This window comes from Barbus barbus (assembly GCF_936440315.1).
Source record: "Barbus barbus genome assembly, chromosome: 2".
Classification (NCBI taxonomy): domain Eukaryota; kingdom Metazoa; phylum Chordata; class Actinopteri; order Cypriniformes; family Cyprinidae; genus Barbus; species Barbus barbus.
Window position 1 is genome coordinate 11,305,915 of NC_136730.1, and position 211,154 is coordinate 11,517,068.

At 37.6% G+C, this 211,154-nt stretch overlaps 5 protein-coding genes across 5 annotated transcripts; 3 read left to right on the top strand and 2 right to left on the bottom strand.

The window, feature by feature from the left end:
- The first annotated feature begins 5,046 nt into the window (after positions 1-5,046).
- LOC306888428 (DNA-directed RNA polymerases I, II, and III subunit RPABC5) lies at positions 5,047-6,449 on the top strand. Its single transcript, XM_079446720.1, has 3 exons — positions 5,047-5,115; positions 5,958-6,069; positions 6,158-6,449. The coding sequence occupies exons 2-3, from the start codon at positions 5,975-5,977 to the stop codon at positions 6,264-6,266; spliced, it is 204 nt and encodes a 67-aa protein (XP_079302846.1). The 5' UTR covers positions 5,047-5,115; positions 5,958-5,974; the 3' UTR covers positions 6,267-6,449.
- Positions 6,450-7,845: 1,396 nt separating this feature from the next.
- Positions 7,846-11,049, top strand: sdhaf2 (succinate dehydrogenase complex assembly factor 2). The gene is made up of 4 exons (XM_079442103.1): positions 7,846-8,198; positions 9,064-9,278; positions 10,240-10,349; positions 10,523-11,049. Exons 1-4 carry the CDS (start codon positions 8,172-8,174, stop codon positions 10,648-10,650), a joined length of 480 nt encoding a protein of 159 aa, XP_079298229.1. The 5' UTR covers positions 7,846-8,171; the 3' UTR covers positions 10,651-11,049.
- Positions 11,050-28,982: 17,933 nt separating this feature from the next.
- On the bottom strand, positions 28,983-184,922 carry LOC306881755 (synaptotagmin-7-like). Its single transcript, XM_079436012.1, has 11 exons — positions 184,756-184,922; positions 118,538-118,641; positions 106,760-106,851; positions 102,963-103,097; positions 37,196-37,313; positions 34,276-34,543; positions 33,169-33,338; positions 31,347-31,461; positions 30,799-30,998; positions 30,131-30,302; positions 28,983-29,996 (listed from the first exon to the last, which is right to left on the bottom strand). Exons 1-10 carry the CDS (start codon positions 184,898-184,900, stop codon positions 30,198-30,200), a joined length of 1,452 nt encoding a protein of 483 aa, XP_079292138.1. The 5' UTR covers positions 184,901-184,922; the 3' UTR covers positions 28,983-29,996; positions 30,131-30,197.
- A 10,302-nt stretch (positions 184,923-195,224) lies between these two features.
- LOC306881083 (mitochondrial glutamate carrier 1-like) lies at positions 195,225-204,239 on the bottom strand (the record flags this gene model as incomplete). The annotated part of the gene is made up of 10 exons (XM_079434989.1): positions 195,225-195,378; positions 195,464-195,539; positions 197,290-197,444; positions 197,551-197,710; positions 198,693-198,753; positions 199,628-199,685; positions 202,343-202,430; positions 202,545-202,600; positions 202,692-202,817; positions 204,220-204,239. 10 exons carry the CDS (start codon positions 204,237-204,239, stop codon positions 195,225-195,227), a joined length of 954 nt encoding a protein of 317 aa, XP_079291115.1.
- A 4,071-nt stretch (positions 204,240-208,310) lies between these two features.
- Positions 208,311-210,514, top strand: LOC306883103 (uncharacterized protein). The gene is made up of 5 exons (XM_079438199.1): positions 208,311-208,370; positions 208,789-208,912; positions 209,018-209,066; positions 210,000-210,095; positions 210,397-210,514. Exons 2-5 carry the CDS (start codon positions 208,790-208,792, stop codon positions 210,471-210,473), a joined length of 345 nt encoding a protein of 114 aa, XP_079294325.1. The 5' UTR covers positions 208,311-208,370; position 208,789; the 3' UTR covers positions 210,474-210,514.
- Positions 210,515-211,154: the final 640 nt, after the last annotated feature.

Consider the following 211,154-nt stretch of genomic DNA (forward strand, 5'->3'; position numbering starts at 1 on the left):
GTTAAGATAGATAAATTATATACACAGTATTTACTCTAGACAGACAGACAGATAGATAGATAGATAGATAGATAGATAGATAGATAGATAGATAGATAGATAGATAGATAGATAGATAGATAGATAGATAGATAGATAGATAGATAGATAGATTTACATTCACATGATATAATTTTAAATAGACAATTTATATACACAAAATATACTGTCAGACAGATCATTTATATACACAGTATTTACTCTAGATAGATAGATAGATAGATAGATAGATAGATAGATGGATAGATAGATAGATAGATAGATAGATAGATAGATAGATAGATAGATAGATAGATAGATAGATAGATAGATAGATAGATAGATAGATAGATAGATAGATAGATAGATAGATAGATAGATAGATAGATAGATAGATAGATATAGGTTCATACCAAACAGTCTTTGAGGTGTGTGTGGGAATTTGACATAACGCATCTTGACTGACATTACAATGCAAGTGAGCTTGTAAAACATTTCTGCTCAGGTAAAACCTGCTCAGGCACTCTCCAAAAATGCACCTTCTGTTATGGTAAAGGAATGATTGCCCCGGGATAGTAATTGTCTGTGTTTACTGCAAACTGTAGCACCTATATGACGTCAATTAATTAAAATTACATAAAACTTCAATGCAACAACCATTACACCAGTTCGAGCCGAACAAAAGCACACGCACCCCAGCTGCACTGCGCCCCCCTGTTCTCACTGATGGAGTGGTACAGCCCAGTTCCTCTCCTCCTCCTCCTCTTGCTGCTGTGTCCTCCATCATTCCATTTCCTTTGATTCTGTTTCTCCTTGAGGACAGATTCAGGCCTTCCTGCAGAGCAGATCTCTAGGTTTCTCATCCACTGTGTCTCCACCCTTCTTTGAAAAGAGGACGAGGTGAGCAAGGATTACAAGGCAACATAAAGAAGGTACGTTCCATCCATCATCATATTTCCATCTATTCATCAGAACTGGAAGAGAATGTGATGCGCTGCTGTGGCCTGTGCAGCCATCATAACTGCATCACTACAGAAATCACATCCATCACATGCTCTATTAACCCATTTTCAGTCCGTCTCTCTAGGTTATGCATTCTCTGCATGGTTCTGCATGGTTTCAGTCCTTTTTGTTTTGTGATTTTATTTATTTTTAATGTAGAGTGCTCCCCTCCCCTCCACCGGTCCTGTATGACTCATGCGGTTTCACAGGGATATTTCTGCATGCTGCAGATGAACTAGTTCATATTTAATGCTTCAGAAACATCCTTCATTGTGTTTGGTGGGTGCAAAAGGCCTGTAAGGAACGTGACTGATGTTAAGATTTACTTTTGTCCCACATACCCTAAAAAATTAGCTTCTACGCACAAAAGACACATATGCTTTTTAAGGAAGCAACGACTAATGGATGCTGCCCTTTGGCCATCTAATACAAGTAAATATAGCATGTGACAGTCAGTAGGCCACTGCATATACAATAATGTCATTGCTACATCAAGGTCAAAGACTCAAATGTTTCATGTGATATAATTCAGTTTTGGTGACATATTTGCATATTTTTTCATTCCACACATATGTATTTTATGTGGCATACAAAAGGAGAATTGTCTTCAGCAGATCTTTTTCATATAATGCTAGTTTAGTCCACTGCTGTCAAGCAAAAACTATAAATAAATAAATAAATAAGAGAAAATGTGAAATTATTAGAATTTTACCAGCAAATTGTTTACATTTTTTTTTTTTTTTTTTTACATTTTACATGTTCTCAATAAGGTTTATATATATATATATATATATATATATATATATATATATATATATATATATATATATATGTGTGTGTGTGTGTGTGTGTGTGTGTGTGTGTATAATTGACCAAAAGTGCCAGTAAAGACGTTTATAATGTTACAAATAACTGCTGCTCTTTTGATCTTTCTATTAATATAAAAAATCCTGGGGAAAAAAATACGTCACGGTGCACAAAATATTAAACAGGACAACTGTTCTCAGCATTGATAATAATAAATGTCTCTTGAGCAGCAGATCAGTATATCAGAATGATTTCTGAAGGATCACGTAACACTGAAGACTGGAGTAGTGATGCTGAAAATTCAGCTTTGTATCACAGGAATATATTACATTTAAAATATATTAAAACAGTTATTTTAAATTGCAGTAATATTTCACAATTTCACTGTTTTTACTGTATTTTTAATCAAATAAATGCAACCTTGCAGGGCAAAAGAGACTTCCTTCAAAAAAAGAACTGACCCAAACTTTTGAACGGTTGTGCACATGGAGAAATTTAAAACCTCAATCTCTCCTTTTTCTTTATATTTGTATTCCTGAAAGAAAGCCCAAAGAAAACCTGCCAGATTCCTCGACCCCTTGATCCCATTCCCACATGGAAGCGAAAGCCAAGGGAGTGTCGAAGTCTGCCTCCAAAGCAGAGAAGAAGGAGGCAGCACCACCACCAAAACCAGACCCTGTCTCTGCTGAACCCGCAGAACCTGAGAAGCCGGAGGAAGATGGAGCGACCAACCAACAGGGGGCGGCGGAATCCGCAGGAAGTAGCTGTGAAACCTTAGAAAATTTGAAGCCTTTCCTGATTGGAGGAGCCGTCATCGCCCTTGGAGCAGTATTGGTGGGGGTAATCTTATTAGCCAAGAAAAACTGACCCAAGACTTATGATTGGTTGTTAAACTGTGAGGTTGATTAGTTCACAGACTATTAAAGTTTATATAAAGGGGTGGGGAGTCACTAGCGGGGTGAACATATGTCCTCTTTGTCCTGAACATGTGCTGGCCAGGATTTCCAAATTGCCAAAAATGTCACACCTGGTGAAAGTAATGACTGAAAAGTAGTTAGCATGCAGGCATTGTACATAATCGACTAATCGTGGCAGACAAGAAGGTGGGATCTACAGAGAACGGCCAAAGCAATGCAAATTCACATAGATACAATGTATGAAGACTATAGAGATTCAAGTCAAAACCTGGGCATTTTAAGCAATTTAGAAATCCTGACCAGGACATGTCCTGGAAAACGAGTAGGCTACGTATGGTCACTCTACACACTAGACGTCTTAATTTTATGCTGTACTTTAATTTCAGTGCTTGTGGTGACGTTCCTGCCAGCTAATAAAGCAAGCTAGAGATGCATTTAGGCCAAACACTTTTCATATAACATTCAACTTAGTTGTAGCCAATGCACATTTACACCAAAACTTTCATCCTAGTCACTCTGCCTGCTGGTTGACGCTCAAAAACACCCTCATCCATGCCATAATGTTGAGATTAAACCAATTATCCAAAAAAATTTCAAGCTGGACTTAAATCCATAACTGCCAACTGTAAGATACAATAACGTTAAGATGCATGCTTCAAGGTTAAAAATACAGAATTTTTCTGTCATTTATAGAAATTAAATGCCATTTATGTCTTGATACCAATAAAAGCAATTGGTTGTACATATCCATATGTACATATCAAGCCACTGACATCTATTACAGTTAGGCCTGTATTGTTGAGAGAAGGTGTAGAAATGTAAAGAAAATCTCAGTTATTTCAAATATTTTATGGGTTCATCTGACATCAGCCATAAAACACAAGTCATTCAATAATCTTGCCTGTGAATCGCATACTGTAGACCATCTGTGCCATTTCAAAATCTTAGTTTCTTGTTTGAACGACGTTGACTATTTTCTGAAGTGGGCCAATGGAAATAGATGCGTGATGCAACATAGATGCAACGTAGATTATGACGGCTCTCGGCCAACAGCTTCAATTTTTTACACTATGATGAGCGCTACACACAACAGAAACAATCCCTAAATGCATGCAGACACAAACAATATACACTCACACGTCACATGACATACTGTTACAGAAAATGACATTTTCTTTGAAGTGCGTATATAATGCAATAATTCAAATAGAACTCTGTATTTAAAAGAAAGAAGACTGTGTATTAGTTGTGATACTGAGGGTAATGATGTGGATGATAATGCGGCAACACGGTGGTTGTCTTGGTGGTGATGATAATGATGAGTGATTATTATTTTATTTGTTTGTTCTAATGAAGTTTACCTGTTCCTCTAATGTGGCCCCTTTCCTCCTGCCATATGTATTTATTTTGCACACAACCTCGCCTGCTGCCTTTCTGCTGTTCCTCCTTTCTGATGGCTCCCTTGTGACTTGATGACCTTATTAAAGGACAATGAACCATATTTTCCCAGACTCAGTGTGATTTTTTTGCTCTAGTTACTTTTGGATAGAATTCAATACTTGAAGCCTGTTTTTTTTCATACTTGTGACAGATATCTTTGCTATTTTTCATTTAATCTATTTACTAAATGAAGCACAGTCACTATTAACAAGGAATGAGTAAATCTGGTAATATAGACATTCATTATCACTGGAAAAAGGAAGAACAACAACAAAAACATACAAAGGTCAGGGGTTATGCATAAAGCTTAATCAGTTATAAATCAATCATCAAAGGACTTCCCTACATCGATTATTTCTATAGCTGTGTTTGATAGTCTTGCTGCAAAAAATGTATTTACTCAATTTTACATTTTTACTGAATCATCAGCTTTTTAAAGTAATTAAATAAATTGTGATTGTTTTATTCTAGCCCTAGTTTAAAAAAAATACATTCCATCAACAACCCTAGTTTTTAACGGCACGGAACAATAATAAAATAAAACAATATAAGAATAAATCTCTCACTAAACACCTTATTTATTTTGAATTTCAGACGATTATTAGATCGCTTAAAAACCGCTAATGTAGAGAAAGTGTCTGGCTAAAAAAGCTACAATAAATAAATAAAACTTAAATATAAGAGACAATTTTATTTTTATTTGTGTTGTTACAAAGATATGGTGACTTTAATTGAAACTAATTATTTGAGTTTGATAATTGACATGATTTCCTCCTGTTGCTCAGGTACGTGCTTCAGAAGCGCGCGGACCTCTTCTCGTGACCGTGTTTCCGCTCGTGCGTATTTCACAAACTCAAAGCGGAAGTTACGCAGATGTAGTGCGTTTGTTGTAAGCGCACAAGAGGAACGTGTAGCGTGCGAGATTGGTTTGGTAATGTTTCTTACTTTTTTAGACATCTTCCATAATAATAACCGGTTCTAATTGTAAGAATTTAGTTATGGATTCATAACTAAGGAAAATATCTTGAGCTGAACGGCTCTATTACACATTGTATGTAACTTAGTGTAACTGTAAAGCTCTAGGCATCACATGTATATCTCTACAACTATAATAGAGTTTTGTATCTATCTATCTGTCTGTCTGTCTGTCTGTCTGTGTGCCAGTCTATCTAGCTGTCTGTCTGTCTGTCTGTCTGTCTGTCTATCTAGCTGTCTGTCTGTCTGTGTGTCTGTCTGTGTGCCTGTCTATCTAGTTGTCTGTCTATCTTAGGGCATATTTTAAACCTCATAAGCCATCGTGAGAACCTCAGTCTGTTTGTTGAGAGACATATCGCAGACACTTTTAAACACTAATGCATATGCTTATATTAATTCATTGATTTAGTAAAAACATTGCTTATCTTGATTCAAAAGCTTGGTACCTCACATACAAATTAACAAAATACATACAAATTAACAAAATACATACAAATGACAAAAAAAAAAGTAAAAAATCCTAGACTAAAATGTCATTCAGAGCTGTTTCAACTGAAAGAAACTTGCACTGACTGATCTTAAAATATATCAGTGCCTTTGTTTTGTCTCAAGATGCACACGGTAATGTTTTTTCTAAGAAAAATTACTTAAATGTCTAAGCCCTAATTGAACTATTAGTCTAAGCCCTGTCCGTGAAACCAGGACCTTACCTGATAATTGTGGATGATAGGAATAATCAAGTCAAAAACAGGTAAACTGTGAGTTTTCTAATAAACGCTGACTTTTTCTTTGATTCAGGTCTCTTGTCCTTCACCATGATCATCCCCATTCGCTGCTTCACTTGTGGGAAGATTGTTGGGAACAAATGGGAGGCGTATTTAGGTCTTCTTCAAGCAGAGTATACAGAAGGGTGAGTTCATGACATTTCCATGTCGGTTTGATTTCTCTGCGTGATAACAGTGGTGTCGAACTGAATCTCATTCTTCTGGTTTTCACAGGGATGCTCTTGACGCTCTGGGTTTGAAGAGATACTGCTGTCGCCGGATGCTTCTGGCTCACGTGGATCTCATTGAGAAGCTGTTGAATTATGCACCGTTGGAGAAATGAGGAGCTTTCAGTGAAATTGAAGATGCACATCCCACTCAACCTTATCTTTTCAAAGACTTTATCCTAATGGAAGAAATACAGGCACAGATATGGAAATAGCTGGTTCATTAGACTATGTCTGATGCAAGCTCATGATGTTGAGTTCTTGTTTATTTGCATTTTGTTAAATAAAGATTGGAATGTATCTGTTGTGTGGTTCATTACATTTTTTAAAACATCACAATATCTAAGAGGAGCAAGTATAACCTGGATATATTCTTTTATGTCTTCTTCAACTAGGTTTATCAAAACACTGAGGAAATCCAGCGTGGACATCTGCTTCATTGACTCTTTAATTTTAGTTAGCATGCATGTTTTTAGTACCAAAATACCTCCAACCTTAGCTCAAAAATTCAAAATGTAGTTGTTCACCCTTATTATTTTCTAAATGTTTTCAGCTGTCATTTTTTCCTGTAGAGCACAAAAGAAGATTTTTGTTTTTAGATTTTTTGTTTACTTTTTACTATATAACAATGATTCATATTGACACACCTGTAGTGTTGGAATGACAACAAAGTAGAGAACTGAGTGCAATTTAGGTGATTTTAATCTTATTTTGTTTCCTCAGAAATCTCATTTAAAAGTACTTGCCATCACACAGTTGCCATTATTAACTAAAAACATTCTTGTTAATTCAAAGCTGAAAACAAAATATAAATATTAGATGAAAAAATTTAAACAAAAATGATAAATGTTGCCTTGCCAAGTAACTGACGCAAGCACTAAAGTGAAACTTGAAATAAAAACCAAAACTTAATTTTATTTACCAAAATAGTAATATTTAAACAACAAAGTATTAAAATGACAAAATATTAAGCTAATTCCGAATATGTAAACAATCAGTATATAAATAATACTAAAATAACTGCTAAGTGTGTTGTTGAACATATTTTGCCAGATTAAATAATTGATTACGACCTGTGTAATTTGTATTTTAGGGACATTTTCGTAAACATATTAGCTTTAGGCTTTGGAATGTAATTTGAGTTTATTTTCAGGCACTGAATATGTTTTGTGCTTATTTTGCGTATTACATTATAGTAGATGTCTGACCAGTGACCATTTAATTTTAGAGGACTCTTAAAAGCTACAAATAAAAAATTACTTTACAACTCATGCACCAGCAGCACAGTTGCTAATGAAAGGCTTGAAACTGAGGAACTGTTTGATCGCACATGGCACAACACATTTTCATTCTCTACTGACATACATGCACATTAGGAGCAATTTGCATTTGATTTTTTTTTTAAATAATATAGAAATAATATTTATTGCAAAACTAAAATTACATATAATTACATGCAAATATTTAATTATATTATTCTCGACATTTTGCCAGTGCCCATTTATATTTGGAGGACTCTTAAAAGCTTGAACTGGATCTATTTTTTTGTTATTTGTTGCAGGTGTTCATGCACCAGCAGCATATCTGCTAATAATGAAAGGCCTGGTATTGTGAGCAACTGTACATAATTAGTATCACTGTGTCTTTAAAAATGGATATAACGCCGAAAACGTCCATCCGCTCGCACAAGCGCTCACTGAAATACATTCCCCGGGAAACGAAGACTAGCTTTCATAAGACTTAAGCTTTATTAAACTTGCTCGTGTCAGCCCAGCGGTCGAGGACAAACTCGAAGGTTAAATACACACCTGTTACATCTGCAAGACAAATAAATTCAACGCGACATTCAAATAATATTCAAATATAAAGCGATTGTGACCTTACCAACATGGCGCCCGCGGCACGGCGTTTCCTGCTTTGATTGTGAAACAGTTGCATAAACTCTCCTTCAAAATAAAAAAAAAAAACAGTCAGCCAAACACCGGATCAGCCACACATCACTGAAAATACTCCACGGTAACATGTTTTCAGCAACTATCGCACGAAAGGTACGTTTGCATGCTTTGCATTCATATGTGGCGACAGGTTTTAAAGTTCACATTTGACCTCATGTGTGTCTGAAGTGTGATAACAAGGTCCTCTTTCTGCAGCCCATCATACCAATATCATACAGATGCTGTATCAAAATAAACACAGGGGTTTGGAAAAACTGTTTAGGTGGATTTTTATCCCGTTGTCTTATTTCGACAGGGCGAGGGCAGATGAGGACGTTAACTTTATTCTGAATTCATACACAAGACTAATTTCACTCTTTTTATATATATATATATAATAGTTTACATAATTACTTTTTTTTTTTTTTTTGGAAGACAATGTCCTGAGCAGGTATTTTTACTTGTTTATGAATATCTAATGTTACAGATTATTCACCTCTTCAGACCTCATTTTGTACATATATATACACACACACACACACACATATATATACATACATATAAATATATACACACACACACACACACATATATATACATACATATAAATATATACACACACACATATATATATTATATATATATATATATATATACTGCATTTCATTAGCTCTGTACTTGTACTCTGCATAAATGACAAAGTTGAATCTAATCTTATATATATATATATATATATATATATATATACACACACACACACACACACACATACATACATACACACATATATATATATATATATATATATATATATATATATATATATATATATATATATATATATATATATTTTGACCCATACAAAGTATTTTTGGCTATTGCTACAAATATACCCCAGCGACTTAAGACTGGTTTTGTGGTCCATATATATATATATATAAACCAGGGTTATTATAGTTAACCAAAGCTATATTCCCAGGTCATTCATTCTGTTTGCCGGGCATCATCACTGCGTCCAGCTGTCAGCACAGTGACTTCTCGGGGATACCGCGGTGATTCCCCAGAACCGACTATGATTGAGATCCCTCTGCCTCCGTGGCAGGAGAGGACAGGAGAATCCCTGGATATCAAGAGGAAGAGACTCCTGTACGAGAGCCGCAAGCGAGGCATGCTGGAGAACTGCATCCTTCTGAGGTTAGCAGGTCAAGAATACATCTAGATAAATGCCACCGACTCAACAAACAGCTAAACTTATTCTAGCAGTCAAAGTCTTGGCAACAACATATAGTATTGTCTAAGTGTATCAAAGTATGTTCAGGATGAGTTCTAATGAGCTGTATACATTGAATACTATTTACAAATGAAGAGTTAATTTGCAAAAACAGGTAACTCATTTTTTAACTATTTTTAAAAATCATGTTTTTTCATTGTGCATTCCAATTGATCTTAATCAAACTGCAGCTGGGTTATTTTGATAACAGCTAACTAACACAATACAAACATGAGAACATTAAAAACATGATTAAAAATAATAAAATAAAATTATATATATATATTGTACGAAAATAACTGAATTGGAAATAAAAAACAAACTATTAAAATGACAAGCACGCAACAAAATTACTAAAATGAAAATGAAAACAGAAGATATAAAAATAACAACTAATTAAAAATATTAATAAAGATTATAGCAGTATCTCAGTGATTTTAAAGAGTAAATATAAAAAATAAAATAATACTGTTCCGTATGAATTATTATGGTAAAACTTTACAATAAGTGTCCATTTGTTAACACTGGTTAATGGATTAACTAACAATAAGCATTTGTTACAGTATTTATTCATCTTTGTTGAGATTAGTTCATAAAATACAGCTGTTCATTATTAGTTCATGTCTATTAAATATTAACAATACAACTTTTGATTGTGATAATGTATTAGTGAATATTACTGCTAATGCAAATATATTTTTTATTGTTAATGTTAACAAATAATTAGCTAATGTTAACAAACAGAACCTTATTGTAAAGTGCTACCATTATTATTATTAATCATATTAACTTCGTTATATTTTTTAGTTTAAAACCAAAAATAAGCATAATATTTATTACTACATACTATATAACTACTCTGACTGTGACTTTTTTTGTTACCAGCCTTTTTGCTAAGCAGTACCTGAGCACAATGAGCGATTCTCAGTTAAAGCAGTATGACAGACTCATCAATGAACCCAGCAACGACTGGGACATCTACTACTGGGCAACAGGTATATATGAACGGACGAACTAAACAGATAGAAGAGATGAACAATGGTGTACAGCTCAGGCATTCAGTTGAAATCTAAATCAAGAGTTTGACTTGATTTTATCCATTGATAATGTTTATCGCACACAATAAGACCAGGAATGTGTTTCTAAATACGGTCTTCCCCCCCGTCAGAGGCTCAACCGACACCTGATGTGTACCAGGGCGAGGTGATGGACATGCTCAAAGAGTTCGCCAAGAACAAGGACATGGAGCAGCGTCTAGATGCCCCTAATCTGGAATATCTGGACAAGAGCAGTTAAAGGTGCCTGGGATTAAATATTACAATAGTGACTATAAAATGCACATCATATATCGGACAGTTTGCATTTACACATAAATAAAATTTGCAACAACTTATGTCGTCATAAAAAGCTGATCCTTTGATTCACGTTAATATGTACTTTAAATAAACTTAAATATGTAAAATAAGTATTTAAAATGCCTATATGTGTACACAATTCATTTTAAATAGAATTATTAAAATATAATAGTGATCAACTGTACTTCATAAATATTTCAATTAAATCAAATAAATTATATATACAGTAAACTATACATATATAATTAAAAAACAAACTGCAATTCTGTTTTTGAATAAACACTGTAAAAGTGACTGTGATGTGAAAATATCAGTTGTATTAAAGTTTGTTCTAATTGATGACTGTGGTGTTTGTTTCAACGGGTTTATAACAACCACAGGAAGATTATTGTCAATTTAACATTATTTCTGTTTGTCTTTTTCACATGACATGGAAGTGAAGTTGCGTGAAGTTCTTTCGATAAAAGGTTTTTACAGTACTTTGCTACAGGCATTGAAAAGTTCACAATGTGAATCATGTTATTTTCTTAAGTAGCTCAGTTTGCCGCAAATTAGGGTGTATTGAAAGCTCATGCTCAAGGTTGTGCTAATGCACCGTTGATGTTTGATATTGCTGAATGACTGTTTGCATCTATTTATGTAGTTATAATTTTAAATAATTGACATTGATTTGTCCATAAACAAGATAAGAGACCCTGAGCCTTGAATTCCAAATTTAAAAGGGCGTTATGCACAAAAGAGACCAGATGAGATCTGAAAGAGTCACTTCATACAAGAATGTGGTTGTTGCTGGTCAAAAATATTATTCCAAAATAATAGCCCAAAAAAAACACAACCCATGGCTCTGTAATTTTTAATTTGCGTTAAAAAAATATTAACGTGTTAAAATTATTAGATTATAGTGTTAACGTTGACAGCACTACTTAAGATATATTTGGACATTTCGTCCCCTTGGAATTATAAGGTTCTATCTGACATTTTTGTCAAAGTGTAGTTATTCACATATTCTGTGACAATTTATTTACATTATGTGATAGATATTTTAATGTTGTGTACATTTTGGGACTTTGTATTTAAAAAAACAAAAGGGTTCTAACTACACAGTTGAATGGAATGCAAAAACTTTGAAGCTCAATATTTCAAAACTACTCGGACTGCAGATAGAACCTTATAATTCCAAGGGGACATGTCACATTTAAAAATGTTTGTATTCCATTGCATTTTGTTTTTCATTAATGCAGATAGATAGATAGATAGATAGATAGATAGATTACATACACAATATATACTGTTAGATGTAGATAGATAGATAGATAGATAGATAGATAGATAGTTTACATAATATATACTTTTAGAGATAGATAGATTACATACACAATATATACTGTTAGATAGATAGATTACATACACAATATATACTGTTAGATAGATAGATAACATACACAATATATACTGTTAGAGATAGATAGCTAGTTTACATACACAATATATACTGTTAGAGAGAGAGATAGATAAATAGATAGATAGATAACATACACAATATATACTGTTAGAGAGAGAGATAGATAGATAGATAACATACACAATATATACTGTTAGAGAGAGAGATAGATAAATAGATAGATAGATAACATACACAATATATACTGTTAGATAGATAACATACACAATATATACTGTTAGAGATAGATAGATAGATAGATAGATAACATACACAATATATACTGTTAGAGATAGATAGATAGATAGATAGATAGATAGATAGATAGATAGATAACACAATATATACTGTTAGATAGATAACATACACAATATATATTGTTAGATAGATAGATAGATAGATAGATAGATAGATAGATAGTTAAAAAAATCTCCATCCAACTATGTTTTGGGATTGGATCAAAGTATAACGTGTATTTTGAACTATCTCTACCAGAAGATGGCAGACTTTTCCTTGCAGCGACTAATGCAGTTCCTCTCTGCTGAAACGCATCCAATAGAGTCTATGTCATCATCATCACACTCAAGCAGCGCACTTCACACCAAAACAGATCCGACACTGCCCTGAATGCTGAGGTACACAGACGTCAAAGGGCATACCACGATTTGACGGCAGTGAGCTTGTAGTCATGACAGTTTTCGCCTTTAAGCGAGTGTTGTCCCAGATATGTGTCTGTACCTGTGTACCCTGCATTTCTGAAAATGACTAAACAGCCGCTCTCACTGCTAAAAAGCACAGATAGCCTACCACTGGGCCATGCTTCATTCACATAATGGGTTCCAGAGTGAATACCAATATATTCTTCAGAAAAGACAGAGATCATGGTTCTTCATTTGAATCTATAAATAAACTCCAACTTCAATGGAACCTTTTTAATGCACAAAATGTTCTTTAGATTTTTAAGTGGTAATTTTAAAGACCCATGTGGTGAAAATCAAGCTTTTAACATTGTTTGCATGTTTATCTGGTGGTTTTAATATGCTTAAAGACAAACCACCTGCAAATTCTTCAGTCAGCACCACTGCTGAGCATTCTCTCAAAAATGTGTCTCAATCCTGACAGCTTGCAGTTTGGGGCTTTTCATGTCATTAGCAAACAGTTTCTACCGGAGTATGTTGATTTTTACAAGCTATGTTTCTGGAATGGCAAACGGGAACCTGGTTTGTAAACAATAGCAGCACAATTTTAGCTGTCTGATAACACAGTGAAGCCAAAGGGTAATAATATCAATTAATGTTACCTGTTCTATGTTGTAGAGAACAATACATAAAAAGTATTACCACTACCAACCTGTATAATTCACTCTTCCTCTTCAGAATCTGTTTCTGGTTTAACAATATATGGCTGAATGAATCCAATATTGCCACTTATCACTGCATAGCATTTACTACTTGAGTTAAATGACTGACAGTGTAGCAGGTCCAAACTGGTGTGATTGAGTGACTGGAGGCGGAGACTAATTTGCATATTGGGGGCAGTTGGGGCAATTGTGGCGTAGGGACTCAGACTTGTAACCCGAAGGTTGTGGGCTCGAGTCTCGGTACTGGCAGGGATTGTAATTTGGAGGAGTGAATGACCAGCGCTCTCTTCTACCTTCAATGCCATCAAGTATGGGACATCACACGTCACGTCCTCTCCTTTCATTTTGTTCATGAATCTGCGCATACTAAATGAGGTAAGGGTGTGTAGAGTTTTATTCAAGCAATTTTAAGGTATGAAAAAATTATTTTGACTTGGAAAATCGTTTAAATATACCATTCTGATAAACAGAGATGAGATTTAAAGGATAAAATTTGTGACTGCAGGAGGACTTTAAGAACTGTTCACTGAAATGTTTGGTTAGACAAATCCCTGAACTCGTCCGGTTTGTGAAATAGACAATGATACTTCAAATCTTATGGCTTCCAGTGCAGTTCTCTGACTACTGAACAAGGGAGCTAATTGAAACACATCTCTGTAGCAACCACCTAACAATGTGCAAAACTCCAGGGCTGCATCCCAAATTGCAAACTCTCGTGAGTTAGGCCCTACTTATTTTGAATAAGTAATAACTTTGAGTAAATTCTATATTATGAATGTGTGTAGTATAAATGTAATCAGGACATACTACATTCACCATGATTTCATTGTCACATGACCTGCAGTGTCACTTCACTGGCATTCACAAATCCTCTCATGGGATAGCGAAGTGCTTACTCTTTTAAGAGTACTGTGAATTCAGACGTACTTCTATTGTCACATACTCTGTTTTAACCTACTATATAGTACTCCTTTTCAACTACTATATACATAGTAGGGAAGCATGTGATTTTGAATGCAGCCCAACTGAACACCTAGCAATAAAAAAAGTCCTCACGAACACACACAATGCCTTAACACTGACAATATAGGCAAGCAGTCACATTGTTTTACAGAAAATGTAAAACTTCACTGTCTTACTGTTATTTTGAGATAATGTATGCTCTGCACATCACCCTAAATCCTGGACAGGAACATGAAGGGAGGGTGAAATTATCATATAGCTTTAGAAAGAACTGCTAGAACTGTTGCCAAGCCATATAAAGCCACAGAAAAGAAGAGGAAATGTTGGAGGAAGAAGGGAAAAATATACAAAGAAAGATGAGAAAAAAAGTGGAGAATGTCAAAAGCATACTGTATAGCTACTATGTTCAAAAGTTTGGGGTTGGTAAGATTTTGTAATGCTTTTGAAAGTCTTCAATGCTCACCAAGGCTGCATTTATTTGATCAAAAATACAGTAAAAATAGTAAAATGTTATTACAATTTAAAATAACGCCTTACTATATAAATATGCTTTAAAACATAATTTTTATTCCTGTGATCAAAGCTGAATTTTTAGCATCATTACTCCAGTCTTCAGAGTCACATGATCCTTCAGAAACCCACCGGTAGAAACAAAAATCGGCGCCTAAACCCGTGGGCACTGTTTGAAATTGTGTAAATAGCACAAATAAATAAATTGACCAAAGATAGAAATTAAACAATGTATACATTTTTTTCAAGTTTGTAGGCCTAGGTGTCCAGGTACAGAAACCCAGTTATCAAATATAAAATATCATTGCACAGTCCTCACTGTATGAATGTAAATGAGTGCTGTCAAACGATTAATCGCATCCAAAATAGGGCTGGACGATATGGCCAAAATTTATATCACGATATATTTCTTAATTTCGGTTGATACGATATAATTCCTATATCAATATGAACTCTATTTTAAAAAAGCCTCATAAAAACTGCCATGAATGGCCGCAACAGATGTCTGTACCTACAAACTTATGAAAAATAAAGTCTACAAAACCTCCCCCTATAAAACTATATATTTTATAAAATAAAAAAAAACCGCACAAATAAATAATGCTCACCTTTTATTTGTATTTAGCCTTCATACAAACAAGAAATGTGAAATCACTGCCAAAAAAACATTTCAGACTCACCTTATTAATATTAATATCTTCAACTTCAAACTATAGGCTAACATACATTACCGGTCAAAAGTTTTTGAACAGTATGATTTTTAATGTTTTTTTAAAGAATTCTCTTCTGCTCACCAAGCCTGCATTTATTTGATCCAAAATACAGCAAAAACAATAACATTTTGAAATATTTTTGCTATTTAAAATAACTGTTTTCTGTTTTAAAATATTTTAAAATGTAATTTATTCCTGTGATTTCAAAGCTGAATGTTTAGCATCATTACTCCAGTCACATGAGAAATCATTCTAATATTCTGATATACTGCTCAAAAAACATTTATTATAATGTTGAAAACAGCTGAGTATAATTTTTCAGGTTCTTTGATGAATAGAAAGTTCAGAAAAACAGCATTTATCTGAAATACAAATCTTTTGTAACATTATACTGTAAATGCCTTTATCAATCACTTTTGATCAATTTAAAGCATCCTTGCTAAATAAAAGTATTAATTTCTATAATTTCTTTCCAATAAAAATAAAAATAAATTAATTATACTGACTCCAAGGTTTTGAATGGAATAGTGTATAAATGTAACAAAAGCTTTTTATTTCAGATAAATGCTGATCTTTGGGTCTTTCTATTCAAAGAATCCTGAAAAATATGTACTCAGCTGTTTTAAATATTGATCATCAGCAAATCAGCATATTAGAGGGATTTCTGAAGGATCATGTAACACTGAAGACTGGAGTAATGATGCTGAAAATGTAGCTTTGATTACTGGAAAAAATTACATTTTAAAATATATGCAAACAGTTATTTTAAATAGTAAAAAATGTTTCAAAATTTTACAGTTTTTGCTGTACTTTGGATCAAATAAATGCAGGCTTGGTGAAGAGATGAGAATTCTTTAAAAAAACGTTAAAACCTTACTGTTCAAAAACTTTTGACTGGTAGCGTAGGCTGATTGTTCTTATAGATTGAAACAAATGTGCTTCAGCCAGGATAAAGAGTATGAATAGTGCTCTGAGTTGCTGCAGAAAACAAAACAAAAATTGAGCGACAACAAAAGCATGTTGCTTGAGACGGGCTTATTCTTGAAAATGCAATCAGATTGTCTGCCAGCAGGAGGCGCTGTGAGAGCGGCAGAACTAGCGGTTTCTGAAATTGAAAAAAAATGATATCGCGATACATATTGATATCGAATTATTGTCCAGCCCTAACCAAAATAAAAGTTTTTGTTTACATACTATATGCATGTGTACTTTATTTATTATGTATATAAAAATGCACACACACATACAGTATATATTTAGAAAATATTTACATGTACATACATTCATATTCATATATTATATATAAATGTATTTAATATATAAACATAGTATATTTTTCTTAAATATATATACATGCATGTGTTTGTATTTATATATTCATATATTATGTAAACAACAACTTTTATTTGGGATGCAATTAATCGCGATTAATCGTTTGCTAGCACTAATTTAAATATAGATTAATTCCTGTTAAAACTACAAAGTAATTCAGTAAAGAGCAGTGAGTGATTTTCTCTCTTTTAATTTCTTGGATTAACATTAAGGACACCGACACAGCAGCTAGTAAATTAGGCGAACACAGAGCATGAGTACTCAGTTGAGATCTTTTGCTTGAATGCTTTTAAATCACTTCAGTGTTTAAATTGGCAAGGCTTAAAACACGTGTAAATGATAAGCTTTCGTGATGACGGCCATCAACTGTCCTGAACGTCTTTTTAGGCTGGCCTCGGGCAGTTGGTTCAAATCGCCGGTGGCCCCCACCAACACCCTATAATCGTCACCACCTTTCACTATCGACGGCCCTGTACATCTGTACACTGTGCAGCTGGTCTCTTCTTGCTTATTGTATAATTTTTATATGGTGTATTGTATTGTTTAATTTGTTTTTGTGAAGCACTTTGATATGTAACATTTGCTAACACTTTATTTTAAAGTGTCCTTGTTACATGTACTTACTTTGATAATAACAATTAATTATGCATAATTACATGCAAGTAACCCTAAGACAAACCCTAATTCCAACTCTAACCAAATAGTAAGTACATGTAGTTAATTAATATTACTCGGTACTTAAATGTATAGTTGCACTGTAACAAGGACACCTTAAAATAAAGTGTAACAGAAAATAAAGATCCTTATTATTATACCAGTGGTATAGTTTAGTTTGCTTTTACACCGTACATCAAGTGGACACAGTACATTGTTAAATGTATACTTGTAAACGAAAATCAAACTGTTAAACTAATAAATATCACCATAAACTGCATAAGTCTAACAATATGCATCATTAACTTGACATAGGTTGAATTTGAAAACTAACCATTGTAAATGCAGAAACAACAGCAGAAGTGTGATTTACCACATGAATATACAAGCAAAAACAAAAAAATATATTCAGTATAAGTATAAGGGCAGCTGCAAATGGCTTCTTTTACTCAGTGTCTGTCATCTAGTCAGCGGGTTTTGATTATGAGTGTATAGTATAGAGTTTGATTGAATGTTTTATATCTTTGACATGCGTTCCCTGTGAAAAACATCTGAGACCTTGTTGTCTTATAAAGGACATACTCAAATATACTTTTGCGAGAGGCTGGTAGCTGGTATGCACACACACACACACACACACACACACACACACCTCTCAGACAGAGAGACTGTGTGATACCTGGCTCACAGGTGAGCTCTGCCTTTATATAGCATTGAAAGAGCCTGCTGTGTGATCTCACTGACCTCTGCCATATGTCTCTATGGAGATGAGGAGAAATGGAGCCAGCCAGAGCTGCTGAGTAACACTTCCACATATAACCACCGAAGACATCTACACTGCAGCCCAACCGACCAACACTACAAAAACACACACATAAAAGTGTTATCTGAAGGTTGGGTACTGTGTAGGTTTTTGCAAAAATATTCACCATGGTCTGAGGGCTGCATAAAAAAAAAAAATCCTTTTAGGAACAAAAATTCATCATACTTTTTCCATTGTATTATGTTAGGGTTATTATCACTAAATAAAACTAAAACCATAAAATAATGAATTACTAAAACAAAAGAAACGTTAACTAAAATAAAATACAGTCTTAAAAAATATAAATAAATAAACCTATTTTATTTCAGCTATAGTTGGCAAGGCAATATTTCTCATTTTTGTTTTGTTTAACAAAGTACAAAAATAAGTCAAACTGAAAAGAGTAAAACTGTAAAATTGAAAGACACACACACACACACACACACACACACACACACACACACAAACTAAGAAAAAATACCAAAAACACACAATGAAATTACAAAAAAATAAATAAATAAATTAACTAAACTGACTGAAAAGAGGAAATATAAAAATAAAATAAATTACAAAATATTTACAAAAAATATAATAGAATATCAATGACACTAAAATAACACTGGCATGGTATACATGAATTTTGAATATTTAATTAATATCATGCATCTGTATGGAGATTAATCAAGGCATGTATAAGGCATTAATGTATATTTTATGTAAACTAAAACCATTAAAAAATGTATTTGAAATAAACATGTTAAATTTATTTCAGCTGCATGGTTCCAGGTGAACATTTCTCGTTTTTATTTTGCTTAAGTAGATGTACTAAAATATCAATAATAAAACTAAAACTGAAATACAAATGAATAAAAACTAAATGGATATATAAAAAAAATGACAAATAAAAATGACAAAAACGCAAATTACTAAAATTAAAATGAAATGGGAAATATAAAATGCAAAATATAAAAATAAAAACAAATTAAAATATGAATGAAAACTATATCTATATGATAAATAGCACTGAATCAGGGTAGATGCCATATTTAATTTGACTTAAATGCAAATAATAATAAGAAATAACAATCTAATTATTGAAGTAAAAAAAGAGTGCCAACATTATTGATCTTATTGACAGTAAAATGGTGAGGAATGAATTGTTCAGTCATGTGAAAAAGAATGGATGAGTTTCATTTGACCTTGCATCAAGATAACTGATGCTTCCTACTGCAGACCATTGACGTCAACTATAAAGAGCTCTATTTGAAGTTAGTTTGAGTTAATGTGAATTGCTTTCAATCATAATGTGTTGAGATGCCGTCATTACCTGTGAGACCTGCTGCTGAAGTGCCAGTCATCGCAAGAACAGACTGATGGTTGTGTGATGTGGACGAGGTGATTGTTCTTATTAGAGAATTGCACGAGGAGAAGTGTTTCATGTGAAGTTGTACTTCTGAGACTCTGTAATGCTGTTATTTTAGGATGGAGATTGCATGTTGACAAACTAACTTTTCTGTAAAACTTGTATACTTTGGAAATCCACAAATCACATAATGACAAGTTTGGGATTCAATTGGTAAGCAAAAATGTGAGAAGTCATTTCTGTCATGACTTACTGCTCATATAATTTTTTACAGTATTGCTAATCGCTGATCATTTGCACAAAGCATTTCAATAGGCAAAAAATAAAAAAAATAAAAAAATAAGAACTGCAATTTAAAAAAAAAATTGGTTTATCAGATCCAGTGCTGCTTGTTAAACTAAAACTACAAATACTCTGTGTTATCTGAAATAAAATATAAATATAGGATGACATACTAAAATATGTTTAAGTACTAAAATTACTAAAAATAAAAACTGAAATAAAAATAAACGAAAACCAAAAATATTCAAAGCACATAAAAGACAAAAAGTGCTTAAAGTGCTCAATTTAAGCTTACACTAAAGTTCAAATAAAAAATAAAACAATAATAAGAAATCATTAAAACTATTATAACAGTATGTCAATAATACTAGAATAAAACTAATCCAATCACTTTGAAAAGTAATAGCACATGATTTGAGGCAATACTTAATGCTTAAAAGTATTATAATGAAGTTCACCCAAAAACAAAATTATTTCAAAACCTTACGAGGTCTTATTTTCTTCCATGTGATGTAAAAGAAGATATTTTAAAGAATGTAGAGGTCAAACAACATTGGACATCATTGACTTTCATTGTAAGGGCAAAAACATTTCTCAAAATATCTTCTTTTAGACGGAAGGAAGAAAGTCATACAAGTTTGGAAGAATATGAGAGTGAGTAAATGATGACAGAATACTTTTTTTTTTTTTACACAAAATATCCAGTTAGAAGTTTGTTCAACTCACTAAACCCACATATGAGCAATAAAATGTGCTGGAAACGGTGCCGGGATGCTGCAAGGAGAGATTGGAGTGCTCCGTTTGGAGAGTAGGAGGGGCACCATCATGAGCTGTAACACCATCTATTCTGGCATGTGTTACACATTTCATTGAGTATGCAGTATGCATATGACCTCTATAGGGCTGTTGATCATGTGACTTTTGTGGATATATTTGCCAGAGTTACTTCCTGTTTTTACAACTGATGAAGGTGTTTGGATAGACACTGAAACATCTTGTTAAGCTTATTATAGTCCAGTGATTTTAATAAAAAGTACATTTTTTGGAAAGTTTTAAACTGGTTTAGTGATGAATTTACACAGACAGATGAGCAATACTAACAGCTACTTCCGATCTTAAGAGTGTCTCCAAGGTTTCTGGCAGCCCTCTTCATGGAGCTCTAGACATCAGCTGGTGGGCGTCTACTCAAGACAAGTTAAAAACAGCTTCTGCACTAACCAGCATCTTTTGCGCAAACTCTTTACATAAATGTTCAGTATCCATGGAGAAAGCATTATGCAATTGTGTTTCTTGCACCAGTGATTGGCTGCATCTCCACCTGTCTTGTTTCCCTTGATCACTTCCCAAAACTTCTAATTTGTTTTTGTGTACACAACCTGCAGTTTCTTTTTTCCTAAACACTCATACACACCTGTGGATTTATGGGTAATAGTGTTGAAAGCACGCAGCAGATTAATGCGTTTGCCTACAGCTTGTTTGGTGTATGGATCTGCGGTTCGCCCACACATCTCTCTGACATGTTCCTGTCATCCTCCACAGCGGCGAGCATGTGCGTGGTCTGTGTTTGAGTCGTGACAGCCGTGTATTTCATCGTTTGCCCTCGTCTCTCTCTAAATTGCTCCTCTATTTCTCTCTATCCACAAATATGCAACACTCTTTGCTTGGTTTGCTGGAGTAAACTGCGTTAATGTTCCTCTAGTGTTCACTCAACACACAATGGAGTCAGATGTGAGTGGTCGCATGCAACCCAGGGTTTTGTCAATGTGCATCACCTAAAATCAACGTGAAATCAAAATGGACAAGACGTTCCTGATCTTAATGAGCGTAATTTATCAGTGCACGTTATTCTATAGAAAGAAAGAATATCTTTGGAATAAACGCACTTGATCACCTATAAAATCACTTTGCTTTTTGATTTGACCAATTGTTCTTACTTTTTGACTCCTTTTCGCTAACTACTTGTCTCCATTTGGTAACGGACACCCAGTTTTCATGAGCTAAAACCTTATTTACTAGGAAATACTGTATATCAGCTTTGGATGCACAATGGGTTCTTCTCATGATCTTTTCATGAACAAAATCATCTGATATTTTTATGATTTCAATTATTTTTCCTAAACAATGAGATCAAATGGAAACATTTATTGCATCTCCGATTCGTCTCCTGAGAAAATGACTCCAGCAATCTCACGCGTGTCCTTGAGAACACAATATCTCAAGCTGTGCTTGGATTTGCCAAGATACCAAAGACTGCATTCGAAGTCAAATATCTCAATGCAAACTCACACATTTCTCATTTAAGTCTTCCAAGAATAAATTATTTGAGTTTTATTTTGTCAACTTTTGTCTCATTTGTGCCTACATTTACTTTCAAGAAATTTTAGGAGAAACAGTCAATAGCCCGATTTGGACAGTAATTATTTCTCATGGGGATGTAAACTACTTTCATCATTTACAGCGTTAGTCTGTGATTTTATTGCTTTTATTACTAAACAACTAAATATTCATTAGATGAAGGCAGGAATTTGATTTTATTAATCCCCAATTGATTTCGCAACCATTTTGCTTCCATAATTTGAAAAATGTCCAAATAAAAAAACTAAATATTCACAAAGTGTAGGATGAAACTAGATTTTTATCTGTCCGTATAGCATTTTCACAACCTTTTACTTCCATAAAGTGACAATTTTCCAAATACAGCCTAACAAAATATTCACAAAATGTAGGACGAAACTTGATTTTATTCATCTGCCCATTTATTTTGCAACCCATTTTATCTCAATAATTTGACAAATTTGCTAATAAAACAATTTTCACAGAATGCAAGACGGAACTTGATTTCATCAATTTACTCATCGACTGGATTGTGAAAAATCACTGTTGAAGCGAAAGTTCACCCAAAAATGAAAATCGTCCCATGATTAACCCTAATTTTTATTAAAAAATGTACTGGCTCTTCCCAGCTTTATAATGGCAGTGAATGGGTGTTGAGATTTTGAAGTCCAATAAAGTGCATCCATCCATCATAAAAATATTCCACACAGCTCCGGGGGGATAATCAGGCCTCCTGAAGTGAAGTGATGCATTTGTGTAAGAAATATATCCATGTTTAAAACTTTTAAACCAATGAAAGAAATGAAATCTGTCTAACTGTCGTACGCGCCTTCACGAGAGTGACGTTCCAGTGGATGACGTAAGCTTAGCGTAAGCGTCGGTGAGAATATGCTAGTCTTGCAAGAAACAAGTTTTGTTTCAAGCAAGGGAAAACCAATCTCCTCTTGGCTTATATCGAAATCCTCTGACATTTTTCTTTTTTTTTTTTACAAATCCTTGTTTTGTACTTCTAAATCGTGACCGTTGTTTTGCTTTGCTCTCTCCTCTGTGCTTCCGAATTCGTCACTTCTCACCGGAGCTTTGACTGAGACTGAGGAGACTGACATTTATAAAGTTTAAATATGGCTATTTTACACAAACACATTGATTTGCTTCAGAAGGCCTTTATAAACCCCCTGGAGCCTTGTGGAGCTCTTTTTGTGATGGATCGATGCACTTTTTTGGATTTCAAATTCTCAACACCCATTCACTGTCATTATGAGGTTTGGAAGAGCAAGTAAATTTTTTTAAATATAACTCCGATATTTGTCTGAAAGAAGAAAGTTATATACGCCTAGGATGGCTTGAGGGTGAATAAATCATGAGGTAATTTTCATTTTTGGGTGAACTATCCCTTTAAATACCAGAACGGCGTCAGATGGTTGAAGTGGAGAAGTTTAAAACGAAGCATTTTGGATGTCAGCTGAAAGGGAAAGTTGTTTTAGGCGCAAAGTTATTTCATTTTGATAAAAGGTTATGAAGACCCTTTCTTATTTGGAATAATGTGCACAGATAAATTGTGCAGGAACTGTATTAAGAAAGTAATAGCATCAATTTCAAACTCCATTATGTTTCCTGAGTTATGAAAGAGCGACCTCTGAGCAATAGAGTTTTCCTTTGGGTGCATTCAATGAGGTTATTTTCTACTCCTGATGTGTGTTAGTGAGGACAGGTGTCTGGATGACCGTCATGAGAAGAAAGCCATTCCTCACAAACTAAAAGAGGATGTGTGTTTTCCACCAATTTCCGTTTATTAGTATCAACTTCATTCTCTTTCAACAAAAGATTCATTTTGGATGCTGGTAGCACTTTTGAAGGGTTACAATTTGGGTCATTGTAAATGAATCAGTCAATTTACGGCAAAAAAAGTGGTGCAACATTGCAACAGTTGTCTTATTTTGTCGAGTCAGAACACACACGTTCACACATAATTTCTTGAACCGAACAATGTTTTTTGTTGTTGTATTTTTTGCTAGAAAACCCTACAGAACATTAGATTTGTGCAAAGACAAAATCAGTTCACACAATATAACAAAAACAAGTTATTTAAAGAAAGAAACAAAAACAATTTGATCATAGAATTACTATCATAATTAACTTTTTAAGCAAAGTGAACTCATTCTCTCAACTTATAAATCAAGAGACTCCAAGAAACGTGTCAATTTCCTTCTTTTATATACAGGTTTACATCTATTTACACTGTACATTTATGCCAAAATAAATCATCAGTATGTCAAATCATATTGTGCACACCACAGAGATGCTGAGAAACGTCAGGGGTCTTGGTCAAAACTCCCCAGGTAACATTTATTTTTACAAGCACAGACACAAGTTCACACAACGTCTTTAGATGGGTTGTCGTCACACACAACAAATTTCATTTCCGACTCCGTCGCTCCACATTCAGATGTCCGTAACGCCTCTGTGACGACAGACGTGACCATTCGAATACTGGTTGTTTCAAACCTGGTTTGGCATTTTGTTTCATAAGGTCAAAACATCTGCAATCCAACAGCTGAGAAACGAATTCAAATGGAAATTTGTGGATACGACAGTAAAACAGACAAACTCACATTAGCCGCCTCACCGCGGTGAGTCACAAAACTAGACGAGACAAAACAAAGCATGCCGCTTCACCGGTGCATTTATTTCATTTTCGCAAAGCAAAACTCATTCAGATTTGGAACCTAAAAGCAGGGCCGTCGAAACCTGGAAAGTTTCTTCAGTGAAAGAGAAAAAACTAAGCAAAATATACGGGCAATTTGACAATATTAGGGGCATAATGAGACCCTTTTTTAATTTAGCCATCTTCCAGTTGGAAGTAATAATAGTAACAGTAATAATAATAGCCTAATAAGAAATATTTAATTTCTCTTCTTCTTCTTAATAGAATATAATAATAAATAAAAAACTAATATAAAAAATATTTAATTCTTCCTCCTCTTCTAATTATTAAGATAAGACACAACTACAATGAGGGCTACTCAACCTAAAATTCAACTCCAACGGTCCTGCTTACAAGTCCAAATGAACAAATCCACACTCATTTTCATCCATCTCTGTTTTCACTTTAGTTACTTCTTTTAACCCACTTTCAACGACTGAGAAACACAGTACACAAAGTTTTTCTGAAGTGCTTGAATATTTTTTTAGGTCTTGCTCTCACTTTGGTCTGTTTTTTGGCCTTTAAACTCTTGCCTCCCACACGTTTTCTGTGTTTTTGAGGACGTGTCTGTCACAGCGTGTTAGTCGGGGGGGGGAGGACAGGCTGCGAGAAACGTCTGGCAGTGATATTGACGTCTAACGTCGGCTCTGACACTAAGAGGACAGGCGTATGGAGGGGAGAAAGGTGATGGATGTTTCACTTCCTGAAGCACTGCGTGTGTGTTTGTATGAGCGTTTCAAGTCGAATGAATATGAACGGATGTCCTAACCCTGAAGTTAACCCTTACATTAAATATTGCTTATCTACAGTACATTGCCTTGTGTTTTCAAGTAAGAAGTTTTGTCGTCTGTCATAATAAGTATATTATAGTGTAATATTCCTAATTTAACTGTTGACATGGTAACAATTTGAATTCTTTCTTTCTATATTTGCCTTCTCTCTGTTAAGTAACACATTAAGAGGCGTCAGAAATCGCAAGCAAACACAGCATACAAAATGTTATTCGAAAAGCAAAATGTGAGAGTATTGCTATTATATCCTGCAGACCTGCCGTTTATAACTCATATTATCCCATCCCCAGCGCCAGGCTAATGCTGCCTTCAAGTCATGCCGCAATGATCGTGTTTACCAGATGAGACCGTATGAACAGCAATATCGCAATTAGCGTAATTATTTTCATTGAGAACAGACTTTGTGAGTTGAGGGCATGTTGATTCAAGAATTCTGCCAGAAGCTAATTGCTATCATAATAATCTCTAATTGTGAATGTTGATGGCACAATTCAGTTCGTTCGCATTTTGTGTACTGTTCATGAAGAATAACCAAAAAGCTTATTACAAAATAATACTCATTTAACCGTTTTATGAGCTGACAGGTTTGTGCAACTTTATTGCATTTCCCATTATTCTCTACAGCAGGAACTTTAGAAACATTTTTATCAGCTGAACATCTTTGACCTGAAATATGTACTTAAAATACCCCTGAGATTTTAGGATAAAACATTCAAATAATCAGTAATTGAAAAAATATATTCAAATGTTCACGGTTTTGTGATATAGGTTGGTCACATGATAGACAGGTAAACAAATACCTATCTCTCTCTCTATTTATTTTTTAATTTTTAAAATATGTATATATTTTAAATGTACATTTAATTAATTATTAGATTTTCATTAACTTACAACCCCTATTTTGTGAAACCCTGCTCTAAAGCATTAACACACACATTTTCATCCAAGTTAACTTATGCGAAAAATAAAAAAATACAAATTGCAATAATTGTGAAAAAAAGTGGAGTTTTGTTTTTCATGTTTGCTGATCAAAATTATTTTTGCAATATTCACATTATTTTATTTTATTTTATTTCACCACTTCTGGCACAATAGTATAATGGCATAACCATTTTCTTGAATGTAATAAAAAGTAATAAACAGCTGTTTACTTAAATGTAATACATTTTATGATTCATAAAAATTTATAAAATTGACCCTCTATATGTAGCATATACATATGTAGTATACAATACAATAGTGGTGTGTATGTTAGAATTGAAAATTAACACAAAATTAATTAAAAGGAATGCTAAATTAATTTTCTGATGTGGATCTAATTTATTTAGCAAATGTTAGCAATTTCCATCAGTCTTCTTACCATATAAAAATGTATCCTCCTCAAGTGAGTTTATATGCTTTTAATGCCATTTTCTTGCTTTTTCCATTCAAGAGTTTAATGTAATACCCCAAATTTCAATTAAAAATGCATTGATGTGTGAAAACCCAGGTATCTGCATTTTATTTTTCTTGCATGAATTTTATGACTATTTTATTTCAACTAAAATCATGCTGTATTTCTCAAACTTCGCAGGAAGACTTGAAGGCAGCATAAGTACAATAAGGAATCAAACGAATGGCCGCTGTAATCCAAATCCTCAACATATACACAAATACAGACAGCGACAGACGCATACAAACACTAAGCCAAAGACGCACAAACAATCACGTGACTTACGTTATATTTTCCTGCTTCTCCTCTTTTTCTGTAGTTAACTTCTAAATTGCACGTCTTATTTTGGAGGGACACTAAGAACTTCTTCAGCCCTTTTGAAAATGAAAAGAAATGAAGTGCGTTTTGGCAGCGTTGAACTCACATTGGCAGTGTCATTGCATACTGGTTAAGTGGTTGATGCAATCCTCTGCAAGATGTGTAGGTTACATGAGGAATGCTAGTTTAGATAAAAGGATTTTTGTGGTTTCCTTCTATCACAAAGGCGTATCTGCCAACACACAGGCTTCAAACACTCACTCCTATCTTGTCTATCGCGCTTCGCTTTGAAAGAAGAATCAGTATAGTATTCTATGCAAGTACACAAATGCTTTGGCCAAAGCACTGCAAGCACGATGTCCTGATATATATATTATATACTTATGCTGGGTTTTGTAGCAGTAATAAACATCAGATGTTTGTGTCAATAAACCGCATGTAAAACAGCACTGACCATAGTGCCTCTTGTCGTAATACTGTGTGCATTGTGTTACTGAGGTCCTGTTTACACTTGGTGTTAAGATGCATATTTGTTGACCCAATCACAATTGAATGACGCTGAACAGTGTTGTAAATGGGGTCTACAATATTTTGATCTTTTCCACTTCACTTTCAGCTTGCAAAGCAAAACTCACTTCGATTTAGAAACTGTAAAAGCAGTACTGCCAAAACATTGGAAGAAAAATGTATCTTCATTGACAGAGAAAATGCAAAGTGATGAGACTAAAAACCATTTGATATTTTGGCTTCGGTATACTGCAAGTTAAACTCTACTGACAACATTTGGGGCGCAATGTGACATCTTGTCACCATGAGCCATCTTTCAGTTTTTATTATTATTATTATTATTATTATTATAAAAATATAGTAAATATATTTCAATAATATGAATAATAATAATAAATCACAGTTTTAAGACAAACATTTGTGGAATGGAATAATGTGTCAAAAACCCTCTTTCAGTTTTGATCATTATAATAAAAATAAATATAATAAAATGACATGCATTTTGTGTTTTAATAAATATTATAATTTAACATTAATAATTTAATAAAACATTTTGAGTTTTCAGCTTCTTATAGTCGAGAACGCATTTATTTGGATTGCTTTCATCATGACTATTATAGATTTTATTCATATTAATATTTTGAGTCAGTTTTTTTTTTATTTTTTTTGTTTTCATTTTAGTTAGTTTAGTAATATTGGCGTGTTTTTGTCATTTTTAGTATATATATATATATATATATATATATATATATATATATATAAATAAAACATTTTATTTAAATTAACATTTATTTTAATTCAAGTAAAAAAAAAAATGTTTTAATGGTTTTAGTTTTAATTTCAGTTTTAGTTTGTTAACTATAATAACGGTGGTGTATGTGGTCGAATGCAATCAATCCAGACTTCGCAATGTTGTGACAAAATACACAGATTCCTTCATTTAATCGTATTTGTGTGCCATTCTCAGCTCTCCTGGGAAACTAATGTAACAAGTGAAGAAATAAAAAGGGAGGGCCTAGATGAAATCTAAACACAAGTTATCATAGGAGATGCATTTAAATGCAGGAGTAAACTATAATGCATCTTGACTGACCACTGTGAGTACATAATTGAAAACGCATCTTAAGACCAGGTGGAAACAAGGCCTGAAGCATTCAACAAACAATGCATTTAAATCAAGCTAACACGGCTAGAAATATTTGCATTTGTGTACTTGTGTAGATTCTCAGTTTTTTTTATCCCTATTTGTTGGAATGTTGTAAAATTGTTCAAACGTATTTCCCCTATGCACTTGAACTGATCCAGTCAATTAAAATGAGTTAGAATTTTTAAGTTTTTCCATGTTTTTTTTTTTTAAACAAGACCTCTTTTTTCTGTCACATAACAGCACCCACAGCACATACAGACGACGAAGAGTTCCAGTGGATTTCTACACTTCTCTGAGAAAAACATCAAGAGGTGACGAAGTCCAACACACAACAAGTTCATCCCTCCTTCAGCTAGGTATTGCACTGTGGTTGCGATCCTTCCGGATCTTTCCGTACGGTCAGAGGGACGGCGCGAGGGAGATGAGACACAAACATGGCAATAGAAGGGTCTGTTCAGGAGATTGTTTTCAGCCGTTTCAAGTTCAGCAATGATAGAAGTCACCCTGTTCCGTGGTCCAGCTGTTCAGAGAACATGTCGACTTGTCAAACTTTTTTCTCAAGGAAGACGAGTCTGTTTACCTCTCTCGGTTACGCTAGACTTTCTCTCCCAGTCTTCTTGGCAGTGCTTAGCCTCTTTTTGGTGGGAAAAAATAAAAGCAGTGAATAAAGGAAGGGTCTCCATAAACAAACTGCAGGAAAAAAATGGAGAAGGGAGAAAGAGAGAGAATGAGAAAGAGAAAGAAAGATAGTTGGATGGCTTTTGGTACCCGTGTTTAAACTTGTGCATATCAACAGGGTTTTGAAGGTGTTGTTTACTTTTGGTGGGCGGGTCCTTCAAGCTTTGAGAGCATGCCATTGGGCAACGGCAGTGCGTGGGTGACTCATCATGTCTTTCCAATGCTTTACCTCTGCTGGACCACTCTTCCATGACAGATAGATCTAAAAATATGGCATGAAAAGAAAGGAGGAGGAAGAAACAAGAGCAGGAAAAAAAGTGTGAAAAAGAGTGTGCTTCCACTGAGGTCATTTACCAATAAAGCCACAAACCTATAAACTGGAAGAAAAAAAAAGAAAGAACTCAAAAATCTGCTGAAGCTGGTTGCCTTAAAATTTTAAGTTGGCTCAACTTTTCTTTTTTTGCAGTGCAGTCTTCAGTGTCACATGATACTTCAGAAATCATTCTAATAAGCCAATTTATTATCAATGTTAAAAACAGGCATAATGCTTTTTGGAACCTGTGATAATTTTTTTCAGGATTATTTGATTTTTTTTTTTTTTTACCAATTTAACATATCCTTGCCAAATAAAAGTATTAATTTCTTTCAAAACAGAAAACACACACACACACACACACACTGACCCCAATTATTTTAATTATATTGTTCCAAACGATTTCTAATATTCCAATAATTCTATCTAGTTTGTGACATCACACCTTGCCTATGACATCATTGCGGCTCAGTTTGTCCTTATCCATGACTGTGATGACGATGGTGGTCTCTCTGAGGACGTGAGCTGGGACATCAAAGGGGAAGGACTCATTAAACACGGGGTTCAAACACCTCTTCATCACCACCGTCTTCTTCTTCTCCACTCGTTTATCTTTGTTCATCAGCCATACTTTGACGTAGGGGTCTGAAATGCACACAAACAGGGAACGGTCCACAGCGATTCAGGTCCAGGGAATCAGAATTCCTGCGATGAATTCTAAATTACATTGGAGATGATTACTGCGCAGATGGCACCTTGACAAGGACATTTCCACAGAAATCCCATAAGCACTGAATTTAACTGTATCACATTTGCATTTATTCACTTAGCAGATGCTTTGTGAAATAACTTCAAGGTAAACATATATACAGTGTGTCCTGTGGGAATCGAACCCATGATGGTGTGATGTTCTACAAGATGATCTACAGTAATATAGCTATAATATGAAGTTAAATGATTAGTCTGTGAGATTTTATGGATGTATGTTGATACCGGATGTTCCCCCGATGTCCATGGCTTTGAGATTGCGTGCCTTGACGATGCTCACGGTGATGGTGTTGGCAGTGGGATTGTAACACAGAGACACAAGCAGGTCTCCTCGACTCCCCTGAAGATAAGAACACAGTAAGGTCAGTACTGGACCGGTTCATTTGTTTAAACCTCAGTCACGCAAGCTGGTTCATATGAGGTCACAGTTTTTTCTGTGAGAATTAATGGGGCAAACACATATGATTAGAACATTATTTTCAACTAGTCAGTGGTTGACCTTTATATGATTTTCAGTGTTTGATGCTGATATTTTGTTTAAATATATTTCTATTATTATTCTATTTTAATATAATTTTTTTTATATATTTTATTCAGCTTTACATTGTTGTGTACTCTAAAAAATGCTGGGATGAAAACAACCGCTGGGTTTGTCCATATTTTACCCAGCGTTGGGTTGTATTTAACCCAGCATACACTACATGGTGTACTTCCATTATTTATTTACTTGCATTTAATTAAAATTGTATTGTATGTAATATTAATTCTGGTACTGGTTGTTATTTTACATTTTTTTTCAATATATATATATAAAAATGTATTATGTTTATATATATAATTTTGTTTTATACATTTATATATATATAAATATATAAATTTCCCTGACATATTTCTGCTACTATATCCTCTTTGTCTCCACATGTAAGTATATATATCAATAAATATATATTACACACTGTAAAGAAAAAAGTTGGGCAAACTTAAAAGTTTAAGGCAATCAGCTTCAGCAGATTTTTGAGTTTTCTCAACTTGTTTTAAGTTTATACAACAAAAAGTTGAGAAATGTCCTAAAAAATAAGCTGAGAAGCTTATTGCTGGTTGCCTTAAACTTTTAAGTTGGCTCAACTTTTTTTTCTTTTACAGTGTATACACATACAATTTAATGATAGCAAATAAGACACGCAACAGCTAAAATGACATTTTCTATTATTTTTTTTATATGAATAATAATAACAACAACAACAACAACAACATCAACAATTATTATTTTATTTTCTTGTTTACATTAAATGAGTACATTATATTAAATTTAGTAGTGATATTTATTATGTGTACATATATAATAAAAATAAATATTATTATTAAATATATATTTATATACAACAGTTAATGATAGCAAATACGACGCACAATACATATTTTTTTAAAGGTCAGCTAATTAATATATCTGTCTATATCCGTCTATATATCTTAATAATGTATATCTGAAGCATAAATTGTCTGCAACAAAATGTTTCCATTCCTTCCACAATGATCACACATGCAGTTAATCACCTCATATTAACTGTGACTTCATGTAATATTTGTACTTTTAACAATTAATTTGTCACACCACAGGACCATTTCAATGAACTTTTAAGTTTCAGTCCAAGCCTTACAGCTTTAAACACTAAGCACAGAACGGGTGATGGACTTTCACGCTGAAATCAAAGAAGCCATAGGAGATCTGTAGGATGCCTCATGCCAGAAAACCTACCTGGAGAACCTCAAAGACTCTTTATGCTAATGGGTCACTTGTGCATCTCTTGTTCTTATGTAAAAGGGCTACTAAAAAAGGGCTAAAACATTTGACAGCACCCAGCGCGCCATTACTTGAGGCTCTGCACAGCATACTCAACCACTTTCAGCCACTTCATCTCTTTGGACGCTTTTATTTGACTATTATTGGCATCTGTTGCTCCTGCTTTGGTGTCTTTGGCTCCTTCCTCTCTTCAACTTTCATAATGACAGAAATGATAATTTAGTAGAAACACACAGATTCACTTACACTGCCATCGCTGCAGGGTTTCAGCTCCTTCCAGAAGGTCTGCATGTGGGCCAGATCGATCTTGTTCAGGGGGATGGACACCTCTCCTATAGGGTCATTCCTGCTAAAACGGTCATAATCTAGCACTTGCAGGTAGAGTGTGCGCTGGGCCACCTTCTCAAAGGGGAACCCTGGGAGAGACAGATGAGAGGAGGATCATTTTAGCTATTTACAGCTCAATATGGAGTACAAAAATACTTTGGACCGGCCCCCTTCATTGACCGCTTGATGCACATTGCATACAAAATTGCAGACTTTTGTTTCCGCTGGGATATGTTTCCTGTTTAGAAGGTGCTGGGTTGATATGAGCACTTGTGATGAAGAACTAATATACAATTGAGGATTTATGTATTGTACATTTGTTACACAACACATTTGTTGGGTTAATATGATGTAAAAACCACATGCTTTTGACCTGACAGTTCATAATGAATTTAAATTAATTGAATAAATAAATAAAGACATATCTTTGTTATATACTATTGTGCAAAGGTAAGATTAATACTGTAATACTTTTTAATAATTAATATTAAATAATTTAGATCAAAGTTGCAGTTGTAAATTGATCAAAAGTGACAGTAAATGTATTTATAATGATACAAAAGATTTTAAATAAATGCTGTTCTTTTAAACTTTCTGTTCATTAAAGAATCCTGAACCAAAAACATATCATGGTATCAACAAAAATATTAGGTGGCACAACTGATTTCAATATTGATAATAATCAGAAATCTTTCTTGAGAAGCAAATCAGCATATTAGAATGATTTCTGAAGGATCATGTGATATCATATTCAAATATAAATGTTATTTTACATTGTAAAATATTTTACAATATTACTGTTTTTTTTGTATTTTTGATCAAATAAATGCAGCCTTTATAAAAGACTTATTTAAAAAATATTCAAACTTTTGAATAGTAGTCAATAAAAGTGAGTTAAATCATTTATGCATATTTGATTTAATGAGCCAGACATCTGGCTACATGAGAGAAACCACTTCTGAACTACATACGTACTAGAAACTTTAAACACATAATAATGTAGCTGAGATATCAAAGCATACTGACCTTCAAACAGGAAGGTCTCGTTCCAGTGAGGGTTGAGGTTCTTTCTTTTGACCTTGGTCTCAAGTTTGTGCTTCTTGTCTGGCAGAAGGTAGAGTTTGACGAATGGATCTGAAGTGCCGGAGAAATCTTTAGCAGGTAGATCCTGACCCTTCAGGATTTTCACTGTCAGTGTGGAGTCCTGAAAACTGTATCCCACACTGAACTGGATGCGTCCCAGCTTTTCGCACACGGGTCCTTCATGTTCCTCTTCCTCAGAGCCTGGGGACAACTTACAAACCAAAGTGGACAAGATTGTCATTAAACAGCTTAATCACTCCATATTAAATCATTGTTAACAAAACCACATTGCAGTGTGTCCTGCACCATAACTGAATCTACAGCAGTGTGGCTGAATAAATTATTTTTTAATTAAATGTGATGATATAAAATACCAGGAACTGCTAAATAATACAATTAATAAACACAAACACCCACAAATTTCTATTGCATCTTCGTTGGTTGTATGGGGAAAAAAGACAAAAAACAAAAACAATCAAACAGCATTTTTATTGTTAATCAAAAGTAAACTATTGAAATAATGTCCTTTAACTGAAGTTGAAGTAAAACAAAAACATAAATAAAAATATAAATATTCAATAAAAACTTTTAAGAAAATATTAAACAAAGTAGCCTTGGCAACTGAATTAAATAAATTAGGTTTAAGTTGAAGAAGCTAATTTGAAATATGAATAAATACAAGTATTATAAAAATAAAAAAATAAAATATCACTGAATCTGATTCATGAACAGTTGATTCTTATAATGAGTCAAAAGCACTCACAAACAAGTTATTAGTTTAAAACCAAAAACCTTAATAAAAAGTACTTAGTTGCCAAATATGAGACAAAATATCAAAACGTCAAACTTCAAAGTTTGCGTTGAAGTACTAAAATTACTAAAACTAAAATTGAAATAAAAGCAAACAGAAACATAAAAACTAATAAAACAAAAGCACATAAAACCACCAAAACTTCTACTAAAAATAAAACTGAAAATACAAAAATAAAAGTCAATTCAAAATATTAATAAATACTACATGATCCTAAAATAACAATGAATCTGATTTAAGAACAGATGATTCTTATGAACCGATTCTTTTAGTGAATCAGTCAAAAGCACTCACAAACTCACAAGTTATCAGTTTAAATACCAAAATGTAACAAAAAAAATGTTTTGCATTTTGTTCTTATGAGAATATCATCATTATCTTAATAACACGAAGTCGAGTCACTTGTGCTTCACAGTATTGTTATGTTAGTATCTACTGTTTGAATCGGGCAAGCTAATGGAACAGGCTCCCCTGCTGCCTAAACATGACTAACAAAACACTGCACTTGTCAAATATGAGACAAAAAAGTTGCCAGGATGCTCTCTAACGAGTTGTGAAAAGCTGTTGCCTTCACATTAATACGCGGTGAAGGGCGAAAAGTTGGGAACCGGTTGGTGGTCTTTACAAACACCTTAGTGATCCATCACTTAAAGTGGTCTGACAAGCAGCAGCATATCGAATTAATGAACTCCCATCCATGTCAGGACCTTGGCTAAAAGTTGGGCTTAATTTGACATGCCATGCCCCAATGCCTGGATCCCCCCCAGTGGGACTCAGAGCTGCGAGAGGCTGGCGCTTACAAGAGCTTCTGGCACCCTCTTAAAGAGGAAGCACCATCATTAGCCCTCATCACATCTCTTTAAAAACGCCTTACCACCCACGTAATGACACGCAGACCCTGTGAAGGCCTTCGTCCGTGTCCCAGCAGCACATTTTTCCAGTTCTAATTACGGGGCTTTTGTGGAGGTAAGTTCCCTTTGACACATCTCTGTGTGTGACTGACTGCAGTAAGGGAGAGCACCAATTACACGTGATGCTTCCCTGTGTTTAAAGGGTTCACATCAAAACTAGTGCCATGTCAGAGAAGCAAAACAAGAAGAAAACTATGAAAGCTCATTGCCACCACAAAATAAAAGTATGAAAAATATTTCTCACAATCCTGAGATGTTTAACTAGCAAATTGTGAGATATAAAGTTGCAAAAACAGTTGGAATTGTGAGAAAGTCTTTTTTATTGTATGTAATCTTATAATTCTGAAGAAAAAAGTCAAAATTCTGAGATATAAATTCAGAATTGAGAGAAAAAAGTAAAAAATGGCAAGATGTAAGCTCAGAATTTGTACAAAAAAGTAACTCACAATTGCGAGTTTATAACTTAGGATTGTGAGATATAAACTGGCAATTGTGAAAAACAGTCTTAAAGGGATAGTTCACCCAAAAATTAAAATTTGATGTTTATCTGCTTACCCCAAGGGCATCCAAGATATAGGTGACTTTGTTTCTTCAGTAGAACACAAACAAAGATTTTTAACTCAAACCGTTGCAGTCTGTCAGTCATATAATGGAAGTCAGTCATGTAATTGCTACCTCTGATCCACCGCAATGTCCAACTGTCCTGAACGCGTTCATGACGGGTCAATGTACTCTGGCATAGCAGAAGCATGCACGGAAGCGATCAGTCGCAGGTAAAAAAATTAAATAAATACTGTTCAGTTTCTTACACACACCGATTGTTTCATGTCTTAAGACCTCAGTGTATCGTCACAAGCCGCAGGGTTTAATTTTGTTTTGTCTGTGTATGTTTTTTTTTTACTCAAAGTTGTGGGTCCCATTGACTGCCATTATATGACTGAGACTGCAATGGTTTGAGTTAAAAATCTTCGTTTGTGTTCTACTGAAGAAACAAAGTCACCTACATCTCGGATACCTTTGGGGTCAGCAGATAAACATCAAATTTTCATTTTTTGGGCGAACTATCCCTTTAATTGTAAAATAAAAGTTGAAAATACTATTTTTATAGTTTTACTCATAAGTTTCAATAGTAAATAGATACCATTAGCATATCACTGGTGACGGAGTTGGCCAGGTCTGAGACGGAGGAGTTAGCGTCTGTCCGGCGGCTGCTCTCGTCTGGGGTCTGACCTTTAGGGCTGCTGCCAGGTTTATTAGATCTGGGGAAGAACCACAAGAGAAAAGTGTCACTTTTTATACCATGTAGCATTATACACTTTCTCCTGTCTTACAAACTTCATATGGATTGAGAACTGTAAGTCCTCTGTTGCCTGTAGTGCTAGTATTTGTTTGAGATTGGGTTTTGGATAGCATTGCCTTGTTAGAACCCGCTGGTTGATGCTGTAACTACACCATCTGACACAAAAAGATCTGTTTGACCGTTATTTAAATTTACCAGTGCTATCTAACAAAATAAAAAGCAACATGCAATTCAAAAGTTTGAAGTTGGTGCAATTTTTATTTTTTTATTTTTGAAAGTCTCTTACCAAAGCTGCAATTATTTGATTAAAAAATCAGTAAAAACAGCAATATTGTGAAATATTATTTCAATTTAAAATAACAGTTGATCTATTTGAACATATTTTAAAATGTAATTTATTCCTGTGATGCAAAGCTGAATTTTCAGCATCATTACACCAGTCTTTAGTGTCACATGATCCTCCAGAAATCATTCTAATATACTTATTTGTTGCTCGAGAAACATTGCTAATTAATTTCAATGTTGAAAAAAGTTATGCTGCTTAATATTTTTAAGGAAACTGTGGCAGTAGACAGCAAGGCAGTTTATTTTGGAAAAGTCACATTGAGCAACAATCTGACCTTTGTCCTCACTGGAAAGCTAAAAAACAGTGCCATAGTTGTAATAAAAGAACATTACAGTTCTGTGGAGATTTGGAATAAATAATAAATGCAGGAGAAAGAACATCACAGGGTGAATGTGACAATACCTGGGATGAAGTGTATGAAGAAAGGACACAACAGAAATGCTGCTATGAGACAAACATTACGTCCAGTATTTACTCAGTTCAGAACAGCAAAGAGATAAATGGATGGAAAACCTGTGAGATAAAACAGTGTTTTCCATATTCAAGAATGTTTGGATCAAAAGAAAGCCAAAGCACAAACATGCTTATCATCACAGCTAAAGGGCCTAACAAATGAACTTTGAAGTGAAAAAAGTGACATATGAATTGGAGTCTGAAAAACAGAGAGATGTCATGGCAGTTGAGGTTATGCAAATGAATCTGTCTTGCATCATGTCCTGTCCTATTTCTGATCTATCAGTGGCAAAAAATAAAATAAAGGAAACAATTAGGTAACAAAGCAATTGAGAGAATATGTAGAGCAGAAAGCATAAATAGAACAGACACATGGACACATTAACAGATCAATAAAACCAGGGATGGGAATTGAAAGGAACGTAATGATTCCATTTCAATTTCCAATTACACTTACTGATTTCTTAATGATTTTCAAGCAACTTACGGGTCCCTAATGATTTCATTAATGATCCTTTGGTGCTTTGAAGGAAGTAATTCGGTTCTATACTAAATAAAAACAAGAGCAAATCGCTCCTACAAACACCAGAGCTCTGTTCCAAAATCTAGTGAGCTGCCTATGCAAGCAGCATTTTAAAGGCATTATAAGTGCATTCTTCATGCTAAAGGCTCTAAAAGGTAGTTTGCATGATAATGCTGCCTTCTAAGATACTGTCTTTTGGGCCTAACTTTATGCTATGAACCAAAATAGATCAAACCAAAGCACTTCCAAAACGATTAAAAACCTGTTTTGGTAATTGAAATAAACCTTAAACCTAAACAAAAATGAGAAAATTTGCCTTGGCAACTAACTGAAATAAAATTGAAGTTCTAAAATTACTAAAATAAACTTGCTAAAACTTAAACTAAAATGAAAATATCAAAATAAAAATGTCTAAATATTAAAATATGAATAAATACTACAAAAATATAAAAATAATACTAAAATAACACTTAGACTCTGTTTCTCGCTTGCTATAAAAGCACATAAAATTACTACAATTTAAACTAAAATTAAAATACAAATATTTTTCATTATAAAATCCACAAAAGCACATTACAATAAAAAAAACAAAAACAACTTTTGTCATCATAAAAGTGGCAAAAGCACATTACAAATTTATTAAAATAAAAGCTCATTAAAAATATTAAATACTTTAATAGTATAAATAATACTAACATAACATTTAAATTAACACTAATCACTCAACCAAACTCAACAAAATCACTACCAACAAAGCATGGGAATTGTGTGAAATATATATATATATATATATATATAAATAATAAAATATATATAGTAAGTATGGTTGCAACTCCAGTTTCTTAACTCCATTCATTTTTTAACACAACTTTTTTTATTCCAACAAAACACTATTGTAAATGTGTAACTTAATCACATATCATATGAATCAATCAGATGTGACCCTGAATTAACTGTCACAAACCTTGAGTAAACACAATACAATAACTATTCCAGTTTGATTTTTAACCTAGATGTGACTGCAAAGTAAAGACCTTTAATTCATTGAGATTTTATTCACTTAAAAAGATGAGACTCAAGCATTCGAGAACCAGCATTTCTTTAAAAAACTGAAAAACTGAAGCTCATGATTCCTAACCCTAAAACTGACACTAGAAAAATCTTTGAGCAAATGCGTGCTAACAGTAACGTGGCCCCTCCAGTTATTACGAATCACAGTGGAACTGAAGGAGTCCAGTGCTAATAGAGCTATGATGAGTTTGTAGGAATATGGCTGCCAGAGGGGGGAGACGAATAGCCGCCTTTGACTTTTCATCCCAGGGGGAAGAAAACGAGAAGAAACAAGTGCCGTTGGCACAGCAACGGCTGGAGAGATGGTGAGAGCACCTGGTGTGTGGAATGCTGGGAGATACGAGTGACAGACATGCCGTCTGAAGAGTGATGATCCACCCACCCACAAACACGTCCTCATGAGACAGCCTCAGTCATCATTTCATAACACCCTGTCTGAATTTGTCTCTGTGAGAGTGATTTCCTCTGGCTGTAATGATGATCAGAATGACACGGTCAGGGTCTGAGGGGTTATAGTGACCACAAATGCTCCTTACGTTCTGAGAAAGCTCTCAGACAAAGCAGTGTTTATAGTACAGTCCTACACGTAGTTGAAGGGGTCCTATTATGCCATGTATGTTTTGATAGGATTCATGCTTAATTGTTCCATAAACGCATTATTTTTCACATTTGTTACATTATTGCAGTACCTCTCTCTTCCCAGTCTATCTCAACTGACCTGTTTAGTTCCTGTTACGATGAAACCTCTCCTTCTGTAACTCAAAATGTGCTCTGATTGGTTAGCTGGCCCAGTGCGTTGTGATTGGCAAATGTTTCCGGAAATGACACGTCCCTTATCATAACTGCGAGTTTCATCTGCTCTGCTGGAAATATTAATGAGGATGTCAATTGTGCCTGATTGTTTACAAACAAGAGGATTGTGCAGAACCTTTGCAAGCGCGGATTTTACAGGACATTTCAAAGTGTATTATTTTAGATTAGACTTTCAGTTTTGTAACCTTGCAGATCTTTTTTACGCACAAACTGCAGCACTAAACACTAACTAAAGCTGAAAAAGTGAAAAAGCATAATAGGACCCCTTTAACATGATTTGGATCCTTAAAGTCAGTCTTAAAGGGGTCATATGATGCTATTTCAAGTTTTCCTTTCTCTTTGGAGTGTTACAAGCTGTTTGTGTATAGATAAGATCCCTGAAGTTGCAAAGACTAAAGTCTCAAAACCAAAGAGATACTGTATTCTTTATAAAAGTTAAGACTTGTCCACGCTCTCCTGAAACGCCTTGTTTAAACACACCCCCACATGTCTACGTCACTGTTTGGGAAGATTGGCAAAACACAGCCCAAAAGTATACACAAAGAAAGGGGGCGGAACTATTATTCTCGCTGTAATATTGTTGCTGCCGCCGGCGCCATGTCCTGGAAACGTTATTGTGAAAGCGAAACTACTTTGTTTGGGCTTCCAAAAGAGGACACAACTAGAAATCAGTGGTTAAGTTGTATTTAGAACACTGTTCCAGAACAGTTCAACCCAAATATTCAAGTGTGTGCAGCGCATTTTATAGAGGACTATTTCCTGAACCTGGAAGCTACAATGCTGGCTTGCTCAAAGGCTGTTTCTATAAAGTGGGGCAATTCCAACTTTGCAAGGACAGTCTGGTGCTTCTGACTCACAGCCTGCAAGTAAGTTTTCATATTTAAAGAATTTGCCACTGATGATTCAAACGCGAGTTTTGAGCAGTGTAGAGTAGTGCTTGTTGTTTGTCGTTTCTCCGATCACAAATGCAGACATGGTAATGTTAAAAAGATAGTATAAGTCATTATAATCAGTAATTATGTCCCCACTGCATGCAGCAAATGCCTCGTTTATAATGGGATTTATTATTTTTGTCTCGTCAATACAGTAAGGGTGCGTAACATTTCCATCTCACACTTGAGGTATTCGGCCAATTACAATGCACTGGATAGCTGGCCAATCAGAGAACGCCTCGCTTCTCAGAGCGACGAGCTTTGTAAAAATTGGCGCGTTTCAGAAAAGTGGGGCATGGAGGAGCTGTTACGGGGTTGACGAGACGTGAGACGTGCGGATCCATTCGCAAGGCTTTATTATAAAACATGGTCAAGACAGGCAGGGTCAGGAGACAGCAAACAGGTATGGCAGAGGCAAGACAGAGCAATCCGTGGAACAAGCGAGGGTCGACGATCGGCGTACAATATCCAGACAGGGCAAGGCAAAGAGATAATCCAATAAACACGGGCAGGGTCAGACACGGCAAGATAAACAAGGCAAGACTCGGAAAACTAGGACTAGAAAACGCTTCGTAAGGTAGACGGGCTAACAATACTCGGCGGTGAGCAAGAGCAAGTCCCAGGCTTAAATAGAGTGATGGTGATTGTGAAATGGTGATCAGGTGTGGGCGAAATAGTGAACAGCTGTGCAAGTCGTCAGTGCAATGGATTGTGGGAAATTGAGTCCAGTGTGCTGTGTAGTGTGAAAAGTCCATGTGGTGAACGGGTGACCTCTGGTGGTGAATGAGTGGAAGTGCAAGCCAGGATTCGTGACATAGCCCCCCCCCCAAGGAGCGGCTTCCAGATGCTCCTAAACAATCCAGGAGGGCGGTGGCGCGGAGGCGGAGCAGGGGGAGGGACGGAGGGCCAGGTCCTTGAGGACGTGGGAAGACCGGGGATAGAGGCAGAACCGGCAGAGCAGAAAACCAGGGCGGAGCCAGAGAACAGGTCAGGACCGACAGAGCAGAGGCCCACCAGGGCGGAGCAGACGGCACGGGAGCCCACCAGGGCGAAGTAGACGGGTCCGGAGCCCACCAGGGTGGAGCAGACGGGACCAGAGCCCACCAGGGCGGAGCAGACGGGACCAGAGCCCACCAGGGCGGAGCAGGCGAGACCAGAGCCCACCAGGGCGGAGCAGATGACCACCAGACCCGAGCATAAGACCACCACGGCGGGGCAGACAACCACCAGACCCGAGCAGAAGACCACCATGGCAGGGCAGAGGACCACCACAGGGAGGCAGACAGGGCAGGAACCCGTGACGGAGACTGGGATCTGGGCAGAATAAGGACAGACAACACCGAGAGAGCAGGGACAGACAACACTGAGAGAGTCCTTGTTGCAGGGCAGGACGGGACCAGATTCCACCTGGGCGGAGCAGGAGACCCCCAGAGCCAGACAGCTGACCACCACGGCAGAGTAGACGGAGCCGGAGCCCACCAGTGTGGCGTAGACTGGGCATAGTATCTCCACGGTAAAGCGGACTGGTCAGGAAGCCATGGCAGGATCAGGGATCTGGGGAGAACAGAGACAGACACCACAGGGAGAACAGAGACAGACAACACAGAGAGAGTCCCCATGGTCACAGGAGCCGTGACCGGGCAGGTCGAAGGTTCACAGACGGCCTCCTTGGCCGTGACAGGGCAGGGCGTGAGTTCACAGACGGCCTCTTTGGCCGTGACAGGACAGGGCGTGAGTTCACAGACGGCCTCTTTGGCCGTGACAGGACAGGGCGTGAGTTCACAGGCGGCCTCTTTGGGGCGCTCTGGAGGAGCGGGCACTTGAGGGCGCTCTGGAGGAGCGGGTACTTGAGGGCGCTCTTGCAGCGCGGACACTTGAGGGCGCTCTGGAACGGCACTCCTGGCCGTGACAGGGCAGACAGTGAGTACAGAAACGGCCTCCGTGGCCGTGACAGGGCAGACAGGGAGTTCAGGAACGACCTCCATGGCCGTGACAGGGCAGACCATGAGGTCAGGAGTAGGTGCCACCACTTCAGGAGGTTCTGCAGCGGAAGCCGCCACCTCTGGAGGCACTGGAGCAAACTCGTGGACAGAAGAGGCCTCAGCAGCACACTCGTGGACAGGAGAGGCCTCAGGAGCACAGTGTGCAGCCCACACACTCAAAATGGCAACCGCCATAACGGGAAGCACTGAGATCAGGGGAACAGTCTCTGTAACAGCCAAGGTTGAGGCCCTGGGAATGCCAGCTACTCGCACCGACATCAGTGGTGGGTCCATCACACTGGATATCATAACTCGAAGGACTGACCTTGAATCTGTGGTAACAGCCTCTGGCAGTTCGGCGGAGGCGTGAAGAGACTCTGGCTGAGGAGCTGAGGCGTGAAGAGACTCTGGCTGAGGAGCTGAGGCGTGAAGAGACTCTGGCTGAGGAGCTGAGGCGTGAGCAGACTCTGGCTGAGGAGCTGAGGCGTGATTAGACTCTGGCTGAGGAGCTGAGGCGTGAGCAGACTCTGGCTGAGGAGCTGAGGCGTGAGCAGACTCTGGCTGAGGAGCTGAGGCGTGAGCAGACTCTGGCTGAGGAGCTGAGGCGTGAGCAGACTCTGGCTGAGGAGCTGAGGCGTGAGCAGACTCTGGCTGAGGAGCTGAGGCGTGAGCAGACTCTGGCTGAGGAGCTGAGGCGTGAGCAGACTCTGGCTGAGGAGCTGAGGCGTGAGCAGACTCTGGCTGAGGAGCTGAGGCGTGAGCAGACTCTGGCTGAGGAGCTGAGGCGTGAAGGGGTGTTGTTGCCGCCATTTTGTGAGTGAGTGCGGTGTTGCATTCCTCCGCGACACCCACAGTGAACGGAGAGCCCACACACAGCAAGGCATAGTCCATAAATTGACTGAGAGATGAACGGGGACCCTCGCGAATTAACTGAGTCTTGAGCGGCTGATGAATGCCCTCACAGAAAAAGTCTATGAGTGCGTAGTCCGGCAGATCAGAAAAATAGGCAAGGTCTAAATACTCCTGAATATAATCCTCGAGCGGTCGCGAGCCCTGCTCGAGGGTTAATAACAGCCGTGCAGAGTCCATACCTGGCCAATGTTCTCTTGAAAAGCCGCTGGATCCTTGTGTGGCCGAGTATTCTGTTACGGGGTTGACGAGACGTGAGACGTGCGGATCCATTCGCAAGGCTTTATTATAAAACATGGTCAAGACAGGCAGGGTCAGGAGACAGCAAACAGGTATGGCAGAGGCAAGACAGAGCAATCCGTGGAACAAGCGAGGGTCGACGATCGGCGTACAATATCCAGACAGGGCAAGGCAAAGAGATAATCCAATAAACACGGGCAGGGTCAGACACGGCAAGATAAACAAGGCAAGACTCGGAAAACTAGGACTAGAAAACGCTTCGTAAGGTAGACGGGCTAACAATACTCGGCGGTGAGCAAGAGCAAGTCCCAGGCTTAAATAGAGTGATGGTGATTGTGAAATGGTGATCAGGTGTGGGCGAAATAGTGAACAGCTGTGCAAGTCGTCAGTGCAATGGATTGTGGGAAATTGAGTCCAGTGTGCTGTGTAGTGTGAAAAGTCCATGTGGTGAACGGGTGACCTCTGGTGGTGAATGAGTGGAAGTGCAAGCCAGGATTCGTGACAGGAGCAACAAGAATGTACAGTATGTGGGAAATAATGTGTTTTTGAACCTTAAACCACATAAACACATTGCATTACACCGAATACACAAAATAATGTTATTTTTAGCAACATCATATGACCCCTTCAAAACGGATAGTTCACTGAAAATTTGTAAATCTAAGATTTATAACTGAACTGAGTGAACAGAACTGACTTTCTTCTATGGAAAAGGTAAAGAAACCATTTTCACTCAGAAACTGCTAGTAAACTTCAATTAAGATTCAATTAAAGATTTTTTTCCATAACATAATCAATTTAGACCAGAAAGCAATCTTGTTTTAGATTTTGGACTTCTAATTTTCTCCTAAAACACCACTGGTACTCATTCTCAAGGAGGCTTTTTGACAAGGCAATGGAGTCTTTTAAAAACCTTTCATGCCAAGACCCTCAGATATGATACTTTTTTTTTAACTTTGTAAAAAGTTAAAATTTTTCCTACCAACTAATAAAAACTGAATAACACTATCCATGTTAAATTGCAGTTCTACAGAAAATAGAGACATATACAACCAGTGACCTGAATGTTATTTTTTTTTTTTAGAACGGTAGAAATTCATTGTGAGAAAGAAGAGTTAAACTTTTAAAAATACAGATTTGAGTTTTGTTTCTTACTGATAAAATAGCACCATCCAAGACCCCAGTTAATAATACATTATTTAACCATGCATAATCAATGCATAATCATTTTTAAAAAATTCATATGCCTTTATAATCTTTAATCAAAAACAGGAACTTTTCCATCCCTCTCGCAATCACATCTCTTCTGTTCTCAGATGACATGTTCACTAGTCCGGGACAATAATTCCTATTTTCCAGAAACCAGCCACATGAGATTGCAGAAATTAGCAAACAACAATAATCCAACACTCAATTCTCAATAAAATCTCAAAATCAAGTCGAATCCAACATTTTATTTCTCATGCGAAAAGCAGATTGTACATCACAATAGCCAAAAAAAAAAAAAGATGATGGCAATTTCTGTTTCAAGCTGACTTTTAAAACCCCTGGCAAATAACTCAATAGCTAGTAGGCCTTTGGTTATTTGGTTAACATTAACTATTTGGCTTAAAAGATGACGTCAGTCAAAAAAGAAAGTAATTTTGGAGGGGAAGCAAGAAGAAACATTTCTCAAATAACATGTAAATATATTATAAACACAATGAAGAATGTGCAAAAAAATAGGAAAAATTCAGATCTCACACAGTATTGTTTTTACTAGAAACCATTGATGTTCAGACTTTCCAAGACATACACCATATTAATTATGCAATATCCAAGGTTTCCTGTGGATTTTTACATAAGCATGAATGAGTAACCGTATGGCAATCTGGAACAAATGCGGCATTTGTTCGCATCCATACTAAAGGTTTTATATCTAAAATCCTTCCATTGGTGGAAGATTAGGAGGTCATCACAGACTTCACTGCATTAATGTCTCCCGCAGGGCTGGATGGAGATTGTGTAAACATCAGATTTTAACCAGTGGACTCTGCTAAGGTTGTTATAACCTTCGAAAACATGTTTAAGATGTTCTATTGTGTTACCAAAGTCAACAATGGACTAAAAGCAAAAGACAAAATGATTGCATTTGTATTCATATTCATTTTCTTGGCAGGTGGTTTCTTAGCAAAGTGACCTGGGAGAGTGAATATATTGTGCTATGACAACTACATCAGGTATCAAAATATAGTCTGGATCTAGATTGACATGTGGCTCTCTGGGTGACAAGAGACAGCCAGCTGGGTGATTATTTATAAACTGTGTTGTGCACAATTCAGAAGCAAAACAATTTTGAAAAGAACAGCCAGAATAGCCTGACATTGCCATTATTTCAGTGCTTAATATGGAAAGTATAATGAAGACTTTCAATGAATAGAGCCCAAAACTGAAAAAAAGAAAACGGAATAAAGAACAAAAAGAGAATTCTTCGCTTCTTTTTCAACAAATGGTCAGGGAATCAATAAGGCACTACACTTTCCAAAATTATTGATCTTCAAACTCAGGTACTAAATTTACAATCTAAATTTTATGCGAGCCCTATGAAAAAAATATCAACAAATGGAAAATAGCTTAAAAATAATTTTGTGCTCAAATGAAAAAGAAATATCATACAGATCTGAAACAGTATGAGGCTGGGTAAATTTTTCAGTGAGTCCTTGAATCTCAATTCCAGTTTAGGCCTGAATGACAAAAATAAAACACACGCTAGCAACCTTTCCACCGAAATCTGAGCACTAAATCTCTCCACATAACAACAACAACACATGGCTGTTATGAACTCCGTTTGAGCTTTTAGGGTCTGATAGATAAAGGAGCTTTGAGATAACATTGATCTGATGCTAGATCAGACATTTGCAAAAAAATTAGAGACAAAAAGATAGATAGATAGATAGATAGATAGATAGATAGATAGATAGATAGATAGATAGATAGATAGATAGATAGATAGATAGATAGATAGATAGATAGATTATTACTATTGTAAAGCTCATGCAAAACAGAATTGAATTCACCTGCTGGTGTGGCAAAGTTCATTTCAGACCCTGTCTCCACCTGCTGTTGAGAGTTTCCAAAACAAACCAAAACCAAGCCCTGAACGATGTTATTCCATCCCAGTGTTGCAGTCCTACTCGCCCCGCTCCGAGTGGGATTCGAACCATGGTCTCCGGCATGGGAGGCGGGCGCTCTAACAAGGAGGTTAAAGGCCACGGCCTCTAGCGTCAGTCGCTAGAGCGCCACTTGAGGTCAGGGAGTGAGGTTTAACCTGCACAGCACTTACCCGCTGGCCTCTGCTACACTCACCCCCCTAAACCTCACTCCCATCCGGGTCACGGCACCAAAGTCCTGGTCCTACTCCACCCACTCAGAGCAGGTTACGAACCGCGGTCTCCGGCGTGGGAGGCAGGCGCTCTAGCGACTGACGCTAGAGGCCGTGCCACTTGAGGTTGGGGAGTGAGGTTTAACCTGCACAGCACTTACCCGCTGGCCTCTGCTACACCAGGGTCATTTGGCAATCTGTCAAATGTTGTTTTCCTGAAATTTACTTTGAAGCAACACTTCCAAGTACCCACCAATCATTAATTCAAGGGAGTAAATCTCAGCCATGCTCCATGAGTCTGCAATTATCATCATCATTACTGGCAATTCGGCCACACAGCGGAAAGGCAATATCATTTCTCTGAAACAAATCTCAGAAAGAGTGGGTGAGACAAACAGAGGAACAAACCCAGTAGAACATCATTAGAGTGGCCAGCGCTCTTCAGAGCAGCAAATCGTGTTGATAATTGTGAGGATGGTGAAGAAGAGCTGAGGATGTGTGTGGGAGGAAGCCTTGTGTTTTTCTAAATATTCCAGCTTCTCGTTTAAGCACATGGGAGTTTGGGATTTCGAAGAGTGGATGCATTCTCGTCTCTGGAGCTGAATATCAAAGCAACAGGCTTTGGTGGTTAAAAATGTCTGATATGTTTCATTGAACACTAGACTTTGTCTTTCTGGTCTTCTATCTCTTCCCTGAGAAACATTTTTATTTAATTTACTCATCACTAGAGATAAATCTTGAGCGATTGTAATGTTTTTGCTTTATTATAATTTTTTTGTGGAAAGGATGCTTTAAGTCCAGCATTTATATGTCTCATATTATCTCTTAATCACAAGAAAAACGGCCACAAAGATTCCTATTGTCCTCTGAGCCAGGTTACAACTATTTGTTCAATTTTCATCTGATTTTCACATGTATGGCATTATTTTATGCCTAATCTTGATTTTAAGGTTAGAATTATGGCCAGTGAGAAGGAAGGAAAAACAGAAGAAAATGCTAACATGAGTCATGAATATGCAAACAACAACAGAAAATTACAGATTTTGTAAAAAAAAAAAAAGAAAAAAGCTTGTAACTATAAAGTCTGGAGATTGTTAAGTTAAATTATACATTTTGAATACTTCTTGACATTTGGCTGCTTTTGTTATTTTGTTAAGCGCATTAAAGCTGACGTGCACAAACATCTTTCTAACCTCTGACATGGTTGGCTTAAGTGGTTAAAAGTGTTGATGTGTTTCATTGTTTTTTGCTTTATTCTACAACAACACTTTCCCAGAGATATAGATGGCTCTCAGCGAGCAAAATTTGCCCCGGGACCACACAAGGATCTGATGCGCCAGCTTATATAAGGGGCGCAAACGCAGACCTCCCTGGTGGTTGATATAAGAGACCACCGCTGTGCTGTTGGTGCTGTTGCTCCCTCGGTTTTGAGCCGCCACTGTAGGGGCCCCATGCCCCAGCAGTTCTGAAACTGCTTGACAGTGAGTGACTGGCCTTCTTTCACTCTCTTGACTGAGGTGAGGATCGACTTGATCCGAGCAGGAGACACACGTGCCTGCATCGTGGTCGCATCCCACACCATGCCTAGATAAGTGGTTCTCTATACTGGAGAAAGCACACTTTCTTGGCGTTCAGTCTCAACCCCTTCATGTGCGCGAGAACGACATCTCAATGCCGAATCGCCACCTGCTCTGATCGAGCTAGAATCAACCAATCGTTGATGTAAAAGTGCGGGGTGAGAGTGCAAGGCCAATGAGAAGAACCCGATATTGGTAAGCTTTGCCCCCAAAAGCAAATCTCAGGAAACCCCCCGTGAGAGGGAAGGATGGAGATGTGAAATATGCGTCCTTAGATCTATTGTGACAAGCCAGTCCTCGGACTTGGCCTGAGACACGACTGAAGAGTGTAAGCACCCTGAACTTCCGTCACATGACTGAGCGGTTCAACTGACACAGATCTACCATCCTTCTTTGGAACAATTAAGTACCGGCTGTAGAACACGCACGTGGGAATCACCCCGGTGAAAGGAGGTGGCGGAGCGCCGAACTGAATACAAAGGCCTTTCTCTACAGTACGCAGGACCCAATGAGATCCATTTGGCAGTAGTTTCCACGCTGCCTAAATGGTCTACTGGGGGGGGGGAGATGGACACTGTATGATGAGGTGTAACCCGCTCTGCCCCAGAGGGGTCTGCACTCGTAAGTCCTGGCCATAGCATCAGGACTGCCTCAGCCGAAGCCCCCTAATGAACGACGGTCCTCAGACCCGCGTCATTCCTAGGACGATCAGGCTGATAGAACCAGACCCTGCAAGGCAGGACCCAAAGAGACACATTGGCAGTAGTTTCCACGCTGCCTAAATGGTCTACTAAGGGAACCAGTCTCTCGAGACTGGCCTCTGGTGTACTCAGAGCTGCTGGCACCAGAAGCTCTAGAGACCCCCGCAGGGGAGGCAAGCTTCTCAGCTCCGCTACACTTCGGGGCGGAAGAGACTGAGAACATTGCTTGCTGGAGCCAGCTGCGCCCTGGAACCCCAGCAGGGTTGGCAGACTGGTCTCCTGAGGGCACTGGGGGGAGACGGACACCCGCTCTGCCCCAGAGGGGTCTGCCCTCATAAGCCCGGAGCCTTACGCCCGTAGGGCTTCTTGGCCGAGGACCCCTTAGACTTAAGAACGGTCCGCAGAGCCGGCTTAGCCTTAGAGGTCCCCGACCCAGAGCGTTTGCCACCACGGCCCCACCTCGGTGGGGTACGAGTAGCCACGCTCTGTTTTGTGCCTCTCTGAAGAGGGGCTGGCACGCGGCGAGGGCTGCTCCCGCCCAGCAGCCCATGAGCTACAGCTACAGATAAGCGAGGGAGAAACCGCTGAAACGCCGCCGCCTGTATACAGGCCTCTTGGTACCTGTCGACGACGAAAATGACGGCGTCGCCGAACAGGCCAGAAGGCGCAAGCGGGGCGTGCATGAGGAAGACCCTATCTTCTCCTTAATGTCAGATAGGGTCGACCACAGACAGCGTTTCTAGGGAGCTCAGAGATCAGCTTATATTCCAATCAAATTGAGCCCCATCCCTCGTCCAGCTCTCTAAGCAGGTACGTCAGCTTGGTGCGCCTTTCTTTTTTTTTTTTTTTGTAATACTGCCATGATGTGCAGACACGCACCAGCCTGACCTGCAGCCACGAGCCTTCAGAGACAACGCCACGCAAGGGGACAGTATACAGCAACGCGCGCAGCAACAGCGAGCTCTCACTCAAAGGGGGAAGAACCGCACACGCGGGCTTCCACGAGCGAGAGCGCTAGATCTGGGGAATGCAGGAGGAGATAGGGGGCGAACCCGTCTCCAACCCGTTCGCCAGATCCATGTTGCGATCCCCGCAATCTCACTCGCCGCCGTGCCTCAGCAGCGGCGGGAATGCGAGATGTACAGTGGGGAGAAGCACAATCAGCTCCTTTTCTTTTTCTTTTTAGAGCTGACTGCGCGCCGTTCTCATTCATAATATGCTTGTGCAAACACTGTTTCACTGACGCGTCCACCTCCTCGGAGGAAGACAGGTCTAGGGAAGGGAAGAAGATAGGGGCTCGCCCGTCTTCATTCAACGCTAGTGAAAACTCACTCCTCTCTTTTTCTTTTTCAAAGATAGCCTTCAGAGAGCAGGCAAAAGCAATGAAAAAAGCTCACAAAATGGGCAGTCAGCTCCCTCGAGAGCTGAATCTGTGTGCTCTGCTCTCAAGCAGACCACACACAGACTGCGTGTATTCCAAGCAGTGATATAACGTGTGCAGGGAGGAACACACAGCCCGTAATGCGATCTGCTATCGCCCCAGTGCTTGCACATATTGCTGGAGCCTATTTCAAGTGATTGTGCCAGGACAAACAACACTAAATAAGACTCACAACACAAATCGACAGACACACAGACAGAGTAACGGTTGCTGAATGACAAAAAGCAAACGCCGGCTCCACCGCACGTGCTTTTATGCTTCCCGGTCGGTGACGTCACCCGCCTATGACGTCTCGCCCATCCATTGGACAGATTACACTCTAGTTCAGAGCGCGGTCACGCTGAAGTCGTTCCCATAGCGTCGTCGACGCAGCTCGAGTTCCTGGAAGGGAACTGGGGGTTTCTTTTTGGTGTGGACACATCTAGCGGCCTAGGGTTTGTAGATCTGTATCCTTATTGCATTGACATTTACTCATTAAATCCTCATTCATTTGAGCTGAATAACTGGTTTGCATCCATTAAGTTAAAAAAGAATACATATAATAAACATAAAAATAACTTTTTAAAATGCCTAAAAGAATTATAAAACAAACATGTACACTACATTCTTATTAGTAAAGTACCTAATTCACTACACTAATAAGTTAAGTAATTTAAAAAAAAGTCATTTACACTCATCGAGGCTGCATTTATTTGAACAAAAATACAGTAAAAACTGTAAAATTGTGAAATATTATTGTTTCTACTGTAATATATTTTAAAATGTAATTTATTCCTGTGATGCAAAGCTGAATTTTCATCATTTTGCATCATTTCTCCAGTCTTCAGGGTCACATGATCCCTCAGAAATCATGATAAATAGAAAGTTCAAAAGAACAGCATTTTTTAAATATGCAACTATACATTTTTTTTACTTACTTTTTGTAATCAATTTAATGCATAGTTGCTGAATAAAAGTATTATTAATAAAGTACTTCTAAAAAAATCTTTCACCCCCGAAATTGTTATCAGCCAATGCAATAATCTAAAAATAGCCAGAATCCAGCTGATAAATCAATCTATGATTAAAGCACTGTATATGACAGTCAAGGACAGACCTGTGAGCAGAGTCAATTATAAGCAGTACATTACACTCAGAGCAGAGTATATAAAGCTGTGGCCATGTGCTTCTGTGGCCTTCAGGCAGGTTATCTGTAACTGTCATAGTAGCAGAACCACATAAACTAATGAGGTGTTTGCTGTATCAGTGTACGTATGTGTGTTTGTTTCCTCAGAGCTGTTTGAGTGTCCTTCTCTGAACTGAAGACACAGATGAATCGCTCCTCAGCCTCGTGGGCACTGACACTTATGTGGCCTGACAGCTTACCGCCGCCGTGACATCAGTTGCCACTCAGCGTGCCAACAGCCACATAGAAGGGTCTGAACTTCAGCATAGACTGAAACCGTATGTATTTTATAAATTCGTATGTATTTTACGAGGTAGCTAATTCGTACGAATTCGTACAACCTCACTCTTACGATTTTGTATGATTTGTCTAAACGGTAGGTTTAGGGGCAGGGTTAGGTGTAGGTCATTTGTACAAATCCATGAGAATTGTGCAACTTGTAAAATAAGTACGATTTAGCAAACATCGTATGAATTTGTACGAGTGAGGTTGTAGGAATTCATACAAATTAGCCACATCATAAAATATGTACAAATTGCCGTGAGATCGGGCTGGAATTTTCAGCATCATTACTCCACACTTCAGTGTCATACAATCCTTCAGAGCTTATTTTAGTATGCTGATTTGCTGCTCAAGAAACATTACTTACATTACTGTAGCATATATAGTAATAACGGAAAACATATTTTTTGTGTAAACTGTCTTTATCAATTTAACGTGTCCTTGCTAAATTTTGCTAAATAAACCTTGCTGACCCCAAACTTTTGAATGGTTGTGTATATTATTTCTTGTTTTGGGTAATCTTAAATACTGTTTTTGGATAAAATAAAATACTTTCCAAACCCTTTTTTATTCTGGAACTTGGACACAAACCAAAAAGATTATTCACATCAAATTAATGATAAGTTCCCTCCAAGGAACTTCGAGCTGCGTCAAAACGCATATGGGAACGCCATCAGCGTAATCGACGCTCTGAATATCGTCTACAACAAGTCCAATAGAAGGGCGAGGCGTCACGGGCGGGGTGACGTCACGACCAGGAAGTATATAAGCACGTGAGGCAGAGCCCGCGTCAGCTTTCTGTCATTTCAGCAAGCGCTCTGTGTGTTGTCAGTCCTTATCTGTTTTGTGAGTCTTATTTACTGTTGTTTGTCTGAGAAAGAGTCTAGACATGCCAAAAGCCAAGACTAAAACAGGGGGCGATCCCAGATCGCGTTTCAGATTGTGTGTTAGTCCCTGCCCGCGTTATATTACGAGTGGGGACACACATGATCTGTGCGTGGTCTGCCTGGGTGCGGAGCATGCGGCAGCGGCTCTCGAGGGAGCCGTTTGCCTGCACTGTGAGCGGCTCTCGCTGCGCACACTCCGCACCCGGAGGGCTCTCTTTGAGAAGGGAGCCTTTGTGAGCGTTCCACGCGGTGCTGGTCCCGCTTCTGCTGAGGCAGAACGGTGGCTGCACTCGTGGGGCTCACAGGCTGATCTGGCCGGCGAGAGTGACACGGGCATGTCTCTATCTCCTCCCGTATCCGCCAGATCTGGCGCCCCGTCTCGCGGTTCGGAAGCGGTCTCTTCCCCCCGAGATGAGGTCTCAACGCTTCGCCTCTCTTCCTCCGAGGAGGTCGAGACGGCGAGCGTTGAAGAGGGTTCGCCGCCTCTCATGCCCCAGTATGAGGAGCTCTTAGAGGTGGTTACTCGAGCCGTGGCCAAGCTTGATATCAGTTGGCCCCCCGAGGAGGTACCTGGGCCGCGTCCCACTGTGTTAGATGAGCGTTTTCTACGCTCGCGGCACCCACCTCTTCGCAGGAGCCTTCCATTTTTCCCCGATCTCCACACCGAGGTGTCGAGATCGTGGGCGAAACCATTCTCGTCCCGCCCGTTCGTTCCCGCCTCACATTATATTGGCAATGTGCGGGATCTGGATGTGTGCGGGTACAGGGCGATGCCACGGGTTGAACGGACGCTAGCTAGCTATCTGTCCCCGTCTACGGCATCGTCCCTGAAGGCTCCTACTCTGCCCACTAAGCCCCTGCGCACTACTTCATCCTTAGTGAGTAGGGGGTATGCGGCAGCAGGTCAGGCCGGTGCGTGTCTGCATACTATGGCGGTGTTGCAGGCGTACCAGGCCGAACTGCTGAGGGAGTTAGATGATGGCGGTGATGTTAGGCCAGAAGATATTTCTGAGCTCAGGAGGACCGCTGATCTTGCCCTCCGTGCCACCAAGGAGTCGGCCCGCGCTATCGGCCGCTCCATGGCAGCAATGGTGGCAACAGAGAGGCATTTATGGCTGAACTTGTCGGATATAAAGGGAAAAGACAAGTCCTGCCTCCTGGACACCCCGCTTCAGCCTTCTGGTCTGTTCGGCGACGCAGTGAGCTTGGTCGTCGACAGATTTCAGGAGGCTCATAAGCAGGCGGAGGCGTTTCAGCGGTTCCTCCCCCGCCGCTCTCTAACTCTGGGGGCTGCTGGGCGGGAGCAGTCCCCTCCGCATACCAGCTCCTCACATCGGGCTGCGCAGAAGCAGAGTGTAGCCGCTCGTGCTCCCCTGCGACGGAGCCGGGTCAGGCGGCGCTCTGCATCGGGGGCCTCACGGCCTAGGGCAGACCTGAGGGATGTCCTGTTGGCCAAGAGGTCCTCGACGAAGAAGTCCTGATGGGCGACCCCCAGGACTTCAGAGGGCGACCTCTACTGAGGTGGAGCGGCTTACACCGCGGCACACGGTGACCATCTCCCCTCGGTGCCCTCCGGGGATTTGTCTGTTAACCCTGCAGTTCCAGGGCACAGCAGGTCCCAGCGAGTGCTTTCTCAGAATTCCCTGCCGGTAGTTACGGCAGGCCTGAGAAACTCGCCTCGTTTACCAGATTTCGCGTCTCCCTCCGGAGCTCCGCAGCGAGACAGTGGTCTGGTCATTTCTCTAACACCAGAGGTCAGTCTCGAGTGACTGATTCCCTTAGTAGATCATCTAGCAGCCTGGCAGCAACTGCCAGACGTGTCTCTTTGGGTCCTGCAGACAGTAGAGCGTGGTTCGATGGGCCACCGCCGCCATTCAACAGGGTTTGCGTGACTACGGTCCGCCCTGAGCAGGCTCTGGTCCTGGAACAGGAAGTCGATATTTTGCTGAGGAAGGAAGCCATCGAGTTGGTTCGTCCTCATGAGACTCATTCCGGCTTCTATAGCCAGTACTTCATTGTTCCAAGGAAGGATGGGGGGCTGAGGCCCATACTGGATTTGAGTTTCGGAACCTCTCAGCCAGAAAGCTGAAGTTCAAGATGCTCACCGTTAGGCAGATCGTGTCCCAAATCGGGTCCAAGGACTGATTTGTCACGACAGACCTCAAGGACGTTTGTTCCATGTACCCATCTTTCCCTCTCACGGAGAGTTCCTGAGGTTCGCTTTCGGGGGCAAAGCGTGTCAGTATTGGGTTCTTCCCTTCGGCCTAGCACTCTCACCCCGCACTTTCACCAAGTGTGTGGATGTGGCACTGGTCCCGTTGCGACCACAGAGCATCCGCATACTTAATTATATCGACGATTGGTTGATTTTCGCTCAATCAGAGCAGTTGGCGATTTGACATCGAGATGTCGTTCTCACCCACATGAAAGATTTGGGGTTAAGACTAAACGCCAAGAAAAGTGTGCTTGCTCCAGCTCAGAGAACCACCTATCTAGGCGTGGTATGGGATTCGACCACGATGCAGGCTCATTTGATCCCTGCTCGGATCAAGTCAATCCTCACGGCAGTCGAGAGAGTGTGAGAAGGCCAGCCATTCACTGACAAGCAGTTTCAGAGACTGCTCGGGCTCATGGCAGCTGCGTCCAGCGTGATTCCTTCTGGCCTGCTGTACATGAGGCCCCTACAGTGGTGGCTCAAGACCAAGGGGGTCTCCCTGAGGGGAGACTCGCTTCGCATTGTCAAGGTATCACGCCATTGTGTAGAGAAAACCGTGCCTTAGACTTGTGGAGGAAACCTTGGTTCTTGTCCCAGGGCCTGGTGCCGGGAGCTCCTTGTTGCCGTGTTTCCCTAGCGACGGACGTCTCCCTCACCGGTTGGGGTGCGGTCATGAGTGGCCACCCTGCCCGCGGTCTGTGGAGTGGTTGCCACTTGACGTGCCATGTCAACCAGCTAGAGATCCTTGCTGTGTTCTGTGCGCTCAAGCACTTCCTCCCGGACTTGAGGGACCACCACGTGCTGGTGCGCACCGACAGCACGGCAGTGGTCTCTTATATCAACCACCAAGGAGGTCTGCGGTCATGCCCCTTGTATAAGCTGGCACACCAGATCCTTGTGTGGTCCCAGGGCAAGCTCCTATACACTGAGAGCTGTGCACATTCCTGGGCATCTTTATGTGGGAGCAGGCGTCCTGTCGAGACAGGGGCCGAGGCCCGGGGGAATGGATGATTCACCTCGAGGGGTGAAGCAGATTTGGAAGGTCTGGCCAGGCACAGGTGGACCCTTCGCTACTTGAGAGTCAGTGTAATGTCCCCTCTGGTTTTCTCTAGTTCCTCCAGCTCCTCCGGGACTGGATACTATGGTACAGACGCGGCCGAGGCTCCGTCTGTATGCCTTCCCCCCCCGGTCGCTCTGCTCCCGGGAGTTCTGGCGAGAGTGCGCCGGGACGCGGTCAGTCTACTGTTAGTAGCACCGTTCTGGCCGGGCCGAGTATGGTTCTTGGACCTGATTCCTCTCCTCGACGGCACTCCATGGCCGGTGCCTATCGAGAGAGATCTCCTCTCACTCCCGCCCGGAGTTATGGAAGCTGTGGGCTTGGCCTCTGAGGAGGCACAACTCATAGCTTCCGGTCTATCGACTGAGGTTGTCGAGACCCTCCTTCAATCCAGAGCTCCCTCCACGAGGAAACTGTACGTTGAAATGCGGAGACCACCACCTTGACCCAGTCAACTGCCCAGTTAGTGCAGTTCTGGAGTTCCTGCAGGCCCGTTTCTCCGCAGGGTTAACCCACTCCACTACTAAGGTCTACGTGGCAGCTATTTGTCATACCACGCCCTTATCGGTGGCCAGTCAGTGGGCAGATACCCCCTAGTTACATGTTTCCTCCGGTGCGCGGAGGCTGAGGCCTCCTGTACGATCACGCGTCCCCACGTGGGACCTGGCAGCAGTTCCGAGGCTCGGTGTAGAGCACCTTTTGAGCATGTCGAGGAGATAACAGATAGACTCCTCACCTCCAAGACCGTCTTCTGGTTGGCCATCATTTCTCTGAGGAGGGTGTGTCACCTTCAGGCCCTGTCTGCGGCCCCTTCGATGTTGACTGTGTGCCCGGTTCGGCGAAAGTCTTTCTCTACCCCTGCAAAATGGGGTACGTACCGAAGGTTCTAACGGTCATACCACAGCCAGTCGTACTCCAGGCCTCTGTCCTCTTCCCTTCGGGGAACCCGGCCAGGAGGAGCACAACCGTATGTGTCCAGTGTGAGCACTGGGCACGTGCATCCACAGAGCTGCCCTGTGGAGGAAGTCGGACCAACTGTTTGAGTGCCTTGGTCCGCCTAAGAGGGTAGGGCTAGGAAGCCCACTCTTAGTAAGTGATGGTGGATGCTGTCAATCTTGCTTACGAGGCCTCTGGGCTTGCCCATCCGTTGGGAGTCAGAGTGCACTCAACCAGAGGTATGGCGGCCTCCAAGGCCTTTTTGGACAGGTGTACCGATACAGGACATCTGCGACGCAGCTGGGTGGTCCACGCCCCTGACATTCTCCAGGTTTTACGACCTCGACATCCGAGGCACTCCAGGCTCCTCTGTCCTCTTGGCCTGACATCAGGCAGGGACTTGTCAGTCTGGCGGCGTTGGTATAGCGTTCCCATATGCGTTTTGACGCAGCTCGAAGTTCCTGGAAGGGAAGGTTGCATCCCTGCCAGCTCTTGCTTCATGACATGAAGCTGACGCGGGCTCTGCCTCACGTGCTTATATACTTCCTGGTCGTGACGTCACCCCGCCCGTGACACCTCGCCCTTCTATTGGACTTGTTGTAGATGATATTCAGAGCGTCGGTTACGCTGATGGCGTTCCCATATGCGTTTTGACGCAGCTCTCGTTCCCTTCAGGGAACCTAGGTTACATACGTAACCTGGTACGTTTGGCATCAGTGCAAAAACTGAAAGTGCTTCGCATTGTTAAACACTTCAGTTAAAACAAAACAAGAAAACTCATGTTACAAAACAGATTTATTTCTGTTTGGATGAGTCACATTTGAAGCCGTAAAATAGCTGATACGTCAACAGAACTCAATATTAATTCTCCAAGTTGCAACGTGCTGCAAGATGGGAGAAAACGATATAAATTTAGAGGAAGGAGGAGGAGAAGACTAGGATGGATGACTGAAGGGTTGGGGTGGGAGGAGAGCAGTGAACATATGAGGCAGGCATGGAGCGAGAGATGAGCACGACAATGTGGAGGTGTGTCGATACACACGTGCATGATGCATGGAGCTAAACTGTCAACATGTGGACAGACTGGGGGTGAGATGCCAAAGATGGTCGCTGTATGATGGATGATGTTTCCATGAATATCCAACCGTCTGTGGAGAACAGAAACTCACATATGAGTGAACTGCTGGATCCACTGGTGCTAAACCACAGCATCGCTTGACGGATGGAATGATATGTGGAGAGTTTGACAAGTGCTTCTTTCAGCTTGGAGCTCATGCCACTACACAAAAATGCGGCACTGTTATCAAAAAACATACCAGGTTCTGCATTTGGTCTAATACAGGGATACTCGCTGAAACCTTGATGCATTGGACACAGTGTAAGACTGTGCACAGAATACATTCTGCATGTACAGTTTCTGCAGTGTGCATACTAGCAACAACTAAATGGTAAAATCGATAATGAAAATAATCAACAAATTTGAATATCAATTAATAGCATATGAGTACCATGCATGGAAAACGTCCATCAGTCACATTCCTTTACAGCTGTGAATAACTAATTTCTACAAAATGCATCTAAAAAAAGAGGACAAACTGCACAAAATTGTTCAAATGCATAAGCGTGTTCATATTTTCTTTCGTGCATAACCTACATTTTACTGTTTTTTACCTTCTCTGTAAAATTTAGACAAGTCATGCAAGTATTTACATTTTGCATTAATTTCTATACCTTGGTTTTTCTATATTACAGTGTGCAAGCAGTTGTGTTTTTATAAATGTAAGGTTTATATGTTATGCATATAAGCATCATTTGCACATAATACAGAAATACATTCACTATATTTGTTTTCATAGTGACATTAGGCAGGATGTTTTTTAATTAAATAAATTAATTAAATTAATTTAATCAAACAAGGCACCCTATTTAAAGCACATTCAGTTTTCTTTACATTCATACATGCTTGCTGCTCGCTACTGCTGCCCGCCACCTCCCCAGCTCCTCCTTATGCATAACGTGGCATTTTGCTTTATGTCATGTTGCCTGCTCTGTTCACAGGGGGGATATTTTAGCTCTCACAGTCCTAAACTGTGTGAACGTTCCCTAATGCTGCTGCTGTCCTCTGACTCTCTGCTATTTCATGGTGCTCATGAAAGGTCAGAGGACTCCCTGAACAGAGCCATACCGCCAAATTTCAATTCAGGAACATCAACCTGTTTGCAATCTATTCAATAAAAATTAAATTATTTTTATTGTCTGTGTGTTCTTGACTTAATGGACCTGACAGAAATAAAATTTTGGCCTTTTTATCGGACACATAATTGGCATATCAATGATAAAGGTCAAGTTAATTCTAATGAATTGAATTTTCGATATACACAGACCACCCAGGTCACTTAATATATTTACAAACATGTGCAGAACACAATGCATGGAATACTGTATCCCACAATGCAACATCCTTAAGCATTGTTAGTGCAACAAACAAATCAGACATTATAGGAGTTGTATCTTTTTTGACTCCTTGATCTGACCCGCAAAAGAGAATTTGAGTGACATTTTTCCATAAAGTTTGCCTAAACAGGGACGCTCAAACAAACAGCACCTTCACGGAAACTAAGTTTAGTTCAAAATACACAATAAATGGATGCCACTTGCTGAATTAAACATGCATAATGAGGTCATGTGACAATGTAGTTGTTGAAACGTTTATCCTGGAATAGCACATACTGTATTGTTTCAGAGTCTGTTTTTAACAGCAAGCATTATGCAGTAGACTAGTATTCTATTTCTGGTGCTCGGGTTAATCCAGCCTCTGCGGGGGAAGCCTTCAGCTGTTTGTATTACCTGAGGTATTTCTCACACGCTGAAGTTTGATTTTGTGATCTAGTTTTCTAGACTTTTCTGTCTTGCTCATCTTTTATTGGGTCCATAAGCATTCTCTCAGTCTCTTTAGAGTTAATTAGTTCTTTCTGGTGCACAAATCGCTATTATTATGGCTCATATTTAGGTAGGGTGACCACACATCCTCTTTTCCCTGGACATGTCCTCTTTTTGGACCTAAACAAATGCGTCCTGCCGGGATTTCTAAATCGCCCAAAAGGTCTGGGATTCGCATTTTGCTCCATTCATTGTGTGCATTTTTGTATTAAAGCCCTGGGCTGGACTGTTTTCTTAATCCCGCTCCCGCTGAATTTCTGACTGTTACTGCCTGCTCACGCAAACATTCTAATATTGAATAGAATTTTCGCACATCGGGGAGCCGCTATCAATATGCAGAGTATTTAAATCACTTTGGATGCAGCTCATGTTGGATGGAGGGTTGCTAAATCCACATTTTTTGCACGGAATTGGGATGATCATAGACTTGCACTGAAGGAGGAACCCGAGCTGTTTCTACAGACTAGACCATCACAGAGACTTTGACTTGGGCCTGTAAGCAACTAGAACACAGTAGCAACCACATATCAATGACCTAGCAACATGGTTATGAGTTTTCACCCACAAATTCTTAAACTACATATCAGTAATTTATGTGGCTTTTCAAAAGATGTAGTTTTTATCATTATTACAAAATAAGAACAAATTAGAAACAGTATCGATCAAAAGTAATGCATCTTCTGCAGTGCTGCTGTGGTTATGAGTCATATTTGATGTCTAATTGTCATTTGTGAAATGCTGTTGGATGAATGTGTCCAGAGAGCAGCTGCAGGAGCGTAAAGCTGTTTGGAGACAAGACGCCACTGACATCTCCCAGTCTGCTGCTCTCATTTGATCACACCGCACACCTCATTTACAATTCAATTAATCTACGTTCCACTACAATAAAATGCCCTCTGACACACACACACACACACACACATCATTATTTGATTTTTGCACAACGCAGTAATGAGAATGAGATTTGCAATGTCACAATGTAAAAAAAAAGTTTAAAAAAATAGGGCTCATTTTTTTAAGCAAAATACAATTTTCTATCTGTTTTTAGTTATTTTTAGACATTGCAGTAATGAGAATAAGAAAAGATGTACTAAAATGGGCCCAAGTAAGTAATTTCAATTTCAAATAGTTGCTTTAGATAAAAGTATCTGCTAAATGCATAAATGTAAATGTAATTTTAGGGTAAAAAATAAATTAATAAAAAAAAATCTTTATTTATCCTGACAAGACAAGGTTAATTGTTCTTGAGAAACCTTTAGCAAAAAAAAAAAAAAAAGCATCTAGATGTGTTGAAGACGACTTGCTGAAGTTCAAACCGAGCATCTGAATGGGGAAGAAAGGGGATTTAAGTGACTTTGAAGGTGGAATGGTTGTTGGTGCCAGACAGGCTGGTCTGAGTATTTCAAAAACTGCTGATCTACTGGGATTTTCACACACAACCATCTCTAGGGTTTACAGAGAATGGTCCGAAAAAGAGAAAATATCCAGTGAGCGGCAGTTGTGTGGACGAAAATGCCTTGTTGATGTCAGAGGAGAATGGGCAGACTGGTTAGAGATGATAGAAAGGCAACAGTAACTCAAATAACCACTTATTTACACTTAGTTACAACCAAGGTATGCAGAATACCATCTCTGAACACACAGATCTCTGAACCCTGAAGCAGATGGGCTACAGCAGCAGAAGACCACACCGGGTGACGCTCCTGTCAGCTAAGACCAGGAAACAGAGGCTGCAATTCTCACAGACTCACCAAACTTGGACAACAGAAGATTGGAAAAATGTTGCCTGGTCTGATGAGTCTAGATTTCTGCTGCGACATTCAGATGGTAGGGTCAGAATTTGGCGTAAAGAACATGAAAGCATGGCTCCATCCTGCCTTGTCTCAACGGTTCAGGCTGGTGGTGGTGGTGTAATGGTGTGGGGGATATTTTCTTGGCACACTTTGGGCCCCTTAGTACCAATTGAGCATCGTTTAAACGCCACAACCTACCTGAGTATTGTGGCTGACCATGTCCATCCCTTTATGACTACAGTGTACCCATCTTCTGATGGCTACTTCCGGCAGGATAATGCACCATGTCACAAAGCTCAAATCATCTCAGACTGGTTTCTTTAACATGACAATGAGTTCACTTGGGTTCACCAGATCTCAATCCAGTAGAGCACCTTTGGGATGTGGTGGAACGGGAGATTCACATCATGGATGTGCAGCCGAAAAATCTGCAGCAACTGCGTGATGCTATCATGTCAATATGGACCAAAATCTCTGAGGAATGTTTCCAACACCTTGTTCAATCTATGCCACAAAGAATTAAGGCAGTTCTGAAGTCAAAAGGGGGTCCAACCCGGTACTAGCAAGGTGTACCTAATAAAGTGGCCAGTGAATGTATATCTTTTTATTATATATTTATTATATATCTTTTCTGGTTTCACAGACAGGGCTTAGACTAAGCCAGGATTAGGCCATAGTTCAATTAGGCATTGATATATTGCCTAAATCAAAGGTATTGATATATTTTAAGATCAATCAGTTTCTTTCAGTTCAAACAGCTCAGACTTACATTTTAGTCTGGAACTTAAGCCTTGTCTGTGAAACTGGGGATAGAAACTTAACTTGTCATGTTTAACACAATACATTTTTTTAGTTTTTTTTTTAAATTTCACTTAAAACAAAACAAAACATATACTACTACTACTAATAATAATTTTAACAGATTATTTTTTTATTCAAATCTCAGACTTCAACAATAAAAATTGCTTTGTGAAAATGAAAACTTAATATTCATCTCTGTTTCCTTGTGACACATACATAATTCATAAAAGAACAGTTTGCATTGTTTTGTGCATCTTTCTAGGGAGTTTCTCCTCACCACTGTCACATTTAGCTGTTCACCGGGGTTTTATTATCTGTTCATTTACTTTGGAACAATATTTACTGTGAGAAGCTCAATACACATGAATTTGATTTCAACTTTTTAGGTTTATATAGCTAATATTACTCTAGAAGTGTGTACAAAAAAAAGACTGCTATACAACAAAACAAATCTTGAAGATAATATTGTCATCATTTGCAATTTATACCACACAGCACAAAACTAGTGTTTATACACTCTCAGAAAAAAGGTACAAAAGCTGTCAGTGGGGTGGTACCTTTTTAAAAGATACCTTAAAAGTACACATTAGTATATTAGTAGTAGTACCTAAATAGTACATATTAGGACTTTTTGAAAGGGTACCACCCTAGTGAAAGCTTTTGTACCTTTTCTTCTGAGACTGTACATAAAAAGGCATATTAAGAAGTTAAAAAATGCTTGATCTAAACCACTAAATTTATGAATGATGCAACAGAGCCCATCGTATAGACAGACACAGTCCAGTGCATCAGACCATCATCCCTTATAAAAGCTGCCGATGGCCTGTCGGACACATATGCATCACGCACCGGCGGAGCGCTGAACCATGTAGCTTAGCACACATTAACCCGTCTTCCTCCATGAACCCTGTCGCCAAACATGCGGGAGAGAGTTAAAGCTGTATTTATGTTTTGTGCATGCATGTGTCTCGCTAAGCCCAATGCTGTCACACTTGGCCGCTCTTTATTTCCATATCACTAGGAGGGTGATATTGAGCCGGCCCGGCCCTTCCTCTCTGGCTGAGCGCTTCCATCGCTATCTGTGCACGTATGTGTGTGTGTGTGTGTGTGTGTGTGTGTGAACGCGAGAGGGAAATAGTGAAACGCATTTGTGCATCTGACAGTGACTTAAGCTGTCCGTCTCAGCACGTTGCTTCTGCTCTGAAATGACACACAGCAGTGAATCTGGCAACAATGAGGAGGACAGCGGTGAGGAAGATGACTGGATATGTGTGGGCAGTTTTCTTGAAATCCTTGTCTGATCTCGTATAAGACGGATGTTTTACCTTCATTAACCTTTGGAATGACTGATCGGACTGCCGAAGCTCGACATTTAATATCACTTGATCTAAAGCAATCAGAGTGTTCAAGGACTGAAAAGATTCTGCTATCATTTACTCACCCTCATGTTGTTCCAAAACCTGTATGACTTTCTTTCTTCTGTGTAATACGAAAGGTGAACTTGTAAGATATATTCTGGTCACTTTAGTCAATACAATGAAAGGAAATGGAGGACAGGCGCTGTCAAGCTCAAAAATGACCAAAAAAAGAGAAAAAAAAAAAACCCCACCATGAAAGCATTAGATAGACTACTCCTGTTCAAAAAATTTGGGGTTAGCAAGATTGATTGATTTGAAAGAAAATTAATACTTTTATTATCAAGTATTAACTCAAAGTGACAGTAAAGACATTTATCACGTTATGAAAGATGTCTATTTCAAATAAATGCTGCTGTCTAGTCAAAGAATTCTGAAAATAAAAGATATCTTCGTTTCCACAAAATATTAAGCAGTGCGACTGTTTTCAACATGGACAACAATCAGAAATGTTTCTTGAGCAGCAAAATAGGTATATTTGATTGATTTCTGAAGGATCATGTGACACTGAAGACTCGAGTAATGATTTATTGCATCTTTTATTTATTTATCTTTGCATCACAGAAATAAATTACATTTGAAAATATATATCAATAGATAACAGTTATTTTAAACTGTAATAATATTTTACTATTTTTTACTGTATTTTTTGATCAAATAAAATGAGACTCCTTTCAAAAACAAACCTTTGAGCAGATTTTTGAATCTTTGCGTGAGCAACAAACAAAAATTTAAGCAATTATTTACTGATTTTTTTTCTTTTGACTATAGTATGTAATTGGAATCTTTTAAAATGAATCAATTCAATTAATTTCAGATTCAGCAACAATCATTTGAGTCAGATATTTTCAATGATTCTATTTGATTCAGTTCACAAATATAGAATAATTTGGTCACAAAAATCAGTGATTCGGTTCTCAAGTTCAGCTGACTGACTCAATGATTCAATCCTTAGTGAAGGAGAAAATAAGAACAACTCTATTTAGGTGGGTTTGCTGCCAAAACCTCACGACTTCAGAAGACTTATGGACTACATTGTGAAGATTTTATAGTGTTTTAGTGTCCGTTTTGAGCAATGAAAGCTCCAGTTATTCTTTGTAATTGCAACCTTTTTCAAATTACTCATAGCACATTATTCAAAACGTGTCCTTTTGTGGAAAGCGAAAAGTCATACAGGTTTGGAACAACATGAAGGTGAATAAACGATGACAAAATGGCCCTTTGTGGATGAAATATCTCTTTAAAGTGCTCAGACAGCATCAATGAAACCAGAATATAGAAAAAAGATGTGTTATCAAGCCCTTTGTTCTTATAGTCCTAAATCCCATCTGCGGTTCACTCAACAATGGCAGAATATCTAGGGATCATCGCTTGTACCCAGCCTCCCGTGAACCAATCAGTGCGTCTCCGCTGCAATGATTGTAGCAGCACAGACAAACAAAAATACATGACTGCAACAGCAAGCTGGGAAATGACACACACCTTAAAACACTTCAAATCCATTATGTCACAATGTAGTCAAGGGCTCCACTTCAGGGACATCTTGAGAAGGAAACTTGTCTTGTTTCTCTCTCTCTCCACAGGCTAAAGCAGTCGGCTCTATTCTCACAAGCCAGACTTCTGACTAATGGCATACAATAGCTTATTCTGTGCAATTTTAGCAGCCCTTTATGATTGTTGCTGTACAAATGATTTCACCACAATTAATCAGCTGTCATGGACACTCAACAGTCGGTCCACGGGTGGTTATCTAGTGCTGCCGAGGTGGCTGGCTAGAATAACTAATTTCCTTTAGTTACATCATAAGAGAAACAAGCCTACTCTGTAGATCACGGTGTCAGCATCACTTACTAGATCATGGAGGTACGTGAAATAAATACAGAAGGTGTGTAACAAATAAACTTTTACAATATTTTATTAACCAAAGTTTACGTGGCTGTACGATTTGTCCAAACAACATATATTGTGATTGTTTTGTCATATATTGAGATCTGGACTGCAGTTTGGTGAACATTTATCATCTTATCTTACTGCTGCTTAAAAAAACAATGGCTTCTACAGCCTTAACAGTCATCTCCAAATTACTCTTTTGCTCACATTCTGCTACCAATAGTTAATTTTAATAATAATTATAATAATAATACCAAAAGTTACTCTTTAAAAGTGTTTTGTTATCTTTACAAGAATGACTTCAGGACAACAAAAAGTGAAATACAGTATAAAAAATAATAATAAAAAAAATACTTTTTAGTTCATTTCAGTTGTGAGAGGTGTCTCAGTCCACTTTACAGGCACACTGTTGTTGTTTTAATAATAATAAGAATATTTGTGATAATAATAATAAAAATAATAATAATATTAATTATTATTATCAAAAAGTAAAACAGTAAAATAAAATATAGTATTCATTATTATTATGTAACTATAATAAGAGAAATATAACTAATATTGTTGTAATATTATATAACAGATTGCAATATTAATGTAAAATTAGTCTAAAATTATTGTAATATTAATATATACTGAAAATTGAAATATTCAGTAATACACTTTAATCATTAATAAAACTGATTTTTAATATTAATATTATTGTTGTTATAAAAATAACAAATTTTAAGATTACTATTGTACTGTAAAATCAATTATAATTTTCAATAATAAAATTAAATAAAATATTTAGTTTCATTATTATTATTATTATTATTATTATAAAATATATTTGCTTACTTTTAATAACTACTGAATTGGAACCATTGAAATATTAATATTATACTGTAAGTTCTCTCTTCTTTTGGCTCTCTGCGAAGGCGGACACTTTTTCTCTCCTCTCCTCCCCTTATCTTCCCTGCTTGCTCTCTCGTCTTGTCTATTGTCTAACACTTGAGAGACTCTTTCTGCACTGCTCTCCAAACCGAAAAATCATGGATTTGATCAACAGGTCTCTCAACGCAATTGACACCATATTCTCTACAAGAGCCCTGGGCTCAGGGGAGCCCAATTGTCTGGGCGGGACGTTCGCTACTGGCTACACGATGGATGCATGGGAGAGATGGCGGGTCGTGTGTCTGGCGGCTTTTTCCGTGGAGGACATTGAAGACATCTACCTATTCGGAACCATGATAACGGGCTTTCTGCTGATTGGATTAGGCTTTTCTCTCGGTTATCGGAGAATTCAGGAGACGGGAACAGCTGTCCAAAGCCTCACAAGGCTGCCCGTCATGATTGAAGCAGTGGGCAGAGCGGTCAGCATTGAGACTGAAACCATCAACCGCAATATGGATTCTATCACGGAGAAGCTCACGGCTGTGCTGAGAAAAATTGATGGACTTGGAGACCAGAATGGACAAAGAGAGCTGTGAAATTGGTATGCAGCCGCTCGCATCAAGACCAAACAATCTTATCATCTTTCGGCTTCCCAAAACAATAGAACTGCCTCGGACAAGGTCGTTCTAGAAACAACTCCCCCGGAAGGGCACTGCAGTGAGACGCTCTTGCTTCCTGACCCCTCCTGTCGACTCCGTCTGGGTCCCGATCAAGGCCGTTTCCATGGCAATGCAATAGCTGTGTCGCTATCACAATCTGCGGACTGAGACAGCTTGTTTTGGATACCAGCGGGGCGGATTTCCAGGCCTACAAATACACGAACTCACATCACACACATACCCATATATACAGACATTCCATTCACCCCCCCACCCCCGATCCCTCGCCTTCGCCGCTTTGTTCCGCCAGTCCGACAGGCGGGTCTGCGATCGGCGCTGATAATAGCTGCTGGACCGGATGGCTGTTTGTAGGAGCTGGATTACCCCCCCCACCTGTTGCAAGTCATGTGTCTATGGTGTATTGATTATGTGCTTTTGTTGCTGGGGTGTTTTTTCTGTTCTCACACTGTACTCCCATAGGAGCATAGTCTGGGGGTTATTATTTTTTCTCCCCTCCTTCCTCATGTTTAAGCTGTATTTCTTCCTCAAATTCCCTGTCTTCCTGTCCTGTCCACCCCCTTGTCATATTGTATTGTATGTATGTTTGTGTATGTATGGACAGGCTGATGGCTAATTTCACTGGTACTTGTGACTAGTGACAATAAAGGGCTACTACTACTACTAAGTTAAATTAATAATAATAATAACAATATATTTTATTTTACAATATCATTACAATAGGTATATATCCTCACTTCAAGAAGTCTGTGCCTCAATTTTTATTATTTATTTATTTATTTTTGGCTGTATACATCTGTATACAAAAATGTTTGAAATATGTATGAAATATTAACCATGAAACAAATAAACTCCAAATGCATGAGCACTCAGTAGGGGCCACTGGCGGTACAGACTACATCTGATGCCCTGCTGCTTGATTCACAAACCCAAACGGCCTTTGCTACTCAATGCCGATCCATAAACATAATACGGCTTCCTCCTCTCATGAGCACACATCATCCGAATGTGCTTTCTGCTATTATAATCATACTCATAAGTGGCTCACACAGGACAATATAATGGAAAGCTATAATTGAGCCTTAGCAGGTGGATATTGATACAGATGCATTTCTCATATGAATGGCTTGTTTTTCAAATGGATTGATTCGGCAGGGCTCCTGGGGAGTGGCTTCGGGGCGCTGTTACACCGTCATTCATTTCAAACTGGGTCACGGGAGGGCGGAGGAACGAGAGCGAGGGATGAGAGCATAAAGGAGCATGATTATTTTAACATGGAGAGTACAAGCGCTTTGATGAAGAGCTTGGGTATCGGGGGAGCAGGTTAAGGCAGCGTCTGAGCGGATGTTATTCACTCTTCCTCTCTGCTTATATCCTCCGAGGAGTCAAGTTCGTCTCGCACTTCTCTTTTGTTGTGACGTAGGCTTTTATGAGCTGTGTGAGAGACAGAGACAGCGGTAAATGCTGTAACGGATAGTAGGGTTAGGGAGTTACTAACTGAATAGCAAAAGGTAAAGAAGCCAAGCTATTAATATACTGTAACTACAGTTTTCAGTAGAAAAAAATATTGCACTTTTCCTTTCCAATGTGCCACAAGTGTAAATGCCGCAATGATGTTTGTAAAGTTTGCAAGTTCAGAAGTTTTTTTTTTTTTTTTTTTTTAATATTAGTAAAATATTTAAGTCAACTATGTGGGCTTTCTATTTTCCACTGAATACAATAAAAATTTATATATATTTTTATTAAGGATGTGTTAAATTGATCAAAAGTCACAGTAAATTTTAAAATAAAAACTGAACTTTATATTTATCAAAGAATACTGTAAAAATGTATAACGATTTCCACAAAAATATGAAGCAGCACATCTGTTTTCAACACTGATAATAATCAGAAATGTCAAGATTGATTTCTGAAGGATCATGTGACACTGAAGACTAGCGTAATGATGCCGGAAATTCAGCTTTGCAACACAGGAATAAATAAAATTTTAAAATATATTTAAATAGTAAACAGTTCTTTTAAATTGTAATAATATTTCACAATTTTATTGTTTTGAATGTATTTTTGATCAAATAAATGCAGCCATATGTGAGCATAATTCTGTCAAAAAAATCTAAATTTGAATGACACCAAAACTTGAATAGAAGCATACACTAGGCTCTGACAATACATTATTCAGAATCAGAATCAGAATCAGAATGAGCTTTATTGGCCAAGTATGTTTACACATACAAGGAATTTGTTGTAGTGACAGAAGCTCCACAGTGCAACAGAAAGACAGCAACATGACAGGACACAGATAATAAAATAATAATATACAGGTCCTTTTCAAAAAATTAGCATATTGTGATAAAGTTCATTATTTTCTGTAATGTACTGATAAACATTAGACTTTCATATATTTTAGATTCATTACAACACAACTGAAGTAGTTCAAGCCTTTTATTGTTTTAATATTGATGATTTTGGCATACAGCTCATGAAAACCCAAAATTCCTATCTCAAAAAATTAGCATATTTCATCCGACCAATAAAAGAAAAGTGTTTTTAATACAAAAAAAAAAAAGTCAACCTTCAAATAATTATGTTCAGTTATGCACTCAATACTTGGTCGGGAATCCTTTTGCAGAAATGACTGCTTCAATGCGGCGTGGCATGGAGGCAATCAGCCTGTGGCACTGCTGAGGTGTTATGGAGGCCCAGGATGCTTCGATAGCGGCCTTAAGCTCATCCAGAGTGTTGGGTCTTGCGTCTCTCAACTTTCTCTTCACAATATCCCACAGATTCTCTATGGGGTTCAGGTCAGGAGAGTTGGCAGGCCAATTGAGCACAGTAATACCATGGTCAGTAAACCATTTACCAGTGGTTTTGGCACTGTGAGCAGGTGCCAGGTCGTGCTGAAAAATGAAATCTTCATCTCCATAAAGCTTTTCAGCAGATGGAAGCATGAAGTGCTCCAAAATCTCCTGATAGATAGCTGCATTGACCCTGCCCTTGATAAAACACAGTGGACCAACACCAGCAGCTGACATGGCACCCCAGACCATCACTGACTGTGGGTACTTGACACTGGACTTCAGGCATTTTGGCATTTCCCTCTCCCCAGTCTTCCTCCAGACTCTGGCACCTTGATTTCCGAATGACATGCAAAATTTGCTTTCATCCGAAAAAAGTACTTTGGACCACTGAGCAACAGTCCAGTGCTGCTTCTCTGTAGCCCAGGTCAGGCGCTTCTGCCGCTGTTTCTGGTTCAAAAGTGGCTTGACCTGGGGAATGCGGCACCTGTAGCCCATTTCCTGCACACGCCTGTACACGGTGGCTCTGGATGTTTCTACTCCAGACTCAGTCCACTGCTTCCGCAGGTCCCCCAAGGTCTGGAATCGGTCCTTCTCCACAATCTTCCTCAGGGTCCGGTCACCTCTTCTCGTTGTGCTGCGTTTTCTGCCACACTTTTTCCTTCCCACAGACTTCCCACTGAGGTGCCTTGATACAGCACTCTGGGAACAGCCTATTCGTTCAGAAATTTCTTTCTGTGTCTTACCCTCTTGCTTGAGGGTGTCAATGATGGCCTTCTGGACAGCAGTCAGGTCGGCAGTCTTACCCATGATTGCGGTTTTGAGTAATGAACCAGGCTGGGAGTTTTTAAAAGCCTCAGGAATCTTTTGCAGGTGTTTAGAGTTAATTAGTTGATTCAGATGATTAGGTTAATAGCTCGTTTAGAGAACCTTTTCATGATATGCTAATTTTTTGAGATAGGAATTTTGGGTTTTCATGAGCTGTATGCCAAAATCATCAATATTAAAACAATAAAAGGCTTGAACTACTTCAGTTGTGTTGTAATGAATCTAAAATATATGAAAGTCTAATGTTTATCAGTACATTACAGAAAATAATGAACTTTATCACAATATGCTAATTTTTTGAAAAGGACCTGTACAAATATCCAAATAGGCAATGTACAAAGCAGCAAAAACACAATATATAATATAGACAACTATGTATGTACAGGTCAAGTATGTGCAAATTAGAAATGAGAAATAAAAATAAGAAAGAAATAAAAGAGCACTTGTAAGATTAGGGTATATTAAAAGCCTTCACTTTGAAATTACAGGCGTAATTTTTTCTCTCGCTCTTTCTCTCTTTCTCACACACACACACACACACACACACACACACACACACACACACACACACACACGTTAGATTTTGTGGTTTATGGGGACTCTCCATAGGCGTAATAGGCGTAATGGTTTTTATACTGAACAAACTGTGTGTGCTATTGCCCTACACCAACCCTACACCTAAACTTAGCCCTCACAGGAGACTTTGTGCATTTTTAGATTTTCAAAAAAACACCATTTAGTATGTTTTTTAAGCCTTTTGAATTATGGGGACATAGGCAGTGTCCTCATAAACCACCTTCATATTGTAATACCTCTGTCATACCCATGTCATTATACAAATTTGTGTCCTCATAAACCACATAAACATGCACGCACACACACACACACACACACACACACACATTATATATGTATATATATTCTTTATTTTTTATTTACCATGCTGTCATACTTACCGTGTTTTATAAGAAATGACATATAAGACATATAAGCCTAATAAGTGCTGTAACAGACCAAAATCATCACTGCTGCATAGTTGCATTTTTCCAGTTGCCAAATATTTTAATGTAGTGATTACGTCCATTTCTGGCGCTATGGCATTTCAGTGCGGTGTCGGAGATGTTAGCATATCTTAATAAGATCGGTCACAAAGATGATCCCTGCACAATCTAATGTGTAGCGTCTTATTAACTCACTGTCATGCATTGTGTGCAACACATTTCTTCTCCCTTTTCATGTTTCGTCCATTTTCTCCGCTGCTAAAGAAACTCTTAAGCCCCTTAAAAGTCCTTGTCCGTACTCCTAACAATTTTGGACCTTAAGACCTCTTTTAAGGGTTAAGATGCTTTCTGAATTACTTTTTTCTTTACTAGGATCTTTTCTTTAATTTTAAGAGGAAACACCCACATTTCTAAGAATTTTCTTAGAATTTTGTTACTAGGAGCAACTCTTAGCACTAAGATTCTTCATGAATATGGGCCCAGCTTGTTACGACTGCACCAGACTGCCAGCTCCTTAACCTCCTGTCTGTAAGCAGACTCGTCACCATCCTGGATGAGGCCGATCAGTGTGGTGTCGTCTGCAAACTTCAGGAGCTTGACAGATGGGTCTTTAGATGTGCAGTCGTTGGTGTAGAGGGAGAAGAGCAGTGGGGAGAGAACGCAGCCCTGAGGAGCTCCAGTGCTGATGGTACGAGTGCCGGATGTGAATTTACCAAGCTTTACTAACTGCTGTTTGTCTGTCAGGAAGCTGGTGATCCACTGACAGACAGAGGTGGGGACGGAGAGCTGGGTTAGTTTATTCTGAAGGGTTTTCGTGATGATCGTGTTAAAAGCGGAGCTGAAATCCACAAACAGGATCCTCACATAAGTCCCTGGTCTGTCAAGATGCTGCAGAGTGAAGTGCAGTCCCATGTTGACTGCATCATCCACAGACCTGTTTGCTCTGTAGGCAAACTGCAGGGGTCCAGTAAGGGTCCAGTGATGTCCTTCAGATAAGCCAAAACCAGTCTTTCAAATGATTTCATGGCTACAGACGTTAGGTCCACAGGTCTGTAGTCATTAAGTCCAGTAATTTTGGGTTTCTTTGGGACGGGGATGATGGAGCGTTTGAAGCATGAGGGGACTTCACACAGCTCCAGTGATCTGTTGAAGATCTGTGTGAAGATGGGGGCCAGCTGGACAGCACAGATTTTTAGGCAGGCTGGTGACACACCGTCTGGGCCTGGTGCTATCCTTCTTTTGTTTTTCCTGAAGACCTGGCACACATCTTCTTCGCTGATTTGAATTGTAGGTGTGGGGGAGAGAGGGGTTGCTGGAAGTGTGAATGGTTGTGTGGAGAGGTGTTCAGGGCGGGTGTGGGGTGATTTTTCAAAACGACAATAAAACTTGTTCAAGTCGTCTGCCAGGTGTTGATTCTCCAGAGTGCTGGGGGAAGGTGTCTTGTAACTGGTGATATCCTTCATTCCTTTCCACACTGAAGCAGGATCACTGGAAGATAATTTTTTCCTGAGCTTGTCAGAATAATTCCTCTTTGCCACTCTGATCTCCTTTTGCGCTTGCAGTGGAATGTAGACACTCGCGAGAATGAACGAGCAGAACGCCCGCGGCGAATAGAACGGCAGTTAATGAAGAGCATTTCTAGATCTGAACAGCACTTTAACACTGTTACATCTGTACACCACCTTTCATTGATGTAAAAGCATGTCCCGCCGCCGCGCAATTTCCCCGTTGATTCTGCGTTGTGATCTGCTCTGATCAGCTGGTAATGTAGTAAGCTGTCTGGCATGTCGCCATTTAGCCAGGTTTCCGTGAAACACAGGGCAGCAGAGTTAGAAAAATCTTTATTTGTCCGGGAGAGCAGGAGTTCGTCCGTTTTGTTGGGTAGAGAGCGGAGATTTGCCAGATGGATGCTAGGCAACGGCGTTCGAAATCCACACTGTCGAAGCTTCACGAGCGCGCCGGCTCGCTTCCCCCGCCGCCTGCGCCTCCTGTAGCATTTGACCAGAGCTACGGCTCCGCGAACTACAATGTCCAGCAAAACATCCGAAAAATCTAAATCCGGTAAAAGATTTTGTGGTGTGTTCTGCCGAATGTTCAGCAGGTCGCCCCTGGTAAAACTGATCGTATTTGAAAAACAAAAAACAGGAAAAACAAACAAAAACAGTACAAACACTGGAGAGCAACTCACAATAGCTGCCATCAGAGGCACAATCTTGTCAGCATAATATATATTAAATTGTTTATTATTATTTTATTTTTTCTTAATTTTAATTTTAAGTTTATTAGAATTTTATTTAATTCTATAATTTATTATATAATTTAATTATGAAATATAAAAAAATAAAACATCTAAATAAATGAATAAACAATGTATGGACAGATAGATACTGTAGACAGATGTATAGATGGATAGATGACCTACTGCATCCCATTTTCTTCCCAATACTTCCCTGTCCTGCTCTGCTATGTCAATAAACAAAACAGGAACTTCATAAAAAACCCAAAACGACATGATTTGTGGTTTGTGTGCTGTATGATAATGGAGGCTGGCGGGTGTGACCCTGCTGTTGCCCTAGTGACAGTGCTCTGGCTACTGAGTGGAGTGATTGAAGGCAGTTATTAGTAGAGCAAGGACATTCTCCATGGCGACCATTCCAGACGGACCCCGGAGGGCCAGGGTGAGCTTTGATCACAGTCTGATGCTTTGACAGGCACCCTACCCCAACAGAGCTCCAGACACACAGAAAACTTCAGGCGTGTTCCAAAACAGCTGTCTAGCCATCTATCTGTCTGTCTGTCTGTCTGTCTGTCTGTCTGTCTCAAATTCAAACTGACTGAAATCTGAACAGCACAGAACTCTGATTATGTATTATGCATTTTTTGTATGACTGCTCAATAAATATTTAACAAAGATTTTGCACTTTGTCACTTTGCAATAGTGACAATACAGAAATTGGGCCACGTTTTGGCAGTTCAAAGGGAAATGGATTTAAAAAATGTCCAATTAACGTCAAAGTTCTATGAAATTAAAAGAAGAAAAAGTGGTTAAAGAGCAAACAGCAATAGAAAAACAAGCATATTATATAAAACTCTATAAACGTAGTATAGTTTCAGGCTGTATGCCAATTACTGTTCAATGTGCTGGAGAAGCGTTCATCAATAATAAAAACAAACAAACAAATAAATAAATAAAAGAACAGAGAATGAAAATGCAATCTTTTAGATCAAATCAATATTTGTTGGATGTCAAATTTATGTTTTAATTCAAATATAATTAGGCTAATTGAAATCCTATATCCTTCCATTCAAAGGTTTGGGGCTGTTTTGTGAGATTTTTAATATTTTTTAAATTAAACTGCTCACTCTTATGATCACCAAGGCTGCATTTATTACATTAAAAATACAATAAAATCAGTAATATTCTGAAATATTATTACAATGTAAAATAACTGTTTTCCATTTCCATATTTTAAAATGTATTTCTGGTGATGCAAAGCTGAATTTTCAGCATCATTACTCCAGTCTTCAGTCACATGATCCACCAGAAATCATTCTAATATACTGATTTGCTGTTTAAGAAACATTTCTGATTATTATCAGTGTTGGAAACAGTTGCTACTCAATATTTTTTTTTTGTGGAAGCTGTGATATATCTAGTATTCTTTGATGAACAGAAAGTACAAAGCAACAGCATTCATATTAAATAATGTCTTTACTGTAACTTTTAAAAATGCTAAAGATAACATAAGTACCGAGTGACCATATGAGTGTACAAGCTTCTGCCAAAGTAGAGCCCCAGATCAGTCACCGATGAGGTCCCATTTCTGTCAAGATTGATGCTGATGTAGACAGTAAGTAACAGGGCAGTTGACTAGGGTTTGAAAGCACTTTAGTCAAGAAGTAAACACACGTAGTCATTCTTCAATGTGATTGGACACAGAAACTCTGAGTAGGTGTGTCCGAGCGAGGCTCTCGTGGATCTCATCCGGCTCACCACAGGCCGCTGGCTGTAACACTGGTGTTATTGTGTTTCCTTAAAGGAGTCTAATACGTCAACATAAGGCAGAAGGACAGGCCGTCGAGAGGCAAAATTCCTTCCAGGATAAATGACTGTACTTGTTAATAGGTTTGTGGAAAACAATAGCTGAGGACAGTCGGTTCCTGACACATACTCTTTTGGCAAGGAGGACTGATGCAGGACGGAGCTAATCAAGACTTCCAAACACTCTTTGATTCTCGTGGGACCACATTAGATTTGCTTCAGCATGGGACTACATTTTTGTAGATGTGAGTGTCACGTATCCTGTGGGTGTGCCCTGGTTGGCCACCAGATGTCACTGTCTTGTCTGAGCACATGGGGTTGTGTTGTGATTGTTCCATGTGTTCCCCGGTTGATTGTTTGACCCCGCCCTCCTTGTTATTCCCTAATTGTCTCAGTGTGTACACCTGGTTCCTCCTTGTTTGTCTCCTTTAAATGATCCTGGTGTTTGCAGTCCTGTTCGGCCACGTTGTCTAATGTGATGTGCAGTAAGTCCTGTGTGTTTCTAGATCCTGATCGTTGTATTGCTTAGTCTGCCTGTTTTTCCCCCTCGGGGGAATTTATGTTGTGTTTTTGTTTCTTTTATAATTAAACCACCATTTCCCTGCACTTGAGTTCTCGCTTCATTTCACTGCACGTATCATGACAGAACGTGGCCGACACTGAGAACTCAGCGGGGAATGGATCCACACCATCCTCCAGCCGCTAACGTGAGGAACCCTCGCTACTCACGGATCCTCCAGGTCAGGACGCTGCGATCCCTCCGTCAGAGGGGCACTGACGTGAGGAGATTTGCCCTGACGTTCTGTGAGGCAGCAGAGGGTTTGGGCTACAACGATGCGGCTCTCAAGGACTTTTTTAACCTGGCCCTGGAGGAGCCACTCGATGAGGAGTGGATGAGGGGGCTGGGCCGCTTGACTTTTGGGGAGTTTGTGGAGTTTTTGGCGCATCTCCAAGCGGCGGTGCCCACTCACAGCGCTCCCGAGGCGGCGGTGCCCGCTCACAGCGCTCCCGAGGCGGCGGTGCCCGCTCACAGCGCTCCCGAGGCGGCCGTGCCCGCTCACAGCGCTCCCGAGGCGGCCGTGCCCGCTCACAGCGCTCCCGAGGCGGCCGTGCCCGCTCACAGCGCTCCCGAGGCGGCGGTGCCCGCTCACAGCGCTCCCGAGGCGGCGGTGCCCGCTCACAGCGCTCCCGAGGCGGCGGTGCCCGCTCTCAATCCCCTAGTGGTGGCCGAAGATGCCGCAGCGGCGCCCCGCTCCCGGAGACGGAGGAAGAGGCGGAGGAAGGCCTTCTCCGTCCCACAAGGCCAGGAGGCTACCCAGGAGCTCACTGCTGGCCAGGAGGTCGTGCCAGAGCCACCCAAGCTCCTCGCCCTGCCGGCGCCACCCAAGCTCCTCGCCCTGCCGGCGCCACCCAAGCTCCTCGCCCTGCCGGCGCCACCCAAGCTCTTCGCCCTGCCGGCGCCACCCAAGCTCCTCGCCCTGCCGGCGCCACCCAAGCTCCTCGCCCTGCCGGCGCCACCCAAGCTCCTCGCCCTGCCGGCGCCACCCAAGCTCCTCGCCCTGCCGGCGCCACCCAAGCTCCTCGCCCTGCCGGCGCCACCCAAGCTCCTCGCCCTGCCGGCGCCACCCAGACTCCTCGGCCTGCCGGCGCCACCCAAGCGCCTTGCCCTGCCGGCGCCACCCAGACTCCTTGCCCTGCCGGCGCCACCCGAGCGCCTTGCCCTGCCGGCGCCACACGAGCTCCTCGCCTTGCCGGCTCTACCCGAACTTCTCGCCCTGCAGGCTCCACTCGAGCTCCCTACCCTGCCAGAGGCCGTTCCTGAGCTCACTGTCTGCCCTGTCACGGCCACAGAGGCCGTTTCTGAACTGACTGTCTGCCCTGTCACGGCCACAGAGGCCGTTCGTAAACTCACTGCCTGGCTTGTCCCTCCGGCCCCACCCTGGCCGTGCGCTGGGGTTCCTGTTGGGCCGGAAACCCCCTGGTCCGTCCCTCCGGATCTGTTCTGGTCTCCTGCTCTGCCTTGGTCTGCGGGCCCCCTGCCTCTGCACGGGCCTGGCCCACCATCCCTCCCCCTGATCCGTCTCTTGCCCACCTCCCTTCTTGACATTTTGTATTTTCATTTTTCATGTTTTTGTGTCGTCTTAGTGTTGCAGATGGAGCATCTGGGAGCTGCTCCTTTGTTGGGGGGTAGTGTCACGTATCCTGTGGGTGTGCCCTGGTTGGCCACCAGATGTCACTGTCTTGTCTGAGCACATGGGGTTGTGTTGTGATTGTTCCATGTGTTCCCCGGTTGATTGTTTGACCCCGCCCTCCTTGTTATTCCCTAATTGTCTCAGTGTGTACACCTGGTTCCTCCTTGTTTGTCTCCTTTAAATGATCCTGGTGTTTGCAGTCCTGTTCGGCCACGTTGTCTAATGTGATGTGCAGTAAGTCCTGTGTGTTTCTAGATCCTGATCGTTGTATTGCTTAGTCTGCCTGTTTTTCCCCTCGGGGGAATTTATGTTGTGTTTTTGTTTCTTTTATAATTAAACCACCATTTCCCTGCACTTGAGTTCTCGCTTCATTTCACTGCACGTATCATGACAGAGAGTAGTTATGAGAGTAGTTGTTATTTAGTTCTTCAATAATACATACGTGAATACACAGTTCCCAGTAGCGTTGTGACACATTTCCATAAATTAATTATTTTTAAAAAAACATTTTTGCACATTTAGTGATTCTTTTAAAAGGACAGTTCATCTGAAAATGTGAAACATTCATCTGAAAACATCTGAAACATTCTGTCATAATTTACTCACTTTATGTCATTTCAAAGCTGTATGACTTCCTTTCTTCCGTGGAAAACAAGATATTTTGTCAATACAATGAAAGTCAGTGGGGTCCAATGTTATTTTAGACCTCATTAATATCTATTTGACTTTCTTTTGTGTTCCACAGATAAAAGAAAGCCTTACAGATTTGAACCATGAGGCTGAGTTTATGGAGCAGAGACGGTCAGTGTGCTGAAATCTTCATGCTGTTTACAGATGGTTGGTTATATTATTTCATAGTTTTAAATCATTTAAACGTTCTTGTTTACCTCTCAAAGAATATGACATGTAAGTTCTGTTCTCTATGCATCAAAGAAATATAACTCCACACATACAGTGCACAACAATAACTGATTTGAATGCAAGGAAAGCGAGAGAAACAATGCAGTACGCTAATATGCATAAATATACAGTTGTCCTCCAAAAGTTTTGAAACGCCCCTGGCAAAGTGGGGTTTTAGACAATATCAGCATAAATTCTTGTCATTTTCAATTACTTAGCATTGAAAAAGGACAAAGCAAACCATTAAAACATAGTTTATTAAGTAAAAAAAATGCATGAACAGAAAACATGAAATATTTTTTTGTATTTATGCATATATGGAAAGAAATTATTTATCCTGATTTTGTCCAAAACTTCACTTAGGCTAGGGTTTTCAAACATTTTGAGGAAACTTTATGGCATTTCATAAATTTTTGAGGGTTTTAAGATGTCAATATTAAATAATAATAATAATTTTAAGACAATAAACAACAACAACAATAATAAATCATTTTCATGATTTTTCCCAGTAGTATTGTTAGTATTATTATTAAAAAAGTTTTTTTATGACTTCGCATGGAAATTTGCATTTAAAAACTCTCCCTGATCACAGCAGATTGCAGGAATGGACCTCGACTGAGCAGACGGGATGAAAATGATTATAAATTGGGAGCAGATGGACACAGAATAAAATTCCCAGGGGGGTGGGGAATGAAACTTGCTGGAGTAGGATGGAAAAATCCGTCCTGTTGTAGACCTACACTCCAGTTTAACTGCTCTGAGAGACGGTGAACTCCTGAGAGTATCTGATTATAAAATGCTGTGTGTGTATTTGTGTGGGTTGATGTGTGTTTAAAGAGTAAAGACTTATTCTCCAGCAGAAGCCAGAACAGGGTGTGTGTGTGTGTATGCATGATACGTGTCTCAGCCAGACGGAGGAGGGTATATTTTTAGTTGGGACTACACTCTCTTATAATGAGCACACCCCCACTGCAATCCCGACACCTCACTGAAACACAGATCACAGAGCGAGAGAGAGAGAGAGAGAGAGAGATGGCTACACCAAAGGGAATGTGTGATGATAGCAAAAAAGTTCAAAATGACAGACCAAATGAGCCAGACAAGAATTCAAGCCCGAACAAGCCAAAAAAACAAAAACAAAATACTCAATAAGATTACTCACATGAATAATAAAAACCAACGTAAGCAAGAACTCATATGAATATTTTTTAGAATTTTTGTAATGCTAACCAACAAATTCCAGGAAAGCCACATTTGTTGCTTATTCCTCCATAAGAAAGTGTCATTATAACATGAACAGCTCACCCAAAAATGAAATTTTGCTGAAAATGTCCTCACCCTCAGGCCATACAAGATGTAGCTGAGTTTGTTTCTTTATAAGAGCAGATTTGGAGAAATGTAGCATTACATCTCTTGCTTATGAGTGGATCCTCTGCAGTGAATGGGTGCTGTCAGAATGAGAGTCCAAACAGCTGATAAAAACATCAGAATAATCCACACAAAACAGATCCATCATTAAAGATTTCAAACCATTGCTAATCCGAGTCCTCCATCCATAATATTGCTTTCTTTAGTGAAAAAGTCATCTCATCTGAATCAGGAGAGCAGTATGCAGAGATCAAGCGGTGATTTGTTTAGTACAAACACATAGCTTTTTGCTTAAGAAGCCGTTAATGGATGGTGTGCATTACTTGTGAATTATTGTGATGTTTTTATCAGCTGTTTGGACTCTTATTCTGACGGCACACATTCACTGCAGAGGATCCATCGGTTGGTGAGCAAGTGATGTAATAAATTTCTCCAAAACTGTTCTGATGAAGAAACAAACTCATCTACATTTAGAATAGGCTGAGTAAAGTTTCGTCAAATTTTCATTTTTGGGTGAACTATTGCTTTAAGACAAAGTCAAATGTTACGAGCAGAGAAAATAAACTTACTGGCATGACTCATTGACACAGTGATTGATAACCAGGTAGAATACACAAGGGCAACCATTGATTTTGTGATAAGCTTGTGTGGATAGAGTACTTCATTAGCAAAAAACAGACCTCGTACTTAAGGACTTGCCAATGACTAACTGCTGATTGGTCATCTCCACTTCCTGTGGACTGACCGAGTGGTGCTAACCAAAATCTGAGACGTGACATCAAGAACAGCAGCAGACAGACACAAATATATGCCCATTTCACACTTTTGAAAGCCCTCCAAAAAGAACATTCAACGCTACACGATAAACATCTACTGTGATAAAATGACATTTGGCGTTGCAAAAAAAAAAGCTCTTCTGTAAAGCCTGACATAAAATAATAGTCCACAAAAATAATTAAAGAAGGGAAGAGTTTATTGGACCTTTACACAAAATTGTCTCATGAAATTTTCATATTTGAAAAATCAGATTGTATAGGTTAATATAGTGTGATATAGTAAGAATATGAAGCTTGTACTTGAGGAGGACAAAAAACAACAACCCAGTTTTATTCAGAGGGTCAAACAAAAAAAAAAAGGCAATTTGGTAGAGAAGATGATATTTCTATGGCCAAAAAGTAAGATTAAATAGTTTGTAATGTAAATCTATGAGATTTTATAACAGTATAGCAGGCTGCTTACACAAAATGCATATAAATATCAGAAGTCACTCTATATCTCCCAAAAATATGTCTTAGTAAGATGATATTACATCAAGATATGATGTTCGTATTGAAATATTACTAACAATATAAAAGTATCTTATGTTTACTTAAAAAGTCGGTTAAGACTTCACAGCAAAAAGACACGTGAACCACAACCTGAAGGTGGACATTTTTACAGCTTTTACTTGCTAAAAAATATAAACTATCAATCAAACAAGGCATGTAGAAGATTGTGTACAACCATTTCTTCAGCAAAATTTTGATCGTGTTTATAATTTAGGGGACTTTAGTGGAAATCCATGTATCAAATATGATACAGTAGGGTTTATTAAATGTCCAGCAATGGCTTTTTTCCCCACAGATCTTGTAGTTTTAGCACCAACCAGCAACGGCAAACTGTCAAACACTAACAAACCCCTTCCAGAAAGACAAAAACTGCTCCTAGACAGGATATTTGCAGCCCAGAGAAAGCTATTTAAAATGTATATATCTGCTTATTTTGAGACTTGCATATGGAAACAGTCATTACCTTTTGTCGGCGGGAGGTGTTTCTTTGTTGGCTGGCGCCTCCTGTAGATCTGGAAGGTTGGCAAAGTCATCTTGTTCGGCCAATCCGATCGCGAGGGTCAGTACGACCATCTTCCCCTCTCTGTCACAAAACACACAATCAAACAAGGGATGAGCAGAAGCCAATATAAAGTAGAAAACTAAAGCTGATCAAACTGAACTTGGATGTTGACTTGACAAAGTCTGCTCTGAAAGCTAGAAGAAAAAAAAAAGTTTAAAAAGGCTTTAAAAATAGATTGTTCAATAACAGTATGTTGGCAAGTTTAGGAACTTTTTTGAAAGAAATAAATACCTTGATTCAGTATGGATGCATTAAATTGATCAAAACAATAAAGATTAATTGACAATAAAGACAAAAAATGTGCATGCCGATCTCCTCATCAGAGATTCTTGAAAATAAAAAAGCATCACGGCTTTCATAAATATATTGAACAGTGTTTTCAACATTGATAATAATCATAAATGTTTCTTAAGCAAATCAGCATATTAGAATGATTTCTGAAGGATCATGTGACACTGAAGACTGTAGTAATGATGCTGAAAATTCAGCTTTGATCACAGCAATAAATTACATCTTAAAATATACTGAATTAGATAACACATATTAGATAAATAAATCTGATTTTATTGCATTTTTGATCAAATAATTGCAGCCTTGGTGAGCATAAGAGACTTAAATCTAATCCCAAACATCTGAATAGCAGTGTAAATTAAGTATTTTGATTTGAGACAAAGTTAATGCTGGAGTAGTTGATATACAAATAATGCATTAATGATGAGCAAATGGAAAACTTCAATAGAGATCTCAACAATGTCTCAAAACTGTCAAAGATGCAAACGCATGCACAAAAGAGGCATGGTCTACATCTCTTCAGAGAAAAAGTCCATTAAATCTCCTGAGCTCTGAAAGAGCAACCTCTGAGCAATACATTATCCTCCATCTCTCGAAGTACGAATGTTCCCCTTTCTTTCAGACACCATTAATCTACTGATTGTATAATGATTTACACTCATAAAGGATTCGTCAGACTGGCATGTAAAACATGCTTTGCTGTGGGCTACGACAGAATCAGTGTTACGCGGGAGCATTAAGCCCACACACACTCGTTCATCGATTATGGCGAGTCTAAAACATCACCCTTACAAGGGCTGTAAATGGCCTTCACAAGAGCCATCAGCTCACATTCACAGCAGGGTCCTAAAGGGAGATCCATTCACAGCGTGCCTCTTGTCTGATTTCATCTCCAGATAGCGACAGGTCAAGCACAGGAGGGGTAAGGGCCGGGAGTTTCATTATAAACAATTGACAGAGCACTGCACACAAAATGCTATTAGTAAACTTAAATGGAAACAAAGGACAAAGATGCATGACAAAACTAAAGCAATATTCATATTTTATAAAATATATTTTATATAAATTTACCAGTGTCATGTTGCATTTTTAAGGTCGTCATTTTAATAAATCTTAAAGTTGCAACATTTTTTAAAATGTATTTGTTACAAAACATTTTTGTATTTCATATGTATTGATACATATGAAAATAATTTTTGCTTTTTAAAAAACATTTTAATATATTTTTACTTTTTAAATTTTTTTTTAAAATAAATATTGTTTATTGCAATATAAAACTTGACAGTTTCTATAAAAAACCTAACCCTTATTATTTTTTATTGTTATTGGTTTAATGTTAATGTTAAACTAAAGAAAATCTAAAAAAAAAACAGTATTATTATTTTATAATTTTAGTTGTTTTAATGTTAATGTTCATTTTTTTTTAAATACATGTTATTTTTGTATATTCTGCCACTATTGTTTTGGAATAAAATAATAATGTTATTCTTTGTTGCAAAAAAAACCCTTAAAAGATGTATTTAAAAAAAGAGATTTAAAAAAATACATTTGAAAAGGCTTTTTTTTATATGAATGGGATGCTTTCCCTTTGTTTATATTCACAGAATCTGTTTATCACTCATTTGTTATTGTGTGTGTTCAAATCAATAAAGCGCAGAAGTGCTATAGTCCACTAGAGCAAAGGCTCAGCGCTCGTAAGCCCAGAGCTTCACGGCTCCAGCGCTACAGCACAAATCACTCACGTCCCCAGAGCAGGCAGCAGCTTAATTGCCTGTCAGACAATCATGGTATCAGGGAATTAGAGCTGGAGCTGGTTACAGTTACACAATCCTGTAAAGTGAAAGATTATTGCCAGAGCGGTAAAGGACATTAACTGTGCTGGAGATTAAATTTAAACTTGTTGCACACAAATGTCTATTGAATGCGGAGATCTATCTGCACACCCAACACATTTACACTACCAGTCAAGAGTTTGGACACATCCACCCAATCTTATTTTATTGCTATTTTCAATATTTTAGGATAATAGTAAAGCCATCAAAACAAACTGAAGTATAGGAATAATAAAGAGACCAAGAATGTTAAAGAAATGAAAAGTCGCGTTGGGCTTCTTACAGCTCTGCTCACTCTGAATATTCATTTAACCAACTTAATAAGCTGCATCTTGGAAAACTTTTAAATATTATTCAATGAGTTACCATTTGCTTTTTCCCTTCAATAGCTGGTCCAATTCATTAATTCATTCATTCATTATTAATAAAATAAACAAAAAGAAAATGAACAAATAAAAATGTAAATAAAATAAAATAAATACATAATTAAATACAAAAAAATTATAAATAATAAAATATAAGAAAATTAAAACTAAATTAAACAGTAAAAATACAAAAATTACACAGAATTAAAATCAAATAAACCAAATAATTAAATAAATAATAAAATAATAAGCAGATAAAATGACGCAAATAAACAAAAATACAAAAATAAAAAATAAACTAAAACAAACAAACTAATAAATAACAAACAACTGTTAGATCGAATATGTTTTTCTTTTCTATTCAAGCCTCTCTGAACTTCTAACTTGTAGTGTGAAAAAACAGGAGAAAGGTCTTTCTTTTGAAGACGTTGACTGACAGGCAGAGCACAAGTTTTCACAGTTCCCTCAATAAAAATGGCAGAAACCTTAAAACAAAACAAAAAAAAGTTTTCTATGACTAAATGGAAATTGTACTTGGTTCCTCAGACCTGGTGTGCACCGTCTCTTTCTCTCTCTCTTTACTCGTCCATGAGAAGTTAATCATGCTAGTAATGATGGCGAGGACAGAAGATCAATGCTGTGTAGAGTTGATCTGCCAGCAGACAACACATACTGACTTCTAAACCATTGACCACACACACACACACACACACACAGAGGGAGAGAGAGAGAATATCCTATAGGGATTGAATGCTGCCAAATGACCTTGGTACAGATACACCGTCAAACAGGCTTGTGTGTAAGATCACAAACCACAAAGACACACAGAACTCAATTGTAAACACTGTGAGTTGATAGAAAAGCAGGTACGTCTTTCTCCTGTCTTTCATTCCCTCCTCTTTTGTCTAAAATCCCCGAATGGGCTCATGAAAGATACTGGATATTTGATTTCGCCATACTTGTTAAGAATTGAATTTCTGGGCTTTGCATTAGATCGGCTCTGCTAACAATACAGTGTTTACTGCACCACTATTCAACATTGGCAAAGAAATATGTTGATTTATTTTATATTTGACTTACACAGTCTGAACTGAATGTGATGAGAGAGAAAGACTGCGATGAAACAATACAAAGAAACAACATGTCTATTTATTTGCTGGCTGCAAGCAAAAACAAATATACAATGGGGTTTCAATCAGTCTAACAAATTACTTGTTACTGAATTAACATCCAACTCTGCTCATCTACTGCATGTTTGTTTGATATTATGCAGGTAAAGGTGAAGTGTGTAATTTCTGCACCAGTAGCATAACCAAACAGAAAGTCAAAAATGATGGCTGGTTGCAAACAAGCTTCAGAAATACCTCTCATCTGCCATTTAAAATAAAATAAAATAAAAAATAAAGTAGAATTTGGAGGTCTCAAATAAAAATAAATATGCTTTATAATAAAATAATAAAACAAAATTAAATATTGTATAAGTGATTAAGGTCTCAAGTACAAAATCCTGAAGAAATATGCGTAATAAAAGAATATAAAGTATAAAAAATAAAACATAAAATAACACGAGTGATAAAGTACACAATGAAGAAACATGGTTTAAAAAATAAAATTAAATACAAAAAATTAAAATTCTAAATAAATAAAATCCTACATAAAAAAATCCTAAAAAAGCATGCTTAAAAAAAAATAAAAATAAAATAAAATGAATGAATGAATGAATAAATAAATAAATAAAATAAAATTTAAATGTAAAACATAGCTGAAATAAAATAAGTTTAAGTACTAAAATACTAAAAGTACTAACAAAAGTTTAAGTACTAAAAAACTAAGAAAAAAAATTAATAAAAAAATGAAAGTTAAAAAAATATATAATAACATATAAATAATAATATACAGTAAAATAAAAATATATATTAAAGCGAAATAGAAATATATAAAAACAAAAAACTAATAACAATGACAACAGAAAACAGCAAAATGGCTAAATCAGAAATGAAAACTATAAATATAAAGTAAAATAATATAACAATAAGATTTTAATCGGTGTTCACTTAAAGATAAAGATAGACACAGTTGAATAATCCCCATCCTCGGGCTCCTCTTCTACCCCGCGGCGTACAGGTGACAGGTGTAGAAGAAGACGCTCGAACCAAACAGATGGGCAAACAGAGAGAGAGACAGAAGGGCACAGAGAGAGACGGGACGCAATCAGGCATGAGTAAGAGACGGAGCACGAGCAGAAACAAAGAGCCCAGGCACGCATGAGCACACAACAGTGCATAAGAGAAGTCATGAATCAAGCATGATCAAGTGACAGAGCGTCAAGAAAGGACAGTGTATGATCAGATGGGACACACAAGGGGTGTGTTTTGGAAGCGGGTGTCTCCATCAGGCTTCTTAATAGCTTAACCAGCACAAGGGAGAAATTTGGCTATACTGGTACACCAAACCATCATAAATCCACGCTGGTCTTTTCAGCAGAGTGAACACGGCTGGATGCAGTGATGGTATCCTAGACACGAATATTATGAGGATTCGCTTGAGGGCAAAAACATCAAATACATTCAGCTTTCATTAGAAATGGAGAAGTTACTATGGAAGCATTAATAAAGTGACTTGTATAGCAACCAGCAGTTCATCAGACAGACGTGAAGATCACAGCATAAAACAACAGCAAAGACGGTGAATATTCACACATGCAGCCCCATTTTGGGCCTTCAAAAATTACTATTTAGGGACCCCTAAACCAATTAGGGGTTTGAGTGAAGTCTTTCTGTCTTAAAAACATTAATCCAATGCTATTTTTTTATAGTCTTGTTATATTTGTGATGTTTTTGCACAATATCCAGAGCCTCATAGGAATTCAGAGGATCAAAAACACTTTTACAAACAAAATACTGATATGATATATGACATGATATAATTCAATAAATAGCAAATAGTCTTTGAATACACACACACACACGCACACACACTCCAAAATATATGCACCCTCCCTCTGTCACCCTCTTAGAATTTTATAATTAATACAATTGTATTTGAATTAACATTAATATAATTATTATAATTTAATATAAATTATGCAAAATACAGTTTCAAAAGGGGAAACTGTAAACTGTAAAATATATGCACCCTTTCTCTCTCGACTTCAGTATAATTTTAATCTTATAATTAATACAACCTTATTTGAATTCATATTAAAATAATTTATATAATTTATGCAAAATATAATGTCATAGGGGGTGAAATATTTGAACCCTTTCTCTTATCCACTTATTAAAGCTCAACTTCAGCATTTCTTTAATTTGATATTTAATTCAATTTTATTTGAATTAATATTAATATAATTAAGTTATAGAAAATATGGGTGGGTGGGGGGTTAAATATATGCACCCTCTTTCTCTCTCCGTCTATACCCCTTTTTTTCTTGAAAGCCTAACTTCAGCAACATGAGCATTCAGCAATAGGTCTAATATATATAATATGGCTTATAATATGGATTATCAAGAATCATTCAGTGTAAGGCCAAAATACCCAGTCCACCATTACCGCCTGTTCAACACCCCTGAATCCAGTACAATACACTCTTGAGGTCAACAAGCCGAGCACATGCATGAAGTAATATCAGCTAATCAACTTGTAAGATGAGCCCCTAAAATTGCAGACATCATAACAGTGGTAAGGAAGCAAAACAGCACTGGGATAAATCCACTTTGGATGACTAAATACATGCATTACAGCTTAAAGGTCAACGGTGCAACTTCATACTTTCTCCAGTGCCAGTTTAGTGTGCAGAGAAAATTAATGCAGCTCAGTTTGTCTGAGCAACTTCAGACTGTTTGGAAACTCTCGTTATAATTGCAATTCCTTTTGATGCCACTAGTGGTGCTAAAACAACACACTTCACCTATAAAGCCCAGCTCACACTGTGCGATTTTGACCATGATTTGGTCATCTGTGACAAATTTAGAAAATCCTAAAAAATTCCTATAATCCCAGGCTAAAATCTGTAGTCTTTGATTGCTGGTCTGACATGTTTACCAACAGCCAATTAATGTCGATTTACCCATTTTTAACTCATCTTGACTGTCGTACAGTCTGACATTAATGACAACTGAGATCCCACAGTGTGACATGATCATCATGTCCGTACAGTCTGACAAGTAACAATTGTAAAAGACTAATTAAAAAAAATAAAAAATTGCACATTGTGCACCCAGCAACATTCATAAGATCCGTATAAACTGGCAATTGATACTCACAGGAATGATTTGACGTCCATGCCTCTGTTCCGGATCTGTCCCATCATGTGGTCCCAGCTTCCAGGGTTGGAACGCGATCGTGCCCCTCCACCCGACCTGTAGCGGGACGCCCCTGCCCCAGCCGGGCTACCACGCACCCCCCGCGGGCCCCCCCGATGGCCCCCACCCCCGGGCCCAGTGTGCAGTTGGCCCAGACTCTGGGAGGTGGCTGGGGGGTCGTTGGGGCCTGGCGGGGGCTGGTGGGTAAGGGGCTGCTGGAGGCTTTGCTGCCTGACCAGGGGCCTGGGGCGGGCTGCTGAGGACGGGATATGCTCCAAGGTGGAGGTGGTGGAAAGAGAGGGGTCCCCAAAACTGGCACCCGCATCATACGAATGGGGCCGAGTTGTGGGGCGAGACGAAGACGAGAAACAGGGACAGAAAGGAAGTCACAAGATAAAGGGAAGAGAAGGTAGACATAATTAATGAAGACCAGAGAGACCCAAGAGGAAGAGGGAGAGGAAACCAGACATGAAAAACGACAGAATGAGGAAGAGTGTTGGGACAAAGAAGAGAAACAAACGAGACCGCAGAGTTTAAGGAGGGAAGGGTAGAGAACGTGAAGGTGTAGACATTTTAAGATGTCCATTGGGGGGACAAATGCACAATGAAGGAATGAGGGAATGAGGGAAGAAAAAGAAAGCAAAGTTAGCCAGCAACATTAGCACAAAGTAAAACATGTACACTACACCCCCCCCCCCCCCCCCCCCCCCCCCCCCCCCCCCCCCCCCCCCTTCCACTGATAGGGTGACAGTGCTGGTACTGGAGCTCAATCTGGAGCCAGCAGGCAGTTATGTCTTTTTTAAGCTGAAGCTTAATAAAAAATGTAGCACTTTATTGTGATCTTGTTTAATGGCACCAACACCAAGGTTATGAGGTAGATACCCAGGAATTGCATGAACTGTTGAAATGGATGCCTTGGATCCAATTCCAAGTGCCTGCCAAATTCTACACTAATATTAAGATCAATTTCTAATCAGCACCAAATAGAGTACCCAAAAAAAGTCCAAAAAGGATAGAACCTTGCACCAAACTGGTTTTGATAATGTTCACAGTTCCTCCGGGACAAGCCCCTGCACCATTTCAATGGAAAAGGGGTAGTTGAGTTTCTTGTGGCATGACCTGACAAAAGGCACACATCTTGTAAACCCAACTTCCTTCTGCTAAAGATCTCTCTACATCTTCCAGCATCTCAATTCAATTATCATTTTTTATCCGTTCAACCCCTCCCAACATCTTCCTTTGCTCTGCGTCATGTCTGATTAGTGCAAAGTCCCATTGAGCTGTTCTGTTTGATGCTAATGCTCTGCTGGAGGATTTACTGCACCAGGGTTAAGCACCACACACCCCTATCGAGGTCCCAGTGCTGCAATTGTTGCACAGCATTCAAGTGAGGCATCCCTGGTGAAAGTATTTGGAATGAATGTCAGCAATAACTCAAACTCTGCTACAACTAGGTTTTTTATACACTTGTCAAGGTTGCAAGAGGAACGGCGGCAAGTTAATGGACATGGATTCATGTAGATGAGTTAAATGAAGGAGTTACTACTGTAGAGTCTGTGATTGTCTTTTGAATGTTATGATGGAGAGCTAGCATGATTATTAGAGTTGGTGAGTAGGCGTTTCTTATTATAGGGCATGACGTGGTTTAGCCAAGTAGGACGTGTTCCTGAATCAACGTTCTTTGTTAAACTATTACACCATCTAACACGATCGCATGACAATTCGTAACTATTTTACGTTTTGGTGAATTGGTGGCCAGTTCGTATCAATGCGTACAATCTAGCTAGTTTTGTATGATCTGCTTACTTCCCAGTGATGGTTATGTTTAGGGGTTTGGCTTAGGAGTGTACCCACTTATTTTATTTTTTTAATTGTACATTATCACAGAATGCATGATGTACGAATTAATACGACATTGCCATCTCATAAAATAGTTATGTTTTCTCATGTGATGGAGTTAAATTATCATAGGCCCTTTCACACGACTCATGTCAAACTGCCCCAATGCATTATAGAGTAAAGCCATATTGTATGAAAGTCAAGTATTTCAACGTGACATTTGAGGTTCAAACTATTTCTGCAATAAAAGTCTGCAAAATTTTGACACACAGCCAAAGATTCCCAGTCAATCTACATAATGAATCATGGGCAATACCAACATGCAAACTCAACCTAGGGCTCAAAAACAAGGATTATTTATGCTGTAGTTGGGATTTTTACTTTTTCTGTCAAAAACAAAGGTCAATTTTTATTTTTAGTAATGCTTTAAAAATTTACTAGAAAATTTCCATTAAATGTTGAGTTTACATTCCATTTCTATGACAAAAAGAAATAACTAGAAATTAAAGTTCTATAAATTCACACACAAAAAAAAAAAATGCTGGAAAGCAGCCATAAAATTCAAAAAACAATTTTTTGACTGATTCTAGTTTAACACATTATTACCAATGTTTCTAAGGCTACTTGGCAAAATGTTATCTATATTATCCAACTAGATAGCATTATTTTACTACCAAATCAACAGAATTTGCAACAACAATGTAGAATACATCAAAGAAAACTAAGTGTCAGCTGCATCAAAGGTTGAGAGTGAGTCATGTGAAAGTCTCTTTAGCTTAACCCTCATGCTAAAATCTGACTGGTTGATAGGAATTTAGTTCCAGGTTCAACAAGGAAAAGTTGGTCCGGGCACATGTCCTATTTTAAATCACGCTATAATGCCACAGGCATTGCGAAGGCACTCGTTTCACACATGACTGATACATAAATACCATTACATACATATATCCATATACTATATATACAGCATATATATGTAATGCAGTATATCATCCTGCACTTACACCCATTATGCAGCTTGAGCTGTCATTAAGTAACTTACATTTCCCATCTACTTGTTTTCTCATCTCATCTGCTTCAGTTCTGTGTTATAAATAGGTTTAGAAACCAAGGAAGAAAAAGAAGTGTGTGGGGGTTGCAGACTCAGTCGAAACAATGATCAAAGTGAGAAAACACAAAAACAAGAGAAAGCGTCAAAGAATTAAAGAAAAATACAGCTCTCCAAAAGAAGATACTTTAGAGGGAAAAAATGAAAGGTTGTTCTCGTTGGATTCGTCTAGCCTCTAGCCCTCAACAGACATGAATACTGTGTGAAATTCGACATTAAAGTACAACCGCTTTGTTAAAGACTGGGCTTGAAAAACCAATTTTAGGCAATTTTAGGCCAGTACTTCCTTATATGAACGTTAAATATTCAGTGGCTAACTGAGAAACTGTGCATCACATTACTGATGCTTCTGTCATATCCTCTGTAACGCAGCAGCAATTTCATATTAGAAAGTTATAAAGGATCTTATCCTCTCAGGGCTAAAACTACGTTTAAGGTGAGACTAGCAAGCACACTTATTTATTAAAAAGAACAGTTCAATAAAAAATATAAAACACTGTCATTATTTGCACACCATCCATTTTCATTATAAGGAAAAGGGTGGCTAGGATATTTATTAAAAATAAAATAAAATAGTAATAAAACTCTTAAATATAAAATCCTGAAGAAACATGCTCAAAATAAAATAATAATACAATTTAATAAAAGAACACAGTGTTCTTCCTGAAGAAACATGCTTAATTTAAAATCAAATACATAGTAAAATACAATAGCATAAGCGTGATAAAAGTCTCAAATACAAAATATTGAAGAAACATGTTTAAATTAATAAAATAAATTAAAATAAATTATTGTGTTCCAAGGAATAAAGAAAATGAGGGTGTTCTATCCCTTTAACTGTCATCTTATTCGAGCTAAATATTTGATTAGTGAGGAAATGCCTAATCTTTGTTGTCAAGAAAATCATTTTCTGGATGATTCTCAAAGCGGTCCTGACAAAAACTGACATTCTTATCTGCACTTATCCAAACACGGGCTGAAGAAGAAGTGTTTGGTGATTCTCAGAGTCCTTCAGCAAATCCTTGAGCTTTAGCAGAAACCTGTAGCTGCTTGTTATTACAGAGCTTCAAGACGTCGGATGATAGAAATTCTGATGGAGAATGTGTGTATAAGACAGCAAGAGGAGGAGGAGAAAGATACGAGAGGAAGGGTCGCAACTCTTACCTACCCAAAAATAGAAACCAATTATAGGTAGAAGATGGGAGTGGATGGAAACATGAAATGAGAGACAGTCAAGATCTTTGAAGGACTGAAAGAGATGCCACTAAATAGAAAAAAATAAATAAACAAATGGTTTTGAATGTCATTTAACAGTGGAACAAAATGCTCAGGTCTCTCAATATTTAAAATGCTCGGTGATGTGAGGCGGTGATGAAACCTACTTGATGTCTGGGTAATACTTCAACTACTCATTTTATTCCTGATGATTATGTGCCTGATCAAATTAAGCAACACTGTGAATATAATATATGTGTTATGAGCATTTAATTTGCTCTTTAAGTTTCTTAAAGACTCTTTTATGTCATTTAAGAGTAAATAAATACATACATATACTGTTCAGTGCTGTGCAAACATCTCAGTTCTTGTATGGATTTAGGCTAATCTATATTATTACTTTTTTTTGTTGTAGGACTTCTGGTTCATATAAAAATTATAAGAATATTTGGAAAACTGGTATTTTCTACTTGCACACTAAAGCGAAAGATATAAATAACCATCTTGAAGCAAATAGATTTTTGTGAAGCACTGTTGTCCCAAGGCTGAAAAATATCATAAAATATATAATTTTCTTAGATTTAGCACCCAGCCCTATCATGTCCATTAAAAGCCTCCATTTATCCTACAAAACCCCTAGTCAGCTTGCACCGAAACAATCAAATATGGTTTATTTAATTTTGTGAGTGTAGTCACAAATCACACAGTGCTACACTTTTTCAAATGCTTGAAATCTACGATTGACAACTTAATGTGAGAAATGTTATCACTCAGGGGCCGTACACAGCTAAAAACGGATAGACAAGAGCGTAATTCAATTAAACAGAAGGCAATAACTAATCACTAACATAAACAATTGTAAACACACATCTAGAAGCGTAATTATCGTAACCCCAAACTCATCTGATTGGTCCATCGATTCACTGGGTGTCAAACATTAAACCATTTTTAATGGTGTGTGACACTGAAAAAAAGAGCATTGCAATGATATTTACATAAACCAACCATTATTGTTGATGTTTAAGTCAATGCAACTCTTAATTTTTTTTTTAATTATTTGTTAGCTCCAAACAAATATTGTATCATTATTTACTCATACACATACACTACCATTCAAAAGTTTGGGGTCAGTTAGATAAAAAAAAAAAATAATTAAATAAATAAATACATACATGCATACATACTTTTATTCAGCAAAAATCAAAAGTGACTGTAAAGATGTTTAAAATGTTATAAAATATTTCTATATCAAATAACTGTTTTTTTTTACTTTTTATTTATCAAAGAATCTTGAAAAAATGTATTCCACAATTTTTTGCAACTTTTTAACATCAGCAAGGATCATGTGACACTGAAGACTGGAGTAATGATGCTGAAAATTCAGCTTTATCATCACAGGAATAAATGACATTTTAAAACATATTAAAATAAACTGTTCATTTAAATTGAAATAATATTTCACAATATTACAGTTTTTACTGATCAAATAAGCGCAGCCCTGGTGAGCATATAAAAGGCTTCTTTCAAAAACATAAAACATTTTTTACATCTCCAAACTTTTGAACAGTACTGTATGAATTTCAACAAACCTGCTAAAATATATCAACAAATCTTAAGACTATTGGCTATTTTTATGGTAATTTTCTGTTCTTGGTAGTCGTGGTCATAAGTCATAATACAGAAAAGAGCACTGCAAAAAACCTTCAAGTTTTTCACCCAAAAATGACACCATTTTGCTGAGCACAACCGTCATGCTTTCTTGCCCCAAACATCTGAAAGAAAAGGCAGTCAGCCTCTGACACTCACTTGTTGGGTCTCAAGCTGCCAGAGTGCAGGTGGCTCTGGACAGTGTGCCACCTCCCGGACTTGCTGGTCCCTGCGCCTATGCAGCTGTCACTGCGACTGGGACCCCCCACCGCCCCCCCACCCACCTCCCCCTTCTCCAGCGATCCGCTGAAAGAGGGAAGAAAGAGATCAGGAGAGCTCAAAGAAGAAGGTTAGATTCAGGCACAGACTGTACAGAAGCCTTCAGGCTGCAGAGCAGTGAGGAGCAGCTCGAACCGAGCAGGTGTGACGGGCCTGTAAAGAGTGCGGGGAGAACAAGCAGGTGCATGGGGCTGATTCACTGGGAACATGGGTGGACAGTAACAGGAAGGCAGATGTTGTTTGAATTGCTGCATCCTATTTGTTTGCCATGTCACACACCTAAGAAAAGTGATATTGATGTGTAACACTGTCCCTGCAAGAAGCCGAATAAACAGCACAGCGAGAACTTGATTAAAAGATCAATTTCTCTTGGTCTGAAAGAAATCAAAATGAGGTATACCTCAGTGTAGCTGTTATTTCTTCTATAGGGCTGCACGATTTGGTCTTGAGTGATTATTAAACAGCTTAAAGCTACAATTGAATAAATTTAGAATATAGTTATAGGCGTTTTTAGCTGTTTACAACCACTAAAAAATCCACGTAAAAGCTTTAAGACCAAGCCTCTGCCAAACGACTACTACAGAAAATGTCTTTTAACTGTACCATCATCTCGCTTTCAGTGACTCAGGTAGGACACAGAGGGTCAATTGAACATGAATTTTAGAACTCTGTGAAATTAATATTCATGAGCAAGGATGAAATGTTTTAAAATTGTGTCCTACTCCCATTTTTTTTTTAATTAAGTGGACTGACCGATGCATGCTTAATGCAATGCCCAAACCAGTCTAAGTTAGTTTGCTGGTTTTGTTTGGTTTGAGCTAGTCTCTCAGCATAGCTAAGCCAGTGTTGTTAACTAAACTAAAATGAATACAAATAATTTTTAATGAAATAAATTCTAAACCGAAATAAAGCTGAAATAAAGAAAAATAGATGAAAATTGCTAATTAATTTGAGAAAAATCATTGATAAAGTTAAATGGAAATATTAAAAATGATAAAACTAAACTAAACTAATTAAATGACAGACACATAACAAAATGCTTAAAATAAATGTCTGCAGATTCTGTCAATAATAATAATAATAAAAAAAATTAAAGTTACTAAAAGCCTAAATTAAAATGAAAATTCAAAATATAAAAATAAAAGCTAATTCAAAATATTAATAAATACTATAATTATATATAAATAACACTAACATAACTGGACAGCCTGCTAGTCTGGCCATCTGAAAAGCTCCCAAAAACGTCTTAATAGATTATTATTTTCCAGCAGGGTGGGTTCCAATCAAACTGTGTGAATGCTAAGAGAGCTGAGTGGGATTTCATTCAATGCACTTTTGGGTCAGCTGAAAGAGAAAAGCTGAGAACTTCATCATGGAGAGTAATTTGTTCTATCATCAGCAGAGCGTGGTTAATACACAACTTCATTTACAGCCTTCATGTGCAAGTTTGCAGTTTGCACACGCAGTTCAACAGGAGAGCTGCTGCTTCAATGAGATTTCATGTCTTTTTCTTTTAGCCTACAAATCACAGTATCTGTCAAAATAGTCACAATATGATTATATTTATACCAAATTGTGCAGCCCTACTTCTAGCATTAAAAAAATTGGGGTCAGTAAAAAAAACAAAAAAAAAAACAAATTAAGTAATACTTTTATTTAGCAATGATGCATTAAGTTGATCAAAAATGACAGTAAAAACATAACGTTATAAAATATTATTTCAAATAAACGTTCTTTTGAACTTTACATTAATCAAAGAATCTTGGAAAATAAAATGAATCACGGTTTCCACAAAAATATTAAGCAGCACAACTGTTTACAACATTAATAATAATAAGAAATACGTCTTGAGCAGCAAATCAGCATATTAGAATGATTTCTGAAGGATCATGTGACTCTGAAGACTGGAGTAATGATGCTGAAAATTCAGCTTTGCATCACAGAAATAAATTACATTTTAAAATATATTACAATTAAAAAACAGTTTTTTTAAATTGGATTAATATAATCACAATATTACAGTTTTTACTGTATTTAACTGTATTTTGATCAAATAAATGCAGCCTTCATAAGAGACTTATTTCCAAAATACTGAAAAATCTTACCTACCCCAAACTTTAAAATACTACATTTGATCACATATATATTTTGATATCAGTCATTTCTATCAACACAAACTGTAAAAGAGACACCAGCCAGCAGGTCATATAATGTATTAATCATTCTTGCTTTCCCTTCATGTCAGACTGACGTTGACTAGATCTGGACAGTACAGTGACACAAGAACCGCTTGCACAGAGACGGGAGAGACGGAGCAAAAGTTAACACAGCATAGACGGCAACAGATCGACGACGGCCATTTAAGACACAGATGACCCAGAACACAACATTTGTGCCTCAAGCTCAGGGGGTGAACAGAAACAGAGGGGGCTTGACATTTGTTCAAGCAGATGGCAAGGTTGCCGACTGCGGTAAGTCGTGTCTTAATCTCTTTACCTTTTATTCTCTAGTCTTTAAATATCTCCTTAGTAAAGGTGTTCACACTGACAGTGATTTGCAGCAACTGGTCAGCATGAATGAGACCTATTTTTTCACTGAAAGTGTGGGCAAAGTTCATTTTAAAAAAATTTTAAAGCTGAAATAAAATAAAACAAAACTACTAGATAAAAAAACTTGCATTTTAAAACCTGATCTCAAATAAAAAAGGCAGAGACTATCTGAAATAAAATAAGTTCAAGCTGAATTACTAAAATTATTAAAACTAAAACAGAAATAAAAATGAACGGAAGCTAAACAGGAATATAAAAAAACTAATGATCCAAATAAAACCAATGATAAACATTTAATTAATTTAATTCAGTCATTTTTATGAATTAATTCTAAACAGAAATTGAAAATAATAAAAAATAATAAAAAAATAATTTAATGCTGAAATATAATAAAATATTATATCGTTTTGCTGATATTATCGGCCAATTTGAGCCTGTAGCAGATATATCGGTACCGGTGAATATGTCGCCGATGCCTATGTTTGTCATGTGATTGTAAGTGTTTGATCACCACATTTGAGTTATCATTGCAAAAAAATGTGTTCATGTATGTTCTGTTTATGTATATGCTGAATCCTATATACAGTACCAGTTATAATTTTGGACACATGAATGGGAAGTGTTTCCAAACTTTTGACTATACTGTACTATAGCCTACACATAAAGAATATTGGCCGATATATTGATATCGGTCTTTTTTAATCCCTAATATCAGTATCTGCCCCCGAAAAACCCATATCGGTTGGGCTCTAAAAAAATACTAGATGAAAACCTTAAATTTTAACTGATATAACTGAAATAAAATACGTTTAAGCTGAATTACTAAAATTAGTAAAACTGAAATAAAATGAATTAAAGCGAAACATAAAAAACAAATAAAAATAAATAAAGCTAACAAATTTGTTTTTTTTATAAATAAAAATAAAATGTGACAATTTAAACATTCAATTTAAATATTTAAAAAAGGTCAAATAAATAAAAAAATCATCATTTAATTGAACGCACCTTCATGCACAAAATAGCATAGTAATAGACACAGAAATGATCCTATTAATAGACATTAAATACAGTTAAATTTAAGCAAACACAAGGTGACTATGATAAGTGAAATAAATTCTGTCTCTTAATTAAAAAGCAACTACAAAAAGAATAATGAAAAAAGTAAAAATAAAATGAAGAAGCTATGGGAAGCAGATCTCAAATGTGAGGATGTTTAGAAAACTCCTGAAACTGTGTCACACAGATATAACAGTGCGCTACATACTGAGAGTCAAACTACATAGGGGAAGTGACAGGTGACTGGAGAGACCAAATACAACATCTACCATAAAGACACAAAAACACAGCAGTGTTGTTGACGGTCAACCCTCGACATTCAATCAGGACCAGATAAGATGGCAAGACACCAGTGCACCTCCAATCAAGATGCTCTAAATGCATCTAAACCTTTAAGGTCAGAGGTCAAAGATTTCGAGGGTTGTCCATCTCCATGGAAACCGTCCATGGGCTGGGAGTGAAATGTTAGCAGTTAAGAGACATTAGTGCTGCTGGCAGGGCTGTAGGGAACAGGGGCCTTGAGATATCAATTGGGATCCGTAAATCTATAAATGTTTTAGCGATCCATCAGTCATTACTTAATGGAACAATAAATAATAATAAATAAAGATATTCTGTATTTATTGTCTTTCTTTTGTGAAACAAGGTAAAAGTAATGCATATGATTCATGTGCTATAAGTCTTCCGAGGTCACATGTCAGCATTGTGTGATGAACGGGCAAAATGTAAGTCGTTAATCTTCTTTCAATCTTCATTTGCAGTTGTGGTTTTTCTAAATATAGAACCGAAATGAAATTTCCGAATGAAATTTGAGAGCTCCGGTGGAAATCCCAAATGCAATCTGTGCCTGTAGAAACATCCACAGAATTGGAATGCATATCTATCAGAGTTTGCCAAAATCAGGGCAGAAAATGCTAAAAAATGGCTGCAGATTCTGTCCATACGCATTCTTTTTGAAATCTTACAATACAGGACACAAGTCATATACAGTACATATATTAGTCATATAGACCGCTTTTTACTATTCCGATCTCATGAGACAACTTGAGTTGTCTCATGATATTTTATGAGTTGGCAATTTTGGACAAATTTGGACAAATTGATTTATATGAAAATGTACAATTTAAAAAAAAAACAAAAAAACAATTTCATTAAGTGGGGAAAAGTGGATAAAATAAAATATAAAATATAATATAAAATAAATAAAAATAAAATAAAATAAAATAAAATAAATACACAGTAGATGACTGAACAGAAATCTGACTGATCATATATTAACATATTGTGTTTGTGGAAGGGAATGACTATAATTATTGATATGTGGATGAGTGTTGGTAATTTCATACAAATTTGTCCAATTTAATTTGTATGCATGATTATAGAAAAAAAGCAGTTTATTAAATGGAAAAGAGTGGACAAAACAAAACAAAAAGTCAAATTAAAAATTCTACAGTTCACGACTAGCATGAGGATGACATGAGGAGGAGAGTTGGCAATTTTGTATGAATTTATTCAATTTGATTTGTATGAAAATGTATGATTTTAGCAAATTAAAAAGTGAATTAAGCACTTTCCTTATATGAAAAAGGACACTAAATAAATAAATAAAATAAAGTAAAATAAAATAAAAATATTGAACATACTATTCTACAGTGGATGACTTATACCTAGCGCATAATTTGTGGAAAGTAGGGAATGTAATTATGGGCATGTGTATGAGAAGTGGGCAGGGATCTGCAGTCTGTGTCCGTCTCCTATCAATTAGATTCTGATTTATCCCGGGAATTAATCCAGAAAGACTACTTCCCCTCGAAGATAATGACTTCAATTAAGCAATTAAAACTCTAGGAAACGTGAACCTCACAACCCTCTGTGGAACTCAAGCCATGTCTCGCTGAGAATGATGGGCTGACCTAAAGATTGGACATTTCATATCATTTCAGGCTGGATTGTGGTGTACACTGAATGATAAAAAGCCAACTAGAATGCTAGAAAATGACATGGACTGCCCTAGATATAGCTCTCACAGATGGGGTCAATGGGAAATACGAGTGATGTGACTCCCAGGCTTTGGGCGTGTATTGTGGGTCATGCAAATTGACCTTGAAGTAGTAAGATTTTAAACATTAAACATTTGAACTTTTACAGCCTAACTTAAATTAACTTAAATTACACTTAATGACATTTTTCACACCAATTGTCATTAATGTTATGTTATAAGAATTTGGGGTTTTAAATGTTCTCATTTATCAAAAAACTAAGGGAAAAAATCCTAAAATTTAAAATTATTTATTATAAAAATATTTATGACAAAAAAAAAAAAAAGTTCCAGCCTATTACTATGGCTTTAATAGCTGTTTTTATAGATGCTAGATCTATATATAGAGTATATGCACATGCATACTAAAATTTAATACTACAAATTAAAACTACTAATAATAATAATGTTACATGATATTAGTATTTATGCATTACAGTCAAATGAGGGGGTTAAAACTTGCTTAATTGTCAAGAAAATAATGCCAAAAATATTGTTGCACAAAGTATATATCTCTATATAGTGTTATTTTATTTTGTCTTATTTCATTATATATATTTATTTTTTCCCCCATTTTTTTCTTTTGATTTTTTGGGTGAAACATGATCCAGACATTGCTTTGTGACAATCACCTTTTAAGTTTCATGACACAGGTCCAGTAAGTCCCTGTGAGCTAAAGTGGATCGCTGAAACTGAAGGCCAGAACAGAAAGGACTGAACGGACTTCCCCTTTCAGTACAGCCCTGCGCAGATTGAAAGGGTCCCTTACCAGCCCAAACCAAGACTCACTTGGGCGTGAGGCGAGGGTCTCCATAGGGGGCGTAGGGGGACATGTTGAGGAGGAACTCCTTGGGCGGATAGGAGCTCCAGCGCTGCTGCACAGTGCTGCTGTCGTTGTTATTCCAAAAGTCCCTGTCAAGATCACTGCAGACAGACAGAAAGACAGCTGAAAGAGCCACAATGCATCTTCAGGGAGAGTCAAACTGAGAAAAAAACTGCAGAAAGAGAGTTCAGATAGACAGACAGTCCAGAGAGAGAGAGAAAACACCGGTGTAATACTACAGTAACTGGCTGAGTGGAACGATCCAGCCACAGAGAGACTTTTTAAGAGAAGCTTTCTCTTGTCTAACAGCGTTCCAGAGCTGCTGTGTTTTTAAGTGGCACCAAGTTTTGAAAAAGTAAAAGATTTCTGAACACAAGAGCTGATGTAAAAATATCACCACGGGTGAGATTAAAGGGGTTTTGAGATGGATATCTTGCACAAACAACTTAAAGTCATATTTATTCTGTGCTGTCAGTACTCTGGATCTGACTCACAGAGGATAGAGTCTTTCATAACCTACTGTAGTTTCAAACTTCTAATCTCTATAAAAACAACAGAAGCAACGAAACCTGAAAAAGAGAAAACATATCCATAAGAGGTAAGAAACCCAATTAGTGCTGAGCTTCATGACTAACAATATAGTTGTATCAAACTATATAGTGGTTTTTATGTACATTAAGCAAAAATTAATCCAGTTAATACTTTAGATGCTTCATCTTATTTCATCGTTTTATAATTTTATCTGAAACATAATGGATGGCTACAAAGCACAATATATTAATAACAAATAAACAACTGAATTAAGTTATTATGTAACATCTCACATTATGTAACATACATAAAATATTTTTCCAAACTCTAGCATATTATCCACATTAGAAGGAAATTAAGTTAGAAATGAAGTATATTTTCAAACGGACCGGCCTGTGACTCAAACGCTGCCCGTCTGGGAGCCGTGATGTTTAGTGCTTTCATCTGTTCTGACAATGTCTGATTGGTCTCTATTAAAACTTCAAGCTATATAAATGAATCTCCCATTTAATATTTAATTTGGGTCGATGCAGGCACTTAATATGATAATAAAACTCTGAACGTATTGGAGTTGGTCCAGGTACTAATTCATTTACAACAGACACATACACACTATATTACAGGGGTATAGGGACACATGCAATCATACAAGAGACACATAAAATAATTTCTATCTGCACAGAAGGTTAACAATAATCACTCATCATGCTCTAAAAAGAAGTTAAACTAGGCAATTCTTGAATTTTTTTCACACCAACTGGCTAGTAACTTGTTTACTTATTTACTCACCATCTGGATGGTAATACTTTTTGTAACTGGCACATAAAACATGATTTAAATCTTATTTTTCAAATGATTTGATGCTGCAAAGTAGCAAATCTATATGGTGTACTTTTTTCTGGCAACCTATTCTTTTTCACTGACTGGCTCATTTCTTGTGTTGCAAGTACTGAGAAATTGGGAATTTAAATGCGCTCAATTAAAAAAATAAATAAATAAAATTATTATAACTTATTATAAAGACAAAATACAAAAATCCAGCACATTTTATGGCTTGAAAAAATAAAACCAAATATTACAAACCATTTACTAGCTGGTTATATGTTTATGTATTATGTATGCACATGGATGTATAAGCATATCAATACAGAAAAAATAAAAGTACACTTATTTTTTAAATAATTTTAACATTTTAAATATTAAAAATTCTCAGAATTGAACCTTTTTAGTACTGGTATGACTTCATTCTCGAAATAATAGATTTTTGTTTTATTTTAACATGGTATTAAAACTCTGTAATACAGTTAAGTAACATAATGCATGTAAACGTTCCACACTGGTGCTGTGGGCTCATCCTTTAGTAAAAGAAATCGAAATGTCTCATTTGCAGGATGAGGAACACAATGAACGACTCTCCCTGCCCTTGTGCGGTCACAGGTGATTAGCTGTCTGGCCTCTTGTGCTGATATAAAAACAGTATCCATCTGCTGCGGGCTGCATTGGTGTCTAATTAGAGCATTGCCTGATTAATATTCAGGCTGCAGTAGTTACCAGAGCAAGTGCTCCGAGTGGACCAGTGCTGGAAGTGTGCTGCTTCACACTGCTGACCTGATAAACATCATCAAGTGTGTGAAAGCCATCATTTCACACACACTTACTATTTTTAAAGTGCCTCGAGGTTATTCCTGTGGTTTGCTCAGAAACACTGGCTGTGTTCAGAATGAAAAAAGCTTTAGGGTTGGCCTGATACCAATATTTTGCCTGTGGTAGCAGTTCTGGTTCCTTAGCATTGATAGCAAATTGATACCTCAGTATGAACAGACGGTACTGTAGTTAGACCACGGAATATGCATGATAGATTTGCATATTATGTAATGGAAAGATACAAAACCATTGACTAAACTAATAAATGGCATTATAATACCAGTGATATTTTAGTATCACTGGTGTAGTTTTATTTTATTTTATTTTTTTTTATTTTCTAAATTCATTTTAATTTTAGTTATAGTAATTTGGTTGCATGTTTTTGTCATTTGTATTAGTTTTTGCTTTCTAAAATATGTCTATATTGTTCTTATTTTATTTGAGTTTTATGTTTAGTTATTTTCGTACTTTAAGTACAAGAAAAGATGCCTTGGTTGAAATAAAATTAAAGCTAATAGAAATAAAATAATCTATCTTTATTTATTTATTTTAATGTTTTAATTTTAACAACAATAATCCTGGTATAAACCACCTTAAATCCACTCTACTTGTTTTGTAGCAATTTATTGCACAACCATATGTAATTACAGATTAAGAATTTCAAAAAGTGCAAAAATAAACGTTTCAAATGGTAGTATGCTACATTGTTGTTAATAATCTTACTTTATTGCTTACTACATTGCATGATTGACTCAGACTTTTCAAATATTTCAGAAATAAAACAACTATTTTGCTCATTTAAATCAATTTTTTTTGTCTAAAAAACATGAGACGAGAAAGAAAAAACTAACTAAAAATGGCTTAATTTTAAATTTAAATTGGAAAATTCAAGGTCAAGTCAGATGTCAGATGCCGTATCATGAGTCTGCGCATAATCAAAATTTGCATACTGTGCACACCATAGAAAGGGCACACTGAAAATATGAAATTATGGCAGTACGGTATTAGCCAGAACATGAGAATATAGCCCGTTTCTGGTATTTGCAAACAAGCAGCAAGTGTTGTTCATAAAGTACTGACCACGACAAATGCCACAGCTGGTGTGAGAATCAAATATAACACTTCTGAAACTATAAATACAAATGAACACTGCTGAATAATTTACAGATAGGAAGGGAATTATGAAACATGTTTAAAAACATATGTGTATCGATAACACAGTTAGTAATGACACATTTGTTGTTTGTTATTTTCCTACATAGGCAATGCTTGGAAGCGCGTGCTACTCCAGATATTTCTGTGCACAGTATGTGAATGTGTGTTAATATGTAACATAACGATGAAAAATGTAAAACTGTATTTTTCCGGTGCATGCATAGCGAAATGGACCCCTAATGACAATTTACAGTATGAATACATATAGCATTATAAACCTAGTATCCAGTATATACTGTGCTGTATGCAATATTAAATTCTAAACACAGACTTTTGGGATTTTCAGTTCAACTTTGAGTAGCACAAGAATCAATATTTCCTCTCATTACCAAGACATTAACTGCAGTAGTTAAGCCCTGCAGGAGGCACCTACTTGATGGCTTTATTTTCTCCTCGTCCTCTCCCAGACACAGACACCGAGTCTGGGGTCCCCGCTGTCTCCATCCCCGGCTTATTCCTCATCCTCTTCAGAGAGAAAGAGAGAAAAGTCAGAGAACAACACAAAGTGGATGAGAAACTGAAGAGTGCCTGATATAATTTCATCAGGTGCCATTTATCAGCAAATTCTGTGCAACTGCTGCAAGTCACACGCTTTAATTAATCAGTAAAGCTAGACAGATGCAGTGATAGAACTAATACACACCATCAAGAGCCAAAGAGGGGTTTTATGCTAATATTAATGACAAGTCTGAGACCCTCGGGGTGTTTACACACTAGAGAAACTCTGATAGAGTGTTTGATGGATTGGAAAGCATAAGATGTGCTTTGAAGAATTCAAGAGAGCAGGTCAATCTGCAATCAAGCGGGACTACAGTGAATTGGATCTGCAAAAGCATAAGCAGATGCCTATATCAAAATGTTGCAAATTTTACATTTTCTTCAGTCTTGAGAAACTCTAGTAGATGATCTATAAAATAAAACATATTATATTTTATTTCAGTTAACACTTATTTCAACTAAGGGAATTGTTTTTATGATATATTTATAACGACTAACTATAATACTCTGGTTTACAGATAAATATTAATATTAATACTGCAAATTAGAGCAATGAAGAGCTCATCCACCATGACCAATAATATAAAAATCTAAATAAAATAAAACTGATGTCTGGGACAATATATAGATAGGAAAGTCTAAGCTAAAGTGGTCAAATAATGTAAATGTTTATTTCAAGTAATGAAGATGTTTAACTACAATAATTCTGGTTTACAAAAAATATGAATATTTAAATGAATATTTATTGAAAAAAAAAAACAGATAAAAGTAGAGCCATGCTAATATGGTCAAACATGGTTAATGTTTATTTATTCCAAGTAATGAAAATCTTTTTTAATAGTTTTAGTTAACTATAATAACCCTGGTTTACAGATTAATGTTATGAAATTATATTGATTGGAAAATAACTGATGAAAAAAAAAATAATAATCTAAACATATGTAAAAACAAAGATCATGTCAACCATATATATATATATATATATCATTTATCATATATATCATTTATTAATTAAATTAGAGCAATAAAGTTTTATGATTTATTATTGTCAAAATTTATTTTTTAGTAATTATGAACTCTTGAATGTGCCTGTAAGGAACAGTGTCTTGGTAAAGGAACATGTCTGAAAAACATTAAAGACTAAGGCAAATGTGGCCAAATACTGTGTAAACACTCATTCAATGTATAATTAGCCCTAAACCTGAAAAGCTTCATTTCAATAGACATTCGAGCCAAACGACTACAGTTCAGCTTGAGAAAACACTCATACACTTCCATAATGCACCATATGCAAACAGTCGTGCGATTGGCAGACAACTGAGACAACTCTACTGATCGATGCAACCAATTACATAAAGGCTAATTACATCATTTCCTGCCTGTCAAAGATGCACTCCTCCCCACCATCTCTTGATTGGCCAATCCATCTCAAAGTGATTCTGCAGGTGGAGTATTCATTACAAAGTCCTCTGAAAGCCATCAGCCGCCAGTGGTTGTGTAAGAGATGATAAATGATCCGAACGGGAGGAAGAAAGAGCAGCATCTTGGCCCGGGCGCAGCAAAAGCCTGCCAGTTTCCAGCATTTAAATTATGCCGCTTGCCAACATGCCATGATCTGTCTACCCATATAATGAATGGTAACAAAAGAGGAAGTAAGACAAGCGTGTTCATACACAGGTACAAACATCATGAGATTTGCGACACGAGCGCGCTCATTTGCATAGGAGACATGAGCTGGAACTGGAAATCGTGCCACGCCCCACAGGAAGTGGAAATAGAATATGAATTGGAATGACAGGAAGAGGAATTTAGTAAAAAAAATTCAACAGTTCACAGAAGAGACCCCAGAAGCGAGATTTTGCAACAACAAAACACAACATTCATTTTGACCAATTATGAATAATTTTTTTTCAAAACACAGTCAACTGTCAGCATCTTTGACATACTATTATTTATCTATATTATTTCTTAATTCGATTTTATTTTTATATTCTCTGTTAATTCTAATTTAAGTTAAAATTGTACACATTTTGTGGCATGTTTTTTTTTCATTTAAAAAAAAAGGTTTATATTGTTTTTAATTTTAATTTAAAAAATTATTTTCAGTGCAAATTAAACTAAATGAAAATTAGATAATGTTGCTTTGCAACAAGGCGAAATACGTTTATTTATTTATTTTTAGTTTTATTTAATGTTTATTTTAAGTAATGAAAATGTTTTGAATGGTTTTTACTATAACAACCCTGGTTTACAGATAAATATTAATAGTACAATTTATTTTATTTATTTAGTTTTTAATTTAATTTAAATTTTAATAAATTTTATAAGATTTAATTTAAATATAAAATTAGTATTAAATATTTATAATTGCTAAATGTTTAAAATTATTGTTAAATATTTACAATTATTTAATATATTAAATAAAAAACAATTTGAAATGAAATTTAAAATGATAAATTATTAACATTAAAATAGAGAAAAACAAACAAAAATAAATATAAATCAAATTTGAATATAATTTAAAGTCCTCTTCCACCATGACTCATAAAATAAAATTTGAAGATGCCATAAAATACATCAAAAATAAAATATACAGTATATAAATTAAATACAAATATTTGCCAATTTAAAAATTAAATGTCTCTGGAAATACCCCATTTGTCATGTATGATAGCATGTTTATGGTTAATTCACACCGAAAAATGAAACGTTACTAAAAAATACATGTACAGAAACCTTCTGACCTTTTTGACCTTATTATTCCCCCCCCTACAAGTCCTTAAATTACAATTATGCAAAACTATGGTTATACATCCATGAGAGATGCACTGTAACTCACCACTTTTGCATTTGAAAGACCTTTGGCTTTTGAAATAACAAAAGTTCAAGCAGTACTGGATATTGCTTGGTGTGTAGTTCTGCCAGTGTAAGGTCAATTTACATGAAGAACATACAATTAAAATTAATGAAGAATAGCTGGTCTCATGCATATTACCCTGCTCATTAACACAAGGTCAACTTCACATCCGGCGATACTATTTTAATACAAAGTTAAAACAAAGACCATGCTGAGAGAGACTGTAAAATAATTCAAAGCTTGCTGTACAGCTGACTATTGCTTATTGAACTGAAACAAGTATAACCACAATTAAAATCCATGATATCTTAGTTTCATAAATTAGGGTATTTTATAATTGTAGAGATTATTACGCATTTAATATATTACATTTTAATATATCATTTTTTTTTTTTTTTAAACAACTTGCATTTGCTTTATGTACAAGAATGTGTGTATTAAAGTAAATAAAGGTAACTATTATTTCATGTTGAATTTAAGATTAATACTATATGCAAAAACTAAAATATCAGACAATTGATTTTCAGTTTCTGTTTTGGTCCCATAAATGAAAAACGTATAATTATATGAATAAAGTATGAATAAATCATACTATTCGCACCTCGTCTCACACAGACACAGTTGTTTAAGATAAGAAATGCTAGTGTAGATGTCTGACAGGCATGCAGTACGCTATCAAGAGTTGGGGGGAAGGGGGGAGCAAAGGGAAAGAAAAAAATAAGAAAAACAGCAAAGGCAGACTAGGAGTGGGTTTTCAAACAGAATTCACAATCACAAAAGAAAAGAGAATGAGCATGGGGAAATATGACATCATCGGGTGATACAGAGACAGTCTGTGAGAGAAAGAGAGATCTTTCACAGGTGGTCTCACAGCATATCCAGCTCTTCCTCGTGTGTTAAGAGCAAGAGAGAGCTGCATCCTCAGATCTCCTCACCTCATCTGCATTCCTCTGCTTCATCTTATTTACATGATTTACTAGCGAGAAATGATCCCAACAGTCACACCAGAAAAAAAAGAGCTAGACAAAGAAAGATGGACAGGAAACTATTAACATAAATATGATACATGAAAAGAGCGATGCACAGATATATAGAAGAATAGATGAATAGATAGGTGGATAGACATAATGATAGAATACGGATGGACAGATAGATGGATGGATTAAACAGAGGGATGGATAGAATGATACATGGATGGATAGACAGACAGATGGATGGATGGGTGGACAGAATGGTAAAAATACAGATGGATAGACAAATGCATGAATGATGGATGGATGATATATAGACAAAAAACAACAACGGATGATGGATGGAAACATAAATGGACAGACAGAACTACAGATAGATGATGGATAGACAGACAAATAAAGCAGAATGATAGATGGATGGATGATAGATGGGTGGAGAGAGACGGATGAATAAATAGATGGCTAGACACCAATAGATGGATGGATAGACAGAACGATAGATGGATAGATGAACAGACAGATAGGTAGATTTAATGGTAGACAGATTGATGGATAGACAGAGATTGATGGATGGTAAACAGAACAATGGATGAAATGATACACACAATAATAGATAGATAGATGGACGGACGGACGGACAGATAGATAGATAGATAGATAGATAGATAGATAGATAGATAGATAGATAGATAGATAGATAGATAGATAGATAGATAGATAGATAGATAGATAGATAGATAGATAGATAGATAGATAGATAGATAGATAGATAGATAGACGGATAGGTAGATAGACAGACAGCTAGACATAGATAGACGGACGGACAGACAGAAAAACAGACAGACAGACAGACAGACAGACAGACAGACAGACAGACAGACAGATAGATAGATAGATAGATAGATAGATAGATAGATAGATAGATAGATAGATAGATAGATAGATAGATAGATAGATAGATAGATAGATAGACAGACAGCTAGACATAGATAGACGGACGGACAGACAGAAAAACAGACAGACAGATAGACAGACAGACAGACAGACAGACAGACAGACAGATAGATAGATAGATAGATAGATAGATAGATAGATAGATAGATAGATAGATAGATAGATAGATAGATAGATAGATAGATAGATAGATAGATAGATAGATAGATAGATAGATAGATAGATAGATAGATAGATAGACGGATAGGTAGATAGACAGACAGCTAGACATAGATAGACGGACGGACAGACAGAAAAACAGACAGACAGACAGACAGACAGACAGACAGACAGACAGACAGATAGATAGATAGATAGATAGATAGATAGATAGATAGATAGATAGATAGATAGATAGATAGATAGATAGATAGATAGATAGACAGACAGACAGACAGACAGAAAAACAGACAGACAGACAGAAAAACAGACAGACAGACAGACAGACAGACAGACAGACAGACAGACAGACAGACAGACAGACAGACAGACAGACAGACAGACAGACAGACAGATAGATAGATAGATAGATAGATAGATAGATAGATAGATAGATAGATAGATAGATAGATAGATAGATAGATAGATAGATAGATAGACAGACAGACGGATAGATAGACGGATAGGTAGATAGATAGACAGCTAGACATAGATAGACGGACGGACAGACAGAAAAACAGACAGACAGATAGATCTAAACAGATCTTTTACAGTATGAATGTACAGCATTTGATATGAAATAAAATCATTCCAGCAGATACAAGACATCAACTTCAGCGAACCTTCCCTACTCTTCAACATGCTGCTCTCTCATCTCTCAACATTCTCCAGATCCCCTCTGTTCAGAGTCAGGACCGGATCAGACAGACAGAATCACTCTAGTCTTGACCTGAAACCGCCCAGTTCTGTCAAATCTATTTGGGAGGAGAAGGAGAAAGCAGGCAGTCTGTCGGCGCGGAGCGGAGCAGAGCGTGGGGTGTTGTGGGTAAAAAAACATATGAATCATTAGTGAGCCCTGCGGTGTGGCAGTATGAGGTATGAGAAACATAAAGGCCAGGGAGACTCTCGCTGTGCAGCCTTACATAACACATCCCGGCTCATTCACTCATTAAGAATCTGTTGTTCTGCTGCTGCTGATCAAAAGACTGACCACAGACGCTTTAATTAAAACAACAACACTAATCCTTATTTTCTGCAACAATCAAAGTCCGTTTGTAAAGGGGTTTGGATCAGGACGACTCACGGCTGATGTTGACTCATACATGTTACCCTCAAATTCTCATTATTGTCATGAAAAAAAAATGTGTCAATTATTTATTATTGTAATAAATAAATCAATGTAATGTGTCAATGTAAATAAATAAATAAGACGTAGAATTTATTTAATACCTTTAAGGCTTTTAATTTTGCTGATTTGAATAAAAAACCCTTTTTCCATTAATAATGGTAATTATAAAAACTCAAAAGCAAAACATCTGGATAATGAGAGTTTGCTGTGAACATGTGCTTAATTATCATGAAAATAATGTCTCCATGCAAAAAAACAAAAATGGTTAATGGCCCTAAAACAAACTTAATTTTCTTTAACCAAAGTATAATAGGGTGTTTCTTCAACAGGACTTTTATTTTTATTAAAACTAACAGATTATTATTATTATTATTATAATTTTTTTTTTACAATTTACAAAAATAGAAATGTTGTCAATATATTTTATGAAAACATTAAATTTTTCAAGAACTAAAATGACCAAAATTGAAATTGAAATAAAAATAGAGTAAATATAAAATATAAAATAGAACTATAAAAAAATAAATAGAACTATAACAAGACAAAAACTAATAAAAATGGCACAAAAATTAAAATAAAAACAAAATACAAAAATAAAACCTAATTCAAAAATTACATTTTATAACAATATATAAACCATACTAAAACAAACAATCATATTCAAAACAGAAACATAACATGTTTTTCCTACTTTTCAAATGTTATTTACGGATCATATTGTTTTTCTCAGACTTTCAATCTTAAAATATAAAAATAATAACAAACAATATGACCTTTAACTTGTTTACCAAAGAGACGAGATGAAATATGAAAGCTGTAAAAGTCAAATTATGCAAAAAGTGTGTTATTAGAATATATATTTCTAGCATAGAAATTAACCTTAGCAAGAAAAATGAGTCACACAATATTCCAAATATGTCAAATAAAGTCATTTCCAGCAAAGAAAATGACAGACATTCATTTCCACTGTCGACCATTGTGTGCAAAGAAACACACCTAAGTTAAAGAGACCCCCAGTTTTTTCATTAGATTTACACTACTAGAAATCAGTCATGTATGTAATATTGCATTAATATACAGCTCTAATTGCATTAATAACAGCTCTAAATTTTGCAGAATCATTGACACATAGGCTACTAACCCCTGATGACAGGCCTGGTCCACACCAGAAGCTCAATTTTGAAAACACTAATATTTTGATGACAAAACTATGTATTTTGCTAATCATTTTATGGTCACCAAACAGTACAGTATGAAAATAGAGGAGGGGTAACAATAAAATTCGATTTAGACAAAACAGGAAAAAATACCAAGTATGAAAATGTGATGAAAAGCATGAGCGAATAAAATGAGAAGCGAGTTTGTAATCCCTCATTGTAATAACATAAAGACGTTAGATGCCTGCAGGCCGGGCACGTGTTGGGGAAGCCATTACTGAGTGTAATTAAAGCTTGAAATCTCTTTTTAGCCACCCTGCAGTCTTCCCGTCTGCTTCTCACTCCTCCTCTCATCTCCTCTCTTGCACTTGCTCCGTCTGGCCTACGCTGACCATTTCGAAACCCACCGCTCCTCTCAGCTGACGAGTGGAAAACCTGCACGCTTGACAAACCATGCCTCCACATTCGGCTACTCTTCTAGGCAAAAAGCAAGTGACACATTAAATGTGTTAAAGGTAATTAGTTCTGAATAATAGGTGATCTGTTTATTTCGGAAGAGGGTAATTCAATTAAACTGAGCACAGGTGATTAATTTTGTTTGTGGATTCTATTTATCAACTTGCTATTAATCAAAAAGTGGGTGTAATCACATTTTCATGTTTATATATAAATAATTTAGTCTAATTATTCTTTTTCCTTGATACACGTTCTTCCTCCCTCACGATTCGTCTCATTTGGCTGCCTTGCGCTGAATTGCTTTACATGATTTGAATGGCAAATCTTGTTTTGCAGATGCTGAGGCTGAACAGAAAACTACAGGATCAACTGCTAATTATCCAGAAAATAAGATTTGCAAAAGGCAATCTGGATGGAGGTCTAATGTAAACACAAACGAGGGCACATCATGCCCCCTTCCCCCCTCCTCCTGCAATACTAACAATACGCCGTTTAAATCCTTCCATTACGTTTTTAGTTTTTCGACAATTTATTTGTGTGCAGAGCACCAATTTGTGGAAATGGCAAACAAAAATAATTAGATGACCCCAAGGCAACTCCCTATTTTCTTCTGTTTTATAACTGAGCCCCCCAACACCGCTGAAGTAGGTTTACATTTCAAACTTAATAACATTATGGCTCTGTTCCTGAACCTTGTGACCTGCCTAAATATGTAGCTGTCTTCTAAGGCAGCATCCTAACTGAAACAGAATTCCAATAGAGTTGGGAGTTAACGTAAATGCATACATTACTGTGTAAAACTTTGGGCTCTGTCATTTTTTTTTTTTTTTTTTTACTTTTAGTCTCTCATGCTCACCAAGGCTGCATTTATTTGATAAAAAATACAGTAAAATATTGTGAAAAATTATTAGAATCTAAAATAACTTTTCTATTTAAATATATTTCACAATGTAATTTGTTTCTGTGAATTTTCAGCAGCCATTACACCAGTCAGTCCTGGTGAGAATTTAAAAAAAATGAATAAATTAGACATATAGGTGACACATTACTTATAGAAGTGACCATCAAAAAACAAACAAAAAAACAAAACAAAAAACAAACAAGAAAAATACCAACCCCAATCTTTAACAGTATTGTATATTGTTACAAAAGATTTCTATCTTGAATAAATGCAGTTTTATTTATTTAACTCATTTTTCTTTAAAAAATCCTGAAAAAAAGTATCAAAGTTTCCAAAAAAATAGTAAGCAGCACAACTGTTTCCAACATTAACAATGAATCAAAATATTAAAATGATTTCTGAAAGATCATGTGACACTGAAGACTGGAGCAATGGCTGATGAAATTTCAGCTATGCATCACAAGAATAAATTATATTTTAAAGTATATTAAAATAGAAAACTGTTATTTTAATTATAACTATATTTTATAATTTTATTGTAATAATATTTCACAATATTACTGTCACATATCGCTTGGAGCAAAGAACGAGGAAGCACGGAGATTCTTCAAATATAATCTTTTAATTTCACAATCACCAGGGAATCCAACAGAGGAACACAGGAACACATAAAACATGACGTTTAACAGCGGACGAGGGACTACAGAACAGAACACTCTTTAAATACAAGGGGAAGAAGAGACACACCTGGAAATCAATAAACTAATAATGACACTAAATGAGGACAGGAACAGGAAGACCAAATAAGGGCATGAGGAAACATGAGGGAGGAAAAACACAAGTCTGACATCACGCCCCCCTCCGGAAGGCACGTCCTCACGCCATATAACATCCAATGGGGAGGGGGGGTGAGCGCCTTGGAGGCCTCCAGGGACAGGGTGACCAGACGGAAGGCCTCCAGGGCGGTGCCCGTTCCAGGACCCAGGGTGGAGCAGGGAGCTCGGGAGGCCATGGCGGGTCAGGGAACTCGGGAGGCCATGACAGAGCAGGGAGCTCAGGCAGCCATGGTGGGACCGCCTCCGAGGCCCACGTCCCAGCCCCCGCCTCTACGGCTGGAGCCATACTACCCCCCCAATGAAAATCCTTGGGGGAAGTAGAGGCTGGTTCTGGCTGGTACTCTGTAGGAGCGGGCACTTGAGGGCTCTCTGGAGGAGCGAAGTTGGCTGGGACCAGCAGAGATAAAGGAGACTCAGGAGACGATGGAGCGAATGGACGGCTGGACGGGACCAGCGGAGATGAGGGAGACTCTGGAGAAGGAGCAAGGCTGGATGGGACCAGCGGAGACGAGGGAGAATCTGGAGACGAAGGAGGGCTGGGCTCCGCGTTAAGCTCTGTGACATGGGTGGGCTCCTTGTTGAGCTCTGTGACTTGAGTGGGCACCCTGCTGAGCTCTGGAGAGCATTCTGGAGCGGAGTCTGGAGGGTGCTGTCAAGGAGTGGGAAGTGGTGGGCGCTATCGTGGAGCGGGCTCTGGAGGGCGCTGTCGAGGAGCAGGCCCAGCAAGGCGCTTTCGAGGAGCTGGCACTGGGGGGGCGCTCTGGAGGCGCAGGCACAACAAAGCGCTTTCGAGGGGCTGGCACTGGAGCGTGCGCTGGGCTGGAGTGAAGGGAAATCAATGCCGCTGTCCGCGGCTCCCTCAAGCTCGCCGCCGTCCGTCGCTCTCTCAAGCCCGCCGTCCATGGGGCGGAAGGAGCCATTGGTGGGGTATGGGGAGGTTCTCGGCGTGGGGTGAGCTGGGGAAATGCGGCCCGTTCCAACGGGGTCTGGACGATGAGATTTAAAAGTTTCCTTTTATTTCTTCTACTTCAAACTCTGAAAAATTGAGGAAAAGGACGAGATTAATTAGCTCGATCAAGAAAAAAAAAAAAAAAAAAAAAAAAAAAAAAAAACAGACAGGGAGATTGCAGCGGATCATCTCGTCATCCAACCCCAGCAGGAAGCACGCACCTACAGCTGTGTTGTGCCAGTTCATCTGGTTGGAGAGCTCGAGAAACTCCTCCACATATCGCTCCGACCACCCTGCCGCAAACCCCACAGCGTGTCCTCAGCTGAAGTCATCTTGTTTGGTCCGCTGTTCTGTCACGTATCGCTTGGAGCAAGGAACGAGGAAGCATGGAGATTCTTCAACTATAATCTCTTTAATTTCACAATCACCAGGGAATCCAACAGAGGAAGACATAAAACATGACATTTAACAGCGGACGAGGGACTACAGAACAGAACACTCTTTAAATACACAATACAAGACGAACGGAAGATGAGACACACCTGGAAATCAATAAACTAATAAGAACACTAAACGAAGACAGGAACAGGAAGACCAAATAAGGGCATGAGGAAACATAAGGGAGTAAGTCTGACAATTACGTTTTTTTGATCATAATTGATATTTTTGATCACAAAAATGCAGCATTGATGAGCTTAAGAGACTTCTTTAAAAAAATATTAAAAACCATACTGATCCCAAACTTTTGAAGAGTAGTGTAGTACATGCACATACAAATATTTTTTTATTTTATTTTAATTATATTATTTAATTAGAACTGTTTTTAACACAACTGAGGTTAAATTAAATTGCTTTATTAATTAAATATATATATATTTTTAATTGAGCTTGTTGCAGTGCATTCTTGAGATTGCATTCTCCACAAGATATACTTGAAAAAACTCTCTAGAATCTTAGATACAATTATACTGTCTTTCTGTGCTAAATGCTAGGATCATGCTTGCAATGCCTTAAAATGTCGCCTATATGGTCCGACTACTAGGTTTTGGAACAGAGCACATGCATCTGTCTTTCAGATGTTGGTAGACTGCTGTCGGCAAACAGGCAAACAGCCGTGAAACCGAAGACACTATAAAAAACACACTGTAAAAGCATATCAACTCTTATAGCTGATGGAATATGCAATCACCAACAGATGTCAATGTCTATTAAACCTCCTGTAGTGCAGGAAGTGACATCACTCACCAATTTGCGTTGGCACCATCCACAGACCCCGCATAGCGCCACCAGCCACACGACACACACTGTTAAACCCACCGATACCAGGAACACACTCAGAGACAAAGAACCTGCGGAGAGACAAGTGCTTAACATTAGAGCTGCTGATAACGTTTCCTTAACACGTTTATTCCATTTGAGTCCTGTAAATAGCTTACCAACATGCTAATGTCAAACTGTATTGGAATCAACTGAGAGAGCAGGGCGCTATTTGTGCTGCTGTCTATAGAGCGTTCCAAATCAGTCAATGGAGAGGATCCATCTTGGTTAGGATGCTGCTTTAGACAGCAAGGCAGCTCACTAGGACCAAGCTTATATTTCAAGGAAAATGTTCTTTCAATTTTTGAAAGAAATGTCACAAGGCTGTTTCGACACTTAAGGGATCATTTAGCATTTCAAAGGGGGCACATATTTAACGGTTCATGCACAAATTTGTAACTAAATGAAATGCTGCTTAAATTAAACTAAATTAAAAAAAAAAATGCTGAAGAAACATGCTTTAGCCTATAATAAAAGAATATAAAGTATAAAAGATGGAAAAAAACAGTGTATGAGTGATGAAGTACATAATGAAGAAACATGGTTTAAAAATTAAAAAAGCATATGAGTAAAATAAAATAAAATAAAAAGGTCTCATTCTTAAAACACATTATTAATAATAAAAGACTATAAAATATAAAAACTACAAGAGTAAAAAAAAATGCATGTGAGTGATAAACATCTCAAATAAAAACCCTAAAGAAACATGCTTTATGATAAAATAAAACTAAACTATGCTAATAAATGTTTATTAGGCATGGGGGCACATCTAATTCATTGTTTGATTAAGCTGACCTGTACTATACTGCCCAATTGGCTTTTTTTAATTAGGTAAAGAAACTTTTTTGAAGGACAGAAATTGATTTAATTTCTCTGGTGCAGCAGTGAAGTGAGAGGGGGCGATGAAATAAAACGCAGGCAGCTGCTTAGAAAAGTGATTCATTTTCACTGAGAGGGGCAGAACGGAGAGCAGCCGTGTAATCCCGTTAAACTGACTAAAACACAAGTGAAATATAGAACAGTCTGGTCCAATATAAGCCAGCTGACCCTGTCGTGATTTTAGTCCATAAGAGTTCGGGCGAGGTCTGTCTGTGAGACTTTCAGAGCCGAGGAGATTTAGGTGGGAGGTGAGGAGAAGACCAGGAAAATAAAAAAAGCTCTGAAATCAAGTGATCACCGCTTTCTTTTTTCCTTTTGAAACTGCTGTTTAGAAGCACAGTTGAAAAGGATAATACTTTAGATCCAAAAAAGGGAGCGAAAATTTGACAATAATCCAGTACTGAGAAGGCGAAGAAAAGAGGGAATAAATGATTTTATAATGCCTCTAAGAAATATAAAAATGAGGAAAATTACAGTGAGAGGAGGAAGAGGAGATAAATGTGTGCGAGAGAGAGTGTGTGTGCTGAGGTTATGGGAATTTTTCTATCCTTTTATTTAATGTTATCAGCTTATTAGTCTTGTGAAGCCAGACGTCTGACTAACGTCATAAAGGCTGATTCATATCCCAGCTAAGAACCGCCCACTTCAACGGGACTGCACTGCAAAAAAATCACTTTTTTAATTAGTGTTTATTTCTTGATTTTACAGTTAAAACATCTAAACATTCATAAACAAGATACATTTACTGGAGAAGTAAAGTAATTATTCATTTTGAACCAATTGCAAATATGTTTTCTTGTTTTTAAGCATAAATCTAACAAGAAAACAATTTTCCAATGAGGTAAGAAAGAAAATTGAGTTATTTTAAGATTTTTCTATTAAAACTTCTAAGCTATTATGTATCATTTTCAGGTATTTTTATTAGAAAACTACCTATTTCATAATGTTTTTTAATAGTATGAGTGATAAAGTACATAATAAAGAAACATGCTTTAAACAATAAAATAAAAATTAAATATATTAAAATAGTTATATAAAATAGTATGAATGGTAAAAATCCTAAACTATAAACCTAAAAAAAAAAAACTATTAAAATAATAATATAAAAGATAAAATAAAATATTGTATGGGTGATGAAGGTCTCAAGTACAAAATCTGGAAGAAACATATTTTATATTCTTTAATTCTTTATATTCTTTTATAAAAGTATATATAAAAAAATGTGTATGAGTATGAGTGATGAAGTACATGAAGAAAGATGGTTAAAAAATACAATATTTAAAAAAATAATAATTATTAAAGAGTATGAGTAATAAAGGTCTCAAGTAAACATGCTTTATAATAAAATAAGAAAAAACTCATATGATTTACAGTCCAATGAGGACATTTTTTTTTTTTTTAAATTTGTAAAATCACACCACAAATGGAAAAACCTGTGGGGAAAAGATTACTAATCATTTTGAAATAATACTGTGACATTGAAAGGCGGTGTTGGAAAAAGAGCAGATATGTACTAGAGATCGTAGTGATCAGAATTTCATCTTTCCTCCTGTAGACATTTGCATTCACCTGTGGATGTCTTCACTTCTGCTGGTCTGTTGGCAACACTCACTGTACCGTGAAAGACGAGAAGCCCCTTCTGGTCTAAAGTGTCTCTGAGGGGTGATATCTGAAAAACGCTCCCCACTGACTGCACCATTAGTAACTTTATCTAGCATTTCTGGCCTTTCAGAAGCAGTAACAACGAGAGCGAAGACAGAAGGCAATATGGAGAAGATGAAGGGATCAGAAAATGACCTGATGGACTCGAATTTGAACGATTACTCAGACTGTTCAAAATTCAGAACTGAAAAACTGGCTCCCATTTAAATAATAAGTGTGAATTTGAAGTAAATTGGCTACACTGTAAAGGAAGTTGAATGACAGGAAGAGGAATCTAGGCCAAAATAAACCTATTTAAACATTTTTATTTTTCAAAACTTTCAAACAAGGTTTTTTGACTCCAAAAATCACAGTGTATCTTTTCAAAATATGTAGTTTCTTACAAAGTCTCAAATGTTCACCAAGGCTGAATTATTTATCAAATATACAGTAAAACTGTAGTAATATTTTAATAATATTTTATAATTTAAAATAACTGTTTTCTAGTTAAATATATTTTAAAATGTAATTTATTCCTGTGATGCAAAGCTGAATTTCCAGTATCATTACTCCAGTCTTCAGTGTCACATGATCCTTCAGAAATCATAGTAATAAATTGATTCAAATTCTTAAGCAGCATATTAATATGTTGAAAATGGTTGTGCTGCTTAATATCTTTGTGGAAACAGCAATACATTTTTTTTCATAAATAGAAATGAAAAAAGAACAGGATTTCTTTTGAATTAGAATCTTTTATAGCATTTTAAATGTCTTTACTGTCACTTTTAATCATATTTTTGCATCCTTGCCCGAAAAAAAAAAGTATTAAGTTCTTAAAAAAAACAACATTACTGACCTCAAACATTTGAATGGCAGTGTATATGAATTTCTTTTAATTTCAATACTTCCTCACATAAATTCAACTCTACAAACTGAATTGGAAATTAAAACTCATGCTCACTTAAATTCTGAACGGTGCACAATCCTGGTCTCTGATCTGTGATTTGGGATCAGAGTCGGACGATATGACACTACATATATAAGCCAATTAGTCACTGATCACCTGTAAATAATGTTGAGAAAATCCTCTTGATATAGTCTGTTATGAGACACTGACCCAAATAATAATATCCCCATGGCATTTTGGGTCATGGCACCGTGTGACAAATGGGGCCGTGTCGTGTCTCATCAGACATTTCTCAAGCAGTGGCGGCAAGGATTCTGACAGGGTTATGCCAAATAACTGACAAGATTATTTGTGGGTCAGATCCACAGCAAAGCCACGAGAGCAGATCCTTCACCCGTGTGTGATGGGAACGGGCCTAACGGCACCGAGTGATGGATTTCAGTCCAACTTTCACAGCTGATGATATACAGTAGATGCACGATTGCATATTTCAAGTGATTTTAAAGGCACAAATGAAAACTGTTTGTCTATCAGGATCTATGTATCTCACTCCCTCAGCCACACCGTAACAAGGACGAATGATTAAAACTCATTAGGCCTCCCAAACGCAGGCAGCGCCTGTTGATAAACATTTGCATTTTTGGAACAAGCCCAATCACAGAATTCTCGCTCATCCTGGATGGCAAAACCAGGCTTTTTAACTCCCCTGCCGTGGAAATCCAATCGTCTAGACGCTTGTCTGAGAGCCCCCTATGGACATCGCATTGAATATCTCAGATTACTACAGCAAAGAGTTCAGGTAATCAAACAAGACGCTTCTTGGTATCGCTACAGAAACAAAAGGCAGGAATGTGGGCGACCCCAAACGGTTTTGAATCAGATATTGCACATACAGCTAGTGCTATTTTTAAAGTTTCAAGATTGAATATACTGAATATGAGTTTAAACATCTTCATATGCTGTAAAAAAAAGGGTTTTCGAAGTTGTAAATACAACAAAGATTATTAGAGTATGTTTTACAGTTTATACTTCAAATGTCATGTTTAATTCATTGAGTAGCTTGCAGTTTCTTTGTAATTATTTGTGAAATTTACTAGCAGTTTCTGTGCAAAAATTGTCCCAAAGTAAATCCTACACCATTTTTTATTCAGCGTATAATCATATCATATACTGTATTAAAGGGCACAGGACAGAAATGAAACACTTGACTTGAATAAATTAAAGCTGCACCTCCTGCCACCATGAGATGGCTAATAATGATTCGAAAAGCTGATGAGTATTCATAATCATAATCATAATGGAAACAACAGTTTGTAGTAATAATATACAAAATATACACAACTTTTTGTTCAAAGAAAATAATCAAAATTAACAGTAAATACTCCTAATGCTACAAAAAATATTTCCATTTCAAATTAATGCTGTTGTTTGAACATTTTATTTTTTAAAACATCCTGAAAAAGGATCACGTTTCAAAAATACAAAGCAACACAACTGTTTTCAGTGTTGATAAGAAATGTGTGATCATGACACTGAAGACTGGAGTAATGATGCTGAAATCTATATCTATATATGATGCTTTTCTATATTTGTGACCCTGGAGCACAAAACCAGTCTTAAGTCGCTGGAGTATATTGTAGCAATAGCCAAAAATACATTATTGATTCGTTTAAGCGGAGATATGATTATTGATTTTTTTCTTTTAGGCCAAAAATCATTAGGATATTAAGTAAGGATCATGTTGCATGAAGATATATATCAAAACTTCATTTTTAATTAGTAATATGCATTGCTAAGAACTTCATTTGGACAAATTTAAGGGCGATTTTCTTAATATTTTGACAGACAGACAAACAGACAGCTAGATTTTAGCCAGTTAGTACTGTATCATTGCCTGATGTTTTACGATCTAATCAACCTTCAAGGCTAGTGATTGAAATGCATTAGTACATTCTAGAACAATGCTTTCAGTTTGCGGACCGGTTTCAGGTCCACAGGGAAGCTATTAGTAAACCATGTATCAACAAATGATGTGAGTGCCCTTAAAGCAGCTAAATTACAGCGAGAACTGAGGCCTCTTTGATATGATCAAAGAATAGGTGCAGACTGCAGACAGAACGGGATAAAAGCCGCTGCTAAAGATCAGGAAGAATCACAGGGCAAAGCACCAGGTCCAAAATGTGACCCCTGACAGCAGGTCAGAAGCAAGCGCCGCCCAAACAGCAGGAGACGGCAGTGTTCGGGCGCTCTGGGTCTCCAGCAACCTACTTACAGACGGAGACCATTCACAGCCATTCATATCTGCACAGCACACCAAGAGGCTTATTTAGGCTAACTCGGGCCCCTGCGCGGTCCCCAAAGATCCAGCTGTCTGCTGGTGTCATCAACTCAGTGTCTATATGAGGAACTGTGTTTCTCATCGTTGGGAGATGGGAAAAAAACTGGAGCAACTGGATGCATTTTTCTTTCATATTGGAAAAAATGAACAAAAATGGAAGGGGGAAAAAAATGGAGCAACCAAATGTTTTTGTTGTTTGTTTGTTTTTGTTCATATTTGACAAAGACAAAGTGTACAGCAGTCTGCTATTTTGACTATTTTATTTATTCACCCTTTATTTGTCCTGATAGGTTACTGGGAACATTTTGCCTTAATAATAATAACCTAGCGAGCAATCTGAAACTACAATATGGATTAACATGTTATTTTGGTATCATCACTGATTATATGATATATAATATTTTGAATACATATTTTTTAAATAAAAATTTATAATATTATTACTTAATTTGAATAATATTTTGAATGTGTTTATTTTAATATTTTACATAATTTTGTTTATATTTGTTAATGTGTCAATATTGTTTTATTAATTTTTATTTCAGCTTTTGCTATAGCTATTTTCATACTTAAAGTTATCAAATAAAAATGAGAAATTGGCAAATAAAATAAGCTTATTTTATATATTTTATTTCAGTTAACATTTATTTGATTTCAAGTAACAAAAAGATGTTTTTATGTTTTTTTAATGAAAATTATTTTGTTGATGGAAATCTGGGAAAATATTATTTGAGGGAAAAAAGTGAAAAATAAAAATGTTTTGGTGTTTTTATTTAGATTTTTAATAATATACTTTCATTAATATTTTTTATGAGAATTTCCTTAACTATTTAACATTTGCATTTTGATTTTAGGTAAATCTTTATTGATGTTGTTGTGTTTTTTTTTTGTCATTTTTATCAGTTCATTTATATATGTCTGTAGTTTTTATTTTTCGTTTTTATTTCAGTTATAGATTTATTATTATTTAATTAGTCAGGCTTACTTATTTTAGTGCATTAAATTATTTTGGCAACCTCTTGGACAATAAAATAAGCTTTTTTAAATATTTTATTCTTTATATAAAAATAAGCTTTTTTTATTTTATTTTAAGTAACAATTTTTTATGGTTTTAGTTTTAGTTAACTATACTAACCCTAAATAAAAAATACTGTTGATGAAAATCTGATTAGGAAAAATGATTTGAGAAAAAAAAATGTGAAAAATAAAAATGTTTTGTAAGAAGAAAAATGTAAAAAGAGCAAATAATATGACTGTACTATGTATGCATTTCTCCATCATTGGGAGATAACTGGAAACTGGAGTGCTGGAATGCTTTCTTTTTTTTTTCATATTCGACAAAGCCAAAGTGTACAGCAGTCTGCTATTTTTACTATTTTATTTATTCACCCTTCATTTGTCCTGACAGGTTATTGGGAACACGTTGCCTTTATAATAACAACCTGGCTAGCAATCTGAAACTCTCTCGGTGGTGATGAAATAGATGTAATTTGCCACATGCTTCGGCAGGGCCGGCTTGGTGAGAAACGTCTGACCCAATAAAGACAATCAGGATGAGCCAATCAGAGATTATGTAGCGCTGAGTTATGATGCCGGACAGCGGCCCAGACGATCCGGCTTTCCATTACAAGATACTTTCCATCATATGGAAAGATCATATTACGCCAAAGAACTTCATCTATTTTTAAAGCAAAATGTCCTGCTGGGATTTCTGCAGTCACAGGTACATTGCTTGAGCCTGATGCTCTTGTTACATTCGGGATTATTATTTTTACAATTCCCAAACACGGGGGGGGGGGGGGGGGGGGGGGGGGGCTGCCACTAGTCAGACAAACATCCCAAACGCACTCATTAATCCATAAAATCACTGACGAAAGTATTAATTGACAATGTTTTTTTTTTTTGACTGTGTCAACAATATCAAGTGGGATGAAAAAGATGCACCATGACTTAAATTACACAATTCGGATTAAAACAATTTTAGGATCATTGAAATACTATTATAATTTTATTTAGAATTTATTTTTATATTGTGAGTTTTATTTAGTTAAAATGATTTTTTTTGCAATTTTTATTATTATTTTTAATGTATATAGTTTTTATTAATTTTTAATTTCAGTTTTAGTTGTAATTATTTCAGTACAGTTAAACTAAATGAAAACGACACCTGGCAACATCTTGGAAAACAAAATGATTTAAAAAAAAATATTTTATATCAGTCAACATTTATTTCATTTCAAGTAATGAATTATGGATTTAGTTTTAGTTAACAAGGACTGTGTCCAAATTCAGGGTCTGCATCCTTCGGAGTACTCATTTGAAGGATGTTACGTCACAGCGCCGCGACGAAGGCTGTCCAAATTCGTAGGATCCTTCAAATGCGGCCCACAAATACGTCCTCCTTTTCCCCGAATTGGAAGGATGGGTGTGGTGGATCCTTTCCCGTCCTACCTATCCCATAATTCTTTTCGGCAGAGCGTAATGGCGGACGAAGCGAGCGGTAGCGGAGTGGGAGAGGAGTTTCTCTGACAAAACAAGCTAAAGTTTATGCTTCGGCTCAATGCATTTGTAGGAGAAATTAGTAGAATACTTAAAAACAAATAAAAATAGGCTATAATGGCTTACCTGGATGTGACGGTCTTGTAGTCTGATATAAGAAACTCTCCGACAACGAGCAAAGAAAGTATTTAATTATGAGGAGAATAACTCTTTGTTTGTCCATTTTCCCGCTTCTTGCTTGGCGCTGTCACGGTTGCTAGGCGACAGGATATGAGCAACGGGTAAGGGAGGGAACTGAAAGAAGGGTAGGCTGTCCAAATTCACAAACACCGACTTCCGGGTTTTGCGGACGTCGGAGGATCCCTCCTCCTTCAACCGGGTAGGAAGGATCCTAAGGAGGATGCAGACCCTGAATTTGGACACAGCCTATAATAACCCTGATTAAAACACATTGTTGATTAAAAACGTGAAAATGACTTGATGAAAAAAAAGTTTTAAAACTGAAAATTGTAAAAAGAGCAAATAAGATGATTGTGTTGAGAATTTGCCCTGCAGATGCATGCAATATATAAGAAGATGAATCAGTTATCTCCACAACATAAATGTAATATTATAACTTATATTTGCACAGACAATGTGGCAGGTGAACAGTTACTGTACATGACAGTCAGAATGAGTGTGTAATTTGCATTGAGAATGTCACCGTCTCTAAATCAGGGACTCGCAAACTTTTTTGGATATATACCAAGTGATTTTAAGTTCATATTTTAATAATTTAACAACAGATTAGCATGATCACAGACACAGTTCTCTGATGCTGATTAATGTTTATATGACATGCAGGTAAACACATAAAATGAAACACATAAATCTTTTTTAAAAATATTTTGGTAGTTTTTATAAAGTTTTTTATGTTAATTCGATTTTTATTATTTAATAATTTCCTAATAAATTTAATTTCTTAGCTATTTTAGAGAATTCTTAAGAACCAAATAAATAACTAAATAAAATCATAAGACAATAAATATGAGAAAAGTACAAATGAATACCGCTCACAGCATTAATTTAGTATTAGCCTGCTCAAAAAAAAAAAAGAAAGAAAAGAAAAAAAAAAAAATGAAAAACATCTGACCTGAAATCACCTCTCTGAGCGAGACCCAGAAACACAGATTCTCACAGCTTGGTCTCAAAGATGAAGCAATGAATCCAAAACAAGTTAAAAACTATATCTATTAAATTCATTCCAAACCACAACTCAACACAAAAGGCAAAGCAAGTACATATTAACTTGCTCTCAAAGTTTGGTTAAAGAACGCAGGCATCAACTACTTCCATAAGCAAACAGTGTATTAACATTGCATTTACATTTATTCACTTAGCAGATGCTTTTATCCAATGCAACTTAAAACAAGGAATTCAAGCAGCGATTCATTTTGAGGAGGCAATAAAACAAGAAGTGCTAGCAATACAAAGTTTCAAACATGGCCCAGAATAGCACAAGCTGTGGGAGCGATTAAGAAATAGTGAAAGCATAGAAGTAGTCAGCAGGATGCAGATAAGTACTCTCATTATCAACTGTACATTTCTCAACCAGTGTAGAGTACTGCACTATAGTCATGGGTTCTATGGAAGCATATGTGTAGCTAAATTCACTTTGCAATGTAATATGCAAAATGGCAATTACTCAAAAGTGTAAACGGCGAGAGATGTTCAGGCAGGTGAAAAACGTTTGGTTAATGGTGAATATTGACCTATCGTGTGTCATGTTGCCGAGCCCCGCCTTGATGTAATGATTGACAGCTAGGGGGCATGCTCGGCTTGGAATGCATTTTCAAATCCACAATGACTTAAACTATATTCATCGTGGGGTATTTAATTAAAAGGCAATTGAAACGTCATATATGTAAGTGTCAATGCATTTAAGAAAAATAAAAGACATTTAAATCACCATTTTGCACCTTTAGCTCTGAATGCATTTTGAAAATTTTGCTACAATTATCCCAAGTGTCCTACCCCTAAGTCTAAATGCATTTAGGAAAAACAGCATTTAAATTATAATTTTGCTACAGTTTTTGCTTGGACATGTTAAACATATCTAATCAATTTGGGTAATACATTTTAATTTTAATTTTGCAACTTATAAAGCTTTAAAATGCTTTTAATTTGCATATTAAAACTAGTGTAGAAAATGGCAAATTTAAATCATATAATTGAATTTTCATTTTGCACTAAATGTTGCACATATGTATGGGAAAATGTCAATTTAAATACAGAAATACATTGCCATTTTACATATTACATTGCAAATTGAATTTAGCTACACATATGCTTCCATAGGGTTCAGCTCACATTCAGGAAACACAGATACTAACATATGAACACCCTGAATCGAATAAATGCGTCTTCCATACAGAGTATGCATGGAATATAGTGGACTGACAGCTGTGTGAATGCAGCTATAGAGCAAAAGCACTGCTAGATTATGAGCTGGAGGCGACCTGCCAACCCCTCTCTGCGTACAGGACCCCTGAAGAGGCCAGATGGGAGCCTTGCTGCGCCCCCCTGCAGTCACGACACGCACAGCCAATATTCCTGCACAGGAACAAGTACAAACTCACACCTTCTGCTTTTCATAATCCAGGTTGAAAAATGTGCCTTAATGCATTGAGATCCCAGTAAAATACCTTACAGATGAATCATACGTCATCTGCGTCAATTATGTGATCTTTTAAGTACGTATTTTATCTTTTAAGTTCGTTCTTGTCAATGTATATGTACAATGAAACTACAATGAAAGCAACCTCCAGATGCTCTACACACAAGTTTTATACACTAATGGCCATTCTACTATACATGCATAATACACATTATACACAGTACACCATGTAACACAGTACAACAAAGAAAAACTACAGAGAGGCATACAAAGACAACATATGTACATAAATGAAAAAATTATATGCAGTAAAGTAGGAAGTGCATTTATTATTTTACACTATATCAGCTTCAAAGGCTCTATTCATGACAAACTCAAGAATAATAAGATTTAACAGTCTTAATTCACAAGGATTTAACATTATTATTATTATCATCACCATCATTATAAAATAATTTTTACAAACAAAAAAAATAAACGTACTTTATTACATTACTGTTAAAAAGTTAAACTAAACAAAAAAGAGAAATGCTGTCTTGGCAACAAGTTGAAATAAAAACAATAAAAAATAAATACATAAATCTAATAAACCTTACATTGATACATTTTGAATAAACTGTTAAAGTTGTATGAATTCAATTGATTAGATAAAAAAAAAAAAGAATTAAACAATTAAAATTGAATTAAAAAAATTACAAAGAATTCCGGAAATAAAGCGTATGGCTGCTTAATTGACCACTCCCGTTCGGTCGGAGTTTATTTCCCCATTTTCAATAAGAGTAAAGCCCCTTTCACACAGCGATTCCGGAAAATACATGGGTAATGTGTTCCGGCAATTGTTCCCGGGTCGTTAGATTTGCTGCATTCACACTGCCAGTGATTTTCCGGAATCTGTGCACGCGTTCACACACAACCCGTAAATGTTCCGGAATGACACGTGACGTCATCATGTGACGTATATAATGCGCCGCGCACCATTTCACTAAACTGGCGAACGAAAAACAAGAAAAAAAAAACTAAAGTGGCGAACGATTTCAGCTTCAGCGCGGATAGTGAGGGGCTTCGATCGCTGCTTCATTCCAGTTTACACATTTTTTGTTGTGTGAATGTTGATCTGCCTTCAAAACACCTGGTGAAAGAGTCGCATGATAACGCGCGTCATCAGCCTTTACGGCATTTATCCGGCTTTTGTTCACACAGCACTCGTTCCGGGACTGAACCCGGCAATGTTACTAGGTCCCCAACCCGGGATTGGTCCCGGAATCAATCCCGGGTCGTGGTTGCGTTCACACAGAAGGCACTCTGGCAATTTTCCAACGTGCAGTGTGAAAGGGGCTTATGACTTATATTTTGATCGAATTGACGATGGAAGGGGAGAAATACAGAAAGGGCAAGGGAAAACAGCCCGGGAAGGCGGAGAAAAGTGATAAAATAACGATTGAGGGCGCCATGGCCGAGGAACAAGATGAGAGTAATGGCGGACAAGGAGAAAATGAAAAGCTAACAACGAGGGATATGGAAGATAACGTTGCTGTCATCCACGCAGACATAAAGATGATGGCCATGAATATGAAGTCTGAACTGAATAATTTTCGAGACAGAATCAGGGATGATTTTAAACGGGAGTTAGCGGAAACACGACAGGAAATCTACCAGAAGTTAAACGAAATTACCGCCGATCTAAAAACTACAACTGATAGAATGAGCGAGGCCGAGGCCCGGATCGCCGACGTTGAAGAATGGTCCGCGGATTTCAGAGAGGCTCTGAGCCAGTCGCTACAAGCGCAAGTTTGCAGATGAAGTTAACGGACTTGGAAGCCCGCTCAAGGCGCAACAATGTCCGTATCTATGGCATTGCGGAGGGCGCTGAGAAAGACAATATCCATCAATTTATTGAGAACTTCGTCAAAAAAGAGCTGGAACTCGCTGAAGTTGAACTTGGAATACAAAGATGCCATAGATCGCTTGGCCCTATAGACCGCCCAGTGAGGCGCAGCCAAGGTCGGTGGTCGTGTACTTTCAAGAGTTCAAAGTTAAAGAGATGGTTCTGCACTCTGCGTGGAAGAAAAAGGAAATTTTCCATGGCGACAGAAGGATTTACTTCGATCATGACTATCCAGCAGAAACACTGGCAAAAAGAAAGGCGTACTCGCAGATTACGAGGATTCCCCGAGAAAAGGGAATACGGTTTCAAACGCCGCAAGCGAAACTGCGAGTCTTTTTTGAGAGTGGGCCGGTCACCTATGGAAGCGCAGATGAAGCGGCAGATAATCTGAAGAAAAGAGGGTTCCAGTTTGGCCACGAGAAGACTGCTGAAGTTCAGGCTTTTGAAAAAGCGCGGAAGACCCCCTGGCAGCATTCAACGAGTACGGCAAATCGGCAGACCCGTCAGGAACTGATTAAAGAGAAGCTCCGGAGCTTTCGCCGACCAAGATAGACTTGGAGGTAAAGGCATTGGGAGATAAAAGGCTGATTAGTGACTTTATACTGTTAAGGCAGAGAAATGGGCAAACGAGAGTTATCGGTTATGGACCTTAATGTCTTGATTTATACCAAAGGATAATGTTTGCCGTGAGTAAAGACCGTTTCTGCTATTTAGGTTGATTCTTTCTCTTTTTCTTTTTAAACTAAGATTGTTATTATATTATTATTGTCTCCTAAATTGAATGTAAAGAACAACAAGTCTTTACTTCTATTAGAGTTTTAATACCTGATTTGCGAATGGACAGAATCGCCCGTAAGAATGGAGTTGACCGACAAATACGGGAAAAATATATCTGTTTTTGACGTTTGTAAGTGCATACAGAACACCCTATTGGGAATATCAGGCTGCACTGTAGAGGGGCCCTGGTGTTTAGCTGGATTGTTCCACCACATTTAGAAGTGCTCATTACTTCAGAATGGAGGTCCTCTTATGTTTTTTGTTTTGTTATTACATTTTTGTATATGTTACTCAGATTTTGTTTTATAGTTCGGATGTAGTTCAGGCTTGGTCACCAATAGCATGTCATTTATGCTTAGTGTTTCACTACAAGCTTAAATGCAATTTCAGGAGTACAGGGTGATTACCCTTAATGTAAATGGTTTACACAATCCAATAAAGAGAAGCAAGGCCATTGCAAAGATGAAAAGGGAAAAGTTGCATGTCATATGTTGGCAGGAGACCCATCTTAATAGTGTAGAACACGAAAAACTTAAACAAAGGGGATTTAAGAATGTATTTTACTCATCTTACAGGAAAGGGAATAGAAGAGGGGTAGCAATACTAATTTCAAATAGTGTGAACTTCCGTCTGATTTCTGAGTTTTCCGATAAAGAGGGCCGCTATGTTTTAGTGAAGGGATTCCTAGATCAAAAGGAAGTTACTTTAGTTAATGTGTATATACCCCCTGATCAGGATAATTCATGTATTAGGGAAATTTTCCAATTAATAGCTTCTGAAGCATCTGGGGTTCTAATATGCGGAGGAGACTGGAATACCCAAATGCAGCCTAAGCTTGATTCTTCTAACACACTAAAGAAGTTAACTCTTAGAGCAAGGGTAACTAAAAACTGCTGATGGAGCTGGGTCTGGTTGATGTATGGAGAGTTCTCCATCCAACAGACAAACAATTCACATTTTATTCTGCGAGCCAAGTGGCATACTCAAGAATTGACAATTTTTTCGTTCATAATTCAGACAGACATAGACTTACAGACTGCAAAATAGGCGCCAGAGATATCTCTGATCATTCTCCTATCTACTTGACTATGCATTTAGATAATAAAAAGAAGGACTTATCGTGGCGCCTTAATACAAGCTTTCTGAATGATAGTGCATGCAAAGAATATATTCAAAAACAACTAAGGGATTATATTGAAAACAACAATAACGGGGAAGTATCGCCAAGTGTTTTATGGGATGCGTCAAAGTCAGTGATAAGGGGTAAACTAATAGCTCTTACTTCGCATAGAAAAAAGGAAAAACGTAAAAAACTGGTTGATTTGCAGGAGAATCTGAAGATCTTAGAGAGGGAACATAGTGAGAAAAAGAAACCTCATATTCTAAATCACTTAAATAATGTTAAGAAGGAAATAAACAAATTGTATGAGGAAGAATTAGAGAAAAAAGCTACATTTACTAGACAACAAAATTATGAAAATGGCTCAAAGGCTTTGAAGCTGTTGGCATGGAAGCTAAGGAAGCAACAGGCAGAGAGTACTATATTTGAAATTAGAGACCCTAAAACCAAAAAAGTTTGCCACAAACAAGAAGATATTCACAAAATTTTTGAAACCTACTATAGAAATCTATATAGTGAAACGAATAAGACTAGCTCCAAAGAAATAAATACTTTTTTAGAATCACTGGATTTACCGTCTATAGGCATAATACAAAATAAAGCCCTTATGGCAGAGATTACTAAGGACGAGATAGGGAAAGCAATTTCAAGATTAAAAGTTAATAAAACACCAGGATCTGATGGCTTCCCTGCTGAGTGGTATAAGGCCTTTAAAGACCAGTTAATTCCTATGCTTTTTGACTGTTTTAATTATACGCTTAAAGGAGGCGAACCACCAAGAACATGGAGTGAGGCAATAATCTCGATTATTCCTAAAGAGGGTAAAGATAAGAAGGAGTGTAGTGCATTTTCTGTTTTAAACGTGGATTATAAACTGTATGCAGCAATATTAGCTAAAAGACTGGAAGATATAATACCAAAATTAGTGGATTTAGATCAAGCGGGATTTGTGCGTGATAGGCAGACACAAGATAATATTAGACGGGTGCTGCATGTAATTGATCATATCACCAAAGAAAATTCCAGAGGAGTAGGTATTAGTTTAGATGCTGAAAAAGCGTTTGACTCTGCTGGGAATATCTTTACCTGACATTAAGAAGATTTGGCTTCAAAGATGAGTTCATTAGCTGTATTAAAACTTTGTATTCTTCTCCAAATGCTAGAATTAAGATCAACGGTCATCTTACTCCGAGTTTTAACTTGGAAAGAGGCTGCCGTCAAGGCTGCCCTCTCAGCCCTGCTCTGTTTGCTTTATTTATTGAGCCCATAGCTCAGTTAATTAGAGATGATCAGGGAATCAAAGGAATAAGAGTTAGAGGTTTAGAGCAAAAGATGTGTCTATATGCAGATGATGTACTGTTGTTTGTCGCATCGCCAGAGGTTAGTATTCCTAGATTGATGTCCATTTAAAAAAAATTCGGCATCTACTCTGGATATAAACTAAATGTTCAAAAAACACATTTTAAGTTTTAATTATCCTCCTCAGAGAAATATGTTGAATAGATTTAAATTTAAATGGAACTCAACAGGTATTAAGTACCTGGGAATATTAATAACTAAAGACACTACAAAACTATTTGATAGTAATTATGGTCCTATAAATAAGATGATTAAATCAGATATAGATAGGTGGTCCCAGCTCCCCTTAGAGATGTATAATAGAATAGATACAATAAAAATGAACATACTTCCCCGTCTCTTATACCTCTTCCAATCCCTACCAGTTGAAGTTCCCCTAAAACAATTTAGAGAATGGGACAAGTGGATTTCAAGATTTATTTGGAGGGGTAGGAGGCCAAGAATTAAATTTAAAACACTGCAACTGTCTAAAGAGAAAGGAGGTAGAGCACTTCCTTGCTTGTTAGACTATTGCAAGTCAGCTCAGTTAAGATCATTAGTGTGCTGCTGTAACCCAGATTATACAGCAAAGTGGAAAGATCACAGCTAGCTATACCATTGCAATCACTATTAGGTAGTAAAACTTTATATAAACGGTATTTAAATAGTTTAAATCAATGGACTAAAGTTCCTTTTAGAATCTGGTTTAAAGAATGTAAATCACCTTTACTTGAAAGACAGTCAAGACTACTGAGATGGGTCTCCTTTGACCCTGAATTTAAACCAGCAATGTCTGATGGGAGGTTTCAATCTTGGTATAGACTTGGCATCACTACTTTTGGTTCAATTTCCTCAAAGGGTGAATTAGATAGTTATCAGGATATCTCTAATATGTATGGCCTGGAAAAATGTGATTTTTTTAGGTATCTACAAAGCAGAACTTATTTCAACAGTGAAATAAGATATTTGGAGAAACATAAACCTAGTTTAGTAGATTTATTTATTGATGTTTATAAAAATAAGGATAATAGGAAACTTGTCTCAAAACTTTATTTATGTATTCAATCCAATAAAGAACACTCAACTAGGGAGGTAAGATTAAAATGGGAGAGAGAAGCCAGTCTTGCTATTTCAGAGGAAGAGTGGTTAAATATCTGTTCTGCTCAAGCTACTTCTACTAGTTCCGGTATGTGGAGAGAATTTTGCTGGAGGAATCTTATTAGATACTTTATAACCTCCAAGTTAAAGTCTATTCAGAATGGTGAGACGGGTAGTGGTTTGTGCTGGAGGAAATGTGGGGAACAACTAGCAGATCACTTTCATGTATTTTGGAACTGGCCAATCATTCAGCCATACTGGCGGGAGGTAACACAAGTAATATACAATATTTTTGATGATGCAATTGATTATTCCTTTTCTACAATTTACTTGGGGAACTTACCGGCTCATTTGACGGTGAGAGACAAGTACTTATTAAAGATATTATTAGCAACCAGCAAGAAAGCTGTAACACGAAAGTGGCTCCAGTCTGATCCCCCAACAAAGTCTGAATGGTTGGACATTGTAACCAGTGTTCAAAATATGGAGAGAATCACTTTCGCATTAAATTTACGGATGGACTCTCAATACTGGGAAAAATGGATTGTGTTTATCTCTTTGTTTTGTAATTTGACCTCTGTATGTACCTGTTAACAAGACCTATGTAAAGATGCAAAGGTGACCAGTCAACTGTTTACCAAGTTCTGCTGTTATCCTTATCCTTTAAAAAAAAAAAAAAAATAGAAAATATGGGAAGTTCACAGGGCCCAACTTTTCTCAGGAGAATCAGTTGGCTATAACTCATTGCTGGCTGGGAGAAACAATTTCAACATTAATGACATTTAATATGTGATTATTCTTCCTAGGAGGTTTATCTTCCCAGTGTAAGCTTAAAAAAAATTATTCAGGAATAATTAATAACATTCACCCTATGGAAACCTACACACCTCTGCACTTTCCCTCCATCCAACTCACTTCATTATCCGTCTGCCAGTTATTCCCTGTGTGTTATCCACCAATAAGATAAAATGGACATTAGATTTAATGCTTCAGGGTTCAGTCACAGTGATTTTTTTTTTTTTTTTTTTGCAATACTTTCCTTGTCTTTATACATAAGCAAAACTTGAGACATATGATGCCGGATCCTCTCAGCTTCTCCACACAGCATTTTACACATGCCGCTCCTGTTGCAGGCGACTCGCTCGGCTGCTTTATTCATGCACTTGTGACGGTGCATGTTTCAGAGCGGCCTGTTCATATTCAAACACAGTGAGACTGATGGCCGGCTTTATCAGAGCGCTTCACCAGTATTATGCTGCGAGGCTCTATGGTTTGCATGTGTTCAGTGAGGCCTGGAACTGTTACCCTCCAGCTCCCCACACCTTTGGATAAATCAATTTCTATGACCATTACTGGCTAAGGATTAATAAAAAAAAAAAGATATTCATTCATTATTTTTTACTTTCGACTATCAACTTTATCTCAAAAGTTTCCGTGAAATAAAAACAGAAATAAAAGCAGCCACAAATGAGATTGCACTTCACATACAGTAAGAATATAGAGAAATGAAATGAATGAGTTCACACTCACAATAGTCATTTCTAGCTGATTAATATTGTTCAGATGAGTTTACTGGGAATATGTTGTGTTTCTGCTGCTAGTGTTCACAATGCTTAGCCAGACTTCCTCGATCAACATATACACAAGAAATTATTAACCACTGATTAATTACCTCACATCAAGGAAAAACCAAATTGTCCAAAACAATAAATTTCAAATGATATTTCAGCAATATTCAAATATCGAATGAATACTATTTTTTGGACACATACAAAAATCTAAATAATACAAATGACAAATTTATTTGCAATTATTATTTTAATTGTATATTAATGATATACAATATAAGTATTTATAAAAAATACACAATAATATAAAATAAATGAAAATCTAAAATGTAGAATGTATTGTTTGAATATAAAATGTAACATATTCAAATAATAGAAATGTTACATTACTTTGTTTTATTTTATATATATTTTTAATTTATTCCATATTCAAATAACAAATTAAAATTATAATAATGTAAAATAATCAAATAAAAATAAAATAAATTCTAATTTACAATATAAAATTAATTCAAAATCACAGAATATTAAATGTATATTATCTGAATATTAAAAAAATGTATAATTAAATGTATAATTTATTTTATATTCAAATACGGAATATTATTGTATAGTTTTATTATTATATATAATGTTATATTTATGGTTATAGTTTTATTACATTTTATTATAATTCATTATTTCAATTTATTTCATATTCAAATAATCTAAAATAAATTCAAATAATATAATGCAAAATAAACAAACAAATAAATAAATAAATTCTAATATACAATCTAAAATTCAAATAATATAAAATGTATATTATTTGAAAAAATAATATTATTTTACATTCAAATCTTTAATATATATATATATATATGTATGTATTATTTAATACAATTTAAGCATAAATTCATATTATAAAATAAATTTGAATGAATGAACGAACGAACGAATGAATAACTTTGTCAAATCCAGTGAGTAGTTCTTTCTCAGAAGTGCTCATTCTGTCAGCATGGTGCATTGTAAACACCACAAATAATAAAACCTGCGTGCCGTTACACCCAGAAGTTGCATAAAGCTAGTGAATCAGAACCAATCATGCAGTCAGAGCCTATTTATTTGGCATGGACCTGGTTTGTTTGAAAGAGAGTGGGAAACATCACATCTTGAGAAGTAGAAGGAAGAGACTGGGATATATTTTGAGGAAAGGTAGAGAGAGATGAGTTAAAACAGACAGATGCAGGATGGAAGAAGAGATGAAAAGGCCTGAAGTTAAGACAGTAAGTGCTGTTGAGGACCGAGGAGGGTGGGAAGGTCAGCTGGGAGTGGAGGATGAAGAGGACGAAGGGATGAAAGAGAAAGAGAGTGAATTAAGAGCAGGAGGCATGTGGGTAGAGGACACACAGGAGCGAGAGAAAGAGAGTGATGGCAGCTCATGAAGGAGTATGACAGATGAGACGCTGAGTGCCACTTGAGTGACAGAAAACAAAATGAGAATGAAGGAGGAATGAAGGATGGAGGAAATAAATTAGTGGGAAAGGAAAGCCTGATATGTTTGATCTGCTGGATTGTCGGAAACACTCACTTCTGTAGAATATAATGTGTGTTTATGCATTTATATGCCCTACTGCAGTTTAGTCACCACGAGATGCTCATTAAGAGTGTTAATAGGTCTGGGAGGTATAATAGGATATTTAACATGATGGTAGAAATATACCACGCTAGATATACAGTATTTGTGCAGCTTTCAGTGGGCAGGATGCTAATAACATGTGAAAGTCAGTAAGAAACAGAGGACAGCAAAAATGCAACCAAGGACACATCTTAAGTCAAGATAATAAGAACCACAATTTTCAGAGCCTTCAAAACTACTCTGATATCTAAAATAAAAATATAAAATAACATGTTTTAATAAAATGTTTTAATTATTAAAATAAAATAAAAAATACAATTAAATATAACACTGGTAAAACATCACATAATATAGTGAAATATGTTGCATGCAAAAAATAAATTTTTATTTAGATTTAGAAACATGCAGTAAAGCAAAAATACAACAAAGGACATGTCTGGAGTCAAGATAAGGAAGAATGATTTCACACTTTTAAGAGGCTTCAAAACTACTCAAATATTTCAAATAAAAAATATAAAACTGGACAAACATCTAATACAATAGTGAAACATTTGTGCTGCATGCAGAAAAAATTATTTTTATTTACTCTGAATACACTGCTGCTTAAAATGGCTGCCAATTTTGATAAACGTATATTATATTATATTATATTACGGTCAAGCATTTGTGTCAGTGATTAGTTTTGCTTTAAGACTCAAGTCACAACCCAACAAAAACCAGAATCAGACAAAATAAACAAAAATGTCTGATAAATGTTTGATTATAATACATATATAAAATTATGAATATTACCATAACTATATTTTTTTTAAATATAAAAAAATGCATTAAAAACATTAAGTGTGTATAATGGTCAAGCATTCATGTTTGCATTTTTTTTAAATATCAGTTTTTCCCATTTAGATTTAATTCATAGTTTTCTATAATGTTATGTCACCATCCAACATAATTTCAGAATCATACAAAATAAACAAAAATGTCTTATTATTTTTTATAAAATATTATAAAGTCTACTAACTTAGGGAATTTTTTTTTTAAAATTAAAACACACACATGTTGTTTTTTGTGGTTTATGGGGACTCTCCATAGGCGTAATGGTTTTTATACTGAACAAACTGTGTGTGCTATTGCCCTACACCAACCCTACACCTAAACGTAGCCCTCACAGGAGACTTTGTGCATTTTTAGATTTTCAAAAAAACACCATTTAGTATGTTTTTTAAGACTTTTGAATTAAGGGGACATAGGCAGTGTCCTCATAAACCACCTTCATATTGTAATACCTCTGTCATACCCATGTCATTATACACATTTGTGTCCTCATAAACCACATAAACACACACACACACACACACACACACACACAAATAGGTGTTGGATTTACTTTTGAACAATTTCAGAAATTGCTAGTAAATTTCACAAATAACTATAATGAAATGTCAAGTAACTCTTTGAGTTAAATGACAAATTAAGTGGAAAGACTGAAATAATATTAAAAAGAAAATATGCTTAATAAATCATTATTTCCAGCTTCAAAAATGTCAAAAAAGAGGCTCTTCAGTCTGTGAAAGAGTGCGTAAAAAGATTGTGGAATACTTTAAAAACAACGTTCCTCAATGTCAAATTGCAAAAGCTTGGCAAATGTCATCATCTACAGTCCACAACATCATCACAAGATTCAGAGAAACTGGAGAAATCTCGTGTGCGTAAGGGACAAGGCCGAAGACCTTTGTTGAATGCCCATGGTCTTAGGGCCCTCAGACGACACTGCATCACTCGCTTTTCTTTCTTTCTTTCTTTCTTTCTTTCTTTCTTTCTTTCTTTCTTTCTTTCTTCCTTTTTTATTACATAAATTTTTTTGCAGCATTATTTAGGTTTTGCCTGTGATATTAAAGCCCAACTTTCTCCTGTTACATAACCTGCATTACTCCTGTCGGACAGTCAGAATGTCTGATAAGTTATACACACTTTCTGCTATTTTTTATTTTTGCTGTGTTTTAGCAATCGCATAGCAACACTCTGGCATCATGACAATGAGTTATGCGCCGGCAAACACCATTCACATTTTCTACAGACAATTTAACATCCAGTGGTAACACTCTCACACCCTCGGGGAGATTGTTTTTGCTTTTGCCGAAGCTTGTGAAGCAGATGTGGACTCATGTGTTCACTAAACGCTCTGCCAACACACGCTTTACAATTGTGTTCACGGTGCTCTGAGGGAGCAGATGTGACTTAAAGCCCTTCTCAAAACACAGATTTTTCAGCAGTCACCATGATCGGTGAGATCGTTTCAGATATCGGTTACGAACAGCTAACCACTGTCTTTACGTCACTTTCCGAGATGCTAGTCTCAGAGATGTGCTTTTGTTTCGAGTCGTCCGTTCAGCCGCGGTGGTGATAAACGAGCAGCGTCTTCCTCTCAACAGCCATTCGAGTCGACTGTGGCATTTGTAAACATTCCAGTCCGTCTCGTTCAATTCCAATCAGTTCAAGGGTTGATGTGTCCTCAACTTCAACATGCAATGCATCATCACGACATCTCTTAAACTACTCGTGACAGGCTCGGGTTCTCCCGATACAGCATTGCTAGTGTTATTTCCTCAAATTACAAGAACGTCCCGCTTCATCTGTTATTATTGAGCCACTAGACATTATATGAAGATGGTGAAATGTCAAAATTGATTGCTTTTCCGCAATAATACTGCAGGTTGATGCTACCGAGTCATACAGTGTTTTCTAAGTGTGTTATAAATCACTGGTTCTTAATTATGTTATGATTGAATTGGGACAGCTGGGAAAAAAATGATGTTAGCACAATTAAGAAAATGCAACTAGCTATAGAATCATGCATATTTAAAATAGGCTTATTCAACATTAAAAGGGAAGAGAAAAGATCCCAATTTCAGTCAAACGCTACAGTATTTTGCAGCAAATTCATCTCAGTTAAATCTGGTCAAATTAGGAAGATTTCAACATTGATTGGTTGTGTGGGAAAAAAAATTGGTTGTGTGTGTGTGTGTGTGTGTGTGTGTGTCACACACCCACACCCACACACATACACATATACATACAAATAAACATATTATAGTCTCAGTTATCAGAATTTCTGCCCATTCAAAAGTAGTAAATACTGATTATTTAACAGGCAAACAAAGCAGAATAAGCAGACTAGAGTTATGCTCTAGTTTACTTGCTAAGTGCCTCAAATAAAACTCCAGTTCTTTAAAGACTTGAAAACATGATTGTTTTCATGCAGACAGATGAAGTTTGTCAGATTTAGAAAGTAATACTTATATTACAGTTACTGTATGTTATATATCTATATTAGTACTGTATCCACAGTGCAAGCTCTTCAATTCTATAAATGTCTGCTTTGTGTCAGATATTTAAAATTATGCCATGTATAAACTGGTAAAAATAGTACAGAAAAATCTGAAGTGCATAAACTTTGTTCCTATCACTGTTTTATGGTTTCATCGCCAGCATGATGGCCATGGTAATGTGTGTATTGGTGTGCATGTGTCTAGCAGCAGGCTGATTGAGTGTTTGTGACGGCTCAGTCCATTTCAAAGAGACTGAAACACAAATACATCTGAGCTGAGCATCCTATGCCTGTCTGCTTCCTACAGTATATGTCCTCTAGCTGTCTGCCTGTGCTCCTCACATGGGGCTCCAAAGGGCCTTACAGTGCCTGAAGACTAGAAGAAAACCTACAGGTATAGAGCTTCCACCAACATCCACTGAACATCCGCAAAGATTGAGGTAAAAACTAAATAAATCTGAAACTTGTAAGCAATTTAATGCAACAAGCATTTAACAATACAAAAGGGAGACAGTGCACGGAGAAGCTCTCAAACAGGTCAGTTTTTAAACAATACAATGAATATTAATGCATTTTATGTGCATTTATATTAGAGAAGAATTTTCCCTGGAAGGACTTCATGACACATCCTAGAGTTTGTATTCACACAGAGGTCAAACTTGATTTTTGCTTCAACAAAAATTACAAATTCATTACCATTTACTCACCTTCATGTCATTTAGACCATTTATTTGCCATTTATCTATGGAAAACAAAATGAAATTTTAGACAGCAGATGCTGATTTAAGTTCAAACAGGACAAAAAGCACCATAACAATAGTCCATTTGACTCTATTTTCCAATTCTTCTAAAGTCATACAATGGCTTTGTGTGAGAAACAGATCGAAATTAGATGCAAGATGTTATTCACTGATAATTTATCTCTGCTCCAGAGCTTACAAATGTAATGGTCCATTGCAATCATAACTGAATGTTTTATAATATTAGCCTTGCTGTCTCAGACTGCTGCCAGACTTATTAATTACTGCTTTATTCCACCAAAACTGAACTGGGTGGCCTTCATCTCTCAAAATAATAATAGACTGAGTTTCCAAAAAAATGTTTCTTGCACCATCTTTAAAAACAAAATTTGAGTTTGCAATGACTTAAGTGAAGTGTACTCAATACTTCAGCGACTGAAAAACAACCGTGCACTGCTGTTTCCACACTACATTGAGCAGAACAACCTTTTCAGCTGTGCAAATGATTAAAAACAGCTTTCTGGAGTACCAAATGAGCACATTAGATTGATTTCTTAAAGATGATCAACACTTTTTTGTAACATAATTTGCTTAGTAGACAGAACTGATGCATGCACAAAATTGGGCTTTAACATCACAGGTGTTATTTATTACTTAAAAATAATAATAACAATATTAATAATAATTATATATATATATATATATATATATATATATATATATATATATAAAAACAAACTGTTAATTTTAAATTAAATTATTTAATTGATTTATACAGTGGGTACGGAAAGTATTCAGACTCCCTTAAATTTTTTCACTCTTTGTTATATTGCAGCCATTTGCTAAAATCATTTAAGTAATTTTTTTTCCTCATTAATGTACACACAGCACCCCATATTGACAGGAAAACACAGAATTGTTGACATTTTTGCAGATTTATTAAAAAAGAAAAACTGAAATATCACATGGTCCTAAGTATTCAGACCCTTTGCTCAGTATTTAGTAGAAGCACCCTTTTGATCTAATACAGCCATGAGTCTTTTTGGGAAAGATGCAACAAGTTTTTCACACCTGGATTTGGGGATCCTCTGCCATTCCTCCTTGCAGATCCTCTCCAGTTCTGTCAGGTTGGATGGTAAACGTTGGTGGACAGCCATTTTTAGGTCTCTCCAGAGATGCTCAATTGGGTTTAAGTCAGGGCTCTGGCTGGGCCATTCAAGAACAGTCACGGAGTTGTTGTGAAGCCACTCCTTCGTTATTTTAGCTGTGTGCTTAGGGTCATTGTCTTGTTGGAAGGTAAACCTTCGGCCCAGTCTGAGGTCCTGAGCACTCTGGAGAAGTTTTTCGTCCAGGATATCCCTGTACTTGGCCGCATTCATCTTTCCCTCAATTGCAACCAGTCGTCCTGTCCCTGCAGCTGAAAAACACCCCCACAGCATGATGCTGCCACCACCATGCTTCACTGTTGGGACTGTATTGGACAGGTGATGAGGAGTGCCTGGCTTTCTCCACACATACCGCTTAGAATTAAGGCCAAAAAGTTCTATCTTGGTCTCATCAGACCAGAGAATCTTATTTCTCACCATCTTGTGGTCCTTCAGGTGTTTTTTTGTGTCTTGCACTGAGGAGAGGCTTCCGTTGGGCCACTCTGCCATAAAGCCCCGACTGGTGGAGGGCTGCAGTGATGGTTGACTTTCTACAACTTTCTCCCATCTCCCGACTACATCTCTGGAGCTCAGCCACAGTGATCTTTGGGTTCTTCTTTACCCCTCTCACCAAGGCTCTTCTCCCCCGATAGCTCAGTTTGGCCGGACGGCCAGCTCTAAGAAGGGTTCTGGTCATCCCAAACGTCATCCATTTAAGGATTATGGATGCCACTGTGCTCTTAGGAACCTTAAGTACAGCAGAATTTTTTTTGTAACCTTGGCCAGATCTGTGCCTTGCCACAATTCTGTCTCTGAGCTCTTCAGGCAGTTCCTTTGACCTCATGATTCTCATTTGCTCTGACATGCACTGTGAGCTGTAAGGTCTTATATAGACAGGTGTGTAGCTTTCCTAATCAAGTCCAGTCAGTATAATCAAACACAGCTGGACTCAAATGAAGGTGTAGAACCATCTCAAGGATGATCAGAAGAAATGGCCAGCACCTGAGTTAAATATATGAGTGTCACAGCAAAGGGTCTGAATACTTAGGACCATGTGATATTTCAGCTTTTCTTTTTTAATAAATCTGCAAAAATGTCTGTCAATATGGGGTGCTGTGTGTACATTAATGAGGAAAAAAAATGAACTTAAATGATTTTAGCAAATGGCTGCAATATAACAAAGAGTGAAAAATTTTAAGGGGGTCTGAATACTTTCCGTACCCACTGTATATATTCAAATATTGAAATTCTATATTATTTTTTATCACATTATATATTATCTCTTTAATACATCTTTACTTGACCCTCTAACTCTAGCACTCTCTATTCTAATTTTATTTTATCCATGTCTTTTTATTAAAAATAAATAAATAAATAAAAATGAATAATAATAATATTTATCTGTACTGCGTTAGGCTAACTGAGACTTGTAATAGCACTTGCACGTTGTCGCTCTTTTGTTGGTTTTGATTGCTTCTTATGTCCTCATGGATAAAAGCGTCTGCTAAATGACTAAATAAATAAAATAAATAAATAATACTGTATTTGAATTTTTAATTAAATGCTACATTGGTGAACATGCATTTCTTAATCAAAAGCATAAAAATATCCTATATATTTATGATGTATTTATAATGCATATTATACACACACACACACACACACACACACACACACACATACATAATATACTTATTATATGTATACACAATTTTCAATGTTTTTGAAAAAAAAAATGGTTTACATATACTTTATATACACAATTTCTCCATCCATCCATCCATCAAATTTCAAAATGTGTGTATATATTCAATGTTATATATAAATAAAACTGCAATTCACCATAAAACTCTCTAATGCTAAAGGTATGAACCTAATTTATGCAGTATGGCTGATTATCATGGTGTACCACATACAAAAAGAACAACCAAACATATATTTTATGGTAAGCAGATCCTGATTATGCTATACCGTGGTAGCTGATCACGCCTCTCCTATTGTATCTGCAGCACAAGCTTCTATTAGACTGAGCCGTGGTGACGGTGAGACCAGCGAGTGCTCAGCCCAGTGAAAATTATATATTATTATCATGATAAAATGCCTGATATCATACCTCTGAATCTTAAAGAGGACATTTCTCTAGTCTCAGAAATGAATTATTGTAATAAACTCTCAAATCAACGTCATTCTTCACCCACCACACGGTGCACCAATTATCATAACCGTTTGGCAAAACACACAGCGTGAAATGATAATAATAAACCATGCGGGCTCGGATAATCACGTCTTTCTGTGATGTAAGAAACTCTCTGAACACTAAATTGCTTCTAAATTGGCCCAGAAACCGCATGCGAATCAACAGACAGGTGAGTTAGCTTAGCATGCCTAACAGCATGAATAAACGTGCCGGTATCAAAGCCTATAGAGTACAAATTCAGACGCAAATCAGAGCTGAATGCAGGATCTAACAGAGAATGCTGTAGTAGCATATTAGCTCTAATTAAGACAATATATTTAATATATTAAGACAATAATATGACCCTGGAGCACAAAACCAAGTCGCTGGGGTATATTTGTAGCAATAGCCAAAAATACATTGTATGGGTCATAATTATTGATTTTTTCTTTTATGCCAAAAATCATTAGGATATTTAGTAAAGATCATGTTCCATGAAGATATTTTGTAAAATTCCTACTTTAAATATATCAAAACTTAATTTTTGTTTGGTAATATGCATTGCTAAGGACTTCATTTGAACAACTTTAAAGGCGATTTTCTCAATATTTAGATTTTTTTGCACCCTCAGATTCCAGATTTTCAAATAGTTGTATCTCAGACAAATATTGTCTGATCCTAACAAACCATACTTCAATGGAAAGCTTATTTATTCAGCTTTAAGTCTATGTATAAATCTCAATTTTAAAAAAAGACCCTTATGACTGGTTTTGTGGTCCAGGGTCATAACCCTGTCTACATCTGGAGACAATGGTAATGATTTTAACACAAGTTCAAGTCATTATATCAGTTGCTGAAAGGTAAAAGTTCATACAAATGCTAGAGAAACCTGACTAAAAGCAGTTAAACTTAATGTACAATATTAACAATAAGGGTCTGCTGACTACACTGGAGACATCCTAACTGAAATGGATGTATTAATAACAAAACCAATCAAAACCAAAGTCGTACTGACATATGGCTGGGTCATTTCTGTTCTGTTGTACCAACTGAACTCTAAATAATAATAATAATAATAAAAAAAACTTTGAAAAAAACGAAGAAAGAATATGCAGACACTATTAATCATATTTTGATATATTATTTATGCAACAACAAGAGAATGAACAGGATTCTTAACAGAATCGAAATAGTTGCCCATGCAGGCTAAATAGTTATCTAATTTTTTTTAAATATTTTTTTAATTTTCTGTAATATTATCAAACCATCTAAATCACAGAACTCATCTAATCCATTGAAAATACTTACTAATGTTTGTTCATTTGTTTGCTGGAGACTGATGTTGTTTTATTCTTAAAGAGACAGTACGAAACACTAACATGATGGAAAGCCAAATAAATAATATTCTTTTATTTCAATTAGAAAAATATTAAGAAATGCCTGGATTATTAAATATTATGTAAACATTTTTAGCAGAATTGCATTTTAATTAAGGTAGACTTGAATTCATAGAGAAATTTGTCAAGTTTGTCCAGACAAGCTTTTCAAAGTCTTGCATAAAAGTAAAAAAAAGTGGAAAAAATTTATTAATAAATAAATAATAAAGTCCAAAATTTGAAATAAGCCTGACAGATACCTATGTATATGTAATTCATGAAAAGCATATATGTGTGCACATACAGTACAGACTGACCGAACATGTTGGAAAGTCATTGATTTCCAATGAAATAATATTCTGTTTGAAGCATTTCAGTAAGAAAATATGGGAAAGAAGCATTGCATAGAATCATTTCAATAAGAAAAAGAAAATGCCTGGAATATTTCCAAATAACTCACCAGTTTTTCAGTTATGCCGTGGAAAAAAAAGAAGGCAAAAATGGCTTGAAAAATTGAGAGTTTCATATTTTATCCAACGCATTAAAATATGATGAGGACATGAAAATGTACTGCACAGTAGGAATGGCCCATATAGCACTAGGTTTCATGCATATATAATCATAAAATCAAAGATAGAATTTTTGTCAAAACTAAACAAAGAGATTTTAAACCAAATTTGATCCAGACATTGCATGTCCTTTTAAAGAAAGGGTGGATTATTCACCCTTTGCGATGGATGCATCATTTATTCATTTATTATGGCTTATTTACATTTCTGCACAGAAACTTTGTGGTCCACTTTTATGAAGCGATATGGTTTGCAAATAAACAACATTACAGTACAAACACTGTAAATGTTCTGCAGCTCTCAGCACATTGTTGTACACCTGAATTTAATAACGAGATACAAAACACCTGCTACCTACACAAGCCTCTTTGGTCCTCAAAATTAAACTGGAGGCAGTTCAGGACAGTTGCATTTTATGAGGCTTCACGTGACTGAAGATGCTTCAATTATATTTCATTCGAATGTTAGAAAATCATAATGCTTGAGGATATGTATATTATCCTGAGTCATAAAATTAGCCCAATTATGAGCACATTAAAGCCTCACCTGGAGCTAAGCATCATTTCTTGGCATTTATCTAACTTCATTACCCCGGCTCTATTAGAACACAGTCTCAGGCAGTGAAGCCCCTGAGCTAAGCGCACACACACAAAACAACAGAAAAGCCAACTTAAATACTCGGAAACAAAAGATTAAGCTGGAGATTCCTAAATGAATGGGACTGGAGTCCACCCACACTTCCATTGATTTTCAGTTTGAAACTAAAGCCATGTGAGAAATCTTGTGCTGAAATACACAATGCTGATTCATTTGTGAAGCAAGGCAAGCACAACTTTCAGAGAAAGCAGAGATTTTTTGACCTAGTCCAAGTATTTGCGCCCACACACACACACACACAGATCCACGTGTGTCATTAGGAAATATCAATATATAATTGTAATAATCCAGTGAGATTTTTATTTGCTCCTCACAGAGTTCTGATCTGATCATCATCCAGTCTTTCTGGAGTGACATGAAGAAACAGAACAAACTGAGACAGACTAAATCCAGAAGAACTGTGCAACGTCTTCAAGATACTTCAAGAAACCTCCCTGCAAAGCTAAATGAAAAACTATGTGCAAGTGCACTGAGGGCAAAAACTGCTTTAAACACAAAGGATGGTCAAATGTTGATTTAATTTAGTTAATAGAAGTTAATTGATAAAGAAAATCTATTTATGACATTATTCTTGACCACATCCTCATTTTACAGCATTTTTACACAAGTTCCTAAAACTTTTAACTGTTCTGTAGCTTTGCAGGTAAGATTCTTCAAGCATCTTGGAGACGTTGCCACAGTTATATACACAAACAAACTGAAACAGGGTTCGTTCACCATAAGTAAGATCAGGAATAAAAAAAATCAAAAATGAAAAATAATACTGTTATAAGCATCTAGATGAAATAAACAAAAGACTAAGACTAATATAAATGTGTGCATATTATTTGCAGTATTGTAAATGTAGAACCATAAAAGTGCACAGTAAACATAACTGGCCAGAAAGTTTAAATAAATTCATATAAATAAATAAATAAATAAACAAACAAACAAATAAATAAATAAAAATAATATAGTTAAAATGGGGCTTAGGCTACCTATTAAAAATATATAAGAAAGATTTATATATATATACACACATATATACATATATACATACTTATATATATACACATACATACACACAATTATATATATATATATATATATATATATATATATATATATATATATATATATATATATATATAGGGTGGGCCATTTATATGGATACACCGTAATAACATGGGAATGGTTGGTGATATTAAAGTCCTGTTTGTGGCACATTAGTATATGTGAGGGGGCAAACTCCTCAAGATGGGTGGTGACCATGGTGGCCATTTAGAAGTCGGCCATCTTGGATACAACTTTTGTTTTTTCAATAGGAAGAGGGCCATGTGACACATCAAACTTATTGGTAATGTCACAAGAAAAACAATGGTGTGCTTGGTTTCAACGTAACTTTATTCGTTCATGAGTTATTTACAAGTTTCTGACCACTTATAAAATGTGTTCCCACTCTTCACACACTGATAGCAACACCGCAGGAGAAATGGGAGAAGAGGGTTGCATTGACAATCCAACACAATGGGCAGCACATTGAACACATTTTATAAGTGGTCAGAAACTTGTAAATAACTCATGAACGAATAAAGTTACGTTGAAACCAAGCACACCATTGTTTTTCTTGTGACATTACCAATAAGTTTGATGTGTCACATGGCCCTCTTCCTATTGAAAAAACAAAAGTTGTATCCAAGATGGCCGACTTCTAAATGGCCACCATGGTCACCACCCATCTTGAGGAGTTTGCCCCCTCACATATACTAATGTGCCACAAACAGGACTTTAATATCACCAACCATTCCCATGTTATAACGGTGTATCCATATAAATGGCCCACCCTGTATATATATATATATATATACACACACAATATTGATTGAATATTATAACAATCGAATACAATGAAAAGTAGCTACAGTAGGACTGCTTGACTTTACAAACATTATGCATTCATTCAACTTAAACATCTTTTTGTCAGTGGACTCCTTTGAACTTCAGAATTCATAAAATATACAGTAATAATATAATTAAACTAAAAACTAAAAAAAAACTATAATAATTATTTAAATCAAATAAAATAAAACTAAAAGGAACAAAAAACAAAAACAAAAATAATTACTATATAATAAATATTTATATAAATATTACAATAATAATTAAAAATAAATAAGATGACTGTTGTAATGCTATTTCCCAACCAATTGAAAACTACAAAACATTTAGGGAGGAGCAAAAGCGCACCGAAACAGGGTTGCGTTGGATTCATAACATAAGACAAAGCAAACAAAATGGAAAGTGGCACAATAATAATTTTATCTTGTTTTCATAACCATTAGAAGCCATAATGGTAAAATAAAATTTGATTAATCACCCAGCTCCAGTGTACGGTGTGTAGACAGTTAAAATACTGTTTTCTCTTCATAATAAGTGCATGGCTTCTCTTCGGCAGCCAGCTGATCCACTCTGCCTCCAGGGCTGGGACAGCCGTGCCGGAGGCCACCGTGAAGCAGCGCTGGCATTTGAATTGTCCCTGTGAATCACTGCTGAGTAATCACAAACCCAAGAAAACATCCACAAACAACAGCCATTGAATCAGTGTTCATCTGCTGAGAGATGCACTGGAGCTGTCATTCCCTAAAGGACAGAAGTGCTGACGACTAACCTCAGATACACGCTCTCATAAATGGGATATAAAAGACTATTGCACATGAACGAGTCTGATTTGGGTCAGAATTTTAAGGGTGCATGACTATGACTATGACTTAGCAAAGGCTGATACTCACTATAGAGACTTGATGATGACATATAACTTTTGACAATAACGTTTAACGTGGCTTGACACGTGACAACAAACTTAAACACACTAAGGTTCAACCCTTATTTCGCAAGTAGATTTCTCACAAACTTTGAGTAACAAATATTGTTTAAAGAAGTCTCGTGTTCACCAAGGCTCCATTTATCTGATTAAAAACACAGGAAAACGGTAATATTGTGAAAATATTATTGCCATTTTAAATAACTTTTTAAAATGTTAAAATGTAATTTATTCCTGTGATGCAAAGCTGAATTTTTTTCTCCAGTCTTCATGATCATTCAGATATAAGAAACATACACTATATTGCCAAAAGTATTGGGACACCCCCTTCATTAGAACAGAAAAAGGCACTAACAAAACTGTGGCAACAACGATGGAAACATAATTCATGTATTTAAAAATTGTATTTCCATCTGTTGCAACAGTTTTGGACGTGTCTAAAATGACTGTACCCTTATGTACAAATCATTGGTGTTTGGTGATGAGTTTTTGGCTCAAGGTCTGCATTTAAAGTCACACCAGAGGAGTTCAGCTGGGATCAGGCTTTCTGCAGACAAGTCAAGTTCTTCCACACCGACTGAATCAATCATGTCTTTTTGAACCGTGCCTTAAACACAGAGGCACTGTCATGTTAGAATAGAAAAGGGTCCTGTCCAAACTGTTGCTATAAAATTAGAAGCACACAATTCCCTAGAATATCATTATATGCGTAAACATTAAGATTTGTATTCATAGAAATTACTAAAGTAGTCAAACATGTTGATTAGAAGGCGGTGACCCAATACTTTTGGCAATATAGTGTATCTTATTATTATCAATGTTGAAAACAATCGTGGTGCTTTTCGATTAATAGAAAGTTTTAAAAAAAGTTTTAAAAATGCATTTGTTATTAAAAATGTAAAAGTTTTTTGATCAATTTAATACATCCTTGCTAATTATTTCCTTTAAAACAAATAAATAAATCATACTGACCCAAAACTTCTGATCAATAGTGTAGCTCAATTCTCTAAAACAGTTTAATTGAATTTTTATTTTACATTATTAATTTGAATTTATATATGTTGAAAACAGTTGTGCTGCTTAATATTTTTGTGGAATATTTGATCAATTTAATGCATCCTTGCTGAATACAATTATTTCTTTGAAAAAAATATTACTGACCTCAAACTTTAGAACAACAATCCATAACACAATTTGACTGACAATTTTGTCATTGGATGCAATACACAATACTAACAATATATATGATGCTGTATCCATCCGTATGAATCGATCGCCTCTGATCATGTGGCCTCACAACTATTCAACCAGTCATGTGTGGACATGTACCAGTCAGCCAATCAGAAAGCTGTGTTCTTTACCAGCACCTCTTTTGGCGTCTAGGGCTTACGAGTCATACGTTATCTGTCACTGCATGCCTGTAGGGAAATTATTCAGTTATGAGGGACATTTTTAGCCTCAAATATCCTCACATTTCTCTCTCACTTTCTCATCCATACAAAATGAATTAATTAAAAAACACACACAGGCTTAATCATACTTTTCCCTTCACTTTTCTTCCATTTGCACCTTTTCCCCTAGCCAAAACACACATGAACCCATGCGCAAACACACACACGGTAAACATACACAAACTCACTGGCAGGCACAAGGGAACACACTGTGTGCAGCAAATATAGGCTTATTATTCACAGCGGACTGTTTTTGGCCCGATTAGAAGGTCATTTCCACTTCTGTCAAACTTTCATACCTTCTCCAATAGTTCAGTCAGTAAAGCAATATCATTTTTCTTTAGTATCCTTTCTATAATTTCCAGGCAAATAGCGTAACGCTTTTCCCTTTAATCATTGCAAATTATAAGATCCATATGTGTACCATAATGGTTCTGTTCCAAAGCTTCCTATGTAGGCAGCATTTTAAGTCATCATATTGATTATGCTGCCTTTTAAGATAGCTTCTTAAGGCCAAATTCAGGGGCAGCATTTATCCCTAATGCATAAGGCTTTCCCATAATGCACTGCCATGCTGAAAAAAAAAACACACATCTAAATTGCATAATTCATTCAAAAATCACACACACTAAATAACCCAAAATCACATTAAAAATGTATTATATTACTCAATATATGCACAAATTTGTCATGCTTATTAGAGTATCACATACGTAAAAACACATCTATAGAATGTTTCAAATCAATCACTTATGAGTTCCATTTTAATAATGGTGTTGTCTTAGAAGGCAGCATGTAGGCAGTAGACAGCTAACTAGATTTTGGAAACAGAGCTAGCACTCTGTGGTGACACATAACAGCAGCCAGAAATGATACGCCTTTTATGGTGTAATCTGTAGAGTCCTCAAAAAGCCTCTTGCTAGATTCTCTGAATAATTCACTGATCTTCAATGAGCACCAGCATCTGCAGGCCTTTCACAGATCTCCACCACATCCTCTCCAGTGTGCACATGTGGCTCAACACACACCCACACCCACACACACAATAATTGGACTATGTTTGAAATAGCATACTAAAATACTCTACAGTATATAGTGTCTTTACTAGGGCTAAGTGTTAACACATTTCACAAATCAATTAGATTCCAATTCACAAGCTCTTCATTTGCTTCAATTATGATTTTGATTCAATATGAATTAATTTGGATATATCAGGTACTGTACATGTCAATTTTTCTTAAGGAACATTATCTCTGAAGTAATGCTGTAAACTATACAAGAAACCTACTCACTTGGTAGGCTACAAAAACATTGTATAAACATTTAAATTGTTTTTTAAACTTTTTAATGACATAATTATCTTTCTACTCCGTTTTCTTTTTGAAATATAAACATTTAAATGGTGACTGTCTTAAAAACGTGTTTTAAAGACAGATTTATTCAAACATACAATAAATTTTACATCACTAACAGATCACCAGAAGGAAACACGATGCATTAAGAGCCGGGGGGATGAAAACTTTTTGAATTCGAAGGTAAATTGTACTTAATTTCTCTCCTGGGGAACATGCAAGTATCTTCTGTCGCGTCAGAAGGGCAGTACTAAATGGAAAAAAATCTGTTTCTATAAAATAAGAAAAATTTGGACGTCTTCATCCTGTTCAAAAGTTTTCACCCCCGGCTCTTAATGCATCGTGTTTCCTTCTGGAGCATCAGTGAATGTTTGAACCAGTTGCGTTTGAGTCCCTCAATTGTCCTCAGTGTGAAAAGATTGATCTCAAAATCATACAGTCACTGCTGGAAAGGGTTCAAATATGCAAAAGATGCTGGAAAACTGAAGAATCTGCAGGACCTGGAGGATTTTTCTGAAGAACAGTGCTCAGTTTAACTGTTCAGAACAAACAAGGGACTCATGAACAACCATCACAAAACAAAAACAGTTGTGGATCATCCAGGAAACCACACACAGTATTAAGAATCAAACTTTTGAATGGGGTTATTTTAATAATTTCAGCTATTTTTTGTCTTGTGGACTAAATGTAAGCATCCTTTATGTAAAATATCTTACTCAGGTCAGTACTAAATAAAAAATAACATGCATTTTGTATGATCTCTCTTATTTTGTTAAAATTACTCACATTTTCAGAGATTCTGCAAGGGGTTCACAAACTTTCAAGGGGCACTGTATATATTCTAATCGATACTGTCAACCTAGCCCCAACGTTTACTGAAGACTTTGAGCTTAAACACTAGTTTTTATTTAAACAAGTGCAAACTAGATTAGAGACGTACTAGATGTCATGTCAGTGCATGGAAATGAATGAGATTTGTTTAATGAAATATTCATTCATATCTAAAACATCACTACAGACTTACAGAATGAGCAGGCAGACATTCTCTTTACTTCTACTCAAAATGAAGTAGTTTTTTAACTGTGCATTGTGAATGCTAGACAGACAGAATAAAGAGGTGGTGGGAGAAGGAAAGGTTGTTTTGGTCTCTCTGTAGACCACCCCGTTTTACAGTAGTGGCAAAGCAAACAGCAGACGATAAGCAGTGTGTTCCAGCAGTGAGCAGACTACTGATGAACCTCAGGGAACCGAAGGGGTCCACAACCACAGCAGAGATCGTGTGTGTGTGCATATGCACGTTTGCTGCACTCATGGTGAGGAGTACCAAGTTGTTGTCTTTGGGTCTGTGTAGCCATTTCATGCAACATTTACTATTATGCTACATTGACAAAGCCAATGTAATGTTATAGTACAAATCTATCTGGAACAAAATCACTTTTAAAATGAGTATTTATGTCTTGTTTCCAATAAAACATCTAAACATCTTTCAAACAGATACATTTATTGGATAAATAAAATTCTGTAAGTTTTTTTAATTATTCAAGTTTGTTCCCTTTCAAGGGAACTTCGAACTGCGTCCTCTAGAGGTCGCTATGGGGAACTCCATCTACGTGACCCGTGTCTGAAGCATATATACAAAAACACAAAATTTTTGGCCGGCGACAGCCTATGACGTCACTCCCGGTGCGACCACAGTATAAAAGGGCGCCGGGAGAAAGCATCATCCTCTTCTTCGTCTTCAATGACTGTTTGTTTGAAGCGTGCATCTTACAAGATAAGTATGGTTTACTTTTGTAAGGCGAGCACTAGCAAGGCGTTAAGAGATGTGTGCATCCGTATCCACGTTATCTGATGCTTGATGACTCACATGATCTTTGCGTCTTTTGTTTGCGTGCTGCGCGTACTGCGAGCGTTTTTCTAAAAGCTCTGCTCTCGTCTGTCTCTCTTTTCGAGGAAAGAGGGGCAGCCGTCTGCTTCCCGCGGTTCAGGACCCTCCGCTGCTGAAGCACGGAGGAAAATGAGCTCATGGGGTTTGCAGGTGGTTCTCGCCAATGAGTTATAGAAGGGGTTTCCTTCTCGCGCTCGTCAGTCGCAAGTGAGGGCGAGCTGTTGGATGACAATGACGCGATTTCGCTGACGTCATCTGAGAAAAAAAGGAAAAAAAAACAAAAAACGCTGGAATGGCAATGCATAGCAGCAGCAGGTCAGGCTGTCGCCTCATTACACACTATGGCAGTGTTTCAGGCATACCAGGCTGATCTGTTGAAAGACCTGGATAAAAGGTTTGTAAAAAAGGTTTGTAAAAAAATAAAAATAAAAATAAATAATATATACATACCTGACGAGGTTGCTGAGCTGTGCCGCACCGCCGATTTGGCTCTTTGAGCCACTAAGCAGGCTGCCTCTGCTATGGCAGTTCTATGGCGGCCAGGGTGGTAATGGAGAGACATCTGTGGGTGAACCTGGCAGATATTTGGAAAAGAGAGAAGGGCTTTCTTCTCAATGCTCCGGTTTCGCCTTCTGTACTTTTTGGTACCTCCGTCGAGTCGGTGGTTTAAAAGTTTAGGGAGGCGTGTTCAGCGGCTTTTAAAACCTTAATTTAAATGAGAAGGTCCAGGTTTGAGCCCAAACAGCGCAGGGGTCCTGGCCCATCCCGATCTGAGGATCAGAGATGGGCACAGAAGGCTAGTGTCGCGACTCGCGCCCTTCCCCGCCTGCGGGTAGGGTTTCAAGGGTGGCGTGGGTCAAAGAGAGGTAGCAAGACCTGAGGGAGGCGGTCCGGACGGGGCGTTGCAACGCTCTCGCCCAGGCCAGGGTAAGAGTTGAACATCTCTCCTTCCCTCAGGGGGCCTGTACATCTAAAGCCCTCATCTTCCCCTCTCTAATTCCCCTTCAACCTCAGTTTTCTACCACCTGACTGAGGTTAGGTGAGCACCTCCTGCGCCCTTATTTCAGCCCCTACACTGGACTGTTCTTCTGCGCGGGATCCATGGATGGGTGAGTACAATGCTTTGGCTCTGAGGAGCAGCATTTCTAAGTCTGGCCCTTTTGTTCTTCAAACGAGGCCATAATAGGTGCATGAGGTTTAGCTTAGAACTGCCCACCCTTATTAGGGTTTTAAGTAGCAGTTTCCCTGAGCCCTTGTTGCCTTCTGTTCACCCACCTATTACCCTGATACTTTTTCCAGCAGCTTGTTCGGGTTGTTAGGTATCCCTCTGTTTGTAGGTCGAGCTGGCTTTGCTCCCCTCGCCTAGAATGTGGAGGGTTATTTATGAGCATGCCGCTCCCTCCTGAGTGTCTGAGCTCTCATGCTGAGAGTAGATTCTCCGCTCTCTAGAGCTTTATCATGGTAGAGCTAGTTTTTGCTCCCCTCACTGTTGAGGGTCACCTTGAGTATACTGCTCTCGTATGAGCGTGTGAGTTCCCTCTTTTGCTGTAAGTAGAGTTCCGCTCCCAGAGCTTTGTTACTTAACAACCTGCTCCTCGTTGCTGCTGTACCCCTCCGAGCTCTACCCTGTTAGTTGAGCTAGCATTGCTCCCCTCGCTATAGAGGGTTGCCTATGAGCATGCCGCTCCCTGCTGAGCGTCTGAGTTTCCTCTCATATGAGAGTCGAGTCTCCACTCCCAGAGCTCTGTTATTCAGAAACCTCAGCACGTCAGGCCTTTCTTTAGGCCTCCTTGTCAGGTTGCTCTCATAGTTGGTCGAGCTAGCATTGCTCTCCTCACTTTAGAGGGTTATTTATGAGCATGTTGCTCCCTTTTTGAGCTCTCTTTGTTGGCTGAGCTGGCATCGTTCCCGTTATTTAGAGGGTCACTTATGAGCGTGTCGCTCCCTTCTGAGCGTCTGAATTCCCTCTCATGTTGAGAGTTAAGTTCTCCGCTCTCCAGAGCTTTTTCTTGGTAGAGTTAGCATTGCTCCCCTCATTTTAGAGGGTCATCTATGAACATGCTGCTCCCTCCAGAGAGCATCTGACAATACGGTTTCTAAAATCCATATTTGGTAAGTGCTCACGCTAGTCTCTGTGCACTTTTCTAAAAACCACGCTGTGGTAAGAGCGCACACCGAGTGTTTTGCGGTCTTTTCTAAAATCCTGTATGGTATGGATTACGCGCTGAGGCTTCGTGCCCATTTTTTGAGTCTGTTAGACCCGTTTTTCACCTTGGGCCCCACTCTACTTATGTATATATATGTGCTGAGTATCCTCTCTGTCTTGGTAGAGCTAGCATTGCTCCCCTCGTTTTAGAGGGTCGCCTGTGAGCATGCTGCTCCCTCAGGAGCTCTCTTTGCTGGTCGAGATAGCATTGCTCCCCTCATTTTAGAGGGTCGCCTGTGAGCATGCTGCTCCCTCAGGAGCTCTCTTTGCTGGTCGAGATAGCATTGCTCCCCTCTTTTAGAGGGTCACTTTTGAGCATGCCGCTCCCTTATGAGCGTCTGAGTTCCCTCTCATGCTGAGAGTTAAGTTCTCCGCTCTCCAGAGCTCTTTCTTGGTAGAGCTAGCATTGCTCCCCTCACTATGGAGGGTCTCTTATGAGCATGCTGCTCCCTCACGAGCTCTCCTTGTTGGTCGAGCTGGCATTGCTCCTCTCTCGAGAGAGAGTCACCTATGAACATGCTGCTCCCCCCAGAGAGCATCTGATAGAGAGAAACGTTATTAAAATCCATGTTATGGTAAGTGCACACGCTAGTCTCTGTGCACTTTCTGAAAGCCACGCTGTGGTAAGATCGCACACCAAGTGTTTTGCGGTCTTTTCTAAAATCCTGTATGGTATGGGTTACGCGCTGAGGCTTCGTACCATTCTTTGAGTCGGTCAGGCCTCGGTTTTCACCTTAGGCCCCACTCTACTTATGTATGTGCTGAGTATCCTCTCATGCTGAGAGTTGAGTTCTCCGCTCTCCAGAGCTCTGTCTTGGTAGAGCTAGCATTGCTCCCCTCACTATAGAGGGTCACCTTTGAGCATGCTGCTCCCTCACGAGCTCTCCTGGTTGGTCGAGCTGGCATTGCTCCCCTCGTTATAGAGGGTCACCTATGAGCATGCCGCTCCCTTATGAGCGTCTGAGTCCCCTCTCATGTTGAGAGTTGAGTTCTCCGCTCTCCAGAGCTCTGCCTTGGTTGAACTAGCATTGCTCCCCCTCATTATAGAGGGTCACCTATGAGCATGCTGCTCTCCTTGTTGGTCGAGCTGGCATTTCTCTCCTCTCTGTAGAGGGTCACATATGAGCATGCCGCTCCCTTATGAGCGTCTGAGTCCCCTCTCATGTTGAGAGTTGAGTTCTCCGCTCTTCAGAGCCCTGCCTTGGTAGAGCTAGCATCGCTCCCCTCAATATTGAGGGTCACCTATGAGCATGCTGCTCCCTCCAGAGCATTTGGAGAATAAAATTTGCAAATCCATGTTATGGTAAGTGCGCACGCTAGTCTCTGTGCACTTTCTGAAAGCCACGCTGTGGTAAGATCGCACACCAAGTGTTTTGCGGTCTTTTCTAAAATCCTGTATGGTATGGGTTACGCGCTGAGGCTTCGTACCCATTCTTTGAGTCGGTCAGGCCCCGGTTCTCACCTTGGGTCCCACTCTACTTATGTATGTGCTGAGTATCCTCTCATGCTGAGAGTTGAGTTCTCCGCTCTCCAGAGCTCTTTCTTGGTAGAGCTAGCATTGCTCCCCTCGTTATAGAGGGTCACCTATGAGCATGCCGCTCCCTCACGAGCTCTCCTTGTTGGTCGAGCTGGCATTGCTCCCCTCTCTATAGAGGGTCACCTATGAGCATGCCGCTCCCTTTTGAGCGTCTGAGTTTCCTCTCATGCTGAGAGTTGAGTTCTCCGCTCTCCAGAGCTCTTTCTTGGTAGAGCTAGCATTGCTCCCCTCGTTATAGAGGGTCACCTATGAGCATGCCGCTCCCTTTTTTGAGCGTCTGAGTTTCCTCTCATGCTGAGAGTTGAGTTCTCCGCTCTCCAGAGCTCTGCCTTGGTAGAGCTAGCATTGCTCCCCTCACTATAGAGGGTCACCTTTTGAGCATGCTGCTCTCTCCAGAGCATTTGAAAAGAACGATGTTTACAAATCCATGTTATGGTAAGTGTGCACGCTAGTCTTTGTGCACTTTCTGAAAGCCACGCTGTGGTAAGATCGCACACCGAGTGTTTTGCGGTCTTTTCTAAAATCCTGTATGGTATGGGTTACGCGCTGCGGCTTCGTACCCATTTTTTGAGTCGGTTAGGCCCATTTTCACCTTGGGCCTCACTCTACCTATGTATCCCCAGTGATACTACTTGAACAGGGGCTACTACCAAGGATCTGTTGATACAGTTCCTTCAGCTAGCTCTTGTAGGAGCAAGCAGTAGCCCATGGGTGACAGGCCAGGCTTAGTTACTATCCTAAGCGCTTGGTCGTATCCCCTTAAAGGAATCCCTTTTCTGATTCCAAGCCTTGAGCTCTACCCTGGGTCCAGGAGGTCCGGCCTCTATCATGTGAGTTCCGGGGTATGCAACTCAGGCCTTTGGCCGAAGGGGATAATGTCACTGACAGCCGTCAATTCATCCCAGGGACAACTCCCTTATTCTTTTTGGTAGAGTTGATGCTTAATGCTCGCCTTTGTGGAATGAGATCAAGGGAGTGAGGTTTACACGCACCAGCACACTTGCCTGCGTCTGTTACACTCACCCCCCTAAACCTCACTCCCGTCCGGGTCAACGGCACCAATGTAACCGGTTCTACTTCGCCTCGCTCCGAGCGGGATTCGTACCGCGGTCTCCGGCGTGGGAGGCGGGCGCTCTAACGAGGAGGCTAAAGGCCACGGCCCCTAGCGTCAGTCGCTAGAGCGCCACTTCTTTGAGATCAAGGGAGTGAGGTTTACACGCACCAGCACACTTGCCTGCGTCTGTTACACTCACCCCCCTAAACCTCACTCCCGTCCGGGTCAACGGCACCAATGTAACCGGTTCTACTTCGCCTCGCTCCGAGCGGGATTCGAATCCTCGCTCCGAATCCTCGAACTTCGAATCCTCGCTCCGAGCGGGATTCGAACCGCGGTCTCTGGCGCGGGAGGCGGGCGCTCTAACGAGGAGGCTAAAGGCCACGGCCCCTAGCGTCAGTCGCTAGAGCGCCACTTCTTTGAGATCAAGAGAGTGAGGTTTACATGCACCAGCACACTTGCCTGCGTCTGTTACACATTCATAACCTTTTTGGAGTTAAGACAGTCCTGAAGGCCATGAACAACATGGGTTTGACTGACTCGAAAGCACATATGTTTTTCTAACACAGTGGAGCGAGCATTCCATATTGTTTTTATACAAAGCTAATGACATTTTATTTCTCCCAACTCTACACTTCATGCTCACAAGCCTGTCTGCATTGTTACATTTTCATTAAGACACTAATTAGTATGTTTATTATGAAGTTTCTCATGGGGACTGTTAAGTTGGTCTACACAATATAGGCAAATTTATTATCTTTGTGTGGAAGAATATAGGCAAATGACCACACACACACACACACACACACACACACACACACACACACACACACACAGTCAGCCAATAATGAATTCAAGTAACATCAGTGAGTGATTGTTAATTTTTATGATTATACAATTAGATATTACTGTATGTGTGCGTGCAAGCATTTGTCTTCTACTTTCACAGTCTGTGTTTGTGCACCTTGCCAGCCTGTCTGAGAATAGATGTGTCTCACCATCTGTTTCTTGACAAGAGTGAGTGTGTGCATCTGTCTCTCAGTATATATATGTGTGTGTGTGTGTGTGTGTGTGTGTGTGTGTACGTACTGATCAGAGCTCCTGTCCACTGTACAAGCTTGTCACAGGAGCGGGTGGCATGACCAAAATATCACAATATGAATTTAATATCCCCACAATGGCATGCAACAATTTTTTTTTTTTTTTGAAAATTCAAGAAAATGGTTTACTTTATATATTGTTTTAACCATGTGGTAAATACCTATTGTTGTATCATCCAGTGAAATAAATCCTCTGTTCAGAGGTTTGGGGGTCAGTATGATTTTTTTTTTTTTTTGTAAAAAATAAAAATGTAATTTTTATTTAGCAAATATGCATTAAATTAATAAAAAGTGACAGTAAGAACAAATAAAATGTTACAAAAATGTTTCAATTTTGAATAAATGCTGTTCTTTTCAAATATCTATTGATCAAAGGATCCTAAAATAAAACCGATCATGTTTTCTACAGTATATAAAGCAGCACAAAATTGATATTAATCAGAAATGTTTCTTCAGACCAGCATATTAGAATGATTTCTGAAGGATCATGTGACACTGAAGACTGGAGTAATGATGCTGAAAATTCAGCTTTGCATCACAGAAATAAATTAGATTTCAAAATATTGTTTTTACTGTATTTTTGATCAAATAAATGCAGCTTTAGTGAGCATAAGAGGGCCTTTAAAGATATAAATACATTCTGCTGGCCCTTAAACTTTTGAACAGTATATCAATACTTTACAAAGGACAAGTGCTTAATTTGATTTGAATATTTTCTGGTATTATTTTGAATTTTAATGCAAACTAAAAGATTTTACCTAACAAGTTCAACACCTATTAAAAATGGTATTATAACACTGCGCCTATTGCTTTATTTTAAATGCCTGTGTTGATATCTATTTCCATGAACTGCATTCTGAATGCTCCTTGTGTCAATGCCATTTGTCATTATCCCTTATCTGTGCAAAATTTACAAAGTGCCTATAATTTCAAGCTGCCAAATTGTGCTATTGACCTCTACTTGGGGCGCTTTCTCCTTTTCTCTCTTTCTGTCACTCCTCCTGCCTGGTCTTCAGATAAGCGTTCGCTTTCGTTTCCATTCAGAGGATTTTACACATACTTTGAAGCCCATAGTTGGAATCCTTACAAACGTTACAGACATCAGAATGGATTTAAAGGAATAATTTCCCCCTAAAATTAAATTTCTGTCTTCATTTAATCACCCTCATGTCATTTCAAACTTCTATGACAATGAAAACATATAGTGAAAGCATAGGAGCTGTCAGGCTCTAAAAAGCGGCAGAAAAGTAGTACATATTACCAAATCTTTCTTCTCATTTCCATTTGGTTTTGGAGCTTGACAGTCCACTTTATGCTTTCACTGAATGGAAAAATAGCAGCAGAGACTTTTTTTAAACATCTCATTTTGTTCCACGAAAGTACACCATACGGGTTTTGGACAACAGAATTATTTTATTATTTTTGGGGAAACTATTCCATTTTGACGTTGAAATGCTTTCCTATAACAAGTAAGCCATTTGTAGGTTAATTCCCATAAAAAGTATGATCACTATGGCTAACTAAACATTGCACCCCAACCAGCACAACAGCAAAACTGGCTCAACCAATAGCATTCATTTGGGGACGGAGCCATCTGTTTGTCAGACCAATGAAAAATGTGGGGAGTATAAGGGTGAAGTGTGTAATATCAGTGCAGATTTCCTTAAGACAAGCACATGTGAATTGTCTTAATATATGTTAGCACAGCCTTTAAAGATAAACCTTCTGCACTCAAAGCCACTTGTGTTTGTTCATGTTAGAATCTTATCAAATATTTACCGCTACTCATGACAAATGACACCAAAAACTGACAAATATTACAAAATTCTGACACTGAATTCACTGGATGACAGCACAGCCTCATTTCTCTCCAAAACAGATGCTCGACAATTCAGCGGCCCTCCCTCCATCTCACATGGTGCCTTGAAACATCATCAATCCCAGAGTCCCACTTCTTGAATTTCCCTCATTCCCTCCAAAATTCTTGACATGAAGACAAAACGCCATTCATATGGCTTGAAGCTTTGAACAATCATTTTCTCTTTTTCAATTCCATTCATCACTATTTTTTTTTTTTCCCAATATTCCTGTCTGATCTCTCCTATTATTTGACCCCAAGTTTCAACGATCAAGATTTCTAATGTTCGTGTCATTAAATTAGTATTGCAATTAAATTCTTTCTCAAGATTTAGCAATTATGAGAACTTAAGGCAGATGTTACAACAGCAAATATGTCATTACAGCTGTTAGATTAATTTATAATGAACTGATTCAAAACTCTGTTATGTCACGACTCAAACATGCTCACAGTTCAACTGTCTGTCAAGTATCAAGTAGACATTTTTCATGTTATTGTAAAAACTATATATGAAGACATTATTGCTGTTTATTTTTATATTTTGTTATATTGCTGCATAAAAAATGATAAATTTATTGAGTTTGAAACTGTGTTTATCCAAATGCTGTGATTATTTTTAATATATATATTTTTTTAGATTACCATTCTGGTATGGCTGCTGAAAAATAAAATAATCAGAAAATATTGATCTGTTTCAAAGCAAATACATAAAATTAAGATCATACACATAATTATTAATGGGTATTTGCTAAAACAAACATTATAATTACTTATTAAGCCTGAACTTCGTCACATAACTTATCGTGCTACATTTCTGCTACGAACAAGTATGATACATAGAATCAACTTACAAAAACTACAACAGGCAAAAACCATGAACACCCTTGTGAACACAAACAAACAGCCCTCACATTTGCTTCAGGATATGACCTTGCTCCCGTCCTCCAATATGAATCGTCTCTTTTTCCATAATGCCTTTCTCTATGCTATCATTACTCATCCATGGTCTCCCTGACACAGTAATGGTGATTTTTTTATTTTCACCATAAAACCTCAAAATAAACATAGACAAAAGGAGGGCGACAGACGTGCTTGCTTAGAAGATAAAGAGATCAACAAAGCAGAGGGAAACTGGGCTGTGCCGATGCACGGAAACGTATCCCAGACTCCCAGTGTGACTGAACTGATCTAGAGACGGTTACGTAATAAGACCAACACACACACACACAACGATGCACACACTCAGCCTGAGATCTCGCTCTTTCTCATCCTCTTCATCCTGGGATCCAGAGGCTCAGCTCTTGGATAATGAATGAGCTGAATGTAGTGAACTGCATCAGACCACTGTGTCCTTTGGAGAACATCTTATTAAATGGATTGGTATGGGAAGAAGGTTAACAATGTCAAAGTTTATTCTAAAAGTGGTTGTGCCCTGAAATGGTGATTCACAAAAAAAAATTCTCTGTTTTTGAGGAAACAACAATACACAAAACCAGGAATTTCCTACATTTTTTTATTAGTCGAACTCCTTTGACCTACAATATATATTTGAATATTTAATATTTTTATGTAATACCTTTATTTAATATTTACTTGAAGTACACCTGAGATTTGAAGTTAATATTTCAATCATTTAAACATTTATTCTCACATGGCACGCAGATAATGTTGTTATTGTTAACTAAAACTAAAATTCTTGAAATCATTTTCATGGTCAATATAAAGCTGAAATAAAATATAAATATTAGATGGAAAACTGAGATATGCTGCCTTGGCAACTAACTGAAATAAATATTTCAAAAATATTTAAATTGAAATTAAAATATTTTAATTCCAAATAGAACTATATTTAAGAAAATAAAAGCAAAACAATAACAAATACAATTGTCTTCATTGATCTAAAATCTGAAATAAAATCTAAATATTAGATGGAAAACTAAGAAATGCATGGGCAACCAAATGAAATAAATGAAGTTTAATTTGAATTACTAAAACTAATACTGTGTGTTACTAATACATATACACACACATATATATATATATATATATATATATATATATATATATATATATATATATATATATATATATATACACATACATACATACATACACACATATATATATATATATATATATATATGTATATATTAGGGCTGTCAACGTTAACGCATGTGATTTTTTTAACGCAAATTAATCGTTTGATAAGGTTTGACCCCAACTTCTTGCCATCATCGCAGCTTGGAAGGTAATCATTGCCTGCGTCCCAATGTGCACACTATCCATCCTAAATTTATGTGATATTAGTAATTTTCAATACTATTTAGGGCAGATAGGGTGGATAGTATGCACATTGGGACGCAGGGATTGTGTGATTATGGAGAGAGAGAGCGAGTCTGTCCGAGAGAGAGAGATGTATACTCATATGTGATAAGGGGTGCAGCGAACCAGTGTTGCCAGGGTCACGGTTTCCCGCACAATTGGGCTATTTTGAAAATACAGTCACGGGAAAAATTACAGAGCCGTGGGTTGCGTTTTTTTGGGCTACTTTTCTAATGTACCGCGGCCGCCCAAAGTGTAGCCTATATATACACATGTGATCGCAAAAGGAAGTTATTACAAACACTCGATGGTGGTTTAAAGTGAGTTCTGAGTAAAAGTGTACTATTAATCTCATAAATTGTCTTATGTAGCATGACGCTAATGCTAGCCTCTAATGCACCTGCAGAACAGGTCCAATTCTTCTTAATGCATTTTTTCATAATACTTGATGTAAGGTCGCAAGAAGATGTTTTGTTGTATTTATTTAGGAATACTTTTGATAATAGTTGGGTAAATGTGTACTGGGATTGAAGCGTTGTGGTTTGGTAAACGTTTTATTGCCAGTATTTATAAATTTATAAAGGCTGATAATTGCTGAATTAAAACAAAAGAATAATAAAAAAGTTTGTCATGCATTCCTTTATTTATTTCAACACATTTACAGGTAAATCCTAGTATTTTAAATTTGCGATTAATCACAGTCCAGGACTGTGATTAACGCGATTATATTTTTTAATCGATTGACAGCACTAATATATATATATATATATATATATATATATATATATATATATATATTACACACACATATACATACATATGAAGAGTTCCAATGCAAAAGCCTCCAAAAGCCGTCTTGGTCAAAAATGAGATATGATACTGAGGGTGTGTCTCAATCAGCTCCCTTGTTCAGTAGTCAGGGCACTGATCAGGGAGTCGGCCATTTTAAGGGCCGTCTCAGTCGCGAAATCCTTCCAGTGCACTGGAACGTTTGCTCCCTGAAAAAATCCCACAATGCACCGCAAAAACTAGGGAGCATCGGAGCTCACTATGCTCCCTTACTGGAAATAACGTCACATTTCTGAAGCGTGAAACATAAAACACACGAGCCAACTCAATAAATGTAATGACACGTGATAGAAGATTTGAAAAGACAAACTGTTTTTTTCAACATAACTCATCTATTTCAACATAAAAACACATCGCTAGAACACATTTATTTAACATTTCTAATTAAAATTTGGCTGTAGAGTTGTAAGAACATTTAACAGAATGATGTTTAAAGAGAATAAAAAATAATATAAAAAAGAGATCTGTCCTGTCTGTTGTTTATTGATTTAAGCGGTGACGTTCTACTATGTTGTCCGTTGACGTTGTAATCGTGTCACTGGAATTCGAGTGATCACTGTCCCAACGTGCAGTGAGTCAGGGAACTTACCAGTGACCAAATTCGTGTACACGATCAACTGATTCACGAACTCGGGAACTAGGGAGCTGATTGAGACCCACCCTGAGTGAATGCTCTCCACACATAGTATACAGTGCCCTCCATAAGTATTGGAACAGTAAAGACAAAATTGCTCTGTTGGCTGTGGAGTCAAGACATTTACAAATATGATTAAAAGATGAATATGAGACAAAACTACAGAATGTCACATTTTATAATTAGCTGTTTCAACACATACATGTTTTACCAAATAAAAATAACAGCACTTTTAGAGTTCATCCGACTAATTGATGTGAGCATAAGGAATTGGGACAGTTGAACATAAGGCAGATATAAAAGACTAAAAGCTATTATTTAGTTGCAGATCCCTTGCGCACAATCACAGCAGTGAGTCTGTGAACCATAGACATCACCAGACTCTTGGTCTCATCCTTTGAAATACTTTCCCCAGCCTTTAATGCAGCCAATTCCAATTGTTGCTTGTTTTGGGGAGTTTCTGCCTTTACTCTCCTCTTCAGCTGGTGAAATTCATGTTCAATCAGATTTAAATCTGGAGATTGACTTGGGCAATCTAAGACTTTCCATTTCTTTGCCCTTATAAATTCCTTGACTGAACTGGCAGGGTGTTTTGGGTCATTGTCCTGATGCAATATGAAACACTTCCCAATGAATCTGGTGGCATTTTCTTGAATATTGGTAGGCAAGATGGTTCCCTATCAAGGGAACTTCGAACTGCGTCCTCTAGAGGTCGCTATGGGGAACTCCATCTACGTGACCCGTGTCTGAAGCATATATACAACAACACCAAATATTGGCCGGCGACAGCCTATGACGTCACTCCCGGTGCGCCACAGTATAAAGGGGCGCCGGGAGAAAGCATCATCCTCTTCTTCGTCTTCAATGACTGCTTTGTTTGAAGCGTGTATTCACGAGGTAAGAACGGTTTCTTCTAAATATAATAATGGCGAGCACTAGCAAGGCGTTTAAGAGGTGTGTGCATCCGTGTCCGCGTTATCTGACACCTGATGATTCACACGATCTTTGCGTCTTTTGTTTGGGTGAAGAGCACGCACGCGATGTTCTCGAGGGAGCGGTATGCGTGCACTGTGAGCGGTTTTCCATGAAAACGCTCCGCTCTCGTTTGTCTCTCTTTTTGAGGAAGGAGGGACAGCCATCTGCTCCCCGGGGTTCAGGACCCTCTGCTGCTGAGGCACGGAGGAAAATGAGCTCATGGGGCTCGCAGGTGAGTCTCGCTGGTGAGTTAGAGAAGGGGCTTTCCTTCTCACGCTCATCAGTCGCGGACGAGGGCGAGCTGCTGGAGGAGGATGACGCGATTTCACTGGCGCCATCTGACTCAACAGCTAGTGCTCTGCTGGGCGCTGCCCAGGAAGAGCAGGAGATGTCTGAGGGTGAAGAAGTCGAGACTGAGCCCTCTCAATCCTCCTGCCCTGCGTATGAGGAGCTGTTGGAGGTTATGGAACGCGCCTCGGCAAGGCTTGACTTGCCGTGGAAGCGGGCCAGAGTGGTGGCGCCGCGGGGTCGTCTCGATGAGCGTTATCTCTCTGGCCATAACCCCCCAGCCCAAGTGAACCTTCCTTTCCTTCCTGACCTTCATACGGAGGTTGAGAAGGAATGGAAAAAGCCGTTTTCCTCTCGTATTGTTAGATTTCAGCATACCAGTTATGCTAATATTGAGGGGATGCGTGAGAACGGCTATGAGCGGATGCCTCCTATAGAAGAGACGCTAGCTAGCTATCTCTCTGAGGGCAAGGCATCCTCTCTTCAGGTTCCTTCCTTGCCATCTAAGCCCCTTCAGATGACATCTCGCTTAAATGGTAAGGCATATGCAGCAGCAGGTCAGGCCATCGCCTCGGTGCACACGATGGCTGTGCTTCAGGCTTATCAGGCTGATCTGCTGAAAGACCTGGATAAGGGTCAGGGTCTTTCCCCTGACGAGGTGGCTGAGTTGCGCCGCACCACTGATTTGGCTCTCCGAGCCACCAAACAGGCCGCCGCTGCTATGGGCAGGTCCATGGCGGCCATGGTGGTAACGGAGAGACAACTGTGGTTGAACCTGGCAGACGTTGGGAAGAAAGAGAGGGGCTTTCTTCTCGATGCGCCGGTTTCGCCTTCTGAACTTTTTGGTACCTCCGTCGAGACGGTGGTTGAAAAGTTTAGGGAGGCGAGGGCGCGCTCAGCGGCTTTTAAAACCTTCATCCCGAGAAGGTCCAGGTCTGAACCCAAACAACGCGAGGGTCCTGGCCCATCTGGATCTGAGGATCAAAGATGGGTACAGAAGGCTAGTGTCGCGACTCGCGCCCCTCCCCCGCCTGCGGGTAAGGCCTCAGGGAAGCGCAGGTCGACGAGAGGTAGGCAGAACCTGAGGGACGTGGTCTGGAAGAGGCGTTCACAACGCTCTCGCCCGGGCCAGGGTGAAAGTTGAGACTTTCCTTCCTTCAGAGGGCCTTTACATCTCCCTCTCTAATTCCCTTGCAACCTCCGTTCACTCCACCTAACTGAGGCTAGGTGAGCACCTCCTACACTCACATTTCCATCTACCGGATCTATGATGATTTTGGTTAGGTTCTATGCCTTTAGAACCTGCCTTACTGATGATCTGGACCTAGGCCCTGTTTGCGCCTCGGGGTCCGATCTTATGCGCTGGATCCTTGGATGGGTGAGTACGATCCAATTTTCAGATTCGCTGGGATGTGTTCAATCTACTTTAGAAATGGTATCAGGTATGGATGAGCGTCGTTATTACTATGCTTTGGTAACTAGGAGCAGCTTTTCGAGTTTGGCCCTTTTGTTCTTCAAACGAGGCAATAATAGGCACACGAGGTTTAGCTTGGAACTGCCCACCCTTATTAGGGTTTTAAGTAGCAGTTTCCCTGAGCCCTTGTTGCCTTCTGTTCAGCTACCTGTTACCTGATACTTTTCCAGCAGCTCGTTCGGGTTGTTAGGTATCCCTCTGTTTGTAGGTCGAGCCGGTTTGCTCCCCTCGCCTAGAATGTGGAGGGTTATTTTGTGAGCATGCCGCTCCCTCCTGAGTGTCTGAGCTCTCATGCTGAGAGTAGATTCTCCGCTCTCCAGAGCTTTATCATGGTAGAGCTAGTCTTGCTCCCCTCACGGTGAGGGTCACCTTGAGTATACTGCTCTCGTATGAGCGTGAGTTCCCTCCTTTGCCGTAAGTAGAGTTCCGCTCCCAGAGCTTGTTACTTAACAACCTGCTCCTCGTTGCTGCTGTACCCCTCCGAGCTCTACCCTGTTAGTTGAGCTGGCGCTGCTCCCCTCGCTATAGAGGGTTGCCTATGAGCATGCCGCCCCCTGCTGAGCGTCTGAGTTTCCTCTCATATGAGAGTCGAGTCTCCGCTCCCAGAGCTCTGTTATTCAGAAGCCTCAGCACGTCAGGCCTTTCTCTAGGCCTCCTTGTCAGGTTGCTCTCATAGTTGGTCGAGCTAGCATTGCTCTCCTCACTTTAGAGGGTTATTTATGAGCATGTTGCTCCCTTTCTGAGCTCTCTTTGTTGGGTGAGCTGGCATCGCTCCCCTTATTTTAGAGGGTCTCTTATGAGCGTGTCGCTCCCTTCTGAGTGTCTGAGTTCCCTCTCATGTTGAGAGTTGAATTCTCCGCTCTCCAGAGCTCTTTTTTGGTAGAGTTAGCATTGTTCCCCTCACTTAGAGGGTCATCTATGAACATGCTGCTCCCTCCAGAGAGCATCTGACAATACGGTTTCTGAAATCCATATTTGGTAAGTGCGCACGCTAGTGTCTGTGCATTTTTCTAAGAACCACGCTGTAGTAAGATCGCACACCAAGTGTTTTTGCGGTCTTTTCTAAAATCCTGTATGGTATGGGTTACGCGCTGAGGCTTCGTCCCATTCTTTGAGTCGGTTAGGCCCCGGTTTTCACCTTGGGCCCCACTCTACTTATATATGTGCTGAGTATCCTCTCTGTCTTGGTAGAGCTAGCATTGCTCCCCTCATTTAGAGGGTCGCCTATGAGCATGCTGCTCCCTCAGGAGCTCTCGTTGCTGGTCGAGATAGCATTGCTCCCCTCTCTTAGAGGGTCACTTTGACTACGAGCATGCTGCTCCCTCCAGAGAGCATCCGATAGAGAGTAACGTTGTTTAAAGCTAGAGCATTTGGAGAATAGAAATTTCAAATCCATCATTATGGTAAGTGCGCACGCTAGTCTCTGGGCACTTTCTGAAATCCACGATGTGGTAAGATCGCACACCGAGTGTCTTGTGGTCTTTCTAAAAATCCTGTATGGTATGGGGTACGCGCTGAGGCTTCGTCCCATTCTTTGAGTTGGTTAGGCCCCGGTCTCCTTGGGCCCCACTCTACTCATGTATGTGCTAATATCCTCTCATGAACTGAGAGTTAAGTTCTCCGCTCGCTGGAGCTCGGTCTGGGTAGAGCTGGCATTGCTGCCTATGAGCATGCCGCTCCCTGCTGAGCGTTGAGTTTCCCCTCTTATGAGGGTCGAGTCTCCGCTCTCAGAGCTCTGTTATTCAGAAATTTCAGCACGTCAGGCCTTTCTTTAGGCCTCCTCGTCATCTGACAGTACGATTTCTAAAATCCATATTTGGTAAGTGCGCACGCTAGTCTCTGTGCACTTTTCTAAAAACCACGCTGTGGTAAGATCGCACACCGAGTGTCTTGTGGTCTTTTCTAAAAATCCTGTATGGTATGGGTTACGCGCCGAGGCTTCGTCCCATTCTTTGAGTCAGTTGGGCCCCGGTCTCCTTGGGCCCCACTCTACTCATGTACGTGCTAGTATCCTCTCATGAACTGAGAGTTAAGTTCTCCGCTCTCTGGAGCTCTGTCGTGGTAGAGCTGGCATTGCTCCCCTCGCTATAGAGGGTTATCTATGAGCTTGCTGCTCCCTCACGAGCTCTCCTTGTTGGTCGAGCCGGCACTGCTCCCCTCGCTATAGAGGGTTATCTATGAGCTTGCTGCTCCCTCCAGAGCATATGAAAAGAACGATGTCTAAATCCATGTTATGGTAAGTGCGCACGCTAGTCTTTGTTCACTTTCTGAAAGCCACGCTGTGGTAAGATCGCACACCGAGTGTCTTGTGGTCTTTTCTAAAAATCCTGTATGGTATGGGTTACGCGCCGAGGCTTCGTCCCATTCTTTGAGTCAGTTGGGCCCCGGTCTCCTTGGGCCCCACTCTACCTATGTATCCCCAGTGATATCATTTGCACGGGGGCTACTATTAAGGATCTGTTGATACAGTTCCTCGGCGAGCTCTTGTAGGAGCAAGCAGTAGCCCCTGGGTGACAGGCCAGGCTTAGTTACTATCCTAAGCGCTCGGCCGTATCCCCTTAAAGGAATCTTTCTTTCTGATTCCAAGCCCTGAGTTTTACCCTAGGTCCAGGAGGTCCGGCCTCTATCAGGTAAGTCCGGGGTATGAAACTCAGGCCTTTGGCCGAAGGGGATAATGTCACTGACAGCCGTCAATTCATCCCAGGGACAACTCCTTTATCGTTGATAAGAGTTGATGCTTAGTGCTCGCCTTTGGAATGGCATGCACTTCCCTCAGCATGGCGGCGTTGGTATATCGTTCCCCATAGCGACCTCTAGAGGACGCAGTTCGAAGTTCCCTTGATAGGGAACGTCTCAGGTTACGTATGTAACCATGGTTCCCTGAGAGGGAACGAGACACTGCGTCCTCTAGACTTCAGGCCATGCTTCGGATGCAGCTTCAGACGAAGAAGCGGATGATGCTTTCTCCCGGCGCCCCTTTATACTGTGGCGCACCGGGAGTGACGTCATAGGCTGTCGCCGGCCAATATTTGGTGTTGTTGTATATATGCTTCAGACACGGGTCACGTAGATGGAGTTCCCCATAGCGACCTCTAGAGGACGCAGTGTCTCGTTCCCTCTCAGGGAACCATGGTTACATACGTAACCTGAGACGTTTTGCACCCTTCCAAATTAATTTTGCTACTGTCATCATGCATTAAGTCATCAGTAAAGTTGAGAGGGCCTGTTCCAGAGACAGCCATGCATGCCCATGCCATGACAACACCTCCACCATGCTTTATAGATGAGGCTGTATGCTTGGGATCATTTGCAGTTCCCTTTTTTTCTCCACATTTTTGCTTTCCCATCACTTAGATAAAGGTTCATCTTTGTCTCATCGGTCCATAAACACAGTTCAAAAACTCTTTTGGCTCACCTTTGTGCTTTTTTGCAAACTCTAATCATGCCTTTCTATTTTTGGTGCTGGTCAGAGGTTTGCATCTTGCTGTGTAGCATCTGTAATTCTGTGTCAAAGTCTCCTGAGGACAGTAGATTGTCAGAGCATCACCCCAGCTTTCTGGAAGTTGTTGGTGATTTTACAGACACGTCTTTTAGGGTTCATTTTCACAGCTTTTATGATTTGTCTGTCATCAACTACTGTTGTTTTCTCAGCCGATCAGGTCGTTGTTGGTTGCTGGTGTCGCTGGTGGTATCTTGATTTCTTCATGCCCTTTGTTTTTGCTAGAGCTCTACTTAACTTCCTCTTTTCTTTTAGCATCCAAATTGCTTGCTTTTCTCTCAAAGTCAGCTCCCTCATCTTAATCCTGGTTTGTGTGTGTCATCATCGAATGCAAGATTCAGAATGCAGAATTATTGGATATAACTGATACGACACATTCCCTGCTTTTAATATCTGAAGAATTAATGCAACAGGACACAGCTGATCACTTAGAAAGACCTGTGAGGCAACTGCTCCAATAGTTATGCTCACATCAGATAGAGGGATGAAACTCTAAAAGTGCTGAACTTCTTAGCTGGTAAAGCATGTATGTGTTGAATCACCCAATAATAAAATGTGACATTCTGTAGTTTTGTCTCATATTCATCTTTTAATCATATTTGTAAATGTCTTGACTCCACAGCCAACAGAGCAATTTTGTCTTTACTTTTCTAATACTTTTGGAGGGCACTGTATGTTCATCAAGTACTTTCACTTCAAATGCGCTAAATCCCAGCCTCAACCCATTCAGAAGTACCAGCATTTACATAGAAACCTATATATAGTAGCCAGAAAGAAATGCTAATTTTAAAGAAAAATGTCTTTCCTGAGGATGGTACTCCCTTAGTTATACTTGGAGTCTTCAACATCCACCTAGATAAACCTCAGGCTGCAGACTTCCACACTCTACTTGCCTCTTTTGATCTCAAGAGAGTGTTAACTACGACTACTCACAAATCAGGCAACCAACTGGACCTTATTTACACACGTCACTGCTCCACTGATCATGTGCTGGTTACTCCACTGCACACCTCCGATCACTTCCTCCTCACTCTTAACCTCAGCATGATTCCTGACACATCACATACCCCTCCACATGTCACTCTTTGACGTAACTTACGCTCACTCTCACCCTCCCGGCTATTTGCTATGGTTTCATCTTCACTTCCTCCCCCTAAACAATTATCATCCCTTGATGCTAACAGTGCTACTGATACTTTCTGTTCCACTCTGAGGTCTTGTTTAGATACTTTCTGCCCCTTGGCTATCTGTTATTCTCCGCGAACATTGTTCTAAGCTCAGGGCTGCAGAATGTGTATGGTGCAAATCACAAAATCCTACTGACCTTAATTAATATCGATCATTCGTCTCTGACTTCTCTGCTAATGTCTCCATTGCTAAAAGGACATACTATCATAACAAAATTAACAATATTAACAATTCACCTAACTTTTGCATGCTCTTTAAGACATTTTCCTCCCTCCTTCGTCCTCCTCCTCCCCCTCCTTCTTCATCGCTAACAGCTGACGACTTTGCCACATTCTTCATTAATAAAATTACAAACATCACTGCACAATTCTCCACACCACAAACTGTCAAACACATCTTACCAGCAAACATACACTCGTTCACATCCTTCTCTCCACTTTCTGAGGCAGAAGTCTCTAAACACATCCTTTGCAGTCATCCTACTACTTGTCCGCTTGATCCTATTCCATCTCATCTCCTTCAAGCCATTTCTCCTGCAGTTGTACCTGCAATCACTCACATCGTTAGCACATCCCTTCACACTGGAGTTTTTCCCTCAGCATTTAAAAAGGCTAGTGTATCCCCACTTCTTAAGAAACCCACTCTTAACCCAACTCTTTTAGGGAACTATAGACCAGTTTCCCTTCTACCTTTCTTTGCACAAACACTTGAACGAGTTGTGTTCAACCAAGTCTCTGCCTTTTTCACGCAGAACAACCTCCTGGACAGCAACCAATCTGGCTTCAGAAGTGGACATTCAACCAAAACTGCCTTGCCCTCAGTTGTTGAAGCCCGGCTTCCAAGTCTTCATTACTTATCTTGCTGGATCTGTCCGCTGTTTTTGATACGGTCAAGCACCAGATCCTCCTGTCAACTCTATTGAGAAAGGGCATCTCAGGAACCGCACTCCAGTGGTTTGAGTCTTACCTCTCAGATAGTTCCTTCAAGGTATCTTGGAGAGGTGAGGTATCCAAGTCACAACATCTAGCTACTGGGGTGCCTCAGGGCTCAGATCTTGGATCACTTTTCTCTTGTGTCTACATGGCATCACTAGGTTCTGTCATTCAGAAACATGACTGTTCATATCACTGCTATGCTGATGACACTCAACTCTACCTCTCATTCCATCCTGATGATCCGACGATAGCTGCTCACATCTCAGCATGTCTAACGGCCACAGTCACCTTCAACTCAACCTAGCTAAGACAGAACTGCTTGTAGTTTCAGCAAACCCATCACTTCATCACAATTCCACCTTCCAGTTAGGCTCATCAACCATAATTCCTTCAAAAACAACCAGAAACCTTGAAGTTGTGATTGCTGATAAGCTGAATTTCTCAGACCACATTGCTAAAACTGCTCGTTCCTGCAGATTTGCTTTATGCAATATTAGGAAGATCAGGCCCTTTCTTTCGAAACATGCAACACAACTCCTTGTTCAAGCTCTTGTTCTATCCAGACTTGACTATTGCAATGCTCTCTTAGCAGGACTTCCAGCCAATTCCATCAAACCTATACAATTAGTCCAAAATGCAGCTGCAAACTTAATCTTTAATAAGCTGAAAAGAACACACGTCACACCTCTGTTCATCAATTTACACTGGCAGCCAATCGCTGCTCACATGAAATTCAAGACATTAATGTTTGCCTACAAAACCACCTCTGGCTCTGCACCCCATTACCTAAATTCAGTACTTCAGACCTATGTGCCCTCTAGAAGCTTGCGTTCTGCCAGTGAACGATGCATTATTGTGCCATCCCAAAGAGGCACAAAATCACTTTCACAGACTGTTCTCACCTGGAATGACCTGCCCAACTCGAGCAGCTGAATCCTTAGCCATCTTCAAGAAAAAACACATCTCTTAAAAAACACATCTAAAAACACATCTCTTCCATCTTTATTTGACCCTCTAACTCTAACACTCTCGATTCTAATTCTATTTTATCTATCTATTTGTCTTTTTATTAAAAAAAAAAAAAAAAACACACACACTTGACCCTCTATCAATTGCATTTTTATTCTCTAACGGCTAGCTTTTCTTGTAAAACTAACACTAGCTGTCTTTTTTCTACTATATCTACTTGTCTCTTAAAAAAAAAAAACTAGGTTTCTTATTTTCTATATTATATATTAAAAAAAAAAACAAAAAAAACTTGCTATGTGTACTGCGTTAGGCTAACCGAGGCTTGTCATAGCACTTGCATGTTGTTGCTCTTTTGTTGCGTCTGCTAAATGACTACATGTAAATGTAATACTAAAACTATATAAATAATACTAAAATAATGTGAATAAAACTACATTTATGTGTATAAAACTAAAACATGATCACTGCAGGGAGTTCAGGAGTTGATGAAAATCTAATCAATAATTTAATCATAAAGTAAAAATGTTAAAATTAAACAAAAATAAAAGACTTACTAAAGGAAATAAATATGACCATTAACCAATGCCAGAGAACCATGAACATGCAAATATTAACTCAAAATGTCTAGAAGTACTTCAGATAAACATTTTAGGTGAAAGAGGTTTGGCTAAAAAACATTTTGGTCTATAAGATCTACTTACACAATACATTTGGGAAAAGCAGCCCTAGATGAAAAATATCAGTCTATAGCTAAACCTTTCCACTCAAACGTTAGGATAAAAAAGAAAAAATGAAGTGTACAATAATGCTGCACTACATTTTTGATGCACGGACATCTCTAGTTGTTAGTCTGAAATGTAATTGGGTTAAATATTGCACTTTTCTCACAGTTATTGCAAGTTGCATTAAAGGATAAAAATAGATTTAAGACAGGCATTACTCACAGCACCTGACTAATCGCTGCTATGGTCTCTATCTCCAGCTCCCTCCCTCCTTCTCTCTCTCTCTCTCCGTCTGTCTGGTTGTACCTCACGTCAATCTCATTTGTCAGTATAGCTACTACTCGAGCTGTTCGCTTCTCGTTCGCTCCATCACTGAATGAAATATTAATAGGACCTTTGACAACAGGACTGGAAACAGCCATTAACACGCAATTACCCAGAGACGTGATGTGTACAAACTACAAGGTCAACCTGCGTTGATGTTTTTCTTCCAATCTCTGGCGCTCGTCTGTCGTCTTTGTCTTTCAGCCTCTGACCTAGACTGGCAGATTTATCTCAAGCACTGCACTCACTGCATGATGACCGTAACAACTGCACCTTAAACCACAGCCACGGCTGTAGATTTATAGCAGCGGTGAGAGCTGGAGGAAGGTTTCGTGATAACATCTTTACGATACGTTACTCAGGAGGTCTGTCAGTCACCTTGTAAGTGGACAAAGATGAGACAATACATAACACCAGGGCCCTATCCAGCCCGTTCCGCTGAAGAAAAAGCAGTTTTGTACTAGAAAAGAACCCAATAAGTGGCTGTGAGAGCAGAATGATGTTCTACTCACATGGTTTTCAAACCTGTCTGGCTATACTTATGTTAAACACAACTGAATGGCATAAAACCAGATTGCTCCAATTATAGCCAACAAACTTTCTACAATGAAAGCGGATGATCTGACATGTCACACATTCAGGTGAGAGACACCCTGTTTTTATTTCTGTAATGCTTCTCGTCACTTTAATTTCTGCCAGAAATAAAATTATTTGATTTACAATCACTATGTAATTAAATAACATCTGACGGTTGCTGCAAATAATGACATATTGTATACTTCACAATGGCATCAAGATGCTGAATTAAATTATTTACACTATACTGGATGGGTCTTTTCAAAACTAGGATTATGACCTATAGGCTCTTTCCTCCTGTTATTAAAAAACAAGCTAAAGTGGTATTTGACATCAAATTAATGTTGACATTAGATGTTGAATTGACATTGAATTTTGGTCACCCGATGTCACAACCGAAATTTAACCAAATATCAATGTCTTATGACATTGTGTGCCTGCTGGGTTACAAGAAGTAATATTTAGAAAACACAACATGGACGTGAACACAAAAACTTGAAATGAACAAAGCTGAAAAATGACACTATTGTCTCCTGAAGAGCTGCCTTTAAAGACATATTTGAAGAACTTTGCAATATAGATACTGTTATTTTCCTGTTTATTACTGTAAAGCTGCTTTGAAACAGTGTTCATTATAAGTTTCAGATGTTTTAGTGTGTTTTTGCCTTTTTTTTATATCTATATAGATTTTAAGTATTAGATTTTAGCTTAAGTTTGTTTAGTTTAGTAATTATTAGAAATTCAACTTACACCAAACAAAAATGAGAAATGTTACCTTGCAAGCTAGCTAAAATAAAGAGGTTTACATTTTTTAAATATATTTTTTAGTTAATATATTTTTACATTTTTATATATAAAAAATATTTTATTTCGTTTATATTATATTTTAGTTTATAATTTCAGTTTATTGTATTTGAAATAATCATTTAAAAAAATAATGGTTTTAATTAGTTAACAGTAATAACCCTGCTCTAAAACAATCTGTATTCTAAAAAATGCTCGGTTAAATACAACCCAGTGCTGGGTAAATATTGGACAGAACACATGTTGGGTTATTTTCAACCAAACGTTGGGTGAAATGTTTAACCAACCTTCTGGGCAGTAACCCAACCGCTGGGTCAAAACAACCCAATGACTGGGTTCATCCATATTTTACCCAGGGCTGGGTTGTATTTAAAGCTAAAAGCATTACAAACTCTGTCACTCCAATCTGAGTGGAAGTGATTGGCGAGCCTCCAAATGCACCTGTATGTTGGTTGCATCTCTCCACGTTCTCCCTGCTCCGTCCAGAGGTGTCCTTCGCCAAACCCTCCACCATCCGCTTTGCGGCTGCAACTTGACCTTCTCGCTGTGTTTGTCTTATCACGCCACTGCTACAACATCAGAACATGCCAGGAATGCCAATGACATTAAGATCCTATCCAGGAAAGGACCCCGCATCCAGTTTCGACTCCACAATATGTCAAAGCTATTCTGCTGTCAGTGCTCTGAAACAACTGTTGTTATCGTCTGCAAACTTCAAACACTGTGTGCTTGGGTTGAGAGTACATGAAAGGGTTTCTAAAAAGTAGATACTGTACAGAGGAATATCAGAGTTTCTGTGGTGAATTAGAGGCGAGGCAGATGCTTCGTCACGTGTGAGGACGTCTAACACGGAGACAGACAAGATGGCTTATGGGGTGTGAAATTATCTGATGTGATTGAAATCTTGTCTCTGTCAAAGATTAACCCTTGTCAATGTCTCACATATACATTCTTATCGCTCATCGCACAGCGGCAATGCAAAACCACCGCTGGGCAGGTCTCTGTGAGAAGTATCCTTGAGCAGTCAGTTTGATCTTCAGCTGTCCTTAAAGGAACAGTTCACCCAAAAATGAAAATTTGCCAAAACTTTACTCAAACTTGTACCCTCAGGCCACCCGAGATGCAGATGAGTTTGTTTCTTCTACAAATTTGGAGAAATTCAGCATTAAATCATTTGCTCAGCCATGGATCCTCTGCAGTGAATGGGAGCCGTCAGAATGAGAGTCCAAACATAAAAACATCACAATAATCCACAAGTAATCCACACCACTCCAGTCCAACAATTAATGGCTTGAGAAGCAAAAAGCTGCAGGTTTATAAGAAATAAATGATCATTAAGAGGTTTTCTGGCAAAAATATCTTATAGTAACACAAATACACTGCAAACGGTGTAAGAAAGCACTGGAGAATGCAATATTATTGATAGAGGACTCCAGTATGTTATCGAGGAGCAATGGTTTGAAGTTAAAAATGTTTAAATTATAAATTTGTTTCATACAAACAAAAAAGCTTTTATTTTCACAAGACATTAACTGATGGACTGGAGTGGTGTGGATTACTTGTGGATTATCGTGATGTTTTTATCAGCTGTTTGGACTCTCATTCTGATGGCACCCATTCACTGCAGAGCATCCATTGGTGAGCAAGTGATGTAATGCTACATTTCTCCAAATCTGTTCAGATCAAGAAACAAACTCGTCTACATCTTTTCATTTTTGGGTAAACTATTCCTTTAAATTTGTCATTATGGTCACAAGAGTACAGGTGTAAGCCCGGTGTCCTGGCCAAATTCCCTCCACTGGCCTTTATCAATCATGGCCTCCTATTAATCCCCATCCACTTGATTGGCTCTATCACACTCTCCTCTCCACCTGTAGCTGGTGTGTGGTGAGCGCACTGGCGCCGTTGTACTGTGGCTGCCGTCGCATCATCCAAGTGGATGCTGCACACTGGTGGTGGTTGAGGAGAGACCCCCACATGATTGTAAAGCGCTTTGGGTGTACGGCAATATACAATAAATGCGCTATATAAATGCATCATTCATTCATTCATTCATTCATTCATTCACAAGATTACCAGTCCAGTTCACCAAGTCAGTGTTTTTAAAGCCAAATATCAGCATTCCTTACTTTAGTTGTGACTATTTTCTCTTTTAAAAGCATTAGTGTCCATGTCTGTGTTTTGTAAAATTTGTGGATATTCCCAAATCCGTGCTCACAAAATGTGCTTTTGTCTAGTACAGCATGAAATCTCTGGCAATACGTTCAGCTTGAGATTCCCAGCTGAATTCACATTAAGACGAACTAAAACTGATTACATCCACAACGCTAATAAAACTTCTCATACAAATTTGCATGCCTTACAAAATATTACCATGGTAGTGCAAATTGTTACTACACTTACTTTTATTACGATGTGGAAATGTGATATTATCCATGCAGCAAAATTTTTATTAATTAATTAGTTAATGAATTACAGAATGCAAACAACTACTATCAAAAAAAAGTTAAATTATAAATTACAATTTGCAACGTCATTCTAGGTTCAGGTTGAGCATGATTAGTGCCTCTTGCTCAAAAGACATACAAAGTTGAATGTCAAGATAAAAACACAGCTGCTGCTGTTACAGGCAAACAGGTTTGAATTTAAAATGTCCATTTGAAATCTTTTGTCAAGCATGTCTAGTGGTCTAAAGATCTCCTGACTCAATTATGGTAAAGACCGAAGAAAATTTGCAGGAGGATTATTACTGAAATCACATCTGTCAGCTTTACAGTAATATTCAGCACAGCTCTTATGCTTGTGTTGAGACCCAGTGTCCATTATAAATGGAAAAAAATCCTGTGTAAGACATGTAACTCTAATATGATATGACTTCACCTCACAATAAACCTGTCAAATTATTAGTTATGTGGCTCTTAAGTATAACATTTGTTATACTACAATTATGCCATAAGTTTCTGAATTGTGCCACAGTTTCAAATGAATATTTGTGGCATTGCATCCACTGATTCTGTTTAGTTATCCTTCAGGACTTGGGTGGTACAAAATGGCAAGAACCATAATATTTGGAACCATGTCAAATATATGATTCGTTTTCGAATCAGACATCACTATGCAGCACATTTGAACAGTTCACTGAAAGGATTCAAAACAGTGATTCATTCACAATTCGAGCATCGCTCGCTTTGAATCAAAGCAGCCAGCAGAAAATATGGGACACTCACAACATGATTAATGAAATACTGTCTAGAAAAATGTTTCTTGCAGTAATCGCTCTCATCAGACAAGAAATAAATCAGTAGGATTTGATGAAATTGGCTTGGTAGATCGGTTAACAAGCAATGACCACCACAGAAGCCGTGAACTGTGGGAACAATGACTGTAGAAATAATCTGGTGTTGAGGTGGAAACAACAGTTACCATGGTAAGAAAAACCAAGGCTACAGTTTTCAATGCAGAAACTATTTCTCACAGTAAGTTGAAGTCAACTGCTGTATAGCTGCATATCTTGTAGAAATAGCTTCTTTTTTTTTCCCTCCATGGACTTCATATTGTATGTGTTCAGAAGGCTTTTCAGCTAAATTAAACAGTAAGGGTAGTACACAAAATATCAAAAAAGTGGACAACAGGAATATAATTTTTCCTCAAATTCCATCACAAACAGTTAACAACTTAACTCTGATCTCACGGGCATTGCCGGTCAGTCCATTTACCAAGCCAATTTCATCAAATTTGACTGATTTATTTCTTGTCTGATGAGAGCGATTACTGCAAGAAACATTATTCTAGACAGTATTTCATTAATCATGTTGTGAGTTTCATATTTTCTGCTGGCTGCTTAGAATCAAAGCGAGCGATGCATGGTTTGTGAATCAATCACTGTTTTGAGTTGATTCTTTTCAATTAATGTACAAATACATTGAACTTCACAACATCTCTGCATGTTTACTGGTAGAACAATATGTGCCTAACTCAAACTTTTTCAATGGATTATACTGTATATCCTGGAAGATACAGACATTTGAGAAGCAGAAGGGAGAGACAGTGAGTTCCAGAAAATATCTGAAGAAAATATTTCAAGTTACGCAGTGCTGACCCTGGAAATCTTGCAGCATGCATTATTTTCATGGGAGATTAAAAACTATTAAACTAAATAGCGATCAATATTTTGCATACAGCACTTATGTGTACTGCTATTGTAAAAACCCACAAGAAATTCCCAAGGGTACTCAAGACGAATTAGCCTTCCGGGTTGGTCAACAAATTGACGTCATGACTGAATTGGAGTATAGACATAAATTAAAGTATTTTACGCACCTGACATTCAAGGGTTAAAGTAAAGGCTTTTATTCAATTTATTTCCGCACTGGCACCTCTCATCAGAAATGACTGCTTAATTATTAATTGACGTCTTGCAAAAACACGACTGTTTTTCTGCCACAGTGTCTCTTGCAAATAAATCAAATGACAGGACTCACAATTGTCCATCGCAATTTTACCACCTGGCACATCTCGTGGCGCGCAACAGGAGGGGGCAGAGGCCAATGCATGTCCGTTTCCCTTCGTCCTCATAATGACCCATCCTCACTCTCACTATTGCATATGAAAAGTGTGCTTTTGATACATTTGTGTCAGATGCAGTCGAGAAGACGAACAATAAACGCACGCGCAGACACCCTATCATGACTGTGTGATGAGAGATGATGACCTTGCGAGTGCATAGATGACAACTCCCTCAAAGGCACTGGGGTAAATGCATTTACCTTCGCGGTACGCAACACAACAGGTGCTGTGAATGTGTGAAAACGCGAACGAACGCTTATAGAGAAACCTGGCTGCACCTGTTTGCGCGTTCGGCGAGTGACAGTTTGCAGTTGAGGACAAATTGAAGCCAAATCCAATCGAAATGACACGGTACGGTACTGACCCGTACGCGAGCGGTACCGGGTGCCGCCACAACGTCTGCCGCTCAAGGGCGGGCGTTCTCGCTGAAAACAAACGAGAGGAATCCACCAAAGTAGCTCACCTTTTCCGTCCTCGTCCTCCCGATTCAGGTGCATGGCTGTTCGCCTTTGGCACGCCAACACACGCTTGTTTCTTCTCTCAAGTCCCCTCCAAGAAAAAGTCGAATCCAAAATGCGCTCTCGAGCTTCCAATGGGCGAGTGACCATGGAGCACCGCTCCCTGCTTATTTCTTTCTTTCACTCACTTGGTTTTTCTTTCCCAGTCCCCTCATTCGGCTGATGTCGGGAGATGGCAGTGAGAGGGTTTGAAGGGAGGGATGAGGGCGAGGAGTTGTGAGTGGTGTGTCCGTGTCACCGCCAGCTGATGGCACATCACATTTATGTGGGTGAAGTCGCGTAAAACGGGACGCGTTTTGGTCAGTCACCGAGAGCGCGGTTAACACAGCTCTGCAGGTTGCAGCTCTCTGGTTTATTTTAGCATTATATCTTGAAAAAAACTATTTAAGCCCGACCCATTTAAATGTCAGATGTCACAGGGTTAGAATAAAACGATCCCGTGAATTTGTACCGCAAAATCATAATTGTAAGTAGGCTAAATAAAAAAAAAAGAACTCGTAAAGGTAAGTAAATGCACTTATTTTTAATATGGCATCAAAATACATGTTCAAATGTATGTGTATATATTTGGATACTGTATTCATGCAATATAAGACCACATGTGCAATCTTGAATTTTCAAGAAAATCGTCAAAAATTGTATAAATTCATTAGCTGATAAAAATGGAACAGCAACTAAAAGTTTTACCATCCAGCATTTGTAAAGTCATTAGCCCTCAGACCAATCAAATCAAATGATACATGTAAAGCATTAGTAATATGGCCACATCGCTTCCGGTTCGAGTCAAGATCTTCAAAGGAGATACCGAAGAGTATGTTCATCACAGGCCCTACTGTATGAAGTGTTTATTTTTTTCTTCTCACTAACATTTTGATATTAAAATTGCTAATTAAAACTAGCTAGGTTAGCTGATTACCTTAAAAATCCATAGATAGGCCTAATGCCATTAGTTCATACTGCTGTTAATAATTTCTCTGACAAGCGGATGCAATGACACCTGTTTTCCGGTTTGGTCAGGTGACATAGGTCTACTGTTTCCCATTGGCAAATGTTTGCGCTAATGACGTATTTTTGTAGGCCAAACCGGAAGTTCGCGTCACCCTGGTTCCCTCGACAAAAACAGAATTTTTCCATTGGTTTTTGGATTATTGAAGGAAATAAGCTCGGTGACTTCTTTGAACTGTGACTTGACATTTATGCATTTGGCAGATGCTTTTATCCAAAGTGACTTGCATTGTATAGTTCCCTCAGAATCAGGCCCATAAACCTGATGCTGCCAGGCTCGTATTTGTTAGCTATGTTGTATTTTCCAATCTATCTGCCAGGTCAGTTGCTGTTTTGTCTTGCCTGATGTATCTCTCTTTTTATATTTCAAGCTTGCAGCTGAACCATATGTTATGCTGCTTTTAAGGGGGTTTTATAAAAATCGTTATTTGTAGCCTTCATCCTAAGACACTTGGACTCTTTTTATATTTGTCAATTTTATTACACTTTTAGAAGTATTAACCCCAAAATGAAAATTTGTTGAAAACATACTCCGCTTCAGGCTACCCAAGATGTAGATGAGTTTGTTTCTTCATAACAACAGATTTGGAGAAATTTAGCATTACACCTGCTCACCAATGGATGCTCTGCAGTGAATGGGTGCCGTCAGAATGAGAGTCCAAACAGCTGCTAAAAACATCACAATAATTCAATATTTTACATCTCAATTTCTCTCCTAATTCAAACGAAACAATTTTTTCATTGGATTAAGCAATATTATCTATAGAGGACAGAAGGAACTGTTATCTTAATGATGGATTAAGATTTTTGCGTCAAAAGATATTTATTGATGGACTGGAGTGGTGTGAATTACTTGTATATTATTGTGATGTTTTTATCAACCGTTTGGTCTCTCATTCTGACGGGACCCATTCACTGCAGAGGATCCAGTGGTGAGCAAGTTCAATAAATATGTGCATTTATTAATATAAATCAGAATTAACCATTCTGAATTACCCAAATAATATAGTTCATAAGCATTTACAGATTTGAGTTTATCTGCATTCTGTGGTGACTTTGAGCACAGTTTGTAGTGGTTTGTCAGAATAGCGGCAGTTTTATGATGCCAATATTTAGTGACATTTGAACCCTTATCTTTAAAGCCTATCAATTTGGTCTTCACTGTAATTAGCCAGTGTTTTGCCATTCCTGCTGATTTTCGCAAGCTATTTAGCATCTCTACTTGATGTTGGATGATTGACAGCTGCTTATGCTAATTATACCTTCTGATGCGCTGATGACAGCATTACCTGCACCCCCCACAGAGTGCCATCATACTCAGCATGTCCTCTAAACATGCAGAAATGTCTGCTTTTATGAAGTCAGACTCATCTGGGATCACACTACATTGTGTGTCTCCTGAGACAATCTGTTTTCCCAGCTGCTGGAACAGCACAACAATCCAATTGACTCTCAGCTCACGGCTGCAGGTTCAGATCCTCCAATGAAACCCAGTGATACTGACGCCTCCTAGAGGATCTTCACTAGAGTTGCATTATAATTCTAATGGAGAGGAAACAGCAGCCTGTCAAGCAGCTGCCATGCTGCACAGTCAGTCTTAGTGTTTTTGTATGAAGGTACTGCCTAAAGAAATGTTTCAGACTGGCTTTCAAAACAGCATAACATTGTGTCTAATGATCTAGACAAAAATCAAGTAAGCTTTAGACACACCAAGCCACATATTTATCGATTGCAATGATTATTTGTGCAGTAAAAATGGAATCATGCCTCAAAACCTTTTTTTAAAAGTGCAATTGTGCAGGGTGTGAATCAGTGTTATTTTTGTTAGATACTATTATGGTTGTAATTTGATTTATTTTTACATTTTTTATTACGTGTTAAATTTTTTATTTATGTTTTAAAATGTCTATAGTTTTTTATTCATTTCATGCCTTAAGAAATTAAACATGTCATTTATGCTGGGTGTTAATCAATTATTTTACTATCACCGATATAGTTTTTATTAATATTTTAATTTCGTATTTATTTGTTTTCCATAGTCATTTTAAAGTTTTAGTAAATTAGTTGTTTTTGCATTATGTCTGTCTTTTATTATTTTATTTTTGCCTTAAAAATGTAAAAAGGACATTTATGCAAGGTCTGAATCTGTATTTTAGTATACGTTTTATTAATATTTTGAATTAGTGTTTTTATTTTTTAATTTTTCGATGGTTAAGACAATTTGTGTTCTGTACTTCAACAGACTGCACTCCTAAAATGACATAAAAATCCTTCAAAACCCAGCTAAAAATCATTTTATAATTAGCACATTTCTTTTACTGTATAAATGAATTGAATTCTTTCAACCACTGCATCATCAGATGCTGCTTCTATTCTTTCTATCAGCTGCCAAACTGTATGCACAGGATTGTGGGAGATCACAGATGCAGCGATGCTGCTTTGAAAAACTGGCCGGTGAAGGCAGAGTGTCTTAGTAGACAGAATGTTACACAAACACTGGACTGAGACGTGCCTTATAGCACTCCTACCTGAGAAGGCAGCATTTTTCTGGTTTCAGACAGTCTAGATCAGAAGAAACAAAATGTTATAATTTATGTGGAGTCTGAGATTCTTGTGAAAAAAACACAGACACAATATGTTGAACATCATTTTAGGTCAAGTTTGAGTCATTTTGTTGTGTTTTTTTTCTTTATTATTTTTCTAATGTCTATATAGTTCATACCTTAAAAAATTAAGAAGGGAGTGCAAGGTGTAAATTATTTCTTCTAACTTTTTATTTCCCATTTTTATTTTAGTTCAAATTTTAGGTAATGTGCCATGTTTTTGTCTTTTATTATTATTTATATTATATATTTTTAAATATTTTGAATTAGTTTTCATTTTATATTTTCCATTTTAGTTCAAGTTTTTGTCATTTTGTCATTTATTTTATATTAGATAAATAAATAACCAAAAAAATATTTTTACAAAGATTTTAGAAAAGATTTCATTTTAATTTTAGTTCATGTTTTAGAAATGTAGTTGTGTTTTTGGCATATATTAGTTATTGTTTATTTTAAATGTTAACTTTTTATTAATTTCATGCTTTAAAAAATTAAAAAGGACATTAGTTTAGTGAGTTAATTTAGTGAGTTGTTTTAGTATAATTGAGATTTTATAGTTTTTAATAATATTTTCAATTAGATTTTATTCTTATTTTCCATTTTCATTTTAGTTCATGTTTTAGTAATTCTGTTGTGCGTTTTTGTCATTTTTATTAGTTTTTGTTTATTTTGGTTTCCGACAGTCTGTCTAGACCAGAGAAACCAAAATGGAATAATTTATGTGGAGTCTGAGATTCACTGACTCAATAAGAGCAATGTTGAATGTCCTTGAAGGGCCTTGAGTATCTCTGTGTCCTTGTGAATAATGCATTTATCCCCCTAACCAAGTAAAAGCATATGCATTTCATAAAGTACAACCTGAAAACCACCATGAGTTTATTACTTCATAAAGATTAGGTAGAGTAAACTGTACATCACATTCTATTACTTCATGTATTTCCAAGGACAGAAAGTTGCTTGATTATTGTGATCTTCTGACTTTGTCTGCAAAGTAATGTTTTTGCATAAAGAATGTTGAAAAGGGAAAACAGACTGAGGGCATCGGGCATCAGTCGGCCTTTCATTGTGTGTGTGAATCTGCTGGGGGCTTAACCTTGACTTAGAGTAGCCAGACACCTAAGTGAGAGATAGGACCTGATATGCTGGCTTCTTGTCATTGCCGCTGGCTCATTGATATCACACGATCACTCCTACATCAGTTTGTCTGTATCTCTCTCTCTTTCTCTCTCTCTCTCACACACACACACACACACACACATGCAAATGCATAAACAAAAACACACTGCCCGGTTCAGCATTTGTCAAGTCAGGCTTTCTCAACCCACTTGACTCCAAATTTCTTTTGAAAAACCCATTAAGTTAAATTCTTGTCAACAACCTTGACATTTACCCATAATCCTCACATCACCTGTTAGACTTTAGTGTAACAAATTCTCTGAGTAAATCACATTTTATCTACCCTGGCTTTGTTCCAAAACCTAGTGAGCTGCCTAAATAAATGTACATTTCATTGCAGAAATGGTCTTTACTATCTTTTTATGAATTAAACAATGTGATGTGATATATGTATTCTCAGAAAAACTGTCACCTTTTCAAAAGGTACACTTTTGTAACTTATTTACCCCTAAAGGGTGCATATTTAAAGGTACATATTAGTACTTAAAGTGTAAGTATTTGTACCTTCTGAAGAGATGTACCTTTACTGTACCATTTTTTTTTTTTTTTGAGAGTGTAGGTAAAATACTGACATTGGTCATCAAAAATATGGAAGACTGGGGACCTTGCATTTATTTCCATTCAATTTCTCACGTCTTGCAAAGCAAAAATATGTTGTGTGTAAACGTTCCCTTAGAAGGCAGCTTCCTATGTGTGCAGCTCACTAGGTTTTGGAACAGGGCTCCTATCGCGCTTCCTTTGAGGTAAATATTCATTAAGCTGCGTCAATGGTTGCTTCTGAACTCAAGTCAACAAGCGTGCCTTTCATCTCACACTGTTTTCATTGGTAATCAAGCACAAGAGTCTGGCTAATTTCACAGCCTTGATCTCCCGGTTCACCTTGCACACACAGCGCATACGGCACATCATATAGTTAAACAACTGCACATTGTTGCAGGCATGTTGCTTTCACGGGTTCAGATAGAACGCTGTATTAATAGAATAACTGAGCAATGATAATTATGCTATAGTGAAGTGTGGATTAGTTTTCTGGCAGAACTCTGTGGCGTTAAAAAAAAATTATTATAGCCCTAATAGGATCCTATAATGTGATGTCATGCGAAACGTTTCACATTGCAAGTGAAACTTGATTTTTACATTTTCTAGAAAATGTGAATGGTGTTTGTTACCACCATGATGCTGATTGCTGACCTCATATCTTGATGCTATTCTGGTCCCTAGAATGGTTAAAGTGAATTCATGCATTTTTCACTTATTTTAGTGTCTGCCAAGTGAAATTATACTGCAAGTCTGAATGCTTGGAAAAATAAATGACACACATCTCCTGACTAAGTTGCATATTTTAAACTTCTGTCTCTGCAGAACCAAAATGGTTGGGGCTGGGGGGGGCTGCATAGCAAATTCAGTGCACAGGGTCCAGAACTCCTAGCGGTGCCACTGGTTGGTTCCCAATTAGTGATGAGCAAAATGAGCGAGTGTTTTTTTTTAAGCTTTACCTGACTTGCTAAAACCATTAAAGACCCGTTTCTGTTGTGTACAAACCAGTGCACTTATGATTAATATATATACAGTATGGATTTCACATACCTGGATTATTATTGGAAAGACTGGATTTCAAAAGCATGGATTCCTATTGTAAAGACTGGATTTCACATACATGGATTGCTATTGGAATGACTGGATTTTGCATGCATTAATTCCTATTGGAACAGCTGGATTTTGCATGCATGGATTCATATAGGAACGACTAGATTCCACATGTATGGATTCCTATTGGAACGGCTGGATTTGCATGCATGGATTCCTAGGTCACACTGGTGGCCTTAACTACTATGTACTTACACCAAAAAATAAGTACAATGTACTTACTGTATGTGGTCATATTGTATTGTAAAACACTTTTGCTGCTATTGAGGTGGGATACAGGTAAGGTTTGGTACAGGTTTGGTGGTATGGGTAGGTTTAACGGTGGGTTAAGGTGTAAGGGATAGGTCAGCAGTGTAATTATAAATGTAATTACATTAATTGCAGATGTAACTACTTATAGGTATTTTTAAAAATATAAGTATAATGTAAAAACATGTATGTAGACAATAAGTGCATTGTATCAAATTATTAATTTAAAAATACACAGTAGTTAAGGCCACCTAATATAAAGTGGGACCGATTCCTATTGGAACAACTGGATTTTGCATGCATGGATTCCTATTGGAACGACTGGATTCCACATGTATGGATTCCTATTGGACTGACTGGATTTTGCATGCTTGGATTCCTAATGGAACGACTTGATTTCCCATGTATGGATTCCTATAGGAATGACTGGATTTTACATGCATTGATTCCTGTTGGAATGACTGGATTCTGAAACTTCACAATGCAACAGTAAATGAGACTGCACTTACAAGTTCTACTTTTAAAAAGTGCATCTCTTATATGAACCCCTTTGTGAAGATTTAATCCCCAATGTTCCCAGCTCCTCTATTGCATCTCGGTTACAAAGTGACTTCACTGGCTGCACATAAAAAGATTTGGCTTCATTATGAGCAGAAATCAGAAGAGAATGTAGACGGCAGACAGATAATCCTTAAGGCGCAGGTACAGACACGAGCGCAGTTATTAGAGCTGTCCATGCATCGCATGTTTACTCCGCTACTCTGTGTTCTTCTTGCGAATTCGCAATCAGCGCCTCGAGCTCGCCCATTTCAGGACTATGATATCAAGATGAAACGAATCTCCCAGAATAAGTTTGCGTTGCCACCACTTCTGTCTTATGCTATGAGATGAAATGTACTCCCAGCGCACAAAACATACAAAAATCAATAACAGCAGCCACTGGGGAGATTTTCCGAGATGAGGCCAGAGAGGTATGATTAGAGCAGAGAGGAGATGGCAGAGATTAGAATGAAATAGAGAGACGGCCACTACAGTGCACAGATGAAAATGGCAACCGGTGGAGAGTTCAAAACATCTCTTTGGACAGTACAATGTGAAAGCTATTAAAAGCCTGCCATGGAAGGGAGCTCTGTGGTCCGAATACTAAATGTGATCTAAAGCCCCTGCAGATACAATCACATACCCAGCAATCAATGCATTTCTCCTGCCACCTTGATTTGCTTGAGTGGTTAGCAGCATGTCTGCCCACAATCCCTTCTGTTCGCTCGTTGTACATGTGCTTGCAAGGCAGAACTGTATTAACATTCCTCACACTGCTAGAAAATTATTGTCTGACTTTCTGGTTTTTTCTCTTGTTTTTGCAGTATATCTAAACATTTTTAAATCAAGACTGAAGATCTTTACTTGAGAGGCAAACTGACAAGTCTTGATTTCTGAAAAAATAAGAGAGTTTATTCTTGAAACAACAAAAATATCTGCCAATGGGGTTAAAACAAGAAACTTAAACCAAAGTGAAAATAACATTATTTTTCGGACCCCACTGGCAGACATTTATTTAATTTTAGCCGTAAATTTGCTTAATTTTGATACACTGTTCAGAAAAACAAGACTGAATATCATTTTGCTTCTCAAATAAATATGTCTTAATTTAAGAATGTTTTGATATTTGGACTGAAAAACAGGACAGAAATACTGAGTAAGAAATAGATTTTTGCAGTGCAGATATTCTGCTCAGGGTTTGTTCTAAACCTCTAAACCGAAGCACCGCGTTCTGCAATTAATTCAGTCTGTAACATATAGACTTCATTTAAAATGTGTTTTGAAGACAGTCTTAGCTGTACATAGCTTACATCAATCACAAAGGATTATGTTTTAATGCACAGACACAAGCTCAAAGAAAGTGTCTCTTTTGGTTCTGATAAGACCACGGTAAATATTCAATAAAACGCTGCACTGAGGAAAGCAGCAGTGCTTGATTTCAATAAGCTTAAAAGTAAAACACTTTGTAATTACAGATCTCACAAAGAATCATTCTCACACATTTGGCAAAATATTTGAATGTAAATGGTTTATTTTTTTCATAAATGACTCATTCTGAATATATCTTTCAAAAATCTGCAATAATGAAATATTCAAAGTAACTGAAGATATACAATCTATTTTAAAATACGGGTGACATTAATGTTTTTTAATGTGTCTTATGCTCACAGAAGAAGCATTTATTTGATGAAAAATATACACAAAATACAGTATTATTGTGAAATATTATTACAATTTAAAATGTATGTGAATATATTATAAAAAGTAATTCATTCCTATGAAGAAACGTTGAATTTTCAGCATCATTACCCCAGTATGATCCTTCAGAAATCATTCTAATATGCTCAAGAAACATTTCTTATTATTATCAGTGTTTTATTATTAACAATTGTGCTGCTTAATATATTTGTGGAAACGATGATACATTTTTGTTCAGGATTCTTTGATGAATAGAAAGTCCATATGCAATTATTTGAAATAGAAATCTTTTGTAACATTATAAATGTCTTTACTGTGACTTTGTATCGATTCAATGCATCCTTGCTCAATGAAAGTACTAATTTGTAAAAAAAAAAAAAAAAACCTTACTAGCCCCAAACGAATTGTCTATAATATTGTTTTTTGATGTATGATATAATTTTAACTCAGCTGTTATAATAATTTAAATCTGTGTAATATAACAATAATTAGCTGTTGGTTTTAGCTTTAGCATGGAACAAAGTGTTGCCTACAAACAACTCAAACCAGACCAGATCTTCTAACACAAGGAAACATCGACTCTGTCTCAAAACCAAGTGCTCACTAGCTTTTGGAACAGAGCTATTATTGTCATGCTGTACTGATAGATGATGCTGATGATGAAAACTGGTCCTCAAACACTCGATGCCATACATCAGGGATAGACAACTTCGGTCCTGGAGGGCCGGAGTCCTGCAGAGTTCAGCTCCAACCCTAATCAAACACGGCCCTCTAGGACCGAAGTTGCCTATCCCTGCCATACACTCTAAAAAAAAAATGGTGCTATATAGCACTAAAAGTGTTTTTTTGGCTCGTAATCATAGGGGAACCACTTTTGGTGCTATATAGCACCAAATCTTGGTGCTTCAGTGGTTCTTTGGGGTGATTAAGGTGCTATATAGCACCACTGCTGTACAAAGAACCTGTCAAGCTCCTTTAAAGGTTATTTACGAGCCAAAGAACCACTGTTGGTGCTGTTTAGCACCATTTTTGATGAAGAAATACAGTGCAATATGTCACCTCTAATGGTTCTATATAGGACCATTTGACAAAGGTTCTGTATAGCACCTTTAAAGATATGGTGCTATACAGCACCAAAAGTGGTTCCCCTATGATTACGAGCCAAAAAAACACTTTTAGTGCTATATAGCACCATTTTTTTTAGAGTGTAGAAGAACCTTTTTGTCTAAATGGTTCCATAAAGAACCTTTTCTGTTTCTCAAAAGGTTCTTTGTGGCGAATGAAAGTTCTTCAGATTATAAAAAGGTAAGAAAGAGATTGTTCTTTAAAGAACCTTTGACTGAATGGTTCTTTGTGGAACCAATAATGGCTCTATGGCATCGCTGTGAAGAACCCTTTAAGCACCTTTATTTTTAAGAGTGAAGCTGATCTGAAACTTCTGCAGTCCAAATACAAGCCACTGTTCCAAGATCAGCACCTTCATCTACAGTACAGATTCAGCATTTTTGTCCAGGCAGGAGACTGAGAACAAATTCCCCGACTCCTAGGAAGTAAACCACCTGTGCGATGCCGAACAGTGGCGCGATGACCAGTGCGCGACAGTACGAGCCCTTCAGGAGCGCAGAGGGGCCCTCGTGATGGAGAATCTTACTGATGATGAGATGTTCAAAGAACAAATATAAGAAAAAACGTCATGGAAAGACTTTGATAAATGAGTATGCAATTATAATTTTACCTTATGCAATCTTTCACTCCGCTGTAAATGTCCTCATGACATCCACGGGCCAAAGACTGAAGCCTGGTCTTTACCACTGCAGCACAAACACACATATACAAACCATTAGTCTGCATTCACAAAATACTGTCCACCCTTAATCATACTGGTAGCGCTGTAATAATACTGATTACATGAAATCATGTTTGCAGACTTTATTAGGGTTCTTTTAGGGGAAAATGGAAACTAGTACATTTAATACCACATTTGCCATTTTAGATACTTAGGCTGCTGCTATGTATAAAATAGTCACTGCTAAAATGCATTTGAGATGCAGTCACTTTCATTTTCGCTCACTGACATATGACTTAATTGACTTAATTTTTACGTCATACTAAAGTGTCACACACCATTACACACATAGCTTGTCATTTGTTTTTCATCCTAATCTGTAATTTTTAACATTGACTCTTGTAGGCAAAACATACTCAAATGTAATTGACTACTTATGAAATGTTTGGGTGTAAGACGCTAAAATACAGGAGCAAACTGTGCCCCTATGGATTTAATATGATATGCAATTATTTTTAATTAAATATGAGATCACTCAATAACATTTGGCATGGTTGACAAACCTACATTTGATGTGAAATTGTAAACATTTTATTCTATATATAAATGTATAAAAATATGACAATATAAATATTTACATAATATTTGTATATATATAGAGAGAGAAATATGTATTTATATAATATTATTATATTTAAACTAACAAATATAAGTAATTATATTATTATTTATATTTTATTATATCTTTGTGTGTATGTGTATATTATTTAAAAATATCAAATATATTTTATATAGTAAAATAAAAGTTATTTCACCTAATATTTTTGTGTTATGTATTTTTTTGCTTGTCATGTGTTGTTAGCTTAGAGAGCTAACTCTACACTCTACTGAAATCAACTCAGATCTTCTGTGTGCTTCATGTCAGGAGCGTTATTTGTATAATGAATGGAGTTATTATGCATGTAGAGTGTCCCAAATCAGTCACTTATGAGATTCCATTTCAGTTAAGATGCTGTGGGACATAGACAGCAAGGCAGCTAACTACATTCAGGAACATATCCTTTGTGAGGAGTAAACATTGAGGATTCAAATAAGTAAACATTTACTACATTGCCATATTTTTTATGATTTGTGTGTATTAAACCAAATCCTGCCTTTTGGCTCATTTCATTTTTCTGGTCATCGTGAAATTGTACTTGTTGTTATATACACTTACACTATTCAAAAATATTGGGTCAGCATTTTTTTCTTTAAAGAATTAATACTTTTCGAATACTATTAATCAGCAAGGATGCATTAAATCAATCAAAAGTGACAGTGAAGACACAATGTTTCAAAATATATATTAATTAATATAAATGCTGTTCTTTTGAACTTTTTATTTGTCCATTAATCTTGAAAAATTTATCAAATTAGGCAGCATAACTGTTTTCAACATTGACAAATATTTCTTAAACATGCAGATCAGCATATTCGAATGATTTCTGATGGATCACGTGACTGAAGACTGGAGTAATGATGCTGAAAATTCAGCTTTGCATGACAGGAATAAATTACATTTTAATATATATTCAAATAGAAAACAGCTATTTTAAATTGCAATAATATTTCACAATACCACTGTTTTAACTGATCAAATAAATGCAGCCTTGGTCAAAATAAGACACTTAAAAAAATATTTAACAAATATGTTTAAAAAAGCAAATTGCCCCAAACTTTTAAATTGAGTACACCAGTTTTAAATGCACTCAGTCATACATTACAGGTCATCTCACCGTCCACAGGGTTGACCGCAACAGCTGCAGCACAGCCTGCAAAACAGCCAGCGAGGAAGGAGATGCAAAACGGAGCTGAACCGTCAGCGTTCCTCCTGCCCACGCTATTCAGGTTAGCAAACAGTGGGAAGTAGATGATGGAAAAGGGCACATCCCTGAGGGAGACAAAGAGGGAGAACACACCAGGGTGAGATGAAGAATGGAGAGAAAGCACATTATGGATAAATGCGTCCCACAGTTTGAGTGACTCTGTTGGACTACCGTAATAGAGTGGCCCCCAGTCCCTTATAGAGACCAGTGATGCCTTTGTCCTTCAGCAGATCTCTGGAGAGTTGGAGGGCCGTGAGAGACTTCAACTGAACAACATTTACTTTGGCTCTGCCTCCTCCGGCATGCTGGCCAATGAGCTTCCTCTGGGCCTCTGTCAGAGACATGAGATATGGTCAATACAGAATATTACTCATACTATTTTATATACACTGCTGTTCAAAAGTTTGAATTTTCTTATAGAAATGAGTGCTTTTATTCAGTAAGAATGCATTAAATTGATCAAAAGTGACATTAAAGACATTTATAATGTTACAAAAGTATTCCATTTCAAATAAATGCTGTACTTTTGAACTATTCTATTCGATTCTATTCTATTCATCAAAGAATCCTGAAAAAAAAAATCAACATTGACAATTATAAGAAATTGTCATATTTGAATGATTTCTGAAGGATCATGTGACACTGAAGACTGGAGTAATGTTGCTGAAAATTCACAGGAATAAATTAAATATTTCAGAATATTACTGTTTTACTGTGTTTTTTAGCAAATAAATGCAGCCTTGGTCAGCAGAAGAGACTTGAAACACAAGCATAATTTTTTATTTCCGAGAATAACTAGACGACACTTGCTAAACCTGCAACATAAAATGGTCTTGTTACAACAATGTAGAATACAAAAATTTCAGTTGTAACTAAGTTTCAATTTATTGCTTGCTTTATGCATATGCCATGCTATTTTTTGGAATCAGATTGTTGCACACTGCATACAGCATAGAATGTATACGGTGCAGTAAATGCAACATTTCATGTTCTCTGCTACACTGTTGTCACATGCTTACAATGCATGTTTAATTCAGCAAGCAGAGTCCTGTTATCATCCATGGTTCATATTGTGGTCAAGGTCAAGATGAGTGCATTGCATTGTGGGATGCAACATTACATGCAGTGTGCTCTGTTGTGCATGCCACATTTTGCCAAATGGAGTACATCATCCAGTATTCCGTGCATATACAAACATTTTGTATAGTGCACACAATATATATATTGCACACTGTAGAATAGTATGCATATATGAGCACCCCATCATCAACAAGACACTATCAGAAGACATGAGAAAGTTTTCTATCTTTCACCTATTCTGCCAGCATCCTGCAACTGGATCTTTAGCATTTCCATAGGAGTTGTAACAATCACCTGCCAAAACACAAACAGCACACAGACAGAAGTTACCATTACCATTCAAGACATTTCAGTTTAAAATCAGATATATGAGGGTTATTCCATGCAAATGTGTGTTATTTGAGCTGGAAAGGTATCTAAATTGTTTTTCTGAAATGAGGTCAATAAGATTTAATTAATAATAAAAAAAATAATTATTTTTCTTTCAGCAGGGATGCATTAAATTGATCAAAAGTGATTTTACTTTGTTACAAAAAATTTTTACATTTCAAATAAAATTTAATTTTGCTCTTTCTATTCATCACAAAAATCCTAAAAAATTATCTATCATGGTTTCCACAAAAATATTAGGCAGCACAACTATTTTCAACATTGATAATAATAAGAAATGTTTCTTGAGCAGCAAATCAGCATATTAGAATGATTTCCGAAGGATCATGTGACACTGAAGACTGGAGTAATGATGCTGAAAATTCAGCTTTGCATCACAGAAATAAATTACATTTTAAAATATCTTAACATAGAAAACATTTATTTAAAATTGTAATAATATTTCTCAATTTTACTGTTTTTACTGCATTTTTGATCAAATAATTGCAACTTTGCTGTGCATAAGAGACTTCTTTCCAAAACATTAAAATCTTACAGACCCCAAACTTTTTCTGACTATTATTTGTTATATTTCTATAGTTCTGGGAAACACGCTTGAATATTTTGCCCAACATCTGATTGTTTCGCAATGCCAAATTTGCATTTTGTGTGCACTATGTTCCATCTTAGCTGTACTTAAGCCAGAACATCACTTTCAGAAACTCATTACTTTCCGAAAAATAAGTTGTCTTGTGTGTGTGAGGAATGTGGGTCCTATGAGTGCAGCAGAGACACTAATTTGGCAGGTACCAGCACCGCAGCCAGCTAACATTTCTCTAACCAGAGTCAACTTCTGTCTGGGAGAGAGACAGAAAAACACAAAGATAAAAAGAGAGGAAGAGAGCATTATTTTTAGACAACGATAAGCCCGTTTCCTCTGTAAACAAGTAGCTTTGGGGTCTGACCCTCACCGTGTGACGACATCACACTCCCAAAAGCACACACTCATTTCAATAATTCATCATCTCATTGCAGTCTACTGGACTTTATTAATTAATAATTTAGCCATCTAGCTATTAGTCACCACGGAGATGCTCACCACAGCTCCAGGTATTCAAGGTGTACCGAGTTATACTGCAATATCAATCCATAATGCAGAAGCTTACGGGTGGCTTTTATCAGATCAGCTCTGTTTTCAAAACTCTGAGAGCAAATCCAGCGGCTCTGTGCATTCATTCTCTTAAAAAAATAAGAGGTGGATCTGAGACTTCATCCAACCTAAATTATGCCCCGAGCAAAAAAAGGAATAAATTAAAAAATGAGCATTGCTCTTTCTAAATCAGTGCAACTGTTAAATAAGTTATGAGACCTCCATTACATCCCACTGCTGAGCACATTCACCGCAAATGAGCAAATTTATTCATTTTAATGAATACGAATCTATATAATGAAAGTTTATTCTGAAAGGTTGAACTTTGGTTGGACAAAAGGATAATTCCGTAATTGTTACGTTGTTGCAAGTTGTGTTTATAATTACAATTTCTGATTTCTGTTGGCCAAACCGAGTATTTTCTCTTGATACGCTTTGAATTCTTTGTTGTACATTAAATGCAGCTGAAAAATCCTTTAAATAACCTATAACACATTTTAAATACAATTATGTTGTGGAAAATGGATGGGTTTTTTTGTATTGCAAACGAAAGAATTCTTCTCAAATTGTAAACTACCTTTAGAAATGAACTGGAGTATAAAGTATGCCAACTAAATTCATATAGGCTAAATAATAATTTAAATAAAATTATATAATATAATACAAATTACATTATGTCATATAATATAAACAAAAATATATTAATATTACATTAAAATATAAAAAAATATATAATAATATCATTTATATATACACTGGCTGTCAAAAGTTTGGAATCTTGAGAACCAAATCAGCATTTTAGAATGATTTCTGAAGGATCATGTGACACTATTCAGCTTTGAATCAAAGGAATAAATCAAAATTGCATTCAAACACCCCCATACACTTATGTACAGTGCCTTGCGAAAGTATTCATACCCCTTCATTTTTTTTCACGTTTTGTTATGTTGCTGCTTTATGTTAACTGCTTTAAATTAGTTTCTTTTCTACATCAGTTTATACTCCATACACCATATTGACAAAGCAAAAACAGAATTGTCACAACTTTGTAAATTAATTACAAATAAAAAAATAGAAATAAGTACATTGCATAAGTATTCATACCCGTAACTATATATTTAGCTGAAGCACCTTTACAGCCTCAAGTCTTTTTTGTTTGATGTGACAAGCTTTGCTCATCAACATTAGGCAATTATCTGCCATTCTTCTCCTCACCTCTTCACCTCTCAAGCTCTGTCAGGTCGGATGGGGCCAGACGCATATTTTCAGGTTTCTCCAGAAATATTTGATTGGGTTCAAGTCCAGGCTGTGGCTGAGCCACTCAAGGACATTCACAGCGTTGTCTATAAGCCACCCTTGCTGTGTGCTTAGGTTCACTGTCCTGTTGAAAGGTAAACCTTCTGCCCAGTCTGAGGTTCTGAATGCTCTGGACTGGGTTTTCATTAGGGCTATCTCTATATTTTGATGCATTGAGCTTTTCTTCTACTCTGACGAGTCCCTCAGTCCCTGCCACTGAAAAACAGCCCCACAGCATGAGGCTGCTACCAGCACACTTTACTTTTAGGATGGCACTCTGCGGGTGATGAGCACAGCTGGTTTCCTTCAAACATGACGTTTGGAATTGAGGTTCATCAGAACAGAGAATATTGTTTTTCAGAGTCTGAGGGTCCTTTAGGTGCTTTTTTGCAAATTCCAAGTGTGTTTTAATCTGTCTTCACTGAGGATTGCATCTGGCAAACACTGCCATAAAGCCCAGATCGATGGAGTGTTGCAGTGATGTTTGTCCTTCTGTAGGTTTCTCCAATCTCCACATACGATCATGGAGCTCAACTAGAGTGACCATCGGGTTCTTAGTCACCATACTAACCAAAGCCCTTCTCCATCAGTTGCTCAGTTTGGCCAGGAGGCCAGCTCTAGGAAGAATCCTGGTTGTTTCAAACTTCTTCCATTAAGGGTAACAGAGACATGCTTCTGTGAACCTTCAATGAAGTAGAATTTTTTTCTGAAATCTTGTGGCTTGACACAAACCTGTTTCTGAGCTCTACAGACTGTTATTTTGACCCCAGGGCTCGGTTTTTGCTCTGATATGCATTATCAGCTGTTGGACCTTTTATTAAGACGTGTGTGCCTTTCCAAATCATACCCATTTATTGAATTTGCCACAGGTTACCTTCACTCAAAGTCTAGTAACATATACAAGCGATATGAATGCTCCTGAGCTAAATTCTAACTGTCCCAGATAAGGGTATGAGTACTTATGCAATGGAATCATTTAAGTTTGCAAAGATGTTAAAAAACCTTCTTTTTTTTTGCTTTACCATTATAGTATATTGATGTGGAAAAAAGTAATTTAAAACAACATACAATGTGGAGAGCTGGTGTCTGAAGAAATCATTGGCAGCCAGTTTGATGGCCTTTTCTGGAGTTACCAGAGTCAGATTAACCGCAGCTCCTAGAAATGAAAGTGTGAAAGAGGGATATTAAGAAGAAAGGGAGATAGATAATGGAGTTTTCCAAGCATGAACAATTCCATATGATCTATACAGATTCTGAAACAGTACATCACCTCTGTACATCCCACAGAATCCTTCTGATCGGATGGTTTTTATTAGACAATCAGACCTGTGAATGAAACACATCCTCACCCATATATACATGAACACAAGCACGGGCATTCATTTGCTCAGACAATTAAAAGGAGCAGGAAACATACATGCTAGCATAGATGCGAGATCCGTTTTGTTGGTTTTGGAGGCGGGTTTTTGTCAGATCAATCGGAAACACGCAAGTGACACCAATTAATGCAGCAATGCCTCCATTGATGAGTTTAGCTGGCAGACTGAAGCAACATTAGAGATTAATCTATAGTGTACAAAAGAAACCATGCAATCAAAAAAGAGAAGTTCACTTTATTTGTAAAGGCACTGTATTCAAAATCTACATATGTGATAAATTACCTTCTATAAAATAAACTAATTAAAACAGCTGCACTGCATGCTGAAACATCTAAATGAACTGGTTTAACCCTGTGAGCCTGACATATGAAATAATTAGTGCTGTCAAATGATTAAACGCATCCAAAATAAAAGTTTTTGTTTGCATAATATATGTGTGTGTTCTGTGTATATTTATTATGTATATATATATATATATATATATATATATATATATATAAATAAATACACACACATACAGTATATATTTTGAAAATATTTACATGCATTTACATGTCTATATTTATATAATTTATATTAAAAATAAATATATTTAATATATTAAAATAACATATTTTTCTGAAATATACATGCATGTGTGTGTATTTATATATACATAATTAATATACACAGCACACATACATATATTATGTAAACAAAAACATTCATTTTAGATGCGATTAATCGCAATTAATCGTTTGACATCACTAGAAATAATACTCTGGATTTTGTAAACGTTTATTAACCCTTTAAACTAAATTTTAAAAAATAAATGTTTGCATAGGTGTTTTTGTATCAGATATCATGCATCAGGCTTTTATGGCTCATATAACATACAGAAATAAGAATATGAAGAAAAAACACCTCAATTTTATTCGAAGGCTTAAACTGAGCAAAATATGAAATTTGCTGCAGCTGCTGATATTTATATGGCCAAAAAGTAAGAAATTATGATAGTTTGTAATGTAAATCAATTAGACCTTTATAACCGTATAGCAGACTACTTACATAAAATGCATATAAATATCAGATGCCACTTTGTATCTCCCAAAAATATGTCTTAGTAAGATATTAAATGTTTACTTTTGATCAAAGCTCTGTAATATTTGTTGTGGGGGCAAAACAGGATTTTTAAGAAAGGTTTTGAACATGTTGATCATTTAGAGGCCTTAGAAATTTGATGATAGAGTGGGTTTATAGGGTTAATTGAACAAAATTAAATAATATTCAAAAAAAAAAAAGAAGAAATTGTCAGTAAAAGTAATTCAAAAGAGTCAAATCAAGTAGCAATGGCCTGAAACATACATTACACAAGTCAATTAAAGAACTTTAACACAAATGCATCTGAGTTCTGAGGTTTGTTACATCACAGTAATACAAGAAATCACACTAAGTTGATTTTTTTTTTTATGTTAAAATACTATCTTGCTTTTGTCTATTTGTGTAGTGTATATTTTCGACCTAAGGTTTTAACTATATTTTTACTCTACAGTGAGTATTAGCCATTTCCCTCTAAAGAAAACTCACCTGATCTGCTTGTCAGCCATTTAAAACCAAACCAAGAATATCAATGACACAGAGCAGATATTGTGGAATTATATTTTGAGTGTCAAAAACACGGTTTCTATTACTGCTCCAGATTGCAGTCATCAGGAATGTCCAACATGCCCAGAGAGAAGATGGAGATGATCAGGTTGGTTTGCAGACTTTCTCATAATACCTAGAAAAAAAAATTAAAAATCTCCATTACCATTAAACCGATTTGAATTCAATATAAATTATTTGAAAACGTACCTTACACACCCCTGCAAATTTGCTTCTTGGGTAAACTGTAATTATTGTACACTGTAAAATCCAATAGTTTACCTAACTTAAATATAATTAGTTATCTTTACTTAGTTGTTACACTTACTAGATTTTATCAAGTTACAGCTAATTTCAAGGTGAATAAAACAATTTACTTACTGCTTTGATATTCAAGTAGCCACAAAGGAACCAATAACATTAATACACCAATGAGAGGCAGCAGTGCTGTGTCTAATGAGCAAAAAAAAAAAATTAAAATTCATCAAGAAAAAAGAAAGCATTTTTGAGGTGGGGCAATTCTTAATAGACTTTTCACTCATCTTTCCCTACTTGCATTCACTCATTTCCCAAAGTCATCCTAAATGTTGAAATGTCAATAGAACTGAAAAAATTGTGAACTTCAAAACTTTTTGGTTTGCATGCTTTTAACGTAAGCCTAACTAATTAGATTTTACAGTGTAGGCATGTTTGTACAAATATTTAAATATAACAACACAATGATATTTTTGCAGTGCTGCTTGAAAACTCTGCTCAAGGATATAGGGTAAGTTTCGATAATCATGGCAACTGCTGACTACACTACAAACATCATAATGTTTTCTGAACTTCAAAACCATGTGCAGCGAATCCAGGGAATCTACACTTCAGACGGCAGGATGCAGGATCAAAGACGGACTGTGACAGCAGCAGAGACGCCATCAAAGCCGCTCACGTTCACTCTGGCCTGCACTAGTATCCAGTAGTGAAACCGCAGCACAGTAAATCAAAATAATACCAGAGACAATGGCAGGATCTGCTCGGCTCTCTATTCTGTATTCAGAGGATCTCTCTAGAGGTGGTGTGGTGTGCGAAAGCTTGATAAAAGCAGATTTTTGTCTGTGTGATGGGAAAATGACATGTGACACTCTTGCTTTTGTTCATCCTTCTTAATTCTGCTCATTCAAATGCTACTCGTCTGACCCAACCTTAATCGTTGTGCCTTTTATCAATAATACAACCGTCTCACTCTTTGTCTGTGTGTGAGTGAGAGAGAGAGGGACGTTATATAACTTACTGAGTTATGAATCTAAAATCCAAATGAATTATTGGTACTTTCCACAAGCAGTGTGAAAAATACACCTTGAAAAACTGAAAAACAAAGTCAAATTTGTTTTTTTTATTCAACACAGTGTGAAATATGAAAAGAGGTGTAATAGTAGGTTCTAGGTTTTTCAAACTAAATATTACATTTGTTGTTGTTTTTTCCCCCCAAGTCTTGTCTGAATATCTAAATTACAGTTTAAATCCTTGGTTGTGTTGTTTTATTATTCGCTACCATTAAATAGCATTAAACTTAAATAAAAATATTAAAAGAATAAAGAAAAATTGCTAAAAATATAGATGAGTTAGTTTTTTCATTGTAACAGATTACTCACCAATGGATCCTCTGCAGTGAATGGGTGCCGTCAGAATGAGATTCGATAAAGCTGATAAAAACATCACAATAATCCACATCACTCCAGTCCATCAATTAACATCTTGGGAAGCGAAAAGCTGCGTGTTTAAAAGAAACAAATTCTTCATTAAGACATTCTTAACTTTAAACTATCACTTCTGGCCAAAATATGAGTCCATAATAACATTTCCCACAGTGAAAAATATTAGTTTAATCTGAAACAAGCGAGAAATATGCACAGATCACGCATTGTTTACAAGCAAAAAATTGTTCTAAACAAATATGTCAGTAGATTTTGATGTCAGAGGACAAAAGCTAATGGACTCATGTTTTAGAAGGAGCGATGTTTTGAAGTAAAAGAAAAAAAACTCAATTATGGATTTGTTTCTCACAAATTACTTGTGGATTATTGTGATGTTTTTATCAGCTGTTTGGACTCTCATTCTGACGGCACCCATTCACTGCAGAGGAGCCACATTCAGAACATCACAATTAAATGTGAATGATTCAGTGACTCACTGGGAACAGTCACTTGTTTTGTTCCTGAACGATTCTGTTTGTTTGAACAAAGTAGACAAGAAGAGTGAACCGGTTGAATTAACAAGCAAATGACTCCCTCGTTAAGACAGCCACCTACTGGTACAAACAGTGATTATTATTATTATTATTATTAATAAGAATAATTATTATTTTATATATATATTTTATATATTTATTGTTATTTATTTTGTTATCTCTATGCATTTTTTTTACATAGCGGTACTGTATATTGTATCCTGTTTTGGCTATAGTCTGTGGAGAATCATTCAAGATTAACATTGTACGTCGTAGTACTTGTACATATAAACAACTTTAAAAACAGCAGTCAGGGCATCCTGTCAAACAACACCTTTTGCATTTCAATGAAAGAATGTCATCTAGGTTTGAACAACATGAAGGCAAATAAATGATGACTGAATTTTCATTTTTGGGTGAACTGCTTTATCATTCATCTGTCACTTATTTATCTTTCTGCCATCTTCAAATCCACCTCTCACCCTAACATCATTACTAATATCAGACAGTCTGATGTGCTCTTTACCTTGCTCACATTCTCACCATTTTTTCTGTCTGTCAGAGACCTTTTCATTATGATTTTATCGCTGACACACTCGGATAGTTCACCCAGAAAATGAAAATTCTGTCATTATTTACTCTACTTTTTAAATGAAATTGCTTTCTTTATTCTGAGCTCTTTTTCAGTGAAGGTGGATGTAATTTATACTGTCAAACTGGTCAAATAATATCATACAACTTCTAAAACAGCTTTGTGTGATGAACAGATTGAAATACATTTACAGACAGCTGTATAATCTAACAAAGACACAAGCCAGTTTGCCCTCTAGATTGTCCGCTGTTATGCAATCTTGCAAGCTACATTTGTGTTTTCAAATAGTTAGAAAATAATATGTTCTCATAAAGGTAAAATCCTCCTGAAACTCATTTCCAGGGTGCAATTTTTGCATTTTAATATAAAAGTTATTTTCTGACTCTGTTGTCTGTGGATGTGATTTTGCATCGGATACTTGGCAAGAATATCCTCCAAATACTTAACAGTGCATTTCAGAAAAGCATGGTTTGAGTGTAAATCTGTATTAAATAAATATGACATATTTACCTTATAAATCCACTGATGAGATGAGATGTGGTGCATGAGAGCTATATGTCAGACAGTCACTTTATATTTGGCTTATATGCTCATGATAAACAGGGACCTCTGCTGGCATGTTTTATTAATAATAAACTAGTGGCACATTCGATGGTTTAGCTAATGCAATATCTAAATAATTTGGAATTGATCATAATAATGGCCAATTTCGTTCTTGTGATTTTTTTTTAACAAAAACAATAACAACATAGCTTTTACTCTCTCACTGGATTAATTTATTCGTTCACTATGTGGACGTGCATGCATGACAGAAGAACCAAGAACTCCGTATTTTTGCCATTTCTCTAAAAGTTTTTTTTTTTTTTTTTTTTTTTAAGATTTGTGTTTCCTAAATGTAACAGTTTATGTAAAACATTAATCAGCAAATTTCTTTCTAATTACGATTCCTGTGTCATATCCACTGGGCGCACTGATCTATTATTGTTCTGTACCTGAGCACAAAAATAAAAAAATAAATATTGTTTCTCCTTTTAAGTACTATTGTCCTAATATGTTGTATAAAACTGTGCGGAATGTATTTATAAAGAAATATCCCATTCAAATCAGTGGAAAAAAAGAGAAGAAGCCCCGCCCTCACCCTCGTGATTGACGTGCTTTTCAGCCTATCGATTCGCTCCACGCGTGTAACGTCATTGGCCGTGTCGTCTTTCCGGTTTTCGCCGCCTTTCCGCTTCCTTTCTGCCTGCACGGGCCCGCTAGTGAACACGCGAGACTCCCTCTCTCCGCAAAGTGAGTGAATAAAAACACTAATTTAACAGGCGCATATAAACGTCAAATGAGCAAATGATGAAGGTGTTTGGACGATAGAGGCCCTCAGTCCTTCATTTGCGAGGCTGATGGAGTACAGAAGCTCAGATTGATGTATTGAAACACAGCCATGTGCCACATCTCCGGATTACTAGTAAAGGATGCCATTGTTTTAGTATATGTACTCTAAAAAGTCCTCTTTAATAGGAGAAGAGCTCAAGTAGATGTTTATATGTGACCATTTATGATGCATTTTCATTGTCAAATACACATTGAATAAATATTTTGTTAAAATTGAGGTTACTTTTTAAATAGAGCAGTATTATTATGCTACTGGGCCATTCAGCTATACATATTTCTGTAAGCTGCCAATGCATGATTTTGTTGGTATTTGTTATAGGATGCGTTACGTAGCTGCTTACCTGCTCGCTGCCCTCGGAGGCAAAGAGACCCCCAGCACAGGTGACGTCAAGAAGATCCTGGACAGCGTCGGCATTGAGGCTGATGATACCCGGATGAGCAAGGTAAGCCTGTGCATGAGCACCCAGGAGTATGGTGTGCTTTTAAGAGACTTATGTCCATTTATCTGGCATTTGAATGCTTTTTAATACTGACTTTTGTATTTGTAGGTTGTGTCTGAGCTCAATGGCAAAAATTTGGAGGAAGTGATTGCCCAAGGTAAGCTGGTCATTGTTTTAAACTGGTAACATAATGGTTACAAATGTAAGGGAAACCTTTGACTTGAGGATATAGGCCTCTTACTGTTTAACACATGCTTCCCATGGTTGTGGAAAACCTGGAAAATGTCAGATAATTTCAACTTTTCTTCTTAACTTGAGAAAGTATTGGATATGGCATGAACCTCACTGTAAAAAAAAACTGGTGTACAAACTATTTTGACCCAGAAATTGCTCATAAATTTCACAAAGAAAGGAACAAGTAGTAGTAATTTGATTTAAATGTGAAATTTTTGAAATTTTTCAAAAATCTATTTTAAAGTATGTGTTGATATTTCTGTTTAAGGCAGTCTTAAGACTTTTATTTTCATTTGAATAAGTTTGTAGCTTTGGGTACATCATATTGGGAATAAATCTTGAAGTGGAATACTTAAAATGTACTTTAATAGTTTCTATTTACAACTTTGAATTTTTATCAAATCAATTTTTCACAGTGTATGATGATTTATGCTAATTGTCATGTAATGCTTTATGTAATTGTTGCTTTTTTCACGAAAAAAAAAAACCTTGGTGGTGTTGAAAGTACTTTATTAAATAAAGGTTGAGTTGAGAATATCAAAGTTTGTAAATTCCGGCTCTAAAATAGTTTAATAGGTATTGCATTTTGTGAGTATAATCTTTATAAAATGTTTTCTAAAAAGCCTTATCGGGTAATCACTAAAGAGAGTGCGTGGGAACCCTACAGAGTCACGTTAACCTCAGGTTACTCCAATCGGGTGGTTTCTGCATTTAGTTTAAAATTCAGGATTAAAGCGCATGACAAACTAAGCATGATTTCTGGTATCTCAACATATTAGCATCATGGATAAGAAATCAATCAGCTGAGAACAGTCAGTGTGGGTGAGCATGTCTCAGTGTTTGTGGTGTCTGACAGGTTTCAGTAAGCTGGCCAGCGTGCCGTCCGGAGGAGCTGTAGCTGCTTCCAGCGCTGCCGCCCCATCCGCTGGAGGATCTGCTGCCGCCCCTGCAGGTCAGTGCCGCCTGGCTCTCTAATAGAGCTGGACGATACAGCTCAGTGCTTTTCAGCTTGCACGTATTTGCTGATTTTCTGTCAACCGTCATTTCAACCAAATATCCATTATGGGCAAGTAGATAAACCTCAGTGAAGTTGGCATCAACTACTCATTAAGGGAGTAAATGTAAAATGCTGTGACAGTTTGAAATATGTAATTTGTTTTATGCTTTTGTCATGGACCTATAATTGTGAACTGTTGATTGGTTTCCTGTAGGTCCTGTAACTTTAATGTCTATTCCTTTTCTTTTTCCTGCAGCGGAGGAGAAGAAAGAAGAGAAGAAAGAGGAGTCTGAAGAATCCGAAGATGACATGGGATTCGGACTCTTTGACTAATCTGTCTCCTCGGGACCAAAATAAAGTTTATTACAAAATGATTTCTACTGCTTTGGTCATTTCATAATGTTCAAATGATGCTTGTGATACTCCGTGATCACACCCAAGAGCCCACAGATAACTGCACTCATGGTCCTTTGTTTGAAAGTTGTGAATACTTTAAATTGAGCTTTTTAATACTTTCTCCCTTTTCTGTGTTATTTGAAAATGGCAGAACTTTACCTGGCTTAACTGGAGACACTCACGAATGTTGTCAGTCATGTTCAAACCTTTGTTTGGGAAATGAACATGTAGGCATACTTACGGTGGCCGAGAGAGCTCAATGTGCTGCAAATAGAAAAACGCCTGCAAATTAAGAAAACAACTTCGTCAATTTGACAACACGCACGCTGCAAATGCTCAAAACAAACAAATAAAGAAACGCGCTTCAAATAAAATTCTTTATTTGGTTGTGTTGTGTGCATTTGCAGCACCTGCTGTCAAATTGATGATGTTTTCTTGATTTCGCTGGTGCTTTTTCTATTTGCATGCGTTTTCTGAAGTTGCAGCATGTTGAGCTCTCTCAGCCACAGTACATAATGTTCATAAGGACTACTTATTGAGGTAAATCCCATACCACTTAGTCAGATAATTAGACATGGGTTAACTTTTCACTGCTATGCTGATGCCGCTCAATTTCTG

Coding starts and splice junctions, on each gene's coding strand:
- LOC306883103 (XM_079438199.1), top strand. CDS start 208,790: ATGCGTTACGTAGCTGCTTACCTGCTCGCTGCCCTCGGAGGCAAAGAG. Junction 208,913..209,017: donor ATGATACCCGGATGAGCAAG/GTAAGCCTGTGC, acceptor TTGTATTTGTAG/GTTGTGTCTGAGCTCAATGG. Junction 210,096..210,396: donor ATCTGCTGCCGCCCCTGCAG/GTCAGTGCCGCC, acceptor TTTTTCCTGCAG/CGGAGGAGAAGAAAGAAGAG.
- sdhaf2 (XM_079442103.1), top strand. CDS start 8,172: ATGTTTTCAGCAACTATCGCACGAAAG. Junction 8,199..9,063: donor CAGCAACTATCGCACGAAAG/GTACGTTTGCAT, acceptor CTATATTCCCAG/GTCATTCATTCTGTTTGCCG. Junction 10,350..10,522: donor CATCTACTACTGGGCAACAG/GTATATATGAAC, acceptor CCCCCCCGTCAG/AGGCTCAACCGACACCTGAT.
- LOC306881755 (XM_079436012.1), bottom strand. CDS start 184,900: ATGGTCACTCGCCCATTGGAAGCTCGAGAGCGCATTTTGGATTCGACT. Junction 103,098..106,759: donor GGAGAAAATAAAGCCATCAA/GTAGGTGCCTCC, acceptor GTCTGTCTGCAG/TGATCTTGACAGGGACTTTT. Junction 34,544..37,195: donor TCACCAGTGATATGCTAATG/GTATCTATTTAC, acceptor TTGGTTTGTAAG/TTGTCCCCAGGCTCTGAGGA.
- LOC306888428 (XM_079446720.1), top strand. CDS start 5,975: ATGATCATCCCCATTCGCTGCTTCACTTGTGGGAAGATTGTTGGGAAC. Junction 6,070..6,157: donor CAAGCAGAGTATACAGAAGG/GTGAGTTCATGA, acceptor TGGTTTTCACAG/GGATGCTCTTGACGCTCTGG.